Consider the following 272133-nt stretch of genomic DNA (forward strand, 5'->3'; position numbering starts at 1 on the left):
ACTTTGGGAACTGTGACAGAAGGAGAAACCAATGATGCCCATCAGTTGAGATGCGAGAGAGGACAGACCATGGCTGGCTCTGCTACCAGCGTGATTTGGCAGCGAGTGCAGTATGTGACACTTGACATGTCTGAGTGATTTGCAGTCCTCATGCTCCTCTTCACTTGGTCTTTCACAAATTACTTATGGAGAGCCTGTGAATCACTAATATGAGGCATTCCTGGGAGTGTTGAGACACATAAAATCTTGTATGGAAGCATGCTGTCGTAGCTGCTGAAGAATACATTTAGGGGATTTCTGAATAAAAGGCAGACAAGCATGATCTTTAATGTAACCTGGGACATATCCTTCACAGGGACATTAGGGAGGGCTATTGAGTTCAGTGCTGCTATGCCACAGGATAGTATATCAAAGTCTGATGTGTGGACCTACCTTACAATCCTCATTTTGTGCCGTTTGTGAACTGCCACTGTCCCTTTGTATCATTTTCATTTGTATCCTACTGCATTAGTTTTCTAGCAGTTGCTTCCAGTGCTGAGCTATACCCCACCCCAGCTTGAAGAGCACCTTCATTTTACTTGAGGAACAAAGGAGTCAGTTAAATTATGCAAGTGAAAAGCTGAAACTGGAACCAATTATGCCTATTGCTCCCTCAAGGGTCTGAATCACAGCAGTCTATTTTACAGAATACTTTAAAAATGGTTCTCAAGAAAGTGGACCATAGTCTCATATGCATTATGAGCAAGTTCTGTAAGCTCCCAGATCCAAGAGCATGTAATTTTAGCAAGGCTTACTTTTTGAAGTATGTAATCCAGCAGGGAGGAAAAATGAATTATTTAAAACCTAATAGTCATAATTATGAAGAACGAAATTAGCATTACAATTTCTCAGTCAAATCTACAAGCTGTTGAAGAATGGAAAGATGTCGTCTAAGAAGGAAATAGTTTTTTGTGAGGAGCAATTTTCTACACTGTTTACAGTAGAAAGGCTAATATTTCAAATAACATTTACCTAGAGGATTTTTAATGAAATCATGAAGCCTGTCGTGTCAAAATCAACAGATCTGGAGAAGGAGAATTATTTGCTTACCATGAATATGGCAAAACCAGTTGAAATTTGTTCACTTATGTAGGCCAATCCCTGTTTCTCAGCAAAAGCCCTTTGGGCAAAGGACTAGATTGACACAAACAAGAATGCTTTTGAGGATAGAAGTTCCTTGTGAGGTTCAGTTACACCCCTTAACAACTTCACTAGAAATACCCATTCATTTCACAGTTGGGGATTAAGTAATGGAATTATTTTTAACTATTATTAACAGCAGCTTCTCAGCCTAAGGATTAGGTAACAGATCCCATTTCAAGTCTTTTTTAAGCTATTCAATTCAGGTATCTCAGGTCTTTCAGTGATCAATATTTCAACCTGTGTTTTTGTTTTCCTCCATGTTCCCCCACTTCACACATATTTCAAAAAAGTAGATGGAGTAGCAAGAGTATAAGCTTAGATCCCTTTCATAAAATGCTCTTTGAAGAACAAAATATGATCATACTTCCAAAGTTATTCAGCAGCATTTGACTTTGCATTGAAGTGTACAGCACTTATGAAGTCAAAACCCTTTACAGGTTTATATTGTTGTAGGTTCTAAAGCATAATGCAGTGCCATATTGTGTCTTAAGCCCCTCTTTTTTTTTTCTCCAAGGCTACTATTCATCTCTTTGATGAAATTTTTAATAAAGTTCAGTTTTCCTTACTGCCTCAAGGTATTACTCTTGTAGAGACAGCAGATAGTTATAAGAGAATTGTTCAGATTTTGCATATTCTAGAAAGAACATTCTAAAAATCCTGTTCCCTTACAGAGCCATAAACTGAGCTTTGAAAAGTATGTAGTTTCATCTTGCAGCAATGACAAACTGTGTCTTATTATAAACATCAGAAGACAGCTGATAATAAATACTTAATCCTTTCCTGTCAGTAAAATACAGAATTTCTGGAGGTCGAATTGTGCTGTCATTTACAGCGATATAAATTTGGAATTACTTGATTGATTTGGGAATATTTATGGTGTTGCACATTTTCATAATGTAAATGAGTAAGAATTTGACTCTGAAAAATAGAACTGTGTCTGGTATATTTTTCCTGTTTTGACATTTGTGCTTCTTGTCTTCTCAGCTACTGCTGCTAAAGTTTTAGCAGCCTATCCCTGTGTAATTTGCCTCTTGGGAATAGCAAACAAAATACTGTGACTGTATCATATTAATGTGCTTATGCAATGGCATATTTATAGCCAGACAGCTCTTGTGATATTTTCTATTCAGTATCTGGAAAGGGGAAAAAAATAAAACACCCTTACTTTATGCACGTTCTTTTAAAATTCTAGCAAAATAATTTTATTATTCTTTCTAGCAAGTCTGAAAAATGACTTTGTGAAAATTTGATGATTTTAATGACATTGTTTATGGAACACATTTATCAGTATGCAGAGCCTGGAATATAACTGGCAAACATCTAAAGTATTTCAGGCCTGTGTTTATCATTGTGGATATTTATCCAGCAGAAAATATACCACTGTGGTTTTGGTCAATGGCTTTCAACAACCTAACTCAGCAGATAGGTGAATTACTGGAGTGAGTACTCCAACAAGCTCTCAGAAGGATTTAAAACTGAGTTTAATTGAGTGTCTCAGCACAGAACCCTCACTTCACTGCAAGCCCCATAAGCACCCATCATTTTCCTGTACCAGTCACAGCAGAGATCAGACTTCCATAGAAATCAGTGCCAGCTAGTCCCAGTTATGAACCATGGATTTTTCACTCTCATATTCAGATCATGTTTGCAGCAAGACATTTCTAACAAAATTTATCTGGGAAGCTTTATTGAGAATGAAGTTTGACATTCAGGAGCCATTTCAGTTTATACTGTTAGATCATTTCTGCTCAACTGAAATAAAGGTATTGTCTTTGCTTCACAGTTTTGGGATGGTAAGGCCTGTCCAGTTCACTCAGATGGGGAAAAGTGAGGAAATCAAGTGTTTTAAGTGTTTTTTTACTTTTCTTTGCACTAAAGTATTCTAATCACTATAAAATATGTTCATCATGAGAAACTTAACATCAAATCTTCTGTAAATGATAATTTAATGATGAAAGATAGCTGTCAGTTTTTGTTTCCAAAAAACCAGAAAAAATCATAGAACTTGCTGGATAGATTTCCAAGTGAATTACTGTTGGTTTTTAAAAATAACCCAAGAAATAGAGAAAATTTAGCTACACAAAATAAAAACTATCTTTGAGTCCACAGAAATCTTTGAATGCACCTGAAGAGAGGTGTTTAAAGGTCTGCTGCAGATAAAGGCACAAATGCAGCAATGAAGTAAAGAGGGGAGCTGGGTGGCCACATCACTGTGACAACAATTGCTTTGGAATCTGTCACACTGAGTTATCTAACAGAGGGCAGAGGGCAGTTTTGGCAGGCATTATAAGTCTCCAACCAAAGATGTACCTGTTAAGAGGCCAAGTCTTCAGTGTCATAGAGATTAACACATCCTGAAATCAAATATTAATACTGCATTTTGCCATGCAAAAGAAACAGAACAGTAAAATATGCCCTGCATAATATTAAAATGCCATGCAAAATATTAAAAATATCAGTTTTTAATCCTTATGCAGCTATGTCTTCTAGAATACTAAGCTCCCTATTATCCTCCTGAAGGGTTCTCCAACAATCCTATGAACCTGTATAAATAGAAATCAAGCAGCTCCTGGATTTCTTTTATTTAGAATTTAATTCAACAATGTTTTCACTCCAGTGAATTCATTCTTTCAGTGCTATGTCTTTCCAATACTTTAACATCTTTTGTGAATTATTGATACTACTACTGGGCACTTGTATTAATGTCAGAGGCAATAGAAGACTGAAATATTGCCTCCTCCAAACTCAATATTCTCACTCTTATGTCCAGAATTCATTGGCCCTCTTGGATATAGAGGTGGGTGAAGGCCTCAAAGCAAAGGATCTCCTTACCCTACCTGTAGTCAAGGACCCCTGTTATAAGTGTGTACTCTTAAAGCTGTTGTATGGAGTGGTAGGAACAAGATGGGTTGCAATCATTTTTGCTGTTTGTGAAACTAGCTTATCAGATTGTTCTATCATGCCAGTCTGTTCTTTTAATTATTTGTCTCTGTTGGAATTTTATCAGCAATGATTTTATTGTTTTCTTGGAGGCTAATCAAAATAAGTTAACCAAAATAAGCTAAGTCCAACAGGGAGTCAAGATCGATATACCCTTTATGACCACTTCTGTAGTCTTTCAGCATTTTTTTATTTAATATGCACCATAATGATTTTCAATTCAAATAATTATTTATTTTTAATTTTTAAATTGTAGTTTCTCAAAGTTTTATTAAGTTACATATTTTACAGAATATAAATACATTTCTACAATGCATTTATCTATTCAATTTGTATTCTCACACCAAAGGATATTGAGTTATCCTGAAAATATGTATACTTCTCCATACACTCCTATTGATTTGCATTAATTAAATTGTTCTTACTTATTTTTTTCTTAGTGGAATCTCCTGTTAGTCATCCTGCCATATACTTGGGATCAATATTAAGTTGATAGGACTATAATACCTATATATCTCTTTTCAATATTGGCACAACCTCTGCTTTCTTTCAGTGCTCTGGAACTTCTCCAGTGTTTGAAAACTGTCTGAAAATGAATATTAACAGTACATAACACTCTATGCTAGCTCATTTAAAATTCTTGGATGTGATTAAACTGTATGTGCTTATTTAAGAAGATCTAATTTTAGAAGATGCAGATAACTAGATCTCCTTTGTTTTTCATTTTAATGTAAATAAAAATATGGGTTTTAAACACTGTGATTAAAGCTTTTGATTAGTCATGTTCTCTATTCCACAGTCTGTCAGGATAAATGTACTGCAGACATTATTTACTTTCTTTTTCAAAAAGATTTAAAATAGTTAAATATTTGGAGAATATGGTTTATGATAGAGGGAACAGTGCAATGACCAACTATATATATGTATATTTGTACATACATGATAGAGTATAAAGTAGTGATGTGCTATATAAAATTTATAAGTACATTATGAGCTATTGGTAAAATCATAGAATCATAGAATAGCTTTAGTTTAGGTTTTAGAGACCTTTAAATGTCATCTTGTCCAAACCCACTGCAATGAGCTGGCACATTGGCAACTAGATCAGATTGCTCAGAGCCCCATCCATCCTGATCTTCAATGTTTTCAGGGTTGGAGCAGCTACCAGCTCTCAGGGCAACCTGTTCCCATGTTTCACCATTCTCATTGTAAGAAGTGTTTTCCTTGTATCTAGTCCAAATCTACTGCCTTTTTGTTTAAAAACTACCCCTTGCCCTATTGCAACAGGCCCTGATAAAATGTTTGTCCCTTTTCAGTTGTGAAAGGTTACAATGAGGTGTCCCTGGAGCCTTCTCTTCTCCAGGCTGAACCACCCCAACTCTCCCAGCCTTTCCTCGCCAGAAAGTTATTCTCTCTCTCTTATCATCCTTGTGGTCTCCTCCAGACCTGCTCCAATGGGTCCATGTCTTTCCTGTAGTCAGGACTCCAGAGGATGCAGTACTGCCCACAGGGTCTCCCATGGATTAGGTGACTTGTAGCTCACATGGCTGCACAAACCTTCTAACCCCACTCCCACCACAGCTCCCCCTTTATTCTGCATAAATAAATCCAAAATTGTGCACTGCCAGAGGAAGGAACAAAGGACATTCACAAATCAAAGACCAAACCACTGCAACCACAGCCCAAACATGTCTTTTGAAGATAAAATAGCAGTTGTGTTGACTTATGCACACATTCAAGCTCAACATCCAGAGCATCCCACTGATTTTGTAATAATAAAATTAAGTCCTATGTACATTTACAAGCCCTTGGCTGTCAGGAATTCTGGCATTGTGGTTTATTTTCCTGCCACCTGCCATTCCCCTTATTTCTTGACTCAGATTTGCACTCGCAGTAGACTCACAGGTGGATATTTTCTAAATCATTTTGAAAGAGCTTCGTGGTTGCTGGATGCTGTCATCTGCATGACCAAAGCATCATATATTTCATTAAAGAATGTGTGGCATAACTGGTATAAGGAATCAACAATAACAGAATAAATATGCACAAAAATTACAAAATTATTACATTTCTGACCACAGATATTGAAAATATGAAGCTATCTTACATGTCTTGAAATGGGAATTTTGAAGGTACAAAGAAACAGGTTAAGCCCCCAAATCAATGGTTCTGGATATTTTACATTACTGAAAAGAGAAATAATAAAGTGATTGGGAATGACTTGAGAAAACACATTTTAAATAATTGTAGTAAAAGCAAGTGAAAGCTCATGCCTGTCCTGGAAAGCAGTTCTGTGGTGGTGGTTCAGTCATTCCAAATGAACCTTCTTTACTTCCTCAGGTCTGCATCTCTTTCTCATGTGCCTCAAATTATGTGCTTTCTGGTGGGGCCCACCATATTCAGAGCAGTTTGTTAACACACTGAAGCTCTTTAAAATGCACACCATGTGTGCACAAAATGTCCTCATTTATCAGATTAGCTCACAGATCAGGCACAATTCAAAAGAGCAGGATGGTGCCAGAACAAGGGTGTCAACTCACCCTGCAGTGTAACTGAACTCCCCCTTCAATCCAAGCTGGGAATGAAAAACAAAGAGAACAAATTACTAATTTTCAAGCTTTGCCCCATTTTAACTGACAGAGGCAAGTTACATTTTAATAAAGTAAATAATTTTTAAAACCTCTTTCCACAATTTCAGGGTGCATTCACACATTCCTTGCTAGCTACTTCAAAGAGGCTGAGGTGAGGATCTCCTGCATGTCTACAGCTGCTGATTGCTGCCCCTCTGATCTGCCTCTGAAATGCTCTCCCTAATGCTCCTCTCCTTCCAGACAGAGTAAAGGAGGTTCTGTCAAACCGTTTAAATGTGCTGACCAAGGCCCTGTTACAGATTTGAGCTGGTGGGGCAGTGTGAGGATGGCCAAATCTTGGCCACAAAACCATTCCAGCACAAGCCTCTGGCATGGATGCAGGTGTCTGAGCAAACCTCCATGGTCATGGCACAGCTGGGATTGTGCCAGGGATTAGTGACGCTGCCCTGAAGAGCCAGGCTCCCACAGCTGAGCTGAGGCACTTTGGCAATACAGTAACAGGTATTTCAATCCTGCTGGAGCAGGCTGTTTATGAGGTAGACATATTTATCCATACACCCCTGAACAAAAGTCAGGTGTGTCCTAAACATCTGTAATAAGTAGATAGACAGGATTAATTCCTTCATCATGTAACAAGGCCCTCCCTGCATAATAGATGTGGCAGTGTTTTATAGTATTCAGATTTCTGTCCTTTCCTTTCTACAGGCATGATATTGAGAAATGGTTGAGCAACACCAAATAACTTTAAGTGGTAGGAGATGTGCTAAATTATTCTGGATTAATTATTGAGTAATATAATCAAATATCAAACCAGAAAATCAAAATGTCAAAAATAGTGAGAAGGAAGAAATTCATACCAGCCCTCCAGCTAAAATCAGAGACTTATTGCTTCTGTGTCCTGATTTTAGCTTTCAGATTACTGATCCATATGAAAATAAACCCTCTTGTGACTAAATCTCTTCCTACTAACCAACCGAGAATGATAAGAAATATGAGATATATCCAATAGTGGTATATTGCTTTAATATATAACAATACATGCCTGCTGAGGGCAAAACATATCCTATCATTACTTTGAAGTCTCTTACTCAAATTCAGAAAACAAATGATAGGAGAAATCTGCTTGGCAAGGGGAGGAGGGGGAGGAACACACAAAATCCAACCTGCTATTGTGAGATTTCGGACATAAATTAAGGCATGAATTTGAAACTGATATAATAGTTTTGGTATTACTCTGCATATGAATAAAAATTACTTAGAACCCTAGAATTGTCAAGGTCGCAAAAGACTTATATCATCAAGTCTGATCACTAATTCAGCACTACCATGTTCCCTACTGAAGTGCCCCATCCACGTTTTTTCAACACTTCTAATGACAGTGATTCCACCAGTTCTCTGGGCAGCCTTTTTTAATGCTTAACCACCCTTTCAGTGAAGACATTTTTTCCTAATGTCCAATCTAAACATCTTCTGGTGCAACCTGAGGCCATTTTTTCTCATTCTGTCACTTGTTACATGGGAGAAGAGACCAAATCCCACTTGGCTACAACCTCCCTTCAGGTGATTGTAGAGAGTTGCAAGGTCTCCCCTGAGCCTGCTTTTCTCCAGGCTAAACAACCCCAGCTCCCTCAGCTGCTCCTTGTAAGACTTGTTCTCCAGCCCTTTCACCAGCTTTGTTAACCTTCTCTGGACATTTCCTTTGATTTTATTAAAACCTTTTATACAAAAATGGTTATGCATTAGATAGCATAATTTATACAGTCCATTTTGTGAATAAGCACTAGCAATGGATTATACATAAATTGTTAGATTGTTGCTGTGACCCTTATTCCCAGGCACTTATAAATAAATATATTCCCCTGTGGCTTCACTAAACCTTTGAAAAGTACATTTCTATGCAAATCTGTGAAAAGTTTTATGGCAGTGTTATATGGCATTGCACAAGTTGTCCAGTACCATAGTGGACTGTGGAGCAGCCTGACAGATGATGGATTGGAAGCTCCTGGCCATTTTCAGTGGGTACATTTAAAATTAGAAGGTATAAAAAGCTGGATATAAAGTACAGAGGACAATTTTGCCATATTCAACATATGTACTGGATAACCTCCTATTAATATCTTAGTTATGCACTGATAATACACAATATTCACATGATCCTTTGCTAACTCTTACTAACATTGCTTAAGCAGAAAAACAAGTGATCCTCCGATGCAGAAAATGCAGCTGTCTGCCATGCACCAAGGGAATGCCTGGCAGCTGCCAGCCTCCAGCCTAACCCTGGAGTGTGATGGCCAGTGCTGACCCTGCTGGAAGGCAGCAGGGTTGGGACAGGCTCGCTGCTGCTCGAGCCAACACTTCCCGAACCGCTGAATGGAACGGCGTCAGCGACAGGCTTGGGTTACACGTTCATGCAGTTTATATCCACCACAGAACTGCAATGGGAAATCACTTGATAGCAGTTTATTGTTCTAATAGACTATTATAGCAGGAGGCTATTGTAAATAATACTTAAAGAGGTTGCTGAAATGAGGCTTTTTCTGTTATGAAGACATAATATCTTTGAATAAGGCACTGTATGGCAGATTTGCTGCTCTTTTCCTAATGCAGAACAAAAAAGCATTTGAATACTGAATTCTATTCTCTGAAATGAGATAAGGAACCTTTAGGCCACACAATAAAAATAATTTAAAATTATATGTATTAGGCACTTGAGAAAAGATATTCAGCCCAACTTTTTTCCACAAAACATTTTTTTTCTTTCACTGGAAACCAAAGGAGTTTTCAAAAGAGAGCCTGTTTCAACAAGCTTTTTAGGATAAAAAGGACCTCCCCCCTTTAGTAGCTTTTATGATAATACTCAGCCAAGTATGGCATCCATAAGATCACAAGAGATGATGGCACCCCCTAGGTGATTAACTGACAGATACATTGTTTAAACTTGTTAAGAGTTTGGTGTGTGGCCAACATAAGTACCAGCACCGAGATCTGATTTTTCAGATCTACAGCAAATGGCCTTTACACAGCAGGAGTAATTGGTAATGATTGTAGACTGTAGTCCATAGAGTCCCATGAATTTTCTGGCTATTGTGAGAAAACAAGAGAAAATAAGGTCCCGAGTCCAAGTATATATCCTGTGTGGGAAGTGTTTGTAGCTTTTGGGAGCTTTCCACAGCCCACCTGTTCTGTGCTATGATCAGACACCACATATCTAAACAATCTTCAATCTCATCACAGTTCCTCTTTACCTTTTCTTCCTCTTGTCCCCTTTCACACCTGTACATGCCCCTTCTATCTGGCCCTTGCAAGTGCCTCCATTATTTCTTCTCCCAGAATTCATCATACTGTTACCTTCCAGATGCCAGGGGATACAATCCCTCTATGCCATTATCCATCACAGGTATATGGTATGAAAAACCAAAAAAAGTGCAGAGAAAATCCCTTGACCCTTGCAGTGCACAGTGGAACATTATCAGCACAGCCCAGTTCCTCTGTGGATAAATTCTAGCTATTATAAACTCTATTGAGAGTATGCAAATATATTAGTTCTAAAACTTTAGGAATTCACCAAATGTTGTCAGGTTTTTCAGGAAGAGCAGGAGGTATGACCCTGAAACCACCTTCTGCTAACTACCTTCCTCATTCAAAACAGAGCTCCTGGGGGTGTAACCTCTTGGCTGAAATATTTGTAATGATGCTACAGAAAGCATTTCTTCTTTTTCCCGTCTCACAAATTCCTTGGATGGGAAAAATAAAGTCTGAAATAGAAATATGTGCTACTTGGGCTAAATTAAGAGTGAGAAAAGTATAAGCAACTAAAAGCAAAGCATTACAAGGGGAAACAACTGGAAATTTCACATACAGTACAGTGAGGGCTCTATAATATATCTACTATGTAAAACGACATCTTGATCTCCTTTTCAGTCAGAACAGCATGAGTCTTTTTTTTTCTTAGCATGTAAGAAAAGATATCTCTAGTTGTGAGACATCTTTCAATTGATGTAAAAACATAGATAGGCTCTACCTTCCATATTGAAGAAATTTTGAGAAGTACAAACATGTCAGATACAGAATGAAGAGTTAGACATTTAAAGGGAAGTGACGGCACACATAATTATCCACCTCACATTCAGAATTATTTTAAAGAATGTTAGAAATATTTTTAATACTGAGTAAGTAGGTATTTATTAAATGACACTGTTTAAAAAGTCCCCAGCCCTTTAGCAAACACACTGGCCAAAAAGATACTGTGGAGTTATTATGGTTATGACCAAATAAATTAAAACATTCATAGCTAATGGTGACAGCAAATAGCTGAGCACAGCAGGAAGCTGTCATCAGTAATTTACATATTCACTTCTAATTGTGCCTATGCATCATTAAGATTGTTCGTATTTGCATTTGCTGTCCTCTGAACCAAGTCATTTTCCAGTGGCATATATTCACTTTCACTGCAGGTAACTTTCATTACTGGTAATTAAAGGACAATTTTTACCACATTATTCTACAGGAAACAAGAAGTGGTTGCTGAGATTGATTAATATCTAAACTAAGTTTGAGATGCAATCAGTCTCAGAGGCACAAGAGCTTATTCCAGTTATGTAATGAAAAGTAGCAGGAACACCCCCTCCCATTTGTTTTTTTGCTTTTGAATATCCAAAGCTTATCCTTTAAAATTTGTTGGCATGCACTAGGTGGCCTGATTTATTTTTAAATGTTCCCAACAGAGCCTCAGTCTATGTGTAATGACTTTTTACCCTCCTTTCTGCACAGTCTGTGTTTGAGCTCTGACTGGGACAATACTAAGGAGGATGCCAATGTTACCTTAGTGTGGAAGTGATTTTCTAGTACACAACTGCACCTGAAGGTTGCTGTGCATCCAGTCAAATCCCTTTTGCCTTCAGTGCTATTGAAGAGATGGTCTTTTTCAAACACCACTCAACCCTACAGACTCAGCATTGCTTCCAGTTGAAGCTTTACTGTTTCACTGGGAGCTGGAACAGACCCAAGAACTGTAATGTGTTTTCACTTGCTGAAAAAACCCTATTATGTTGTCCCTTATTTTGCCATCCAAATACTGTGCTTGGTTATACTATCACTGCAAAATTGCTGTCAAATATTTATTTTTATTGGGGAAATAGTGCTCCTTCTGTAGTAGCATGATGTTATCATTTAATTATTTTTTCTTTTCGGCTTTGTGATGGAAAACTGCAATTCAATGAAGTATATATTTAAATGCAAAAGAGGCACACCAATTAATCAGTACAGAATACGAATGCTTTTAATCTGCATCAAAAAAACGGTGGCGCTTAGAAAAACACCAATCTTTTAAATAGAAAGAACATAAAAGTAATTCCTATCCATGCTCAGATTTCCTCAAATACAATGAAAAATTGCAATTGTGGAATTAGATTATCTTCGCAATAATATATTCTTTTAAAGCTTTGCATTATGCTAAGTACATTTTGATAAGCCTTTAATTTCTTTTTTTTATAATTTTAATTGTTAAGAAAAAATCCACAGAGAGCTCAAATATTAGCTCTGAGACACAGATGTTTACTGTTTTCTGGTTTTTATTCATCCACTTTACCAAACACGGAAACTAAGTACTGAGGATAAGAAATAAATTAGTCTGGGAATATATAGGGTAAGTTAGGCATAGCCAGGAGTGTGAAGTAATCAATTCTGAGGTGTGGATAAACTAGGTGATAGCATAGTACAATCCACTCAATTATCTGGGATCATAGGAGACTGGGAACTGATGAAGAAGAGAAAAACACAGGTAGTGGAGCTGCTCCAAGGAACACCAGAGACACTTCAGTTCTGTGTGTGGTAATGTAGTCCAGAAGAGCTTATTAACTCTGTGTTCAGCACTATGCAGTGGTCTCAAGGCATTGTTTGCAGTGTTGCATGAATTTGCAAAGCCATCTTAGGCTCTGCTTCTCACGTAAGCAGTTACAGCTCTGCAAACCATGTCTGAGCCTGTGAGTCTCATTAAGCCTGGCTCTATATGCATTCTCCCAGGAACATTCTTGGTCGTGCTATTCTCATAGCCTTTATCAAGCAGTGCAAAACAGAACAGAAATGGTGCAAAAGGTGTTTTTATACTTCAAAACATTTTCCAAGACCTTAAGCAGTGTTTTTCTTCCTCTTAGGGATGCTCACTCCAAAGAGCTGAGCAAGTAGGACTGCTGATATGGGCTATCTACCCTTTCAGTGCCTGCTTTCAACTCAGAGTCACAGGAGACTTGTCTTTGGGTCTGTTATATTCCCCTTCTCTACTAATTATGCAAATTATTACTTTTTCCTGGGCAAGGTGTCTGTCTGCTTTTGACCAGAAGCTCCATGTAGGTGAAAAAACCTTTCCCAGGAAAATTTTTATTTCGTATGTACATATCAAAGAAATTCTTCCATTTTAGAGGATTGCCATCCTCCAACAAACAGCTATTAACTCAGGAAATCCTAACCTACCCTCTAATGAGTATGCCAAACCTGCATGGGTCTATTCAAAAAGCTGACTTTCACTCCATGCCTACCCCTTGCAAAAAGATGGCTCTTTTCATATTTAAATTACCTTTCCAAAGCCATAAAATAAAAGAATGAAAAAAAATGCTAATAAAAAGGATTACTGCCAGAAGCCCACCTCCTGCTTTAAGTGGCTGCTCTAAAGTCAGCCTTTCCTCAAAATGTTCTTATTACAAAACAGTTTAGCTCCATTTGTTAGTGGTGTAAGAAGCAAGTCATCTTGGCATTTGTCACACAATAGCCACCTTCCCGGGTAGGTAGGTCTAGGAGAAGGAAATGGGCTGTCTGAGGTTCTGCATGTTTCTGGCTGCACCACCAGGGTCTAGATCCCCCATTTTTCCCATGTTCTTAGGGCAGTGGATGCCTGACAGTATTTTGAGGGATTAAGAAGATAAGCCTACCTTGTGATGGGCAGCTGGAAATGACAGAAGCAGAAGGGACCTAGACTGGGAGCTGGGAATGGAAAATAGGAGAGGAATTCCTTGATGCAGTGAAAAGTGGAAAGAAACATCAGGAGACAACCTGATGGCCAAAGGCTGAGCTGACAAATATGCAAAATTAAAGAGGCCAAAGGAACAAGGGATCCAGTGGAACACAGGAGGAGAACCACTGAGATGACGGATGGAGAAAAGCGTAGCGGAGGTGACGGAAAAGGAGAATTGCTGACACCAGAGTACTGCTGAGGAGCAAAGATAAGCATGCAGGAGGGATGAAGAGGAGAGAGTTTTATGAAAAATGAGGTTGAGACAGAAGGCAAATCCTGCAAGTGAAAATATATTAGAGGAGAAAGGTCATGTCAAAATACAGTAAAACTATTTATTTTTTGCCACTCTTATCTTGTGCATTCTTGAAGCTGCAATTTTGAATCTTATTACTTCTGTGCTCCCCAGCAGCTCAGGCTGCCTAGCAATGCCTGGCTGTGCTGGCTGTGCTGCACAAAGCTCATGGCTGCCTAGCAACTGCCAGGGGGCTGTGCTGGGGTCTCTGGCCAGCTCAGGGATGCAGTCCTGCCCCAAACACCCCTGCTCCCCTGGCAAGCCAGGAGGCAGTATCTCCTCCAAAGCTGTTAACAGCTTTGATGAAAACATTAAAAATATTAATTGGGAAAAAGGGCACACGGAGGTGACCACAAGAGTGCAGAGTGCATGACAAATTGTGTCCAAAATGCAGGAACAGCCCCATTCATCTCTGCAATACTCAGACAACCTGTGAGGACAACCGAAATATCAAGATGAGTAATTATTCTGGTTCTTAAATAAGGCTCTGTGCTAAAGCAAAGGAAAGCAACCCAATGCTGCTATGCACCTTCTTGGGCAGCTACTAAACAGGCGGAGGAAATACCAAAAAACCCCTGTTAGGAGTACTAAGTATTCACAAAGGCTTGTCCTTGTGAAGCCATACTTGTGTAACTATCATTGCAATCAACAAAAATTTTCTTACAAGAAAATGAGACTTGGCATTTGGCAGCAGAGCTGATGTGGCTGATCTGAACAGCCCTGTGTCCTCTGTGCTTCCAGCTGCCCCCTCAGATCCCTCATCTCCTTTTCCATTGCGCTGTCAGAAATGCTTGTGCAGCTAAACAACCGAAACAGGAATCAATCCAGCTGAGAAATGGTCCAACAAAAAATAAAGGGTTATTTTCCAATCAACACTACTGAAGTAAGTACTGTTCGTTCCCAAGGGAAAAACAAAGACACATACCAATCTATGGCCAAGGAAAGGGAACAGACAGTTACAGAGCTACACAAATTACAGTGCAGGAGAAGTTGCTGTGATACTGCTACTTTGCTACTGTTATAAACAGCACTTAGAATATAGTCACATTTCTCTTTCCCAGCCAAAAATGGCCTATTGTCCCAGAAACACAGGATTGCCCCTGGAGATCTCATGCCCCACTGAGGAGGAGAAAATCTCAGATGTAAAGTTGAGACATTGAGAGATATATAAGCACATTTTACTCTGGATAGAATCTCATTTGGGTGATTGTTTAGGTGGAGATTGATGGACATAATGACATGTTTTCCTCTGCCAGTCCAGCAGCCCAAGCCAGGAAAATTTTAATTCCCAGCTCTTTTGCACACTTGAAGTATCTTGTGTAAGTTAGGGAATTTTTTTTTTAATTAGCAGTTTATTGCTGGTGCAATGAGAAAGTGTGACAGAGCAAAAAAGCCCAAACCTAACAAAATAAACCAAAATTACAAGAACAACAAAATAAAACAGTTTCTAAAAAGAAACCCTGGTGAATGCAGTTTAGATGCACACTACTATCTTCAGCAAATGTCAGCTCAAGCCCAAGGTTTATTGATTGTGGCTCAGTGCTGGTTCTGCTAGATTTGCACTCTTTCAGGTGCTTTAGAATCACTTGGTGTACACACCATGCAGACTCATGGAGCCAGCTTTGATCTATTGCACCTGAGTCAATGCACCATCCAAGAGCCTCAGACACAAAGACACTCAAGGGACCCTGCAGAGAGTTATTGAGAGAGAAGGAGGGCTAACATGGGGCAAAAGCTAATAAGGCCTGCTGGTCTTATCAGTTGGCCATATCCACACCACAATTCCCAGCACATCTTACACTGTGTGGCCCTCACAGCAGCACTGCCATGGTTGTATGGCACCCAGATGACAGGTCCTGCAGGAATGGCCCTGGTTTTGTTGTTTATCTACCCCCGGTCCAACCCGCGGGCATGGGGACAACGCCTGGCCGTGCCACGGCAGCTGCAGAAGAGTCTCAACGCAGCTGTCACAAGGTGGCGACCTTTGATGCGCTCCTCCGAGGTGTTCTCGCGTTGTGAGAACAGTTTGAATACACTTGGTGGGGTTTGTGCAAGGCCTCTCAGGCAGCAGCAGGACACGGGCTGCAAGCCCTCCTGGAGCCGCTGCTCCACTGTGCGAGGTGGATGCATCCCCTGGGAGCCCTCAGTGCCTGCCCAGCAGTGTCCTGCCATGGCCTTGCAGGACAAGCCTGCTCACCAAAGTGAAGCACAATACATTTAGCAAAACACGTGCCACTCATTCTTCTCCTACTGAAAAAAGTCGATGGGCAAGGCCCCGCACATTTGTCATTTCTTTTACAGGGGCAGCTGTAACATTTTAAGAAGAGCCAACAACAATTGTGCTACATTTGAGGATGTTAACAGCTTCCATGAAGCCAGTCAGTGATCTGTAGACAATTACAGACTCATTCAAGCCAATGGGTGTTAAGCAATTTGCAGCCAAAGTGAATAGAGAAATCGAATTTGTCTTTGTATTAATATACAGCTGGAAACAAGAAGTCAGTACTGGAAACAAGGAGAAGCCAGTGCCCAAGAGGGGTGATGCCTTGTAAGGCATCCCCTAGAACAGAGGCTAGACAGAGGTAAAGAATAAAGTAGGTATTTATTAGAAGACCTCAGTGGATACACCTTGGGCAGTACAAGAGCCCAGCCAGGGCTACACCTCAAGATGAACCCAAAATGGCCACAAAATGGACAACCAGTCATGTGGTCTCTCACTTTTATAAGTTCTGGTCCATTTGCATATTGGAGTTAATTGTCCAGTTATAGCTTTAGCTTATGAAGTCCCATACTTTTTGTTTTTCTCTCTTCAGTTCACATTGTTTATGTTCTTGGGCCTGAAATTTGGATCGTTTGTCCTTCTCTAGCTTGGTTGCCAGCTAGAGAAGAAATTGTTTTGTCTCCTTACTCTGTGAAGAGAGCTAACTATTCCCTAATATGAAGCTCAGAACTACACACTAAAGCAGTACAGACTCTGAAAAATATAAAAGCTAAAACCTGAGGCATCAGGGGTTCTGGTCATACTTGTCTTGGGACACATTTAAAGCTCACCAATATCTCAATACAAACAATGGAACTATTTTACATTAAAAGGAACCCAAAATAAAGTGTTTTATTGGACATTACAAGCTGCCCTAAAGAGAGTTATTAAAACCCCTTTGGAAACAATTTTGGTAAGCTGCCAAGTAAATTAACCATCAGAAGATAGCAATGTAGATGCATTTTATCCCACAGCAAGTGCTGCAAACGTACCAGCTCCTTCTGCTCCTCAAAGAGCTCTCAAACACTTTTGGTGTTTGAGACAGGGGGTGTTTTTTGTAACTCCAGCTGCAAAGAGTTTCCCAGGCCTACTGGTCCTTTCTAGGCTCCTTACTTTTCATCCTTGCTTCTACAGTTCTGGGCTGAGATGCTGGACTTTGCTGAGCACAGAGGTGAAAGGAGATCTATTTTTGTCCCTCTCCACCTTGATTTAAAGAGATCAACAAGTACACCAAAGCATCCTGACCAGAACAGTACTGCAAACAGGAGACAGACTACAGAGGACATGTAAAATGTCACATGATTATTTAGAGATGACGAAGTCTCCTCTTACTATAATGTGAGCTTGAGACTGCTTTTTTCTGAAACATGCTGACTTTTTACCACTGTGTGGCTTTCTCTAGGACAACTACTAAAATGCAAGGACTAGCTGCATTTGTGTTTGTGACTGCAGACACACAGCACATGCCACGAACAGCAGAGCCTTGAAGATGGCTTTTTCTGGGCCTGTTACTCATTGCAAGAGCAGGCACGGACACCTCAGCAGAGCAGTCACCTGCTGTTACTGGCTTCTCTTCTGGCATGATTGCAAAATCAGGATTTTACTTACTAAAAACACAAGAGAGATTGTACTAAGCAATCACCAGACTTTTGTCTTCCATACCTTTGCTAACAGCCAGAGGAAACCCAGAACAATCATTAACAACTGAGGTAAATGAGTGGCAGGAATATTGATTTATCTCAGCCAAGTATTTGAGATCTTCTTATGAACCTAAACCCAGGCAGTCACTAACTATTAGTAGTTATACTGGGCAGGCCTTGACTAAGATCTACACAGTTTGGATCCAGTATTTCTCCCTCGCCCTCAGGGGGTAATTCCCTGGAAGGGACTAGTTGCCCCAAACCATGATCATCCTAACATCTTATCAGTGTTTCGTTATCTTTGGAATGGTCTGCCCAGGGAGGCAGTGGAGTCACTATCCCTGGAGGTGTTTAAGGAAACGTTGTCCATTACATTTAGGGCTGTGGTCTAGTTGACATGGTGGTGCTCAGTCATGGGTTGGACTCGATGATTTCAGAGACCTTTTCCAACCTAATTGATTCTGTGATCTTCCAAAATTTTAGCCTGCTAGACGGCAGACAACGAGAGCAGCGCTTCCCTCCCAGACCCTTTTGGCCTCTCCTGCAGAGGCGCTGCCTCTGGGCAGCACTGTGGGCCTGGGGCTTTTCTGAGCGGGGCGGGGGATGGACATCACTGTTTCCCCTCGTCTCTGGGCTCCCAGCAGGACGGTCTGGCGGTCCCCGCACAGGAGCCGGCCAGGCCGGAGCACTCCGGGCCCCAGCACGTCCCTCCGGCCCGCGGGCGGTGCCCATCAGTGGCGGCCGCCCTGCGCATGCGGCCGGCGCTGCCTACAACTCCCGGCTGCCTCCGCACAATGAGGGCGGGCTTTTCCTCTTTTTTCTTGGTTTGTTTTTTTTTTTTTTTTTTTCTTTCCCCTCCCCTCGGAGGGGAAGGATGGGTGGGGAAAGCGAGCGTTCACGAAAGCGAGGCGAGGAGGAATCCCACAATACCAGGCGGGTTGCGAGCCCGGCGCTGCCGCTGTCTCTTTAATGCAAGAGGAAGCGATGCGGAGGGGTGGAAAATGGCAGAGTTGCAGATGTTGCTAGAGGAGGAAATCCCTTCTGGCAAGCGGGCTCTGCTCGAGAGCTACCAGAACCTCACTCGAGTCGCCGACTACTGCGAAAACAACTACATCCAGGTGAGGGGCGGCGGGGCAGCGCACCGGCGGCGCCGCTCGGCGGGGCTCGGCTCTCCGGTGCGGGCGGCGGGGCCGGAGCCGCCCGAGGGGCAGCGGCGCCTGGCTGCCCTCGCCGCGGCTCCCGCCCCGTAGCCGGTCCCTGGGGTTTGCCTTTTCTTTCAACTTTCCCAGCTGAACGGCCAGGCTTCCCTTCCCCCGCTCCAGAGGGGAAGGGAGGGGGTTATTATGTCAGTCCGGCTACGAGGGTGTGTCTTTTTTTTTTTTTTTTTCGTTTTTTTTTTCCTCCCCCCCTCTGTATTTATTTATCATGAGTCACATCCCGGAGACCTCCCAGGGCTGGGGTGGGGGTGAGGGAGGTGCGAGGGCCCCCGAGCCTCTCCGTGCGGCCGGCTCCGACCCGGTACCCCGGGTTTCCCTACGGCTTCCCGGCGGCGGGGCTCCCTCCGGGGGCCGCGGACGGGCCTCGGGGCGGCGGTCGGTGGCGGTGGCCGGGGCGGATGCGCCGCACGTGGGGCGCGGGTGCCGGGCGGCCCCGCACCGCGCTCCGCCGGGGCCGCCGCCGCAGCGGCGCGGGGAGCGGAAGGGGCCCCGCACACGGGTGACATCACGGAGCTCGGGGACCCGCGCCGGGTCCTCCTCGGCGAGCGGGTCCTGGGGGAGCCGCGGCGCTGCGCGTCCGCAGCGCTGCCGTGAGCGGCGTGCGGGGGCAGGAGGCTGCCCGTGGGCTGGCAGCGCCGTGCGGGCGTGAGGCGGTGTTTCAAAATGGCAATCTGTGCCTCTCGCAGCCTGCCCGGCTCCGACACCCTACAACAGTGATTGCAGACCAGGTCTCTGATGCGGGAAGAGGCTCCATTGGTTGTAGCGTCTCTTTAGCGGTCGGTTTTTTTTCCATCCCATAGATTGCCAGTGCTTCTTGGCCTTCTTTTAAGTCTGCTTTTATGAAGCTACTTTAAGCACAATTTACTATTATTATTTTTTCAGGATTTACATCACGTGACTCTAAGTCTCGGTCTTTAGTCATGCTGATCTGGATGCAGAGCCATCCAGAGATGCTGAAACTCAGCTTTTTTTTTTTTTTTTCCGTAAAAAATTTGAAGGGGAAAGGCAAATAAAGTTTATTTACTAGACAGCTCGTAGAGTGAACATGTTGAATCTAATACTAGATTACCTGTGATAAGTATTTAATACAGGTTACTAACATCTTCGGTATCCATCATTGCTGGTAAGCTATCATACTGTTTTTGGTAATGGAGCAGCAAATATGGAAGCACATCTTTAATAATACGAACTGATTTTTTTTTATGAGATACTTGAATTAAAACTGCTCTAACAAGCCATATTTAAGTTTTGATTTTTTGTGGTATATGAGGTAGTATGAGTTAATGTCTATTTATGCTTCCGAGTTGTTTGCTCCACCCAGAGAAAGCTGCTGATATAAATGCTTCTAAGAGGCGAGGTTCATTTGGTTTTACTCATGGGAAATATGACAAATACATGAGTATGGTAATTGCAGCACAAGTTTTGACGTGTCTCCTGCTCCTGACTTTTCCCTGTGTCAGAAAGGTGCAGAGAATTTTCAGTCACATAATTTTCTTCAGAGTCATGAAACTTGTCTTTTCTTACTTTCATCAAACAAACCAAATAAACACAACACTTGAGCAAATTCCCATCCGGTCATTTGGGGTGGCTTTTCCTTTTCCTTTTTTTTTTTTAATTTGGTAGCTCATTTTCACCTCAACTATCAAGGTCAGCTGGATGTGGGATTGGTGGGGTCTGTTTTATCTTTGCACAGCTGTGTTTACCCCTTTTGAAAGGAATCCGGAATTCTAAAATTCCTAATGCAGTCTTGTCCAGTAGCTTTGGAAAATGTATATACCTCACTTGTATTTTACATGTATTGTACATTTGCTCAGTAAAAATGATAAATGTATTGATAAAACTATGTATTTTTTCAAGTGTTTGATGGAGGTGGTTTTTTTTAATCAGCACTTGATGCAAAGCCATCTGCTGTCCAGTTGGACTACTGAACAGATTATACTGCCAGTGCATGTGGTGGGGCCACTGCTGGATTAGGCAATATGACACAGGGCACTGGGTTATGAGATTTGAGTGCATGAGTATTGTGGGGTGGGAAGAGAGAAAAGGAAAGGAAGAGGCTTAACAAACATACAGTACAAGATCTATGTGTTTAATGTAATTGAGCATTTTATAAAAAAGACAGACCACAACAGAGAACCTGGCCATGAAGTGAATGTTAAAGTACTTCACTAGTAGCTAGATATTGTAACTTACCTGGTAGCATGTAGCTGGTTCAGTTTAGCCACTTTGAATTTGGAGGGGTTTCTTTTCTTCTGTGGAAAAAACGAAGTGCTCCATAGTGGTAAAAATTACCATGTGCTGTTACCCGCTCTGAATTGTGCCACTGAGGTGAAACAGGTTTGTCAGACGATTCTGAGTGCTGGCACTAACAATTTATAGTGATTGTAATAGTAGATAGAATGACTTTCTCAGTGTTTTAGTTTATAGTCTTCACTGACTTAAGCAGGAAAGTAATTTCTGACCCCTAATATTGCTCTATTCAAGCTATATATATATATATATAATTTGAAAATACAGGAATATTGTTTTGTCTCTCTTGCTAAAGCTGAGAATAATTCTGGTAAAATTTCAGTGATGCTGATTTCTTGAGGAAAACTTGTATTCAATGTCTTTAGAGATTCCTCAGGGAAAAAAAAAAAAAGAGAAATGGGGAGAAGCTCACGTGGCTGGGACTTGCCTGCCTGATGGTGGATGTAGCTGTGTGGAGAGTAAGTATTCTTTTACTGGAGCATTTAGGAAATATGACAGCATTTGGGAATCTCCTGTTGAAAACTGCTGCTCTCAGAAAAGCAGGAAGCAGTTGCTTGCTGAGGCACACTGTGACTATGTCAGAATGCTGGCTGGTAACAGTTTGCCCTCCAGATCATCATGTATTCTAGTTATCTAGGAAGTTTATTTGTTAGGAAGAGAAAAGAATTCAGGAGAAGCAGAGCCATAAGCTTCTAAGGAAGACCTGCAGTGCTAAAAGCAAAGTGCAGTGTGGTGGCAGTCTTGAGGGGGATGGGAGAAAAAGGGAGACAGAAAAAAGTAAAGAAAACCAAATGTAGAAATAGTAACTGAAGAACATTGTGATGTTTTGGTGGTGATTTTGGCTTTGAATAGAAGGAAAAGGGCATTATAAGTACATTGGTGTATTTAATCTCCGACAGTATATAAATCCGTGATGTTTCTGGTTGGAAGCTTCTAGCTTCTATAACAAGCAGGTAGAAAATTAGATCCCTGTTTTAGGTCAGAGGCTTGAACTCTGAATGGTTTTAAGAGCAGGTTTTGAACCTTAAATCTTTAAGGCATATTTTTACCTCCTGGAATCATTTTTCTTATATATAGATGTATTAATTTTGAAAAAAATATTTTCAAAATGTAAGTTCCCATAGTTGATGTCTTCCCCAAATCCTTTTGCCTGCAGGTATATTCTGGGACTAGTCCTATTGATGTGCTTGTAACCAAAAGGCTATCTGAAAATCTGTAGCATAAAGCTGAAGATGCTAGTGAGGAGTTCTAGTGTCCTAGACAGTATTAACTTGATCAGTGCTGCTAAATGCAGAAATAACAAGGAGTTAAAGCATTTGCAGTTGTAGTTATGATTCTTCAGCTGATAACTTCCATAGAGATCTACTAGTAATTTTTCTAGCTGTATTGAGTTATTTTGGTGTTTTAAGGAACTTATTTACAATAACTAGCTTATGAAGCATTAGAATGACACAAGAAATCAGCTTGTGCAGTGTTACTCCACTGATGACTTCCTTTTGAACAACTTCAGTTGACTGGTGTATCCCAGGGAGGCCTCTCTGTGCTATAAAACACTGCTTACAACTCTCCTGCTGTCTAAATCAAGTGTTCCTTATTACCTTGTTTATACATATGCAGATATACATAGTTTTTGTCAGTCTCAAGCTTCTAAACCACTTGTGAAGATCCGTTTGTAATTTTTGTTTTTAAGCTCAAATATAATTTTAATACGACTGTGAGAATCTCTAAACAAATAGCTTGCATCCTTGTATAAATTCTCATCTTGATAGTCTCAAGTGGGTAGATTTAGCAGCTTTAGAAAAATAAATTGAGAGACCTTTTAAGGAAGTAAGTGCTGTGTTGCCTAAATGTGTGTTTTTGTGTCATGTTACTTCCTTCTGTAGCTTCTGACTGGTATGTGGAAACTGAACGGTGAATTAACAAGCTATTCTGGGTAAAACAGGCAAAAGCACGGACAGATTTCAGTTTAACTGCTATTGCAAAAAAATTCAAATATGTCTCCATTTGGTAGAAAAGTAAATGTGTGGCATTGAGCAGAAGTGTTGCATGCAGAAAGTTTCATAAATATTTGTGTTATCTTCCAAGATGCATAGAGGAACTATTTTTGCTTGATAAGTTGGATGTTCAACACTTCTATAATGTAGATATTTCCTTTCCAACACTAATGAACCTTTTTTTGTGGCTTTTCATTAAACAGTGGTAGCTGGTCAGACACTCAATTTCATTGCCTGGCACATGGAAAGTGGCTTAACTTAGTTCGGTACAAAGAAGTTTACTCAGAATGTCTAATTCAGGAAATGAGCTGCTCTAAAAGGATAAACTTCTTAAATTGTCACTAATACAAATCCTTTATGTGCTGTTAGAACTTGCATGCTTTTATGTTCGTAGGTTAATTAGTTTGAGAGTAAATACAGTAATATTTTTTCTTCCATGAGTTTTCTTGCTAAATTTGGAACATTTAACAAAAAAAGCAAATTAGGTTTGCTTTCTGTAACACCAAATATAGTTCAAAATTAGAGAGCAATGAGATAAAATACAAATGTATCTCTTATGCTTTGTAGGTTTAAATAATATTCTTTTAAAAAAGGTGTTGCATTGTACTTTGAAATAATGTTCTTTTTAAGGTAGTTTAAGCAAATGTTTGCCAGCAGTATAGAAGACACTGGATGTTCTGTATGTGGTTTTGGTTTGTTTTTTTTTTTTAGAATAATAATATAGGTGCAGGTTGGTGGGTTAGGCTTATAGCTCTTCTGTGCCTCGTGTAGGTCTCCTGTGCAAGTGTCTTTGTGTTTTGGAAAATAAAGCTTTAACTCATAGGCAGCAATAAGACTGTAGCTCAATTTCACTGAATCAGCAAGTGATTACACTGAATTTAAAGAAGATGAATCCCAGGGTGTTGTATGTCTGATTTGTGTCCAGAGAAGGTAGATTATATGAGATGAGCTTTTCCAAATTTGAAATGTTTCCATTAATTTTGGTATATTTGGTTTGAGAAACCAGAGGGGTGTTGTCTGCTATTCCTGCTCCATTTTTCTTAAGTGCTACCTTAATCAGGTGCAGTAAAGTGGATTGGGATAAGCTTTTACAGGTGTGAACTGTTTCTTGCACAAGGGGAGTGCTCTCCACCCCCTTCTGTTTGGGCATCATTGGAAGGAAGAAGCTTGCAGGGTGTCTGCAGTCAGTGTATGCCGAGTGTGATCCTTGCTCCCTGTGCTGCTCTTGCTTTGCACAGTCCTATGGAATTGTTGGAAGGAAGAAAGAAGTGTGATTAAGTGGGGCAACAATCTAATACTTCCCCTGGTTCTCTGGGAGGTTGTTACAGTAAGTAGCTCTTCTGGTAAAGAGAAAATAGATGAGCCTTGGGAAGGTCTCATGAAGTGGAGAATGAAGGCAATTATAATGAAAGTAAGAGTACAGGAGCAGGCTGAGTACAAGAAGGAAGTGTTCTACTTCTGAGGGCAAAGTTCCTGTTAGTATCTAATCGAAGTTTAACAGAAGAAAAAAGCCTGAACTCTGAAACAAAAGAACCGATGCAACTTCCCAGTGTTTTTGTTTGGCATTTTGAAGTGTCTTCATTTTACAAAAGCATAAGTGGAGGCATGGAATTTGTATCTGGCTCATGGAAGGTCATATAGGGACATCTTGTCAGATTTGGGAACAGAACCTGATTGTGTAGACTTGCAGTGCTGTTCCCCCTGCCACCCCACCCCTTTCCAGACTGCCTCTGTTATACTGCAACCCAGCAAAAAGTGAGTATCCACAGAAACACAGAGACAGTATGCACAGAGGCAGTGTAATGACTCTTTCAGGAAAATATGCACCTGAAACCATCATTGAATTCATTAGCAGCAATTACTTGTTAAGAATTTAACGTATCACCTCTCATAAGAGCCTTGAGATTCTAATTTTTTTGCTTTGCCAACGTCAGGAGTTACATAAGGCTCACAGCACTGTTTGTCTGTGTGTTGGTGGGTCTTGGCAGAGGCTTGAGAAGATGCTGCTCTATTTCTCATTGGTGAAAGCAGTCTGTGTTTGACATTTCTGGTGACCGAAATCTTGCTTAGCTACAGAACGGTGGGGTGGCAGCTGTGTGGACAAAGTCAGTCCTGGCATAGCAAGGCAGCCTTGAGGGATAAGGGGATATCTTGCTCTCTCTGCTTGTCTTCAGTCCTTATTTAGTGACTTGGAGTCTAAAGGAGTGTAGTGTGGTTTTTATTGTTGCACGGTAGGAAATTGCTTGTGGGACGCTGCTTACTCAGTGTCCAGGCTTGTTCATAACTACCTGAGCATTCTTGCTCTCTTTAGCATCTGTGTTCCCTAGTGTGGTGTTCCTTTGATGCTGTTCTCCCACCCCAGTCCCAAATCTGAGCACTGGTGACAGAGGCGGTTGGGCTTGGTCAGAGTGATCCTCACTCCCCTGATCCCTATGTAAAGGGAAGTAACTGCAGAATTTGAAATGGTAGATACCGTGCCTCAGTCTGGTTCCTCCCTTTTTGTGACAGACTTGGTGTCTGCTGTGGGTTGCAGAAATAGCCCTTTGCACCTCAAAACTTGCAGAGAGCCCTTGAGAGCCAAGACCAGGGTGCTGTGGAGAATAGGTCTCAGTGTGCTCCTGAACACAGCTCTGAGTAAGATGGCACTGCAGGTGCCTTTCCTCCTGCACCCCCAGCCTGTCAGTGTGTCCTGATGGTGCTGAAGGTAGGCTCAGTCAAGTGTTTCATCAGCTTACTGCCAGGTATTGAAATAGAATATACAGCATTTCTACCAGGTGGGCTCTTGAAAGAATCAATTTTGTAGGTAGCAGATGAACACAGAACTCTAAAATCTTCCTCCTGATTTTAGAGGGAATGCGTTACTTTCCGTGGGTTAATTAATAAGAGTGTAGATGCCACCTTTTCTTGAGACTGTGCTAATAGTGTTGCTCATTACTTATGCAAGCCCTTAATGCTGTTAACAGGAGCCCTGCATGCTTGCTTTGCAGAATGTATATTTGTTACTATGATGCCGATAGTTCAGAAGAAAAGGAAAGGTGGGGAGTCCTGCTTGAGACTTTCAACTTGGAGTGAAGCATAAGTATAGCATTTTCTGGTGCAACTTCTAAAATTCAGCAGTTTGCATTGACATGAGTTGGAATTCATAGGTAACCTGCTGGCTGAGCTAAAGATGCAAGTTAGTTTAACTCTGAAGAAGACTACTTAAAAGGGGACTTTATTTTTAATAATATTCTTGTCAAAGGTTCCAGATCAAATAGGTTTAGAAAACAAGCTTCTCGCATAATTAAAAATATGTGCTGGGGTTCTGCAAACTGAAAAAGTATCTGGAAATCAAAACTTCCCTTCATTTCAGCCTCCCCTATGATAAAGCCTCTTCATAACCTCCAGAGATGATGTATCTTCTGAAAGAACAGTAAAGGTGTCACTTATACAATGAGATTGCATCTTTCTCATGTTTCTTATAGCAGATATATTTGTGACAGTGTCATCCCTCCCTCTCTGAGCCCAAAATAATTAATTCTGTATGCTCCTTATACAGCAGAAGTTAAAGTGCAAGCACGCTGCTTCATGTGCAAGAAAGCTCTGATACTGTAGTGATGTATAATTAAAGAACTCATGAGGAAGAGACTCTGCATCCCTGTCCTAACCTTATTGTAACCTCAAAGACAAATAGGAATAAAATATGGTACCATTCCTACTTTTGTTAAGAGCAGGAAGACCTCTCAGAACTCACACAGAGGAGCCTTACTAAAACAAATGTTGGTTTGACATCCTTAGAGCTGAACGTAATGTTCTTACTGGGTGGTCTTAAAGTTATAAATAGTTCCAAGAAAAAAAATGTTTGTTTACCACTTGAAGCATAACAATTCTTCGAAAAGAATTGAAGTAGCTCTTGAAAGTAGAATTGAAAGTAGCTCTGTTGGCTACTTTCACACCAGTTTCACATGAGAATACTTTTTATAAGCTATGCCTTATCAGGCAAGTGTGGGGTTTTTTGTGGCTCTTTTTTTTTGCATGGATAATCTTTTACCAGATGCATATCTTCACTTTCATTTTCTGATCTCCTTGTTGTACTTTGGGGTCAGCAAATCTGCCAAGCAGTATTTGTCCTGCAGCAATCATTGTCAGCTGTGCATCTTATTTAACTTTGTTGTAGCAGGTGTGCTACAAGTTAATACTTGAGCTGTGGTCCTCATGCAATAGTTCTGCGTTTTCTGAAGCCCATGATAAGAAAACATCTGCATAAAAAAAATAGGCAAGAGAAGAACAAAGTGTCCAGGCAGGTGCATCAGATTACTGCATGAACATCTAAGTAGCTGCAGAATGCCATGCCATGGCTTGTTTTTTCACATACCTAGTAATGTTGTTTGCTCTTATGTCACTAAATATTACTAGTGATGTTTCTCTCTTTGCATGTGCTTCTCCTAGGCTGGGATCTTCATGTGAATTTGCTGATTTCTCTCTCCCTGCTCAAGTCTTGTGCTTGCTGCAGATTGCTTATTAGACCTTTTGTCTCACTTTCATGTTGTTGACTTTCTCATTTCAGATCTGATCTGAAAGCCTATTCTCCCTTGCCTATTTATTTTAATTAATCTCTTTCTATTATTTAACTGCATTTTTTACTGCCTTGCAACTTATATTATGTAGCTATTTTTCATTATGCCTTTCTGACAAACAGTTTCTACTAGCATGGTTTTGTTAGCAATTTGAAATCTGCAGCTACCAAAGACATTTATACACATTTCTTTTTAAAATTATCTTTGTTGGCACAGAGTTGAGACTAAAGCCTTATCTCTGCAGTAGTTTCTAACTATGTAAGGAAGCCATGATGACCAGGGTACAGAGGAAATGGAATGCAGCTGGAAAGACAATGTGGAATGGAACTGACATGATTCTCCCTATTAGTAAAATTCTTATGAGACCTCTTATATTTATATGCAGCCAGACCTTTCCTTTATGAGAAACCTGTCTTCTTCAGGAAACTGATCCTTTTGTTACCCTTTTGAGTCTAAGGAGTAAAATGGTCATAATGAAACTCCTCTGCTTGGAGGGCTTTGGTTCTCTTAACAGTGAAGGAAAGTGAACGTGGCAGGAGGAATGGTGTTCTCTTAATATGTGTGTGTGTCCACAAAGCAGAGATGGACCTGATCCTTAAAGGGTTTTATAAAATATGGTTGTAACCTGCAAGGTTTCCACTGAGAAGCCTCGTGGCAGGTGGCTTGGATGGTGTTTCAGTCAAGGTCCAGAGAGTATCAGGCTAACAAGTAGAGATAGAGTGGATCAACGCAGTTACGTTGGCAAGATCTTTGAGACCTGGCTGGGGATTGTTCAGCTTTTGCTTGGCTGTCTGACTTGCAGGATTTCTGAATCTCTGGGAGGAGCTATTGTTTCTATGATGCAAACTCCTGGCTTTAGCTGCATTCGATAAAATATGCGTCTGGTTTGGAAGTGCTTGGCTCTACAAGGGCTCTCTTCAAATACCGTGGGTGTGTTTCCTGCTGCAGCACACCATATGTTCTCCCAGCACTGAAATGATGTGGTTGCCACAGTAGTCCTGGGATTTGGCTTAAATGGCAACAGATTTTTAATCTAATTTCCAAGGTGTCTTTAACTTTGAATGTTAGAGAAATAGTTGTTGCCATAGATGTATTTGGAGCTTGGGCTCATACAAGGCAGCTTACTTTGTATGAAATTTTGTATCTCTTCAGAAGTGACTGTCATTTCTAAATGTGTATTTCATTCTTCTTTATCAGTCTGTCCTTTAACCAGTGGAGAATGATAACAGTCAGTGGAAAGCTTTCTAGCACACATTCCCTCTTTGAAAACCTACTGTCCATCAACAGAAACTGTAAAATCAGCTCTTAGTACTCTGCAGTGAATGAATATTGACTGTTCAGAGACTGAGGAAGATACTTTTGTAATTATGAGAGAAGCTTGTTTACTGGGGATAGAAGCCAAGTACGCAGGCGTATGGTACCTGTTGATTTTTGCTTCTCTGCTGGAGAGAGAAGTTGCTGGTTTTGGTCCTGAATGTCATATGTATGGAGTATTTAAATGTGTTCCTTGGGCATGGAAGGAACTTTAAGAGTAGATAATCTATGTTGGATAACTTTCTGCCTTGCTGATAGAAAATGGGAATGGTTTGAAGGATTGTTGAAAAGCAGTTTGAGGGTCTTGAGAAACTCCCAAATTTCTGGTGGGAATAAGAGCACGGGAAGAGTGGGGAAGAGAGCGTGTGACTTCCTTCATTGTGTTCAGCCGCTCTCTCTTGCTAACTGTGGTGCTGAGAAGGACAATATGAAAAGCAAATACTGTTACTATTTGTTTCCTGCCTACAGCAGAGAGAAATAGCTTTACTTTTTCCCCAGATTGCTGTAAGGGCTTACTGCAGCAGCAGTGGGCGTGGGGGAGTATGAACTGGAACAGGTACTTTTACTGGCTGCATAACATCCCACGAGGCCTGGGGGAATGAATGTGGGGAATACTGTGAGTCATACTTGTCAGTCTCATAAAGCAGGAGGCTTTTTAAAATTGGCCTTGGAGGGGAAGAGGTGTTTAATGGAGCAGTTGTGCAGGAGTTATGCAAATAGAGAACATAAATAATGAGCAAAGGTACTCATTTAAGCTCCTTGCCTCCTCAGAAAATGACTAAATGCAAACAACCATTGTGAAAGTTAAGAAAAATGCATCATCATTTAAGTATAAAGAGTGCAAAAATGTGGCGATCCATTATGATAAGAAAATTCTCTTTTTGTGAATAGCAAAATTAATTTCTCTGGTTGTTGAACAGAAAGCATGTTTGTTGTCAGTCTGTTTGGTTTTTTGTGCTTGAAAATTTGCAGTTTCCTTTGAAAAACAACAAGGGAGGAAGCTGAAAAGCAGTTCCCTAACCCAAGAGCTGGTGGGGAGGGGAGGTGGTAAAAAGACCAGTCTCCAGTTCTGCTTTGGACATATCTTCAGTGTTTAGGCTGGTTTTGGTCCTGAATGTCATTTCTTTTTGTAGAAAAAGTTTTTTCTTCTCTGTCCCCCATCCAGGATTTAATTTACATGTAAATACTGTGTATTCTTCAGTAAAACCAAGAGCATGTACAGCTGCATTTTTTTTTTCTTTACTGACACAGCCACTTCTTGCTGTTTTAAATTAGAGTTTTGAACAGGGCTTATGAAATGTAAGTGTTGCAGTCCTGGACTTACACTGTGTGAGTGTCTGCAAGTATCATAGTGAGAATCTTAGCTCTGATAGTGAGCCTGACCAGCAGACTTAATGGGCATAAAATTTTCTTGGCAGAAGTAGTAACTTCTGCCTCTTGCAGTGTAGAGAGGCCATCCCAAGCTTTGAAGCAGTTGGAAATGACAGATCCACCATCCCACATGCTGCTCCAGTGCTGTGCATGTCCTCACGTGGCCTCTCCTGTGCTTTAGCCCAGCTTCCTCCAGGCTGTACAGGTGCAGAGGTAGTGGCAGTGTGGATATGGGTGGATACACAGCTGTGGTGATGTGTTCCTCTTGTCAGGGGACTGTTTCACTGAGCACGGCTCCTCTGCAGCTGTAATAAGGCCACTGAAGCTGATGACAGAGGAGATGGCCCTATGACAAGTGCTGAAAGAGAATAGTTCAGGTTTTGTTTTACTGCTGGCAGGGGGGGAGACAAGAGTGATGTGGATATGCTGTTCTTATGCATCTGGTTGCATGGAAATGCAGCTCTACTGTCACCTGTATGACTCTGCACCTCCTGCATATGCTTAAATCTGCCCTCTACGTTGTACATGAAGGGGAAGCTATCTTTAAAATAATGTGAAGGTGCATCTTAAAACCACCAGTGCAACTTCAACACTGATGAGGAAACTTTCCTGTAATTGTGTCTGCAAGAGGCATTGCAGCTGTATTTCTAGGGAAAGCTACTCGAACTACTGCTGTAGTAGCTAATAGCACAGCAATTGTCTCACCAAGGACTGTGTTTAGAAAAGCCAAACAAAGCAATTCCCTCACTCCTGAACTTGATGCTGTATTTCCTATTAAAGAATTTGCTTGCTTTCTTCTGTTGGTTTCTGTAAGTTAGGTTTTACCTAATACTGGATGTAGATATTACCATATTTATTTAGTTCTGGTTATCTATTCTTCTGTTCACTTTTTTGATGGAGAAAGATACGACTTGCCAAATTGACTCGCCCTTCCTACTGCCTCTCCTCCTTTCTCCTGAGCCATCTGTTTTGCTCTGTTGTGTGTGGTTTTTAGAGGAGATAAATTTCTACTTGTTGCAATTTAAATAACTCACTATGTAAGTGAGCTTCTGTGTGTAAGGTTTTGGAATGTTGCTGCTAACTGTAGGATAAAATTTTAACATAATAAAAATAATTATGTAAACAGAAGCTGGCTGTAGTGTGCTTACAGCCACTATCGAATAAAAATCATACCAGCAGGTTCAGGAGTGCATCAAAGTCTGAGTAGTATTTGTTTATGTGATCAGATAGAAACAGAAACTAGGTTGATTTTTTCCAATTACATGCAAATTCTTATAAAAACAATCATTCCTTGTATTGCAGTCCATTACTTTATTGCCATGAGATCACGGTATAACCTGTGTCCTATGTGAGAATATGCCTTGTGCTGGGACATAAGCTGCTACAAAACTGTGGGAATCCACTAGTTTCTGGTCTAAGTACACTGCTAAGTATGGTGAGATATGTGATGATTTTCTGCTGGACTGAGTATATTCATCTTCAAGACACTAAATAGTCAGCAGTGAAGTGATACAAAACATGAGTAGAGAATTTGATCCTATAATGGCCATTGTTTTCTTTGTTTTAAAAATACTGTGATGTTTGGGAACTGCCTGAACTGTAAAATCTGGGCAGCAGCTGTGTGTCTAAAGTGACTCCCTTAAACATGAGAACTGTTCCTGAATTAGGAACACGTGCAATCCAGAAACTTGCTGATTGTCTCAAAGCCAGTGGAACTCGTGGCTCTACATTTTGTTGCCTTGAGATTCTCCCTGGAGCTGGACAGGCCTGCTAATGACTTTCTGTGCTCTCCTTTCCCACTTCCCTTGCTGCTTTGTTGTCCTGCAACATCTCACATCTCCATGGGGAGGAACCTGTTGCAATGCAGAGTGTAGCTTTGAGCCTCCTTGTTTTTGGGCCAATCCTTTAGTGGATGCTGATGCTCAATGTGTTAGAATGTCTTTGATAATAATGTGTGATACCAGGACATGCTGTGATGAGACTGTAATTTGATCCTTTTGCTAAATCTCGTTGTTTTAACCTTTCTTGCTCAATGCTATCCAGTATGATTCCAGGCCTGCATATAAGGTAGGGAGGACTAGAGAGTGAGAATCTGGGCCAAAAAAAAAAAAAAAAAGGTATTTGAAGCATACCTGTGAAGCCATCAAATTTTAGCAGGTTACTTGTCTTCAGATAAAGATTTGCTGTATTCTGGGTTTAGACCCTCAGTTTGATTTGTCAGAACAGAAATAAAAGACTTCATGTCAGCAGTCACCAGTCCTTGAGAGTAAAGTGAAGAGTAAAGTGAAGAGTAAAGCAAAATCCATAGCAGCAAACATTGTTTCAGTCATAATGAAACTTTTACACACAGAGTGAACTGAGGAGCTGTGCCCCAAAGCAGGTGACTGAGCTATCTGGATTCAAAGGCTTGCATGATATTAAAGTCTGTCAAGTTCTGATTTTTCTCTCCATTTGGAGAAACTTGAGTTTGTTTCTATGTTGCTGCCACTATATCACAGAGAGGATATTGAAGTAACTAATAAATACTGAAGTGTTTTCTTCTTATTCTCACCAAAAAAAAAAGAGGGAAAAATAAGTCTCTGATGTATCAAGGAGCATGTCTTGCTAGATGAGCTATGTTTGAGGATGGGTACCATCACTTAAGAAAGTAAACAGAAAGCCATTTTAATTTCAAGCCCTATTACAAAAATAAAATCAATATTTGAGAGACATTCTATTTGTTTCTCTATGCACTGTAAGTTCTCTAATTTGCTGTTATCTGCTGTCTGGTGTGCCAAAATAATCATATGCTCCAAAGCCTTGGGTTGCTTTTTTGGTGTTGAAGGAAGAAGACTGCTACGGAAGTGCCAAGGATTTCTTTTTCTGTCTGACAGTCCAAGGGTGGCATTAGAATCACAGAATTATAGAATTATTTAGATTGGAGAAGGACTTTAAGGCCATCAAGTCCAGTCATTAACCCAGCATTGCCAAGTCCATTAGCAAACCATGTCCTAGGTGCCACATCTGCCCATCATTTAAGTACATCTAGGGATGATGAATCAAACACTGTGGAGCTCTGGCTGATATCTCTGATGTCAGAGCCTGTTTTATGTCTGCTCTGAAGAAAGTTGTGTTTGATGTCATAAGGCAAATCAGACACTGCAAGAAAGTTCAAGGCATAGTTTTGGAGCAACTGTATGTGCAGCTATTGGACTGTGCTTTACAGGAAGGAAATAATATGGTTTCTGTACTGAAGCTTATATTGTCTAAATCATGTAAAACACAATGTAAGACTTAGACCAAATTTCTTACCCTGGCTGTGTGTGCAGCCTTGAAGCCTTACTAATTGAGTGTACAAGGGTTGTGTGAAAATGACACATGGGCATGTCTGTTCCTGTCACTTGAGTTCAGTGTGGCATGCAGTTATGGTTGTATAGACAGACTGTGACAACTGACAGTAACAATGTATTCTGCCAACATAGTTACTGAAATGTCTCTTTGATTTGATTTGGCAGAAGAACTGAAAATTACATTTTCAACAGTATTTTTATATATTGTATATAAATAATATATATATGTAAGTTTTTAATAAGAGGAGTGGCTTAGTCCAGAGCCAATGAACCTTATTTGTTGCATTGGGCAGAAAATGCTACTAACAGAGCAGCTGGCATGTACCTTCCCAGGCTCCATCTGTCAGAGTCTGCATTGCTTTATAAATCACATTCCTACTGGAGAGATTTATTTCTTGCTATAATGTTTGCAGCCTGGATTAAAATGGAATTCCTCAGTTGTTGTTTTTAAAATTTATTTATTGTTTAAGTGTGTATGTGTGTGTGTGTATATATATATGAATGATATATGTTGCTTAAACTTTCTATTAGAATTAACTTCCCCTCTTAATAAAGAAGCTTTTCTCCCTCTACCTTCCTCAAAAAAGAGGATAATTTAAAAAATTGAGACTCTTCTATTTATAGTTAATCAACAGAATGGAAAACAACTTTCTTTCGAATAAAAGAAAATCAGGGACACAGTGAGATCGACTAAATTTTGTCTCAGCCCATAGAAATGCTAATTTGCTATCAAGGCTATTCAGGACTGGTCAGGGGAATATTATTGATGGAAATGAAGGATTTGCTTCTAGCTGATTGTCTCCTGCATACAGGATTTGGGGGAAGGGCTTGTCTGAAACAGAGTTTGGGAATTACAGGCACTGCTGGTTACACTGCTGTATGTGTTTGTTAAACAGTAATTTGGTGTGTGTCTTGACCCTTGAGATAGAGAAGCTGACTAGTCAATGTTTTTTGTCAAGATAGTGTTTCTAAAAAGAAACAGACTGAAATCTTGTTTGTGGACTGCAGTGTAGTGGTGGTGGTGATCATCTCATCTTCTGGTGCCTTGAATGAATTCCAGCTTATTGTGCAAGGTCTTTACCTGGGGAGAAGAGATTTCAAGTTCTTCCAGTTTCTCTGCGTTTTGTATAGCTGAGTTACTTCATCTTATCTGGAGAAACTCAACAGACAAGGCATTATTTCATACCAGTGGGTTTTTCTGTCTTAGATGCTGGAAGGAAATTCCCTGGAGTTGAATGGTAGATGCTAGCTTTGCTGTGTTTATTGAGGATTTCTGCCTTAGTAGATGCAAAGAATTACTGTTTACTGAATGAACTTGAAAGAATTTTAATTGTGCTGGTTTTGGGGTTTCCATAGTGAGAGGTGTCTTGGGTGTCTTGCTCTTAATGGTTAGGCATCCTTCTGTACCTTACGTGGCTTTCAGATTCCTCCATACTCCTGGAACAATTAGTTACTTAAGTGATTGAGAGCTTTGATATTTCTATTTGACACTACTTCTCACTATGTGAAGAGAGAAGTGTGCTCAATAGTCTATTCTATTTCTTGTTTTCACTGTCAGTGAAGGATTGACTGCCAGCCCCCTGGAGAGGCCTTGGACAGGAGGTGGACATGTTCAGTGACTGCAATATGTTGCTATTAATATCTTGCAGGCTGTGGGGTAATTAAAATCTTGAGCTTTTACTTGCATAAATGACACAAATTCAGGAATGGTGGAAAACTACAACAACATGACAAGTTGTGATAAAAATCACTTTAGTAAAACCCTTGAACATTTTTGTATTGCATGAACTTTAGTACTGATCTCTGTGATGCAGAATTTTACTTGAGATTTGCCAGTGGTCTGGAATGTGTGTGGCTTTTGGCTCTAGTGCTGCTTCGTATGGAGGCTGGGTTGGTCCTGTCATTTTAACAGGCTGTACTTGGACTAAGTCCCTTCCTGTTCTTTGTCCCCACAAAGCTTGCTTTTTAAATTTCCCACAGTTGTTTTTACTGATGATAATAATGATATGAATGGCAGAGCAAGGGGTTTCAGTAACAAGAATATGGATAGTGATCTGCTTAAGTTGATCAGAGACATAAGGTGAAGTGTACTGGTGACTCTCTACAGCCTTATCTGGTGCTGTGGGAGGATGTCTCTTGTCCTAATACGTTGGACAAGGGTTAAGTTTGAACTTCTGAGCTAACCCTTCTGGTGGCTTGCTTCACTTTTTAGTGGGGGAATTGGGCTGCTGATCAGTGAAGAACAGTCCAAGTTGTAGGCAGGTAAATTCCAGGCCAGATATAACTCTGTGCATATTGCCATGTACTCAGCACATCATCCATCCCCTTGAAGTATTGCCTAGCCTAATGCATTGCAGAGAGAATTTCTTCAATGGAATTGCTGTATGGAACAAGTACTGTAAACCTGTTGCAGGAGACAATTGACATACTGATTGATACTGCTATTTCTAACCTGCATGGCATATGTAATGTAAAGCAATTTAAAGCAACCTCTTTTGTAAATTTTGAAACCTTAGTTTCCCATGCCACTTTGGAATGCTGTATCATATATCCCTTAAGGCTGTATCTGTGGTGATAAAAACCCTGAATGCTCCCTGCTGAGTACCTGCTACTAATAACCACAGTCTGTGTAATCTTCTTAGATGGCTTCCAGGTAGGTGTTTGGCTCCTGAAGGTTCTTCAGAGTATAGAAACTTGTGGCACTTGCTGCTGTGACTTGTCAGTGTTTCTCTTTCCTTTAATGTATAACTGATACTCTGAGGTAATAACCATCCATAACAGCCAAAAAGTCTACTGTGGTGCAGTGTGTTTACAAAGCAGTCTGACAAGCTCTATGAAAAACAGATAAGGGAGAACCTGTATCTGTGGGGTACCTACTTATTTCAGTATGTATCTCCTCAGTTATTTGCAGTAATCTTGGGACATGGTATTCAACGTAAATTACATTTAGATCCTGAGCCAAAAGTCCAGTCTAGTGTATATGGCATATTTAAACCTTTTAGAAACACATTACTACTGCTTAGATGTGAAATACTTGGTCTAAGAACATATATTGTGAATAGTTTAGAGATGTCCAAGCTTTTTGCAATTAGCAGTCAGAAGTAACAAATAAGCCCTCAAGACCAGCTTTGATTTGTTAAAAACTTTATCAGATCAGTGAAGCTGCAGCTTCAGACTCATACATCTGAAGCTCCACATAATGTTACAAGCCATCGCTTTAGGGGAGGTGTGTTCCTGTTTTCTGAATGTGGAAACCACTTTTCAGAAATCCATTCCTTCCATTTTGAAGTGTCCCCAGGTATTTCTCAGGCAGGTTAAAGTACTGATGTCTAGGAGTCTCCAAGCCACTTCCAGAATGTACTTCTTCACCATTCTGTAAAAGTATTTCCTATTGACTTGAAAAATTAGTTGCTATAGGTTGAAGTTAACATAAGCCCATAGGATAAAAATTTTGTCTGAGTGGTTGATACGGATCTCTGAGCTAGAATGGCAAGACCTTAGTGAAGAAAACAGGACTTGGAAACCTGGACTGTAGTGCTTGTGTTATCAGAAAGCATTTTGTAAATACCAAAGATAGATACATGATGAGATGAACAAAAGAGAATACTAATGAATGTATTGATGACTTTGCATAGTTGCATTCTGTGAATGCATTCTGTGATGCATGATAGAGACTGCTGAATTCCTGTGGCAACTGATTGTAGTAATCCTAATTTTATCTTTAATCAACTAATGATAGGTAGAATTCTTTTTCAAAAAGACCAAAGCATAAAACTGAACAATTTTCTTCTGTTTGCTCGTGAAACAAATGCAAATGTATTGCAGTGTTGCATTTTAAAGGTGCATAAGCAGTGACAGCAGAGGCAAATAGAACTGAGTATAAAGTTGTTCTTGTAGCTTGATTACTGAGAGTGATCAAGCCCAGCAACAGAACTCCAAGCATCTGAACAGCTATTGAGCACTCAGTACTTTAGAGCTGTTTCACTTACTGGTTATTGGGCTATTTTAGGGCAGTTCTCTGTTAGTAGTTTATCCTGGATGAGTTTTTCTGTGCTTGAATTTGCACATATTCCAACAGCTTGAAGATGAGAAATGTGGAGCAACCTGTGCCACATACTAAGGAGGCATTTTGATTTGCTTTTGCTAGGCCAGCCAGCTTTGGTGTGATCTGATAAGCTGCTTTCTGACCTTTGTCAAATGGAACCAGTTGTTCTGGTGGAGAATTTATCTTACAGGGAGTTTCAAGTAGAGGGTATGGAACTGAAGTTGAAAGAGGGAGAAGAGAGGTTGGACAGCAGGTACTGAGGGGATGGACTGGTGTGTTTGCAGGGGAAAGTTTGACTTCTGAAGATGATTTTTCAGTGTGAGCTGATGAGATTTGTAGAGGGAGCCTGTACATGCTGTGTGCTGTATGAACTGGCACATGGTGGGAATTAGCTGAGAGAGAGGGAGGTGGGAGGGCAGATGGCTTGAACAATGCACACACAGTGTTGTGGGGATGTGCCTGTGTGGGTGGCGGTTTGGAGAGGGGGAAGATGAGACTTGCAAAGATCAGCTGTGGAGTGATGGAGAGGTTCCTCATCATTTGACCTTGACATGTCACTGAACTGAAGACTCAGTAATTAAGCTTCTACTCTGTTTTTATTGTGTCAATTGCTTGGCTGCAGAACCAGTTTTGACTTTACAATAGTATTTATGTAAACTCTTCAAGGAAGAAGTTTAATTTGACAAAAATACATGGTATGCAGTGTGGAGTACCATGCAGTTTTAACTCTCTTTATGTACCTCATGAAATGATATGAGAGGTTTTCTTTTAAAATTTCTTTAGTATTAAATCTAGTTATGTGAAGGCAGTTTCAAACAGCAATTTTGTCATAGTCACATGGCTGTTAGAGGTGAACTGGGGATACAGGTAGGAGTTTACAGGAGGGAAACTTCAAAAGTTATGATGTTCTGTAAAGAATATCCACTTTACTACCAAAGGGGATCAAATTTTTGTTTATATCAAGGACAACTGGTGAAAAAACAATTTCTTTGAAGCTTTTAATACTAGATTGCAAAGTAATTCTGAGCCATTAGGAAAGAAGTCAGATGACAATCTCTGTATTGTGTTGTCTCAAAATTGAGTAGTTAACTCGTGCTTATGTATTACATTGAATGTAAACACGTGTGCTGTCTTCTAGTCTGCTTTCAGTTTTTGCTTAAAAAGAGATGTGAGAGTAACAGTTGAAGAACATTGGAACTCTCTGCTCCATCCTGTTTCTGTCACACAGTTCTTGGCTTCTCCCTCTACCCTCCTGCCTTTGCTGTCTGTGAAGCTTTTAGCTTATATCTTGTGGGTGCCAGCAGTTCGCATTAAAATAATGCAAAGGACTGGATGTCAAGTTAGTTCTAATCTAAACTGTTCATCGGCAAACTGAAATTGCCTGAATTATCTGCAAAGCTTGAAAATGTTCCTGATCTAGTTCTTACAGGACACGAAATGCATTCCACATCTCAACTCTGTTCATTTAATCCTGCTGCCAAAGTAGTAATTTGAGCAAATAACTAAAACGTTTGGTGCTTAGGCAAATGAGAGCAAGACGTTTAATCAACGAATCATTACAGATGAAAAGAAACTTGTTATTCACCGAAGTTTTCTTCTTTGACAACACTCAGTAATGGAGTGCTGTGGCTTTGTCACCTCTTGGTGTCTAGACTAATAGTATTTAATTGAAACTTCATAATAAGAAAACTGCTTGAGTAAAGGCTGCAGATCTCCACTTGAGTTTATATGAAGTTACACTAATGTTGACTGCTGCTTTATTGGTTGTATCTAGTTCAGTTAACCTTTTATTTCAGACACCATTGATCTGCTACCTGCATTTTTACCATTTTCCACAGTGGTAGAAGTTCAAGTAAAATTATTGGTTGTTTTCTTTAGGCTGTAGTTCAGTAGGACAATGTTTTTAAAGTCACTGCTAGTTGTGAGTTGAAGTTTAAAATGCCACTTTGGAAAGCCAACTTTCAGAAATTTGTTTCTTGAACCTTTAGTAGTTGTTTTGCAGGTTATGTTTTCTGAAGAAGCAAAGTGACTTTTACTAATTTTTCCTGACAGCTAGAAATGTCAATTCTTTTTTTAGATGAAAGGTAACCTTGTTTGCATTTGGAAATACTAAAAAATGGAGTTTTACATAGTCTGTCCTTAGTGTACCTTAGCTGTTTTGCCTTTTGGCAGCAGATTACGTTGAACCATTCTTGCTGCTTCACATTTTAGAAGGCATCTGTATGTGAATTCCATTTTAAGGATGGCATTAACCAAGTGTCAAGTGTCACCAATAAGTGTCAAACATTGCTAGGAATGTTAGTCATGAATATGACCAAAATTCCTGGACTGGGGGGAACTCACCAGTGTTTAAGTAATATATAAACAAAATGTAGCATAGCATAACATGTTGCAGTATTTAGGTAATGATACAACTTTTATAATGTATATGAACAGCTTGTCTTCTGGTTTTCTTCTTAAAAATAAGAGACAGGACTGAAAAATGAATGAATGTTTGGAAACTGGGAAACATAGGGCTCAGTTGAATGCTAATGGAGTGTCTTTGTTTCCTTGCTTTGTGCTTAACATTGTAACTCTTGCGTACAATGCGTGTAGAGTGTTATTCAAAGAAATCAACAATAAAAATAGAAGTCTAATTAGAAGGGGCTATTAATATGGACTTTTTCTATTGGTTGCTGAGGTCTACTGTTTGTTCCACAAATAAATAAAATTGGGAAGAAATTAGCACTGAGTCATTGTGTACGCCAAACTTCCTTATGCGGTGCATCTCTATTGCAAGTGGAAGGAAATTCTGGATAGCTGCAGCTTGCAAATTGGGTAACAGATGAAATACATGGCCTCCACTGCCATCTCCTAAGGTGTGATACAGGGAGTACTTCAAAAGAGGTTTTGTGTGTGTGTTTTCATGGTAGAGGTGCTGTTGGTATCTCCCATCCTGTCAGAGAGGAGGAACTTACTTGGGCCATGCAACTCAAGTCATGTGAACATTTCCTCATCTTGGGCAGTAACCTGCCCTCTGACTAGGGAGCTGTCTCTCAGGACAAATTGAGGACTTTACCTTAGCAAGATGGGATTTCAGTGGGAAGGTTACCCTTCCCCTGTTTTTTACCCTTCAGGGGAAAGCATATATTCCCTTCTGATACCTCAAAATAGGTGTCTTCTCAGTAAGTGATGAACTTTCTCAACTGTCAAGGAAAGTTTATTAAGCTTTTGTGTGAGGAGGGATAATTTCACAAGTACTCCTGTATGCAGGAGGCCTCTGTGCACGCCATCCTGATGCTCTGCTCATCCTTCTTCTGGTCTGTGGGAGTAGTAGCCAGCATAGCTGGAGGGTGGGCTTTGTAGATGGCATGTGGAATAGGGGACACCCGACTGTGGGAAAATATTTTTCTGTCTTAATTAGCCGGGGCTGCATGACCTCATAAGAAATGGCAAAAGGAGCATTTCAGTGGTCATGGGGATTTGGAGGCTTTTTGAGAAATGAGGGATTGAACAGGCTTTAAAAAATCAACTCCAACAAATCATGGTAATGTTGTTTTTCCTACTGAATGAATTGTTTCTTGGCATCTAAATTTATTATTGTTAAATATTTTTCAAACACTTTCTCACCTCTGTATGATTGAGATTTTTAAAAATCTCATGCAGATCGAGTACTTTGGCTGCTCAGCCAGACCTTCTTGATTACAGATTCTTCCAAATGCAGGTTGTAATTTTTGTTCCTGTCCTTTTTCCCCATCCACTTCCTGGCCTAAACCAGATGTCTTGTTGTTTTGCTTTACAGGCTCCAGATAAAAGGAAAGCATTAGAAGAGACCAAAGCCTACACAACTCAGTCTCTAGCCAGTGTTGCTTATCAGATCAATGCACTGGCCAACAATGTATTACAACTGCTGGACATCCAAGCGTCCCAGCTACGGAGGATGGAGTCCTCCATCAACCATATCTCCCAGGTAATCTCTTTTCTTTTTTAATAGAGGACTGACAATGTTGGAGGAGGCATTATTGTATCTCTTATTATTGAGTTGGATAGTTTTTGTTGACTTCTTTATTGTGAGAGAAAATGGTAAGGCTTTTTTCTTTCTAATATTTATGAAACGTGCTTTGTGATAAAGATCATGATCAAAATAAAATAGTTCCTGTGTCAAGAATGCTGGAATTATATTTGATTTAAAGCAGGAATTAATTATTAAGATTTTAAGATCTGAAGCTGTGCTTGAGAAAGGGGTAGAGAGAAGGATTCTGTTTCTGAGAAGGAAATCTAGTTAGAAGTGCCATTTGGGAGGTGGTATTTTACTTAACACATGCAGTGAGTTCATTTGTTTTCATAGCCTTGCAGGATATAATTTCATGTGCTGTGTGGAAGGGGAGAGGGGTTCACATGCTGCCACTACCTGCTCAAGCCAAACTCCTTCCCAGCCAAGGCAGTTGAATGAGTGAGCTGACCTGACTTGAACTGTGACTGCAGTATTACTGGAGTTTCTGCATTGAGCACATGGAAATAGATGACAGGAAAGAATAGGTCTATCCCTCTCTGTGGCAGCCTGTGTTTCCCTGGCTGAAGCTTCACCCTGCCTGCTTGCTTCTGTGGGGGGGAAGCATTGTTGCTGCTGCCTGCCTTGTACCTGGTCATTGGCCTGATTGTATGCTAACTCAGCCAAAAGTGTCTGCTGTGTTTAATCTGGAAGTGGCTTGCTGCATAACCAGGTGTGTGCCATCTTAATGCCAGTGCAGGCAGGGACAGGACTCAGTTATTTCACCCTTACAGTGCTGTTCTGAAATGGGCTTGAGGGAGTTGTTAAAAGCCCAGTATCCACTCTCTTGTGCTCTTACTGAAATTCAGTCAGATCTTCACTGGGCTTTGTCCTATGTCTCTTTGAGATGTTTTGTAAACAAATAGCACAGGATGCAACCTAAAACGTTTTTCAGTGCAGCCAGTGAATTAAAAACCTTAGTCAACCAGCATCCTGTTGGTGGTACACCTTAGACCAAATAAATGAAAGAAAATGCTTCTTATGGTCCCTGCTCTCTCCCTTCCCAGCCCTGCTAACTCTTACTGTTTTTTTAGGGTTGTGGTTTCTAAACATCCTTGTGAAATGGCAGCACAATGGTTTTATCAAAAGTATGTCAGCAGGGAGAAGATTCCAGTGCATATGGAAGGGCCCTCTTAGTAAGAAACCTATCAAAAACGCATGTGAGGTTAACGTGTGCTGAGAACTAAACAATGCTAAAAGCTGTGTGAAGTATTTAAAAAGTACCTGCCACTGAAACAGGAAAGTAGGAGGAAATTAAATTGCTGTAGATAAGCTTTTTTTTTTATGTTAAGTATTCAGAGATGCTGGGATTATGACTACCTTTTAAGAAATGGCTGAGAAAAGAACTGAATCTACAGATTTTCCCAAGCATTGGATGCCCTCTTATACTAAGCACATCTTTTCTTAAATATTTGAGAGCTGCAGTGTGTGTGAAGTGATTATTGTTAAATTCTCGTTTGCCACTAGTATGGCTAACCATGGAAAAAGCCTAAATGTTTGATACTAGCATAAAAGGTGTTAACCCACTGTACTATTTGCTGCTTGGACTGAAGGCACTATGCTGAAAGCTATTGAGTCACCTGATACATGAACTGTTTGCTAAAGGCTGTGAACAATCAGTGCTTTGTAAAGCTTTTAAGAAGTGTTTAACAAGGTCACTTGCTTGTAGTTTCTGTCCTGGTTGGTCTTGCCTGAAACTAATCCTTGCTTATAAATGAACCTCTGCAGACTAATTTTGTAGAATTAAACTGGATACAGATAATGCACACATACCAGCTCAGCTATTTGCTTTGAAGTGTTTCTGCTCAAATGCTTCAACTGCCTTTCTTAAATCGGCTGTACAATTGCTGTGATAGACTGTTGTGAAATGCTTTGGGATCTCCAGAGTCTCCTTCCCTGTGCCTGTATCAATTGTGAATATTTTCCTGTTAATAAAGCATGAGGATGAACAAATTCTCAAAATGGCATTCTTTTTCATGAAAGAAGTATTGCCTAGAAGCACAGAACTGCGCCATTGCCAGGTCAATTACTCAATTCTGGAGTTTGCAAAAAAGAGCAGCTGTCTGTGAAATAAGATACAATTTGATAGTTCTAAGGAAGAAAGTCCTGTGACTCTTCTGAGTCCAGACGCTTTCTGTTTCCATACTGTTTTTCAGTTCACTGTGCATGTTCTCCAGAATGACTCTAAGCTAAATCCCTGGATAGCTAAGCCTGATTAGTAGCCACTTGGTATTTTTTCTAGCTTTGTATCCTCTTCACTGGAAAAAACACTCATGAAAAGTTAGGTGAGGGACTAGTGTGTTATATTGTTACTGGAGCCTAATTTTACAGATGGAAATTGTGCTTGGTTTTATAGGAAAAAATTAATTTGGCTTTGGTTTCCGGTTGAGCACAAACACAGAGGCTTCACATGAGTAATCACAGTGTGGTGAGGGAGCACTTTTCTGAGGTGGAGGCAATGGAATGGCTTTCTCATAGCAGCCAGAGCAAAAACCTGCCCAGCTGCATCTGTGTTTTCTGTAGTTACAGTTGTCTTTCAAGCTGTAATGCCTGGGTCTGGAGTGACCTGCCATGTGATTGTTTACTACACCCAGTACAGGAGGCTGTGCACATACAGCTCAGCTCTTTGGTTTAAATTCTTCATGTTGACCTGGAGCATTGCCAATCTGACTTGACCTTTCCAAGCTGCTCTGATATGGCAAAGACTTGGTCACTCTTCTGGAGAAGTTTGAAAACCTGTCTGGTATAAGGGATCCTAGTTAGCCTGTTAGACAAGATCTGGGGGGAAAAAGATAGTAGGTGTATACTTGGCACCAACACGAGCATCACGACTTCACTGATGGCATTAACTTAGCAAATGTGCTAGACACCATTCTATAAGAAGGGCCAAATGCAGGATCCAGGGAATACCAGCCTGTCAGCCTGACCTTGGTGCCAGGGAAGGTCATGGAACGCATCATCTTGTGTGCTAACATGTGACACATGAAACCAGGGGATCAGGCCCAGCCAGGATGGGTTTGTGAAGGCAAGTCCTGCTTGACCAGCCTGATCTCCTTCCATGACAAGGAGACCCACTTAGTAGATGAGAGAGAAGCTGTGGATGTTTCTACCTGGACATTAGTAAAGACTTTGACACCATTTCCCACAGCGTCTCCAGGACAAACTGGCTGCTCATGGCTTGGATGGGTGTGCTCTTTGCTGGGTAGAAAACTCTAGAGATGGCCAAGCCTGGGAGTGTTGGTAAAGGGAGCTACATCCAGCTGGTCACTGGTCACCAGTGGTGTTCCTCAGGGCTTGGTATTGGGGCTGGTCCTGTTTAATAGCTTTATCAATGATCTGGATGAGGGGATTGAGAGCATCCTCAGTCAGTTTGCAGACACAGCAAGTAGGGTGGAAGTGTTGGTCTGCTGGAGGGTAGGAAGGCTCTGAACAGGGATCTGGACAGGCTGGATGGAATGGAAGAGGCTAATGGTCTGAGGTTCAACGAGACAAAGTGCCAAGTGCTGCAGTTGGACTGCAACTCCATGCAGCATTCCAGGCTTGGAGAAGTATCTGGGAAGCTGCCCAGCAGAAAAGGACCAAGGAGTGTTGGTCAACAGAAGCTGAACCTGATGCAGCATGTGCCCAGGTGGCCAAGACCAGCAGTGCCATCCTGGCCTGTGTCAGAAGTAGTGTGGCCAGCAGGACTAGGGAAGTGATCATCCCTCTGTACTCAGCACTGTTTCTTGGTTGTACTCAGCTCTTCCTCTCCTCTTCTTGGAAATGAAAGTTGACTTAAAACATGTACTTTAAGATAAATTTTTTGCTGCTTCATTTCCATAAAGTTTGAGAAAATGAAGATGGGGCAGCCAGATTTCTCAGAGGAGAGAGGTTGACAGGGGCATCCTTGTTTACTGTGTCAAAACTGAAAAATGTAACAGATCAGCGCTCATGTTTATGTCAGAGCTGCAGCACTGGATGTAGCAACTATTCCTTTTTTTTTTTCTCTCTACATAAACAGTTTTTAAATAGCTCAGTATTTAAATCCAAGCATGAAGAAAGCAGTAGTCTCCTTTTAAAGAAATTATAATTTTCACCAGGAAACACTGCCCCCCTTAAACATTCAGTGTGAAGATTTTCTTTTGCATCCGAAGCTCTCCTTTAATACAAAATAGGGACTATTGCAAAAAAAGTGTTCTGAAAACATCACTCTCAGCATAAAAAGATACACACACATTTCTTGTTGCCATTTAAAGTTATAAGCTTTTAGAACTAAAAAAATAATTTAAAAACTCCCCTGAATTAGTTCAGAAGCATCTTGCCTGTTACCATCCATGTCTAATTAATTGCATGTGTAATTCCAGTGCTGTATGCAAGCAGAAAGCCAAATGCCTTATGTTGCTGTGCCATGGGTGTGTAGGTTAAGTCAGGGCAACAGTGCAGATAGACAGATGTCTTCTTTTAGGCTTTCTGAATTCTACAGCTGTAGCTTGTGTTGAATCACACATAGATAGTGCCAAATACTAAGGCCTTTCCATTGGGTTAGCTCCCAGTCAGGACTGATGTGGATTAGGTTTCAGAGAAGTCCTGCTGAACTTTTCTGGGGCTGTAAGGGGTGAGTTCCAAAGCAGCAAGTTGGTGTTTGACAGAGGAACACAAGAGCTGTTACATGCTCAGCCCATCTCTGGTATTTGAAGAGACAAAAGGCAGTGGCAGGTACAGTGGTGACTCTTTATGATTGAGTTTTTGTAGGAAAGAGCTTTCAGAGTGTGTGTGCTTTGGATTAATGTGATACTGCATTTAGGGATTGCGGTGTATGATCACAACACAGTTTATTTCATTTTTGAAAGCCAAGAAGTAGAAACAGAGTAGAAAATGTGACAAATCTGCTGATGAATGTGGATGGCCATGCCTAGAAACAAGCAATTACATGAAGTACTTTGGTACACTTACAGATGGGAGCAAAAGACCTTTCCAGATCCTCTTAATGGTGACTGTGCTTGCAAAGTACATCTGTCCAGGTACTTCTATGCTGAAGTTGCCTCATTAAAAAGAAGTAAATGCTTAGACCTCTGACCTTTTTCTCTGGCCTAAAGAACATATGGGCTAGATGGAAGGACTGTTAATTGGAGAGAAGATTAGCCAGAACTAGCAAATGGTTGACTGCTACTAACAGCAGGGTCAGTGCTGGAGCCCACAGTGTTCAGAATGTTCTTTGGAGACCATTCAGAACATAAAGCATATCCTCAACAAATCTGGGACTAACTCTAAGTTAGGAAAGGTGATTCATACGCTGAATGGCAGAGCTTCAGGATGCAGGACTCTTATTGAACCAGCAAAAACCTTGGCAAACTGGGCAAGGTGCAAAGTCCTACACCCTTGGGTAGGGCCCAGTGTGCATTTGTATGCACTGGGAGGTGACTATGTGAGTAGTAATGGGTTGGAAAGGAGCTGGTGTGCTGGTGGGTGCTGTGCTGAGCATGAGCCAACACCACAAGGCTATCTGAATAAGTGAAGCAGTGTGGTGGGGCTGCCTTGGGAAGATTGTGGCTGACAGATCAAAGGCAGTGATGTGATTTCATCGGGAGTGCTGGATCTGGCTTGTTGGTTTTTCTTTTTTCTTTTTGTCACCTCTGCATTGTTCAAGAGTGATTTAGGGAAACCAGAGACAGTCCAGCAGACAGGGATGCAGAGACGGTTGGGGGCATGGAGCATGCAGCCTGCAAGGAGAGGTTGAAGGAGTTGTGTTAGTTTGGTCTGATAAAGAAAAAGCAAAGCAGTGGTGTTATGGTAGCCCAGTAGTACTTAAGTTTGTTTCTGTCTCTGCAGTTAGTCTTTTGCCTGATAGTGACAGTGTAATGTTAAACAGCTAGCCATAAGCTGAAGCTTGGCAGATTAGTACATGGAGCTGGGAAAAGCCTTTTTATTTTGGAGTGTGATGCAGCACTGGATCTCTGCCATGACTCTTTTTGGTATTACACTGCAGCAGCTGGATGTATCCTAAAAGCTGACTTTGTATCCTTCAAAGGTATATGATAAGTTATAGGAACTGATTGTAATTATCTTCCCCCCTCCATCACCAAAGTCAGGGGAGAAGCTGCCATCACATATATATAAATGTTGTAAGCTTCACTTCCATTCAGACTTTCCACACATTCAGAAGTGTGTGGAGAGACCAAAAGTATCAGCAGGAACTAGTGCATCATCGAATGTTGTATATATTAGAAAACTAATGTCTTCTGTCTGGTTCTCTTGGACTGCCTGTGCCTGTCAGCAGCCACAAATACTCTAAATATGGCAAGAAACTTGCACCTTTTATTTAGATTAAGCTTGCCTTGGGTGACATTCTGTCTCCTAATAAAGTGCTGACAGTTATCTGTGGCCTTTGCTTCACATCCTGTTCTTCCTGTTCTCTCCCTGATAGAGGCCAAGGCTCCAAGAAGTTGTGCTGTGCTTGCTCTGTTTATCTGTCTGCTTATGAAAATTGTTTTCAACTTTGTGCATATCAGCTTCTACATGTTATATATAAATTGCTCAGAAAATAGCGTAATGTTTAAGAGTTGCCTTGTCAGCCATTCAGCTGAGAAATTCCCTTCATGTCCACAAATGAATGCATGTAGGATGTCGGTAATCCCAGTGCAGTTCAGCTGATGCAGTCAAAAAGAAAACCTCAGCACAGTACCAACAAACAAATCAAAGCAGCCCTCCCATGATACTCAGTTATGGACACCTATGAGAGAGCAACCACAATGTCAGCCTTTCTGTGAGGGAGAAGAGCAGTTGCTTTGATGAAGAAACTGAACCAGAAACTTTTGTTCTGCACTTTTTTTTTTCCTCTGTGGAATGCAGGGTTTTGAGCGTATTTTTGGGGAATGAGCGAAGTTGCTTGCTTTAATAGCCATTGACTGTCATGAATTCCTTCATATGCTTATTCCCATTCCACTGTCTGCTAGAAGGGCAATCTGAATGCATGGTTTTCAATGTGTTTTAGACCATTAAAACCTTCTTTCTGCTCAGTGGTTATTTTGCTGTAAGCTCTAGATACCTCATTAAATACTAAATTAAGAGGCCTGATGCAGCCTCTTGTTTTCTGAAATCAAAGCCAAAAATCCAGGACTGTGAACATGACTCTGAAAGGCCTTTTGGACGTTTTTGTGTAACAAAGGAGACATCAGTGTGTGTGCAGTCTTTTTAATGAAAGCCTCTCATATCTGGGAGATACACCACACAGACGAAATGCGTCACTGACCTGATATGAAGTCACATATTGGACTTTCCAAGGAATCTTGGGTTTTTTCCTTCAGATGCATCTGGTTAGCTTGCTGCCTGAAAGTGATTTTTCTTCTGTTTCAAGTCTTAGTAACCCACCAGTCTTCACATATGAATAGTTCCTGGTTTAGATAAAATTAAAGTTTTATCTATGTGTCAATGTTTTAATGCATAAATGCAGTGTGTGAGATAAGAACATTGTGGCTAATAAAACAGCAGGTAGCCAGCTACCAAAGCATTTACTCAGTTGTTGTACCTGTGCCATCCAGTGCAGCTATTTGGAATTTTGCTTTTTCTGGCAGCTGGGTAGTGGTGTGCTTTAGCTGACTCTTTTTGGGGGAATTGAGGGGAAAAACAAGTACAAGAAGCTTACTGTGAAGAAGATGAGCAACAGCATTCATTGTACAGCATCACTGAAGCTGCCACTCAAGAAAAATCCTGCTGGGTGCTTGTGGCTGGACTTCTTGTGCCATTCAGATAGGAATTGCTTAGTATTTTCTTCTGGCTGGTAATAAGTGCTTAGTTAACTTTGATCTGCAGGTGAAACACCAAGTAATGATTCACATGAGTGTTTATCAGCCAGTAATAACACTGCCACTTTTTATGGTGCTGCTGGTTTGACTTTCTTCTCTTTATTATTAGCCTTTTGGGGCCCATTGATACATGTTATGTCTTGTAAAAGCCCCCTTACAAGTCATATACTCACAGAGAACATTTCATTAGTTCATGGGAGGTCTGTGAATTACTTGGTAGCTGCTCTTCTAAAGCTGGGACAACTTCTGTTGGTTTTTGTAACTTTGAAAGAGTGTGTATGAAGTGTTAAAATCTGTCCAACTATGTTAGTCTTACTAAACACTTGTGTGGCTCTGGAGCCCCAGTGGGAATTCCTTCCCTTCCCCAGCATCATCTCTGCATCACTGGGGCAGTCACAAACCACAAAGGGAAGTTTCCCTTTACTGCACAAAAATGCAAAATGGTGTAGGGTGATATAATTCGTGGCTAAAGACCTAAATAGGTTACCCTGAACGTTGTTTATCTGGGACAGCTTATTTTGCTGGAGAATATTGTTAATTCTTCCCTGACCCTGCTGCAAGTGCCATCACAGAGGGGGCATTGTTGCCATAATAGAAATAAAACTGTAAATTTGTTTGTTTAAAAGCTGTACTCTATGTAGGGTTTTTATTTTTTGACAAAACACAGGATGGGTTTTGAATGAGCACATTTTGATTGACAATTAGCTAAGGCCATCATTTGCTCTCAGTCATTCCTGTTTGGAGTGTTTACTATGCACGTAGAAGTAACCAGCATGAAAGTATGTGTGCCTCTTTCTCAATTCCAAAATGTAATTACTAAAGCTGTCATTTCCCTCTCTAATATTAAATTCTGGTTCCAACAAACAGATTATTTTATAATTTTGGCTAATATTGTACCTAATTCTATCTTATGGGCATAAAAATGTAAGTAATATGTGACCACAGAATCACATATTGATTGTGATGGGTTTGTATGTTGTTTGCTTCCTCTTTGAGAATCTGCTGAGTAGCTGTGACTTAATGAATGTATCCTTGTATGAGTGCTAATGTTTAATGCAGCTTCACCTGTTCATGCCTAAAAGCATTTGCTTCTTCCCCTCACACAGTGTCCCAGGATGATTATTTACAATGGATCCAATGGTACAATTCAGCATGGTCTCACCCCAGTACTGAAGCTTGGCTTGCTATTTCTTTAACTGGCTTCTCTGTCCTTGCTTGCAAGAGAGAAATAATAATCAACCTGATTTTGTCATGCTATCTCATGTGTGGCAAGACCAGGAGCAGCAAGGGTATGATTAAAAGCTATTAGGCTTCTATATATAAACTAAGAACAAGTAGGATGGGGACCTTAGAGTTGAGAGGGGTCATGATAGAAATAATAAAACATCTAATTGCTTCAGGAAGAGTCAGTTGGGCCCTCATTTGAAAATATAAAAACAAGGAAATTGAATAATGACTGAAGGGCTTGATTTGAATGTAGGAATTTCTGCTTGCAGGTTGAACTCAGTGTCTTAGAGGATTATTTTTTTCATTTTAAGTTATTATTTTTGAACTGTGTTCAAAACTGGGCTTTATAAGGTTGCAAGATAAGCCTTCAAACCACAAATCAACCTTTATCAGACTGGAAAGAAGATAAACGTCGTCTTTGGGAAGCTGATCCTTCTTTGTCCGTTTATAGGATTTTCTTCTGTGTGTTGTTAAGTCAAGTACTGAGCAAGATGCAGGAATGGCCAGATCTAGTACAAGACTAGAAAAGATGAGTTCTACTGTGAAAAAGGCTTGTCACCTAAGCTAGCTGAAAAAGATGCTAACTGAAGTTTTTGAACAGGGTACATATTTTTTTTGCTCTTTAATAGCTCATAGGTAGTGTATGATAAGCTAATAAATGCCTGCTGTTGTGGACTAGCAATTTGTGTATTTCTCTAAATAGTTATTGAATTTCTTTTAACTAAAACTTGGATTAAAAACAAGAAAGAAACGTAACTTGAAACGATGCAGTTGACCTGTGCATGTGTCTTAGCAGATCATGGCTTCTGAGGGTGGAAGAATGGTAGAAATATTATATTATTTCAGTACTCCATCTCATGGCACTTTTTGCCTTCTGTGGTGATGAGCGAGATGCTGAAGTAATTGAAAACAATCTCCATTTGTGAAATGGAGGAACATCCAAATCATAACAGAACTGTTCTAACTTCATGTAGTTATGAGTCATAAAGGTAAAGAGAGAAGTCCTTCAGTCAAAAGGTCTGAAACAAATTAGCCTTTCTCAGCTATCTAATCTCTTACCTGTGTCACTGTATTCTGATTGTTTCCTCATGCATTTTGAATCTCAAGAGCCAGCACCAATAGGGTGATATCACCTATAAGCTGATAGGAGCCAGATCATCCTTTACTTTATTTGTTCCACTCTTCACACTGAGGATGGCCATTGCACTACTTCCATATCCCTGGTTTAGCCTCATCCTAAACTGATGTGTAATAAGCATATCTGGTTTTGTTTATGGATGGTATTCAGACCTGTAGATATGTCTGCTAGTGCCTTATTTTGATGGTAGCATGACAGCTGGCCTCAGAAGTGTTGCATCTATTACAGTTTCAAAGCACTCATGATGTAGTGGTTGTGTTTGATGGTACTCTGGAATCTGAATGCTAAAACTGGAGGAGAGAATTTCTGGGGGTGTTCATGATGCTTTGGTTAAAATAACAATTTTTTCTCTTTTCTGAGCTCAGGCTGTGGCACATGAATAAATAACAAAAAGCTCAGGAAGCGGGGGATGGTTTCCATAAGCCTTCACTGAGCAAAACTCAAGTTCAATCACTGAGGATTTTGCTGCTTTAAGCAGCAAATTCCTCCTGCAGTGCAGTGTGCCCCTGGGCTGGCAGCAAGAATATCAAGCTTCACTCCCAGTTAGCTTGCTTCATACTTCTAGACCTCCATTTGTGGGAGCAAAAGGAGGGTGAGGGGACCACAACTCCAAGTTACTGACATCTTATTTTCAGCCCAGTAACTTCAAGACTCTATTTTCTTGAGCTGTATTATTAGTGTAGTCAGTCCTTCAGTCGATGCAAAAATTTCTTCAGAGGTGCTCTCTACTAGAGCTGGCTTGAATATTTGGACTAAGTATATCTGACATTAAAAAAAAAATTATTTGGAAAACTTTAAAAAGACTCATTTTCATGTGAAATGTTTGCCTAGAATATGTTTCAGAGAACACGGCTAACTGGTCGTTATTGGATAATGACTGGTCACCTACTTTGAGAATATTGAAAAGCATCATCTAATCAGTGAAACTGATTTAAGAAAATGTGGAATGAATTTTTCCAAATGCATTTTTAGAAAGCAGAGGTTCTGCAAACAATTATGTGACTTAAGCAAACATCCTGGGAAAACAGATTGTGAGCAGTCTGCAGATCTTAACTTGGATAATTTTCCTGTCTGCTCTTCCCCTCCTTCCCATTTGATGAGATTCCTTAGTCGTGGTAGCTCTTAAAACAAATGTGTAGTTGTAGTTTATATTAGTTGTATACTTCTGGGAATAAACACACTCTGCATTGCTGAGTGGATATACACAGTTTAAATCCAAAAAGTACATTGACCTCCCCAGACTGTACCAAAGCAATGGGGGGAGGCAGGCCACAGAAGTTTGCACAGCTGTCTTTAGTAGCCCATGAAATAGTGTTGTGATGTACCCTTCATCTCTTGGGGAAGTCAGCAGCACCTTCCTCCCTGATTGAGGTAGCTGTCTATCAATCCCCACCACTCTTCTGTGCACTCAGGTTTCCTGCAGGTGTTCAGTGACTCTTGAGTGTGTGTTTAGCTGTCCAGCACTGCACAGGTCAGTGTCCAGTCGTGCACATGTCTGTGGTGGTTGTTACTGTGGTGTGGAAGAGCTGCCTTTTGAAACTCTGTGGTGCCATTCAGAGGCTTATAACTCACCATGGAGTTTGTAGCATCCTCACCAGTTAACTGTAAACATTTCAGTGGTCAATATTTGTGTAGCATATGTATAACTTCTGCCTAAAGTGACAGCAGGAGATGACCAGTCTTCTTTTTCCTGTCATTATCTTGTGACAAACAGTGTTTTGTTCTCTGACCCCTGTTCCCTGAATTGTGGGCTTAATTATCCTGGAGACAAGGTCTTGAAAACTGCAGACTTCCAGCTGCTTCTTTGACTGGCTTCATTCTCTATGTCTTCTCCAGTGGCTAATGCTCTGCTTCTCCCCAAGTGTTTGCAATCATATTTAATCAATATGCTAATAACTGCACAGTGGAAGTTGGTGATTTCTGAGCACATTACCAGTCTAATGAATTGACTGTAGCAATAGTAGGATGATACATTAAGCAGCAGGGATGTAGTGATGTACCTGTGTCTCTATGTCTACACACAAGACTTCTCTTCAAGACTTGCCCTGTCTCTTAACCTGCCATCAGGCTGCAGTGTTTGTGTTCAGGTGCTCTTGCACAGGACAGAGTCAAGATCTCAGTTTTGGGTGTGTGCATGTGCCTGAGGCGTGATCCAGATGGAGGGGCTGAACGATAGCACAGCTTCTTCTTGGGCCAGGCTCCCTCTGCCAGCAGGGCCTGCCTTGGTTAGAAAAAGTTTAGGGTGGATAAGGCTGTGGCTCAGTATGGGGTAAGTGCTGCTGGGACTGCTGAGGCCATCTGGATGTTACCAAGAGACGGAACTGCAGTGTTTCATATCAGTTGTGGCCAAGGGTTGGGAGGCTAAGGGAAATGCATTTACTGAAACAATGTGCAACTTCCTGCTTAAGCTGTGTGTGGGAATAGAAATGGCAATGGAGAATTAGAGCAGCTTTAGCAATTCCATTTCTGCCTTGGCCCTTCCTTCCCACTCTGTTAAACTGGTAAATGTCATACATGCTTGTGATTTGCTTGTCTGTCTTTTGCTTTTACTTAATATATCCCAAATTGCAAGAAGTCTGTATGACTCAGTCCAAAATAGTAGCGCAGTCTTAGGAAACATGTGAGGGAAGTTTTGTCAACTCTCTTTTTTTGCTTGAATATCTTAAGTTTGAGCTGATGGAAGTTCATAATGCTTCTAATCTTGTCCTGTGTTGATGTACCTTCTTGCTGAAGGGGGTTTGAGAAAGGACAGGCAGAGTAAGGAAGTTGATCCATTTTGTTCTATGTTTGTCTTTGAAAATGAAAGGAAGAAACTTGTCAGACCCAGATTGTTTTGGTATTCAAGGGACATGGAAGAGCTCTTTGTACAAGAATATGCAGAAGACAGTAATATGAGTAGTAAGTGAACTGTAAAGTAAAATATGTGTACTGAAAACTTTTAGATTGGAATCTATAGTGGCTGAGGATTGTTCCTGCCACCCTATTTTACTGATGGGCAGGGGGACAAGAGGAAACAAATCCTTGTTGTTGGTTATCACTCCACTGGAGTAGCACCTCGTAGTGCTGCAACAAAGTTGTTTGCTGTAGTATCTTGCCTACTTTTTTATTAAAAAAATATTTTAAAAGTCCAGAACTTTAGTAGTTCTCTTCTGGACAAAGTTGAATATTCAACCCTTGAACATTTAGGAAATGAGAAAGACATTTCATATAGGGTAAGCTGTGTTTGTGGCACTAATGCAAGAGGGTTTGTGGTGTAGATAGAGTGGCCTTTAGCCACGTGAATGGCTGTTGCATTAATATTCCTGAGTTAGTCCTGGTGCAGTGCTGACCCAGCTGAAAACCAGTACATGTTCCACTAGCTTGTATCACTGCCATCAGATGACATATGATCAAAGAGGGATAGAAGGAACATTGTGCCTTGGGTGATTTGTAATCAGACTGTGTCTGCAGGTAGCTAAAGGATATATATCGTCATTCCAACGTGTTGTCCTTGTTTTATGTGTGTGGGTAACAGTCTGAGAATTGTCAGCCTTAGACATCTTATAGGCCCCAAATTCATGTGGAGAAGGGGGATGCTTGGGAGAGGTGTTTTTGTGTATGTGTTTATGTATTTGTGTGTGTATGTGTATTTTTTTGGTTGGTTTTAGGTCATTTGGTGGTTGGGATTTTCTTGTTTTAAGAAAAATGTGTCTGAAAATTAATCCAGACCACGTTCAAGTAAATACATGTGATAAATGAGAATAGCTTTTATGTGTGAGATTTTTACTCGTTAGCATAATAATTATTTTGAAATATACAATAAGTCCACTATCCCATCCACATAACATAACCTTTATTATTGGAAAACATTTTATTTTTGCTATTAGAGCTGATTAAATAAAACACTGAAGAGATGATCCATTAAGGCTAAGGCAATATTAACTCACTTTCTCGTGGCGTGGGTTTTGTTCCATGCTCTTCTCAATTTGATTTGCCAGCTTACAACTAAATGTGAAGTATTGGGCTTTGGGCTTTTTTTTATTTGTTGTTCAGGCATGAGCATTCTGACTCATCATTGTTATGGCTTTATCAGCCTCTTACCTCAGACAAACTTTCAGAAAATTCAGACTTGTTCTGTTGAGTTTATTTTTCATAGGCTTTTTTTAGATAGTTTCCTTTTCAGCCACCTGCAGTGCTCTTTGCAATTGCACATGTTCATCTCCTATGAAGTTGCTTTTTTTGGCACACAAAATGCTTTTCGTTTGACATACAGTTTTGTTCTACTCCCATGGTGGTTCTTTAGTGAGTCTAAACTACTGAAGAAGCCATTTAATTTTTCCTTTCTGTTGTGCTTTCCTACAGTCAAAAATATATTTAGGTTTGTATGTTTTGTTTAATTCTAGACAAGTCCATTGCTACCAGTAAGGAAAAGAGGGACTCAATCAGCTACTTTAAGATGCTGGAACTCTTATGTGGAAGCTTGCATAAGCATATTTCTTTTTCTTCTTTTTCTTCTTTTGAATTGACTTAGTCATGCACATCTTCAGGAATACCCAGAAAAAAAAAAAAATTGAAGTTACTGATATCTAATTTCACAGACTGAAATACACTTACACATACAGCTGGAGTTTTGACTTTGCATAATCAAAAGCATTTATCTGCTTTTTAGGGCTGAATACAAATGCAACATGACTACACATCCCAAATGTTGTTCTGTCAAAAATCCATCAGATTGTACTGTTGAAACACTTCTCTTTTGAAGTGTCTTCCAATTTAAAGACTGATTTTAATCAGCAACTGGTGTTAGTTAAGCATTGAAATGTCTGTTCAGTTCACTGTGTAGAGCACTGGAGGAGAGGGGGTGTACCTTGAGAGTTCTCTTATTGGAATCCTGTCTTGGTGAAGGAGAAGTGGTGGGCCAGAGGAAGGGCTGAGTAAAAGAACTGACATTCAGAAATCTGTTTGTAGCAGTGTGAAACTCAAGTGAATGGTTACCAGTTGTTAATTTGCTATGTGCTGTAGTTTTGATCTGATGCAGAGCTGGGTCTGTACTTCCTGTTATGCTGTGCTTCTGAAGTGGTGGGATGTGGGGTTCAGCCACAGCTCAATCTGCTGCAAATACTGGAAACCATATTCTAGAGTGATCAGGGATTTTGTGTCAGAACAGGGAATAACACCATGGAAGCTGTTTCTTTCTCTTCCCCCACTCCTGACATTGGGTGCTGAAAAGCCACAGACTTGAGGAGGCAAATGGAGATAAATGCCTTGTCTCCTCTTCTCTGTCTTCCCACAGAGATTTACATTAGTGATGCATTTTTTCTGTTTATTATACTCAAGCTCTTGAAGAAGCTATTGAAATAGCAGTTGCATTTGAAAGAAAAGGTTATCTAGAACACAAAAAATTTGTTGTACTCCATATAAACATGTATCACAGGTCATTGGAGAGCTAGTGTGGGTTTTTATTTTTTAATAAATAATGTTCATAACACACTTCTTACTGCAGTGTATGTATATTTAGTTTGCTCAAATGGTTAAAATTGATAGTAGGATTTGCCAAAGCTCAGGAAGTCTTATCTGTAGCTCACTTGTGTGTTTTCATTAGCAATTAAAAACATCAGTGGAAAGTGTTTAACAGAGCAATCTGGGCTGTCTGTCACTGTGTGTCACTGTGCCCAGAGCAGGCAGCTGTGGCAGTGCCGCCTGTCCCTGTGCCCACCTGTACTCTGTCTGTTCCTGGTGCAGGTGCACAGCTCCAAGCCCAAGCAGCAAAGCTCCTCGCTTGGCATAGCACAGGAAGTCTGGCAGAGCCAGGAATAGAACTTCAATCTGCTGTTTTCCAGGCTCTTGCTTTTAGGCACAGCCCCATCCCACCTCTTCCCTGGCTGACATGCTGGCAGACGGCCGCCTCCTGCGTGCAGGGCCAGCTGCTTCTGCAGTGCTGTCTGACCTCCATACTCCAGATGTTTGAAGTTCCATTTCCCCCATGTTTATGTGAACTTTAGCAAAGTGCTTCTGGCATTTCACCAATGCAGCGGAGAGGAGGGAGGGCTGTTGTCTTAACTGTTTTCTTTCTTTCCATAAGAGGGGCCTCTCTAGAGCTGTTAAAAATCTCTTCCTCTGCAGGACTCAAACTCCATTTGCCTTCAGTTGCCATCTGCCAGTCTTACTTCCCACATTCCTCTCCCTGTTCCCAGACACGCTCTGTGGACCTCCCCTCCTTATGCTCTGTGTTGACATCATCTTCCTCTCAGTTGGGGAGAGTAGGGAGCAGGGGGTGAGGGTGTGATGAGATTTCCTTGTGTCACTCCAAAGAGGTTTCTCATTGATAGACCCTAATTCTGTGAGGTGGCACTTCACAGGTGAGACCCACTGGCTTCCATCAGGTGCCCCATTTTATCTGATCAGCCTCTCACATGAACATGCCTGAAATAACCATTAAGAGAATAATGTGAGAAGCCTCTTTCCTTCAGTGCTGTCTGAGGGATGAATATGTATCCTCCATAGCAGTCCTCCCATTTGCACTTGGCACCAGGAAAGAAAAACCAGGCATGAACTCAAGTCTGGCTCTTGGACAAGTGGGATGGTTTCTTTGCTCTGATTCCTGTCCTAGAATGCTGTGTACCCGCTCCCAGCCCCTCTGGTCTGTCCTTGCCTTGTGTCCCTTTTCTGGTCAGCTTCTCCAGCAGAATGCATGACTTGATTTGCCAATAGGGTACTCTGAAAAGCATCTATAGAAATAATCCTTCAACTGAACAAGTCTCTCTTTTTCCTTTTCTGTGCTGTTGTATAGGTGTATATGCCACTCCACAGGTTGTGTTGTGGAAATTGGGGTCCAGTTGGGTTCCAATTCTCAGTGAATCCTAGTCTTCCTTCTGGAAGAAAGGCTAATGGTGGGGCTATTTGTCTGTGGCTAGTTATCTTTAAGCCTGTTTCTCTAGCTTCTGTTTTCAGTTTCTTGATTTTAATCACTTTTTTTCTTTTTTAAACACTTGTAAGCACATGTTCTGTTAGTCAGGAATCAGGTTTTTGTTAAGTATGCCTTGAAATTAATACAGCTTAAACTTACTATGCAACTGTGTGCATTCTTGTTTTACATTCTGTGCTTCTGAATTCTAAAAACATACAGTCCTGAATAAATGAGATGTCTGTGGTACACTTCACTACCTGACCACTCACCCCCTACAACTGTCCTGATATCCCAAAAAAAAATTCTATGTGAAGGTATAAAATATCTTCAAATGTTGCTGAAATCTGGTTTGCTTTATGCCAATGTGAGTTGCTAAGAGAATCTGAGAAAGAATTGCTAGTGTATATAAAAAAGATGTAAATTCTAAATCAGGGGCTAGCTCCACAGGATTGAACTGATATATAATCTGTGTTCAGACATAATTGAAGAAATAGTGATAGACAGTCAAAATAAGGCCCACAGTCAACACTTTTTAAACCCTTCTGTTTATTGGATAATATTAGTAAAATGCATTATTAGCATTGTGATTTAAGTTTTATATGTATATTTATATTTTATGTATAGAAATGTATTTTGAAAGTGTACCTTTATGTATGAGTTACTTCTGGAAGTGGGACTTAGTATTTCTCTCATTATTTTTTCTTTGATCTCTCTAGTGCCTTTCCCCCTCTGCTGGTGACAAACATTTTATATGGACCATGAAAGTTGCTGTATATATCTGTGTTGATGGCCTTAGTTCATCGTCTCAATCTGTGAAAGCTCTTGAATGTGAGCCCTCTGTGCAGGAAAAGGAAGGTGGCATATCAGATTACATGAGATATGGCTTATCTGGCTCCTCTGGCCTTTTACCTTAAGAGGCCTGGATTTACCAGGACTTCAGGAGATGAAGCTTTCTGGAGAGCCTGGCCTACTATTGTCACTTGTGTCACTTGTCTGTATGTTGACGAGAATGTGTGAGAAACTTCTATAAACCTACCAAAAACATTGCTGGGTTTCCAGCTCTGGAAATACAACTCTTAAATCTATTTCAGTTGCCTCCTACATTGCCAGCACCCCCTACAAAACAAACACACAAGGTAAAACTCGGATGTCCAAATGCTTCAGAGTGATAGGAAACCTCAATTTCATGGTGTGGGTTCAAAAGACATGGCAGGATAATCTGAGGGTTCTCAAATGAATTTATGTAGTGGTGTTCAGGCAACTATTAGCCTAAGTGAAAATTGGATTGAAGGACTGTTCATGTGAAATAAAAAGGTCTTGAAATCCTTGTATTCTAAAAGGAATTTGGGGATTTGGAAAAAGCATCTCCCTTTTTCTTTTCCTCTAGTAACTGTTGCTTGTTGCTAGCACTGGGTTTTTTCTATGGATTCACTGATAAATTGATACATAGACAGTGCTTTAGCATACTTGATTCTGGTTACTGTCCAAGAGGCTGTTAAAAATACCTTAAGATGGTCTCTTGAAGAGGGAATTGTAAGAAAGGCAACTCCCCTTTTTATTATGAAAGTGAAAGACAACCAATATAAAGCTTCTAGAACAGTGCCTTCATATGACATTTGTTCAGAGCTAACTAGGAACTTGAATTTCACACAATTGATAGCCAACTGGGCACAATAGAAGATTGCATCAGTCTTCTGCCTTAAGAGACAGGATTGACTCCCCCAGTCCCTGATAACAGAGTAGTACTTCAAAGTTTCTTTCATTTTTTTTATATGCTTCTCCCTTGTTGGTTAACTTAACCAGGTGTCTGTGCTGAAGAACTGGGAAGAGGCTCACCAAACTGACCAGTTTTGGTCTGTAACTGAGTTGGTGTGGTCACAGCTGGGGTATTCCAACAGTTTCTAGTCAATGGAATTGGGGGTTACAGTTCCCAATGCCAGTACAGCCTCATACTTTGGGGGAGATCCCCATGGAATAAATGAGTGTGCACAGTGGCGCCCACACTCTGCTCTCTGTGTGTCCTGTGAGGCCAGGCCTGCTTAGTGCTTGGGCTCTCCTGGACAAGAGAGGGAAGTAAACTATTTCATTTCTGTAGGTAAACTTCTTGAGTTTCTTGAACACTATCTTGGTGGGGATCAGACCATATGTAAGCAATAGTTTCAAGTCAAATACTTGAGTTGCTAGTGCTTTCATCAGGGGTTGGTGAAATATGCAATTTGTAATATTGTGTAGATATCTGATTATACCTTATGTCATAAAACCCCAAACTACTCACTTGAGCTTTTTCATGCCTGATGTGCCTTGAGCCCGTAATTGTTCTTCTCTGTAGAATATTTATTTGCAGTTTAAATATGTTCACATTTCCCCGTGTTGAATTTTCTTTACAAAATAACAGCATAAAATGGTGCTCTCACTTGAAGTCAGCTGTCTGACTGAGCTCATTAAAGCTGGGGATTTTACTGTTCTTTTTGTAGGTCAAACTGACTGCTTTGCAGGTGGCCTGTGCAGTGTGCATTGTCCAGGTCTCTTCAGCGCCTTTACTCAACCATAACTCATTTATTTAAAAGGTCTTACTAAATATGCTTTCTTTCTGGAAGTAGCAGTGGAATAAACTTGTATTTCTAAAACAGAGCAAGTTGATGTTCTTATTCTCACCAGTTGATTTTCCTTTCAGGGAAGCTTATTGTATGAACTATATAGGAAGACAATGAAATCTCTAGTTTTGGAGAATGACAATAAGGGTTATATTAAAGCTGGGTTTGGGAACAGATTGCAAAGAGTGAGGGTTTGGGTAGTTTTATTTATTAAGGGATGCTGAAAGCACCTTAGTGTTTGTTTCTTAAGTTGTTTCCTTTGGTTAGTACACTTTATAGTCTGGGTGTGTGAACTTGTAGAAAACATTTGTTTGTGTTACAAAGTTTTAAACTACATATATTTTACTGCTATGTATGACCAATCAAATCTGAAGCTGTGACTAATTTTTTTGTGGACAGTAGAATGGATGCTACCTTTCATATTGAAACATAAAGAGGTAAGCTTGGAATCCAGACAGTTGTACCAGAGGTTGAGGAAGGATACAAAACTTTCTCTGCACCACTCACTGTCCCATGCATTGCATAGTTCTGTTGACAAAGTTCAGTCTGACACCTGTGCCTTTGCCCAGTATTTTATGTCACATCAGGCACAGTTTCTGCTGAAAGAAGATACTGTATTTGATAGATTGCTGTGATGTGATATGTCAAATCTAGTGTTCCAGTTGGCTTGTCTTGACTAGAGGTCTTTGAGGTTCTTTTTCCTTATGCAATTCTTTTATCTTGTACTGTCAGCAATTCCCTTTGGTTAAGAGAATCTTGCTGTTCAGGTAGAGAATGGATGAAATTCTGTTCTCTCCATTAACTTGGAATTCAGTGATGCAGTGTTTAGCATACAATCATTTAAAGTTAGAAGGGACCAATAAGGATCATTGAGTCCAATTTCTAAAGCTCATCCATATGACTTAGTGTCATCTAGGTGCTCCATGAACTCTGACAGGCTTGAGACCCTGACCACTTCCCTGGGAAGCCTGTTCCAGTGACAAACCACCCTCTCAGTGAAAAATATTTTCCTAATGTCCAGTCTGAAATTCCCCTGACATGGCTTCATTCCATTTCCTTATATCCTATTGCTGCTCAGCAGAGCAGATCAGCACCTTCCCTTGAGGCACTGCCCTCCCTGAGGAAGTTGTCAGCTGTGATGAGGGCACCCTTCAGCCTTCACTTCTCAAGGCTGAAGAAGCAAAGGGACCTCAGCCACTCGTATGGCTTTCCCTTGAGACCTTTCACCATCATGGTCACCCTTCTCTGGACACACTCTGATATCAGTCTGTCCTTCTTGCATTGAGCTGCCCCAAAATGCACACAGGACTTGAGGTGTGGAGCAGATTCCTTTGGGGAAGTACAGCACCAAGTTTGTGCAGAACAGTTTGCTGAGCCTCAGGACATGTGATTACAGCCAGTGCAGTAGGAAGATGGGGGTGCCAAGTGGTAGCAGGTCATGCTGCTTGCATGGCTGATATGTCTGGGTTTTGTTTGTATAAAGTAATTGTAATCTATTCTGCTGACATTTAGGTATGTATAGCACTGATGCCCTGTAATCAGGGCTCTACTTGCTTGAAATAAAGTGTTAGTAAGAGACCCAACCCTATATTTAACCACAAACTGAAAAAGCAACATAGAGAAACAATGTCAAAATTACAGAAAGCTGTTGCCAATAACATTTGCTTAGTCTTCCTTGTCTCCTTGCTTTAGAGAAATTGGCATCTTAAGGAAGTCTGTGGATTGTGATCCTACATTCCTTCTTCTCTGAGTGAGTTTAAGGAAAAATTGAAAAGTTACTGGCTTGCAGCTCTGTGAGGCACAGGGCATTTGTTTGTATGATGTGAAAGTTCTTAAAAGTATTGCATGAAATGGCCTGAAAGGCTGTCATTAAAAGTAACCTAAAGATTTTTTTTGGTCTTTTGTGTTTGAATGTTAGATTTTTAAGACCTAGGGAAAGTCCTTGAAGTGACTTTTTGCCCTTCCTTAAACTCCTAAAGTTGAGTTTCAGTGGTTCAAGAGTAAAAGGATTTTAATTGTTTTTCTTTTTCCTTTTTTATTTTAATACCCCCTTTTTGTGTGAGCTTTATTAAAATGTCTAGATACCCTTATATTAGCTTGGCCAGAGCTAATAGAGCTTCAGTCTCTATTTATTGTAAATTGTTTGTTCTGGGCTGGCATGCCCTAACACATGAGTAGAGTGGTGTCTGCAGCACAGGATAATAAAAGAACAACTATTTGCTGTATCATTGCTGTGCTTTACTTGGCCTTGAGGCTACTTCTAAGGAAGCAAACAGTTAAAATTTAACTCCACATCCTGTTGTTCAACTATCTGTTGTTTTTTTTAATTTTATATGATTTAAAGAAGACAAATAGTGGAGTCAGCTAATAATTAACAGTTCCTTCAACCAAGCTTCTGGATTAGCTGGCGTAGTCCCTGGCACTCAGTCGAAATGGCAAAGGGGTTTGTTTCACGAGTTCATTTAAATTTGCTTCCCAAAGGAAACACATTGTGCTTCTGGAAAGATTGTCTTTTCTCTCTTCTCCAAATCAATACAAAACTGGGCTTTGTCTCACTGGATTATGTTGTCTAGGAGTGAAAATCCCTGCCCTTTTCCCCAAATTTTATGCTATGTATTTGTTTCAGCATAGCTCAGAGATACTTGAAGCTGGTCTGACTGCTTGCAAGTGCCTGTTAGCCTGTGCTAACCCATGCCAGTTAGCCATATTTGCTCCTCTCCATCTTTGATATCTAAAAGTAGATTTTGTGCATGAAATCACAAACCAGCTACTGTTCAGCTGGCTTGTTACCATATCAGAACAAACACTCATAGCTGCAGATGTCAAGTGTGACCAGAGCTTTGGGAATGGTCTGTTTTGGCTGTTACCTGGTATATGTGGCTTGTCTTTTTTGGAAATTTAACTGTTGACTGGCTGGAAAGCTTTGCTGTCCTACTAAAAATTGCTTGTGTGTTGAGTTGTTCCTCTTTTGAAAGTGAAAAATATCACATATGACTAAACAATAAACTTCCACATGAATATCAATCAGATAGAAATGAAAATAGAAGAATGACCAATTGTCGTGTGCTTTGTTTTGCATAATGTTCATATAAGACTTAATAATATGCAGATCTAAAAAAAGCCCAGCAATTTCTTGAAGAGGTAAGATGCTGTCTAGTAGCTCTGACAGGCAGCCTATTGCTCTGGGCAAAGCATATGCTGTGAGCCTTTGCTTTGCATAAGGATAAAATCCTGCCTTGCTTTTCCAGTGCACCAGATGTGGTAGGAGTTAAAGTCTTGTTTGCTTTGAACAGCAAATTAGTCTCTTGCACAGGCACATCTGAATGCCTTTCAGGATTTACATATGTGTCCTGTTGCTGGCCCTGCTCTGTGATACAGATACTCTTCTTTTTCTCACTGAAATTCATGCCAAGACCTTACAAATCACTGTTCCATACTTAATTTTGGATAAGCTTTCTGATAAAATTAATATATGTAGTATTTTCCTATTCTAAGAGGTATTTTCATTAACAGCGATTTGTTGCAATATTACTTGAGTCAGTTTCTAAAGCATGTATGGTACAGCATCTGTTCCTGGAATTTCTTATCCTCTGTTCCAGTAACTTACAGAACTTTCATTGTCCATTGAAGGGAGGAAAAGTCAGTTTCATGGACTACCTGCTAGAAGAAGATGCTTTTTTTTTGTACTCTGAAGGGCTTTGTTTTGTTTTGTCTTTTTTCTTTTGCTATCAGTGCTAAGAGAACTCTTACCATAAAGATGCATTTTTGTCCATCCACTGAACAAAAAGAGTTTCTTAGTAACAACAGGTTTAGTTTGTGAGGATTAAGTAGAAGCATGGATTTATTTCTAGGGACCTAGCTGTATTTTCGAGAACCCTACTTTCAAACAGTGTTGTATGTTTCAAACAGTGTTGTATGTTTTTTAAATTGATGTTCTCAGCCTCCTAAATTGCGATGTTATTCAGGGGACTTTAAAATTGGTGCTTTTTCTCTCACATGCAGTGCTCATGCATTACAAAATATGGAGACTTGCTTATTATTTAAGAGTTTTGTAAGATAGTTTGAGACGTGCAGTTATCATTGAACAGAAAGGTTCAGGTTGTGCAGATAAACTGGAAGAGAGATGAACATGTAGCACAGCCCTCATAATTTTTCAGCTAGATCAAGAAAACACTGAAAAGGCAGAACTAATATGTATGTTTCAGTCTCTGAAAGGAAAAGAACAAATAACAGCTGCATTTGAAAAAATTAGACTAATCTCATTCTTTAGTCTTCATTCTATCATCTGTGAAATTGACTGCCGGAGAAAACATGGGTGCAAGGGGTGGTACCTGATGCTGATGTAGGTAAATACTTGATGTATTGGACTGTCTTATTTGAAAAGGCATTTGTAAAATTCCTGACTTAGGGATTTTTCAGAGTGTGAGCATTTAGAACAATAAAGCTTGTTCCAGAGTTTTACTGGGATATTTAATTTATTCCATATAAGCTAATGTCTTGCATTGCTCTGGAAAATTACAACTCTTATTTCTGTTAAGATTCTGTGTGCTTTCAAAGTAAAAGAACCTTTTGCAGTGTTACAAGTACTCTGTTATTTAGCTTGCAGCTGTGAAAACAAGATTGATTGGTATCACTGTTCTTAGGTGCTTCTCTACCTGTATTCCTGCTTGTAATCTGCAATGCTGCCTATCAGAACTGTTAAGGAAGGGTCTTACATTTTTTATGTCTGTGTAGTCAGGAGAATTTAAGATTATTTGAGCATGTGCACCAGTTAATGAAAAAAACAGTTCAGCTGAAGACATTTCACAGTGACTGCTGAGTGCTGGCTTTCCTAGAAATGTTAATTTCCTGAATACTAATCTTGCTTTTTTTATCTTGCCTCATATAGGAGCAGAAATATCAGCTAATTTTGTCCTTCATCTTTGACTTTGCTTCACTAAACAAAACCTTGCCCATCACAATATTCATTTTAGATTAAACCATTTCTAGATATGTACCAAAATGAGGTAGGAGTTAGGATGATGAGGATTTTTCTTTCTTTCTGAACCTTCACCTTTTTTTTTTTCTGTAATAGCCTTTCTAGGAAGAATTTATGCTTATAGACTAAGATTGATTTTCCTCAGTGGATAAAGTGGTGGCTTGAGAGGTTTTGCTCAAAGGGGCATTTTGTTGTCAGATACCATCTCCTTCAATGAGATCCTGAGGTTCTAGTAGGTACTTAAACCAGTACATTCAATCCCTGAATCTCAAAATAGGCTTCCTAGAAATGGGATTTCTGTGACATCCAGTGCTTGATTTGCACTTGTTCTTCAGCTAGGGTTTAAGCTGTGATTATATTCCATGTAGAAGAATGTGTCTTTTATGTGAAGCTTAGTTTGATTTTTCACAGACTACTGGACTGATCTTTAGCTCCTTTTTTTTTTCTGAATAAAATGCAGCATATTTTATATTCCTTTACTTGCATCTTTAAAGCTTTGTTTTATTCTTTCAGTAAAGCTGCTATGAGCGGTATGACTGAAACTAGCCCCAGTGCTGAAATTGGTCCCTACCTGTGCAGACTCTCACTCTGATATGCACTGATGGCTTTGCTGAAAGAAATTACCACACAGACTTCCCAAGCTGAGTCCCCTCCGGGGCTCTGAGCAAATTGCTTAGCTTGTCTGTCCTGGTTTCCCAGCTGTGGAGTTGGAGTAATTTATTACCAGTGTCAGTCATAAGGACACTGAGGGTTAATCTGTGAGGACTGTATCTGCATAGTGTCTTTAGGGTGTCAAAGGAATAACATATAATTGTAATTTTATTATTAATATTGGTTATTTCATTAAGGTGTAATTTTCTTACAAGGTTTGTGTAGATTAAACTCATTTCATCAATAAACTGGCATCCTTCCAGCAGCATTAACATTCAGACTCTTTGTCTAACAGTGAAACCTAAACATGTAGCTAGCTCTGTAAAGAAAACAGCAAATGCCTAAAGAAACCCATACTTTCTTGTTTTTAATCTAGACTGTGGACATCCATAAAGAAAAGGTGGCTCGCAGAGAGATAGGCATTTTGACGACCAATAAGAACACATCAAGAACTCACAAAATTATAGCACCAGCGAACATGGAACGTCCTGTAAGGTATATTCGAAAACCTATAGACTACACGGTGCTGGATGATGTTGGCCATGGCGTGAAGGTAAGAACTCCTGGACACTTGAGGACCCAAAATAACACAGACCAGGAGACAGGGTCGGGGCAGAATGTTACTGGTACTAAAATGTGTAGCTCCTTTATGGTAGGAAGGATTATGGGTGTGATATGCTCCCACATACAAACATTTCAGTAACATAATGGATTGTTTTACAGTGAGGGTTTTTTGAGCAATGTTTTCCTTACACTTGTGACTGTAAGTGACAGTCACAGTGTCAGGAAATAATGGCTCATGATCTTAGGCTAATGACTTGTCAAAAAACCATGACTGACTTTTAAAATTATCACTACTTCCTCCTCTGCCTTAAGTTATCACTGCCACTCAGTTTTTCTCAATAACTAAAGAAATAAAGGAAGTCATCTCTTATGGGGAAGTTGGCTGTTGGGGTTTTTTGGTAGGTGAACAGAAGAAAAAGGGGCAGCTAGTTTGCTTTTAAATCTCGGTGGCATTTGATGTCTACTTCCATTGGACAGCCTAACTTTCCTTTTCTCTAAATAAAAACTTTAGTAAAATAATGGCTACCTCTCTTGAAATGGTTGTAGTTGGAGTGAATTAATATAACACCATTTGCTCCCTGGTCATCTTTTTGTAAAAAATACTTTTGTATCCCTCTAGATCAGGTGTTCAAGGTCTATTCAGTTTGCAAGTGTCTTCTCTTGGATGGCATTAATTCAAAACCTGTGTATCCTCTAAAGGATAGCACATCCCTTGATGTGCTCTGGTCAGTGAGTTGTGCAGCTGTATCAGCCCATCATGTGTCCTTTGAATTACTGAGCTTGCTGAACGGATCTTTGGAATGACTTGGCACAGCAGAGACCAGGGAACCTCCTGCTTCATAGTAGCCCTCCAAATGTCCACAGGAGTCTAATTCCAACACAAGTTACAAAGCAGTTCTATACCATGACAGCTGTAGACTATGAATTAATGTAGTGACTTTAGACTACCTGATTTTTTTCATTTATAGGTGAACCTTTATTAAACCTGTAACCCAGGATTGTTTTTCAGTAATAAATGAAGCCAGTCTTGATAGATAAATCTTGTGTAGAAGCCTGACACAGACAGACGTGTTCTGAATTGCTATAAAATAGAAACACTCGAGTCAGAGAAACTGATGATTTTTCAGTACAGCCTGCATTTGAGGAGAATGTTCTACAAATAGAGAGTACAGAAATTCAATGTCAGGTCATTGGTTTCTGCATTTAAGTGCTCCAGGGATCAAGTGCTGTAGAAGACTTTAAAAGTCAAATAATTACTGTTAGTCTCTGAAATTGATGCTTTGCTGAACTACTTGTGTTATGCAGACTCAAAACAGGTTGTTTGATCCACAAAGGCTGAGGTTATTAAGTGTTAGCTGTTGCATCTTCCAATATCAGTATTTGCTTTTGGGAGTACTACTGCCCTTATTCATGTGACCCTTTTTTTTTAGTGGGTGCTGTTTACTCATTTCTAAGTAGTTCTTATGGAATGGTTTTGGTAAAGGGTTTTTTTGAAGATTAGTTGTTTATTCTATACTGAAAGCTTGGTCTTTTCAGAGGCAAAAAAGCCTCTAGTAATAACCAAATGGCCAACTCAATTACAAGACAGCTGCAAATTTTAGCTTGATATTGTTTCTTTGAGTGACTTGCCTAAGTCTGTTTTGCACCTGTCAAAGGCATGAAACAGTTGGTATTTTCTATGTAGACTTGTTCCACAAATGAAATAAACTGCCAGCCAGACGTCAGGTATGTAGTTCAAGGTGGCTGCCATTGTTAGAGACACTATTGAAAAGAGTGTGCTGAGTTAATGACACAATTAAATGTTTTAGCTGTCCTATTACTTGAGTTCCAAGAGTGTGACACACATCAAGGTTCTGACGGAAGTAGCTTACTTAGTCACCTAGATGTAGGCAGTGATGTTACCAGAAAATCAAACCAAAACAACTTCAGAAGCTGGATCAAGTCCTGTGGGAAGTCAGCACAAAGAAAGATGATGCTGAGAATCTGAGTTGCCTCTTGAATCTACAGTTAGGGGAGAACATACAATAAACTGAATTACAAACTTGTCTTGTCCAGAGTGTGGTCTTAAAAGATGCTTCAGTCTCTGTTAATTCTTATTTTCTTGAGCAAAGATTTTACCCCAAGTTGGACAGCAAAGTGTTCAATAAGGCCTTAGAAAGCATGTTTTTCTAGAGAAAAAGAAGTTTGAGGTCTGCTTAGAACAGTTGTCAGTTTGACTAACTTGCAGGTCCTTGAATGTTTTCTGTTGCACCAACTGTCAATAAGATACAGCACAACTCACATATTGGCATTTAGGTATTAAATAAAAATTGTGCAACACTTTGAAATCTGTAGATGACAATTTATTGCTGTTAGTGGGACTCTGTTCCAGTGTAGGATTTGATAAAGAAACATAAAGGAAAAATACAAGGAGGAGAAATTAAGGATATTGGATTCAACTGGATTTTACCCTGTTTCTGCTTTTATGTATTTAAATATTGATCCTAGGAAAAATGTTGTTTAAATATGCAGCATAATTTATAGGGTGATGCTGAATTGTTTCATATGGAAAGTGTAGATAAAAATAATGTCTCACAGAGTTAAATAATGAAATTAGGGAGGTGTGTGATCCTCAGGGTAAGTGCTCTCTTCACCATATGTCTTCCATCTGAGCAAATGCAAAACCACCTCGTGTGTATATTCACACTTCATTTTCTTTGTTTGTCTCTGCTTGTCGTGGCTGTGTAGCAAGGATGCAAAAGCAGATGCATGTGCTTCGGGCATGGAGAAGGGCTCTGCATGCCCCCCTGTGTCTCCCATGCATGCAGCAATTTCTGTGGGGGCAGGTGAGGGTGGAGGTGGCAGTGGTGGGTAAGCAGCTGCTCTCCATAGCAGTTTCCTCACTGATGGGAGACACTTCCTTGGAAGGCAGTGCTGTTCCTCCTCCAGCAGGATCTGGGTTGAAAAGCTTTTGTGGAGCATCCTAGGATCACAGGTGCTTTCTCCTTCAGCCTGAAACCTCCATGGCAGCCCCAAAGTGCCCCAGCTGTTGCACTCCCTGCTCCTTCCCTTTGCAGGGACCAATACAGACAATGTCTCCAAAAGTTGTTTTTTTTTTTTTTTTAAATATACATCCCTATGAAGCTGAGGCTGGCATCAGTCCAAATCACGAGGGCTTTTTAAGTTGGTTTGCTAGCAAGAAGGCTTTCTTTTGCATTACAAATATATGTTGATGGCTCCAAGAAACACACAGGGAGGCATTTTTGCTGGTCTGTTAAATGGTTGCTCAGCTGTCACCCTCAGGCATAGGGGAATGTAGCTAAAGTAATTCTTTGTAAACAAGAGTAAGTGTTGTCATCTACCTTCCTGTGTAGAGCTTGGTTCAAAATTATTAGGCAGAGGCTACTTTAACATTTCCTTCCTCCTCTTCTCCTTTTTTTTTTTTTTCTTTTGTGAAAGGAAAGAAAAAAATACTGTGCCAGCAAATAAATAGGTCAAACACAATTACTCATACAGAAAATCCTTAGTTTAAGAGCGGGGAGAAGGAGGAAGCTTTGGGAGTTGCCTTAAAAACCTTAAATTTCCACTTAAAAACCAAATTCAAATTGGCCTTTGAATTTATAATAATCTTCTTTTTGAATAGAAGGCAGGTGGAATTGCAGCAATTTGTAAAATGGCAGCTAAGTAGGAAATTGAAGTGATGATGCCTTATGGTTAAAGGCAGATAAAATGTTGAGTGCATGCCTAATTGAAACGCCCAATAGCTGTAATTGGATCAAGTTTATTTTATGGAACTAATAGTTCTTCAAAACCAAACTTCACTTGTGTATGAAGATTGATCCCTTTTCAGTTTTATTTTTAAGGAAAAAAATTGTAATTTTGTCACCATAAAGAAATTTTCATTTGGCACATGAAAGCTGTAAGAAGCTTTTGTGCCCAGAAACTTAAACAGGAGTTAATCATTCAGAAATCTTTCTCAAGCAAATGGAAGTTGGAAGGACTCCCTTAAAGTAGGGATTGGGTGAACTTGACAAGCACTAAGCTTAGAGAAGGGAGTCTTGTCTTACCCTTCTCAGCATGTCCTACTTGTCTGCAGTCCATGCTTATATCTGTGTCAGTGCAAAATGAAAATGCAGATGAGATGCTGATGGGAGGGTGAAAGGCTACCTAATCAAGCTTACTTACCCTTTAGGATAAGACTTTTTATGTGTAGCTGCTGGAATATTAAATTTTAAATAATTCACTCCAATAAAACCCAAGTGAGATAGAGATTCTGAGCTGGAGCTGCTGCTGCCTTTGTCCCCTTCCCAGCCTCTGTCAGACATTCACGCTTCAAAGGATGTCATGTTGCCAATTTCATTAATGTCACATCATCCCTCTGGGTCAGGCCAAACAGTAAATATTGCTGTAGGGTAAAGAATGCTTCTCTGGGGGAAAAAGGAACTTCCTGTTGCCAACTCTAATGACTCTGTTGTGAGTGTTAACACTGTGTGCTTTCCATAGGGCACTTGCTACTGGCAAGTCAGAAGTGTGCCCAGTGTCATCTGATATAATGTAGGTTTCAAGCCTTTCAGCTTGCAAAAGAAACTTAACACTTTGAGGTCTCTTTATTTTCTAATTTTTTTTTATGCTAGTCTTACTTTATTGTAGTTAGATTCAATGTCACCAACTCAACTGAAAAATCTTGAACATTTTAAAAGCAGGAATCTAGGTATCTTTCTCTGAACAAGACTCATGAGTGCTGAGAGGACAATGTTATGTTTGTCTATCATCCACAACAGGTTTTTGTATGCTAATTCTTTTTAATTGGAAAGTTAAACAAAAAAAAAAAAAAAAGGAAAAAAAGGAAAAAAAAGAAAGAAGAGAGAAGCAATACTGAAAAAATACGTCTGGTTGCTGTTAACAAAGACTGATGACTAGGTTGCAAATATTAGCAGGAGAGGTTAAATTTCCCTGAAGAGAGAGTTACCTACATATGTTCAATTTTTAAAGAAATACTAATTTAAAACCTGCCTTTCCTGAAAATAGTCTGCTTTACTACAGACTATAAGGAAATATAGACATTCTGATAAGAAAATTGACACAGGCGTAATTTCTTTAAAAACTGCACAAAACTAGTGTGGCAGAAGTGTTTTACCCTGAGTCTGACACCCATATACAATCTGCCAGCTGAACATCTTTGATTGCATATTCTACCAAACTCTGTATCTTGATTTCTGTAAGGAAACCATGTTCTAGGCTTGGTACTTTATCATTTCCTCAGGCAATCCCTACCTTCACATACAGGCACCTTTCCAGCTTCTGGTTTTTTTTGCTCTGTCATCATGTCATATTTCAGAACTGCCTCACCAATGAGAGAAGAGGCAATCTTGTGCAAAATTGCCTTCCTGCACACACACAATAGCATTTCTAAAGGTCTTTTGGCAGCTACCTTTTTGTAGGGCCGTTCTCCCATGACTCATAAAGGAAGTACCTTTTTAAGTAAAAGGGAAGTTGACTAAAGAGTCAGGAGTGACCAAGTGGGGTTTTTTTCTGTTGTGGTTGACAGCTGTGATTATTGGTCAAAGATAACCTGTCTTAGGCTGAATATTGCTTTTACAGACCCCATGGATAAAAGTTTCAAGTTTGCCAGATAATTACTATTAATGGACATCAGACTGGTACACTTTAAACCCTTGTTTCCATTGAAGAGCATTTATATTGGGTGGTCTTTAATGACCTCTTTCAGTCATCCTAGATATGGCAGGATGAAGAGTGAAATTGGCTCTTTAAATTCAGGAGTCAGAGAAATAATGACTGAATACAGCAGGGGAAGTACAACCTGCATAGAGATTTGAAGTTTTTGCACTCTGAAATTGTAGAGTTCATAGCTGAAATGTGCAGGAGAAACTTGCTGAATACCAGCATGATAAGGATTTTGCTTCTGTGTGCAGGTGGTCTTTTGTGTCCTTACAGATAAATTTGCTCACATAAGTGAGTTACTTGCAATCATCCCTACACCTAGTTTTCCAAGCACAGTTTATAGCTCAAATGATAGATTTATAGTTCCCTGAATCATGACTAATGTTCCCCCATGACCTGTTACTTGGCATGAAAACTATTAAAAACCATTAAATTGCTGCCTTCTGAGGCCAGCCAGTGGAGTCCCTTGATGTCTTGACATCCTCTGACTACCAGTGGCTACTTTTGATCTCCTCACACCCTTTTCATGCCAATCTTGGTCTTGTCCCTTTGACCTCAGGTATAGCAATCTGCAGTACTGCCTTTGGCAGCAGGTGTTTTTGTACTCTTCAGACCACCAGAACTGAGTATGCTGGAACTGCCAAAAGAGTTGCCTTAAGCAAATAAGTCTCTTGGTACTAGCAGTCATTACTTGCCCTTGCAAACCCACAGCTGAAGTTCTAAAGTCCAGGTGCTTTGAATTCCTGGCATGAGTTACAGGAGCAGCCTCAATTTTGGCTTTGATAAATGCCTTGCATGGCTGTTGCAAACACCTGTTCTGCCTGTTGCTTTAATTGCTTTGCTCCTTTCCAGCCCATTGCTGGCTCTCAGTCCTAGGCCAGCCTGCTCTCCCATGCTGTCCAAACCCTATGGATGTGTCACTGCCCTAGTTGTAACATTTTGGAAATGAGCAGCATTGACTCTTATTTCTCAAACCTGAGGTTGTGGTTTCTTTCTCCTAGTTTTGTGAACAGCCCTTAAAGCTTTATCCAGGACAGCCACATGCTTGTTGGGTTTTCCCTGGAAAGGCAAGATTTTCCTGCTTGCTTCCTTAAAACGTCATCTGCTGTATCATTGCAAGAAACCCCAACCAATACTGCTGCCTATCCTGTTTCCTTTCTGGGAACATCCTGGTCTGCTAGTTCTCACCCTCAGCATCACAAGCATCCCCAGCAAGCCTACAAACTGTTTTTATTCTGATGTGTGTCACCCAGGATGCTGGTACTGGGTTGAGAACTGTCTCCTGTGTGTGCAGTAATACAAGTAGCAGGAGGAGAAGGGAATCATGCTCCTCTCAGCTTCTGCTGGAGTTCTCAGTAATGCTCTTCATTTGACTAAGCTTTTTCCATTTTACACCTCCTGTCTCTTATTTTATACCCTCTCAGAACAGTCTCTTCCCTCTTCAAGCTGTGAACTGTGTGCATGCTACCCTTCTCCTCCTCATGCCCTGCATGTCCCTCCTTCCTGGCTCTGACCTTCCTGGTACTGATCAGGCACTTGGTGATGGTCATGTCCTCCCAACAGGCTGGCTGCCCTAGAGGCATTTGTAGAGAGATGCTTGCATATACATTAAGCACCTACCTGCCACTCTTGTAGGTTTTCTGCTGCCTTTTTTCACCTTCTTCTTCAAATCACACTGAGTCTAGACCCTGCTGCATAAACTGTTCTCAATTCCAGGCAGGTTTTTTAATTGCTTGGAAAGCATCACATTTGGTTTTCAGACCAAGAAATACAGCAATGTTGACCTAATAAGCTCAGCCAATAAGTAAAAAAAAAAAGTATCCTCCTAATTAATTAGCTTGTTAACCATGATTAAATAGCCATATGGTTCATATTGCTTTGGTTCATTTGCTTCCCCCGCTTACTTAGGTCTTTTGGATCAGGAGTTGCTTTCCCTTGTGAATCCCAGTTCCTTTTGTGTTCTGGCCTTCTATTTTCCTGCCTCTATAACTCTTGTCAACAACAGAGAGGACATCTACAGACCTTTTTACATATAGAAAGCAGTATGACAACAGTTTCTAATTCTTCTGAACAATCATGTGTATATCTGTATAGTGTTTAACTGATAGCAAAAGAGATGAAGCTCACCTGCTGTAGTCCTAGAGAGAGGAATAAAGGTCAAGAGCTGTTGGACTTCAGATAAATGTTTGGTGTACTTAGCAGTAGAAAGGTTTGAAATAAGAGGAAGATTAAGGGAATCATTGCTCAATGTTGATATTCATAGTGTCACTGCAGTGGAGACAGAATACAACAGGGATTAGGAGGGGGATGGAAGGTACTCACCATAAATGCTGAGTGACACTGCACATGGGAAGGAAAGGAAGGAAGCTTTTTGCTTTTTTTTGAGGCAGGCAAATTTAGTAGTAGTGGCTGGATAAGAAACCATGCCACCCTTCCTTTTAAGCCTTCCAAAAGATTTTGAGCTATGTCTGCTGGGGAAGGACAGAACCAAGAGTTCCTTTTTTTGGCCTCCTTTAACAAATTCCTTGTATTATGCCATTGCTGTTGGCAGCTGGTGAAGTAAGGGGAAGGGTCATATATTCCTGTGAGAAGAGAAAGCAAATTTCATTGCTAAAGGCCTGTTTTAAAAATACACTACTTGGGAGAGTACTCTGGCATCTTGGGAACTGAATCTGCATGTTTATCCATAAAATGAGTATGTGGGGACAGAGGTGGTTTAAATGCCTGTGAACTCTGTTGATGAACTTTTGCCCAGGCTGGGAGTAAATGGGTTGACCTTCAAATTTACTTACCAGAGCTAAACTTTTTACTCTGAATTTTGGAACAGGATTTATGTTTCTATTCTTGTAATATGAATAATGTAAGGGCAGTGGCTTTCAACCTCATTTGATTGGTAAACCAAACTTTTTCAACTGTAAGCTAGCTGTTTTTCATTGGTTTTGCAGACCCTGTCAGAAGTCTCAAATGCATGTTTTCTGTGTTACATGTTTTAATTACTTTTTTTTTTTACTGAGTTAATGGATGCCTTTACACTAGTCTGTGTTTCCTGGAGGAGGAGAAGATGCAAACTCACAGTTTGAAATGTTCTGCCTGAGAAGGCTTGTTCTGGAAGTAACAGTTTAATTCCAAACAGCCTCAAAAAAAGCATTGGGATTGTTTTGGTTTGGGTATTTGTATTTACCTTCTTTTTTTTTTTAAACTGGTGAAATTAACCCTTTCAAAAATATGAACGCCTATCCCCCTGACCCATGCTCCCCTGACCCCCTTGCTCCCCCCAAAAATGAGAGAACTTGGCTTGAGGTTATTTAAAATGTTACATTTTCCTCACAAGGCCGAGTTTTGATATTTTTTTCCTCTGCAATCACAAAGGCTGTTAAAATGATACAGTGGAGTCATATAATGACTTGATTCTAGGAGCTAAAATTTCAGAAAAACAATCATTATATCCCTGCCAAAACAGTTTTGAGCAGCCAGTGTTGTGCTGGCTTGAATCAGATTTCAATCAATAAACCAGAGGTGAAAGGCACTGCTGCTCATCCTGTTTAAAAATTCCCTTTTCTTTATTTTCCATTCAATGCAGCAGCTAGGATTTCTTGAAAACATATGGAGGTTAAGTGTAAAAGCAACAGGCCTGTCAGTTCTTTGCATATTGCTGAAACTGTGGTTTTGTGAACGAATTCTTAAGTGCATATTGCCATTGAAATAGCACTGATGTGGTTTTGGGCTTGAATGGTCAGCAGAGGGCTTTTCAACCCTTTACTGCCCATGAGGAACCTGGCAGACATATCTGGCAAAGCTTAGCTAAACTTAATTTTGACACGAGTGCTTTTCCTGTGGTCACTTGGTCAGACACCGAATTTTCAATAACTGACATAGCAGAATCTCTCTTAGTGTACTGGGATGAGCTAATTATCAGTAGACACGAATGATTTCTTTAAAATGTAATTATCTTTAGTTTAACCTGTCATATCAGTTGTGATGGATCTGCCATTAATTTCTACCTTTTTCCCCCCCTTTTTTGCCAACGTTAAGTGGCTAAAAGCCAAGGTAAGAAGTGTTATTTCTCCTTTGACCCACAGTGCCTCATGTGACTGATAGTAGAGGCTGCAGAGCCATTAAAACTGAAAACTAGCGCTCTCTTACACTCTCTTCTGCTTTCCATAGGATATCTAGATTAAACATGCTATACTTTTTTTTTCATTTACAGCATTTAGCGTGTCAATATATCTGTGATACATTGACATCTGCATTTATACATAGATACATTAATTTCTCTAACACATTTAGTGCTTTGCTCTGAATTCAGTAGATGCCTTGATTCCCTTCACTTACATTTTTTGCAGGAGACTTCCCAGACAACCTGAATGACTCTGCTAGTCATATAGCAGGGGCAGATTGAGAAATTCTGGGGCATGCTGGCTGTATTTTACAGTCAGTGTTAAAGTTTGATTTAAATTATTAACATCTGAATGACAATGAATACAAATGTGGCTTCCCTTTAAGGAAAAAAATGATAGAAGACATTTGTGCATGAACTTGTCAATTGCCTACCTTTCTGATGTCTGTTGTTAATTAATAGTGAAAATAACATTAAGCTTGTGTTTAGACTCTTTGTATTTACTGGTGTCTGTCTCGTGTGTAGCTGAAACTTGTTGTTTGACAGCTGTCTGGGAATTCTCACTTCATATTCTTACACTTGAAAAAAAAAAGCTGTCAGTAATAGAGCTGCACTGTTATAAAAATAAAATCATGTTTTCCCTTATTTCAGCATGGAAATAACCAGCCTGCAAGAACTGGCACCTTGTCAAGAACAAATCCGCCTACACAAAAACCACCAAGTCCTCCCATGTCAGGCCGGGGAACTCTGGGGTAAGAATGGACTAGCTGGTCCCTCCTGTGTAATAGAAATTTTTAATTGTGCCAGTGTTGGTGTTTCTTAAATTCATGGATAGATGGAAATTCTGGTTGCCTTTAGCAAAAAAAAAAAAAATCACAGTATCCCTTTCTGTATGAACTCCTTCAGCTGCATTGGCTCTGTTTTCAGGATGACTGCAAGAATTTTTTTCACAGGGAAAGATTTAATATGAATATGGATAAATGAGGAGGCTATTATTATTTCTGAATTTTGGGAAGAAATCCTTATTGACAGAAACAAATCTTAAAGTTTTAGCTTCAGTGGGGGAAGGACTTTACTCATAAAGTTCTTGTCTACTCATTTCTTAATATTAGAAGAGCTATGAAGTGGCTGTTTGTGCTGTAGTTGTTGCATTATCTAAGCAAAATTTATGGCATTGTGAACACAGTGGCAACATCGATTCTTGCTGGCTTGTGCGTTTTCATTTTTAACTTAAATGAGGAAGGATTTTGCTATTCCCAAGTCCCACTGTGAGCAGAGTTCCCTGCATCTGTTTTGCTGCTGTGGACCTGTGGGGAGTGAAATCTGCTTATCTTGGTGTGCCAGCAAGTAGTTGTTCCTGGAGACCAAAACTTTAATACTTGAGAAGCTCAGTGCACGTGCCATATGGTTTTGTCCAACTGTGCAACATCTTCCAAAAGGCATCCTAAATGACCTTCTACTTGTTTGTCACACTCAGCCTTCTCCTTATACTGTGGGGGACTGAGGCACTGTAAAGGTGGCTGGCATGGTTGTAGTGGCTTCAGGTATGTTGTCTCAGAGAGGCAGGAAGCTGGAAAAATGAGGAGTACTGAGATGGAGCAGGGTGGAGATCAGGAGCAATGGTCCAGGAAAACTAGAAGCAGCAACTCCTTGTTGAGGACTGAGTGATTTTTAATCCCTATTTGATGCTTTGGTGGTAGCATTTGCTGTATACTCCACAGAGAAATTAACCTAGAGGTTTCCTCAGCACGTTTTCTGAAAATTCCCATTGCTCAAGGGCATGAAATCAGTATTACAATTGTGTCTCTTATCCCAGCTGAGAGAGTTGTTTATCAGTTCTGGGAACCTGGGTAGCACTTTCATGTCCTCTTGGATGCTTGCTAGTGAAACAGGAGCGTTGATGTACTGGTGAGCTGCCTCTCTCAGTACTCCCCCCTGAACAAGCCCGAGCTGTTTGGTTGCCTTGGCTGATGCCTGATAAGGATTAATCAGCTGAATGTCATTTCCAGATGAGCTTGACAAGTGGCAGCAGTTGGCTGAGGGGGAGGAATAATGTGGGTTTGTAAGAGAGATTTCTATCTGCCCTTCTTGTTCAGGAAGTACAGTTCTTGTCTTGAGCAGCCGTGTTCTGCCAAGGCATGAAATATCACAGGCATGACTTACCCTAATTTATGCAGAAAAAAATCGCTAGAAACCGCAAGGATGCTACTCTGCTCCCTTTGATCCAGCAAACAGAGATAAGTATGCAAAACCAGAATGAGCTTAGTGTGCAGCATTGGTCATTAGTTGCTGCCTGTTGTGCAGCTTGTCCCTCCAGGGCAGGACTATCTAAAGGGAGTCCTGCATGGAAATGTGAAAAAGTGAAAAGCAAAAGGGGATGAAGTAAGCAGGGGTCTCTTCACAGGACCAGAGAGAGATTGTGGAAATCATTGGGTGCTCTGGTTTGAAGTACCATGGAAGAATAAGTGAATTGCTGGAAGTGGATGTAGTGGGAGTAGTTCAAGTCATTCCTTGAGGGTCCTGGAGCAAAGCAAGGCTCTGGGCTCCCTATAGCTCTCCCTGGTGGCAAGGGCTCCCAGCATGACCCTGAAACATTGGAGGACAGTGAGGTGGGGAGCTCTGAACAGTCTTTGATCTGTAACAGTTCTTCATCTTCCATCTATAACAATTTATTATTAAAACCTGTTAAAGAAAAAAGTGGAAATACTGTAACTGTTTCCAGATACTGTGGTGTTTGTAAATTAACTTGTCTATATGAAGAACTCTAGATGATTTTAATATGCAGGGTGTCACCACCTATAGATCTGCCAAAAGAGATCAGTTGTCAAAAAAAGAAGAAATTTATTCTGGTTGTAAGCAGTAGAGATCTAAAGACTACCAAATAAAAATGATAAACAGGGAAGACTGTTACTGTGCTTCCAACTGAAATAACCTTGAAAAAGTAAGTCTAGTACTGTTGCTTTTCATACTGTAGAGAGAAAGTCAGTAAGTTTCTTAAAATGCCAGGAAGCTGTATAACTTAGCAACTCTGTTATAACCAGTAATTGAACAAATTATTAAAAGCCAGCAGTTCAGTATTTTTGGTTTTGCTTAGCTCTGGTGCATTGCCAAATTCTGTGTTTTGCAATGGACCTGTCAGTTAGTGCTGAGAACTGAAGAGCTGTGTGATTCAGTGCAATAAATGCGCTGTTCTTACGGCAGTAATGGGTCTGGTAAATACATCTCGAAAGATCTCTGTTATATTTCTGACTTGATGCAGCCTGCTCAGTTGGAGTTCTCTGGGCTTTGCTTTCTTGGGGCACAAAATGGAGACAATGAAGCTCATCTATGAGGCACTTTCAGATCTGCTTATGTGAGATGAGGTTGCTTGATTACTGTGTGAAGCAGTGCTCCTAGGAGAAGTCCTGGTGATTGAAATGTCACTTGTTCTGTGAATCTTGATTCAGCCTTGCTCATGTCTTAATGAGATGAATACCTTTAGCCAAGAATACTTTTGGAAAGGATTCTGATGGCAAGGGAAAGGGGGGAGGGAAGAAGAGATTAGTACAGCGGAAATTTGTCATGTCCTGACAGTTTACCCAGAGTGTTATGCAGATGTAGCTATTGTGTGTTAGGTTGCTCAAATAATGTATTTCAGGTGGATAGTTTAGTTTTGGCTTTTTTGACCAGTCTATATGCTGTAGGACAACTTGTATGGATCTATGTAAGAGTACTTTGAGCTGTTGAGTGTGACCTGTCTACCCTGCCCGTTGGAATTTTACTATTTCACAGTGAGGGTCACTGCCATGATCTTTAACAAAAAATTTAGAAAGCAAATGGATTTACAACTTCACTTATTTATCTTTTTAATCTTCTGTTTCTTTATCTTTCTTTCTTCAAATCTTTTTTTCCTTGACCAGACGAAATACTCCTTACAAAACCCTGGAGCCAGTCAAACCGCCAACAGTCCCGAATGATTACATGACCAGCCCTGCCAGGCTGGGCAGCCAGCACAGTCCAGGCAGGACAGCTTCCTTGAACCAGAGACCACGAACACACAGGTAGGCTGTTTGACACAGTAACTCTCTCCTGCCTAGCAAGGCAATGCTTACTAAGTCACAGAAAAGCCTTGAAGCTTTATGCCTCTTGGCTTTTTGTTGAAAAGCGAAAAGGTGAGTTATTCTACCACTGCATCAGCGAAGCTTTACTGCATTGCTGACTTCCTAACATGAAGAAGTGCCTTCATATTCAATATTCTGAGTGTAGCTTTTTAAAACTTGTTATTTTCTTCTTGGATTGCAAGGCTAAATGTTTCTCTGAGTCTCTTGAGTGAGTTCATTTTTTTTCAATTTGATTTTTATCACAGGCTTCAAACTGCAGGGGAAAAAACAGATCAAAGAATTCAATTTAGTTAAAAGGTTACCTTGTATTTTAGAGAGCTTCTTTCTTAATATTTTTCTTATCTTAAAAACTCCCAGTAGGCAGTTAAACATGGTAGGTCACTAACAGGGACTGAGAGAGTATTTTAGACACAGTTGGTGATATGAAATGCTGTCAGACTTAAATAATTTCTAAATGTCGCTGCATGAGGATCTCGTTAGTCTGTTTAGCTGGCTACTGTGAATGCTCCTCACTCCCATCTCACAAGATCTTCTTTTATGTAGGCTGCAGTTAGAAATTCAGCTGCAACCATGGTGACAAGATCAAGGTCTTCAGCAGACAGAACACTAATTTTGAAGGAATTATCTTGGCTTCCATTTCAGATCACTGATTTTCTTTTTTGTAATGTTATTTTCTAAAGAGATATATTTGAATGGTTTGCACTTGACTCTTGACTGATTTATAGCTATGCAGGAGTGGTAAATAAACTAGAACTTCACTGAGTACTCTTAATTAATATGGAGGAACTAAAATGAAGTTTTGGCTTAAAAACATCTTATGTGATTAGTTACCTTTACATTATCCATTTAATGCATAGAAATTCAAGAGTTAAACTAAGGAGTGGTCTTAGATACAAATAAGGATAGATTCTGCCTGAATTTTGATTCTTTTTCATTTCCTTCTAAGAAAATAAATGTTACAGCCTCCAAAGACATGTCTAGAAATGTTATCCAATAGTTTACTATGTTTTGCATTGCTGGCCTCTGATTTGCATATCACATAACATTAGTTAGACAAATTTTGAGCTGGCTGTACTGTTAGCTTTCAGACTGTCTTAGAAACAAACTTACACATAAGCATGGGTAGTGGGGAGTGTTACATACACAGAAAATTAAGCACACCATGCCCCATACCCCTCCCCAGGTGGTTCATCATATCCATTCTCAGTTGAAAACGTAGCAATCTAAACTTCTGCTCTGAGTAGAGGAAATGTTCCTTCAGCTGACAGCATAATTAATCTTAAATAATTATTTAGAGTTTAGCCATGAAGTCTTCCAGCCCCAGCATACTACTTTCAATTATTGCAAGGCCCCTGAACTACTCCTGCAGTTGTTACTCCATTGCCTAGAACTTGCATGGTTGATTACCTTTTAATTTCTTGAAGCATTTAATTGCACATTTTATTCATAGTGATGTTTATCAGCTTAGCTAATTCCATTTATTAGGAATGTAATGCATCCAGACTTTATTATCTGTATGCAATTGTAGGTGAAGACAGAGACATTTAATAGGAAGTTTTTCAACAGTCTGTAATTGAGTTAGTTAGGCTGGAAGAGCTCACACAAGAAGTGTGACTGTTGACATGCTTTTGTAGGAGATGCTCATACTTGTGTTTTTCTTGTGCAGTGGTGTTGTCGCCTTATTGTAAATCTTCTATACCTTCTGGGTGATTTCTCATGGGCAGCTCCTCACAGCACTAACTCCTTCTTCACAGCACAGCCAACAAACTCCAACTCTCTCCTCATCCAGCTAACCCACTCTTTAGTAGCACTTGTCTTCTTATTGGACACAGCTGTGGCCTATTAAGGGCAGGGCTGTTCCTAATCTTTGGTCATTAGTGCAGCTGCAACTCCTCAGGTATGAGACTACCTTCTGCACTATTTTCTTACATTCTATCCTTGCACACAGTGGCAGCAGTGGAGGAAGTGGCAGCCGGGAGAACAGTGGCAGCAGCAGTATTGGCATTCCCATTGCCGTGCCTACCCCGTCACCGCCAACCATCGGGCCAGGTATGTGGGACTCCTTCCTGCTGGCTGCAGCCTGCCTGCTGCTTCCTTGTGTTTGCACAGGGACTGTCACTGAACGTGATGGGGTACAAACTGTCCTGAAGTACAGTCCTACTCAGGAAATCACTTAGGAGTGCTGAGTGATGTCTAAAGTTTTAATTCTTTACCAGGAGTAGTTAGTTCAGTCAGTTACTGAATAATGGATGAGTAAAATACTTTTGCTGCTCCATGTTTTTACAAGGCAATCAAGGGTGTACAAGAGGAGTAAAAGGCAAATGTATCCTTTAAAAGCTTAACTGTAATTTTGAATGTGTCTACAATTTGGCATTTCTGGATGCCCTGAGAGCAGCAGCAACTATGTACATGTTTAATGGGAAATACTGGCTTCTGAAATAGTCTGCTAACTTTGCCATCTGTGGGGAAAGAACAATGAGGGTTCTCTGTGTTGGAGGTACGCTCCCTTATGTTTAAGAAGGATGAATGGTGAGTTTGAGTAGGGTCCTTCTTTACTATTATTATCATAGTAACAAACCAGCCCAGTCACTTACTTTGTGTTTTGCAAGCCTGTAAGACAAAAGAAAATAGTGGAGTTTTGGTGTAATGTAATTTTGCTATTGCAGAGATTTCTCTGTTTCTTGGATGACAAGTCTTCACTTCCTTATATACATGTAGGCTTTCCATTTCCAGGACCTTTTCTGGTCCTGCAGTGGTATAAATAGGCATGAAATCTTACTATCATCTGGCATCCCGTAAAAGTCAATGAGAATAAAGATTGGCATGTACAGAGCCCTGGATAGGATCAGGGTCTGAATTTGTATTAGTTAACAGAAGTTGAATTTTTATATTTGTTTGGGAAGCCTATCAAGTGCCTGTACTTTTTTTTTTAACTTTAAATAATATGGCCTAATTAGGAATATAAACTATTTTATTAGCACACATTTCTGTTCCTCCTGGAGCCCCGCCAGCACCACCACTGCCTCCACCTCTCCCGATGGGCAGTCTGATAGGTGAGACTTGACAATGCTGAAGTGATTGCAGACATGCTGCATAATCAATAATCACCTCTTCCTAATGAACTCAGTGAGGGTGTTTTTTCTTCTGTGGTGGGACTACGTGATTTTATTACAAAAATCAGTTCTGGGATTTTTTGGGGTTTTTTTTTTCAACAAATCTAATCTCCACTAATTTCCCATGGTTAAAGCCTCTGAAGCTAAATGCACTAGGTATGGAAAAAAGGTTGCTAGTGGCCTGAAATCTGCTCCCAATTAAGCTAAGATCCAATTAATTTGATCTATAAGATCTCAGAATCTGCTTGAATATTGAATATTGTGTAACTCCTGCAGCAGAAACTAAGTCACAGCAGTTGCACTCTAGCTCAGAAATGGTAGTTTATGTGTAGGGTGATGTATGTGTTCTATTCTGTGGGCACAAAGTGACTGGAAAGCACAAGTGTCTGTCACAGTAGCTTGGCCTTGATTCCATAATGCTGCAGGCAGGTGTCAAACTGGAAGACTTGAGGATATGAACTAGCAGTTCTTGAGAAATTGCTTCAAGCACTACATACAGCAGTTAGGGTGGGATCTAAAAGTAGTACTTTTCAAAATAGACAGGAAAAAATACCCCACCCTTTCCTGTCACAGGCTGATGACAAGAATAATTGATTGAGTTATGAAACTAGCTTTGGAGGCTTTGACCCACGTAACCCTTTGCACTCTCCCTTACTGAAATGTTAAGTGAAAATTACTTTGGATAGCATCACAGGACTGCAAACTTCTGTCTGCTTGCTGTTTGTGTCTTATATAATTATATGATATATGTATCTAAAAGCACAAACCACTTTATTGCAAACTAGCTTTTGCATTTGAGAATTGTGTTAATTCGTGCAACCAGAATATGTGAGATTCATTAGTTTGCAAGGTGTGATTTTCCTTCTGTCAGAGGTTAATCTGAAAGAACTTAAACTGTTTTGTTAACCTTGAAGTTTGTGCAGCCAGTAGGTGGAAGGTAAATATGGGTGTTTATCATGAAGAACGAATGACATCTTTGTCAGCTGGAATTGGTGATTCTGATTTGTTAGTACAAATTCCATCAATATAAAAGCACAACCAGCAAATATGATTGATAAATGTGCCAAATGTCTGAAGCTCATGACATTTGTTTCACTGTTTTGTTAGAGTGTTGTTTTATATTAGATTGGAGGCACGTTCAGCTTTGCAATTGAAATAATTTGTTTTGAGCAGAATGTGGAATTTTTTTCTGTGTGCTTTTTAATAAAGGGTATTATTGCATGTAGTATAATTGAGATACACTTAAGAGTTGGATTCAGTTTTCCAGTTCAATCCAGTCTCTCAAAGTACTCTCAGCATTTCTCAATGCCCTTTATATGAGTGTTGGTTTATGTTCTGTGTGTTTTTTCTCATTATTGATTGTAATGGGGATGTTTGTTTTTTCTGTTAATTGCCTGTTACTGATCTTAAATTATTGGAGAACTGTAATCAAGTATTTTCCATGTTCTGGACTTCTTCTGTTTTCTGCATTCTATCCCAAGTAATGCTCTGCTTAAGTCTTTTCCTTGGTTCCTCTGGCTAATGCTTTTCAGCTGCTCCTGGTTCAGCTCCTGGTTCCCAGTATGGCACAATGACCAGGCAAATCTCACGACACAACTCTACCACTTCTTCAGCATCTTCTGGTGGATACAGACGGAATCCTTCTGTGACTGCCCCATTCTCTGCTCAACCTCATGTTAATGGCGGGCCTCTTTATTCTCAAAATTCAAGTAAGCTGCTGAGCTCTGAAATCACAAACTGTTTTGAGCAAAATGATTGTAAAAGCATGCATGGCATTTTAATTCATTTATGAAAAGCATCAATGAGATTACTACTTTCTTTCCTGAAATAGAAGGAAAAACAAACAAGAAAAACCGTATTGAAATTGCACAGTGATTGCACTATTTGCAATTATACTGTTTTCCCCCCTGACTTGTTTGCTGTTACTCATGACAAGAAATTATTAGGATTGCCTGTCTAATTATAAGCACAATATACTTGGCATTTCAGGTGTGCTTGGCGAACATAAACTAAACCAAGGGTCAGTTTTTTTGTGGGAGACCTAAAGTGATTGGAGTACACTCTCCCACTATTTGGATGGTGGCAAAAGAATACTGAGCACAATGTTCATGTTCCTGTCACACAGTTCCTCCCTGTCTCTGTGTCTTTCTTAAATCCGTTCCTGATTCCAAGTTTCTCCTTTGTTCTTTTCTTTAAGCTTGACTGTTAAGGAGCTCAGTCTCTCTCTTTTAGCAGACAACTTCTCTGCTTTCACACTAGTAGGAGCATCTGCAGGAGATGAGGGAAGGGATGGATGCCCTGGGCAAGTGAGCAGGTTTTAGTCAGCAGCCTCCTGCCTTCCTGCCCCAGAAGGGCAAACAAGGTTCACTGCAGAAAGATCTGCAAAATAAGGATCTTGGCTGCTGGTAGGAAGCTCTATCAGGAAACTTCTTCCTTGCCATTTCCATAAATTTTGAGCAAGTACACATCGAGGAGTGGTAGTTGTATAATGTTTTTTCTTGGTAGTGTTCAGAATGCCAAGTCTTTAAACTTCAGAGGAATATTTCTTTTGAAACGAAATGTTGATGTTTGTGTTCAAGATCTCTTTAGACCAGTGTTTGCTGTTGTGTACTTACTCTTAAGAAAAGAATGCTTTTAAAATACTTGGGACACCAAAGTGAAGGGTTTTCTGAGTAGTCTAGAAGTATTACATTTGTCAGAAAGTATTTTTATATGCAGACACAGTATCTATCTTTTCTTTTTTTCCAAACCTGATTTTCCTCCTACTCCTGCTCACCCATACTAGCATTTCATTTTCCTCCACATTCTCATTCCTCCAAATTAATTCACCATAACAACAGAAACTCCCTCCTGCCTGAACAGTTGAGTTTCATTAAATAAACAGGATTTTACTTCTGGGAATAGTTCAGTTGTCTTAAATGCTGTGCACACCACTTTTTCTGAATGTTTACATTTGTCCAAAGCAATTTTTTGCTCAAATGCAGGTGCTGTTTCTTAATCTAGCCTCTCTGGTGTTTTCAAAATACTGATGGTCAGCATTTTTTAAACAGTATTTTGATGGGTGTGTTTTGCTACTTGAAACTGTTTTCCTCTATTTCTGTAACTGGTGATTATTTTTTTAGTGCTACTGTCTTGACATTAAACCCAGGTCCCATGTTGCCTTAAGATTTTACTTTTCGTGCTAACAAATGCTCTGGTTTTTCTTAGATGTTTACTTCAATTTTGTGAAACACTGTTTGTTCTCCTGTTTTTATCAATCATTTATCCCATACAGTTTATTTGATTATTGGTTTTGTAATGAACTAAATGCTTCATTTTAATTCATCAGACATTAATCTTAGTTAAAGCTTTTTATTTAAAACTGTTGCTTACTTGGAAGAACAGAACCTCTTTCAAATTTGGTTCCAACTGGATTTATTACCATGCTGAATTCCCACCTTCACAGAAATTTCTCTGCTCCAGTGCAAGAGAAATTCCACTGAGAAGGGACACTGTATAAACAAATGAGTTGATGTTTTGTTGAGTTTCTGGGTGGAGTTTTGTTTTATGCTTTTCATTCCTTGCACTTAAGGAGGAGATGTCCTGCCAGAGCTGATAGTTTGAGTGGCTTGCCCTACTGCTCCCATTCCCTACCTGTGCAGGGAGCAGTTGAACATTGGGGCTGTCAGCTCAGTGTCTCTGAGCACAGGTGTGGTCACAGGTCTCATTACTCACCAGACAGGCACATACTTCACAGAAGATGAGCTCCCAAGGGCTTCCTGGGGAGCTCTGCATGCTCCTGTAGCCACTCTGAGCTGTTGAAGCCTTTGCCAGCCTTTTTGGTTGCTGGGTGCCCTCTCACCACAGAAGACTTCATAAAGTCTCCACTCTAGACCCATCTATTTTTTTCTACCAGCAAGCAACAAGGTCCCTTTTTTTGAGAAAAACAAAACTGCAGTAAGCTAGCTGACTGCCCCTGTCCCAGCAGAGCACAGTGGTGGGAGGTGCTCTTTGTGTGACTGAGAAGTATTGATGCTAAAACATTGTGCCCCTTGCAAAAGTTGTATTTGCTCTGTGTCAGTGCTGCTTTGCTGCACTTGATACAGTGCTCCACTTTGATTTTAGAGGGAGTCCAGAATCCTGCAAAACATCACCTCTACTTCTAGTAGCTCACTTTGAAAAGAGAGCTGCTAAATTGAGTAATCCTTATTTAGCAGCAAGACAAAAGCTCAATTTTCTGTGCTCCCCAGGTGAGCACACAAAATGTGTGACAGAGCAGGAACCTTCACACGCACCCTGGGAGCTTCCAGCCACGCAGCCTGCACTCAGCTGTTCCCTGGCTGAACACAGGCATGCTTTGCTTTTGATCCTCCATTGGCTAACCACAAATTCAGCCTTGTTGGAAACACAAGCTTGAAGAAGGTTCTTGTGTGTGTGTGTTCTTGTTGTTCTTTACATACTTTGTTTTGTGGTCCTCGTTACTGACGGCTGCTTTTGTTTGTTCCCTTTTTTTTTTCCTTTGTCCATTTGACTTTCCCGATATGGTGTGTGTGTTGCTACCAGTTTCTATTGCTCCACCCCCTCCCCCTATGCCTCAGTTGACTCCACAGATACCTCTCACAGGCTTCGTGGCCAGGGTGCAGGAAAACAGTAAGTTTGGACAAGCTGAGCTGTTAAAGGGTAGAGCCTACTCTCTTCTAGCATGCATGGCTGGCAAGTCAGACTCTATTTTGTTTCCTTTTCCAGAAGCTAATACCATCTTGCATTCTAGTGTCAATATGCTATTGGAGCTGAAGGGCACACTCTTCAATATTTTATAACACGTGCATGATTATTACTGACCCATTTAAGTCCTGAACTGCAAATTTATTACAGAAGTACAGCGCGAAATGTGGCATATGTTTGGTGTGAATATAAAATTGTATTTTAATTGAAAATACTAATTTCATGTTGAATCACCCTGCCTTTTTCAGTAGGGTTAATTGATCAGTTTTTATTAGAAGGGCTTATGTAGACTGTCAGAACGTGTAATGTGTAACCATTGATTCCAATACTGTAGCATTTTTCAGCAAGCTGTACAGTCAATTAAAAATGTGCAGTCTTAAGATCTAATGCATTACAAAGGAGCTTGTAAGGCATCTCTCCTCTCAGCAGCCTTTCATTCTCCATTTCTTTGTGTTCTCCTATTTCCCTGCTGAGCTTCTAGCAGCATAGCTCTGCTTGTTAGGTTTGTGAGAGGTGCTCTCTAGCTGTGCTGTGTTTATACTAGTATCTCTGCTTTTACCATTACTGCTTGATTCCCTTCAGGTGAGTGTTACTGTCTCAAGTGCTAGTGCAAGTGTAAAGTAGTGTTCCTGATCTGGAGATATCCTTTTCAGTTAGAGTTTGTTGCAGTTCTGTAAACAGCAGATTAAATGTGATATAGATAGAGTATGAAGTAAATAAAAAATGCTTTTAAAGTGTTTGGGAACCATTTTGAGATTTGCTAAGATCTCAGGGGCTACCACTACACAGTTGGCTGTATAGCTGCAGCATCCATTTAGGGACCACAGGTCTGAGTAGTGTTGCTGTTCTGCTTTCCATTAGAGCTTTTAAATGGTCATGTTCTGAGCATTCCCCATGACATCAGAGACATCTCTCTGGTTCTTTTTCAAAAAGAAGGTATTTTGGTGCTGTGCTAGGTAAACAGCAAGAATCACGTTGATGTAGAATAGTGTGCCACAAAATTGTGTTGAAAACTTTTCCAAAATAGTAAGTGTAGAGGTAAACCTGCTGAAGATGAAGGTTACCAAATATCTTCACTTGCAGATAAACTTGAGAAAATTGACACCTGCTTCTCAATTGTTCTGAGTATTGTCCTCCTGGAGATAACACAGCCCTTGGGAGAGCAGAGGTGAAAGGGACGGACTGACTTGTGCGTGCAACAGCAGAATGCAAGCTGACTCGTGGATGAGATTGCAGCAAAACCAGCTGAAGCTTGAAATCTGGTCATAGGAATTGTATTTTATTTCCTTTAATAGTCTCTTGGGTTGGAAAGTTCTATAATGAGTATGGCTTGGAGCTGCTGCCTCCTTCCAGAGGCAGGGGTGCGTGTGGCAGCCTGCGCATACGCTCAGCAGAGCTGGCTGTAGAGGCTGCTCTTGGGTTTTGGCATTGTGTGCTGGACTTCCATCAGTCTTGTTTTCTCAAGAAGTCTCTGGTGTTAGGGAGACGTGGGTAGACTTGTCTTTTCCTTATCATAGAGATCTGCAGGTTTGGAAAGCAGACTGCTTGTGGGCTTCTTTCAGAGGACAAGGACATAGAGGGCTTAGAAACTATGCAATGCCTCTTCATTTTTTCCTGTGACCAAACTGTGAGCATCTCCTCCGGAGAGGTTTTCCAGTGTGTCTGGTGCTCAGGGACAGCTGATTTGAGTTGCTGTACTCTCACACCCAGTCCTTTCACAAGGAGTCTGCTGGTCCCTGTTTAAAGAGCAAGGATGGGACTAGAGAAGATACTAGAGAAGATCTCAGTTTGGAGCTATATAAATACTCATCCCTTTACCCTTTCTCATTTAAAGTGGCTTTGTGCATGCTTATTTCCCTCCCCTAGGAGAAGTGATGCTGTCTTAGAGTCTGGCTCAGTTTAGAACCAAAAGAAGTCTAGGTTAAGGTCCAGGAGGCGAGGGGATACTTCAGTGCAGTGGCACTTGTCGAATTTTCTGTTCCATTCTCTCCCTTTGTTTAAATGCAAAGTTGAATTGTTTTAAATGTTTCCCATAAAGCTTGCAGTTCCTGCACTGCCTCAAGAGTATGTCTTGGTGCTTTCACACTTGCATTTCCTGCTCTCTTTCCTTTTCAAATATGCAGCTTCATTGTTGAATAAATGTAACTTGTTTTTTGCACTTAAATTTTTAAAAAAAATTTCTAAGGTAAGGATTTCTCAAGATCTCAAATGATTGTTGTTTCAACTCTGGTTTTTTTTCCCCTAGCTGCAGACAGAAACTAGGGGGAGAAATACATTTGTGGAAGATGTGCTTAACTGCAGCACAAAACCAGTCCATTCATAAACAGTGTTGTCATGTGTCTCTGGTGGATTAATGAAGCCTGTCTGTGAGTGCTATTCAGTAACGGGCAGGACGCAGCATTCACTTCACCAAAGACTTTGTTAGTCTGTCTCCAAGTGACACAAATGGGCTTCTGTGTGGGAGAGGAATCACTAATAAATACAGTGGCAGCCAGTCTTACTGATGGAGAGAGCTGTGGGGTGTTGAGCTCAGCTGGTCAAGTTGAAGAGGAGCTGGGCTTGTTGCAGGTGAAGAATTGGCCCTTCAAGGGAAGGGAGCAGGCTGGATGCCTGTGCTGAGGCAGTCCCTGCCCCAGCAGTTCCTGCCCCGTTTTGCCCCTGGCAGCAGGTGCCAGACCTGTCCCAGTGCAGCCAGTCTGACCCAGACAGGACATGGGAGCTGTGCCCAAATCGCTCATCAGGGGCATGGGGCTGAAGAGCAAAGGTTAAGTCACCATTAGAGTAGTGACCAGCCAAAAGTAAAAAGTGTTTAAGCAAACAAAACCCCTATTTCTAATCTCCAGTGCCATTGTAACTATCAGTAGTTAAAGCTTCATTCAGTGCAGTGTTGGTCTTTCTCTGTTGCTTGGCTTTCTTTTCAAAATTTGTGTGCTGGAGTTGCATATTCTGAGGCCTGATGCCTTGTTCCATCAAACCCTGCCTAGAGCAGTAGTTTTCAGCCTATGTTTTCAGTGTGCAGAATCCCAGATATCTTGAAAATGACTCTGTGTTGCTATGTAACCAAATTGCTGTCAGTAACAGTAGCTTCCTTTCAGTAACTTGTGGCTCCATAGTGCTTACACCAGGGCCGTGTATAGTGGACCACATCTCCCTAGGAATAGCATAAGTGACTTGATGTCCTGCATATGAGTATGCCATCTCCCTATTTTGCTGCCAGCTGCTGTCAGTGTCACTGGAAACTAATTTAATGAACTGATTTTAAAAGTGATTTGTACCATAATGCCTTTCTCTTTTTTCCTTTCCCAAAGCAACTTGTAACTCTGCTGGTTGGAGAGTCTCAGGGCAGGGATTTGACAGTTTGGATTATACATTTAATTCCTTGAGCACTTTTTCTCTAAGAGCAGCAGCTGCCTGTCATTGTTTTTCATTTATTAATTGACTCCTGAACGTCACACACACAAACTAGTCTGCAAGATAAGGATCTCTACAAAGCTTTTCTTCTGCAGAAGGATTACTTGGCTTCCTCTTACCTGGTTGAATCTTAAAAAAGGGAAGAGACTAGTATTTTTGATCCACACCAGATCTTTTTGTTCCCTAATGCTAGCTCTGAGAGAGAAGGAATCCAAGGAAGCAGTGTTCAGAAGTAAATTGAAGTGACTGTTACAGACAAAGGATTTGTTAAAAGCCAGTCAAGCTGCTGGCCCAGTCAGAGGCTGTTGCTGCCTGGCTCAGAGGGTGCCACTCGAGTCCTCCATAGCTACCGCTGCAGCGCATGGACATTGGAGCAGGAAGCTTTCCTCTCTGCTGATGTTCAGCTTATGCCCCGCAGCATGTGCTTTGACTCTAGTAGCATTTACACATAGATTGGACCACTAATAACAAATAGAGTTGTGTGTTGTAGTTGTTAATACAAAGCCTCTGTTTCTAATCAGTGCATGGTATTATAGTGCATGCTGTGTGTGTTGTCCCCCCAGCTCTTTTATTTACAGTGTACAGCCTCAGGTTTGTTTGCATCTCCACACTGTCTTGATTTAAGAGAAAACAATAATCTCCAAATGTTTCTAGTTGCTGATAGCCCAACTCCTCCCCCGCCGCCGCCTCCCGATGAGATGCCGATGTTTGATGACTCTCCTCCTCCTCCACCCCCACCACCTGTGGATTATGAGGATGAGGAGGCTGCTGTTGTGCAGTACAGCGATCCCTATGCAGATGGAGATCCTGCTTGGGCACCTAAAAACTACATAGAGAAAGGTAAGAGAAGCACTGCAGCTGTGTTAGTGCAGTATCAGGGCATTAATGGTGTCGGGAGGGAATGAAGGACTTTGACTGTTTTCATCAGACCCACGTTTTGTCCCTTCTAAGTCAGAACTCAAGCCGTGCTTTCCTTAGTTTGTGTCTACACCTAATGTGGTAAGACATAATCCTTCTTTGGACAAATTATAACATACCTTCAGGCATTCTAGAATGGGTGAAAAAGCAAGTTTCTTCACAGGAAGCAGGTGTAAATTGGATGGCTTTCATCTTTGATAAGCTGGACTGTACCTACCTCAGGATTGCCTGGCAGTCATCTACAGACTGCTGCAAAATGGACAGAAATTCCAAGCTGTATTTATCTCATCACACCAGATTACTAGAGTGGATTATTAAACTTTGAACTAGAAAATGTGTTGAGGTCTCCTTGGAGATTTATCAGTGACTCCAGATCAGCAGACTGTGAACTGTGCTTAGGTATGAAGTCACGTAGTAAACATCTCTTCCCATAAATAATGGACAAGCAGATTTCCTGCCAGCGGAGTTGTCTGTGTTGTAGCACTGACCATTTTGTCAGCAGCAGTGCTGCCAGTTTTCTCATGAGCTGGCTGGTGCTGCAGTAAGTACAAAATGGGGCCAGGTACTTGTGGTATTTGTGGCAGAGCTCCTGTGTTCCCTCTTCACTTGAGCTGGACTGTGTGCAGGACATACCCATGGGATGAAAATAACTGATACAGCACAGCATTGCTAGGCATTAAGACAGCAGATAGTTGGGAATATATGTAGGTGTAAAATAGTGGATTCTTGGAATTCATAAAGCTGATCAATTGCATAAATCCATATTAACTTGGGAAGGGTAAGGCTGGGATGTCTGAAGTCTGTATATTCACAGTGGTAGTTTTTAACTCCAGCATTGGTGGTGGCAACATTCTTTCCTTGGGGAAATCTCTGCTTTGTTAATGGCACACAGCAAGTTGGAGGTTGGTAAGAGTAAGGTAGTACCAAGCTGGTACTGAAAATAGCAGATGTTGCTTCTACACTCTTCAGCAACTTTCCTACTTGCCCTCAGTGCAGCTCCTTGAAACGTAGTGCCAGAATTCCTGAGGACACAAAAGCTCTGTAGGAATGCCCATTCATCTGTGTGCAATGGCTTTAGCAGTGAGGTGTGCAGGGCCACACTGATGTGCCAACAGGGGCCTCAGTGGAATCATTTTTGTACAATATTTTTGTTCTAATCAAGAGATTCATACTAAGAGATCCACATGCTATTGAGGTAATCTGGTCAGAAATGGGTACCACACAAGTCAGGTGTTCCCTAACTCAGCTTTTAAGTGTCCATAAGCCCCACTTTACTGTGTCACAGTTGGATGTACTTCTCTGCCAGCAGTTTAACTGAGTGTCTAGTTAGTAACACACACTTCTTAGTGCTAGCTAATGTTGCAAGGAAAGTGAAATTCTAATTTCTGGGCTTAGTGTTCAACAGGAAAAGCACACGAATTCATTACTGAAAATCCCACGACAGCAAACTAATCTTTTAATATTTTCTGAAGTACAATTGTTTTTTAATACTGTTGCTATTAATAAAATGCTAAATGTGTCCCTGTTTATTCCACAGTTGTTGCTATATATGACTATACAAAGGACAAAGACGATGAGCTGTCGTTTATGGAGGGTGCAATCATTTATGTGATAAAGAAGAACGATGACGGCTGGTATGAAGGAGTTTGCAATCGAGTAACTGGCTTGTTTCCTGGGAATTATGTTGAATCAATCATGCACTATGCCGATTAAAATCCTTTGCTTTTCAAAGTTTGGTCTTGTATTCAAGTCATACCATGATTATTTACAAGGGGTAACTAAAAGCTAACAGAATTGTCTTAATATACTTTCAAAAAATTGTGCCCATTTCTTCAGGCCATACTGTTTTAATGGTATGATTGAATGTCCATCTCTGAGTCTCTGGGGACAGTATGTCTTACCTGATGGCAATTTGTAAAACAAGCAACTGTCTATAACTGGTTATACTTATTTACTTATGCATTGTTAATTTTATGACCAGCCTAATTATTATGGGGAAGTAGGGTATAATATTTAATGAACCATGATCAGATTGTGCCATTACATTTTTCAGTACAGCATGGTAACTAACACTACGTTAGACTAACATATTAAAACCTGGATGAGAAGTTTAATGTTAGTGCTGGTCATATTACTTTTTGTTTAGACTCTTTGCTCATTCTTGAATTATATTTGTTTAAAGCATGCATACAAACTTATGTATTGAAATATACTTTTTTAAAAATCCAAGATGCTTCCAATTGTTGTAATCTTTACCTGGAGTATTCTCACTAAAGTCTATTACAATGAGTTGTTTGGGTCTAAGGTGTCCATGTGATTCAAAAAATGGGTGGTCTTATGTATGTGTAATTTGTACCCAAGTTTTTTTAATGAGTAAATTTACATTATGACTTTTTCCATTCATAAATATATAAGTGAACCAAAGGTCTCGTCCATTACTTTGTTGGTTGGCTGGCGAAGAAGTTTGGAATGCTAACGTAGCAAAATCATGGCTGTGTTATCCCAGGCAATGTACTAAAAAGCAAATGTTTGTAACATGACTTTATCACTGACAGAGGGAAAATAAATTAGATCTGAAACCTGAATTACACACTTATACATACTCTTAAAAGTTCTTTTCTGCCAACACTTAGTTCCAGTGAGGGTTCTTGATTGAATCCAGTTACCTGGATGCAGTGAGTTGGACACCATCTGTAGCTGACAGTCGTGTGTGGGAACTCTCTCTGTGTGGCTCTGGGACAGGAGCAGGCTGTCCTCCAGATAGCACCCAGGGGAACTCAGGGACAGGAACTTGGCCATTGTTAAGGGATCACAGGCAGAGATAGCCAGAGAGGGTGTGCTTTCCTGCTCTACACATTCTGTGGCTGAAATAACCTGAGAAGGAATGTGGTAGTACTGGGTAATTACTGTGAGAGGAATGTGTCTGGGACTTCAAAGGCAGCTTCTAGGGTGCTACACAATATATTCTATAAATGAGTGATGAAAGTGATGGAGTTGCAAGTTTGACTGGCTGGTGAATCATTCATTTTTAGTTTGAGTTAGAAATACCAAGCCTTTCATTTTCTGAACAAAAACATTCATTTGGTAACAATCTCAAATTCTGCATCATGTTGACTGCTAGCAAGTAGCCACCAAGAGCATGAATTGAACTCACTGATGAATAACCAATTAAAATCTGCTTGTAGTCTTTTAACCAGTATCTCTAGCTATATACAATGCCAGGTGCTTCTGTTAAGTAGCCAGGGAAACATCCAAACCCTCTCTCTTCAGAGGAGTTTACCAGCTCCTGTACATGCATGCTCTCTTTATTAGTGTAAACAAGTGAAATTTGGAACAGCTTCAGTTCTCATACACTGATTTATATTTATTTTCATTGTGGCCTTTGTGCATCAACATGTAAACATCTTCCCCATCACCCACAATCAATAGCCCCCACTAAAACAATTGTACAGCACTGTTTGATTTGCTCTGAATTGCATGGCTTCCTTCAGTAAAACACTTTAAACTTTAGTTTAAAAAAAAGAAAGTAAAGTAAAACTTAAAAAAAAAGGAGGTTTTTTTTTAAAAAAATAATTTTTGGTGGCTTGTGTTGGAAGCAAAAACTTGAAATAAATGTAGGCACAGTCTGGTAAAGTAGCTGCCAGAAGGAGTGGAAGGAGCTCTCTCACTTGTCCCGCATGAGAACCATTTCTGTCAGGTGCACCAGGGCCTCTCTCTCGGGGGACGGCCGCAGCTTGCGGATCTCGCGCGTGGCCGCGTGGCAGTAGCGCTGGGCGAGGTAGGTGGTTTGCTGCACACCATCACTCTGGGGGAAGAGACAGAAACAGGGACCTGATCAGCCTCCTGCTGCCTTCTGCCTCATCCAGGAACAGGGGGAGGTTCTAAGGTCAGTAAGTACCCTCATACATTATATTCTGATGGGGAAAGAGGATTCGTTCTGTAATCGGGGAAGCCCACCTACCTGCCCCAAACTGTCCAAGTACTGAAACTCATCCATGCCAAAATAGCAACTCAGCCATTACAAAACAGCACTGGTATTAATAACAAAGTAGAAACTAATGGTTTATCCCTTCCCCTCCTGCCCTAAATAGAGGTGTACAAAACCCCCATGCTATTCTGAGAAATAGGTAATAATGGTGCACAGACCATTTCTCAGTCTTTTTAGACCAGAGTAATTTAAAACTGGTATAGGGTGTGCACTGCAGTTACAAGACTGACTGGAAATTACATGCCATTTATACCAGCCGTTGAATACAGCTATGCCTCAGCTGAAGAACTGAGTTCATGTGTGAACTTTTTACTTACGCAGATTTTATGCTGTTGGAGGGAAAAAAAGAAAAAAAGTTCTTCAGTACCTAGCATTTCTGCTAAAATACTGTGCCAGAGGGAGACCTGAGTTGTTCTTACTTGGCATTGTACATTGCATGCTACACAGTAGGTATTTTCCAATGCAGCCTTGCTATTTTACTTCAGAGGCAATGAATTTCAGACTGAGCAGCAGGGAGAGCAGAAATATTTGATATCAGTCTTACCTGCAACACGTATTTCCATGCACGTTCAACATCTCCTGGCTTACTGAATCTCCTCATTATCATAGCATTCATTTCTGGAAACTAAGCACAAAGGGAGAAGGTTTGTACTTGCTTTTGAGTTGTTTTCCATGTAGCTGCCTGCCATGCTAAGGTCAGAACACCACCAAAGTGCAGCCCTCTTCCCTGTTGCTGCTGCTACAGGTACAGCTTTAGGTTTGTACTTGCAGTCTGCACAGGAATATAGCAGAGCCCAAACATTTATAACTGAAACCTGGCTCTGGCTCTGCTGGCTGTAGCCAATTGGAAGCAGAAGTCAGCACCTGCCATTTTATCATCTTAAGCAGATGTTCCAGTGTGGTAACTTCTGATGTGGCTACTGCCTGGTGAATAATCTGCATCAGATACTCTATCACAGATGATGATCAGTGTTGGCACTCCTGGAAGAAGCACCTCTGCCCCCACACATACAAAAGAACCTGGGATGTTGGTTCTTGCAATATTGTATAGTTCAACTTGTAAAATCCCCTCATGCAAACACTGGCTGTTACATTCTCTTACATTTTCCATTGTGCTGGTATATTATATACACAGATTTTTTTTTTTTTTTTTAGTGAGATAAAAATGACAACTATAAGGTATTTTGTTTTCAGCCACATAGCATTTGTAGTTAGCACTGCACCCTCAATTCCCTACAAATCAAGCAGGTAACTCAAGTCAGTTGTTTTGAGAAAAATCACATCACTTAGGTAAATATGCAGCCTCTTTCTTAAGACAGCCTAGAAACAGAAAAACCTAGTGCTTAACAAAATAAGGCTACAACTCAAGGCAGCTACTCCACAGAAGAATTCTTTTTAAGGGAAAGAAAGAGCTGTTTGTTCTTGTTGCCTGAAAGGATTAGAGTCAAACAAAGATGATGTTATTGCCATATACTTGTAAATAATGATCTGCCTTCCTTGCACACCTTTGGGCCTGCAACTGCAGCTTTACAGCCTTGTTCAGGTACAAACATGTAGCACCCTTCAGTGCTGTGACAGTCTCCTATTACTCATACACAGTCTTGGAGATGCATTCAGAAGTTCAGTGATGACTCACACTTCATCTAAAAGAGGAAAGTCATGGCTTTTTCTAGATCCTAGCTTCCTTGCCAGGTAATGACAATTTAATTGCAGTGTTCATGCAATCAATTTTCACATTATTCATATTTACAGTTATATAGGATGCATATGGGATCACTTTTTATATTTAAGCATTAAAGGACATGAAGATCCCCAAACTTGTAAGGCAGAGCTGTTATTAGCAATTCTGCCTATTTAGTGGGCAGCACATCAGCATTTAACAGGAATGCTTATAATAAAAATAAACCTTCCTTCTTCAGCTGTACTCGCTTAAGAGGAGCTTTAGAATTAGCATACACTAGTGTATTTCCTTAAAAAATAAATGGGGAGTTGTTTTTTTACTGAGTGAACTAACTTTAAATACTGAATAAAGAGGTACTATATCAAGGTAAACATTTTTTTCTCCTTAATATTCTAATGCACAAAGATGTATTTCAGAGGGAGGGGAGAGGAGAGGAAGAAAAGGCATCTGCCACTGGAGATCCAGAGCACATTAAAAACTAACAAATGTTTGTCAGGAAGACAACTGGAAGGGTACCAGCTACATGAAAGGATAGCAGCAATACTAATCTGAAAAGACAGCCTATAATTAATAATTACACTTTGGACTGTCTTCAAGTCCTGGCTCATGAGGTTTTTTCTCAGACACAAATATATGAAATATCTTTTAGTAGCATCATGAGTGTTGGTTGAAGCTCCACATTTTTTAGCACTCATGCTTTGTTTATATATCAGTTAAGTCTGCAGTGCTGTTGTTCCAGTTTCTTGAAAACAGCAGGACATTTGCAGCAAAGAAGCCTTCTGGTTAATGCAGGAAACTTTATAAGACGGTCAAGTTATATTTCAATGCAAAAATGTACACTTCCCATCTATCAAAGATATAAATGAGGAAAAAGTGGCCTACAAAGAACAAGATTTTACAATAGGAGTGACAGATTTTATTTTCTTTTATTTCTATGTTATGAACTAATTTATCTTGTAAAGCTAATTAAAAGACAGATGAAGTTCAAAGTCAGAGACAGACAACCCAAACAAATGAATAAGAAATAGTTTTAATTTAAAAACTGGAATATTCAACACCCACAAGACAATCAATGTCACCCATTCTCTGCCAAAACTGGGTATTGGCAACATGCCTTGTTTCCTTCTGCACGTGGCTTTAGCACACACAAAAACAGTTTTACAACTCCATCCTCCCTCTCTGCCTGAGTGTCTCACTGTTCTTTGGACAGCTCCAATTGCTGATGACACAGTTCTGAAATAATGATTCAAGAATATGCTTGTGAAGCCCCCAGATGAGTATGGGGAGACACTGAGGACACAGAGAAGGTTGTTCTCAATATGCATTCATCTGCTTTGTCAGTTGGCTGATACTCTGTGCTCCTGTCTGTTCTGAGATACAGATCCTTGGAAATGCCCAAAGGATAAGGAAGCAAACAGATGTGAATGCTCCACCTCCCCCCACAACAGGCTCTTTTAGAGGGGGAAGTAAATGTCAAAGTTGTTGGGTTTTTTTAAATGATGTAGAACTTTTCCCATGTCAAGCTCTAAGCAATTCCACTGAGAGATCATAGATGAGAGCTCTGCTGGAACTAACTGTGCCAGCTTTTATATCACGCTGTGGAGCCTGGTAGGAAGGACTGCTTTTTAAGTCCCAAATCTGCTTGCCTCTGGTGAACAAGACACTAGAGCAAGGAATTAAACCAGTTTCTTTCCCATTTATGGATTAGCACAAATTTTAATGTTTTTCATGCTGCTCACAGTTCCATTTTCATTTTGCTCCTCCAAATAATTTCCAAGGCACTGAAAATCTTGACCAATTTTAAGCCTGTTTTATTTATGGCAGTCCCTTTTCTCTTACCCAACCTGCAGACAGGAAACCTACTCATGTTTGTAAATGGATAATACTTGAGGACAAAGAGATGAAAAGATCAAATCCAATAAATAAAGGTACCCACCTAAAGGCAAGGCAGGGATTTCAATTCTTGGCCCCAGATGGATACAAAGCTCAGAACAAGGCAAAAAAGCCTACATACACAGTCAAGCTTGGGAAGAGGATGTCTCAGGAGAAAACACAAGCAAGAAGCTACTTAGGAATAACCTACACAAAATGTCCTAAAACTCTCAATACCTAGAAGTGCCTAACAGTAAGTAGAGTTGTGCAGGAAGGTGTTTCCCAGAACTTATATGTGCACAGGATCCATCTGATACTGAACCTACTGATTTGCCACATGTGCCCAGGCCCCTCTCATCACTGACACTGGAGACCTGATGTGTTTCAGCTGGTCCTGTGAGGAGCAGTTTACACTTTTCATTTTGAGCAAACAGCTTCCTGCTGACTTACCTGTCGACAAGCAAATAAGACAGGGCCTGTGGCTAATCCAAGCTTGAGATCTGCTGCTGTTGGTTTCCCCAGATGGTCAGCACATGATGTAAAATCCAGCACATCATCTATCAACTAAAAAAATAAACATACAGATTATTTAAAATTTCTTTTTTAAGTATTAGTGCTAAATACAGACTAATCCTTGTTAAAGACAAGATTTGTAGGAAGGATTAAGACAGCCCACTTTGATTTCTAAAACACTTTGGAGAAGTTTAGATTTTAGATTCCATTTAGTTCAACAAAAACACTACCTGAAAAGCTATGCCAACGTTTTTTCCATACTGGTATGCAATCTCATGAACTTTGGGGTCAGGGCAGCCTAGAATTGAAACCTGAAAAGACAAAAACCCCAAGTAAATAGAAAGCTTTAGTTAACTAAAAGTTAGCACTTTTAGCCCTTGACCATAGGTGTGACCCAGCCAGCACAGGCTGGAGGGATCTGGGTAAGGCTAAAAAAGCTGACTTGAGCACATTCTGGCATATCTCAGTTCATGGAGACACAAAACTGGCCAAGCTTACTAGAAAACAAGGCTGAACAGCAGTGCAGTATTAAAACTACATTCACATCTGCAAAGAGATTAGCTTCATTAAATATTTATCAGGCTCAGAAATTACAATGCAAGGATAAAGAGAGAAGAAATGTGGATGCACTTTACATGCAGGGAGGGTAGTAGTTGTATGCAGTCCAGTGATGGGGAAATTAAACTAATTACATACATAAATCAGCCAGGGGATAATTGGAGGTCAGATAGCAGATAAATGGACATTACATGTCTCATAAAAGATTACAAAGCTGGATGTGTTGGACCTGGTACAGCAGGGGCAGTTGACATAAGGATGATTATTTTTAAGGTGATGTTAACTGTATCTGACTTGCTCAGGAAGATGACTTGATTAGCCTGCAGGCAAAGCTACTGAGGGATAATTAGTGGCAAAGAAAAGACAGCAAATGAAGAAAGCACACCAAGCTCACAAAGGTATCACTGAACTGAGATAAAACATTTTACGTGAATGTACAATCAACTACTTGAAAGACAGAAATTTTGCTGAATAAACTTCACAAAACTAAAATATAGGACATTAACTAAGGTTTGAGAATTAATATCTTGCCTGGAAGTAAGGGCATTTATGCTATTTGCATTTATGTACTGATTATACATTTTGCAAAATGAGGTTGGTTAAATACTCAGATTGATTTCAACTTTCAATAAACCAATTAGAACAGGGGACAAAAATCCACCCTGGTTTATTGCAGGCATTCCAATTCTGCTGTGACCAATGCAAGGAGTGAAGATACATTTTACTTTAGACTAAAAATATATGCTAGGAAAACACAATATAAAAAAATAAGTATGTGTGTGTGTATGTATGTGTATGTATTCCTCTTTAAGACTGTGTAAGGTAGGTTCATAAAAAACCCCTCCAACCCCAAAACCAACCCCAAACAAATCCAGCAGTAGCTTTGGAGGTGAACGTGAAGATGGAAATAAGAAACAACATTATATCCTAATAAATGTGATGCAATTTGCACAAAATGAGAGATGATTTCATGCAGCAGTGCACTTCATATCTGAGCATCAGAACACTTCCCTGCATCTGTTGATAATAACTAAACCCCAGAGGAATCTGGATGACTGAGAAATTAACAGCATCATACATTCTCCACTTTTACTTAAAAGAGGACAGTATAGCAGGAAAATAATGCTACTTATCTCTAATAATCATACAAAATCCTGAAGGCTATTAAACAGAGAGAACTGCAAATATGAGATATTTAAATAGATGTTGCTAGGGACTATCAAAGTAGAACATTTTGCCTTTTTATCCTCCTTTTGATGTTTGTCTCTTAAATAGCAGTATTTGCCCGAAGACCTAACATCTACTGCTGTACCACACAAGCTTTTGGTTGCTTCTGTAATATAAATCACATAATGCCAGCATGGCAGGGGGACTGCATCCACCCTGTTCCAATGAAATCCTCACCTACCTCCACATTTCCTTCCATGTGGAGGATTAAAATACAGAATTCAGTGACAAAATCCTGCTTAATGGCAAAGGGTCGGAGTGGGCAGTAGCTGGCAGAGGGTGAGAGGAAGTGCTGTGTAAAGAAAAGAGCTTCCTCCATTTAACCTGAAAGGTCAATTCTTGTTCATAGACAAAAAAAAGGACAAAAAAATAATATAAAAATTCGGGAGATTTTTTCTGCCAGTCATCCTCAAGTGAACAACCCTCTGACCATGACCACAGAATAAACCTGCAGTTGGGTTGTGTCTATCAGGGAGTTCCTTCAGGATGCAATTGCTCAATCTGCTCTTGTGGATTGTTGCCCCCAGCTGGACACTGGCCGGGCTGCAGCCAGGCTGCCTGTCACTCCCACACAGAGTTTAACTGGAGCTGTACTGGGGTAATGCTCGGGGATAATACCCACATTTGCAAATACAAATCAGGATTACCAACTCAATACAGTGATGTGTGTTTAAATGATAAAACTCCCCCTTTGAAAACAGCCTAGAGCTCCCCAGATAGGTAGGACTGGCTCATGACAAATTTAATCTTGGAAGACTTCAAGCCTGTCCTCCACTAAATCATGATGAAAAATCCTTCCTAATACCAAGTAAAACAAATTCTTTAGAAATGTTCTTTGAATTCAGCAAAGCAGGACAATCTCCTTGGTGTTCTTTCAAACACACTTTTTGCAAAAAAAGAAGCTGTTTCTGTTATGTTATATGAGAGACTATAAACCAATTTTGCCTCTTTACTGAATTTCACATCCATAAAATACATTCTCAGCTCTGGGTAGATATATCTTGCTCTGATATTTAATATGTGACAATATGGCAGCTGGAGTTGAAAGCATTTGCACATCTCTACCAGTGCTCTTTAGGTCAGAGAGGAAAACCTACTGCTGGGCCAGAATTTGCTTGAATAAACACTACAAGAGATGTTAGTTCTTGTAGTCCTAGATTTGTGGACTCCGTGGAAAGGAAAAGGCTCTAAAATGTTCCCCTTTTCCAGCTATTCTTCTCCATGCCCATCTCCAGAAGCAGTCAGGTTCCTGCCTTCTCATTCCTGGCTCATCCACCCCTGTTTTTCTAGACAGGAGCAGTGTTCCTCTTTCCAGGAGAACCACAGAATAGTTTAGGGTGGAAGGAAACTCTGAAAGTCATCTGCTGAAAGGAGAGTCTACTTCACAGTCAGAGGTCTTATTTTTCCTGGGCACCAGTTGCACATGCTTGTAGGGTTTTTTGATGGAGCCCTGAGCACACACCAAACTAGGGACTGGTCAGAGCAGGAGCTTACAGGAATATCCAGAGCTTCAGACTGTTGGTTTCTTCAGTCCCTTCCACAGCCCTGCCTTACACAAGGAGACACAAGCTTCCCTTAATATGGAAATCAACAATCTCTAGTGCACCCTTTACACTCAAAGCAAGCAGGATTTAATCCTTCATCTGAAAGTATACCATACAAAATATAAATATATTTATGAGCCTCAGGAATTCACATTACTGCAGGGTTTAAAAAAGACAGAAAATCTGCTCGGGTTATTTTGCTATCTCCAGCTGGCCTGATGACTAAACAGAAATTCCACTCCAGCTTTATTGTTTCTGAATTCTTGAACTAAAGTCACCTCATGTTTCTCTGAAAAATGCCTTGCAGTAACTAAGGTTTCAATGACTCTGGGCCATCTGCCACTGCCTCCTTTTACAATACACTTTAATTGAAATTTTGGTAACATTCCCCCATGCAGAACTGTTGTAGAAATAAACTGGAGACTGGGATGGCTCTTAACATCTTGAACAGACTGTTCTCTCCCTAAGTCCTAACTTAAAGAATTTTGATTTAAATGCAGTAATGCTTTGGTGGTATAGAATGTATGAATTACATTGTATGTCTTGTTTAGACCTTTTTGCAGGATTACCCTCCTCTTCCATTTCTAAAGCATGGCACAATGGAATTCTAAGGTGCCACCTGAACCTGTTTGACATCTTCTTTCCAATTAATACTTGTATTTATTTAATCACAGCAACTAATCAGGTTTTTCCTATCATTAACAGGAACAGAACTGCTTCTAAAACCCATAGTCTCTTCTCTTAGTTTTGTCCCTGAAAACAAGATCTGAATACTCTTGAGTCCCTAACTGAATTCCCTTTCAAGATAGAACTGATGATCCTGCTTATCATTTTTGCTACAGAAAACAGAACTCCCTTCTGATTCCACTTCTTCAGTAGCCAAAGCCATCTAAACAAAAAATCTCAACACTCACATGCAACCAAAAAAACCCCCCAAATCCCTCCCACCAAAAAAAAACCCCTTTTAACTCCTATCAATAGAGCTCTCCTAATCCATGCAGAAAGAAACTGAGGGAAAGATACATATTCAATTCATTGGTACTGTGTGCAGCAATAAGGATTTGCCATGAAGAGAGACCTTCTCTCTCTATTTTCCTTTCTAACACAAATTTTACAGCATATAAAATTCCAGCAGTTCAGCAATGGAACAACTCCAGCCAAACCCCCCCCCGACCAGCATCACAGCCTCAGTCTTGAGGGAACTGCTTAAATCCTTAACTCTTGCAAGTCATGAAAAGGAAAAAGATTAAATTAGCACATCTGTAGGGAGAATCCACCCAGTGGGAATGTGATTTCTTCCATCTGCAAAGATTCTTTTAGGCAGACTGTCAAAATGAATATTAAAATTTGGGTATGTTTTTTCTGGGGTAGCAGAATAATGTCATGCTCTTCACTAATCTAGGTGCCTACTGATATAAAACAAGACTTGCAAAAGAAAATTGCCAGGGTCATATTGCTCATTAATATGAGCAATCCAGAAGACTTAATTTCTTTCCTCCAACTAGAATAAAAGGTATTTTCCCTCCCCTGAAATCCATGTGTCTCATTCTACATGATCATTTTGATATAAGCAATTTTCAACTGCTGTCTGTTGCACAAATGCACCAGTTCCCTGAGAACAAAGGAAGATGATTAACACTAGCACAGATTTTTACCCTAATTCTTTAAGAATTCCTGCTTGTTACAGAATCCATTAGCTATACTGCCTTTCATTAAAAAGAATAAACCAAACTCTCTTTGAGGGTGAAATTATTAGCCACCTCTATTTTCTGCACTAGAACTGAACATCTACTTTTGTGTAAGAATATAATCTTGAATTGGATCTTTTTGTAATCAAGTAAGAGAACTGAGTGACAGGGCTGGATAAAGTAATTGGTAATTAAAACCCCAGACAAATCAAGACAACTCAAGTACATGCTTCGGGTTTTTTACAATGTGATGTAGAGATATCAGGAAAATGTTTTCACCCAGAGGGTGGCTGGGCACTGGAAAGAGCTCCCCAGGGAAGTGGTCACAGCACCAAACCTGACAGAGCTCAAGAAGCGTTTGGACAGTGCTCTCAGCACATGGTGTGACTCTTGGGGTGTCCCATGCAGGGACAGGAGTTGGACTTGATGACCTTGATGGGCCCCTTCCAACACAGCTTATTCTCTGATAATTGTTTCCTCCCACTGTTACCACTTAAGGTCTCACTCAGCACCAATGAGTAGGGCCAGGTGTCAAAGAAGATTTAAAATCAAATTATAGGCTCAAAAATGATCAACTGAGTTTAAAACCACTGTATCAAAGTTCCAGAATTTCATAAATTGAAGATTGCCACTGTTATGATTATTTGAACCTTATTTTCATTCTTGAGAATAACAATAAATCTGTGTATAAATAAAAAACGCAGAGAAAAAGTGAAAACCAATATTGGAGGCTACACAGCTGAACTGTGATAAAATTCACAATCTCAAACCCATTCACGTTCTGGCAGAATACCATTTCAGGGTTTTGCTTAGGAGGGTCTCCAGAGCAAAGAGCAATACTGGTTTAGCTGTGAAGCTGACAGTATGGTATGTTAACTTCAGAAGAGACAGACGTACATACTGCTTTACAACTGTTTGCTATCAGACTCGCCGTCTTCTTAAAAGTCTTCTCGAGGTAGTGAGCAAATCTCTCATTCTCGTTTTCCTTGGAACCCAGCTGGAGGAATTCACCTAAAAAGTTGCACAGAAGGGAGGTTTTGTTTGTGGGTTTACTGCTTAGGCAAGCAAACTGGAAGATAAAAACAGGAAAAAACCTTACCACGCACCAGATCTTCAATCACCTGAGTTAGAACAGAGATGATAGTGGTATTTCCAATTCGTGCTAAAGCTACAGAAGCAGCTGAGAGGATGAAGTCGCCAGCTAGAACAGCCTAACAACAACAACAAAAAGGTGATCCCTTAAGTCTTCTCCTGTGTTACTACAGACCATAGAATTTCCTTTAATTGTCAGATCTACTCACATTACAAAACTTTCCCACATAAAGCACAGATATCTCATTTTAAGAGCGAAAAAACACATAACCAAATATTGAAATCTGAGTAATTTCTGAGTCCCTATCATATGGTACTGGTGATATTTCTCTGTATATGCACTGTCCCCCCTGTATGCAGTATGTGTTTGCTTATGAAGTTTTTTTGAACATTAGTTCTCTATTTGACCATTCTCTTGTGGCTGTTACGCCATGTGAACTCTGAATTACCCCAAGTTCCTTCCTTGTATTTTCTGGTGAAGACCTTTCTTGTAATGCTCTGTGAAGAAAACACCAATTTAAAAAAAAAATTCCCGCTGACTGAAAACATTTTTGTGTTCACCACTGAATCAGCATTCAGGATGAGGTACAAGTTAAAAGTATTTCAATGCCAAAATCAGTAATAATCAGCAATAATCACAAAAGGGGCCAGGTTGGAAGGGGCCAGAATCGTCTGGTCCAACCTCCCTGCTCAAGCAGGGTCATCCCAGAACACATGGCACAGGATTGCATTCAGATGATTCTTGAATCTCTCCAGTGAGGGAGACTCCAAAGCCTCTCTGGACAATTTGTTCACATTCAGATGGAACTTCCTGTGCATCAGTTTTTGTCCTCTGCCTCTTGTCCTATTACTTGAGAAGAGCCTGGATCCATCTTTGTGACACTGCTTTCAGATATGTACAACGAGGGCCCCTCTCAGTCATCTCTTCTGGAGGCTGGACAGGTGCAACACTAACACACTTCAACCATTCATTATCTAATGCTTCCAACAGTTCAGAAAAAGAAAACACATTTGTCTCACTCACAAACTGTGCACACCTCTTCATATGTTTTCTGACACATTCCAAGACCTAGCCATAGTAGCGTTACAAACCTCTAGGTATTTGTGCTCTGCTGAAATTCAAAGGCAAGCCTTGCACGTATTAGCAAACTCACTTTCCTCTCTCCCCAGATTTGATTAAGTGTCCTTTTTCCTCTGCGAGAATTTGCATCATCAATGACATCATCATGAACTAGACTGGCTGTATGGATCATCTCAGCAATTATGGCCACAGAGCGCTGGCTTGCTTGCACCTCCCTAAAATAAAAAACAAGAACTGTCAAATCATTAAATCAATTATATATGCTGCAGTACACTACAAAATTTCTATTAAAAACCAAACAAAAAATGTTCCTCTGAAAACAGCTGTCACAGCTTTTTCCTGGTCTGACCCCCTTCTTTCAAACCTGGAATTAGGAAGACAAGAGAAAGTAAGATCACATTAGTACAGTAAATGCAGAGGGATGAGTCCATCCTCATGAGGCCTATTTCTACATTGCTGCATTAACAGTACTGCAAAACTCCTGTGTTATTGACTTTAATCTCTCTAAATCCAGACTGCAATAAACAGCACAGCATCAAGGATGCTTGGCTCCAAGACTGAAGTCTGAAAAACAGCAGAGAAAAGAATGAAAAAGAATGACAGGTAGCTCTGTAGATGAGTTTTAAGTTTTCCTTATCTCTGTTGCTCTACCTACAAATATGGCATCACAAACTCTACAGCTGGATAACTCTAAGCAGCAAGCTGGAGAGATCAGAAGGAACAGAAACCTGCATTCCACATTTGAAAGACATAACTCATAGATCTTATCCTTGATGTTACCTGATTACCTTAAAACCCCAGAGGTTCTTCAGAAGCCTGAGGAATTAACTAGAATTCTACTGCAAGCACTTTAGGACTGTAAACACCAACTACCTAACACATATTGGAACTCAGCCTTTGGGAAGATCTAACACTGATGATTCAATTCTCAGTAGTTCACACTACTTTTTTTTTTAAAGTAGGTGAAAAGAAGGTAAGGGAAGAACACAGAAGCAATTATCTAGAGAACAAAACTGGCAAAAAGCACATAAAAGAGCCAACCTAGCTCACACAAAGGACCATCTCCCTTAGTATCCAGCTTCCACTGTCTTCTGGTATTTTTCTGTTTTCATCATGGGTTACATGCAGGATGCCAGAAATGGCTATCCCAGTCAGTCCTGCCTCATAGGTGTAATAACTCCTCATGGACATTTAAAATGCCCCACATACAAAACAGTAACACAAAGACCCCAAAACCCACAACACAAGAAAGAAACTACTTCTGATATATAAATAACTGTATACTTCTGGTATACAGACAACAGAGAAAAATCATACTATTTCACAGGAGAACAGAAAAAGAACTGAAACAGAAGATAATTTCACCTCATGTAAGGGAATTTAAAACTTTCCTGCACTGCCTATGTCCTTTAAAATGTAGTGATTAATCACAAAATGAAAGAACATATTGCAGTCTGCTGACATAACACTGCATTCTGACACCTACCTCTATACAGAATTCTGCACTGCTGTCAGTGGGAGTTCTACATCCTGAACAATAGCAGGATGACTGGGGTAGCTCACAGGCTGTGAAAATATGGCTTTTACACAACAGAAAATAAGAGCTGGAAACCTTTATGGTTCTTTGGAGGCAAGTCTTAATGTGGACTAGTGATTTAATCAAATGCAAGTTCAGTGTAAATAGTTTTCCAAAACAAATTACTCTTACTAAGTAGGAGAAAACTTACCTTCAAAAAACTGTAAAGGTCTCCAGCCTCTTTCATGCACTGTTCTCCTTTTGGGGATTCCCTTTTTCATTAATTATGTCAGCAGACTGGACTTCCTGCTGGGAAGCAGCAGTAAATGGCAACACTCACTGACACACTGAAATATTTCAGTAGTATGGAGACAGCATACAACCAGTTATTTCACAAGCAGGTTCTGAAAAGTTCTGCATTATACTCTATCTTATCTCTGACAATGACTAAAAATGGCATAGGAATGTTCATGGTTTCCAGAATGTTGTATCAAATGTGACAATTTCATCTGAAGGGGTTTTAAAACTACTATTTCCACAAAGTCTCAAGCAAGATTCTACCCAGTGCTGGCAAAAAAAGTTCTGCAATTGTTTCTTGCATGCATCTTGTGAGCCTAATTCTAGATCGGTGCATGCCTGCTTTTAGGGGAAAGGACACAAACCCCAGGATCTTTCTCATCCCCTGCCATTTTTCATTCAGCTTCTCCTGCAAAACAAAAGCAAAATGTGGCAATAACTCAGTAGATAACAGCAAATCCAGTAAGTGGAAAGATGCCATTTTTAGTTCATTCTCAAAGTAAAGAGGCCCTGAGATGATGTATATTTACAGATATTTTATACAACTAATCATGTTCTGTTTTTCAATAGGACCCTCTGCTTGATTCAGTGATAAGGTTTTATAGATGTGCTGTACCCTGAGGTGTTTTCCATTACAGAACTTGTTTCATGAACACTGAACAAGCCAATGCTGACCATACAGGTTAAGAAACCCCAAATGTCTCCCTCCAAATATCCCTGTCCAAAATCAAAACAAACACAAAACAAACAACCAAAACCACCCAACGATGGTGAGGGCTGAACTCAAAACCACACAAGCCAGTATTTACACTCTCCAACAAAAATCTTGGAGGCAATGTGTTTGCCAGTAAGTAAACACTGCCAGTTTAAGGACAGGAAATGAGCATAAGAACTTGCAACATTGTTGTGCTATGGCCAGAGTCCTTCAAGCATCATTCTCCTGCTAAGGCCCTGGGGCTGAAAGAAGCAACCATCTCAGAAACAGATTCTGTGACACAGAAGGGCACTGCAAAGTAGGGGAAGCACAGAGACTGCATGTGCTAACACCAGAGAAAACTGCAGAGCAGCTGGCACCACGGGCTTTTGACAACAACAGTTTGGAGGAGTGAAACAAAAGCCAACTAAGGTTGTTGGCAGGTTCTATCTTTAGGAAATATTCAATTATATTTTACTGTCATTTTATTTGTTTCTCACACTATTCTGATAAATTTATTTCCCTTCCCCACCCACCCCCCCCAAACTTTTGTGCTCACTGTTTTACCTATTATTGTTGTGTTTCTTTGGCCCTCTCTTATTTGCCTCTCTCTTTTTGGTTGTAGCAATAGAAATAAAAACTCTCCTTTGTGAACACTTTGGAGAATACAGAAACACTAGGTCCTGTCAGGCTAAGGGATAATTCTGTGAAGCTCTTCACAGGCATGTGAAGAAATCTAGGCAGTGGATGTGTGAAATTGAGGGTTGCATGACCCCAACTTAAACTATTTACAACAATTCTTACTCCCACACAAAGCAAAGTTGCTATCAATAAGCAAAAAGCCACTGCCCAAGGGACTTAAAGATTCAGGGTGGGACTTAAGACACTTAAAACTTCGAGAGCAAAGAAGCAACACACTTCAGTCGCTTACCTTTTTGGCAGTAATTCAGATAATTCTTTATAAAACTGTCATTTTCCTTATTGTGACCACAATAAAGTGACCTCACTTGAGAAAAACAGTTAACCTGCAGAGGGTATAGTAAATACCTCACTTCATTCAAACCTAAACATAAATGATCAATGTCACCTAACCTGCAAGCAAAGCCACCTGGACATTCCATTCTCCTGAGAAATCTCAGCTATTCTGGAGGAGAAGAGAAAGAGGTCTCTTGGGACTGCCTTGTAAAATCAGGACCTGTAGCCTTCCTAAATTGTTATTTTAACAGCCAAATAAGGAAAAGTATTACCTTTTATACAAAAATTGCAGAAAAGAAGAAAAGAAAATGAAAAAGCAGGCAGAAGCATGGTGGATCCAGCAAGTTATATTACAGTTGAGAATGGCAGCAAGATGAAGCAGAAACTGAAGATCAGCAATACAAACCCCAGAGGCAAAAGTAAAAAAAAAAAATGCTGGGGATGAACAGTACAGGATATTGGCTCACCCTACAAACCTACAGATACTGTGGCCAGTCTCTTCACATGTGGGAACCAAAGCCTCAACAAAGAAAAACAAGCCTGGGAGAAAAATCAGTATTAACTGAGGAAAAGAATGATAAAATGCTTGAAGGGAAATGACAAATTGAAAGTGGAAAAACATCTTAAAAAAACACTGGGAGAAGCAGAATGTAAGGCAAGTATTTTTCCCCCCCAGGTTTGTAGAAGAGTAGCAGAGTTAAAAATATGCAGTATTACTTCTCTACATACACAATTTTCCACACAAACATAAAAAGGTTGGATGAACCATTTGCCACCTGGAGACAATGTTGCTTTAAGAAAGAACAATAATGAATCAATCATAGTATCAATGTGAACTGAAGTATATGCATACCCAGAGCAGGTGTAAGATAGCCAGCTTCAAGCATCTTAAAAGCAAAAGAGAAGAGAAGAAAACACCCATAAAACTTTATCAGCTCACAGGAACTGGCTATCCACAGTACAAATGTAAATTCCTTTTGCATGGCCTTGCCAACCCTCAAAAGCATTGGTTACTATGCACCAGCCAACAAGCAGTACAGTGAAGACTTGTATCAACATAAGGGATATTTAATTACAATCACAGGCCTGGAAAAATTGGCACAGGGCACAGAACAGGAAGGTAAATACCCCGAGATTTCATTCCATTCCTTTGCTGAACACTTTTGTTCCTGCCACTCAGAATTTCATTCTAAAAGCAACATGACAAAGATGGTGACTCAGACTGGTTTGTACTAGGAACGTTCAGGTTATTGAGGAGGCCTTTGAAACAATGAACATATTTTGAAGGTGCTGATTAGAACCACAACAGATGTACAAACACTGCCAAATGACACAGGCATCCAGAAATCAGAGGATTTATGCTGAGGGCTGGCTACTGCAAAGCAAACACTCGCCCCAGGAATATGTGGTACCTTCTTAGTGGCATAGGGCAGGTCTCAAAACTGGTCCTGACAGTTTTGAGACAGCATAACATGTGGACACGAATATGTCCATGAGCATGTACAAATGTCAAAAGACAGCAAATATGCTTTGAGCATACAGGCAAATTCAGTCTTTCTACTGCTACCTCTCTTTGATTCACTGCTCTACTCCCACACTGTATGACATCAGTTCCAGCCTTCTCAGCACTGCACACATGATTTTGTTCATAAGCTTTTCATGCTACACACTAGAATGAGATAAAACTATTTTTACCATTATTTTGATTCCAAAGATGCCCCAAAAACTCACTGTCCCTGTTGTTAAATCTCCTCCAAAATTTCAATTCTCTTAGAAACATAATGCTTTGTTTTAAGTAGCTCTTTCACTCTGTTCCTGATAAATTTGTAGACCACAAGCCTTCAATCTTCATGATTATCCTTGCAATCCACCCCTGAAGCCAGGTGGACTTAACTCATTTTGAGCACAGGGATCAGGCACGCTGATGATTTCAGGAAGTGTGATGCACACTCCTGTAGCTGAACTGGATGGCTGCTGCATGCTAGGATATCTTTGACGGTTTTCAGAACAAAGGTGGTTGCAAACCACACTGGGGTTATGCCCTAATGGGACACCTAAGACCCTACAAGCTCGAGCAGAAAGTTTTGGTTTGCTGTGCCTCCTTACATTTCACCACAGATGGATGATCATCAAGAATGACTCTGCCATCAAAAAGCGCCCTCCTCGCCCTCCTGTTTTTTTCATGTCAAGGTCACTCATGAATACATTAAGACAGTCTGTGGCAAAAGGTATCCCTGAGGATTTGCACAACCAATATGGTTCCTTTTGCTATCTCAGAGTCAATGACAAGAAGCAGTCCTGAACTGACAACAGAATCTGGCTGAAGGAAAGTTCATTAATCCTGGATGATTTTTCCTAAAACAAGAGGCACTGGCACACAGAGGAAAGGATGCTGCCAGCTCGGTTTTGCCTTCTCCTTCATAATTATATTTTCATAGAAGGGGCTACAGGGGGAGGTGTTATCCGTGCAACAAAATACATGCCATGCTCTGAGGTACTAATCAAGTCCAACAAGGCATTAAACTAGTCCTACAAAGAGAAAACGGTGCAAGAGCTCAGAGAAATCCTTTAAGACTGACAAATTAGTCTAGAAACACTTCTGGAAAGGGACCAAAGATTACCTACTTGAAATTCTATACAAGGCAAGACTGGAAGCATAGCTGGAAGGCAACTGGAGAACACTCCAGCCAACATCCTTCCTCAAAATGCAAACATAGCAGTTGACAGGAACGTGTGGAGTGAAGCATTTGCAGCGAGCCAGACTCAGGAGTGATAGAGAATACAGGCCAAGCATGATCTTCTGCCCAGTTAAAACTGCTTTCAAGTAACTTGGAGATCATAAGGATTACACCAGACTAATTAGCTTAGAATCTTACATAAAGCGTAGAAACTTGCTACTAGAGGGTGGGAAAAAAATACTCTTACTGTTTTCAAAATCTCACAGCTTTGAATGTAATCATAACACCTCTTTAATAGCTTTTCTGCACAATTACTAAAAAAATCTCATACCAAACTTATCACAGCAAACTTCTTACCTGTGACCGGAGTTTAATAAGAACAGGACTGGTTACAAATGAAAATACTTCATGAAGTCTATATAGTTTCAAAGAGTATTAAAGGTTCTAATAAAGCATTTATGCAAGAAGGTAGAATTGACTAAAAGCTTTACAAATATATTAATTCAGCAACATTATTTATCCACCCTGCTTACAAGTGCAGTAGAGTCCACAATTTAATACATGGAAATATGTAATAAACCCAGCAGCTCCTTTTGCACTGACAACTACAAAAATACAGCTTCAAGATAGAACTTACATTCAGGTTTTACTGAGGAGCCTTTTATTTTCATAAAGTATTTTTCAGAGAGACAAGAATGACAACTTTCAAGCATGATGTGTGTATCTGAAAGTGACCAACTCACTTGGAATTATTATGGTGAATGTTGCAAGCCCGAGCCATTAGCACCACAATCATTGGTCGAAAGGCCTTTCCCTTCCCATCAAAGTAATAATCACACATTTCCTTAAGTTCTGCTGCAGAGACCAGCAATTCCTACAAAAAGGACAAGAGCATTTCAGCATGGAAGTCACAAAGTCAGTCTGTTTAGTGTAAGTAAACCAGTATGTATGTATATAGTTATTGCTTGCATTCATTCCATCCAGTGTAAGCTCAAGTTATGTTTAAAATTAGTATGAGTAATCTGAAATGTAAATGATGCATTTCAGCACTGCAAATCAGAAGAAAAAATTGCATTCTGGTTCTATAAAATATGAGAAATGCTCCATTTGCCTTCAGTCAGACAGCAGTTCTTAACATAAATAACATTACTTCAATAAATATCCATAAATGAATATATTTCAACAAATATCCAAACTGATGGCTGTTATTAAAAACAATCATCATGACATGCCACCATGGTCACCAAAATCCCTTACCTTTTTAATATCTTCATAGAGATTCTTCAAGTCTTTTCTACCAAGTTGAAAAGGGTCTTGGTATTTTTCATCACTAATTGTCTTACTGCAGCTGCACCAGTGGGATGTACTTGTATGATGAAACCTGGTGACAGTGTTTTTCAAGAGTAGTCTTGTTAGCAGTCAAGTTCCCCTGATTCCCCATAGAGAAACATCTGAAAGGTTTTCTTTCTCTCCCTCTCCCCTCACACCCCGTTTAAACAAATGGTTAAAATATATGAAGACATCAAAACTCTCTTTTTCAGATAGACAGTAAGGTGCAAGGACAGAAAAGCTGTGTATTGATGATCATAAATCATATTGGGACCTGGCAAAGTGCATCTGGCAAATACACATACACACTCTGCCCTTAACAGATCCCAGATCTTCTGAGACCCAGAACAACACCTTGCTCTCCGTCTATTCCTTTTGAATACTCCATGGATAGTGTAGCCTACATTTGGAGATAGAGCCCTCACTTCTGGAAACCCAACTGTTCTGTTACTTTCTTCCTTCTCAGGTAAACTCCTGAAAAAATATTCCTGACTTAGACTTGATATTTTTTTCTTTGTATACCCAGCAACATAATAAATTAAATCAATACTTCCAGGTAGCTAGGAAAGTTCATCAGAAAAGGGTGAAAGCTCCACCTGGATGCATTAAGATGCATTTAGCTTAGGAGATTTGTTTGTTTGTTTCCAGGATTTGAAGTTTCTTCTTCTTCTAATGTTTCCTTTCCCAAAGTGAACCGTATGTATTTTCTTGCAACATTCTTGCTTTGCCTGTTACTCTCCAGGATAGACAACTGAGATTCAAACTCAGCACTACAGCAGCAGTCTACACTGGAGTAAATAACCTTATCTTCAAAGTTTACAGCTCAGAGGTGTAAACCAGTTCACCCAATAACTATGTCTTTACCCACTACACAACAATGTGAATCTCCAACTTACCGCCAAAATATACTACATATTTTTGGAAACGAGAAAGTTGAACTTCTTTGGGTAATGTGACACATCTGCATAAAATAAAACCAGGGACAGTTTATCAGAACTTTAAACTGCCAGAAAACATTTGACTACAAAAAAAACGTACTCATCATCATTGCTCTATTTCTCCATTTTAACCCAGCAGCAAAGGGAGTCTCATAACCCCTTGCACACCACGTGAGACACGAGTGCACACTTCACCAGGCACACTGAACTGACTCTTCTGCTCCACAGCCTTGGACTTTCTCCCCTCGCTGGCCCAGCCCAGGAGGCTTATCACTTAAATTACCAAAGCTGCTCCAATAAAACCTTGCTTTTGCACTTGAGCAAGATGCAATTTTCAAACATTCCCTGCCTGGCACCAATCAAAGCACAGAGAAAAGGACGAGCTGTTTCAGTACACTAACAGAAAATCATGTCCTTGTTTGCCCCGAAGCAATTTCAATTCTGCCTGCTGTTTATAATTTACACCTGCCCATTTTCCCTGCTAAATGTCCAGAACCTAACCTCCAAATCTCGCAATCTCTCCAAGGATCTCTCCCTGCAGGCAGAGCCCAGGAGCATGGGGGAAGGAAGGCACAGTCCCAGGTACAAGATTCCAGCAGATACAGGCTGAGGAAGGAAGTACAGCTTTTACTCTGCTCCTGGGAATGCTGCCAGGAAGTACCGAGCCCTGCCCAATGCTGGGCTGAGCCAGCCTAAAATCACTGCAATCCACGTGTTCACCAAACTGCCTCTGGAAAAACTCACACATAAATGCTCAAGGAGACCTGCTCCTGCTCCTCGTGCCTCAGCGTCTCCTCAGATGTGGATTAAAGTAAAGCCTCTCTCTCCTTGGACAGTGGGAGACAAACAAAAGCCCTGTAATGGCTCAAGGGCACTCCTCCATCCTCCGTGCTTACAGAAGGCCATGCAAGGAGACAAGGCGAGGAGCCCAAACTCATCACAGATCTGCAATCACTGCTGTCTGACTTCAGTGTCCGGCCCTAGGGCTGAGACATCCCAAGTCGCTCTCTCGGACCTCTCACCGCGTTCTGTTGCTAAAAATAGCTGATCCTTCAGCGCGGGCACACACGGACTCCCTCCCTTACACTGCCGCTTGACCCTGGAACAGCGGCTGCTGCGGGATGCTGGACACGTTCGCTAGAGCACCGTCCCTGGGCCAGGACAGCCGCAGCACCTCAGCGAGGCTCAGAACAGCAGCCTGGCCTTGTGAAGAAGCTCCAAAGGCAGCGAGTGAACTGCCCCCGTTGCCGCTCACAACGCTAACACACACAAACGCCTTCAAAATCTCACATGAGAACCACATCCCCTGCTCCCACCTAGGGCCGGCTCCGAGAGGCTCAGACACTGACCAGTGCTGAAAACCCCTAATCCGGAATTTAACCTTGCACCGAGCGCGCTCCTGCCCCCAGCAAGGACCCCCCGGCAGAGAACCGCCCCCGGGCCGTGGCGCTTCCCGGGCGGAGGCTGCGGGACGCCGAAGGAGCGGCGGCCGCGGGTGCCCGCCCGGCCCGGCGCCCCCCGCCCCATTCATTCCGCTCCCGCCCGGCGCCGCCGCACTCACCGCCGCGCTGGAGGCCGGCGGGACGCGGGGGCAGGGGCTCGGCACGGAGCCCAGCAGCGGCGCCCGGCGGCACCAGGCGCCACTCCGCCACCACCACCGCAAGGCCATGGTGTCCCCCAGCCCCGCCGCGCCGGCACCGCCTCCCGGCACCGCCGCGACCCGGACGCGGAAGCCCCGCGCCGCCACCGCCCTCCGGCCCGGTGCCGGGCGGGCAGCCCAACGCCCTCTTTGGGGGCGGGAGACCTCAGGCTGGGTTCGTGGGTGACGCTGGAAGGCGAGGTCTGGGGACATGTGGTGGCGGCCCTGGCTGCCCGCCTGCCTGGCCTGGGGCTGTGTGGCCGCGCTGTGCGGCTCCCGCGGGCTCTGCCCGGCCCCGAACGCTTCCCGCTCTCAGCCGGGTCAGTGCCCGCGGCGCCGGGCGGCGGAGCTCTGCGCCTGGGCCCTGTCTTCCGACAGCCTCCTAGGTACGGCCTGCCCGGTCCCGGGCTCTGTCCTGCTGTCCTGCCCGGTCCCGGGGCTCTGTCCTGCTGCCCTGCCCGGTCCCGGGGCTCTGTACTCCTGTCCTGCCCGGTCCCGGGGCTCTGTATTCCAGCCCTGCCCGGTCCTGGGGCTCTGTACTCCTGCCCTGCCCTGTCCCGGGGCTCTGTACTCCTGCCATGCTCGGCGATTTTGCTTGTTGAGTTGTAGCAGCTCCTGAAGCAGTAACTAAGACCTGATACACACAGTCATATATAGTTTTAAAGTTAAAACTAGATTGGTCATAAGGAGCTTCCCCCCCCGGGTCCCAGTTATGTAGTAGTGCAGAGTTGATAACCTGACACATTTCTGGAAGTACACAAAGCATTCTAGCTCTCGGGCATACAAAACTGCTTGTTATCATAGAGCTAATTGATATGATAACATTACAGAACTAATTTCATCAGGTGATACAATTACTCGTGAGCATTGAGAAATAATCGTCAGTGATAAATAATGTGGCAGCTGGCTATAACAGGATCTGTCATTGGAGTTAGTGACAAACATGGCTAGTAGCAAGGCTCCAGAGATGCTAACTAACTTAAAATTTTTGCAAAACAGTGTCTATGAGGTACTGGGATTTTATAATTAATATGGAATTGTAAGATTTTGCAAGAAAAGTTTATAAAGATGGTAAACCACACAGTTTTAAAACAATATTTGTCCTCTGTTACCATGGAAAAGGACACAGAGTAGGTCTGAAGGAAGAATGAAGCACAACTTCAGGGTACACATGTATGCTACAGCAGGAGCTACATCTTCTCACCCATTCCTTCATTGTTTACATTACTCAGAAAAGATTCATCTGTTTTCTTGGGTTGTGTGGTGATCATTGCTGCATATGGACTGTACACAGCAGTTTCTGGTGCACAGCGACTTAAATATGTTGCACTGCATTATTCAGCTGTGGGGAAAGCTGAACTTCCCTGTCTCCTGCAGATGTCTTTGAGGGTGTCTATAATTGAGTGCAACACCAAACTGCCCTGAGACTGTTCCAGTCACAGTGCATTCAATCTGTTCTTAGATGTGGTTTAGATCTTAAAACTAGAATGTCCTGGTAGATTCTTTAACTGCGGAACTTTAACTCAGTCCTTTTCAGAAATTCCAAACAATAAAATCCTAAATTTATTTGGGCTTGCTTTCCATGAAGGCTTAATATACATTGGTAAAGTTATAATATTACAAGTTTTAATTGTTTTTAAAGCATTTTGGCTGAATTTAAGAGGAAGCATATTAAGAATAATATGATTAATTGTTTTTTATACAGCATTTGTTGTCTGTTTCATGTTTACAGATCCTTTTCCAGTTGATGTGATCCAAGAAAATTATGTCCGTAATGTGAGAAACTGCATTTTTTCAATTGTCTATCCTACACCTTTTAAATCTAGAGTTCGTCTTGTAGCTGTTTCAAAGGTTGGCTATTGTTTTTTTATTCCTCTCTAATTAGTAGAAATTATTATTACATGTACTATTTATATGCTATTTATCATGAAACATCTTCTCAATAAATAGTTTAAACAGAGCATTTAAAACATATTGTGAGATGTCTTTTAATGGTGAAATCTGTAGAGAAACATGTTCATTACCACTGACAATTTGATCATATTCAAGTATTATTTTTTTTCTCCAGGATGTTCTTGAACATATTTTGGATCTTGATATATCTGTCAAAGGATCATCTGATTTTCTGGAGTTTGTCAGTGGTGGGAAAGTGATATTTGGGTCTGTTCCACTGGCCCATAGGTATGGGGGTCATCAGGTAAGTATGGCACTCGTTCTTCCGGGTGGAATTGTGTGGGTCTTTCCTTGTGAATTACACCTGGATGATACCTGTGAGTACATGAGTGAATGTCTGTGAGTACATGAATGCTTACTAACAGTTTGATTGTAGACTTGTTCTTCATAATGGGCTGCAGGTGGAGAAGAACTATAATATCCTTCCACAGTACCCTGTTTACTTGCTCTGCTTTTGTTTATGCCTGAAGCAAATTATTTTAACTTTCATTAGCTGTTGAGTCTGCTTAGCACCCCAGCAGTCTGGCCAGCTATTAGTATCTAATACTAATAGCTCAGAGGAGTGGAGAAGGACAGAGCCTCACTGCAACATCATGATTCAAGTTTCATTGAAATGGCTATGATTATTCATGGAGAAGAATGCTAGAATTTCATTTGTAATTTCCAATTAAAAAAACCAAAACAAGTCATGTGGGTTTAAAGGCTCATTATAGAAAAAAGACAGGTCTGTAGCTGTATGTTGAAGCTGGGAGGTAAAAAAAAAAAAAGAGGATACTGGTGTTACTGTGGTTTTCTGATTCATTTTTGGAGTGAGTATGGAAGTACAGCTTTAGGGTTCAACATTTTAATGTGAGCACATGTGTCTTTTGTGAGGACCTAGATTTAATCTGTATTGTTTCAAGTATAACTTCTATAAATGATAGAGAACAATAACTTGCTCTTAATTTTTGTCAGTTTGGTAGCTGGGCAGGCCAGCTGGGGGATGGAAGAGCCCACTTGATCGGAGTATATACAAACAGGTGTGACTTTTTTTGAGTGTCTGATTGAACTCTGTGTTCAGTCTAGCTGATTCATGGTTAACCTGAGGTCTGTTGTTAGAAAGCCAATGGTATTTTTGCAGGCATGGTGAGAGGTGGGAACTGCAGTTAAAAGGCTCAGGAAAGACCCCCTACTCCAGGTAAGTTGCAGGTACTCTGTGTACTCTAAAACTGAATGCTTTCTTTTTGAAGTTTACTTTGATTTTATGACCTGTTCCTTATTTCTCTGTTCTCCATAGGAATGGTGATGGGAGAGCTGTGCTTCGCTCTTCTGTCCGAGAGTTTTTATGTAGTGAGGCCATGCACCATCTTGGAATTCCTACAAGCAGAGCTGCTAGGTATTTTTCTTTCCTTTGTTCAGAGTATACTAATTTACAGGTATTTCTGTGACTGAATTTCACTGAACATCAATAAATCAGGGCAGTTAGTTTCCAAGATGAAAGATCTCTTCATATGAACATAATCAAAACAAATTATATTCTCCACAGATTTTTGGATAAAACTTTCCAATAATAATAAACTCCAGCAATTAATTGCATCACATAGTTTGCTGGATTCTAGAAATACAACTTAACTTCAGTGTAGTAAAGACTCATTTCTGTAAAGTCAATTCAAATTCTAGAATCTAGCCAACTAGGAAAATGTGGAAAGGGGTTATTTTTGTACTGTCATTTTTAAGATTGCTGGGGAGAATTGTCAGTCATATGAACAAATATTAATATTGGAGGTAGAACTGAATGTAGGCAATTACTCTCAATTCTTTATCTATGCAAACACCCCTTGAGCAGAGAGAGAGTTTGTAAAAAAAAAATTTAAATTAGTTCTGTGTGATCCAAAGGAGACTAACACACTCATTCATTTGGATGATTTTCTCAGAATCAAGTAACTGAAAATTTTCAGATGATCATGTTTGAAATACCAAGTTCATTTTGTGTTCCAAGTAGTCTGAAGTCTGTACTGCAATGTTTCAGGCTTTAAAGAAAGCAAATCTTCTGCAGGAAAGGCCTGTCCTCAGCTGCCACATGGCTAGGTGTCTGTATTTGCAAAGTGTCTGCAAATCTCTTTAGCATTAGTTCTAACTCATTTGCTCTGTTGAAGTGCAGTGTTTGTAAATGACATTTTTGATGGTTTATTCACTGACTTTATCTTGAGACTCTTTGCTGTTGGCTCTTAATGCAGAACTTTAAATCTGTCTGAATATCAGCAGGAAATCATTTGGCAGGTTAGAGCCTCTCTTTGCTGTCGTCTCAACAAATTGTTCAGTGCAAAACCAGTATGAAATTACCCCTTTACTGTGCATGAATTCTACTGAGCACACAGTGTGCTTTAGCTCTCTGCTGGCAGATTGGTTTAATGCCTGACTCTCTTAACTGTTGTACAAGCTCTGCAGACTGTTTGCAAGACTTAATTTGGAAAAACCCCAGCTGACAGCCATATTCTTCCCGATGGGGAGCTGTTGTACTGGGGCTGGTGGGATGCACTTAACAGAGGTCTTGTCAAGTCTTGGCAGAAGTGGAGGAAAAACCTTATGGCTTATCCCAGAACACCCAGCAGGTTGGTTTGCTCTATTAATTTTAAGTACTGTGTTCCCAATGGAGTGCTCCAGTTTATGACTATACTGCCAGATACAGAACACTTCATACAGTACCATTTTAGTCACAACTGAGACTACCAGTGAGCAGTGTTACCCATTAAGTCAAAAGAGTGAGCCAATATGCATCGTTTTCTGAGTGGCTTTAGTTGCACAGGGCTTGATGTTCATGCAGAACAGCAGGCAGAGCACTGGGAGTGTAAAGTCAAGCCCTTAAGTGAGACACAGGTAGGGAGGGATATCAGCCAGCCAGCCAGCCATCCATCCATCCATCCATCCATCCATCCATCCATCCATCCATCCATCCATCCATCCAATCCTTCTGTGAGTGCTGTTGCAGCTTCTTTGGTCTGAGAGCAGTTTCAGTGCTGTGTTTCCTATGGGTAAGTGTACAGCTGGTCTGCTGCTGCCTTCTCTCCAGTGATGGTACTTACCAACTGCAGTGGCCATTGCAGAGTGGGAATGTGTGTCTATGTGGCTGCTCAGCTACCTGGCCAGCTCTCAAGTGTTGTATGTCTGTACTAACTAAATGTTGATGCCTCCATGGATTTTTTCTCTCCAGTAGAAGTGCTGGTATTCTGTAGGAATTTTGCAGAGAGCCTGCTAAGAGTTGCATAGTAAAAAGGCAACAACCTTTCTGGCAGAGGTCTGTTCAAAACAGTAGAGTTTAGTAGCACAACTTTTGTGCCTTCTGTCCCCTAGTGCTTAGCTGCACACAGTATTTTGTAGGTGTCTGAGGTTCCTTCTCTAAGTTTTTTTGTGTTCTCTTGAAGGATTAAGATTTTCTTCTTCCATCTCATTTACATCAGAGCTTTTTGTACTTACTCCTATGGCCATACCAATTGGTTTCAAATTAATATTAAAAAAAAACAACCAAAAAACAAAAAACCAAAACCTAATTCTACTTGTATCAGTACAGCTCCAATAAAAGGAGCAGATTGATTTCTCTGTAGTGTTCCCCTCCTGAAATAATTCACTGCCTGTTCTTTGTAGTTAACAGAACATTCAGTTTGAATAGCTACTAGGTATCTTCAAAAATACTGAATACAATAACAATAATTTAGTTTCAAACCCACAGTTACTGTTGCAAGCAAATGCACTAGGTAAGACTTCATGCTATTTCTTTTCATGGCCTTTTTGTACATATTTATGTTTATATAGATTTCCTGCATTTTTGGTTCAACTGAATTATTTCTAAAATTTCAATGCTCAAGTATGTAAAACCAGAATCTAGTGTACTTCCAAAATTAAACTCTTGGGAATTAACACTGTGGCTGTCTTCAGTCATATTTATGAATGGAATAATAGGTTTGTCTCTTGTTCTTTGCTGTGTACCTCAAAGAAAAGTTTGGTTCTGTCTTCTCTGCTGTCTTCAACTATCTAATAGCAGATATAAATAACTGCATTAAATATCAAATAGCATGCCACCCAACTATATTTTGAATCATGGAACTGTAATTTGGGTTGGAAGAGACTTCTACTGGTCTAGTCCAATTCCCCTTCAATGAGCAGGGACATCTTCTCTAGATCAGGTTGTTCAAAGCCCCCTCCAAGCTGACCTTGAATATTTCCATGGATGGAAATATTCCATCTACTGCCTTTCTGGGGCAACCTGTTCAGTGTCTCACCACCCTCTGAGTAAAAAACTTCTTCATAGTATCTGATCTAAACCTGCCCTCTTTCAGATTACAGCCATTCCTCCTTGTCCTATTGCTAGAGGCCCTGGTAAAGGGGTAAAGGGTACCTGTCCAGCTCTTGTAGCCTCTTTGGGGGCTGGAAGGGGCTGTCAGGTCTCCCCTTACTCCTGCAAACAGCCCCAGCTCTCAGCCTGTCCTCACAGGAGAGGTGCTCCAGCTCTCTGGCCATTTCCAGACCCACTCCAATAGGTCCATGTCTCTCCTGAGTAGAAGAATATTTTCCAGTTAACAAGCAAAGATAAAGAAGAATTATACAAAGAATTATACAAAGTGAGCTAAATTATCCTCCAGCTAGAGTCTTGAACAAGGAGTCTTCTGTGCCTATTGAGGGGATAAAATCTCTTTCAGAAGATGGCACCAAGCTGGATTGTCAGTGTTTTGGGGAGAAAACTTCCTACTTGTTAACCTTAGAGGAACATGATGCCCTTCTTTGTGAGGATTGTGAGTTTGTGAGGATTGATTTTTACTGACAGAACAGAAAATACAAGGAAATGATATCTTTTATTTAAACAAATTAATGCAATATCTTAAAGCAAATTATATTGAACTCACACAAACCTCAATATTTGGATAAACATGAAAATTTATAGGATGTGCAGAATTTTAAGGCAAATGAAAGGAAGAGATTGGTTTTAAAAATCTAGGTTCCAGTAGCAGTGATTGCTAAGGATCACAGACCTGTCCCTGAAGTTTCTGACATAAGTTTGGCTCATATAAAGGGTAACCTCCATCTGATGCAACAATTTGGTTTCTAATTTCTCTCTCCTCAAAATTTCCATGTTGTCCCCAGGGAAATTGGGACTTAGTTAATGTTACAATCACACTAATCTGTCACTGAGGTTCCAAATGAATGCACTGCTCTTTTTGAGAGCACACATCTCCCCAAGAAAAGTCTTGTTAAGCCTCAGCATCTTCTTTGCCTGTGTCATTTGTAAATACAAAGCTATGCCACCAAAACAATCTTTCATCTTATTAAGAAATGAATTTATATAAAATATCACTTTGATCTTCAATATTAATTACTTTTGCTGAGATAATTTTTAACGTTAATTTCTTGTTTGCTACAGCTTAGTTGTAAGTGATGATGATGTGTGGAGAGACCAGTTTTACAATGGAAATATTAAGAAAGAAAGAGGTAATGAACATATTTTAAAATGTTACAACATTGTAACTTAATTCTCCATGAAAAAATGTGTAATAAAAAGTAACAAATTGGCTTAATTTAATTTATTAAGATATAAAACCCCTCCTGAGAAAATTAATCTGAAACATATCTTGGTTGAAGAAAGCCCTCTGAACTGGTCTTCTATGATTGTGGCATACATATTGAAACAATATAATTTTGATTTTCATTTCCCATTACAAAAATGATATTGAAATCTAGGGAAGTTTTCCATTGTTTTGATAGCAATACCAGGATGGGTGGAATGCTGTTGTGGCCCTATCATTGCTACATCATCTACACCTGCTCTGAAAAAGAGAGAGATGGCACAGCATGGGGAAAAATCTGTTTGTGTTCTTTCTTTGAGGCTGGCATTTCTGGAGTGATTCTAGTATTAATACAATAACAGAATTTTGCCTGTGGTTGCTGGTATAGCAAATCAAGCTTTATCATTAAAATGCATGTGTAGTAAAATGACTTTATACATATTCATCTGTTATGTGTTAGGCATACTTACAAAAATACCATTTGAACTGTGTATCTACAAACTCTGTGTCTATAGAAACAACACATGGTGGCTTTTGCTATGGAACTGTTTTATTTTGCTGATGCTGTGTTTACATTTAAACACACTTGTCTTTATGTTTAAGGTGCAATAGTGCTACGACTTGCCAAGTCGTGGTTTCGTATAGGATCCTTGGAAATCTTAGCTCACTCTGGGGAACTGGACTTACTAAGGTTTGAATTGAATCTTCACAGTAACTGAAATAGTTTTCTCAAGCATCAAATTACATTAGAATCCATGTATACAGTTGGAATTTAGAGATCAATTATTTAGCAAGTGAGATTACATAATTTAGAAAGGTAACCTGCTATTTTTATACAGGCATACCAAAGATCTTACCTCACAAGGGTAAAACCCTTGAGATATTGTAAAAGCCTGGATCTTACAAAATGAGGAAAGTTTTATACCTAAGTACTTCTGGTAACTAAGCACTAGGGAGGAGTTGTTTTGGAAAGATTTGTAAGTTGAAAGTGTAAGTTCCTACATTTCTCAGTTTTCTGTGACAGGTCCTGCAAATTTCAATGCATGTATCCCATTTCCCTAAGCCTGTCTTGTAGGAATGTGGAGAACTGTTTTGAGAATGGCTAGTTACTGTGGAAGTAACCCTACTCCATAAGAATTCAGCCATAACATTTTCTTTGTGAGAATTCTGATGTAGAATTGTTATTCCTTGTAATCTTCTACTGTTTTTTTATAAAACCAAACTCTTTTTTTTCCCCTAAAAATTGGATATTGCTGCATGCAGAACCATGTCTTGGTGTGCTCTGGAGATTTAATGTGGGAATAATTTTAACTCTGTGTGGCAGTCTCCAATCATATTTATGACTACAACCTTAGGTTTTATCTCAAAGCATTTTGGAAGAGCTTAATCTAATAAATAGACTAAGTCTAAATAGACTGAATTTTTTAATAACTATTTGTGGCAAGCAGTAGATCAGCATTTTGCTGTTTGAAAACAAGAATTTTTAATGATCAGTTCCAAAGTACCAGTTTTGTTTAAAGAATTCTGTTTCTGCTGTTACAGAAGATTGCTAGACTTTATAATCCAGGAACATTTTCCATCAATAGCTATGAGTGATTCAAACAGATACCTGGTAAGTCTTTTTTAAGAGTCATTTTTATTTTCCACAAGCATGTGAACAAAAATTACAGGAAGATCTTTACAATTTCAAGTTTTACAAGATTTTAAAATTTGAAGTGAGCTTCCAGGTTTTATTAGCAAAAGTTTGTTAATTCTCTGCAGTAAAAAATCTGCTTCTTGATTTTTTTTTGTTTTCTCAAAGTCAAATGTGAATATTTTTTACCAGTTTCCATTTTGGAAATGTTTACTGTGAAGCTTCCATTTTCTGTTGTATTTTGTTCTCTTACTGCTGAGGTTGTTGGTGATCAGTGGTCATGTTGTGATGAAATGTGCTTTTGCTAATGTGAATGTAGTATATATAGTATATTCTAGTACACTGCCTAGTATATATAATGTCTTATGTTTTGTTTTGGGATTTTTAAATTTTACTTAATTTTTTTAAGGGATCTGTGTATACTTTTTTAACTATAGTCTTTGCTGAATAAGGTTATTATGCATTCACATAATTTAGAATGGGAATGACAAGTCCTGACAGACAGATGCTTAAATTTGAAAAATAGAATGTATTACATATTTCTAAAGTGAATAAAATGCTTATGTAGTTCAATATTTTTGATACAGAGGACTTGAAATAAAAGATATATTTGATTTCAGGAATTTTTCTCCACGGTCGTGTCAGAGACTGCAAATCTCATTTCCTTGTGGATGTCTGTGGGGTTTGCACATGGTAAGGTGCCAGATGGCATTGGCTTCAGGGGAGGGACACTTTACAGTAGTGTACTTAAAAATGGCTTTTGTTTGTCACCTTGGTGTTTTGTTCTGCTGATGTCTTCCCCTACAGCTTTATCTGTCATACAAGGGCCTTTGTGACAGAGTTACACTGTCTGGTCTCTCAGAGCACAGCTCTGACAGGGTGAGAATAGGGGAGCAAGAATCCTCAGAGCTGTTGCAGCAGTGCAGGATACAAAGGCAGGGTACTGATGCCATGTGTGAGAGTTTAACTGCTCTGAATTTGATCTCTCCACATCCAGCCCAGGCCTGTTACAGTGCTCAGGACATGGAGCTGTCTGGCTCTGCCACAGATTTGTGGGATTTACCCCAAAACAGCAGCAGGAGCAGCAGCCTGGGTGTGCTGTGGGGCATGGGCTGGGGGCACAGGGATGGAGACATTCTCCAGAGTCTGATTCCTGAAAACTCTCTAAATTCAGTGCACCTGTTTCACAGCAAATTGCCTAGAGACTGGAGTTCAGGTGGAATTTTAACTTTTGTTTCTCCTTTCTGTTTAACTGTAGGTGTGTGCAATACAGATAACTTCAGTTTATTGTCCATAACAATAGATTATGGGCCATTTGGATTTATGGACTCCTATGACCCAGGTGAGTGTAGCATCTATTTTTGGGGTTTTTTTTTTGTTTTTTTTGTTTGTTTGTTTGTTTGTTTGTGTACTTAAAATAATCCTTTTATATTAAATTATATAGTTTCCATTTTATGAAAGCTCCTTTCATTATTAGCAGAAAAACCCTAAGCATGTGTACTGTTTGAAGAGCTTTAGGAAAAAAAATTGCATTAGTGACCAGTTTTATGATACACTATATAGGTTGCATTCAAGGACTAAAAGTCTTGTTAATGATTATAAATATTACTATTAAGCCCATTTCCATGACAGTGTTTCCACTTGAACACCATTAGTTCAACAGATACTACAACAGAAGCCTAGAAAACTAAAAATTGTGTATTGCTGGAAGCAGCCAAAAGCAGAAGTGGAATACAGTAACTTTGCATGCATGAAAGCTTTAGTTTTACACTCACAGCAGCTAATTATATGTTGGAAAAAAAGAAATCAGACCTACACAGTCATGGTAACCTTTTTTTTGAAAGTCTTAACTCAGTCAGTCTGGGATTGATAGGTACAGGTTCAGTATACATACAAATGTGTATTCTTAAAATATTGTTTATAGTTTGCAACTGAATAAACTTCAGAATCAGCAGTGGTTATCTTGCTATGTGTTTTCATGCTTGCAGCCTCAAATTAAGGAAAAGTCATGAGAATAAATGTCATATTGTTTCTATTGTATTGAACAAAATGGGGATTTTTTTGCTTTTAGATCATTCTTTATAGGGTGAGTTGAACCCATCTGGCAATTAAGGATCCACAAACCACTGGTTCACTCCTCCCTGCTGTGGGCTGAGGGAGACAATTGGAAAAGCAAGGCTAAGAAAAAGCTTATGGGTCAAGATAATGACATTTGTATAAGTCAAGGGGAAAAAAAGGCAGGAGTGAGCAGCAAGTGATGCAAAGAGAATCACTCACCATATGTCACCACCAGACTGATGCCAAGTCAGTTCCCAAGCAACAACTGCCTTGGAAAAACTACCCCCAGATTTTATTGCTGATCATGACGTTGTAAGTGTGGAATATCGCTCCGGTCAGCTGAGCTCAGCTGTCCCAGCTGCATCCCCTCCTATCTGGCCCACCCCAGCCTCATTTTCTGGGGCTGCAGAATGAGAATTGAGCCCTTGATGCTGGGCCAGCCCTGCTGAGCAATGTGTAGAAAGAACATTGACATTGCTGTGCTGTCAGCACTGCTTTGGTCACAAATCCAACACATGGCTCCAGACAGGCTGCTGTTAAGAGAACTGACTCTGTCCCAGCCAGACAGTGCACCCTAGAGCCAGATGAGAGGTGTTAGAGTCAAAACTCAGATTGGAATCACTCACCAGATCTGACAGATGAGTTGGGAGTCTCCTCCTTAAAGCTCCATTTGCTGTCAGTGTCCTCTGAGGACTCAGGTGATGCTGTGTGCATTGATCAGCTTATCTGGTTTGATCTGAGTGAGGGGCTCCCACTGATCCCCTCACAGGCTGCTGCTGTATATAGGATAGATTTTAATTCTGGATATAAAATCCACATCCTTGGAACTTGCATGACAGGCTATCTCCCAGATAATGAATTTGCATACTGGAACACATTAGGCCTATTTTTAATGTGAATACAAAGCTCGATTGTCCAATTGAAACAAATCTTGCTTAGGTGGCCTATTAAATACATGTTTACTGTACAGGTAAATACATGTTTACTATATGTGTGACTTTTCCATAAACACTTAAATCCTGAATCTAGTTGGACATTTGTTTGCTTAATCTATGTGCTAAATACTAGCACTAGAAGTAGTACAAATACTGAATTTCAGTGTAAAAGACTGTTTTTAATGAAAAAGTGTATATTTTTCTCTGTAACCATCTGAATTTAACTTGTATCTTCAGGTAGGAAAATGTCACTTGTAACATATGTGACGTTGTGTGTGAAGGATGTATTCCTTAGATTTGCAAATAATAGATCTTGAGTTAATTCACTTTACATAAGTATTCTTGTGATCTAATTTTAAATATTTAAGTAGTTTTAAGTCTTCTAGAAGTTTGCTGTGTAAGTATAAAAATGAATGTATTTCAATATTTTAACATTGATTCTTTATTGTAATTACTCTGTTATGGAAAAGTAATGTTTTGTTTGAAACAGATTTTGTTCCAAACACATCTGATGATGAAAGGAGGTATAAAATAGGAAATCAGGCAAGTGTTGGGCTGTTTAATCTGAGCAAGCTGTTACAAGCTCTAAAACCTTTATTGGATCCCAGGCAAAAGCAGCTGTAAGTAATCCTTAAAATGTCATAATGCTTAAAGGAACTAGTGAGATGAGAGACACCATAATCACCATATGCTTAGGAAAGAAAGTGATTTGCTTTTAAAATATTTTATTTTTTTTTATGTGGCAATTGATTCTGGATTAGTTGCTGGCCAGAACAAGATTGGAGGGTGGGGAGAAAGGTTTTTGTTGGTCAGAAATAGTAGTAAAATAGGACTATAGGGAGCTATTAAATGTTGTGTGATCCTTTTTCCTTTCACTAAGGTAGGACTTTTGCCCATAGTTTTCTGTTCTAAGTTTGCCTAGCTTGTTTTGTAAGACATTTACTTAGGAAGACCATGCATCGTCCTGAAGTAATGAAGTAGTATTTTAATAGCCTCCTGTAAAGATTCTTATATGAAGAACAGATCCCAAATGATTCAGAATATCAGTGTTTCTGAGATAGCAGGCAGAAGTTTTCGTTGTTTAGTGTACAGCAGGATTATACCTGCAGCAGCATTTTAGTTCCTTACAACTTGACATTTCTTCTGTTTTTCTGCAGAGCTTCCCAGATTTTGGAGGGGTATGGTGAGCACTATCACAGTCGGTATGCACTTTCAGAACTGAAACCTTCTAGTCACAATACATGAAATATATAATAATGTTCACAACTTCCATACTTTGTTACTATTTTCAGTTTCACAGAACTATTCAAAACAAAATTGGGTCTTCTTGGGGAGAATGAGAATGATAACTATTTGATTGCTTTCCTCTTAAAAGTGAGTTTCCTTTGCTAATTTTGTTGGCAAACATCTGAACTGGCACCCCACACTTGAAAAGCACTCATAGAAGTGTCTTTATTCACTAGATTATGGAAGATACAAAGGCTGATTTTACAATGACATTCCGAGAGCTGAGTGAAATTACTGCAGACCAGTTAAAGGCGCTCCATATTCCTGAGGTATAAACACAACCACCCAGTCCTAGGAATACTTAATATAAAAAGATTAAATCAAGTTGCACATAACTCTGATGTAGTAGAGGCTATCTCAAGCCATGATTTGTCTGGGAAATATGTTATTGTGTCATTATTAAGGGACAGAGGGACTAATACACCTGTGTCAGGCTACCCCTTGTTAAGCCTGTATCTGGTAATGATGGATATGTTAATGAAAAGTGCTAATGAAAGATGCATTCATGAAAAATGCTCAAGTCAGATTTTCAGCCTTTGGTACAGGTCCAATATGAGTGGTCATAACTACTCGTACACACAACTGGGAATGTGATTTTTGTCACATTTAATGTGGATCTGCTACAAAGAACCTCCTACCCCTTTATCTCCCTGGGTTTTTTTGTTGTTTTGTTTAAGAATAGCTTTTGTCCAACAAGTGAAGTTGCACAGGGCTCATTAGGAAAATTTCAGCCTCAGGTCAACCAGACTGTTCCTGATGTGGGTTTACCAGGTGGCCTAAAACTCTGCTCTCAGGCATATTTGCTTGTCTTGGTATCTAATGATAAGTGAGATTCCATCTCAACATAAACTCCTGCTACAACTCTTTGCCCAGAGTGGCCTCTGCCCTGAGATTGGTTTTAAATATAACTTAAAGCATAAGGATACATTTTGCTATTGTGTCCTGCTCAGCCTGCTGTCTCATCCTGTGTTGCTGCTAACTTAGCCTAAACTTATTCTTCAGGACCAAGTATAACCACATATGAAATACATGAGAGTATTTAAATTTTTTTACCTGGATGTAGTGCAATGTTTGAAAGTGGAAATATAGCTGACATATTTGAACTGGACTGAGATGCTAGGCAAGTCATAATTGAATAAAAAAGCAAAAGGGAAATTCTGAAAAGGAAGCTAGTAATCTGGTTCTGAAAAATGAACCTGAACTGGAAAGAAAATAGCCTTTTTGCGAGAGCCAAAATAATTTTTTTTTTTCTTTTATTCTTTAATACAGTGTTGTATTTCCATGTGATGAATATTGTTCCTTTTGCCTGGGAAACTTCATTGCCTTCCCCAAACATCTGATTTATGTCTGTTTGTTTTTGAAGCCAATTTAAAATGAGAGCAGGTGGACTTAGGAGGTTGTTTTTAGGCAGCAGGATAACAATGTAAAACACTGAATGAAAATGAGGAGTTGATGTTTCTTTCTCAAGTATAATTAAGTAGTTTTGAGCAAATTTTCTGGTTTTCCTTGTTTTCTTCTCTTAAGTAAGAGGTCTATCCTGACCTCAATGAACTTGAAGCCATTAAGAGTTTAAAAGTTTAGATATTCTAGAGGTAAGCAACAAAAAAACCCAGGGGCTGTGGCTTTGGAATTAACTGTTTGCTCAGGAGGGTGATAAGAGGATGGGTGTGTTTGTAAGAGAAGGTAGTTTTGTCATAGAACCCAGGGGATTTTTCTATTTATGGCAACTCCATCTTCCCATCTCTGAAAGTGTTGGCTGAGGAACCAGCAATTATGGTGTGTTGTCATTACATTGCAAGAGTTCTATTGTCATTATATTGCAAAGGTTCCATATTGCTAGAGTTTTGTACTTGCTTGAAGTTTCTTGTAGGTAGCTCCTGTAGGCACTGACTCCTCCTTGTCCTCACAGCAGCCAACTAACTCCAGTTCCCCCTCAACCAACCAATCCACTTTCTTAAAACACTCTTCTTATTGGCTACAGCTGTGGCCTGTTAAAATCAGGCCTGCTCCTAATCTTTAGTGATTGGCTCAGCTGCAATTCTTTAGGGGATAAGATTACTTTCTATGCTGCCTATATGCTATTCCCCTACAGTGGTGTAGTTGTGATCCTGCTGCTACACCAAGGGTCATTTCCAGCCTTCACTTGGTAGCAACCTGATCTTTTTTTTTCCCACACAATGAAATTATTTAGCCCACAAATTCTCAGTTCTAAAATTGATGTAGAAAAACAAGTGCAATTTTATGCTGGTAAAAAGTTTTCATTGTTGTAAAGAATTTCAATTTTAAAGTAATTTCACCTCTGTTTATTTACACACTTTATGAGAAAGTTTTCATATTGATTTGTACATCACTTAAGATTTTTTCAGCTGCATACCAAAATTGACCTAAAAATGCTAGAATCCTTTGGGAACACTGCAGGAATCCTTATATTTAGTATTAACTGAAAACATTCTGAAATTCCTCCTAAAGCAGCCTAACTGCACATCTTTGAACAAATGCTTGATTGTCATACTCACCTGTTATCCACCTGCCTGATTCCCAGCTCTTAGTCATTTCTGTGCTCATTTTTATGATCAAATATAGTTTTCATATATTTTTTTACTCTCATTCCTCAAAAAAAAACCCCAAACCCAAAAAATCCAGATGGGATCAAAACTTTTTCTTCTTGTTTTTAATTTCCCTTACTTTTTTTTTTTTTTCCTCAAATATGTGCTGTTTAGCTCCTTTTATCTATGTCCATTTCTTCCTAATCTCTTGTTTCTCTGAAGTTCATTTTTTTGTCTGTGAGCTGAGGAATATGAAGCAGCTGTTAGCTCAGTGTAATCAGCCAGGGAGGCCTGGTCTGTGTTTGCTGTCCATCACTGGAGGCAGTTACCCCAAGCTCTGATTCCTTGCTGTCAGTATCCTCCAAGTTCTCTCTCCTCTCCTGCTGTCTCTATTCTCCTCAGTTTTCTCCTATCCCTGTAGACTTTAGTTTCTCTATCTCTCCACCTTTTATTTATTTATATATTTTGCTTATTGCACAATTTTTGATGAAAAACAACTCTATGAATATATCTGACCCATGTACAAGTCTTAGAAGAGAGTAAAACCTGTAATTATGTAGCTTAAAAAAACAAATAGGTCAGGTAATAAGCCAAGGAAGAATGGGGGTGAAGTGCTAGAGGTGTTTAGGTAAAATTTGTCATAACAGAGAGGGATTAATGTGGATGTATCATGCTAGCAAAAACTAAATCATTTGAATACAGCAGAAAAGATGCTAGTAGAATGTTTAGGGAGAAAATTCTTTGAAGGGTCATAATACATTTAACTTTTAAATCTTTTTATTGCTCATTGTCCTGCTTTCAGCTGGGATAACAGTTAATTCTCTTCCTAGTAGCTGGTGGAGTGCCATGTTTTGGATTCAGATTGTCAATAATGCTGATAACACAGTGATGGCTTAGTTGTTGCTGAGCAGGGCTTACACTCAGTCAAGGACTTTTCAGCTTCTCATGGTGCCCTGCCAGCAAGGAGGCTGGGGGTGCACAAGAAGCTGGGAGGGGACAGAGCCAGGACAGCTGACCCAAACTGGCCACAGGGATATCCCACAGCACTTGGTGCCATGCTCAGCAAATAAAATAGAGGAGAGCTCGGGGGGATACCCTGCTTGGGAACTGGCTGGGCATAGGTTGGTGAGCAATTGATTTTCATTTGCATCACTTGTTTATGTTGGGTTTTATTTCTCTCTCCTTTTGATGTTTTCCTTTTCATTGCTATTATGATTGTTATTATTAAATTATTTCAATTATTAAACTGATCTTATCTCAACCCATGAGTTTTCTTACTTTTAACCTTACTTTAAACTTCAGTTGAGGGGGAGCATGAGCAAGTGGTTATGTGAGGCTTAGTTGCCAGCTGGGGCTAAAACACAGTACTTGTTGCTTACTTTGGTTTTTGCTTAACACAAAAAATAAAAATAAAAAATAAAAAATAAAAAATAATTCTGATTATCTGTCAATTAATGTTTCTTTCTCTCTAGGAATTCTGGGCTCTCCAGGATCTGGGTAAACACAAATTATTTTCAGAATGGGTTACTATGTACCTCCTGAGATTAAACAGGTAAGTCTGGTTGTAGTTTAAAGTATTTGCCAGAAGCAGGCAACTTTAATCTGCAGTGATTGTGCATAGTCTTTAGTGGGTCTAATAAGCTGGCCTAAACGTGGTTTCATATGCTTTTTTTGTTTTCTTGGCTCTACATTCTGCTGGATTCAACAATAATTACTGTTGTAGTTCTGTTTTGATACTCAGGTACATAAAAATGACATGGCAGGAGTAATTTCTATTCTTTGTCCTTCGCTGAGCACCTGATCACTTTTCTTTGGTTAACAGTTTTTGTTCAAATAGCAATCCTACAGGTTCAGTCCAAGAATCACAAACAGGCTTTGCAAGTACATAGGAATGAATAGTGTTGAATTACTGTTTATTTATATATATTTACTATGTAATAACATTGCTTTATGGTGGCAGGGGATGGAAGTTGAACAGCTGCAAATACACAGATTGTATTTGGAAGCCATGGTGTTGCATAGATAGGAATGCACAGGACTCTTGTGTTAAATCAATAAAGAATCTTAACATTTTTTCTTAGTTATATATGGTATGCATGGCTAATAGTAGTCAAAATAAGTACATATCAGGTACTTGGAAATTTTATTCAGTAAATAAAATTCTTAGGGGAAAAAGTCAATACAAGGCACAAAACGTACAAGAAAGTGTGCAGTTTTTTCCAAGTCTAATTATTCATGGAGATTCACACCAACTTCTGCCAAATACAAAAGCAGAGCACTTAATGATTTTAATGGAAGTCAAATAAGATATTTCTAAAAATAAATCAGCTTAATCCTCACTAGCTAAAGTGCTTTCTGTTTTTCTTCTTTTTGTTTGTTTTTGATGTGTAGTAACAATGGTGACTCAGACGCCAAAAGAAGAACAAGAATGGCAAGTGAGTAAAACAATCCAAAGGAATCATCTGTTTGCAGATGGCAAATATCTATTTACATATGTTTCATTAGTGTTAGATATTTTTCTTTTTGGGAAGACCTAAAATACAGTATTTTTCTGAAGAGGAGAAGCTCTCATTATGCTGCTCCAAATCTTGTAACAATATGCATTCATTCTGTCTGTCTCTGCCCTTTCTACATGCTACACAGAATTCAGATTTCTGATAGGGACACACTTTCTCTTTCTGTCACCCAGAGGAAAAACTCCTTGATAAAGGACTATCTGGTCATAGGAGGCAAAGGAAGGTGCTTTGATTCTCCAAGTTATTCTAAAGACAAAATGGCAAAGGTACTGCAGTTAGGTATCACAGCAGAAACAGTGGATATGAAACTCCAAGAATTGTTCAGCGGGAGATATTTTTGATCTGCAGTAAGCTGTGGTAAATTTGTGAAATTTGCTTATAAGAGAAAATGAGCTACTGAAAATCAATGGCCAAAAGGGAATAAAGGAACTAAAAGATCTGATCAAACTCTGCACAAGAGGCTTCACTGTTACACTGCTTTGCAAGGTGCTTCCTGCAAAGCAGGATGGAAATGGCTGCACTCTTTTGTTAGATATTGATTGGCCCCTTTCTTCTAAAGCTCCAATTGATTTGCCAGGAAAATGGCTGGAGCTGGCACTGACTTTCAGTAATGAGGTAGTAAAACTACAGAGGGCACAATTTATGGTTTCAGGTTTGCACCCCCATTTTCTAGCAAAGGCTCTATCGTTTTTAAAGAACACTTCTTAAAATTATATATGTATTTTAGAAAGTTAATGTGAAAAGAGCTACCAAGAAGAAATATTTATTTTATTGGTTTTTGATAGGGTTAAGAAGCTTCATCTGTGAGTTTCTGAGGCCCTTCACTCAATTATCATTTTGAATTTTCAAGCTCCTGTTTTCCTCAGCTAAAATTGAATGCTGAAAACTGTCTAAACACGTATCTTATTTTTCTGTATCTGTTAAATCTGCTTTTAGAGAAAATCATGAGAAATTCTGAGGTTTTATTCCAAATCAGAAAGGATCCTAATTTGTCAATGATCTTCTGCAAACCATCATCATGTTTTCCTACATGCACCTCAGGGGATCCCATAGTACAGGAGACAGATGAAACATGGAAAAGGGTGTTTGCCTCCAAAATCACACTTGTGCTAATGGACTTAGTTTTGGTAGCAGTCAAAACCTGATCTGCAAAGATTCATGGTTTAGTTAGTTTTCTTCCATATAATCAACCATCACTCTCTATTCATACTGCAGAGCTGCAAAAATTTATAATAGGCTACTGATGTTAGCTTGTTATTGCTTTATTTAAAATTAACATCCCTTGTTGGACTTTTGCTAGCTGCTCGATATTACAGTGCGACTGAAATTTCTTACAGAGGTTTTAGGGATTTTTTTTTGTTCTTTTTTACATTTTTACATCCATGGATTTAAATAGATTACTTAGATGCCCCTGTGGTCTCTTTAAAAATTATTTCAGTTTTTGTTTTGTTTATTGTTTGTTTGAGCATTTGCTTGTAGCAGCTGTCCTTGTCAGCACAACTTCCAGCAGAAATCTGGCTCAGTTCAGTCAAGTCTGCATTTTTACCCAGCATTTCATGTTGAAGACAAATCTGTCCTGGCTCCTCAGATTCTCAACTGGGTTAGGAAGTTCCACTAAATTGTGTACTGCTGTCTTTGATTGACCTTGAATATATTGGCATTAACACCTCATTATTCATCATCCTTCCCTAATTGTTAGTAACGTAAAAAAATCTCACTTCTCAAAGTACATTAGCTTGAATCATTTAAAGTCATCACTTATTCATTATTTTTATTTTTTTTTCTGTTCTCAGTAGTGTTTTATCTTGTACTGCCTAAACTTAGTTCTTCTGGAGGTGATCAAAAAGTTTTGACAATCCAGGTCTAAAATTGTATTTCTTTACAAAAGCAGCATGTAAAAAAAGTAGACCAGATCATGCTCATAAGGGCACAAAAGTTCTTTTGCTTTGTCCTTTTCTTACCTGGCTTGTATTACTCTTTCATAATTATCTTGTCACTTGTGTTAAATACTGACATTTTTAAAAGCACTGTGAAACTTGTCAATTTGCAATTGTTAAGAATTTATTTCTGGGACAAATATTCTCCTGCTAAAATGACTCACAGCTCTAATGTGAATTACCATTTTTTGAATGAGTCATGTTAACTTTTTCACCTTTTTAAAGTATTTTTTTAAATAGTTATCACACTTTAATATTGATAACCCATTTACTGAATTAAATCAAATACTTGGACAGAGCAAATTGTTTTGCCAAGTGTAAAACACTGTTGTTTAGCAGTTGGGGCAGAGTGTTATGCCTGTATAGAGGTTATCAGGATTCCCAGTAAACAGTTGTATTTATTGACTTTTTTAATATGTAAATACATACTAGACCGTGGGGATGTGAAAAAGAAAAATGTCTGTGACCCCTTCTAATATATTATTTGTAAATAAAATAATTTAATAACTAATTAGTTAAAGGACTTGAGTAGAGGGATGTTTGAGATGGCAATTTTGATAATTCCTCTGCTTTCAAATACGCTGTAAGGGTATTTATAAGAATATTTTATAAAGGTTCATGGGTTTTTAAAAAGAAATATGTAAACCTAGCATTTATTAATACAAAACCTATGGGACATCAGTGGAAAGAGAAGGAGATGAAGTTTGTGTATGTCCATAAATCACAGACTTTTGGTTTCAAGTGCATGAGTGAAATGCCTTTGGTATCACTAATGCCTTAATGTAATAAATGCTTTTTGAATTGGGGAAAATATACAGACCAATTGCAAATTAAGACTTCAAAGCAGGCTTGAATTGTTACAATTATTCTGTAACATTGTTTTGATTATTAGATAAAGGGAAAACTTACTGAAGTAGAATTCTAGCCTTTAATTGCAGAACAAAAATAAGAATTTCATTGACATAATCTGCTAGAAAGTTTAGAGAGCCATGTGTGCTTATTAGAATTGCCCCTGGCATATAGTTTGACAAAGCTCCTTTTGTAAGTTGGGAGTGGCTCTGCTGTAGGATGTATCTGGTTTACTAATTCAGCAGTTTCATTTTCCAGTGTTGCTACATTCTCTCTACTGCTCATTAGACAAAAGCAGCCTGAAACAAGGCAGGGAAGCAGTGCAGTTGTCATGAGGGTTTCCAAAGAATACAACAGGCAGCTGTGGAAAAAACTGAGTAACCTCTGCCTACCCCCAGCCAGGAGATTAAAAGGAAAGTTGAAAAAGTAGTTTCTAAAAAATACAGCTGAAATGTAACATTAAAGGCTTTTACGGCTAAACTTTTGTTACATGACATAGAAGGAGTATCTATACACATATAATTTAAAGGATATCTTAGTAATTACTTTCTAAATTAAATAATACAATATTCATTTTTGTGATCTCCAGGAAGGTATTGACAACATTGAAATGCTTTCCATCACACAGCAGGAGCCTAGGGCATAGTAAACTCACTGCACTTGAAAAGCCTGCTGGTGTTGCTGACAGAAAATCCTTCCTCTATCCCTGTCATGTTCTGTGCTACTCTAATTTCTGTTTGGCATTTTGGCACTACTGATAGTGCAAGTTTAAAAAATTCTTTTAGCCACTCAAAGAACTAAGTAGATTGATAAATTCATTTTCCTTTTTATGTATTTTTTCTTGATCTGCAAATTTAACTCTTGAAGACTTCAGTGACATGTTTCAATGACTGTTTTCCTTTTGTTTAATATGTCTAACTAAATTTAACATTATTTACTCTTGGTTTCAGCTGTTAATCCTAGATACATACTTAGGAATTGGATGGCAGAATCAGCAGTGCAAAAAGCTAATTTGAATGACTTCTCGGAGGTAAAATTATCTTCTTTTTTTTTCTGGACAGATTTAATAATAACTGGCATAACAGCTAATGAAACCATTTTTACATTTACACTTTGAACTGTACTACATTTTGACCAAAATTGTACCATGTAACACAAATTGCTATTTAAAGTATTAACAAAATTATTAATAGCAATAATTATAAGATAAATAGTAGTGACTGTATTAATAGTAGTACAAATAATAGTAAGCAATTCATGTGATAGTTCCTGAAGTCAGGAGGAAAAGACTTTCCTTGTTTACCAGAAAACATTTGATTTAAAAACTTACCCATTTTTAATTGCTTCCAGGTTCAGCTCCTAGAGCAGGTTTTGCAGCAGCCCTTTCAGAGGCAGGAGGCTGCAGAGAGAGCAGGGTACTCCCTGCGCCCCCCAGCCTGGGCCAAGCATCTCAAAGTCAGCTGTTCATCCTGAGGGAAATTCAAACAAGCAAGAAGAGTGATCAAGGTCAAAGCTCAAGCCTTCAAATTGGGCTAATGGATCAAGCCACAAGAACTTTCCTCCCTTAGACTTTGTGGACTGGAATCTGCTACTGTTCTTGACCAATTTAGGAAGTCTCAAGATTAAAGAAGTGCATCACTATGGATGGTTGCATCAGCAGATCATACTGGCATTGACAACTCTGCCTCTCACATTCAGCTGTGCTTTACTTTGAGTCCCAATATTTAAGTTCTGCCAAACTGTAACACTTGACCTCTCAAAATTCATGCTGATCAGGTGGGTCTTAACCTCTTTTAGTGACAGATCAATTTAAAATCTATCTAGTTTTAATAATGCAGTATTTTGATGAATTTTCTTCTTGTTGTTACACACCCATCAAATTTAGCTGTGTTCTGCAGACATAAATGTTCTTAAATCTTGCAGACCTAGCAGAGAGGATCATCTTAGACCTTGACACTTTTTCTCATTCTGATTATGTTTTGTCCCATTACACTGACTAAGATTTAAAGGAAATTGAGTTAAATAGTTAGCAAAGATGTCTGTCTTGGAAGAGACAAAAGATGTCTGTATTACTCCAGAGTAAGTTTTGGTGTCTTTGTTGGTGTCAGGTGCTTATCCAGGGGACCACTTCTCTTTGAAAGTATCTTTTGATAGGAGTAGAAAGATTATTGGTGCATAGATATGAAGTCTCAGGAAAAATTCACTGTTTGGCCCTGGAAAAGGACTGTGTTGGGAGCATCTCAGCTGAGACTGCTTCCATTTCAGGTATGGAGGAAGGTTAGAAAGGACATGCTGCAATTTCAGATATTTTCAGGCTAAAATACTGTAAGGTCTAGTGATGTGCAGACCATTTAAAAGACAATAGGTTCGGTAGAAGTAGAAGGATTAATTTCTTTTTACAAATCCTTTGAATTACAGCATTGGAACAACTTTTTGTATTTTGCAGCATATTTTGGTACCAGATCAAGCCAGATAATTGTGCATCAATAAGAGGCAGCTTTGTTCTTTGAATGGAACAAAGTTCTTTAAATGTAAGATTTAAATCTTACATTTGAAAAAATTCCATGTAACTGTGTACCTACACAAAATAGTTGATAGAGGTCTAATCATCACAGCATTTTACTTGATTTTTTTGTGTTTTCTGTAGGCTTTGATTTTTTTTTTGTTTGGAAGAAAGTTCAGCTTCTTTTGTGTAAGATTTAAGTGCATGAATTATGATCGACTGCAGATGTAAAATGTATTAAAATTGATTTTTTTGTGTTGTAACAAAAGAGAAGGGAGGAAATAGGGTGGGAGGCTAAGCATTCTGGTGAGAAGAGTGAATGCTAGAAAAGCCATTGTAAAAGTCTCAGTGCTTTGTGACCTGACTGTGCAATATTTTTCCAAGGACATGTTCTGCTTTATTTTGATGCTGGGTGTATATTTCATAAAAGTCATTTGATTTAAAAACAGTTGACTTGCAGACAGCTGTTGTCACCTAAGTATGTCAAATATGTGCACTCCTAATACCTAGTCAGAAAAAGACAAGGATTCTGCATAATGCTTCCTTCAGTTATATAAGGAAAGGGATTGGGAAACAATAATCCTTTCCTCGTTTTTCTTTTTTTTTTTTTTTAAACTCCTGGTTTTAACCCTCTTACTTTTAGGCCATTGGTATTTTCCCCCTCCACTTTGAACTGAGGCTTGTATGAGCCTTGCACTGGTCTCGAGGGCATTTCTCAGTTTGGCAGTTTGAAGGTGCTTAGATACCTTTTGAATGTCCCAGCATGTAAATTCAAGACTCCCAGATGACACTTTTGTTAATGGTAGGCACAGTTCTCTTGATGAGAGCTTTTTGCTCAGTTCAGCTGAAAGCAAGGGAGCTCAAAAACCAGTAAGAGCTGGATGGACTCTCTCTCTCTGTCAGCTTAATGTGGTATTTATAGCAAAATTATTTCAGGAAGAAATGCATGTGGTTTCAAACACTGTTTTCAGAAGAAAAGAAAAGAAAAGAGAAAAAAGAATTTTTTTAAAGTAGTAATTTCAAAGGGAAAGGTTCTTTATGAAGACATGGTTACAGCCTTCTTATTTCTGCTAAGCTTATAATGCAGGTATGTAAGTATTGACAAACCAACTTTAAGCCATAAATAAGACTAGAGATGACCCAAAACACAGACAGTGGCACTGCCACCAGCTTGTCATTATCTTGACTCCACCACCACTTCTGGATCTAGGAATCCATTCTGACAAACACATCAGGCTCACCCCCTGCTCTGTCAGCTGCTTTCATGCATTTATTTATTTAGATCACACGCTTTGCTTTTTATGCTTTTTTATAATTCAAAATACAGAGACATACTGCTGAGGGTATCTTAGAAGGTCAGGTGTGCATAAGAAGAGGCAAAGACCAGAATAAATAAAAACAAAGTTTAGAAGGTATAGGCAAAATTTTTTTAAAACGTTTGAAGTTCCAATTGCTAGTAAAATGGCTGCTCGTTAACTGTGACACTTTGTACACATATAAAATAGAAGCTATTTTTATTTAAGAGCTAACAATGAATGCTTCCTACATTAAAAAGGGAGAATTAAATGGGGAGAACAAATTAAAAAAAAATGTGGGAGGAGACATTCCTATCAGGTACAAGATAATTAAAAAGTCTTTCACAAGACAGATCATTTCTAGCTACAGTTTGAAGACAATCTTAACCAAGAGAAAAAAAATTCCTGCTTACCATGGAAGCATACATGATTTCAAAATAAAACTTTTTTCTTTGTCAAAGTTAACCAAATAAATGAGATTTCAAAGCAGCAGCTGTGAATGCTGACAGGTATGACTTAGTTGCATATAGAAACAGGAGTGTACAGCATTTGGGGTGACACTGTCTGGAAATGGCTCTGGCCCTAAATTGCATCTCACAACAATCTAGACAGACTATTTAAAAAAATTGTAAAAGCATCTTTGTATTGGAAGAAAACTCCCACAGCTGGAACTCTTCTGATAAAAAACTTTTAAGGGCATTTCTGTGAAAAGGGATTTTCCTTCCCACTTCTCAAAATTTTCATGAGGACATTGTATTTTTCCTTTAACTCCAATTCTACTAAAAAGGCAGCCAGAGTAGATGAATCTCAGTTTCTGAAATGGCTGGCTCCAGAGTGCTGCTCCACCATCCCTGGCTGTTCTTGTGGAGGGAAGCAAGACTCTCCAGCTAATTCTTGCCTTGGCCTGGTGCTGGAATGGAAGTTAACAGCAGGGGATCGTCAGGTGCAGGGGGAAAGGACAAAGGTTACAGGGATCAAGTGGGTGACAAAGGGTACCCCATCTTCTTGAGACCAAAAGGAACTCTGCAGGAGAATTCCTCCTGGAGAATCCTGATCCAGCCTGACCTTCTGTGGTACCTCACAGAACCAGCTCTGTCTAAAGTCTACCCACTCCCAGAGTTCAGGAGCTGTTACCCCTTTTCTTCTCAAGAGCTTTCATTAGGTCAGACATGAAATCTGCTTGCTTGCCTCCCCCGGTAATCAGAGGTGGCCCTGCTGACTGTGGCTCTCCACCTTGTCCTGTGTTTTCCAGCCTTTTGGGAGGAAGTGGTACAGGTTTCTTCACTGGAAGTGGTGGTGCCTTACTGGAGACAGGTGGAGGTGGAGGGGGTAATGGCACATCTCCATTACTGCTGCTGGACACTGGTGGTGGTGGAGGCACAAAATCAGGAGGTGGTTCACAGAAATCAGATGGTGGTGGTGGAGGAGGAAAATCAATCTTCAGTGTAGGTGGTGGTGCTGGAAAGCTCTCTGGATCTGTTAGGAAAATGCCACTGTCTCGTATCACTTTGGAGGGTAGAACTGGTGAAGTAGAAATAGCAGATGAACGCCTTTCAGGTGGAGGAGGAGGCTGCAGTGAGGTCCTCTTACTCTGGATTTTCTGTGGCCTCAGCAATGGTTGTGCCAGGCCAGGTGCACTGGCATTATTTGTTTCAGCCTTTAATAAGCAGAAAAATAAAAGGACAGTCACAGTCAGTAAACGTGTAAGACTAATGCCACTGCCTAAGAACATAAAAAGATGTGAAAATACATGAGTGTAGTAGACAGGGAAATTAGGTGGAGTACATTTTGCCTGAAACATGAAAAGAGTATTTTGTTTTCTTTCTGAAGCTGCCCATAGAGGTTTTGACAGTGGAACCCTCCCTCTTGACAGTATTCATGGCGCTTCTTTGAATGCTGCCCACAGAAGATGAGTGCTTTTAAAATTTCAAGCAATTGCAGTTAGTAAGACTAACATCAAGGAAGTACCTTTGGGATTCATTGTCCTTGAGCCTGGAAGAAATGATCTTTGAATATTGACCACCTCTCTTGGACCCCTCTGCCCTTCATGGCCTTCTCCCATTCTTCCAAGATCCCTAAAGATGCTAAAGTTAGCTCTCCTGGAGTCCCTGTTTGAAATCTGTCTCTCTGTCCTGCTGCCTCTTCCTTCAATACCAAACTCTACAGTCTCGTGGTCACTGCAGCCAAGGCTGCCCCAAGCGCTGCATGTCCAGCAAGGCCTTCCCTGTTTGTTAGTCGAAGGTCGGGCAGCCCAGCATTCCTTGTGGGATCTTTCACTACCTGGGACAGGAAGTTGTCATCAGTGCTTTCCAGGAACCTCCTGCACTGCTTGTGCTTTGCTCTTTTGCTTCTCCAGAAGATGTCAGGGCAGTTAAAGCCCCCCAAGAACCAGGGCCTGTGACTGTGGGGCTGCTTCCAGCTGCCTGCAGAAGGCCTCATCCATGTTGGGATCTCTCGCTGGTCAGAGTGACCCCGAGAAGAGTTTGAAAGTCTCTTTTCCCAGCCTGGCACTGGAAGAAGGAGTCAGGGCTCTTCATTTCTCAGTCTCAAGGTTGTTTATTGTATCTTATCTATAAAATTCTTTCTCCTGCCCTGCCAAGGTCCATCCAGCAGGACAGTTCCAGGCACTCTGCCTGCCCCCGGGATGATGTTATGTCTTTATACTAAAAACTACGTGTACAATGTTTACAATTACTTTCCAGTACCTATCACCTGTGTTAGACAGTGAGCTTCTACTCTAAACCAATCTAAAGGTGCCAACATCACAGCAGAAGATGGAGGCCAAGAAGAAGAAGGAGAAAGGCTGGGCATGCCCAGTTCCCTCCATCTTGCCTCCTCAACCCCCATACCAGAAACCCCAAAATCTACTTTTCCACTCTGTGATAACTTCACTATTATTCTGCCTAAACTGTTGTGGCTTGCTGATCTTCATTTAAGGTTGGTAATTTGCTCCACGGGTCATAGTTAAAACCACAGGTATTTTGGGCTCTGTGCCAGGGTCTCTAAAACCCCTGGCAGGGCTCTTGGCTGCTCAGGACAGCCAGAGGGATGTCCTGGGTTCCCACACATCCCCTCCCTCCTTCTGATCGGGCGGCCTGTAGCAAACACCCACAATGGTGTCACCCTTCCTAGCCCGCCCTTTTATCCTCACCAGGACAGAGCTCAGCACACTCCAAGTGTTGCTTCACATCGAGTGCAACTTCACCACTGCACCCTCCTGGTCTGTCTCTCCTAAACAGCCTGTGGCCCTTCGTGACAACACTGCAGTCACGGGAGCTCTCCCACCATGTCCATAATTGCAATGGGATCAAAGCCCAGTGGCTGCATGGAGATCTCTAGTTCCTCCTGTTTGCTGCTTCTAGAGAAAAGTGCTCTGCACCCCTGCAGCAGCATTAATTCTAGCATGAGCTAATTATAACATGTATGCCTCCTCTTCCTCACTCCTTGCCTCCAAACATGGAAGTAAATGAGACACAGGAGGAGGGAACCAGTGGCTGAGTTCTCAGAATGTGATTTGGTCCAGAGGAAGCAAGGTTCAGAACAGAGAAACAGGAGGAACTCAAAAGACAGAAACAAGAAGTGTAGAACATGTGATGCTGGTGACAGGAAAATCCTAGGAATTTAATTTAATTTGTCCTGTGCACTTCATACATGATGAAGAGATTGAATGATGAACTGCAAACAAATGCACACTTTTTTTCTGTATGATGCTCTTGAGGTTCTCTTAGTGTACCCTTTGAGATATTTTTACAGCCAGATTTGGTGCAATTACATGAAATTTGGAGCTTAACAAGAAATGCATTTAGAGCAGAAGGAAAACATGTAAGGTTTTGCCTTAGTTCTTCATAGTTTCTCCTTTCTTACACACTCATGTTCAGCTGTGCAGTGTTCCCTACTGAAAACACTACTGTATGTCTGGTGTTTCTAAGGCAAGACCTTTTTTTTTGGAGACCAAAGCATGGCACCAAGGTTCTGGCAGCACACTTTGAGACTGTCCCAGCAGGCACATTCCTGTTCCTGATACATTAACTCATGGCTGCTTGTTCTGAAGGAAAAAAGCAGTGGGTGGCTGTGCCTTCACCTCCCATTGGCAGCTCCTGGTTCTGCACAGCACACACACTGTTTGCAGTGTGTGGGGCAGCCACCTTTCCCAGGAGCCTAATCCTTCTCATTGGCTCTTTGAGGGGGAAGACAGTAGGTGAAGGAAAACAAACTTGGAAAACTCATTCACAGATGACATTTAGCTGTAATAACTGCTCACTTGTGCTTCAGCTGTATCCACTTTCTTCTGAGTGTCTGGACATTCTGCAGTGGAATAATGATCACTTTGGGGAATCTGTCCATTTGACTGAACAGTACCTGTGAGAAGGAGAGGAGCCAGAGGGAAGAGAGTGTTACATTTTTGTGATATTAACCAGATCAGAGAATACCCAACTATAGCAATTTCTTTACAACTTCCACAAGGAAACACTTGTTACAGGGTTTGTATACATAACTCAGTAAAATGTTTTCTACTTCATGCTCATTTTGTTACTTTTCTTATTCAGTTTTTTACTTAAGGAAAATAAAGTGCCTTACATTAAAATCCATAAGCACCTTACATTAAAATACCTGTGTTTCATAACAGCATTTTGAAGTTTGCAGTGTGCTGTAGTATTAGTATTACTAGTATTACTATATTCCCAGTTTTTATTGCCTTTTTTTTTTTGTTTAGTTTAGGTTAAAGACAAAAAGCACCATAGCTTCGTATCAATCAGTCATTGGAGTGGAAGATCTGAAATCCTACAGAGGGGCTGATCCACTTTCTTTAGTAAATGAGCTAAAACGTCTCCCCAGCTCTGAAATATCTGCCCCATTTGGAATCACAAAGATCTGTGAACTTCACTGTGTTCTCAGATTAGTGCAGATCTGGAAGCTGGCTGAGTTAAAGCTCTGCAAAACATCTGCCCACCATTTCTGCTTGTGCAAGGGATATGCATAAATAACCCAGTACTGTCAAATGGAGTAAGTGAATGTGAGACCAAAGAACAAATTTACAAGTTTAATTATAAAAAATCCCCTGCCCCTGTGTAGTTTGATGAGGATTAAATACTCCAGTTTAGTGTAGCATTTTTAAAAGCTGTATGTGTCAAAGCAGTAGACAGTGTTTGGTGCCTAGAGACCTGCATTGGCAAACCATAATAACTGCCTTAGCTCTATTATAATTTACAGTTCTGAGATCCAGTAAAGTTCCACTCCTGTATTTCTCAGATGTTAGTGAACCCTTAGCTGCCTACAGGGTAGACTAAGCACAACAATGGCTTTAATCTTAACACATACTTTACTGATCAGCAAAGAGGTTCCAGGAATATGATAAGAAGTAGAATAAAGTATTTTTACTGCCATACCTGCAAATCCCATGACTGGCAGAGAAGTAAGAAAAACTCTGCAGTGTGCCTAATTTACTAAGGCTATTTAAGCTTCAAGGGATGACAGAAGGTGGTTTAACATCCTTAGGTTTTATAATTGTGCTTGCATGTTGTTCAGCATATTTAATCCAAAGTACCATTTGGATCATTCAAACTACAGTCTTGTGTTGAAGGACTAACATGGGAGTCAACAAAGAGATAAAACCAATCTTGTGGCTCTCCTTCCTCAGTGGAAGGAGATATAAATCCCTGGGTTCTGTGGCCCAGAGGGTTATGCTCCCTAAAGTAGAGCAAGTTACTGTCTCACCTCCCTTTGTCTGCTGTTCATAGCAGAGCAGGAGTTTGGTTTTCATACTGCTCAAAGATGTTGCTGCCTTCAGTCGTACTGAGATTTAACTAAATGAAGGAGAGCAGAGAGAGATCCACTTTATCTAGTGAGGTATGGTGTTCTACTTGGCAGAAATTACATAACAGAAGGCTGGAACACAGTAATCTGTTTCCTCTTCTGTTAATGGATTTCATAAACTATGCAAGACTTGAAAGCAACACTTGATACATCATCTCTTGCCAGCCAGCTAATGGACTCCCCGACAATACAGTATGTGAGCCCATGCATTCTATTATCAAGATTTATTTTTAATTTAAATGTTATAGTATTTTTACAAGTTAATTTCTTCAAAATTTTATAGCAAATTAGTATTTTTCAAGGAAAAAAAAGGTAGTCCAAATAATGCAAAATATAGATACCCAAAATCAAAATATTTATCCTTGTAGTGATAAGGAGCATCTGCATAAAGCGACATCTTCCATCTTTCAAACATCATGATATTGTGATGGAATATCATGCAGGACCACCACATACACTGATTTTTTTAGTGTTCAAAGGCACACAGGCACAAAGGCAGAGAGGGAAACAAAATATTTTGACTGAGGTGCACCCAGGACACTTCAGAGCCACAGACAACACAGGTTGGGGTACATGTGAACATACCAATGCTGGTTACAGCACTGTGTCCAGGGAATAATGGCCACATGGTAAGTGAGAACCAAAGTTTCACCTGCCTTCCTTGGCTGCCACTGAAGTTAACAGAGTACAGTTCACACAGGACTGTAGTTTTCTATAGCAGATTTTAGCCTATACTGAAGTCAGCTCATACAAATGGCTGTGGAGCCATTTGAAAACAGAAGTGAACATCCTTTGTACCTTTCCAAAACCAACAAACCAACAGCTGCTCAGAGTTAGGCAGTTTTAGTAGCATAGTCAGGCCCCAGGCTTTATATAGGGCAGCTATGACAGGTGTAAGATACCCAGAATCATGGTGATTTGCCTCAATTACAACACTAATGATCCTTCAGAGTTAATTCCATAGAGACAGTATACATGACTAAAACCTTTCCAGGCTACTTAACCATTTAATGCAATCCATTAGTTAAAATTAGCAGCTATTCTATTGAACACATGCAGTGTTCCTGGATTCTAGTCAGGAGCTGAAGTCTCAGAGATGTATATACAGCCTTTATAAGGCCTCAGTCCTGCCCATGTCCAGGACAGATGGCAGCACCAGCATGGAGCCCCCCTGGCCAGCCTCCTCTCTACTGCTCTCAGCACCTGAACACCAATGTTCTATGACTGTCAAACCCACTCTCACTCAAGTAAACTTCCTCCTGTCAAGGGCTGACACTGGTCAGATGCCAGGCACCCACAAAAGCTACTCACTCACTCTTCTCTGCAGTTGGACAGAGGAGAGAAATTTAACAAATAATTTGTGGACTCAGATAAGAAGTGGGAGAGATCACTTACCAAATACCATTGAGGTCAAAACAGGGCACAACTTAGAGATAAAAAGTGAATTTATTTCTAACAAAATCAGAGCAGGATAATGAGTAGTAAAACAAGCCCTTAAAAACACCTTCCCCCATCAGAAACCTCCCTGATCTCAAAACAGCCTGTTACTGGGTGTCCCCATGCCAGATATGTATTTATTAACATAATTTGTCTCCAAGGAATAGTAGGAAGACCACCTTCTATCTCCATGTACTCAAAAAAGATGAACTGAACTGGAGCCCTGGAAAGGTATTTGAGTTGTCTACATGAGAAGACAGAGTATTAACTTCCAACAGTAATATCAACCTCACCTGCCCTATGACAGTTAGTACTTGGCCAGCATGCCCATCCTTATAAAGCATATCTTAAGCATGTAAACTAAAAATAGTCATGCAAGTTACAGATACTATCATGCACTGTTGTACTGGTATCATCATTAGATCAGTAACAGCAGTATGATGGAGCTACTGGAAAAGTAAGGTTAGAAAATAATGTAGTCCTTTCTTACTTGTGTCCTAACACCCACATTGTTACCATGCAAATGAGTGAAAGGCTAGGACAGAGAGTGACTCACTCTTTCTATAATGATTTCTCATCTTTTCTAATCTTTCCATAATGATCAATGTCAGAATATCCCACTCACCCCTTTTACTAACTGGAAGAAAAACTCCAGTACAGCCAGCGTAGAGATGGGCAAACAGAAAGTTTCAAGACATGGATCATCAGTCTGCAAAATGTAGGTGGAGGATAAAGAATTCAGATGCCAACAGAAAAATGCATTATTAAGTTGTGCAGATTTTAACTGATCTTCAGTGAACTGTCTTTGTATCCTCCAAGTTCTAACTGTAAAGTGAGAGCTTTGCTGCTACACTGGCCTGTCTCTAAAAAGACATCTTGCTGAATCCATGGGAAAGTTTTCTGGACAAAGACTCTATGAAACACTGATGATAATAGAAAGGGGCAATAAATGTGACTTCAACTGCTGTGGCAGTGTCAGTACCTGCTGATGAGGATCCTGCAGGGGCAGCTGGCTCCACCACTTTTTGATTTACCCACCGAGAGGACAAGGCAGCTTTCTTCACTGCACATTTGTAATTGTCATAGAGCGTCTTGCCATACTGCAAAAGAATCAAAACAATAACATGAGCTTGACATTGGCTTGACATAGGCCAAGCATTCATTTTGCTCTTGGACAACTTTTCTGACCTTGTTTCTTCCTACCTAGTTTTGTTAGAAGGTGTCTTTCTAGAAGTTGTGTGCCTTTTCTGTGTAGGGCTAGGTGGAAAGCACATTAAGACATGAATCCCCATGACCAGACACAGTCCTACTGTTACCATTCTTACATTTCACATTCATTTCAGTATCTGTAAACTTCTTGAATCCTGGCTTCAAAATCAACTGTTCTCAGTATCTTTTCCCAAGTATTACATTTTCAAACTGGAGACTTGAGACACTGAATCCCAGGCTCTAAAGCAGTGTAAGATACAACATAATTTTATGTTCTCTCCCCACTTTTGTTATATGCCACCCTCCAGGAGAACTGTCAGGAAAAAGCCCAAGCTAACAGATAAGAGGAGTAGGTCTATATGGGAAAATATAGGCAATACCAGGGCTTTGTATAAATCCATCTACCTTCATGTTTTGTACAAAGAAAAATGGGCTGTCAATTAGGATATTTTTAAACAGAGTGAGGTAGACAATTTGGGTAGGACTGTCTGAAAAATGTCACAACTGGAGTGGCCAGAGCTTGCACACTTTAGCTACAGTACATTATTATTGAGCCAGATGACTGTGCAGTAAGTTTTATGAGTACATGAGTTTTATAGCTACTGAACTCCTGTGTTAATAAGAAAAACATACTGATAGCTAAGGCACAGGGACATTCAGCAAATCCATCCTCATCATGCACTTCTGATCTTTGTTTCTGTGGTGAAATTAGCATGAATGTCCATTCTTGTCACAGCATTTCCAGCTGAGGTGATGACAGTCAGAAACCTGAGGAAGACCTGCTTTTACAGAAAATATATTAAAGTAAATTTGCTTTTAATCTCACCTTGGCAATTCTTATTCCTGTTACCCACTGATGCAGGGTTGCTTTATCATCACAGCACAAGTACTTGATATATTGTGACTCCTTTTGAATCTGGGGATGCTGAAAGACAATAATTTATAAAATAAGACAAACACAGAAATTAAATCACTATATGAAAGTCTGAAGGAACCACACAATGACCCTGTGAAAACCCATCATAAAGGTGACTTGAGAAAAAAAAGGCAGCAAAAACAGAGTGTAAGAAAATATAAAAATATGGTGATTATGAACAATACATGAGTTGCCACTGGCAGCTTTTGCTTAAAATAATTTAAATGCATTGTAATGTGAATTCAAGGGTTTCAGAAATGTAACAATGATCTAGAGTTCAATGAAATCCATAATTGTTCTGGTTCAGGGTCTAACACTCAATGTACAATCACTAGAAGGAAGTCTGCTTCTCATTTTGTGGTTTGTCATACGTGAGGCACTTAGACTGAACATTGAACGCAAATAGTTTTCAAAGACTATGTTAAATTTATTTAAGTATAAACTTTCAGCTGAAACAGGTTTTTCCTCCTGACTGACTGCTTTTCTTTGGGCTTAATTCAAGCTTTCTTCTTATATATTTTTATTCTGCTTTACTCTTGCTGTTTTTGCAAAAATTATATATAAAAACTGTTATATGTTCTGGATAGAGGATCATTCAAAATCCAGCACTATCAGAAGTATTCTTTTTCATTTGTTTGTACCAGAAACCTCTACAATTTTAAGACTTTTTTTCATTTTGGACAAAATTTAGTATCTCTTTCCTTTACTGATCAAGGTAGTATGGGTATGTTTTGACATATCTTTGCAACCCAAAGACCATCAAAATGCCAGACTTCCTACTTGCCTAGGACTGAACATTCTCTCTAAGAATCTAAAGGAATTTGGTTTCCCTGCTAAAGCAGAGGAGGACATAAGTCTTTAGTAACTTGGATGGAATAACATACTGCCATCTCTTGATATGCAAAGGAAAGAATGGACCCAAAGGAAAAATGCTTCATTATCCCTTATTTATGTGTTCATTTCTATCTATATTCTTAAAAATTTTAAATGTACAGTTAGTGGAATTTTGTGAATGCACAAAGAGTAGCTAAATATGCTCCAAGGATTCACTCTCTTTTCAGCCTGTGCAGGTAAACATTCAAAGCACACCTCCACCTAGCAAGGACACTGGGCTTAGAGGTGTCATTAAGCCCCCAAAGCAGAGCAGTGCTGCACATGGGGCACTCAGCAAGGTCCCTCCCAGCACAGAGCACTGCCAGCCTCTGGCTCATGCAGGTGCCACCTCCTCACAAATATCTGCTACTGGCTGGATGTCCTGCTGCAGAGGCCAAGCCTGCCCACAGCTGGGTGACCCCAAAGCAGAGCCAAACACAGCAGACTTGCTCCTCAGCCACGTGTCCCTTGCTCCCTGCAGACACCAGGCTTCCCTTGCTTCTGCTGACCCAGCTGTTCAGGAGGCCACATTCTGATTTAAAAGAAAAAACAAAAAAAACAAAAACGGAACTGGTCTGGGTTAAATATAACCCATTTCATCATGCTGTAGTTTTGGTTTATTTGTTTTTAAACCCAGCAGTCCACAGCATGACCTCACATAGGGCAAAGGAATAAGGAATATTGTGGCTTGGGGAGAGAAGGAGTAGCAAGGGATGGATGAGAGGATAGGACTGCACAAGCCACTATAGCTGCCAAAGCCCTGCATCATCAAATTATGGAGTGAGAGGGAACATACCATGGAGATAACTGTGAGGAAGAGAAAAACAAAGGAATATTACCCTTATTACTACTTGTAACCATGTTACAAGTCCCTGCATGTTTGCAGTCACCTGCTCACACAGGTCCCAGTCTGCAAATGCACAGCTGGCCATGTCCCCTGGACAATGAATATGCTGGGTCTATTTCCACCTCTGGGAGTGCCCATGGCTGCCTTATTCCATCACCTTGCTCTGGGGCACTCCCAGCTTGAGAGCAAGGGACAGCTCCCACGGCAAGCCCAGAGGTGCCAGCCCACTGTCACCACTTAGGTGCCTTAACTGCAGAGCAGGGGCCACCTCGTGGACCCTCACCCACCTGGTACACTCACACATCACCCCTTCACACAGCTCAGTCTACAGGGCTGTATCTTGTTTTTATACACCTCTGCCAAGTATCAAACCAAGGCAGTAACCAGGCCCCTGGACAAACAGCCTGCTCCAGCTCCCAGCATCTGCCTGTCCTTGTCTCCCACAGCCTCAGAGAGCCTGAATGCTGCTCAGAGTAGCCTCTGCTAGCACAAGATATGGCTGGGACACAATGCCCAAAAATCCTTCTTTCCTTCCACTATTTCTCCATTAGGTGACCAAACACAGTGAAAATCAGAGAATTCAGCCTGAATGGAATGGTACCTTTAAAAGGGAACTGTAAGCAGGCCCTTTTTTGTGTGACAGAGTATATCCCATATACCTGGTTTATGTTATCACCAATGGAGACAAAAGAACCAGGAGAGGTGAAAATAAAGACACTGCAACCCTCGGTAAAGTCAGTTCTTCAGGCACTTAACCAGCAACCAGCATTTTTGCTTCAGTGTGTAAGACCCTACTGAGCCCACCAGATGGCACCCAAACCTTTAAAAAAAGGAAAAAAGGGAGCTTTTCCTTTCCCTTCTTTTTCATGGCAAGAGATCTATTGCATCTACATATTCCCCCCTCTCCCCCCATTTTTAAACACCTACCAGAGTGTATTTTTATTACAAGCAAAAATAGAAGACTTCCATAATTTAACAAATGGTTCATGCAAACATCTGGAAGAATGTCCACACTGCACAACAAGGCAGAGGAGGTCAAGGCCTGGAGGAAGCTAGGTGATGGTGCTGCACATACACACAGCCCTGCCACTGGGATCTGCTTCTGGGGTGTTCAAGAGAGGCTGCTGCATACTCTGCCCTGGGGCACCCTATGGAAATACCAGTTTCAAAAGAACACCTGTACTGTGTCAGATCAAAGGTCCCTGAACCCAGCAGCTGGCCTCTGAGAGTGGCCAGAAATGGGGCAAGAGAAGTACAAGATAAGCACATATGATACTTCTTTCTCTGTAGCTCTCTGTCTAGAATGATTTTTGGTGGTTTTCTGAGAATCACGGGTTTCTCCATAAATAGGCTCTCTTCCAGGTACTTCTTCAGTTTTTATTGAGCACAAAGAGAGTTCTGGAATCCACAACCCCTTTTAGCAACAACTTTCTCAAGTTTGTCACACACTCTATGAAGAACTACCTCCTTCTCTGAACCTGACTGCCACTAGCTCTGTGTAACATTCTTGTTTTGGAAGAGACACTGAATGCCTGACCCCTAGCCAGACCTTTCCATGCCACTCCCGAGCCTAGAGATCCTCATCATACTCGTGTCAAGCTGTATCTCCTTTCTAACCCACAGGCTTCTGGTCTCTTCAGTCATTCTTCAAGTCAAAGTAATTCCTTACCTCTGCTTATCCTTGTTGCTCATGCTTGATATTTTACAAGTTTATTATATATTCTCTTTGACATGAGAGGATCAGAACTGCACAGGTGAACAGAAACCATGAACTTGTGCCATGGTAAAGCAACATTTGCTGTTTTATCATCTATATCTTTCCTAATAATTCCTAATGCTTGATGTATATATCTGACAACTACTGAGCACTGAACCTCAGCCTCAAAATGGCCTTCCAGAATTCCTCAGTCTGCCATTTCCTCAATGATCTGAATAATATAATATCATCACCAAATTTCCTCAACTCACTCCTTACCCTGCCTATGAATATTTTCAGACTGGGGGGGTCTCACAATCCTGAGAAATTGAGGGGGAATAGTCAGTGAACAAGGTGACAGTGTCCCTTGCTAGATAACACCTGAGTTACTTAGTGGCTACCCTTTACCCTGTCATTTGCTGGCTATTGTCTCCACCAGGCAATCCATCTCAACTACTGATATTCACCAGTGGGACCTATTCCAAATTGCTGATTAAATTACTCCAATCAGCAACCATGATTAAGTGCACAGTCACAAATATGTGCTGTCAATTAGGGACCAAACTAGCAGGCTGCTGAACCCCCAGCTCTGAGAAGGAAGGTCAGACACCTCAGAGCCATGCAGGCACCCTCTACAATCTCTTTGTTACAGCTGAGAACTGTAATGTATCTCATTTTCCAAGAAGCAGCAGCAGCACTGGCTCTTTTTACATGTAACCTTATGAATGACACATAAAGCTTAACTCATTACTGGATCCACAGCCCACTGAGGTCAACTGGAAATATCCCCCTCACCTCACAAGAGCTTTGGATCAGGCCTAAGAGGACTGTTCCAGGCTGCCAGTACAGAGGCTGCCTGCAGCAGCTGTCTGCAAGGCCAGACCACAGGAACAAACACCAGCAGCACCAAGCTTAGCCCTGAGGTTTCTACCCATACAAGATTATTTGCAGCTGGCTCAGATGGAGACATTTGGCTTCCTGTGTTTTTTAGATGCATGAAGCTTGCCACTTTAGGTAGGAAGGTAAAATGTTTCAGCCAAGAATTGTCACAGCCCACCCACCCCACCATTTGCTCACTTGGAGGAACTGTATCATAGTGGAATTGCTTTGGCAGTACAATGGCAGATGTCTCGGCTCTCAATGCTGACCTTTACAAGCTCAATTTTCCACTTAAAACTTCACACAAAATCTACTACATAGTGCATTAACACGGTGGCTCAGAATAAGCAATTTGAAGAAGAACTTAGGCAACTGGAAGTGCCTGGAAATGCTGACTTGGGATGAAGATCCCTAAATGATTCTATGATTCTGTGTGGACCAATTTCCTCCTTTCACAGCTCCTGTGTCTCATGAGAGTGTTTAGTCCAGCACACTGACATCAGCAGCTATAGTCACTATGCAAGTCTGGTTTTACTAAACTAGATTCAGACTCTGTAATAACTTGTCTGTGAGACCAACAGAGATCAACAATATCAATAACAGAGATCAACAATATCAATAACAGCCATGTGAGAAATACTGCACTTTAAGGCAAAAAAACCACCAACCACAGTATGCCACACCTCATACATAGATAATTTATTTTGCTATAGGGTGCATACCATGTCTTGAAAAGATCATTAAAATCATCTGACAGCAAAGTGAAAACATCTTCTCTGGAAGGTTTAGCACCTTTGCCTCTGAAATATGCAGCACCAAAATGAATTCTGAAAGACAACTGCTTAAACAGTAACAACTCTAGAAGTCATAGTTTAAAAAAAATGTGGAAATATGCAAGTAGAAAGGCTCTCCAGAATTTTTCTCCAATTAAAAAAATTGAATAGTGCTTTGAAATAATATGGACTATAGTGAACTTTCATCTTTCGATGTCAAAACTCTTAATAATGATGAATTAGTCACATCATTGAGCCTGATTTTGTAGGTACTAAGATGAGAGCATCTCAAACATCAGGCTGCAAAAGGATGTGCCATGTTTCACCCAGAAAAGCACTGAAGAGTCTTGGAACAGAACCTTATATTCTCCCCTGTCCCACTGTCTCTTCTGTAAGTATCAACTGTCTGGAGATAAAAAAAAGCAGAAGCACTCGAATATAAAGAGTTTGTTTTCTGGAGAGGTTTAAAAAAATATTTGTCCACAGATAGCATTTTCAGATATAGAGTAAACTCTTTGCCTAAGGAAAAAAAGATAAAATACATTGAAAACCTGAAGAAATGGGAACTGAATGATGTGGTTTCTGTGGCATCTGCCAAAACAAATGACTGAAGGCCATGTGTGCATGAAATTGGAGATTATCCCAATAAAATGTTCTTTTGAGTTGCCTTCTTCCAACACTGAAGATGAAAAGTAAACTGAAGTTATTCAGGCATCTCATTGCATTCCTTGCCCCAAAATATATGGATCATTGCTCAGTCTCTGAGGCAGAAACAATAGCCAGAAGAATAAAGAGTGACTAACTTTGGATCACAAGCTTTGGCTTTTGGCCGAATTTTTACAAAATGCTCAATGCTTTTGGATGCCTTAACTACCACCAATGAACTTGTGCTGTCTTGAACTAGCTTCTCTGAAAAGCTGCAACTCCTCTGGCTCCCATGGCTGGAAGTAGAATTAATAGTCATTACCTTTCTAAAGCCACATTGAAATGGTTCAGATTTGCAATGTACTATTCATCATGGTCAAATTCAGATGCTATGCACCCCTTGCATGAAGATGATCATACTTAACTGATCTCTTGAAGATGTGTGAACTCTACGTATAAAAGACTAATTGCTCTATTATTAAGGAAATTATTCTTTTGACCTATATTTCTCTAATGACTTGAGGCAAAATTTTCAGATCGTTAAAAAAAATATATTTAATAGCCATTGTAACCAAAGAGGTCTGCTTTATGCAGGAAGTAATATTTTCCAAAGCTATCATATTCAATTTCTCCCAGTCCATTCTCTGTCCTTATTCACCCTGCTGTTTATACATTAATCTAGCAAAACTGTGCATGTACATGACTGTAATCCACATACCTGAAAGTGTTCTGCAATAAAAAGTATTTCTACTTCTGCTTTATCAGTTAATCTAGCAATGAATTTACTCTGAAACACTTATCTGAAGCACTCATAATAAAACAATTTCCACATCTTTCCCATTAAAAAAAAATCTCCTGCTTTCTATCTTTGTTTCCTGCACTAGCCATTTGTTCTACATAGTTGTTATTCCTAGTGTTTTCTATCTCAAACACTCTAATTCTGACCTTCTACCTTTTTAACTGTCTTTGTGTTGAATGTATTATGTACATGACTCAGCCTGCATGGAGCACACAGGGTGTGAGGGAGGAGGGAATCAGGAAAGAAGCAGCTAAATACCAAATCACCTGCTAAAATGATGCTGCTATTGCAAACAAGCTATTCTTTTTGAAAATTTACTTCCAAAATTCTTTGGACAATTAGATTTTTTTTAAAATAATGGCGTCAAATGATGCCAGGAAAACTTAACTGTTTTGACTGCACAGGAAAATGTACCCAGCTGTAGAAATAGAGGATGATTTCCCTTTGTCTCAGTTTATCCCCATGAAACCAATTTTTTTCATCCTAGATTAATTCAGCATTATGCACCATTACCTCCAGATTACTCAAGCATAACCAGCACCAATAAACTATAATTAAATCCACTCTTTGTCAAAGGCACATCAGACTGACTAAACCAGCAAATTTGCATATAGATTACCTTGCTATTTGTCTGCTTTGAAAGATTTTTCAACATGGTGTGACAAAATCAGCTTCTGGACAAGCAGGCGTGCGCATGCACACACAGAGACAATCTACAAAATGAACATTACAGTCACCATTTCTGCTCAGTGCAATAGATGCTGTTGCTAGCATGATGGGCAGATCCCTTCCTTTCTGGTTAAATACCTTATTTTTGTGGGCTTTCAGTTTCAGAATATAAAATAAATCATTAAAGGTCTCATTTACTTCCACAGCATTTCCCATATAACATGAGATGGCAAATGAGAAAATTTGCAGGTAATCTAGAGATAAAACCATACATTTGTAAATGTAAAGTTGATTCTGAGGAACTAAACCATTCCTACTTGCTGTGTGCTGTGTGTGAATATAATTTTGCAGGAAAGCAGAGAGAATTTTGTTCCTTCACCACTGCTCTCCCAGGAATGGCCAGCACTGTGTGCGGGGTGGCACAGAGAGCTGTGCTGTGATCCTCTCCTGCCTCCTCTGCTGGGAACAGAGTGGCAAAACAGATTTGCCACTCTGTTCCCAGCAGAGGAGGCAGGAGAACTTGAGAGATGCAGGTTTGAGTGATGGGACTTTTTTCAAACTTGGCTGACCTTTCCTTTCCTCTTCTCTGCATATGGAGATCTCTGTTAGGAAAAGACTCTCTTTATCTGATGTCAAAGAGAAGGGTGGGATCTTTAAATTTATGAAAGGATAAGACTTAGGCTGAGTACAAAATTGGAAGAATCTTCATATTTACAAAAGCAGATGTCCAAAAAGTATTTCTTATACTCAGAGGCTCTGTTTTTAATATTCAGAGAGTTCTTTGTGTTGTTCCTGGATTTTGAAATATGGGACTTTCTTTGAGGGAAGAAGGTTTATTTAGCAGTGGAATAGAACAAGTGCACTGAAAAAGTTTAAAGCTCAGCACAGACCAAATAGCCACTGGGAAATAAAGCACAGTTCAAGTTTTTAGTTGCCCCAAAGCCCAAGGATTCCTGAAAGCCAGCTCCATTGGAAGCTCTGTGCCAGGCTGCAGTCTTGCCCTGAGGACCCAGGCACATCAGTCCTGGTCTGCTGCACACACAGAGCTAAAGGTGGTCCTGCTCTCCCCTCCAACCAGGCAGCTGTGCTCCTTCTAGTTGGTCACAGCTGGGCTTTCTGCTGCCTGATATGAGGAAGTAGTTGCTTTGTTCTGTTATTGCAGTTGTCTCCTGAATCATCCTGAAAGGAAACTTCTGAATAATCTCAGCAAAATGCTCCCTATTTTGCTAGTAAACACTGTGATGTTTAACTGCTTCTGGAACCCCACCCTTTTGCCCATTATCTCCTCAGTGTCTTGATTATTAGCAAATAAGCAAAGCACATCCAATTTTTGTGCTGAGGTATAGCATATAGAGTGGGGTGCTGACATAATGGGAACAAACCATCCACAAGGAGCACTCACAACACATCCTGCTTCTCTAGCTGAAAGAGGAATATCCTACAGCATGGATCTGCAGATAAGAATACTTATATTTGAGCTAGTTTAGGTGCAGCTCCCAGGCTGCAAAAACCACCACAGCTTCAGGCTAAGTATCAAAGCAACCTGCCCATGATGTGCATGATCTTGTTGCTAGACTAATACCAGCACCCAAGCCAGCATCAGCTACATAACCCAGGTATGATCACTGAAGTTGAAATGAAACACCTAGATTACATAAGAAACAGGACAGAGGGAGCAGCTCCTGGTGACTGGATGCATGTCAGTTGGGACAGGCACTATGTCCAAAGGCTCACTGTCTCTGCAAGCCCCATACCTGACTGTAGCCAAGGTGAAGAAACTGGAGAAAAAGCCCACATCCCATTTAGAGAGATCAAAGTGAAACAACAGTTGAAGAAATGTCATGAAGACTTTGAGGCAATACCCATACTATTCAGGGCTATGCCAGTCAACCTGAAAAATCTCATTCTGGCTAAAACCAGGTCACCAGGACTGTGGTTAACATTAGTTGCAGTGTTTACATTCTCTTTACATTCTTGGCAATGCCTAGAACATGGATGTAAAAATGGCAAGAATGCTCTGCTCATTGTTAAATTTTTTCCTGAGTGCTCTTCCCTCCACAAAGACACAGCATAAAGATGACCAAGGCTGGGGAGGAAAAAGGAAATGTTTTCTCTTTTCTCCCTGCTAATGTGAGACAAGACCTTCAAAGCAGGAACAAATACTACAAATATACATATATTATTTGTTTAGAAGGCTCATCATACAACTGGGGACTGGAGGAAAAGAAAGAACACTTCCTTCAAGTATTAGGCCATATTCAGCTCCAAACCAGCCTACCTTACTGGCCATTTGCTGCCATTTGAATGAACAAAGGGCATGCCCCTGTTTTTGAAGTAAAGATGCCAATAGCTTAACCACTGAGAAATGAATTTCAACTCAGTTCTTAAAGCTGGGAAAATATAGTTCTGAATTCAGCAGGATTTTCCACTTAGCACAGAAGTAAGGTACTGCTGAAGCTGCTACACCCTTGCATTTCTCCTGTACTATAAAGTATAAGCTCTTGCCTCTGAGCTGGGCAGGTTCTTTTGTTATGTTTGAAACACAGCAGAGCAAGTAACTTGGCTGATGACTGCACACTGTTTTGACATAGCAGTTCTTAAGGGGATCCTCAGAAAGAAATGTTTAATTTCTTAAAATTTTTTAATTCTTTAAAAAATGTAGTGGCATGCTATTCAAAACTTTGCAAGTGGCATTACAGCTTGCCAGAGCTAATAATGGCTTCCAGACTCTTTTTTTCCCAAATATTTCCCTTGCTTACAGCCACCTGAGTGAACAGCTAGCATGGGCTGTGGCTGCTACTCTTTCAGTTACCTTCCCCCATTTGTTAGACAGATAATAAGACAGATAATCTTATCCTGCTCTCTGTGGCCAGGCACACATAGGGGAATGGAAGAGCTGTGAAAACACAGCAGAGCCTTGGCTGTGGAGAAATTTCCAACTGGCTTGGACTGAGCTGGGCATCCAAATTCCTTCAAAATTACTAGGCTTCCTGTATCATAAAAACAAATGTTTACCTATTAAATGCATTGCCTTTTCCTCACTCCATCTGTCTGTGAGAGTCCTGTTATTTCTTCTTGAGGACTTCATTTGCAAAATATGGCAGGATGAGAAATATCTCAAGAATGATGTTTGACATGTCACGACAAGTGTCTCCCAGCAAGAGAGATTTTCTTCTGGGAGCCTTACAGATCAAACCAGACAGGACAAAAATGTGACTAAGTGTGATAAATGGCTCAGTGTTACCGTCCACACACTTCTGTGTCACCAAAGATCCAATCAGAGAGACTGACATTTAACTTTGCTCTTTCCCTCAGCCCACAGATCTCAAGATGTATTACATCCTCAGCTCCAGCCTCCAAAGGTAAGCCAAGGATATGAGAGAAATAATTTCAGCAGCATGGTTTTAAAAAGTAGAATTAATACTCTATTTATATATAGAATTCAAATTAATATACAGAAATTATAATAAATATTAAACTCTCCACCACCCTCAGAAAGCCACCCTAAGTGGGAGACTTTCACTTCTAAAACAACAGAAATATGAAGACATCAGTATTTGCCTGTACTTCCTGACCAACTCCAGCCACTGCAAGTCAGCCATTAAAAAAAGCCAAGTCTGAAACTGAGTGGGTAAAGAATCTACCCAGTAATGATTTGTGGTAATTAAAAGGAAGAACAAGCACTGTAACATAATCTATTTATCACTAAGTTACATTGTTCAGAAATAATTATTGATACAATGTTTTTTCTAGTGTACTGCAAAGACATTTTAGAAACATCAGAGCAAACACAATTTGCTAAGTAGGTTTCATACATTTATAAACCTATTAGACATGAAGCTTTCCTGTGTAAGCTTTTGATATTGTTCTTCCAATTCCACATTGAAGGGACAGCACTAACATTACACATGAAATAAAGCAAGAATTTTAGTTGAGGTGTGACTTTGTAAATAGCATACCTCTTTTCAGAAAAGATGGCAGTAAGTCCAGAAAGTTTACCTAACTATTATGAACACTTAAACACATTGCTATATGCATTCAAAAATCATGCTTTTATTTTCATCTGAACAGAATGTGAATAACTGTTATTAAATTATTCAGATAGATCAGCCATCTGTTTAGATAATCAATTTCCTCTTGTTTTTTACATCAGCTCCATTTTTCCTTTTTTTTTTTCATTAAAGGTTGTACTCCTCAGAAGCAATGCTTACCTGTTAACTTCTGAAAGCTCAGCTGTGTTTCTTGTAGAGTGTTTTGTGGAGGACTATAGTATTAAAACTGTACATCTGTGTTAACTAGATACATCTGTTTCAGAAAATAAATCTGTCAATAAACCACTTCTGCTTGGCCAATGCAAATTAGGCCAGCAGACATTTTGGAACCGAATTTAAAAGTGCTTTAGGTGTGCAACTATAGCCAGAAATGTGGTACTGCAAGTAGCACACTCTGATGCGAATGTTTCCTGTACTTTTTTTTCTGAGATGGCAAGATACTGTGTTTTCTGATACTTTGTTCCCACTGCACACATATAAAAAGAAAAGCAGCAACAAGATTATCTTCTGTCTTGTACAGTGCTATGACAGACAGCAAATTGCTACAACCTCAAAGCTTCATTTCTGCTGTCTAAATTCGGTGAAAAACATGGGCTTCTTTTCCTTTCCTGAGAGGAATGAAGAATTCCCAGCCTATTTGCAGTGCTATTACCTGGAGAGGCAGCAATGAGATGCTTATTCAAGAACAAGCATTGATTTTCATGAGTGGATGAGCAACGTATTTTGCCTTCCTGCCAGAAACAGCAGTGCAATAAAATATGAAAAATGAGATGCCTATTCCTGCAAAATTTTGCATCTCAGTTCAACAAACCCCTCAACAGGTATGACTAGACCACAAAAAAAGTAGGCATGCTTTTTGGTGTATAATCCATAGTGCTCAAAACATCAAAATTAGAGACTGCCAGACTTCTCATCATACATCTGCCCTGAGTGTCATCTGCCCGAATGTGTCCAGTCACCTGAACAGTCAGCATATTTGTGACAGTGGTCACTGGGGTTCTTGGACGAGGGAAGAGATGAGAATGTTGACTCCATGTTTCAGAAGGCTTGATTTATTATTTTATGATATATATATATTACATTATAACTATACTAAAAAGAAATAGAAGGAAAAGGTTTCATCTCAGAAGGCTAGCTAAGCTAAGAATAGAATAGAAAAGAATGATAACAAAAGGCAGCTCTTTCAGACTCTGTCCAAGATAGCTCGGCCTTGATTGGCCATTAATTATAAATATCCAAGATGGGCCAATCACAGATCCACCTGTAGCATTCCACATTGTTTACATTTCGTTTCTGAGGCCTCAGCTTCTCAGAAGGGAAAAAAATCCTAAGAAAGGATTTTCACAAAAAGAGGTCTATGACACATATTCAACCCTGTTTTGAAGACAACTTTAGGATGCAGTGTAGACATATATCACAGAACTGTCAGTAATAAAATTAAGGTCCTAAATGTATGTTGCTGATAACAATGAAGCAAAGAAGAAATCTCATGATTTTGCAGGAGTTACTCTATCTTATCAGGATCCTTGGAGATTCAAATTTAAACATGTTTGCATATAAAAGAAACTGTGTGACATTTGGAGAACTTTTTTTTTTTTGTACATTACCTTTAAGACAAAGCAGTAGTCTGTAGGTGCCTTATATTTCACTTTGTGTTGATAACCATAATACACATTCACGTTCTCAAACTGAAGGAAGCACGCCAGATCCCGTGATGTCTACAAATGAAAACCAAGCCCATCATTGTTAGAGCAAATTGAATTTTGATGTGAAATTATTTAATAGAACTTTTATCAAATGCACGAATGCCAGTGAAGCTGACTGAAAAAAGAAGGATTGATTTTAGGTGTCTGCTTTCTTAAAATAAAAATTGGAAGAGGGTCAGTACATATTATGAATGATCTGTAACACAGTTCAACATTTTGCTCTTGTTCTGGTTATGCTGTGCTTCACTGCTTTGTGTGGAGATTATAGCTTATGTCTAATATGACAAAAGAGAACACCACAGTAATAAACCACACCCTTAAAATTCTGAGTGGAGAAAGAAGGTTTGGGGTTCTAAATTGCTTTGGGAGCTTGTTTTTCTTTTGTACATATAACAAACAAACCTCATCAGAACATAAGCACACGTTTAATCTGTTTTGCTTTGAATTTTTTCAAATTTCTTGCTATCATTCTATTTCTGTTTATCATAACACTTGCTTGTTCACAATATATTGCTAAAGTAACAAGGTTTCTGTTGCTGGGTGTTTCTCAGTGACGAATTCTCCCTCCAGTAACTTTTGCAATCCTTTGTGTGGAAATTCAAAAATAGCCATTTCACATGCTCACTGTTGGCTAAACTGAGAAATCAGGAAATTGTGGAGGAAAAAAGGAAAAATAAAACAACAAACCACAAGCTCCGTCTACTCCTAAAAATGGGGTATGATATGATATGATATGGTGGTATGTTATAATATGCATATGATGGTTCTTGTCTCCTGTTCTCATTCTTAATGATACTTTCATTACAATATGCCCTTGAGTTGGCTTTATTTACAAATTGAGTTTGCAAGTAAGATATGTGGTGAAACACTTCCCACTAGATGTAGACAGGACTTCTCTCTTTCTTCTGTCTCTGCTACAGCGGATGATGCCAGAGATTTTGTCAGTGAGTGTGTGGACCTCGGTTTTTCAAACATCCTTAAGTTCCTAAATGTGCTCAAATCCATCCAGTATAATGTGTTGTTCCTCTCCTTTAGAAACCAGGCAATAGTGATTAAGACCAATATGAATGCAGTTGTTATTATCTTCTAAGGAATGGATTTTTATGCAAGGGACAAAGGCGCTTAATGTATTTGTGCAATGTTAACATGACACAGCAATGTTAACATGACAAAGCAACATAATTAACAGAAATAGATTTTTTAATTATCTGTAATTCTGATGCTTTTGTTTTGTGACCCTGCCAATTAACAGCACGTTTTTGAATGGGATGTAAGTAGAGCAACGCTGAAAAAACAAATTAAGACAGCAGTGCTGACTGGTGCTGGTTTGTTAACAAATAACCCTGAAATAAAACCCACCACTAGTATGTGTATAAAACTATCTGAACGTGCCCCTGTATTTTCACTTTCACCATGTATTTTACAGCCAGCACAAAGTGCCAAAGGTAATCCAGATGTCTTTTCTTTTTTGTAAATACTGAAAACAGGAATATATTGGATGAATTTTAAAACAGCTGCAGCTGAAGATACTGTTGTCTGCCAACTGTTCATTTCTGTACCTCAAAGAAAGGCTGCTCTGCCCATAACTGAACGATGTGCAAGATGCACGTGCACTTTTCATGCTACCCTGACAAGGGATGAACTCTCATAATTTAATGGCTTTAACTGAAGAGCTCTACTGAATTCTACTGCAGTGCTTTGAGATGTTTAACACCCTCACAGCATCCTGCTCATGTCTCAGAGATTGGATCTCCACAACAGACACGTGTACCTGATCCTCAGCTGTTCCAATACAGAGTGCAGTAATCACTTAGATCACCACTAAGCACAGACTTTAGCTAAGAGATTTGACTTTCTCTCGAATGGCTAAGACATGGGCATCCTTTTGCTGAAGGCTGTTACAGGTGCAGGGGCAAACAGATGACTGTGTGACCATTTTAAAGAGCTGTGACTATCTCCTAAAGAACTAGATTCATGGTGGCAATATAGTGACTTTAAAGCACACAATCCTAAAACTGCTCAGTTATAGGCAGGGTGGCACACAGCCTGTAATGACAAACAGGCAGTAAAGTGTTAAACAGCTGTTACAAGGGGACTGTGTTGCTCCATCTGAGCCTATGTTTACAGCCTATCACCTGAAAAAAGAAAGCACTTCCCTCATTTGCACTATGATGAAAAGTCACTGGAACAGGTATCACTGGATGATGAAAAAAGGCTGAGTAACTCTCAGGACATGCTTGCCTTGCTTTGGCATTGTACTACTGGTCATTGTTGGAGGCATGCTACAAGGAAATGTCCAAGATGGACTTTGCATTTGACTACTCTTACACTTTTTCCACCTTAAGTGCCTTCTAAATAGCATTCTAGATCCTAATTGATAAGATATTGTGTGTACAACCTAATGTGAGGCATGAAAGTCATTATCTCAGGGTCAGGTAAAGTCAAAATAAATTGCTGTGAAAGCAGCAAGGTGATTTGTGTTTCACTGTGGCTCAGTTATAAACAGGTCGCTGGAGCAGCAGCACAACATCTCTTTACAAGATAAAATTTTTTCCCCTTCGTACTTTAGTCAGGAAATAACAGAAGTGTTAATTTTCAAAGCACAAATCCTAACAGTAAAGCTTCACCAGCAGCAGCATTTCTAAATATGAAGCATTAGCAGAGCTGTAAGTGGTAACAGAAGTGGTTTTCTGAACACAAAATAAACAAAACAAAAAAACACCAGTCTCGGAATCCACTGTTCTATCTCATCACTGTGGCTATGAAAAGCCCTTATGTGCAATACTGTGAAAAGCTGCCCTTATGTGCAATACATCCAGTGCTGGCAATTCAGACTCTTTAGATATTTTGTAATACTAAATGTAAGTAAATTTGATTCAGCCGGGTAGATGCTTCTGACTCACTTCTTTCTACACAAAAGACAGTCTTAAAAAGCCATAAAAGACACAACACATTCTCTGGGTACACTCTATTAAAAAGTACAGCATTTCACGTGCTGGTAACTGGTGCAGAAAGTCTGTATCAAACAAAGTAAAATTCTACCTTTTTTGTGACAAGAAATAGTTTACTTGACAACTTTTTAAGGTTTTCTTTCACAGAGAACCCATATAATAGTGAAGCATTTTGGCAGCTCACCACCAGCTGACAGATGCTATGCTGTTTTTCTTCCCCTCCTGCCTTCCAGAGGAGCACTATTTTATCAATGCTTTTATCTATCCCTTGAAATCAAAAGGAGAAAAATGTGAGAGGATTCAGTGACTACATTCTAGTATTTGCACAAGTGGTGTAGTCAAAGTTGAACCATGGAAATCTCAGCCCTCTCAGATGCACCAGACAGTGCTCTTCAAATGTCACCTTGGGAGTTCTACACTTTCACCTCCATGAATTGTTTTATTGCTAAAAGGATTATTTGGCTTCCTGACCTTGGTTTTTCCTCTGGGTACATAATAAATTCCAGAAGCTCGCAGAAGAAAATAACGCCTCTTCCAGGACTTTTTTCCATCTTCTTTTAAGTAAAGGGCCCCTTCAAGCTCTGGCACAATGACAGATGTCCCACAGAAGCTTTCCTGTGCAACAAGAATAATAATGCACAAAATAAATCCATTAAGCACAATCCTATCAATATATAGCAGAAAAATGCTCCCTTGAAAAATAATGACATGTCTTGTGAAAGTGAACATATGAACATGGGGAGTACAGTTACTAGGGAGATGAACACCTTAGACGGGCAAAGGAAACTTTTCCAAGCTAATGCTGGGTGCTCACACATTGATAAAGAAGGCTTGCAAAACCTCCATCCCTTAGGGTCAAGCAAAAACCTAGAAAGGCTTTTAACTAGACATAGATGTGCTCAGTGAAGGCTATAGAACAGAGTGGTTGATATTGTTGTTGGGTTTTTTCCTCTACTACAGTGTTTATACGTTCTGTAGAGAAATACTTTGGTAGAGAGATTCTTTAGAGACTGCTTAGAGCTCTAAAAACAGCTCAATCTCTGCCTTCACTTTCAAATACATGCTAGTGTTTAAAACACTATTTAATTAGATATACTAATTGTTTGCTTGACTTACTGTTGGGAAATTTTTAATGCCAACACACTTATCACTTAATGTTTTCACTTAGAATTCACCAGGACTTCTGCTGGTGCCTTCATGTGATGCACTCATTTTGCAATGTGAGTCCTTAGTCACCTGAGAAAAGCATTTTCTTTGTGAGCTTTTACCAAACTGCTTGCCTGGAGAACTGCAGTAATCTTTTCTTTCAAACAACTCTGGTTTTCTCTCTTTCAAGTGTACATCTGAAGCAAAACTTGAGCAGGAAAGGCAAGAGATTAAACAGACTTCCTGGAAAAGTGAGCGTGTCTTTTTCTGTTGTAGTACAGCTAATAAGTTGAGAAGTAAATCCACTTCTAACCTAAAGGTAATTGTTTGGTACTGATCAACCTTACTAACAATAAAAAGTCCCAAGGGCTGGCCTAAGAGTGAATAATCTGCATTTTTAACGAGGAGCAGCTGATGCAGAGGAAAGTCGACATATTAAACCCGAGATACAAAGACACCACTGATCACAGAACTTCCTGTTGTTACACTATTTCCCACAAAGAACTACATGTTGTCACTGCAGAGCAGATGCAAAGGGTGGCAGAGTTTTGGTGACATTTGCATCAGCAGCGCAATAATTTGGCTTACCTCCAGCAAAGCCTCTTTGTTTTTATCATTCATTTCTTTGCTTTCTTTCTTCCCTTTGTTCTCCAGGTAGAAATTCTGACAAAGACACAAAAGAAGTTCATGTTCATTATAAAGCTGGCAGTACAAGTAACTAGATTGCTACAAACTCACTCAGTAGTTACTGAGTCTTTCAATACTGAGTACCAATCAGCAGGTGCAAGAGACAGCTGCTTATGGACTTTCTAACAGATAAGTTTAATCACATCTGCTGCTTATGAATTTTATTCTGAATATAATCCAAAGGTAATACAAGATTGGTTTTGCCCATGTAAATATGGCCACCAAAAATTTAAACCAGTGGCTTATGTTTTTGGCTGTTTTTCTGGATCAATGGGTTTGGGTTTTAGCATTCCCATTTTCATTGCTTCCTATATGATTACAGGTTGTAGAGAACCTAACATTTGATTGCATGCTGCTATACAATGAATGTAATGCAGTATCAAAAGGCTAGAAAGCATTTTCCCTACAACCCAATCTGGTAATTTGCATGCTTTGTATCTTACATTCTGGATATAACTCAGCTGTCAGTTTTTAGTTAAAGTGCTTATATGCCAAAGCCTTTATCCAAAGTTAGTACTTGCTACTTTTGTATCCCTGCTCATCCTCTTCAAAATACTTTTATGCAGTGAAGAAACTGTTCAAAAATCTAGAAGAAATCTGAAGAAGTGACCACCATGATATCTTGGCACATGTGCTCCAGCCTACTGAAAATAAAGCCTGCACTCCTCTTTGTTTGTGTGACACTGCAGCTGCCCTCGGAGGACCCAATGCCTGCCTGCCCCACAAAAAAGGAACCACAGAGCCTCAAGGACATGTTCACCCACAAAAACAAATTCACCCACTGTGAAACAGCAATAACCAGTCTGCATCCATCTGCATTGTACAGATGGACAAAAGGACAGCACTTGGACTTATGTGCAGATTCTGACAAGTGGGAAGGATGCTAGGACTTGTGTGCTGGAGCATGTGCAGTGGCTTTGCTCCACAGCAACCAGGGCCAGACAAGCAGAGCTGGCTGCCTGCAGACTATAAGGCAGTGAAGGAAGCAGGGAGATCAAGGATGGAAGTAGCATTTGGATCCACGGCCTAGAGGCCAGAATAGTTACACTCAGAGTTCTTGTGGTTTAGTTTTTCAATTTATCTGACTTTTCATCTGTATTTTTTCATGACTTAAGACTATGAAAAAGTGACAACATGTTTACATGCCTAGAACTCTTCAACACCTAAACTGCAACATCAATGCAAACATTACCAAAATAAAAAATACCAAAAATACCAAACAATACCAAAATACAAGAGAGAAGTGAGTAAATAAAGGAACAGGCTGTTGCCAAGTATAACAAAGAAACAAACAAGCAGCAAATCTGCCCTGCCAGTAGACCACATTTACAGCTGTGCAATTTATCTGAAGTGAAACACTGCTCTTCCACACAACCACATCTTCTTTTCCAAGCAGTGCTGTGAACAGATGTCTGCCAGAACACAAGCCTCAGAGCAGACAGCTTTTGGAGGGGCACCAGGAGAGGAAGCAGAAGAGTCTGGATCTCAAAACCAGTTCTTTAAAAACTGCCTTCTTAGAAGTTCACATTAAGTCATGGGAGCTCAGAAACACAGACACCTGCAATGTGGCCTATGCTGATGCCATGTCTACAGTGTGAGAAACTTTAACATTCAATACAATAGACAGTTATCCTAGGAAATGCAGCTGGCTTCAGACTGCCTGGACATAACTTTAGTCCAAAGCTGTAGGTAAGCAAGCACTAAGGACCACAGCTTTTCAGTCACATCTAAAGACAATATTCAGAGTGGAAAAAACCCAAAATCAGCTCAAAACAAAACCCACTTAAAAGTTCTGAGCAGCTGCAGCCCAGTGATCTGCGCTTGTGCAACAGTTCTCCTTGAGAGGCAGCACCACTGCAGCCCTGAAGCCTCAGAGGGCACTGCTAAGCTGGGTTGGGCCTCCAGACCTTGGGATGGATTTGGAAAGTACAGGGACATGCAAGCTGTAAGGCTTCTTCTCTAGATCATTATAAAGACATAGTACAACCACTAAAATACACAATGAAGATTTATCAAGGTAAGTACACTTTGTCTCAACAAGGCTTGGCTCATCAACTTTACTACTAGTGGGGAGAGCATCCATCTGACTAAGTCAGCCTTCTGTGGATTGATAATACAAAACCAAAGCTCCTCTGACTACAACTGATTCACATTGAGGCATCTGGCATTTATTTGGCAGAAGCCCAGACCACCCTGCACTGAAATAATCAATCCTAAAGAGAGAAAGTTTGTAAGGATATCCATGCTGGATCTCTAATGCCACAGCTTTTTCATTAGGGGCTCTGTCACCTAACCCAGTGTTACACAGATGTACACTGCTGTCTTTCACCGGTCAACACACACTTTATTTATTACTGATTACCTCCTTTATGTCTCTTTCCTGAAATCTGGAAGTACATATATACATATTTGTCAGTGGCTAAAAAACTGGGGAGCAGACTGAACACTGTACTTGTTTCATTACCGTGTGGTCTGCTATTTTTGATCAGAAGCACTCATCCTAGAGGAGGCAAACCACATGTGTCCAGAAGAGGTCATTTCAAGTCCAAAGGCCATGATAAAAGGCAGGCTCTTTCCTGTGTGAGGACACCACTGGGAAATGCATGTTTGGTTGGGATGTCAGGTCATTAATGGGACAAGATGTAGCTGCAGGGCAACTTCCTACATATATCTACAGATTTGAGAATTAACTATTTCTTACATTCTAAAGATAAGGCTATGCATACAACCTTTCCACTTAGGCACGTACCCTTCTCCTTTTGTGTGGAAAGGCAGGTAAAAAAATAATCAGGGTGTATCTCTCTGCACTGTATAATGCTCAAACAGTGGAAGATAGAAAGCATTTTCAGTAGTGTCCAAGAACATCTGTGTTGGCATGTAAGCAAAGCAAACCTGGATCATGATAAAACAGTACTTAAATACTGCACTATCAAACTTTCTGATTCATATCTCTATACTCAAAAAATGAATTTCCTAAATTAAATAGCACCTCTTTCACACCTTTCACTTTTTTTCATTCACAGACCCATCCAAGTGGGAATGCAGCAACAACTACTTGTTGCACGGCAAAAAACCAGGTGGTCCAAGACAGCATGCTCCCTCTGCCTCCTCTTACACTTAAGTTGTATTTTTGCTTTCAAGCTCCTGAGACTGGTTTTCCAGAAGATCTGAAAAATCCACAACAGCACAGATCAAACAGTGTGCATAAAACAAGGCAGCTGCTTCATACTCATGACTAGTTTCTTGGAGCAATGGGCTGCCTGCTTATGCTCATCCAACCTGCACCCAATATGAGGCAAGAACCGGCCAGGTCCCATCCCATTTCAGATCATTGCAACTGCTACTCAATGCAGCATGGTTTGTGCAGAAAAAATAAAACAGAACAAGGTCATATCTGCAACTCATATCATGGTGTATCCCTAGGAACCTGCACATTAAAAATATTAGAAGATGCCTATAATTGCTCTGAAGATCATAACAGTAATGAAATACAAGAAGCTAAAGGCAAAGCTCTTTTGAAACCCCAAAAAGAGAGAGAAATTAAGATAACAGAACAATGGGAGTACAGTGAAAAACACCTCCCTTTTCTCACTTCTATTTCTTTGCACTTTTGCCAGCATACTCAATAACCAGGTTCCCTGTCACCTTTTTATGTTTCCATCACTGAGTAACAGTGAAGACAAAAGGAAAACCTTGATTCATAAATGTGGCCAAGCTGGTGAAAAACAAAAGTGTCACCTGGTGGATAGTAGATAAATATTCAAGCATGAAACTTGCTATAGCTGTCTTGTAATGAAAGCTGTTACAAACCCTTACTCCACCTCCTCCTGAATGCTGTTGGGAACTCTTGCTCTTCAGAAGAAATAAAATATCAATTCAGTGTATGGGTTCTCCATTGGAAGGTGTAGATCTAGCTTTTGGCTTACATATGAGGGAGCAGAAGCATGAAGTACTCACAGTACAGACTATCAATAATTGTCATCAATAATGTCCAATAATAAGAAAACAAACAAAAAAAAGCACACGTAGGTGGCATTGCCTGCACTGTTTGATTTTATCAAAAGAAAAACTACAGGAAATGGAAGTTCATGCAAACAGAACTAAAAGATAGTGTTCAAAGAGCATGACCAGCATTTACAGCAAGGAGTTTAGATTCAGCTACACCTTAAAAACAACTATTTTCCTTCATTTTTCTTTCTTTTATAGTATCTTTTAGCTGAGAATTATTCTTTGAGTTTTTTGAAAAGAGGCGTTGGGACCTGACAGCCTTTCCTTTCAAGAGAAAACCAGCATCACTCAACCATATGACAAAGCATCACCTTTCCAATGTTGTAAAGGTTCTCTTTATTTTCCCATGTACCAGAATGTATTTTTGTTTCACTCTTTAGTCACAGACTTGTGATGCTCCCTCTCTGCAGATGAGTCACTGATGGCACTCATGGAACAGTCTTTTACTGCAAGTTCCCTACAGGGTCTATTATATCACAGTGAGCAGAGGGCAAAAGTGTGCCTGCCTTCGTGGCAAGGGGGACACCTGAGAATTTTAGAGAAGCTTTTTCTAAAAGAGATTCCAAACACTTAAAAAAATATTTCAGAAACAAAGCTGCAGAAAAACTACCAAGTGCTGCATGACAAAAATTACAATCTTCAAAAAAAAAGCCACGGGCATTAACTGAGCAACATACTGCCAGCATGTAGAGAATAAATCCTGCATTTCAGAACCTCAATTCCCCCTCAGAAAATGAAACACTTTTAATTAAATGCTGTTAAACAGTTCTATAACTAGTTCACAGAAAGAAACAATAAACATTGGCCACACACAGACCTTCTTCAGAGGTCCACTTGTTTTAGGCATTTGCCCATCTTTATAAGATTTTTTTAAAGCACTAATTGTGTCCAATCTTTATGATGAAAATTTTGTATCACTAATTTGTCTAAGAATAAACTGTAGGCACCTGGTCACCATTGGGATTTGCTTCTTTTTTTTTCCCCAGAAAAAGATATGCAAGTTAAAAACCTGTGAGATCCCCACAAAACCCTTCCAACAGAATGAGCATGAAATAAACAAGGAATTCAACTGCTTTGGCATTAGCACCATGGGTGTGTCAAAGGAAGCATTCTGCAATTTGTGTACTCCCAAAATGAGTTTTATGTGACAGCCTTGACTGAGCCAGGAGGAGGCTGAATATACTGAGCACACAGTCCCAGAGCACAAGATTTCAGTTTCCCTTTGGTTACACCACAATTTCTGTAGGTAGTTAGCCAGGCAATCACACACCCTACCCCCCACAGCTCAGCATTTCCGCTTGGTTTGCCTGTTCAGGGACTCACTGCAGATGTGTATTTTACCATCTTTCAGTATTTAGTGTGAGCTCTGTACAGTGCTGACTACTTTCTGCCACAAAGTGCTGATATGTCTGTACTATTTTCCCCATTCACAATATTTGAGTTTACCACGCCTGACAGATGGTCAGAATTTATTACTGGCAAAATATTTCAACAGTATGATAGCCACAACTGATCCAGTTTGCTCAGACTGTTCATTTTAGAGCTTACACAGAAGGGCTAAAGCTCAATGACTGCAGACTTGCCCAGATCCAGCTGACACACAAGGACAGACCTACACTTTTGTTTGGTTCTGGTTTAGGTCACGTTTATTGCTAAATTTCATTGCAACCAAAATGCAGTATTGCTCACAGCAGAATATTCATCAAAATTTTACTTCCTGTTTGAGGAAGTAAAAAACCACTTACCCAAAAAACACTACTGTGTATGAATCAAAGGTGGAGTTGAACCTCTGCTGCTGGGTAAGTTTATGTGCTCTAGAAAGGAGGACACTTTGAGCCACCATATTGTATTTCCAAACCTGGTTTTGCTGTTTCATATTAAAAATCAACATTAATCCATGTACACTGCAGGATAAGTTTCCTTTTCCTGATTGTGGATACTAATATCAATGAAGGAAACTTCTTTTCCATAGATTTTATTTGAAATACAGGCTCATTCTATTAAAAAAACCAATTTCCAATGAGCAGCTTGGTGAGATTTGCTGCCAAATTACATATTTGACTCTTTTTTTTTCCGGCAATGCTGAATTGCTCATTTATCTCTTGCTGCCCTTAGGAACAAACCAGATGCTCAGTGAGCTAACAGTCAGCTGACATGGGGATTCTGTCCCAGAATCCAGCAACTGCATGTTCCAGGATGTTTGCATATACAGCTTTGACCACATAACACAACAATTTGTGTATATACCTATCTGAATGATTTGATGCAATTCAGTGTGCAGACCCTCCTTTACAAAGTTAAAGTGCACAAGTTACTGATAACCCAATTCTTCTCAGTATAAACAAAATCCAGTAAATCTTCTGTAGCATTCAGTATGAATGTTTTTTTATGAAGTTTTATGTACAACTGGCAAAAACTGGGCCTTCAAGGCCTTCAATTTATATTCATCAGCAGAAATATTGTAGAAGCTGTAGTAAAAACAAAGGTTTTTACAGCTGTGCCATTTCACACAGTTCTAAGAGCTGTACCTAAGCAGTGGCTTGTACTACAGAGGTGAACTTCATGCTTCAGTTTTTATCTCTACAGACAGGACTCTAAAAAAGTATCAGAAAAAAAAATCAGAAAACTCTAATTTTCAAATCCTTGCATTTAAAATTCTGGTGGGTTTTTTGGTTGAAAATATAAGTTTTGCTTTCTCTGAACTGACAGAGCTGAAAGAAATCATTAATGTAATAGGCAACATGCAGACTATATGACCTTAGTTTAGACTCTTATCCAAATACCATGTTAGCTTACCTGGGGATTTTTAAATAAAGCATATTTTTGACTTTTTTCCAAAAACAGAATCTTATTCTCAGTGTCTCGAGTCCAGTCTGATAACACTTCAACAACATTTTCATGGTCTTCAAAAAACCTTTCTGGAGAGAGAGAAGATAATGTAAGACATTCAAACTGTTTCTGCCCTCTCCTGAGGCTGCAGAAATTCCTGAGTAAGAATGTAATCATTATCTGATGTTCCCTCACTCAGGGCTGGACAGTCCAGCACTCTTTTCCACTGCACGGATGGGAGCAGAACCTGTCACACACCACAGGAAACTGTGTCCCATGGAAGGGCAAAGCAGCTACAGAAGACACTTTATGTGGCTGTGCCATGCTCCTGGATTCCTCCTGAATCTCTGTACTGCTGCTTGAAGACTGCAAGGGATGGAAGCAGTGGCCCACCAGGAACAGAGAGTCACACCCATGTATTTCATGGCTTTCTGCTTTTGATTGATTTTGGGGTTTATTAAGGCTTGCAGTACTGCAGACTGGGGGATGGAAGAAGTGATATAGATAAACTTTGGCTAATGAATTAAAAAAAGAAAAGTAAAGACTTAATTTATTTGTCTTTTTACTTTACTTCTTTACAATGAAGATTTGCTTTTTGTCAGCAGGAAGAATTCTATGCATTGAAAAGAAAATGTTTGGTTTTAAGCAACTGTATTTAAAACCAGAAATAGTGAAGTAGAAAAAATACAAAGATAGAACTAATGTCAAGATATACTGGTTCACCCAGTATCTCTGTAGTTAACCTTACCAGGGATGTTGGAGACCTAATTTCAGCTCTGTCCCCTCCTGATCTGCTTTGAACTCCACTCCTCCACCCAGGAAAGCCACAGGGTGTGCTGAGATTACCTGAGGTAACTCTAAAACCACTTCAGTTTCATTTAGATAAAATATATAAATTGCTCAACATAAAACTCCTTTTAAAGTAAAAGGAATTCAGCATAACTTGACAGGTAATTTTGGAGTGTCCCAGCCTGTACTTTTCTACAAATTCAGTACTGAGATAGGGAATTCACCCAGCTCCAATTTTCAGTAGAATTTTGGCAGGTTCCTGGGAACAGCCATACTCCCATTCCTGGTGATCACATCTTCCAATGGCCTAGACTGGCCTAGCATCAGAGGAAGTAACAAAACAAACGTTTTGTAGGCTTTCTTTAACACTTGTTACTTTTGACAAGGGTTTAATACATCCCATCCAACCTCTATCTTGTGAATTAATTAAATTCACAAATGAGATTAGCTTCCAGACCCCTTCACATGTACCCACTAACTTTTAACACCAACAACATAACACTCCTTATTTAGCAACTGGTACTTCTGCAATGCACTGGAAATTTTCCCATCTCTGCTGGGAGACTGAACTGAGAATATTAAAGGCTGTTTGACAACTTCCCATTTCTCTAGGTCAAATGTGACTCTGAAAGATAGTGGCAATTTTTCTTCTCCTTTTGATGTCAATACCTTTTCAGGCTGGCAAATAAAAAGATTGTAAATATTTCACAATTAGGGAATACTGTGTTCTTAATGAAAGAAACCTTGAAGCCTTTTTCAAACAAGACTTATTATGTTGCACAGAACAATTCCTAAGTTTTGCACAGCTGTTTCCTAGTACCTGGAGGCCAGGTTAATTACTCCAGCAGTCATAACTTACCATCAGCAGAGCTGCAGCCCCATCACAGAGCAGTGCCCTGTACACAGCTACACTTGAAAAAACAATTACCACAAATGAAGAGCATTAGAAATTACTGAAACACTTCTCACAGAGTCTTGTTTAATGACATTTGTTTAGCCAGTATGTAATACATGCCTGCTGACAGCACTCCAGCACTGCATCCTCTCTTCAAAAAGTGTATTTGAGTACTGGTGTGTTTGGGTTTGTCATCACCTTGAAATTCACATGGCTCCTTCATTTTGTGTAAAATAAAATAATGGAAATGGTGAAAACCAAGGAACCTTCTGCAGGTCCCAGCACAGCTGAATGGACTCATTTCTACAGCACAAATACACCAAACATATTCCTCCAGCATCCCTCAGCTTAGAGTCTGTGATGTTCCAACATCGGGGGACACATGGGCAGGAGAAATGTTACTATCTCTTCATGATTACCAACACTTACCTGATCTTTTAAGATTACCAGCCCCCTATCTATTTGCTATGTGACTACACCACTCACCAATCTGCAGCTCAGGGTACATCTCATACAGACACCAGTCAACGTTGCAGTCACAGTGGGTTTTCTCAAAGAGATTGTCCAGAACATCCCGTGCCACCTGGCGCTCATCCACCATTAGGGACTTGGTGCTGTTATCATTCATGTGCACCTTGATAACAAGCTGAGAACAAAGTCACAGAACAGGCAGTTAATTTCAGAAGCAGCAAAAGGACTACTCTGAATCTGCTAACACAGATAAGAAAGATAAAGGCTGAAGGTTATTACTGATTCAAAGGCATCCTGTCCCACAGCAAGCTGAGAGAATAAAACAGCTCCAAAATTTTCACATTATAATTTTCCCAAAAATAAAGATCTTTTCTCTAAAAATAAAATTAAGCCTTGTCCTATGCATGATTTCAGGAAAGGTGAAATTGCTATGAAGAAAAAGCAGAAGTTAATCTCTTCTCTAAATCTACTAGATGTGCAATTAAGGAAAATGCTTAATAGGGAAACCAAGTGCAAAAGGACAGAGTGTCCTTAATGCAAGCAACAAATGTGGAAAATTTAGTTTTAAACAGAAAAAGAATGGAAGAATCTTGCCATGCCAACAAAATAACCTGGAACTGGATTGTACTAAGATGGGCCATAGTCCAATCAATCATGTCATCAATAAGAAAACAGATGAGTTCACAGAATATGGTGAGTTGGAAGGGACCCATCAGGATCATTGAGTCCAACTCTGGCCCTGCACAGGACAAGCCCAAGAGCATTGCTCCATGTGCCCAAGAGCCTCTTGAACCAAATGCTTCTTGAACTCTGTCAGGCCTGGTGCTGTGAACACTTTCCTGGAGGGCCTGTCCCAGGCCATTCCCTTGGGTTCTTTCACTGGCCACCACAGAGAAAAGATCCCCTCCTCTTCCCCTCATGAGTTACTAACTGACCAAATTAACCTAAGACACTCATTACTTCTTTATATGGTCAAGTATTTGTTAAACAAGAAACACAGTGAACTTTCTTCAGAGAGGAACAATGCAAAAAAATGCTGAAGTACCTAAAACGTGATAAAGAACTGGAAGTACATTATAAGAAAGTACTTAAAATGCTCCATTAGTACTGAAAACAGTACAATAATTCTCTACAAGGTCTGTACATTGCTGGTGATTTGGGAGGACTTACCATATTTTTGTTTAAATAGTTCTTTATTTTAAAATGTGTGCAAAAGAAGCTTTGGTTCTGTAGAGACATTCTGTGTAAAAGGTCATGTAGAAGCAGAGTTATGATCCCCAAGAGAAAATCTACACTATCTCTGAAAAGCAGAAACAAATGTAACAAAAGCCATGAACTTGTTTTGATTCCAACCCTTGTAAGAATCTTCTGTAAAATAAGCATCTGAGCCGTAGTGCAGATTAAACAGAAAAAAGAGGTGTTTTACATGCATAATCTAACATGTTTAAGGAAAAGGGGATTTATGTCTGGTTATAACTGACTGCTCAGAAACATGCATGCAGCTTCCATCTTCACAGAGTCACCCAACAGCTGAGACTGGAAGGCACCTCTGGTGGTCAATCATTGCCTGGGCCACCTGGAGACCGACGGCCAGGACCCTGTCTGATGGTTTGCTATCATCTCCAGGGAGGAGATAACAACCTGCCTGGGAAACCTGTGCCAGGCTCACCCACCCCCCAGGGAAGAAGAGTTTCTTGGTGTTCAGAGCCTCCTGCGTTTCAGTTTGTGCCTGCTGCCTCTGGCCCCATCACTGGGCAGCACTGAAGAGAGCCCAGCTCCATTCTCTTTGCACCCTCTCTTGAGGTTTTTCTAGAGATAGACAAGCACCACACAGACCCCTCTCTGCCCTAGGCAATCTCAGCCTCTCCTCACAGGAGATACTCCTGATCATCTTCACAATACTTTCTGATCATCTTCCACTGGGATGGAACTCTCTTGAGTTTGAAGGAGGTGATCCTTAAATATTAACCAGCTTTCTTGATCCCTTCTTCCATCAGGAAGTTCCACATGGGACTCTTCCAAGATCTTTGAAGAAGCCAGAGTCTTCTCTCCTGAAGTCCAAGGCTTGCATTTCTGAGCTTGCATTTCACCATCATCCCTGCCCTCTGCCCTCTGCTTTTAGTAAAAGAGAGAAAACCAGCTTTCTTGACAATATTTAGGCAATTTAGAATTCAAAAATGACACAGTAATTCCATTATAGTGACATAGTCACAAGATTGAACCTTACTTCTACTGTATGGTTACAAATATTCACAGGGGGAAAAGAAGTTGGGAAGTCAAAGTCTCCCAAAGGAGAATTGGTAACATTACAAGGAAAAGAGGGTGACCAGTGAGCAGTCATAACTTTAGTTAGAGAGCTTTACAAAGTCAACATCGGTGAAATCCTCCCAAGACATTCTCTCAGAAGGAGCATTTGTACATGAAGGTAAAGTGTTCTGTGGGAACCACCTCAAGACTGGACATTCCCAAATTTATTGGAAACTTCCATTCTTCCTGGAAGCTCTGCAGGCTCCAACACTCCCCGTCTTCTTTGAGCAGACTGAAAGGTTATGACTGCTTTTAGTTCACATCCATTACTCAGAGTTACTGAACACCTGCAGCTTCTAATTTGTTGGTCTAAAATAATTTCTATTATGCTTGTACATTACTACACTTCTGTGAAAAGATTTAGCAAGAAGACCCTCATCAATTTAATAGGGATTACTAAATCCACTGTATCCACTATAAAGAAAAGTTTAATACTCCTGGAATCAGCACCACATTTTCATGCACACTCTGCTTTCTCTAAAGCAACTTATCAGAACAGTGGGTTTTGCCCCAACACTGAAAAAAAAGAAGAAGATGCAACACTTTCCAAGTCCTCTAAAAATTAAGTCCCTTGGCAGTAGCATTAACCCAGACTTCTCTTGAGGTGGATGACTAGAGCTCCACAGAGTCTCTTTACAGATAAAATATGGAAAAGCCTAGTCATTTTAGTAAGAAATTTATTATTAAGAAGAATGTTAACAGATATTTAGGTGGTAGCTCTTATAGTAGCATTTACTATTTTATGGCTCACCTTTTTAACTTTGGCTTCCTTCAATTTCTCCAATGCAAGTTTAATTTTGTCAGCTTTAGCCTTTGCTTCTAGTTCTTCCTGAAAAGACACAAGATATTTAGTATACTTCTTGTTAAGTAATCTCAATAATTTACAATTACTTGAAAAGGGTTGTTTCTTGTTATTTACATCCTGAAGCTAAAGCTTGTGACAGCAACCTTCATACACACAGATAATTTCCATCCTTCCTTGACCTAATATCCTTCAGACAAAGCTTTGATTTACAAGTCCAATGCTCCCTGCTGCTGCTCAGCCATATAGTTCTTACATGATCTGTTCCTCAAATGCTACAAGAATGCCTGAAAACTGGACTCTTCTATGTTTCTGTACATACAGCTGATACAAAAGAGGAGGTTAAGGAAGATCTAGCCCCAGTAAAATAGCATTGTGGATGCAGCTGCTTGGAAGAAACCCTAATGAGAATCAAGTTAACAGAACTAGAGTTTGTAGGATTTTACTGAAATTTTGGCTTGCAATTGCACCACTTATAATTTTATACTCTGTGTTCAGTACATTAATTTACTTGAATTCTTTGACTTGCCACATATGATCTCTTACTGCACACATACCTATGAGAGGAACACCTCCATTAGTCGGGTTTTGTTCTAAGAATGGACCTATTCATATTAACACAGACACAGAGCACACAAGTTCATTCCACAATAAGAATCCCAAAAATTTCAGTATCACCCAGCTCTCCTTTTACAAAGCAGCTCTATGAGTATCATCCCTCTTTCTTAATATCAATGACATTTGTGATCCAAGAAGACTCTGGATCCCCAGGTGCTAGGAATTTTAGCTACATGTACCAAATGTAGTACTAGCTGCCTGGTGTTGCCTCTGTGACTGCTGCACAGATTGGGACTGTTCCTTTATGCCATCTCTCTTCCAGAACTCTCCTCCAGTCACATTTGGAGTTGGAAAAGCACATTTTGGACAGCAAGTGAATGTGGTTCCTGGGGCTGCCTCAGACTCCTCCAGTACTACTGGAGGGTTCAGTTTCTTTCCAACTTAACAACCCTATTGCCTCTACTGAAGACTGTCTTGTATTTGTTTTTTTGCCTCTCTGCTGATTTTTGCTGTCTCTGTTGCTCTCTTACTTCCACAGTTTCCTTTGTTTAAAAGGGGTAGGATTTTGTGCTATACTACTCACAGGCTACCAACTTCCAGTCAAGGACTGTGGGAGAAAGTTCCTGTTCTGCTTCCACACAAGATTTCTGTTACCTTCAGCCTCCATTTGCTACACTAAAGTCCTAATTTTTAGTGGCCTTTGCACCAAGAGAAGTGACTGCAACTCATGAAAGATGCGCTTGCAGGAAACTAAGCCTAACTAAGCATTGTTATCCCTTCCCTGTTAGTGAGATATCATAAAATCATAGCAAAGAAAGAGAAAGAAGGTTATCTTATTCATCCCAAGTTGTGGGGCATGTTCAACAGTAGCTAAAGTACTCCCGACTGTCATCCCTCCTGCTGAACTAAACATCTTTTGTTTTCTCACTGCTTCAAGCATGTTTCCTGTTATCAAATTCTCCACTATAAATACCATGCAATCAGTTAAAAATATCTCATTTTCTTTTCCCTGCAGGTGTGGAAATTTGCATTGCTATAGCTCAGCAGTGCTTAACTTAGAGAATCCAAAAAAAGCCTCTGTAGCTGAACACAAGCAGTTGCACAAAGGTGGCTGCTGCAGTGAGGCTGATGGTTGTACAGAGGGAAAAGCACACAGCCTCTCACACTCTGACCCTCCCCCTAACCACTTGTATGAAGCAAACATGAAAAGCATCTTAACCAAAGTGGTTGAGTGTGGTGTGGGCAGACTTGCTGATGAAAATTTTAGGCAGATATAATTCAGGCTTCATCTGCATGTGTTGAACAGAGTTCTCACATTGTATAATTTGTGTAACAGAGCTCTCACCTGACAGCCTTTCTGGCTTCATAAGCTTTGACTTAATGCAGAAAAAGGAAATAAACTATCAGATGCAAAATTTTAGCAGTGTTACGGAAATGCTTTGACAAACTACAGGATTTGTTTTCCTGCTACAGGATCACCACCACGTTTTCTGGCTCTTTAAACAGAAGCACATAAAGTCATCATGTCAATAGCAAATGAAAATAAGAACTGCCCTTATTTAGCTAAATAATAGTTTTAAAAAGAAATGTCAGAGTTGATGGAACCTTATGAGACAGCTCGATGCTTCCCTGAAAGAAAAGCTGTACTTCTTTATTTTGGCACACCTAAAGGTTAGAAAATAGGAGCTTAATATCATGGCTGCACTGGGAACTACTGACACTGTTCTTATTTGACTGTGGATAACCAGAAGTGTTAAACACAACTTCAGCCTTGATTGGCTCAAGAATCACTTATCAAGAATCTCGCTAACAGGAACGTGGTTTTTGATGATACAAAATACATTCCACTTACAGCTGAATTTCACTTTACTGAGCCGAAATGTCATGTCAAAACAAATAATAATTAAGACAATGAATATTAATTTGAAATTGATTCTTTCCATATTAATTTTAAATGGTTCTTACCTCCATCATTCACACTGCAGTCTGTGTAATAGCCCTGTGGGCAATTTTGTGGGCAGTAAGCCACAGTGAGTATGCCATTAGTATTTGAATACAACCTGTATCATAAAATGGGGCATAGGCTGCAGGAAAAAGCCAAACCAATGCCTTAATGAGGAAATAAAGTACTGCTGTTATATTCCTTAGAAATACTTCTACAACTTGTTCCTATCCTTCTCTGACACTCCCCAAATCTGGAAAGAGACCAGAATATCATTAGAGATCAGTCTCAGAGGAACAGTTCAGCTGAGGGAGAAGTGACTTTTGGCTACATATTTTTCATATAGAATTCCAGTTGTGTTTAGCAAGTATATACTCTTCCCACTCTAAAATCTTGTTTGACTCTCAGGTAATGCACAATGTCAGTTAATAAAGAATTATCTCAGTACAACACTCAACAGAAAGAAATTCATCATGGCTGATTTCAGTGAGCTTTAGATTCCAGCATCAATAAAAATGCTTCCTGGAAGAGAGGCCTGAGGGTCCATAGTCAGGCTCCTGCCCAAAGCAGGATGGCCACCCACATTAGATCAAGTCAGTCATGATTTTGCCTAGCAAAGCTTGGAAAACCTCCAAAGAAAGGGAATCTGGGATCTCTCTTCATCACCTGTTCCAGTGCTACATCACCATCTGAAGTGGAAAAAATTTTCCTAACATCCCCTCTGAAACTACAAAGCTACAATAAGTAGTTGTTGCCCCTTCCACATTGATGACCTAACACTACGATGGAAGAATTTGGCTCCACCAGCTTTGCATCTACCCTTCAGGTATGTTTAGGCTGTCATTAGATCACTCCCCAGCCTCCTCTGTCAGACTAGACAAGCACAGCACCCTCAGCCTGTCCTTGCTGGCCCCTGATCACTGCATGATGGCCTCTGGCCATTTCACCAGCTCTCTGATGGACACTCTAGAATCTACAGGTCTAGAACAGAGTGCAGTATTCCAGCAGTGGGACTACCAGTGCCAAGAGAAAGGAACAATAACTCCTTAGTTTGCTGGTCATACTCCTCCCAACAGAGGCCAGTCTCCTCCACCAAGATGACCTTTTACTCAAGGTTCTTATTCACTGTAGTATCCAGCAGGATCTCCTTTTCAGCAGGGCTGCTGCTCAGCCTGTCCTTTCCCAAACTGTACAAATGGTTATTACACCCCAGGTGTGGGACCCTGTACCTTGCTGGGTTTCTGAGTATTTTGCTGGCTCAGTCTTCATGTTTTAAGTCCCCTTGCATTGAAGGTCTGCCACTGATCCTGATATTCAGTGTCCTTAATTAAAAGCATCCTTAGCACAGCTGCAGGTGGGCTTTTATGTCATCACTCAGATCACAGACAAAAACATTAAACAATATAAACCCCAGTGCTGATCCCACTTGCTACCAGCCAGCAAATGTCAACTTACTAGCCCTTGAATGGCCAGTCTCAGCCCACATAACTAGCCACCCTTCCACACCATACTTGTCAGCTGACAAACCAGACTACTTAGAAGTTTGGTACTTCCTTAAAGACCACGAATCTAAATCAAGATGGGAAATTTTTGAAGGAAATGGATAAAACTCATCTTGATAGCATCTCTTCTATATCAGTCATACTAGTTACATAAAATACTTCAGCTTTTGAAGCTGTTTAGCTAGTATTCTGCAAATGCTGATATTCCTTTAAGACAGGAAATGAACTAGTATCTTTGAGATGCAGAAATGGCAAAGCTTCTCCCATGTTTATGAGTTTCATTCTTCAAACAGCGTTGAAAGGTTCTATGCATCAAATGAAGCTTTATCTAGTGAATCATTTTTTATGTCATCAGACATATCCAATTTTCCTATGCAATTTTCTGTTCCTTTTCCTGAATATGTCTGCTGTATGATTCTAAACACAGGGGCAGCAGTGATGTTGAGGTGATTCGTATTCAGTTCACATGGGCTTTTAAACAGCAATGAATTGACCACGGTTTTAAGGAAAACCAGCTGACACTTTTCATGTTCCCTAAAATATTTCCATTCCCTAAATGTAAACACCTTCTCTCAGTCATAATTACTGTGAACATATACTGAGAAAGAGATGTATTTGTGTATTTCAGGATTTCAGATTCATTTTTTGGGGGGCTGCATCACTCTTTTAATGCTTTCTCTTCTCACAGGACTGTGAGAGGGCAGAATTCTCACATTATCTGCCTCCCTGAAACCCCACGTCAAAAAAATACTACAAATATCACATTTTATTTCAGTTGTAAAAACAGCTCCACAAGAAACACTAACATGAAGGAGCTTGTGGTAAGCCTGAAATTTTAGATACAGGTAAACCAGTTGCTCTATTTATAACTATATCTATTTATATACTATTTATCTAACTATCTATTTGTAACTATAAATAGCTATAAGTAGTTACCTACTGATAACATTGACACCTTCTAAGAGCATACGTCCCCCATTGCAGATAGTCTTCATTACGTCCTTTCAAAGGCAAACCAAGAAGAGCAGTAATTCCATGTTAGGACCAGGAGAGGTACCTCTTGTGCTTGTCCCTGGGCCTGGTCACCTAGCAAAACTATCTACAGCAAATGTTGAGTTTTCCACAAATGCACTGCTTTTCCTATTGCAACAAATCACTTAGGCCAGGGATGGAGCTGAGAAACATCCACAGAATTTTCTCATCAGTACAAATAGCACGGACTGCAATGAACACACATAATGACATCTTCACAAAGTGGAGATCATTGGCCGTGCTTTACACTGATGCCAAAACCAAGCTCTCTATAAGAAAATATTAATTGATCAGTGCTTCTTAAAAGAATTCAGTGATAGATTTCTGTTACAATAAACCATTTGCAATGATTATGCCTGCATTGGGCTATCAAAATAATGACTAGAAAGATGAAGGAATGGGCAATAGGTCAAGGAACAGGCAGAAACTGCTGAGGCCACAACAGTATAAATTTCACTCCAGATTTCATGCACATTTCATCATTGCAGAACCTTCCCAAGATGCATCTACCTGGGAGATCCAGCGGTATTCCAGTGCCAAATACCACTTGCAAAATGACAAGAACTAGGGAGTGTTTAAAATAAGGTTTGACCCAGACTTACCTGAGTAAGTGGCTCAGGAGGAGGTGGTGGCGGCGGTGGTAGAAGTTCCGGTTCAGGGTCTGGAGGTGGAGGTGGAGGGGGCAAATCATCCCCAGACTGTCCAGTAATGGTAACATAGGGACTTACTTTAGAATAAATGTCATTATTCAAGCCTGTTGAAGGCTGAGTGACTCTGCTTTGCTGGTTGCAAGAAGAAGCTTTCTGGGCTTGTGAAGTTTTCTGTTCAACATCATTAAGGTCTGCTACAAGGTCAGCCATTAAAGCATCCAGGTCTTGGTCCTCTAGAGAATTTAGGGATTCTGTAAAGAAAATCACTAAATGTGTCAGAGAGTGAGAGCAATGCAAAGCACTGTTTCCAGTTCAGCAGAGATTAAATTGCAGAAGGCATGGTTACAGGGTCATAGGAAAGGAAACAACATTTTACATGGGTTCAAGAAACAAACGTGCTTTCGAAGCAGCCATTAATCTGGTCACACAAGTTCAGAGTACCAGGAACTCTAGGAATAAAAACTAAACAGGACAGGAAGCTTCAGTTCCAGTGGCACAGTCTCAGGCCCTTATGATGTTACAAACATGGCCCTGATCCAGCAAGGTCACTGGGTAAATGCTTAGTGATATGAATGCAAGAAATTCCATGAGCTCCCATCACGCTGTAAGCACATACATAAATGCTTAGCAAGTTCTGGAACAGCACACAACAAACCATGTAACTGAGGCCTAGATCAAGAATATCTCCACATATTATTGCTATTCTACAACCCAAAAATTAAAATGAAGCAGAATCAAAGAATATTAAGAGACAAGAAACTGCATGGTATCATCTGCAGCACAGCAGTAATTGTGCGATCTGTGACACATGCTTTTGAGGCTCCTATAAGCAAGGAACAAACAAAAAAGTCTCTTTTAAAAGAAAGTGACTAATAAACCAGATAGAAACATTGTAACTTCTTCTTTCTGATTTCTACTGACAGAGTAGAAAATAAAATCCTATACCAGAACTCCATATGTAATTTGTGGCTGTTTGAACTAGCCATGGTGTAAAGAGATACTGTGGAGTAAAACCCTGTATGTAGGATGCTTAAGCTTTCTAGAAGAGAAGGATTCTTTAAGATTGAACAGAGTTAGTGGTTTAAATCTCTTTAAAGATTCCAGTTAAGAAATAAATAAACAAATAACTGGAAAAACCTTTAAGTCAGATTTTGAGAGAGATGGAGAGCACTGAGTTAGATACTCAAAAATGCTAATATAGTCCAATAAAGAACAGTAATTCATGAGATTAAGTGTGAACATGTCACTAGGCCATCTCAGTTTACTCTGCTCTCCCTGTTATGTTAATATAGTATTTAATAAGTTTTTCTTTACGGTGGGAAAGTTGGATTATGATCCTCTGTATTAACATAGTTCTACCCACTTTAATGATAGAGTCTTTAGGAAGCCCAACAAGGAACTGATCCTGGGAGAAAACCAACTCAGGTTAATGCAAACAACCAGCCCCCAGTCAAAAAAACCCCCAAAAACCCAAAACACAATCACAAACAAAATCAAAGGAAGAGTTTTTACTTCAAACTCAGACAAATCCCCTCATTTGGTTTGCCATACAGCCTCAGCAAGCAGCTGTACATGCAAAAGTGGCAGTGCAAACCAAAATGAGAATAAGCACTGAAAAGTGGAAGCAGCTGAAGCTGATACTTCCACTGCACAGAAATGCTTACGCAGCTTTGACATCACACTGAGGAACTTTGTCTTCCACCAAATCCTTACATTAAAAACATTACATTTCAGAAAATCATTTGGGAGACTTCTCAAGTTTGTTTTCCTCTACACTCAGACATTTTTAAAAGTCTGATTTCTATTTAAACTGACTTCTATTTAAACTTCTATTTAAATGCCCAAAAAATTGTTCCCTTTGAAGTTTCCTAAATTGAGACACAAAAATATACCTCCCTCTCCAGCAAAGCAGGGTTCTTTGGTTTGGGGTTTTTGATCAAGGCTATGTAAAGGTTTACTTCTCGTTTGTTGCTGTGAGGTATTTTAAGTAAGTATAAAAGACATGAAAGAGTCCATTCAGCTACTTACCATTTAAATCTTTAAAACCAACTGTAAAGCTATATTCATTGTTGGACACTTTGGGGCATGGAGGTGGTACAGTCTCCACTCCTAAACTCTGTTAAGGTAGAAGAAAAACAGATATCTGATGATACTGTAATGGTAATTACTATTACATACATTAACATTTGAAAACCAATTACCTGAATTTAGCTAATGAAATAAATTCTTCTTCAAGAACAGAATGGCATGCACTGGTTTTTCATGTTGGACAGGAAGACTAACTAGGGGCAGGACAAGGGTTCAAGCACTGTCTCACAGTCATGGCAAGGGATTTGTTGCTTCTCAGTGCAATGTTGATGGCAGCAACTCCTGTCAGGCAACACCTGGGCGTGGTGGGGGGAACAGCAGAGAACTGGACTGTTTCTAATTGAGACAGTGGGCAAAGCCAGACTGATTTTCAGCTTCCTTGGGTTTTTTGAAGGGGGGTGTGGAAAGAGTTTAGCTGTGTACACATTTGAGCCACAGTGTCATTTTCTTTCCAGAGTGCTTTATTTACTAATATAAATGAAACTTAGCTGTTGCTTTGTCCTAGTGGTTGAAAAGAACCAAAACCCAAATACAACAAACAAAACCCCATGCTATTGCAATGTAAACCGCAAACCTGTGTAAATACAGAACTCCTAGTTTGCAGCAGAAAAAGCCAATTCTGAATTTTCATTTCTTTTTCAGCCCTGTTATATCTCTGCATGCTTCTATAATTTACACTTATTTTAGGAACTGATAGACTGGTGAAAAAGTGTGAAAAACTATCTACAGTCTTGTTTTGAAAGTTAAGAGTCTGAGGGAATCAACAGATCCAGTTCAGTTAACTGAAAGTCTTCAGGCTTTCAGACACCCCTGCCTGCTTCTCCCACACCATGCTGATGTGAGATGTGATGCCAGAACTTCAGGGAGGAGGAGAAGCCTGTCCCAGTTTCAGGAACACCCCATCCCACTCAGTGCTGCACCGGGGAGCTCAGAGACAAGAGACTCGCTCTCTTACACTCTGCACCGCTGGTCTTGTAACACTGCTGTGTCCAGTCTGAGAGGTAAAATTTATCACAAGCAGTCTTTTGTTCTTTTGAAGGCATAATAATGAAATGAGATTACCATAAATCCCTCCATAGATATATAAATACATTAAATAAATATGCACATCTACAAAAAGCCCTAAAAAGCAGAAAGGCTACCAAGAGACAAGGTATTGTGATTTGACAGCTAACAACACCATGTGAAATCTTGGCTTTCACCCAGTTTAAACACAATTTCCATTCTGTGCCTCAGAATTATTGGTATTTATTTTGTCAAGCACTGTCATTCACCAAGAAGAAAGACCCCCTCCAAACAGGGGCTGTAACCAAACTCACACATCCAAGATGACAACTTAAGTGTTTTCAATCATTCATTTATTAAAATACAACAAATGTATTCCCTTTGTAGATTTTTTTTTCTAGAAATAAAAACTCTCCTTTCATCAGCTTTTGCAGGAAGTATTTCATGATTAGAACTTTAGAAAATGGCCCATGCTGTTTTATACTCTCAAGAGTGTATTCTGCATTGGGAACAAAATCTCCATGAATTCTTGAATGCCACCCTCACTGCAGCTTAATATTTTGCCATATCTAAAGAATCCTTTAAACATATATTCAAAATGTTGATTTCATTTCCAAAGTTCATATTTGACACTCAGGCTACATCCCATTTACCCATGTATGCTAAACATTCATACCTGAAAATTCAGACTCAAACTCTTCCTGCTTTCACAGAATCCTTTAATTTCTTTGGATCAAATCCAGAGGAATTTAAACTGCTGGGCTGGGTTTTTTTTTCAGAAAATGTCTTTTACAAGCAGTTAGATCTCTTTAACAACCTACCCTGTACTGATATATTACCTTATTCTTTGGGCCACTTGTTTTAACTTTCAAGCAGAGAAATTTAGTTGAAGGTTTATCACAATAATGTAACTGCATTTATTTGGAGTGGAAGTACATGAAAAATGTAGAACAGTTCCCTCTTTTCTCTAACACATAATAGCTACTTTTCTAATCTGGATGGAAAAAAATAATTATTTACCTGAGTGAGCATGTCCATCTCCCCAAGTAAATTGCTGAACATTTCATCTATATCATCACAGGTTTGCTCCATCTGATAAAGAAAAACAAACCACAAACAAGATGTTCATTTCAGTTCATTTCAAAGCCAGTAATGGCCAAAACCAGAAGATACACAATGCTCTTTTATATTGTGCTCACAAATAACTTTAAAACAATTGCTCATGACTTGCAAAACCCTGAATCTATACCTTAGAAGTATCTTCTAACAATTCAGGACCCTTATGCTGTATATGCTAAAACACACACTTCAGATCTATGCTTATAAGAAGTTCCAACTACCTCCTTTTATCATTTACATTCCATACAAAGTCACCTGCTAATAAACCATGGTTGTATCTTGAACATAGAAAAAATGCAGCCTGTGAGAGGGAGAGAGGGAAGCAAAGTTTGATGTTGAGAAATTCCTGAACGTTTCATCTTGAAAGCCTTTTTTCTTTGGCTTAGATAACTAATACTATAGGAATTTATTGGGTGTTATCTAGTACAAAATCAGTTTATGGTTAGGTATGTGACCAGCTTTTTGGCTCAATATTTCTCCATTTTTCTTTCAACTATTACTGCACGGAGAGAACTGCAGTCTTACCTAATCTCAAGAGATGTGAGGAACTGAGACAAGGAAAAGGGGTGCATGCCGCATGACCATCGATGGCAGCACTTGCTGCAAGAGGGCAGTGTGAGGACAGGATCCCACACCAGTGGTGCTCAGCTATGGGGAAGGCACAGCTTCTGTAATAATCCTCCTCCTCATAAATCTGTTCCTTTGCAGGGAAAGAAGCAGTGTAAAAGGGTATCTGCCATGGAATGCTACCAGAGACAAGGACTAGAAACATTTTATGAAGAGGCTCAAGCCTGCAAAGGACTGAGAACTGTGGTACTAAACACATAAAACCAGGGTTCAAACTAGGGCCAAACTTTAAACAAGTAAGTAGTCCTATCAGTTCTCTGCGGTTGTGTGCAGCTGTATTGGACTTTGTGACAAGGTTTGGGGGATGGGGAGCATGGCTGCAGTGGTGACTTCTGTGAGAAGGAAGTTGTCCCTGTGTCAGACAGGGACAGGAGTTCAAGCTGGCTCTAAGATGGACTTGGTGCTGGCCAAAGCTGAGATCATTGGCAATGCTGGTGGCACCTCTGTGACAAGGCACTTAGGAAAGGGTAAAAAATGCTTCAGAGCAGCTGTAAAAGAGCAGTGGGACAATATAAGTGACCTAACCCTGCAGACTCCAAGGTCAGTATTGAAGGAGGGAGAGATGTTCCAGATGCTGGAGCAGAGATTCCCCTGCAGGCCATGGTGAAGCCCAGGGTAAAGCAGGTTGTTCCCCTGCAGTCCATGAGGGACCATGCCAGAGCAGATATCCACACTGCAGCCTGTGGAGGTCCTCCTGCCACAGCAGGTGGACATGCCCTGAATGAAGATGGGGACCACGGTGTGCCACACTGAAGCAGGCTCCTGGGGGGAACTGCAGCTTGTGGAGAGGAGCCCACACAGCACAGGTTTTCTGGTAGCACCTGTGACTCCATGAAGGACCCACACCAGAGCAGGATGCTGCTCCAAGACTCCATCTTGTGCGAAGGATCCAGGCTGGAACTGCTGCTGAAGAATTGCAGCCTGGGGGAAGGTCCCAGGTTGAAGAAGTTCATGAAGGACTGTCTCTCTTGGGAGGGTCCCCATGCTGGAGCAGTGTAAGAGGAAGGAGCAGGAGAGATAAAACATTATGAACTAACTGCAAACTCCATTCCCCTGTGCCACTCCCCATCCCCTTGTGCCACTTGAGTGGGAAGAGGTAGAAGAGTTGGGAGTGAAGCTGAACCTGTGAAGAAGGGAAGGGTGGGGTGAAGATCTTATTAGTTTTCTTCTTATTTTGTATGATCCTACCATCTTATTAACTGGCAATATATTAATTTAATATATGTTGAGCCTGTTTTGCTCAAAGGTAGTTGGCAAGTGATCTCCCTGTTCTTACCTCAATCCATGAGCTTTTCATTGTAATTTCTCTCCCTGTTCTGCTGAGGAGGGGAAGTGATAGAGCACCTTGGTAAGCACCTGGTAGCCAGCCAAAGGCAACCAACCACAGCACCTTACAAGATGAGAACCAGGCTGATGCAAGAAGGCAATCAACTGAGGACGGGAACAATTCTAACAACTATAAAGATTGGTGAGAAAAGAAAACCAGCAAGTTTCCTGTTCTTCAGTCTTAATGCTTTTCATTTAATTAGAGCATCTTGAGTCATGATCAATGGATAAATTATAAAGGTGACTAAACCCTAAAATCAGTAGCTGTTTTTTGAGAATTGCGATGTAACTAAACAAAGCAAAGCAACCAAGGACAGAATTTTCAACTTTCAATTTCTCTCATATCCCAGAAATCAAAGACTTAAAGATTTGGGAAGTGAATACTCTTAAAGACATTTTAATAGGATGTGGTTGACAGAGCTGAGGGCAATCCTAGCCCAGCCGTGGAAATTGTACAGCTCTGCCCAAGGAACAGACATCACACAGGACTGAGTGAGTGGAGAGTTGAAGTCATCTTATCTGCTTCCTTTCCAGCTGACACATCCACACTGCATGGCTCACTCACTCTGTCTGTGTCACACTTCTCACACAGAGCCTTGTACAAAACATCCTGGTTTTGTAGACTCAGCTCTCTGCTGGTGGCATATGATTACTGAATCTTAATTCATTTATTTGGATCAACAACTGTGTAGCTTCCTACACACTTGGCACTTGGAGAATCAATTTTCATAGAAAGGCTAGATCAAATGGCACTTATTTGATCAGGCAGAGTGAAGATACATTTGTTATGTGACAAAAAATGGTGCAGCAGTTCATACTGACAAGTATCTCATCAGTGTTTAAATAGTGCTGAATAATTTTATGTTTTCCTGTTTTCTGATTTAGGAGATCAAAATATCTTCTAAGGAAATCCTATCAGTTCCAGTTATTTGTATGTTTTTGGTAGATATTTTTTAAGCACTAGCTACATCAGATTTCAGGAAAAGATCCTCATACAAGTTCTTTTTGACAAATGAAATCCTCCTTTACTATATTTTTACAGAATAGAAATATAAAAATGGCAAAAAAATTACTTGAGTTGTAACCAGTTGCAAGTTCTTATCGTGAGGAGTAGTAAGAACTATCTAAAAAGGTAAAAATCAAACCTAAGGACCCTCCTCAGTAATTAACAACATGAACAAAAAAGATAAAGCCATGTTGTCATCAAGCCACTGCCTGTACTGGTATTTTATTTTCTCTTGAATTTTTATTGATTTGGTTTAGGAAGACAAAATTGTCGTCATAATCAACAAATATGCTGAATTTTTTTATGTTAAAATACACTGAATGATCTATTAAATTAGTATAAGAACTCTACATATTCACCAAAGATCTTGCCAAGAGCTAGAACAACTTAAGAAAGTAATATGAGTCCACCATAACATGGAATTGCAGAAGACCATCCATACACTCTTCTTCTCTCCACTTATATCCATTTATTTTATTTGATTGCCACAATAGAAAGAAACAGATAGGAAAACTTGCAGATTTGGAAATTATCCTGTTGGATGTTGCTGCATTTTGGATCAGCAATTTTTTCTGAATTTTACAAATAGCCTTGAACTTATTCAAACCAGAAATTCAAGGTGAAATGTGTAGGTGTATTAACAAAACAAAGGAAAAAATTTAGCAAAGTGCCCAGAAGAATACTGAGCTTCATACCCAGTCCTACTCTACTGTAACTTTTCCATCAGGTTTTTCTTTATTCTGTGCTCATATTAAGAACTCTTAAAATCACTACTAACTACAATAAATCAAACAGAAAAAACCCCTAACCAAACAGAACAGTACTTTAAGTTTCCCAGACTATGCATAAGATTTAAGTGGAGAAAAAAAGTTACAGAGCCACGTAGGTAAGAAAGAGAAAAGAGAAGGAAGAGAAAAAACCCCCAGAATTTAAATAAAATGAAGAAATTGTGGTTGTCACCAAAAAAAACCCCAAAAAACCAAACCAAAACAAAAAAATCCCACAAGTTGAGAAGGGCCTTGTGGGAAGCCATGTATGTAAAATGTAATGTATTTTTAAAGTTACTGGTTTTCAAACTGATGCCTTCTGGACAGTAGCACAGTTAAAAGTACTACTTGTTTTTTATTTCCCCCCTTTTCACATTTTCAAATCTTCACTAAGCTCTTATAAAAAACTTTTTTTAAAATTTTACTTTATTTAATACTCCTACCTTTTTCATATCTAAGAGATTGGGACATTTTCTCTTCAACTTCCTATTCTAACTACCAATGAGTCTCACTTTTAGTTTATGTAATACATAAATATTGACTCATTAATTCACCCTACTATCTAACAGAAGTCCTGCAGAATTACTGGATCTAATAATTTTTTTTACCTTCCCAATTTAGATAGGAAATTGAATTGTTTGATAGAATCTTTAACACTCCACAGGAAGAGTAAGAACAGTGATACAAAATTCACCCTGCTTAAAAACAAAAACAAAAAAAAACTATTTAAAAATGAAATGAAATCTGAAAAAGTGACCATACAGTGTACATAAAACCCCCCCAGATATGGTACTGTACCAAGCAGAGTTTGAACTGTTAGTATTTTAGGATCTGATAGTTCTGAGAAATCTGATAGTTCAAAGCTAGTCCCTGTTCACAGGAGAGAGAAGTTACACAGGAAGTTACAGGGTAAAAAGGCTTCTGCACTGAGAAAGCGCAAAGCTCCGTGAAACTGAGCAGCAAACACCCACAACATGGTCACCTCTGCCACTCAGTCTCAGCAGTTTAAACAAAAAAAGAATGAGGAACACCATGATGTCAGAGGATGAAGACTTAGAGTGGATTCATGCTATGAACAGTATCAGGAACCAGCCCACTTAGTGATCTGGCACACAGTTACAGGCACTATCATCACATTCAAAGTATTGTTGCTATTCTTAAACTGCTACATACGTAAGTAGCAGAGATAAAAATGCATGAAGTATATTTTGACAAGTCACACAGAAACATCAAAAGCACACCTTCAGGTCCTAGTCTCTGCACTACAGAGTGTAAATGTCAGAGTACCAGGACCACCAAAATGAACACTGTTTGACCAACCAGGCAACTGCTAATAGCACAGCAACTCCATGCTATTCCTAATGCTTAAATGCTTTCTGGAGTGGAATGAAAAAATCTTTACTATTTTAGAGAGGCTCCCTGAGGAGTAAATTGCTCAAATCAGAGATTCACCCTTGTGTACTACAGACTACACAAAGGAGATCATCCCACAGCAAAGATAGAAGAAAACCAGGGAAGCAGGATGAAAATGACAGAGTCTCACCATAAAGTGAAAAGCTGGAAAGAGAGTAACTGGTTGTCACAGAAAGCAGGTGTGAAACTAGTGTGATTAAAAAAAATGCACCAAAACCTAGGGGAAAGATACTGAGGCACCATTTCATCCTGACTTACTACACAAATTCAGTGGGGTAGTAAATGAAAGTCCAAATAACCTTCCCAGGGAAACATGCAGGGTGTAACTGTGAAACTCATCATCAAAACTGGTGAGTAAGCAAGATGAGGAGTTGGTTTTCTCTACGTGCAGTTGCAGCTAGAAGTGCTAGCATAGCAGAGAGCTTCAGGCAAGGATGATGAACCTCATCTTTTAAGACCTAAAATAAAGACTCCACCGATTTGGAACCAGAGTAAAGCTTTCAAAACAGAGAGACTATACCTTCCAGCACGAGATTTCTTGCTTCTTTCTGAAGTACATGATGCTAGCCACTGCTGGGGATAACCTTCTGGCCAGATGGACTGCAGGTCTGAAACAGATCTAACTAGGTTCCTCACAGTGATTTTACAGCAGATGTCAAGGAAAATCTCATACTACCCACATCTCTCATATTCCTAAGTGAGCCAGGATGGAAGTTCCTTAACCAGCTATTTCATCACATCTAGTAAAAAACCCTTAACAGACATTTAGGCTCACTTTTATGAAGTAAAGCACAAGAGAACATCTGTCTCTGCAGACTTCAGTCTAGAGGAACATAATCCAATTAGTTACTAATTCTAGTAGATACTACAAATGGAAATTGAAGTTTTGGACTGATAAAACAGAAATGGTAGCTGGCCTCAAGGTTTCAAAATCACAATCAGATTTGGTAATTAGCATGTTGACTTTCCTCTTTGTTACCTACATGACATGGCTCTTTTGCTTTAACTCTCTTTTGCTTTAACACTAGCTCATATTTTGAAAAGCATGGATCAAAAGCAATTAGACTGCTTCCAGCACTGTACTTGCCTAGCATTGATAAGCAGTGTATTTTCCAATAAAAAGCTTGCAAACACTGATAATTCTGAAAGCAGTTTTTTGCTAATATTAGCTATTCTTCTGGGAAATGTGGTGTGCCAATAACCGTAGGCTTATGTGCAGCTGAAGTTGCACTGCATATTTATCTCAGGGATGGTGTGACATGCTATAACTCCATTCATGAGGGAATAAAAGTGACACACCAAAACACAGGTAGCTTCAGGAAGACCGTACAACAGCAAAGTATCCTTATTAGATAATAAATAAATGAAATTTGGCTTTGGATTAATATTAAAGTGGCAGATAAATACAATCAAGAGAGTCCTACTCTAATGTTAACCTGGGGTAGGTACTAGAGCTCATATTCTACTAATTCCAGAATCACCCACCCAGAGGTAAACACAAACATTGTTAGATAAAAGCACCCCAAACTCACAGATCCTACTCATGTTTCACATAAATTTTAACTATGTCATTTGTACAATTAAACCTGTTGAAAACTTGTTCATTTTTTTTGCCATTTTGGAAATTCACAAACAGGAACTAACCTGCAGTCAGGACTGATTTTGGAAAAACCCTTTATTAGTCTAAAAGTCCAGATTTCACAGACCTGAAAACTACACTGTTTCACTTAAATGATGGCAGCAGTTGTATTTGACACTTGTTTGCCAAGATGATAATAATAAACACTACAGGAATTCCTATGCCATCTTTTCCAGTGGTATTTGAGTACTCCATTTTCAGAGAGAGTGACAGAGGGGGTGAGGAGGGTGGGGAGAGACAGACAGACATTTAATATGTTTGTAAAGCATCACAGGACGTTGAGTGTAGGCCATCCTCCAGATGCTGCTGCCTCAGCATCCATTAGCTCTGTGATGGATCCCCACCATCCCCACCTTCCCCTCTGCCCCCCATGCACTGCCCCAAACTCATATTTTTTTCTAACACCCTTGTCAAGAGTGGTGTCTGCGAGAAGCAGCTGTGGGTCCTGTTCAGAGGGTGAGGCAGGATGACAAGATTACTGAATGGTCACTGAGGCTCACTCAAGTGAAGCTGAAAGGAACAAGGGGCTACCTAAAAGCTTACTCACAGTATGTAAGGAAGAAGTTACTCAAGGCCAGAGGAGGGGGTTAGCAAAGAGCTCCTGTTCTGCAAGAGGACAGGAAGAACATTTAACCTATGGCTGAGATAAAGGGGTGTAGAGGGATATGGCATGCAGGCTGGGTGTGAGACTCCTCACTAAGATCCTCTCCCCAGTAACTCTCAGGCACACACACAGTCTGGATCCTGGGCTCCAGAAAATGTGATCCAAAGATACTCGAGCAGCTGGGGAACTGTGAGTTAAAAGCACTTTATGAAAGGTGGTGGGGGGGAACCAACCCAGCACATATGCAAGGAGGAGAAAGCTTGGGAGCAATTTCTGTGTACCAGAACTGCACTTTGTACCTTCCTGTCAGCTCCCAAAGGGAATTGTTTCTATGGAAATCAAAACAGTGCCACTTCTGTTCATTTTTATACAGTATCCTCACATCAGTCAATGTGCCTCAGTCTGGCTTGTGGGTCTAAGAACATTATAGAAATACAGCTACAGTTTTGGTCATCTTTTTTTTCTTTTGTCATAGAATTATTTACCGCAGAATGGTCCAGACTGGGGACTTTCTCCTCATGAGCCATACAAGCAGGGCAAACTGCACAGAATAAAATGTAGGAGAAGACATATTTTCAGCCCTATGCCCTCACCCAGACTGGTAAAAAAACCAATTCCCTATTCTGTGCCAGATTAATGGCACACAGGAACAATATTTCCTCTACTAACATATCTTCTCCTGGAAAAGGCAGAAGGCTGGGTGGAAGTGTGTCCCCTGAGCTCATGAACCACCAGCTTGCTCAGGCTCATCCATTTTGAGTTGATAACATGTCGACTTCAGCTCTACTCATGTATAGACAACTTCAGACGTACAAGTTATCAGAACTCAGTATCAGAACCTCAGTTTTAGGTTCCCCCCTTCCCTGCCATGATGGCAGGGCAGAATAGCAAAAGAGTACTGTAACCCTGAGTAACAGAAATTTATAGTTTCCACATTCCTTCCCATAATCTGTAGTTTGTTGATGTTGGTGCAATGTTTTCCTTCCTGTTTTTTTTTCCTGTTACCCAACACTGCTGTACAGAACTTAGACGACAACAAGAGACTGTCTTGTACTTTAAACAATTGCCAGCAAAATAATGTAATTTTGATGTTTAGCTTCACAATCCATGAAGTAGGCTGATCCCACATTAATAGATTGTCCAACAAGCAGAAAACAGTTGACAAGGAAGCCCACAGATGAGAGAGGAAGGCATACAGGGGGGTAAAATGAGGGAAAAATCTTTCCCCTCCTCAATTCCCTAAAGAATCAAGACATATTAAAAGTGTGGGATAGTGAAAATAATAGCATAAACTTAGGAAGAGGAAAAAAGGAGAGAAAAGTTACAGCACCAAATCTGAGTGCAGGAACTTCTATGTTAGATAGCCAATGGCTCAGCTTTTCCAGCTCTCACTTCCTCCCACAGTGAGCCACTAGGTAAGTACAAGATATGCTATAAAGGTCCATGACACAACTGTCTCCCCATACAAATAACTTATTCCTATGACCTATCACTGGCAAAAGTTCTAAATCACCATTTTCTTTCCTATAATCACATGTTCTTACTACTGCCAGAAAAGCTTAAGGGATGGCACACATAGCATGGGAAAGGAACATTGAAAAAGGAAAAGACACTAAATAAAATGCTCTCACGGTAAGAGTGAAGCAAATGGATGAATTTGTAAAAAAAATATTGAATCCATCTGTTTATTTAGTACAAAGTTCATATAAAAATCAAATAAAGCAAGTAATGCTTTAATATGGATTTTAAAGATATTTCACCAATGTACCTTGCTCAGTAACATATTGAGTAGTAGAAAAATGAAGATTTTTTTACAAATCTCAGTTTCATAACTGACTGAAGTGTCAGGTACAATTCCAAGGCCCACTGCAAACTTTTTACCTAGCAAATTTGCTTTTTTCAGTCTATACAATGCAGTGATTACATGCAGCTTTAAGCAGCAGGTTTCAGATGAAGATGTGTAAGGAAATGTGGCAGCCTGGAGTCCCCACAGAGAGGACATTGTATTGGTGTGGCAGTGGTTGCTTTGTCACAACCCAGAGAGCCCTGAACTGCACAAAGAAACAGTCACGAGAAGAAAATGCACCAGAAGGAGAAGAACCTTGTGACATTTCCATTCCTACATTTCTGTAAGGTTTTCCATGAGAAGTAAATGTCACTGCCTCCCTCTTTTTTCCCTCAGAAGTGGAGGAGGGATGGAACAATGCTGATCTGGTCACGGCAACTCCATCATGACACAGGGGAGACAAAAGAGGCCAATCTAATGACAGATGTGAAAGGCTTTGCTGGATTCCATGTAAGAACATAGTCCCCATGGGACAGAACTGCAATTATGTTTATGATGGATTCCTTCCTGGAACTGGCATCCAAAACCACTGGCTTGTTAGTATTTGCTCTCTCAAATATTAGGTCTGTCACCTTCCCCTCAGTTATGAGGACATGGTCACTAAGGGACAAAACTAAGCTGTAACCACAACAAATGTTTGTGAATGTTATTTGTGTTCATGGTTTTGGCACATATTCTTGCTTGGTCAAGGCTATCTCAGGTACTTATGTCCTGCAAGGCACATTACAGCAGATATTTCAAATACAATATTTCATCAAAAAAGCAAAGAGAACAGTAATGTCTATTTGACTGGGGGAGTATTTTTGTGTGTGCTTTTGTCTTTTTTTTTTTTTTAATTTGCAATCAGACAGAAAAAACACATCACCTTTCAAAAATATTTTTTGTGCTGATAATCCTTCTTATTTATGTGCTTCAATGAAATCCCCATAGCAAGTGAGGGAACGGGGCCTTCCAGTACTGTTAGAAAATACTAGAAAAATCTTCAAAGTACATCAAAATCTTGCTCTGATGCAGAAGTAAAGTAATCATGTGTCTGCAGCCTGGGTTACCTGAAGATGCAGTGAGAGTACCAAAATGGATCAACTAAGGCCACCAAGGAGCATGTTTTCATTGCTGCCAATATGGCCTTGATGCCAACAGTTTAAATAACCATTCTGCTCAGCTTCTTAACTTTCCTGGTGAGTTGTCTTTGAGGCAGACACATCATTTTGCCTAAAACTGGGACTTCAATGGTAATTTGCCATTTTTATCAGCAAAAGCATCCAGTGAGTGCCTGTATGATTGATTTTAGCTTCTAGTGATTCTCTCTATGCTTGATGGACCAGCAATGCTGCTAAAGGCAGATTTGCTCCCCTTCCATCCTCACTCTCCCTGACAAGTACAATGACAAGATTTTCACCATAACATTTACTTTATCAGATGGATTGTCTGAGGACAACTGAGGACTTTCCGTTGGTAGTGACACCAACCATGCAGGGTGTGCTCATCACTGATAGCAGACCCAGAGAGTTTTATCCCTCAATACTGATGTCACATGGCACACTGGTACATCCGCTGCTTTAGATCACAGAGTGAAAGCAAAAATGGAAATGCACTGAGATGTACCCAGTGCAAAACTTCTATCAGATGTGATTTTGTTTGTATTTCTAAATGGAGCTGCAGAGAAAAATATGTTTTGTATATACACTGAAGGTCATCCTTCTTCTAGGATTCATAATGCATCTAGTCCCCAAAATACTCCTAATACTTCTAATGACTTTAGTCCTTATCTATTTGAGCCTAAATTCATAGCATGCTGAATCAACGTTCAACATGAAGAAACAGAGCTGTGTGCAGGCTGGAGTAGTTCCTGGCAGAAAAAAAATTTGAGAGCAATTAGGCCACAAATCTGAAAGGTCACTTTACTGGAAGAAAGTCTTTGAAACTAATGACAAACCTAAAATTTTTGAACTATCACTACCAAACTAGTTTGTGAATTTGCACAGTAAAATTTTAAGTCAGATTAAAGTCATCTGTGCTTCCTTTTCATTCAAAACCCAGAAGCAATACAATAAATTGAAACTGAGGGGTGTGAGGAACATGTATGCTGCTGTAGTTGCTCAAAAGTGTCCTACAGAAACTTGAGAAGAACATAGCACTCGGTTTCTTTCACAGTACAACATACATCTTCTATACTGGTAGCTCTACTGGTAATATCTAGGGTAGCTATGGATCAATAGGCTGGACAATAAGGAAATGCCCCAAATGCCTGTTTTTCCAAGAACCATGGAGCACTCCTAATCATGGAAAGACATATGATAGCATTTCTATGATATCTGCATCTGATGTGCTTGTCCTAAGCTCTTTTTAGACAATGAAGGGAAAGGAAGACAATTTTATAGAGCATGATTCATGGCTGCTGCCTAAAACCGTGCTGCCAAAGCAAGGTTTAGCAGTATCTATCTCTCTGTGTAAGAGACTGTAAAGGTGACTCAAAGCCTCATGTGACTCAGATGCTCATGTCTACAGCTGGATGAGGAGAGTCCTGCCTCTAAAGCCCAAGAAGTGCTTTGGAAGGTCTGCATGGATGCACGTTAGCATTGTCACTAGAGACCTTCCAAAGGAAGGCTAAAACTTCCATATTGCTGCAGGCAAATAAGAGGTCTTGTTTTCACTTTAACCCCAGATCAGCACCTGACCATGGGAAGTCATCATCAGAACAGGTCAGACTGACCTACAACAAAACAATCAAGATATACTGCAACCAAAGATGTCTAAAAAAATAGTCTGAGAGAGAGAAAAACCCATGTAGTTTGCAAAGAGAGCAGGAAAGAATAAGGGCCCTGATATCCTAATGATATACAGGAAAACAAAATTCAGCTACATTCCTGTAAAGCAACCTCTGAAACAGAAGCATGCTTTTAAGAAAATTCATGTTCCCAGATCATCTTATCAAAGGTCAGATGTTAATGAATCTGTAAGAAAGACAGGTCCTCTCTTGAACAAGGCAACCCCTTCTCTCATCTGCAGCAGTGCTACAGACTGGTAGTTTTCTCACACATTTTTCAGGGCCAAAGAGATGCAATAGCTGATCCCTCCATCCACAGTTTGCCCAAGTCCGAGCTCTCTCTTCATCACTTAGGGCAGAGCAAGAGAAGGAAAGCTTTCTGCCTCTTCTTCCTCTTACTGCTTTAAGACATTTCTTCTAACAGGAAAGGTGAAACACAGCAAAAGCAAAATCTTAATGGATTGGGTAAATCTTTTTACCTGTAAGAAATCTTGGGGCTCAGTACTGAGTTAAATTGTTGCAACACCAAACAGGCCCATCTGCTCATACTGTTGCCTCTTTTGTGCAAATTGTTACCCTACCAAATGTGTTAGTCTCTTTATAAATTACAAAGAGATCAAGGTTACACCTGACTTACAGGTACATGAATTATGGCATGTGATCTACTAGACACTGCCCAAATACAGTGACTTTTGATCTGCAAAAAATCAAACTTTGCTGTAATAAACACACTTGATAACAAAATAAAAAAAAAAACCACTTCAAAAGCATCATACCCTGCTTGAAGATACTATTCACTGATAATCACAAATTCCAGCATGAACAATTAAAACACAATTTACTCAATAATTACATTGAACCATCAGTCATTATGCCTCCAAACATCAGAACACTCTGTAATACCCACAGGAAATATTTTTGAAAGAAAGAGAAGACATAGGGAATGATTAAATGTTCCTTTCAGAGATAGTACATTTTTTCAGTTGTGTTCTCAGATGGATCAGAATTTTCTGAGAATAAAACAAGGACAACTCAGTTATTTGTAATACTCCATTGATTCAACCTCCCAAAGACATTTGTATGTCATATTTCAAACCAAATTATTTCAATTTTTAAGCAATGCTTGCACAAAGCATTAAGTACAATTAAATATAATAGTGTCCTTAGAAAGCTCACTGGGGAAAACAGAACCATAGAGGTTCAGCAAAAACTTGAACATTCTGTTTTAGACATCAAGTTTTAACCGAAATTCATACTCTTTACAAAGTTACCAGAAAAAAAAAAATATTGTAGATTTAGTGGAGACAAATTATTAGGAGACAGCACAGGTGGAGCAGGTCAATAGTACAGCCCCTGGGAGCACTGGGGCTCACCTATTTGTCTCTAATGACACAGATGGACTACATCCAGCCCAACTACATTTACTGCACTGTTGTGCAGCAGCAGGGTAATTGATCAACGGTAAAATCAACAAATTTCATGTGTGAAATAAGATGGATGCAGGTTTGATAGAGATGAGAAAACACGTGTCATGTAATTCATAAAGAGGAACTAGAACCAAAGAGGGAAAATGACTGCCCAAGTTCTGCAAACAGGAGTTCTGAGAGGGAGAGACAAACTGGAGCCAAATTATTCACAGAATCAGAGTCATCTCGGGCAGAAAGTGAAAAGTTTAAAAGTCAAAAAGTTAAGCTGCTAGTTTGGTGGAATCCTGCTTATTTTGTTTGTAGGCTGTATTCCTGCAAAAAATTTTTAATGACAGTTAAGATCAGTTAGGCAGCTGGATCGCATGCCGCCTAAAAGACACCACCGGATACCTTTCCCAGTGTGATAATGAATGGATTTAATAACTTCTCTTTTTGGTGCACGAGGGTTTGAAGAACCACCCCAAGCTTGTGGAGATTGCATTTCAGTTACTTCTCCGGGGTATTCAGCTGAGGGTATTATGCGGGATGGACGCTCTCTGAATCAGGCGACACTTGAGAGTTTTTCCCTACCCCACGTGGCCAAAGACCAGCAGCAGCAGCAGCAGCGAGATGTAAACTGTGCTCCTTGGAAGTCTGTACTGGCTGTTTGGCCACAACCCCACCACCTTCTACACGCTTAGTTTCAGACTGATTAGAATGTTCACACGGTGTATTCTCTTGGTCCGCAGCTCTCTCCCGCCTGCCTTCCCTTTCCTCACGCTGACCCTGAAACCGGGCACTGCGCGTCCCTCGGGATTCCCACCGGCCTCAGGGAAGCTCTGGCACCCCTGCCAGATCCCAATGATCAACCCCCTGCTCACTTCCCCCACGGAGGGGGCACAGGGAAGGTCTGACCCGGCGTAACCCCGCCGAGGGGAACAACGGGGACCGGGACCGGGACCCAGCACGGCAGCGCGAACCCGCACGGTCCCGCACGGTCCCGAGGGGAGGGAGCGCGGTGCGCGGCGCTGTCCCCCCTGCGGCTCCCCCCGCGCTGCCCAGAGCGGGCTTTGCCGCACCTCCCACGCCGCCGGGAGCCCCCGGGGCCGGCACTCCCTCCCTGCCCGCTTTACCTTGCCGGCCGGCGGGCAGCGGCTCCGGAGGCTGCGAGGAGGCGCGGGGCGGCTCTGCGGGACCCGGCCCGGCTCGGCGGAGCCCGGTGCTGCTGAGGGAAGTGGGGCCGCCCCGCCGTGCTCGCAGCACCGCGCTCCGCCCCCCGGCCGGACCGAGCAGCCCAGCACGGCCCGGCCCGGCCCAGCCCAGCACAGCACGGCCCGGCCCGGCCCGGCCCAGCCCCTGCGCTCCCCTCCCGCGGCCGCTCTCGGCTGGACAGCGCTGTCAGGCGCGCTCAGGTTGTCGAACAGAATTGTGTTTCTTTCCTCCCTTTAGTGACTCTACATCTAAGGCAGCGAACTGCTTTCATGGCATTTTTTTGTCACCTCGTACCTTTGGAAAAGGCTGCCTTGAAGGGTACTTAGATTTTATTGACGGAGCAGGAATGATTTTATAACGCGTTATATTCCATAAAAAGCTGGGGAGGAAAAAAATAATTGAGACGTTTCCATCTGAAGTTAAAAAAGCCAGTGTCAGAAAATTCTGATGTCACCAAGTTTAAGAGAGATTTTGCATACTGTAAGCCACGTGAAAATAGAACTCTCTCTTGATTCAAAATCCTGGTTTCGGTACCTATAACTTTGCCAAAACAATGCTTTTCGCAGATTTTTTTTCTTCTATACCTAAAGCAATGACAGAGAAGTGTAGTGAAAAAAGGTGAAGATGTCACCATCGCCTCCTTCTGTTACTTCAGTTTAGAGAAGTCACCAGGTAGTTCAGCTTACTCTTGTGTTTATTGGAAATTTATATTAAAATTCCAGATTTTACTCCAAAGTAGCCAAGAAATCCTGTGTTTCATTCCTCCAACAGTGCTGGAGATGGAATAATTACAGCAGAAGGATGGTAGCATTTTAAACTACCACTGTGTTTTGCACAGCAAATAAGTTTCAATGCTTTAAGGGGTAATTGCTTTGAAAAAATCCAGCTGAGATAGCTCAGCCATATTTAAGAATGCATTTAGGAAATAGTGCATTGTTCTGCCCAAATTATTTCACTGACAAGCTGGCTAAAATTTACCAGAGTCTTTAGTGAGGTCAGAGCTTCATTTTTGGCCAGGCTCAGGAAAATACATCTAAATTTGGCAAACAACATTTGTAAAATCATGGAAATAGTTATTAAACTATTAGTTATTTGTTGAGGAACTAGGGAGTCTGAGATTCCATGGATACTGCATATTGTCTTTGCTGACTTTATTTGCAGTTGCTCCTTTTGATTTTTTGGTATCATTATGGTGCCAAAGAATGATGTAATTTCAAAAGATTCATTGGCAATTATTTTTTAAATTTATCCCAAAGTCAAATTTTAAATCAGGACTTAGCACTGAACACTCTGCATGTATTAAGGAGTAATATTGGATGTGCATTTTGTTGTCAGAAAGTATATTTTTATTTCTGTATGTGACCTACCAATAACATGGTCACACCCTGAATACACTGGTGGTTTCACACTTATTTAGCTGTTGTTAAATACATAACCAAAATATTTGTTAAGATAATATAGAAAACATGTATTCTGCTTGTACAAAGTAGCCTTTGTTTGCTTTGTCTCTAGAGTTGTTCTTGTCCTCTCCAAGTATCCTGAAAAAGGCTGAGAGAGCTGAATGGCAGTATTTGCATACATTTGCAATATATTTGCATATATTTTGCAGCTCTCCAAAGCTCACCTGGCATTGCCTATAAGAGGAACAGTGGAGATAAGAACAGCATACCTCTAGGAAGCAAAGGAAAAGAACAGAAACCCCAGAAAATTTCAAGTTTTTGGTCTGTGTTCATCATCTGGGCATGATGACTGTGCTCCAGTGGGATGGGTGGAGGTCATCCCATATTCATAGGGTGGGGGAAATGCTACAGCAGATACAGTCTTGATTAACAGTGTGTGTTCTAATGTTAGAGAGAAACAAAATTTGTGGGAAGAGGAGGTAGCAATAAGTAAAACTTCCTAATTTGTTTTCTGTCAGATGAAATGAATGTGCAGCAGAATCGTTCCCCTGAATTCCAGCCCTACATTCTGCCTGCTCTTTTCCAGAAGCTTTGAATTTTCTAATGGGAAGAGGAGAAGTGCACTCCACCCAGGTTACAGTTGGGCATTTCTCAACAGTTGCATGACTCAAGTGCAGTTAGAAATGGTTCTTTTCTTATCTTGGGTGAGTAGATCACTGGGTGGATATGCTGTCATTATACTCCCGTTCTGGGGAAGAAAGAAAAGAGTTTTCTTGACCTCTCCAGTCCTTTTGGATTGCATGTCTTAGTAATGTTTCTATAAAGCAGCAGATAATTTAGAATTAAAGCAGAACATCTGTTTTTGAAAGGAAACAAATAGATATTTTTCTAGTGTCGGGAAACCAACAATCCCTTGGAAAAAAAACCCAAACATTTTACCATAAATGTGTTCCCTTAAATTTTATTGAGATCACTTTATACCCTGGCAATAATCACCTGACTTTGTAGAGACTGACCTTAATTTTCTCTACAGGGTAAATGAGACACTATGCTAAGATCTTACCTGCCCAGAGTAATGCAGGATCAGCCCATAGCCCTCAGTGTTATGAATGGAGAGGGTGCAGATATGTAAAATACTGCCAAGCCATTGTGCCCCTGGCCAAGATTAAAAAAGAGAAAAATAAATCAGTGCAATTAATTAGAACTTTTGTCATAGCAAAACACAGAGAATTGAAAGGGTTGTTTGTTTTGTGGTTATTCAAACATAGTAACTTTCAGGTGGAAGAATGGAAGTTTTGATCATAGAGGACAAAGGCATAGATACAAGCTACAAAATAGGATTAAAAATATGTGTTTAAGGGAAGTGGTATCTAAAAGCTGGAGTATCCTCTTTTTAAGTAGTACCATGCAAATACTGAAAATCTTTGGTACAATGACAGGATGTTCCTCTAGGGTACATCAGATAAGTTCTTTCATCAGTACACTGTTTTTCCAGAAAGCTTTAGGAGATTGCAATTAGTGAAAAGTGACTCACATCACCACATCAGACTGTAATGTCAGAGCATTCTGGAAAAATGTTTGGTATCTCCTTATAAAGCCAAAAGTAAAAAGTATATGTATAAGGAAGTAGTAATGACAAGTTTTATGTTCTTCCAATATGTATTAATTTAAGGGTGGGTTTTAAAAAAAAAATTTGTGATTGTGCAATACAGCAGAAGACCTGTAAACCCTAAAACTTCCTTACAAGAAAGATGGAGAGCTCTCATTTAAGAGCTTATATCAAAGAAATTACCAAAAGCAACATTTAAAAAGTCACAGTAAATCAAATTTAAGTACAACTGCATTGTATACAGAAGCTAGTTAACAAGAATATCATATTAAGTTCTTTAAAATTATAGCAAATTAAGAAGCTGAAACTCAGTGTGCTAAAGTGTGCCCATCTTCTCTTCCATCCTTTTGAAGGCATCTTTCAGCAAATCAGAACTAAAAATAGAATTATTTCTCCATTACTCTTAAGAGAAAAGCATTGGTTCTTACAGTGGAAAACCAAAAGCAAAACAAACCAGTATCTTAACCTGGATGAAAAGTTGAAGAAGATGTTTTAATCTGAAAATGTTAGCAGTGAAGCTGGCAAACTCACACTTTTAACTGCAGGAAATTAGAGGTACTTCTGAAAAGTCTGTGATCAAATCTTAGTTAATAGAATTCTATCCACCATCACAATTTTAAGATGTATTTCCATTTTTCTTTTTCTTCTGTGTGTGATAGGGCCTTGACTTAGTCAATGGCTTCCATTTTTGCATGTAGAATATGTTTAGGAAACTATTTACATATCCAGGATTTACACTGTTAAAATTTCTTTAAGGTTTGATTAATAAGTCAGAGGTGCCTGAGAGAGACTTTTTCACTGGACTCAATGAGTTTTAGATTAAAGTTTTCCTGCTCTCACACATAAAAATCATTGTGTACATCCATATTTCTTCTAACTGTTCATACATAGCAGATATCTATATATATATACCTATATATCTATATATATATATATCCCTTTCTGTTCCTTGTAGACATCTGTTCAAGTCAGCCCCCTTCTTCACTTGTGAGAGCTGAGCATCTAACATAAATTGCAGCTGAGGCAGGAAAAACCTGACTAATACATCTCATTTATTACCTTTATTAATCTTATGATAAATGAAATCAGCTGCACCCTTAAAAGGAAACGTGTATATGTCATAGCATGGAATATTGAAATCTTATCTAACTTGTTCCAATACTTGTTATTAACTAGAAAATTGTAACCTGAGGGTCTTTATTTGAAAATGTCAGCATTTATTATTAATATAATTTCTTTAGCTGTACAAAATAGGCTTTTTGATATTGCTCAGAGCAATGTGTGCAAAAGTTAGCTTAATGAGAAGTATCATTTTAAACTGAGCATTTGATTTTACAAATGCTAAACTAAGTGTGAAATGAGTAAGGTTTTGAAGCTTCTTACTGAAGTAAATATAAGGTACTTGAAGACAAAGGGAGAGAGAATTATCTTACTTTATTAATAGAAAGAAATTATTTATGTATTTTACTAATTTAAAGTTATTCAACCCATTCCTTACTCACTTCTTTCCTCTGGGATTTATTTCCCTATGCACTTTTCTTTCCTGATTGTTAAAATGTTGTAAGCATGGTTTATACAGGTAGAATATTCTCTTGAAGTTTTGTCAATTCAAAGGTGGATGTGTTAGCTTGTGTGAGAGCAAGCATGGAATTAGGTCCTCTGGTCACACCAGTTTAAACTTTCACCTTTTTAAAATAAAGTTTAAGTGTTGTCCATTACCTGCTACACATTGACTGTTTCATTACATTCACATGAATATTGAATATTTCCCCATTTCCTGGAGGCCCAGGGAAAGCTTTAGGAACACTTAATAATCTTCTTTTGACAACACAATAGTAGTTGCAAACAATTTTATAACTTTATTTTGAGATATTTTTTCTATTGTTCAGGGTTCAAAATAAATTTGTTCACCCCCTGCCCACTTCCCAGCCATCCATTATTTTCACAGTGATTACAGAACTCTTTGAGGAGATAATTGTCAGCATTTTTCTTTCTGTCAGAAAGCATCTCCAAAATCGGAGTATGTATTTATCCTCCTTTCCCTCTCAGCAGGTATTTTTAAGTACAAATGCCAGGTTATATCTTTTTGCACTTTTGAATTGCTGTAGCTGCATGTCAGTATTAGGCTGCAAAGTTTTCAGCCATGTGTCTGTCACTTAGAGCAAATGTGTAGTGTATGACATTTGTCCAGATGTAATATGCATAAGCATGAGGGATAGCATGAGGAAAGCTGCACTATAAACTACCTGTATGGTTCTTTCTGGTGTGCAGAAGTGCAAAGTGGAGTTTTTGCATAATCATTTCTTTCCCATCTGTGTAAACACTGTCTGCAAAGAACAGATGGAAACCTTAAGAAATAGACATCAGAACTATGTTTTACCCACAAAGTTCCTGATAGCTCCTCCAAAAAACATTTCAAGTGTGTGGCACTTACTGCTCATAAGGGGGAAACCAGAAAGCAGAACTTGCTTTCAGACCATGTACTAAACATGGCAGCAACTGTGGGAACCTATTTTTAAGAGTTTCATCTTCTAGCCCCACCTCAAAGGGAGGTGTGACAGTGGTCACAGGGGTCTTTGGATGAGGGAAGAGACAAGGATTTGACTCCATATTTCAGAAGGCTTGATTTATTATTTTATAATATATATATTACATTATAACTATAGTAAAAAGAATAGAAGGAAAAGTTTCATCTCAGAAGGCTAGCTAAGCTAAGAATAGAAAGGAATGAAAAAACAAAGGTCTGTGGCTCGGACAGAGAGTCCAAGCTAACTGGGCTGGGATTGGCCATTAATTGTAAACATCCAAGATGGGCCAATCACAGATGCACCTGTTGCATTCCACAGCAGCAGATAAACATTGTTTACATTTTGTTCCTGGAGCCTCTCAGCTTCTCAGGAAGAAAAATCCTAAGAAAAGGATTTTCATAAAAAGATGTCTGCGACAAGGAGGTGCATATGAAATTAGTTCATGCATATGAAATTCACAGCTGGAATTTGGCTACACATTCAATCCTTCCTGGTAAGTCCCAGTGAGTCAGACCAAGAGGTGTCTTAGAAGTGCAAGTTGAGTCTACAGAAAAAGTACATGTAATGCAAAAATTATCGGCTAAGAGTTTTGTCATACCATGGCAGCTTTGACCTGTCTTGGCCAGCTCAGATTATGTTAGATTTGTGTGAGATACCAGACAATATTTAAACTAAAAGTAATATTCTTTAGTTTCCACCCTACCACAATGTTGTATGATGAATCCTGAGAGAAAAGCTATGTGCTAGAGCTTAACACACTGCAGCAGTGATCTCAGCTTTACATGGCTGCTGATAAATAAGATAGCAAGGGAACTGGTTTATTTCCCTATTGTTCATAAAATATTTGCTCAAAAGAATTATAGATTTTCTGAAGGGTAGTATTTACTTTGTTCAGGTAATGTACAGCTGAACTCTGAATATTTCTATTAAGAATTTGGAGACCTTGAGCTTTCTATCTTTTTTTCTTCAGCTTTCTATGGCCTGTAGTTGGTGCTGGTCTGTAACCAAATGTCTGTGAGTCAAGCAAGAGTCAAGGTGAGACTCTCCTTCAACAGGGCAAAGAAATTAGAATAACCCAGCTGAGGCCAATTGTGTCACTTTTACTCAAGAAGCATCTCACTTGATTCACAAGAGCATAAGACAATGAAAGGTTTACTGGGATAGAACTAATAATCTGTGTTTTCCAGATGAAGTTGGCAATATAGTTTTTCCATACAATACAAGTTGAATATGAGCTCCCTTTGAAATTTAATATGATCAATAATGTTTAAAAGAGGACCTTGACAATAGCATTGTGCTTCCTCTGGTAGATTTTATTTTTGTTAATGTTAGGAGAAGACAGTGAATTCTCAGTTCCTCTTTAACTGAACAACTTATGTTTCTACACTGCACTATTGCAATATAGACTTGTATTATTTTTAGACTATGGTTATAACTTATATATTAAATGCTGTCATATTTCCCTCATATGATAGTTTGAGTGCCCATTTGTCAACAAAAAATACTACTGTTGCACAATGATACAGCCATCTGCTGACCAGAACAGAGCTTTCTGTGAGAATAAGGAAAAACAGAAGTTAAAATCATTCAACAGCTTAGGTATTTCAGCCAGAATCACATGCTTTACTGTTCCTGAGGATGAGGGTTCCTATGGACTAGCTATGTCTGTGGTGCAATTTAAAGAGTTTGTTGCAGGACACATTAAGCAAGATGTGGCTTTGGGGTAAAATTTTTGAAGAAAGTATGTCAAATAATATATCTTGAGCTTGAAAAAACTGTTCCTTCTGCTCTAAAAATAAAATAAGCATGAAAGATCTTTGGCTGATAATGTTTCTCTGAAAGTAAGGAGATTACTTTCTCAAACAGACTTAACTACTTCAATATCTTTAACAGTTTTGTCGAGGACTTCTTGAACAAGGGGTAGTTTATGGTTGTACTTCAGCAAAGCAGCTGAGGAAGTGCTTTGTCCCAACTCATGATCACTCCACCATGACTAGTGTTTATGTGCTGTGCTCTTATGTATGTTGTAGTTTCTGATTCTGCTCTCTTTTTGCCACAGTGACATTAGTCTTCATCTCTCCTATTACATCTGAACATAATTCGGATTGTGTACTCTTCACATTTCACTCTTCAATAGTATTTTTGCTCATTTGCAAATGAAAATCATTTGCAATAGCATTTAGATTATCCCCAGCTGCCAGAAACTTTTCTAAGTACAGGTAGCTGTAGTAGAATGGCAGGTATGTGTACTACATTATCCTGGATTTAAAAAAAAACCTTTTGCAGAGACTTTTTAGAAGTTTTAGATGTAAAAAATAACATGTGAAGGCTGTCCTAAATTTTAATAAATGGGCAAAGAAGAGATGAGGGCTTATGAGTCTATAATGAAAGAGAGATGGTGTGGAATGTGGAGAGTACATGGAGGAACTTGAAAAAGATCAGTACTTTTTATTTGATAGAAGTGAGAAGCCAGTGCCAGCTAAGGAATGCAGAGACAAAATGAAACAATGAAAGTATTAGGCCTAGAAAAAAATTTTCAGAGCAAGAAAGAATAAATGAGAAGGGAAAGACCACATCAGGAAACCATGGATAAGGATGTGAAATGAAAGCCTCGCTTCAAGCTCTGACATATGGAAAGAGAGCACCTATTTTAGAGGTGCTGCAAGAAAATAATCATCAATCTCTAGACACAGCTGGCCTGGGAAAATCTGAGTCCAAGATGATGCCCAGTTTACAGCAAAGAAGGAAAGTTTGTGGAAGCAAGTATTTTCTTAAATCTTCTTAGGCTCAACTTGAGCTTGAGTTTACAGCTGGATAAAGAGAAAAGTTGAAAAACACATATTGCAAGTGAACCTGGAACATATAAATGTGCATTCCAAGTAAATTCAGCAACTGACATGCACTGGCTTTTTTAAGCAGTCAGTATTGTCACATACATAGTATGTACTTGATTTGTTTCTTTTGAAGACTTGATTTGTTTCTTTTGAAACTTTGCCTTGGTGGTAAATTGCTGTAAAAGTTATAAGACTTTCAGAGATCAATGCAGTGTCTTTAATCATAATTTTCTTCTGTATTCACATTTTCCTTTTCCATGCCTTATGATGCATGCATACAAAAGGAACATCCCATTTTTGTGAACATGCTCCAGAAAAAGGTCTTCAACATTTATAACTTTGCAAATATGTTCTTGTCTCATGAAGTGAAGATAGTCTTGCTTGACAACACTATATACCACTTTTTCTCTGCAAGGATCATATGAAATGAAAAATATAATCCTCTTCAACTAAAAAGGAAAATTTCCCTAGGTTTAATCTCTCTAATGAGCTTCTTTTCCTCTAGTAACTGTGGGTCTCACACTCCTTCCTTGTAAAGGAAGCTTGTTCTTTACCTTAAGGGATATAAACTGCTAATAAAGCAAGGGAGATGAAAGTGAAGGACCTAAACAAGGGTGTGGAAGACCTGAGCTTGAGGTTTTTTAAGTCTGCCACTGGATATTTGTAACCATGATACTAGTGGCATTAAAAATGACCTAAAAATGTCAAAAGAGCTAAATGTTGCCTCAGATTATGAAAAATATTTGGGCCCCATTAGCTCTGTGACTGTGCCTGAATGCCTGGAAGTTTGCACCTTAACTGTCTAGGAATCAAATCATTATGGGTGCATAATGGAGAGAGAACACTTATTTAAGTCTCAGATGTGTTCTGAACATACCTGCACTGGACTGTGACCCTCTCACAAACTCTGGCCAGGTAAGTACCTCAGAGATCTCGACAGGTGATTTAGCCACAGCCCTGAAACTCTAAAGCAGCTCCTGAAAATACAAACACAGGATGCAAGTGAAACTAATGTAGTACATGAGAAGCAAGACACAGATATTTAGCCTGCTCAACAGCCTTTTTCTTTATGAAAACAACTTTTTTTGCTAGGTTAATATTATTTCTAGAAACAGAGGCCAAGACAAACACTCTTGTTGGACTATCTAATGAAAATCTATCTTGAGTAGAATAAACTCAGCTGGGTCTCGATCAATCAGTGTTTGAAACATCTCCAGTTTGACTGTTAATGTGATTTTTTGCCAAAATCTTGGGCTTTAAATTTATTTTAGAACTACATTGTTGAGGAAAAATCTTTGTAATTGATCCTAGCCTATTTTTGGGATTACCAAAATAAGGACTTGATGGTGGGCAAATAGCCATACTGAATAAAGATCCCAAAATGTCTCACAGCTTGGAGCAAAGATCAACATAAACTCTTTACAAAGGGTATTTGAGAGACCATCAGACACTGGAGCACTATTGAGTAGAGCCTGGTGTGTTACTGTGCAGATTTCTGCCCTAGGAACCACAGAAATTAATTTGCTTGTCTTAAACAGCAAGAGTGTACTTCCTTTCTCAAGGAGAAAGTGAATCTTTATTTATAGAAAGGCAAAAAGAGAAGCTTATCTTGGATGTTTGTTTCAAGAGCTTTTATAATTGCTAGGAAAACACAGAGCACCTGATTTACATTTGCTCCTTCACATAAGGTAAATGAAGATCAAGTCTACAGTATTTAGTAGCCTCAACAGTCAGAATTTACTCATTTTTGCAAGAATAACTCCCCTGTTCTTAAAACTTCAAGGCTGCATATGGAAATGCACAGATGTAAATTGATAATGCTGTCTGTCTTTGCAGAAACTATTCACAGCTATGCCCTTTCCTTTGAGTATGTCTGAAAAACTTTTCCTCTACACGAAAAATCTCAGCTGTTCTTGGATGAATGAAGATAAAGAACTGGAAACCTATAAGCATTCCATAGCATCACTCCTGTGCTGTTTCTCCCATTGTTGGTCTGGAAAATCAGAAATCGTCATAAAATGAAAGAAAGAAAGGAAAAAATCTTGTCTAATAATTATTACAACTGAAGTTTTCTTCCGTTTTTCACCCTGAAGGCAAAAGGCAAGAAAATGCATTCCTATCTTTCTCATAGCTCTGCAGTCTGGCTTTTTTAAATTTACACTGTTATAAGTTGTGTGCATAAAGATTATCTAGCTGTCTTCTTATTTGTTCTCTTTGGCAGCCTCCAGACTGACTGGTGATATTTTTCAGCATTAGTGAAATATAGACAAACACTCAAGATTTTGTGATTTTCAATTCCAGGTTCAAGTCCCCATTTTAAACATTTTATACATTTAGTGACTGTATGTCTGAAAAACAAACAGAAAGATTATCAGATTCAGACCTAGTGTGTCTCTGGTCTGAAATGTCCACTGGAGGATATCACATAGGTTACATTTAATTTCTTCATTTTTGGCTGGTGCTTGACATAGTAATTGTTTCTAACTGTTAGACATAAATCGATTAGAAGGAACATTGCCAAAAACTTTTCAAAATATTAAGTATATAATTCCAAACACAGTTGGTTTTGGTTTGGGCTTTTTTTTTTTTAAGTTCCAAGAAAATTAATCTTAACAGAATCTGTCAACCAAAGTAAAATATAAACAGGACCATCTTGTCCTACTTCCATACTGGCAAGTCCTGTACAGAAGTTTTGGAAGAGAATTTTAGATTTCTTAGTCTGTTGTTCTTTATAACATAAGACAAAATCCTCTCCACAGTCTGTAGTAAGCAAAATATTTTTTTGTTTCAAAAACCATTGTTTTGTGATTTGAAGACTTTCAAAGATAATGAATCCAGTGTTGCACTCAACCAGTTCCTGATTTTGCAGGGTTTAGGGGTTTTTTTCTGCTTTGATTTTCTGCATGACACCATTTATAGCAGTGGTTGCTTTACCATTCACTCTAGTGAATCCAGGACCTTTTCCTCTTTTTTCACTCATATTAGCTTTTTTTTGGTAGTTATTTCCTTTAAGCACCATTTTCCCTTCAGGCTCTTTGATGTTCCAAGAGTAATTGGTACATTTTAATCTGACCTACACCATAATTATATATGTTTACTTTTGCAGGGGCCATGGAGTTTTGATAGGTGGTAACCTGTCCACAATTTATTTTATACCAAATATTTAACATACAAGTATGTATGGCCTTTTATCAAGGCTGTAAAATACAACCTTCATGACTTAGGAAATGCAAGAATTACGGCTGCCGATTTAAATTAATTTCTGTCACATTTTTTGCAAACACCTGAGAATGTATTGATGCAAACAGTTAAAAACTGGCAAAAGTATAAAAAAACTCAGACCAGATTTTATAATGGAAAAATCTGAGAGAGTATTACTAGCTAATACAGTTTCTGCTACTCCTGTAATGAAAAAGAGAAACAACAGGTTAGATTTGAGGTTGTCCTCTGGCCATTAGAAACAGTATATGGAAGGAAATACAGCAGCTAAAGTGGATAAGTTAGATATCTCTTGCACTTGCTGACATTGATTTAAAACACATTATTTTTGTCCAGCTAGGGATCCTGCCTCACAATTCTTGGTAGCTTGAATGTACACTGATGTGATGGACCTCAAGCACACTTTCTCTTAGCAGATCTTCTGTATGAAGGGAACACATGGGAACACAATAAAGTCTTCCAAAACTTGCTCTACAGCCACACAAGAGAAATATTCTCTCATCATTTGCATGCTTTTCCCATTGCCATGGTATAGGGACCCTGAGGAAAAAGACAAGACTCCTTGTTAAGGTGCTTTGATCAGGAGAATTTCTGGGCAGCCTGGTGATCCGTGTTTGACTACAAGCCTTAAAAGTAGAATGCAAAAATATCTGTCAAGGAGATTCTCTCTAACCAAGTATGAAACCATTAACAAGGATTCTGTGCTGTGCTTCTAATGCTCACGTGGCATTACTGAAGGAGTGCAGTCAGCAGTTAGGGGAACGGAAGGTGACTCAAAGATTATTATTACTTCAGGAGGCTGAGACTTGTAGCACTGAACTGATGCTGACCAGCCAGTCTAGCCAAGTCTGAGATATTTTTATCATTGTGTCATCCAGCTATGAGTGCATCTCTTGGAAACACTGTTCTGTTGGCATGTTTTCTGTCAGAAGTTGCTGGTTCACTGAGAGTGAAACATTTCATGAAAGCTTATCTCAGTGAGCCTTCTAATGGAATACAGATAACTTTTGATAGTCCTCTGCAAGGCAGGACAGCTGCCAGTTTTCCATTCAGTCAGATCAACTCCTGTGTGATGGCCTCTTCCTTGTCTCAGGAATCCAGGAATACAAGGACCTCCTGGTATTCAGGGCTCCACTGATCTTGGAAAAAATTGTTGCTTTTTGGAAATGCTGTGGATCCTTGTTTCCTAAATAACATTGTTAGCAGAATGTCCATTTCCTAGGAAATGTTTTAACAGTTTTCTTTCTAAATTGGGACAAATTAAAAGTTCAAACTGGCAAGATTTCTCAGAAAACGCAAAGTCTGAGCTCTGACCAATTCAAAGTATTCATAGTACACTCCAGCTGTAAAATCCTAGATTATGTGAAGTCTGAGAGCCTGAAGGCTTATCCACAGGGCAGACAGAGCTCACTTGGAGGAAGCACTTGCAACAACAGAGCAGATCTGCAGAGCTGTGTGCAGCCCTATGAGCCAGTGTGAAGCACAGTGACACACTGACATGAGGCAGCAGACAGTTTTGCAGAGAAATTACACTGGGCTGTGGAAACAATGAAATGCTGTTACTTTCAAGCTGTAGTGTATGCATTCTCCTGCTCAGTTTTAGTACAATTAAGAACTAAATTGTGAAAAGGATCTAGTTTTCTCTCAGCAAAAAGATTTGTATTCCCTGTCTATGGTCTATTTCGACCATAGATGTAGAAACCACAGAATAATAAACTTGTACTACCAGACTAATTTGATCTGCTTTTTTTTTATGAACGTTCACAAAAATTATTTCAGGTGATTCCCTAAAATTGGATTGGTTGGATAACAGGTAATTCCCAAACGTAGAAAAAGGGATTCTTCATTTGTTTGTAGCTACACTGCAGAGCTGTTGCTGCTGCTTCTGTGCAGGTGGCTATTGACAATATGTGTTATCTGAGATCTTTGGCATTGATCCTCTCACAGAGAATAGCTCTTCTTTTTTCCAGTTCTCAGTATCCATATGCCAAGGTAACAACTTCTTCTTGGGTGTAGCTTAACAACAGCAAAGTATGTCCCTTGAACTATACTGTTTTCCTTTTCTATTGTTTTCATGAAACCCTGAAATCTTGGGGGGGGGGGGGGGGGTGTTTTAGTAGAGTCATTATTCAGTGGAGTTTCTGTGTCTTCTCCCTTTGGACAGCTGTGAGTTTCCATTTCTTTCCCCATGTCAAATAGATGGTAAACTGTTACTTGTAAAAGGCTGACAGTCTGGACACCTAAGGGAGGCTGACTGTTAGTGGGATTGGATGCTAGTTCTTGATGGAGGAGAGAAGTACTGCTTCAGTGACATAGCTCTCTGCTCTGTTCATCTAGTGCTTCAGTCATCTAAGGAATAGTTACAGGCAAATTAGTCATCACATATCATTGCATGCCATTTTCCAAGACCTAAAATCATTCAAGGAAGGAAGGAATAAAAGTTTGAGGTCTATCCCTTTTGTATTGCAAACTGTTTGTAATGGCTGTTTTAGGGAAAACTTATCAATCCCTTGACATGCACTATTACCAGTTCAACTATTATTAGTTCATCTATACTTTGATTAGGAATCTGTTTACAATGTATGGAATTAATTTATTGAAATCCAACCTAGAAATAGGGTGCTAAAGACTAGTGGACATTTAAAAGAATTTCTAACCAAAAACTTAGCAGTTCTGAAAATACTGAAAACACCTTGGGATTTAAATTTGCTAATTTTCTGAAAAACAGTGAAGGATACAAGGCATTGAGCAAAATTAGAGTGTTTCAAATGCTGTCTGATAGCAAGTTAGATACATTCTGGCAGGATTTCTTTCTCCTTAGTTTCTTTTTCTTTCTTAGCTAATGTTCATGCAAAAATCCCATTAGATTTAATGGCAAAACTCAAAACTACCCCCATGTTTTTCATCTGGAATAAGTACAGATTTAACTATCAGTCTTCTTTGGTAAACAACATTTACTAAAAATGACAGCAATACTTGGAATTTTAGCCTAAAAATAGTCTTGTAAAAAATAAATAATTGAAAACAACTGACAAAAAATATTTATTTTGTTCTGGTTGGGTTTTGATTAGAGAAAAATGTGTATCGTGAAAGCTATGTAGTGTAAGCAGTGCTGCTGGATGAAGTAGTAATTCAAATTGCTAATTAAGTAAGTCTGTAAGGCCTGCAGGATCAAATAATTGTTCAACATTGCTATTGTAAAAGATTGTGAAAGGTGGGAAAACAATGTGGGGTCTAGATTTAGGTACCTGGCAGGGATTTTTTCCAAAAGTGTTGCATGGTTAAACTAGAAATTAAAGAGAAGTAAATCACATTGGTAAAATGTGTTATGTATGACTGCTTTGGATGTTTTTGTCATCCATATTGCAAAATATCATCCAACTCCAAACATTATTCAAAAATGCTTAATGCAGGTTGTCTGGGCTTTTCAAAAAAAAGGCTCATGCACAGAGCGCACGAGAAAGAACATTTTACTTCATTCAGCTGCCTCAACAAAGAAACAAGCAGAGGAAACGTCCCGCTGAGCTTTCGTCAAAGCCACTGGCCTTTAAGGGCGCGGTGCGTCCCCCCCGGGGTCTCTGTCCCCTCCGCTCCCGATGCCCGAAGGCAGCGAGCCCGAGCGGGAGCGGCGCGGGACAGCGAGCGGGGCGAGCGGGGCGAGCTCCTCGCCCGGCACGGGGACGGGATGGGGACGGCGACAGGCTCGGGGACAGGGCCGGGGACAGGAGGGGACAGGGCCGGGGACAGGAGGGGACAGGAGGGGACAGGGCCAGTCGGGCGCGGGGCCCTGCTGCCCTCTGCCGCCCCGGCCCGGCAGCGCTTCGGGCCACTCCGCCCCGGGGCTGCGCCGGCTGGGGAGGTGCGGATGCTCCGGCTAGGGTCTCCTGGCCTCGGTAGGATGGATCTCGAAAGGGGCAAAGCTCACCGGCTGCTGCACGGGGACCGAGAGAGCTGCTGCCTCTGCTTGAAGGTGGAGCTAAGAAAATCTGGTTTGGGTTCTTTCTGGGTTTGTGTGCTGGTTCAGAGCAGCAGGGCTGTTTTGGGGCAATTAGCCCAGTCTTTCTTGCCTGTCACATTCAATTTGGCACTTGCAGAGCTTGCTTTTTGGGGGAATCTAACAGGATATGCTCTTTCCTGGACAGACACCAAACAGGTGCCAGTGCCTGACAAGGGCTGTAGCTGTACAAACCAGTTCTGTATGAATTTTAATTATTGCCAGGTCTGAAGAACACTCCCCAAACTGCTGCTAGTGTAGATGCAGGAGCCCTTCATTTATTTCTTTGATATGAGCCACTTCTTTTGTGCCAGCAAACGCAGCCAATCTGAAAAATGCCATGAAAAACAAAAGCATTGCTCCAAATCATCTTTCAAACTCATGAAGTAGGGACTCTCCATCCTTACACAGTGCCCATGCAGGGAAGGAAAGCAAGACTACAACAGGTACAGCTTTATGTGTATTTACAAACCTATGCACCTGCAGACTGTGCCTACAAATAGTCATATAGCTATATATAGCCCTATACTAGACATCAGCAGAGCATACATTTTTACATGTGTCACCCCCTCCATTTAATTGATGCACAGCTTTTCAATCAGAAGGGATGGCATCCACGTGTTTATGCTACTTGTCAAACCTATGGCGGCATTTCTCACTGCTGTGTTATAGACAGTTCCAAAGTCAATGTGTGAATCAATACTCTTGTTGGCACTATCAAAAAGCTTTTTTTTTTTTTCCAGAAAAAAATTTGTTATTAAGGCTCGGGTCTGAAGGTAAATTCTATTCTTATTTTTTGCATTGGTATATAAAGAGCTCAAATTCAGAAGAGTTGCTCTTGATCTGTGTAGTGTCTGAGAACATCGTGTCTCATATTATTTCATTAATTATTAGCCTGAAGTTGTAGCCACTCTGGGAATCATCTCCAACTCTATAGCCTTTTTTATGGCATTTCTGAAGATGATCCAAAGATGAGTTTGTATCTTATGTAGCTTTATATGTACTGGCACAGATCCCCCCAAAAATACAGCTGTGGTAGCAATGTACTGGCTGCAAAACCTATCAAGGAACTGGAGAAAACACACAAGTATTCATTTAGAAGAAAAAAAATTAGCTCATGCAAAGCTCCATACTGGAGCTGGGGTCCAGCTGGGCTGTGGATTCCCCAGAGGGACAAACTGTGGAGGTTTATCTCCACTTTTATAGACCTACTGCAAGCCATATGAAAACACAGGCTCTCTCAGGAGCAGTTGACCCTGGAAATCTATTTCTGTTGAAGGTCAAGGCAAAGAGTCAAGGAGCTGTTGGGCATTTCATGAATCTGAGCTGACAGACATCCCTGTTCCAGGCAGGTGCTCTAGAACCTGGCAGGTCACCGGCCCTGCAGAATTCAGCAGGGGCTACAACCCCTGTCTGTTGGAGCCTTTACTGCTGCTGCTGCACAGGGCATTTCAGTTTTGACAAGCCAGTGTTTTCAACATAAGTAATGCTTGGTCAAAAAATGGCGAGCCAGTTTGCAAGTGATGTATTTGGTATGCTTTTCCAGTAAATGAATCACCCTGAATTAAAAACAAACAAACAAACAAACAAACACATCAACAAAGGAGATTCCCAAGAAGTTTCAAACAGTTTTTGTAGGGAAAAAAACCCTGAAACAAATCAACCAACCAACAAAACAATACTGTTTCTCCTCTTTCCTGTATAAGTGATAGCAAAGGAACTGTGTGAGAGCATTGCAAAGATACTTTGAAGAGGTTTTATATGTGTGTGAGCCCGTGGATGGAAGGAAGTTGCAGCTAATGAATCAATAAATAGAATTTTCTGTAATTCTTCTGTTCATAGCTATTGTATCTGTGCCGGCCGACTTCCCAAAGCGGCGTCGCAGTTAGTGCTGAGCTGGACACATACTTGGTGTCGCTTTTCCGCGGCAGCATGTGGAAGAGATTGGATAAGCGAGGTGGCTCCTGCTGCGGGGAGTTATTCACGCCTCGGAGCACTTGAAAGGTATGCTGATCCTCACACCTCGGTGTGAGCGCAGCCAGAAACAGCCCGGGGAAGCTGCTTTATCGGAAAGCAAACACACATGGGCATAGCCCAAGGCTGCTCTGCTCAAAATCGATCCTTCGCTGCGGTTCTGCTGCGGCCCTCGGTATCCTCCGAGAAAACGGCAGCTGCGGTCGTGGTTATCTTCGATGGAGGTTCCTGACGATCGAAGTGGGAACCAAGAAATCCAAACTACTCATAACTTTTTCAGCCGCGTCAAATTTTCTTTATTGAAAACTGCGTCGCGCGTGTACTTCACTCCTGTTGGGTTTGAGGTTTTGGTTGTTTGGCTTTTGGGGTTCCTCCCCCCCGCCCCCTCCTTTTATTTTTTTTTTTTTTTTTTCTCCTGAGGCTCAGTAAAACCGCTCAAAAACAAAAGCCAGCCTTTTAAGACATGTACATATCCCAGTCTGGGCGCCACGGGATAACACAGCCGAGAACGCCCGCGGGAGCCGGGGGGCAGCACCCGCCTCCGTCCCACCGCCGCCCCGGGCAGCGGCAGGGGCTGGAGCAGCGAAGGAGTTAAAGGGAGGCGCTTGGGAAATCTGATGCTAACGAAGCCCCAGGAATGTTGCACATTTCCATTCCCCTCCAGCTTTCGGAGGAGGTTGGTCCCCGCTGCGGGCAGCCGCTCCGAGGAGCACGGCCCCGAGGCCGCACTTGCTTCGGGCGCCGCCCCGCACCTTCCCGCAGGTTACGCCGGGAGACTCCGGGGAGGGACGGGACGGGGGTGAAAAGTTTTTCCTGGATTTGGGATGCTGTGACGGTGCCTGCACAACGGAGGGAGAGAGCGGTGTGGGGGGTGGGGTTCCGCGGCTCTGCGCACCCCGGGCTGGGGCGGAGAGCGAGGGGCATCTGCCCTGACCCGCCGCGGCCTCTCTTCTCTTGCAGGCGCGGCCAAAGATGCCGGGGAGACGGCTGTGGTGGGCGCGCTGCTGGCTCGGCGTCTGCCTCTCGCTGCTGGGCGCGGGGGGCGGCTCGGCCGAGCCCTGCCAAGGACCCCCGTGCGAGGGCGGCTCCTCGCCCCCGCCGCCCTGCCGCGGACCCCGCTGCGGCGGCCGGGCCGGGCGCCCGGCGCGCTCCTTCCTGCACGGCGCCGCGCCGCTGCGGCCGTCGCAGGGCAAGGCAGCGGCCGCCGCCCCGCTCCCCGCCTGCCCCGGCGGGGACTGCGCCGCCAACGCCACCCAGCGCGACTGCCAGGGCCTGGAGTGCCGCCTGCTGCCGCCCCGCTTGCGCCCGCGGCCCCGCGGCCCGGCCTGCACCGCCCCCGCCGAGGGCTGCCCCGAGCCCGCCCTGCTGCGCGCCGCCGACAGAGCCGCCCAGTTCGCGGGGGACGACTTTGCCCACGCCGCTCCCGAGCGAGGCGGCGGCGCCCCGGGGGTGCAGCTCACCTGCGACGTCAAGCCAGGTGCGGGGCGACATGAGGGACCCGCGGGCGGGAGGGCACACCCCGCACCCCGTGCCACCTCCGCCGTGCCGGGGCACGTAGGATTCCTGCAGCCCGCGGAGGCTCAGTGCGGTCACGGAGAGCCGCTGGGTGCTGGGTGCTGGGTGCTGGGTCTCCTCGGGCCGGGCAGGTGTCTGCTGGGCCGAGGGGCTTCAGCGCCTCTGAGAGCGGATGGAGGGGCACCTGAGCGACTGCACCGCAGCTCCTTGTTTTGGGAGAGTTGGGAAGAAAATCCGGCGCTGGTCTTCGCATCATGTGAGGGAATTACTGCCGTGGCTCCTCTCTCTGCTCCCCTTCATCTCCCCTCCTTAAACACTTGCACTTAGGAGACGTAGAGCTGATTAAAACGTGGCAGAATCTTTTTTAGTGCAGTTTTTAAGTTTAAGTCCCTCTTAGCAGTCCGGTACTTCTGGTATTCTTAATTTATAGCACTATCATGAAAAGCTTCCATGGGGTGCATTCCATACCCAGGCTGGTGCCATTGGTAAGAAGCCTGCTATTGGTGCCAAACTGTCTCGCTGTAATAGCCAGGGGGAAAAAATGGTAAAGTGTCTGTTGCAGTGCATTGTTCAGAACACTTGACAAGTGTTCTGAACCTGTCCATTGACAAGCACAGCTCTGGTGAATTCGATATCCCTGTAGGAAGCCAGGTACGTCTGTGGTTATACTCATGGGTCAGCAGAAGATGTCTCTAATGGTCAGGGATTTGTGCATTTACTGACATGAAGAGCACCAACAGGTCTTTAATAACCACAAAACAGTTTAGATTCTGGTTTCATGTCTCGTCTGAAAGATAGCAAATATATTAGGAAGGGTGGTTTATTTCCCATTGATGTTAAAAGCTAATGAAAAGCATGAAGAAGGTAATTTAAGCTTTGTCAGATTTGTGTGGCAAATGAGTGCCATGGTTGCTTCAGACACCAGAGCACATGCTAAGCCTCCTCTGGAGGAGATGTCACTTCACTAGGTTATCAAGGTCTACCTAGTGAAGTGATATCTCCTCCAAAGAAGTCTTCTGCACTTGGTGATTCCAGTCCCAGGACTGACATTTCAGCTCCCCTGTGCATAATGCAGTGACACTGTCTACCCTCATCTTGCCTGAAACTGTTCCCAGATGTCCTGGAGAACCTCTGTATGCTCAGTGACCTAAGGTGGACAGAAAACAAGTCAGTATGGTTAACCTCCCTTTTCTCTGCTTCTGTGCATACTCTTCTTCATACTATCATCATAAATACCACGCCTCTGTTTTTCCGAAGAACCCAGAATATCTGCATTTTCATTGTCCATACCAAAGTCCTTCTCTGTGTTATACAAGCCTCAGCAAATAGCAGGAGCATTCTGCTTGTACAGAAGAGAGTAATACTTTTGGATGGTGCTGAAAACAGATATGTTGTATCTCCATTCAAGTCTTTCAAAGAGCATCCAGCTCAGGATAACCTCTTTCTCCAAACATTATCTTATTCTTTGGCTGTCTCTGGTCAGTCTGTGCTGCCCAGTCTCCAGTACGATCGGCAGTTACAGCTAACATGGTGAGTTACATGCACCTCTCATCTCCAGGGCCTTAGGCTTGGGTCCTTTGTCCCCTCTGATGTGGGTCAGAGGAATTAAAGCTAAAGGGTCAAAGGGTGAGGATGTTTGGAGACTCAGAGTTCGCTTTTTCAGTTTTACGCTCTTTGCAGGCTTGATGCTGGTTGAAGTTTTGGAGGAAGAGAAGTGTGGTTAGAAGCTGCCCATAACAAAATCCTTGAATGCATCAAGAATGCCTTTGGGCAGTGGTGATCATGGATTTGTGCATTCATCTTCCTGTGGTAGAGAGAAGTGTCCTATACATTGGAGAGAAAGCAGTGTACAACACTGCCCGCTTAGCCATGTAATCTCATGGAGGCCACTGTCGACACAGAACACACAGCAAGCAAACCTCTGATAGCACACAAGGTTTTATGTGAGATTTTAGATGAGGACCACTGCACCCTCAGAAATTCTCCTCTTGTACTGCTATTGCCTTGTGCCCACTGCTGCAGTTGGTGTGAAGGAGTCTTGCTGTAGATGTGCTTTTGTCCTGACTGGACAGAGGACATACATACATGTTTTGCCCATTCCAAAGACAGGACCCAACCCAGACCTTCATAAGGCAGCTTTCTCTCCTAGGAGTGGAAGAACAGCGTACTGAATTTATCAACATCTAGGAGAAATTCCCTATATTTGGCATCAGGAACAAAAACTAAGGCATTCTGCCTGTCTTTGGTTTCCTTCAAGTCAGTGTATATAGGCAAGCATGCAGCATTCTGCTCTGCTTTTGACCTCTAGCATTCCCTGTGTTTCCCTAAGACCTTCTTTTGAACATAGGTCAGTGGGTTTCCTACAGCATTGCAGAGGAATCCCCATTGGCAGCTGGAGTCAAATCTTGCAAATGAGCATGGTTTGTATAGCAATTCCAGCATGGCTTGTCTACTGAAACAAACAGAACAAATAATGTGATAATCAGATCTCTAATTGGGAGAATTGCATTGACAATTGTCTGGGGAGAGCTGCAACTCAAACAGGTGGAATGTCCATGACAAGGGGGGAATGGCTTCCAACTTATAAGAGAGTTGGTGTAGATAATATATTAGGAAACAATTCTTTACTGTGAGGGTGGTGAGGCACTGAACAGGTTATCCAGAGAGTTCATGGATGCCCCACTCCTGGAAGTGTTCAGGGCCAGGTTGGATGGTTCTCTGAGCAAACTGGTTGAGTGCAGGGTGTCCCTGCTTGCGGCAGGGCATTGGAACTGGATGAGCTCGAAGTCCATCTTCATTGGAAGATGAACTCTTCCAACGCAAGTCCATTATTCAATGATTCAAGAGACAGGTCAGTGACTGTTCCTGTCTTTCTGTGTTTTTAGAGGAACATTTCTGTCAAGGTACCATTTCAGCACATCACTAATACCAGCTGAATGAGATGTTCCTTTGCCCTTGACCTCTCCTCAGACAGCAGGGGAGTTGGAATATACTGCCTAGGTGACCCAAAGGCCATTTTTCTCCCTGCAATAATTCGCTATGCACAGGTGGAGACCGGATGGCCCACCCCAGTCTATGTCTGCCAGCTTTGTGACAATGCCTGAGTAGATTTGCAGTGATTCTTTAGTAATTAAAATATCCCTGCTCTAGTTAACCTGCTGGAAAAAAACTGTGTTTTGGTGAACCAAGTAGTCTGTTCAGCCTGTTAAAAAGCCCCACTCATATGAGGTGCAGTCTACTCAGATGCTTGCTGAGGCCATGCTTGATGCCAGCCCTGATGCCAGTGTACAGGCCAGTACCAGGGACTTGAGCTGATTCCCAGCCTGGTGTCCATGTTTGCATGAGGCAGCTGCTTGTCACAGCCAGCACAGCCCATCTGTGGGGTTACACAGACCTGCTGTCTGGAAGACTCCTGCCAGCTGCAGCTGAACCACCTCTTACTTTGGCCAGGTGAAGATGCTGGAGTGCATGTAGTCCCATTTCACATTGATGAGCCCATTGTCCCTGCTATTTCTCAGCAGCACTGTCAGTGCACCTTACTTCAGATGAAAGACTGGCTTCCCAAAAGAAGGAATGCACAGAAACTGCATTTTGTTTTCTTATCCTGGTCTTTGTTTTCTCAAATCCAGTATACTGCAAAGTACTCTAATATTTAAGTTAATGCTGAAAAATAGAAATTAATGTGTGCCTTATGCTGTGAGTAAAGCTAACCAAACAGCAAAATATTTTGGGAACTGTAAACAAGAACTGGATATGGTCTTTGTTCATTGTGTCATCCTTCATGTTCTTTCCTTGTAAGAATAAAAATCAGTGCTGCTTAAGAACAGATGAGTGATTATATGGATTGAGAATTCTCTCTGGCAGTGTCCAGCAGCAGATACTGTAGAAAGTACAACACAATATTTTCATAGATAATTTTCCCAGCTCCAACAGTTTGTTGCTTAGATTTCCTGAATCTGATCCATGTCTATCTTTAAATCCCAAACTGATTTTATTTTTGAAGTTTTAGTGTTTATGGAACTGCTGCCTTCATTTAATGTCCTTTAATTCTTGTATTGGAAGAAAGACAGAAGAGTCTTTTTTACAGAAGAGTCACATTTACTTGCTCTAGGATACCTGTAATATAGCACAGTTGTTTGGTTTCTTTTTTTTTTTTTTCCTGATCCTAAAAAGTCTTACCTACTTTCTCATATTGCAGCAGTATCATATGTTAGATTTTCCTTGCTGGCCTTTTTGTGAACTTGTGAGTTCTTTTATACTCCCCACTTGAGGTGGGGAACCAGGACTGCATTCTGTACTCAGATGCTCTATTGATTAATGTAATGTCATAATGATATCTTATGTTCTGTTTTATGTTCTTCTTTTAATTAGTCCCAGCATTTTATTTGCCTTTCTGAACTCTGTTGGGCACTCAACTGATGATTGCATGGCTCTGTAGCCCAACATCTATATCTAGATATATTACTTCAAGACCATTTTCAAAGAGTAATAATAATCTACAAGTATGACATTTGATCTAAAAAAAACTTGGATTTTTTTTTCAGTGAGAACCCCAATTCACCTTTATCTCCTCTGAACTTTTTTTTTTTCATTTTATTGCTGCTGCTCAGTATCACAGACTCCTTTTGCAGCTCTTTGCAATTAACCCTTACTTTTACTACCCTTAATAGCTTAAAATTAACAGCAAGTTTTATCACTTCATTTTATCAATTCTACAGTGAAAATTGGCCATTTACTCTTTACTGTGTTTGAACATGTACATAAGAATGATTAATCTGTTATTGATGTGGTGATTAATTTATACCCTGAAGCAGGGGCAAATGATGATTTAATGAGCTACTTATGAAATGGAAAACCTTGTAGTTCCATGAAGGGGCTACAAAGATAGTAAAGGAAACTGACCTTATAATGATGACTTGAATTTAGTGAGACTTTCCATTAATTTGCTAAAATTTGAATGCCTTTGAAGAGATAATACAACAAGCTTGAACAATAATAGATCATTTGTATTTCAGGAGAAAATGAAGTTCCATCTGAAGATGCCCTAATACTACAACTGCACCTTGCAAAAGGGCATGAGAAATTCACAGAAATGCTAAAAAGCCAACAGCAGATCATTGCTGATTTGCAGCAAAAGCTTGCTGAACAGCAGCATGTGTTGGTTAGCCAGCAACGGGAGATTCTTGAACAGCAAAGAAAAATGTATGAGCAAATGGATCTGATCAAAGTCCAGTATGGCATGCTTTTTGATACAGTGAAACAAATGTCATTTCAGAGTTTGCAAGAAGATATTCAAAATTATTTTGAAAGTCATCTTCATGGACTTCAGAACCAGGTCAGAAATCATCTCCAGAAGTCATACTCTGTGCACAAAGTAGAAGTGGATGCAAAAGTGATTAACGTTGGGGAGGCTTTGCTGGACTGTGGCCTTTGTGAAAGTGGTGAATTTTGCAATTTCCAAAAGACACCTTCACAGTGTGAAAAGTGCACATTGTGTCCTGCTGGTTTTTTCCAAATGGCTGAGTGTTCTGCAAACTCTGATCGGATTTGCCAGGTGAAACATCTTTCTGTGTCTTTCAGTTACTGCTTATGAAGAATTGTGTTGGACATATTGCCATAACATTCTGGAAATAACTACTTGGAGAGCTAGAGAAATTCAGTTTGAATCATGTGTTTTACTGAATGGGTCTATGCCAGAAGGTTTTTTTGTGTGTTTCTCTTTAGCATTTAGTGTTCTAAATGAGGCGCTGGTTTGTGCCTGTTGGATGTGACACTTTCCCAAACCTGACAGCTAGCAGGACTTTGATTCTTTTCATTGTGGTAGGAAAAGACATCCTAAAACAGTTAGACTTGTACTTGCTAAATTTGTTTATTTAATTCCATTACAGTCTACAGGACCTTGTAGACATCTCTGAAAAGCACAGGAAAGCTTTATTAAGCATAAGTCAGACATTTAAAGTTTGGAAATAGAAGTTGTCAGTTAAAAATAAATATAAGAACTGGTTCCTTCTTAAACATAACATACAAATATAGAACATGGATACTTGTATTGTTAAATACATTTTATTATGAAATACATTTTATTATACAACACAGAACTAGCGTGCAAGCAAAATAAGATGGTTCTTTGCTTGCTTTCTGTCATTTAGAACTCCTAAGATAAACGGGCAACTTGATATTTAAAGCAGTATCTTGTTTGCCAAGTGTTGCCCCCAGTTCTTAGCTTAGCGTGAGCCTGACCAGCTGGACCAGATACTGAGAACCTGAATGTGTCTGTCCAGTTCCCTCTCTGATAGTCTCAATTTTCTTTAATGCTAACATAAAAGGCAAATGTATGCTGTTTTTCTTTCCCCTCTGCCTGCTGTAGGCTGAAAGGAGGGCTTGCTGACAGGGAATATTACTTTCTAATTTACTTTTCATGTGTGTTTTGGTTAGCAGCTTCCTCCCAGATGAAATGTCCTTAAAAGCCTTTCCTAACACTGTCTCAATTGTTGCAATGTCCTTAAGATCAATTGATTGATTTCCCACTCTTGGGGATGTGCATCATGACAAGAGTTACATGTCCAACCCCTCTGTTCAGCTCATCAGCACACTGTTTGCTTTCTGTGGCATCACACAGTGGTTCTGGATACCTGGTTAAAACAGGTAACAAATCTAAATCAAAATAGTCCTGCTCTAGCATGCTTATGGGATCAACCTGTTCTCCATCCCTGCATACACCTTTTATGGACAGATGGATGCCACAGAGCCCGAAATGCCTGTTTCAAATTTAAGTTGTCTTGTTAAACTGTTTCAGTATGATTCTTGTGATTTACAGGACAGAGATGAGTGCACTGAATCTCCAAGCATTTGTGGTGAGAGGATAAAATGCCTCAATACTCCAGGTAAGTTATATTCTCTGATAATTAAAGAATGAGGATAATTAGATCTTCAGGAACAGGCCAAAGAAATAGATAAGGACTCAGGCTTGTATGTCAATGAGTAATGACATGCACAGCTTGCTGGAATCAAAGGGATTAAAAAATACTAATCTGTAATTTGATAGCAGTTCTTGTGGACAATGGGATATTTAGGACGTTAATATCCTTTGGAAGCATTGGATGGTCCCTTTTGCCTTATTTTCCTTGGGGTTTATATGTTTTGTTTTTAATTTTCTCTTATGACCTGACTTCCTTCTTGTTTATGCTGGTGCAAATAGGGCCCAAATCAAAGATATTATTCCTATTTGGAGAAAAATAGTTGTCATTTTCCTTCTGGTGCACTGGGGTAGATACTTGATTTGATCTAATGAAGACTCTTATAAGACCTCCCTCCATTAATCTTATTCTCCTTAGTAACAATATTGTCAAATACTGAGGAAAGATCAACAGTTTCTATTATTTGGGGACACTTTGGGGGAGTTTTTCAGACATTTAAGAACTGTCTGGTATTTTGCACTGCGGACTTCATTATTTCATTACATTCTCATGGCAGTCAGACACAAAAGAGCAAAATTAATAGACATACTGGGCAAATTTTATCCAGGTACTAAGTTTCTTTATATTGGTTGAATTTTTGGTCATCCAGAAAACCTTGAAAGGAACTCTGGTCAAATAGAGCATTTTCACCAGTTGTGACCTGTACCTGAGGTCTCACAGTCAAATAACCCAGGAAGGGCTTCATTGGATGCTATGTTTTTCCTCTTCTAGGCTTCTAGACTTGTAAGAAGGGATGGCCTCTTTGAGGGGCAAGGGCTATTTTCAGCTGATTGTGAGTGATTTTTGCCTTTTTTACCCAGTCACTGGTGGAGAAAAATGTGGGAGCCTAGGAAAGGATTAAAAGAGGGTGTGGGTTTTCTTCCTTTGTCCTTATTTCTTCTAGACAGGAGCTGTGTTGGTTTGGATGGTGTTACTACAAACACTGCAGTAACCTGGAAATGACTTCAGGAAGAGAGCACTTAGTGTTGCCTGGTGTGGTAAATGCTGCACATGAGGTACAAAAGAAGAGGGAAGACATTTTTGGAGATTGTTAGAGGTGTACAGTTGGTGGCAAGACAGTTTAGAGCACAAAATTTGAGTCAGAGCATCAGAAAGGTGTAAGGCTTTGCCTTGTCTTTACTGAGACATTGTGTTTGCTCCTGTTTGTGTTTTGTTGGATGGAAGCCCACAAGGCCTCAGCCCTAGGAAAGAGAGCCACTAATGTGGTAGCAATTTGGTGTTGCTCTAGTCTGTGGCTTGGGAGGGGGAAGGCTGTAATGAATTTATTCAGTGGGTTCCGTGGAGGGGAACAGACCAAAAAAGGGTCTGTACAACTGCAGGAGGAACTAAGTGAGGGCAGAACACTGCCAAGAAACAGATGGGTAGTGATGGTGTGTCTGACCACAGAAAGGCAGTAGCAATGTATTTGGAAGGAAAGGAATCTTCCCTCTCTTCCTCTTCTCCCAGTTTTAATGGTGGTGTGTAGATATGTGAAAGCAAGTTATTACCCATCACCTGCACAGGAATTGGTGTCCTGTCAATTTTGTTCCCATCTGTCATGGAAGAGAGAGTGTTCCTGTTATTTTTTGTTAGAGGTGACTTTCAGCCTGTCTGTTCATGGTAGCTCATGATCTTACACAAGTGTGATTAACGTGGCAAAAGAAAGGCTGAGACGGAATGTCTGTTTTGGGTAAAGAAGGGGATGGGATGTGACACAGGGATGGGATGTGACATATGAGTTCCAGATGTTGAATGTGGTTTCTCAAGCTGCACGCAAAGGTTGTTGCATCTGTAGCAGCTCTTGTTCAATGTGCAGTATGAGGGGAGTCAGAGCAGATAACAGAAAAGAATCATGTAACTAGGAGCTTCTCTTTCTTCACTCTTTCACTTTCCTCTACATCATACCTTCTTCCCCTGCTGCTTGTTTTCACTTCTGTGTGGGATGAGAATTGTTTATTTATTTGATTAAAGGCTAGTTATTAACAATTAGGGATATGTAATCAGTGAAAATTGGGTTTGGTGCATCATTTCCTTCTTAGACAACCATAGGAGAGTAGTCAGACTGTTTATCCAACAAATAGAATCAGCCAAAGGCACTCTCCCTGGAATGCCATGCAAAATTAAGAGGACTTACTGTAGAACTTACTGTGGGATGCAGGGGGAAGAGCAATGAAAACCTTGACAGATAGTCCTGATTTGTAATGAACCACATGTGATGATCCAAATCTGACATAGAGTGTTTAAAAAGAGAAGGATTCTCATACCTAATCTGCCAATGTAACCTTTGCATCGGGCAGTTGTGAGTAGTAGCAGCAGATAAATATGTGCATAGCTTACTGTGATTGCCTTGCAATTACCTGGCCTCTGTGAGTGCCAAGGGCTGGGGAATGTGCTGCAGAAAGACTCAATTTCACAAAGCCAGGTTGAGTGCAGCTGGACTGCTCACTGTGAAACCAGGTGCAGCAGAGCACAGTGCAAGGAGCCAGGAAGAGGTGGCAGAGGTTGTAAAGTGATAAAGAGCAGTAGGAAGCAGTCCCAGCATGCTGCTGTGCTGGTTTCTGATGTTTGGCTATCATTTGCTGCTGGACCTCTTCTGGGCAAAGGGTAGGGTGCTGCTCTTGCAACTGTGGCCACAGCAAGGAGCAGTCTGGGTGCTGCTTTGAAGTCACCTATTTGAAGTAAACCCGGGGGAACACCTGCTGCAGTTCTAACCAATAAAAGACTAGGCAGTAAATTAGTGCATATAGCCATCAAAAGTGTTTGTGAAACATGATATTGGTAAACACTCAAATACACACTAAAATATTTGTAAGAAATGAATAGCATAAAAAGTGTTCCTAGGCACTGCTGTAGATTTTCTGTGCCATGTGAACCAGCTGTATGTGTGTATTTAGTTCATCCAGTATTTCTCAGTGATGGTGGAGCTACTGATATGAGAAGCAGAAGTGGTTAAGAAACACCGTGTGAATAAATACATCATGGTTAAAACTGATTTCAAAGGGAAAGATTGTCTGGGACTTTTTTCTATACTCCCTCTATAATGTTGAAAGAAATGTAATCTTATTTATTTGGCTTTTGTTTCTCATAAGAAAACAAGACACTTTCAGAGAGGAGCAAAGTGTTAAGTTTCTCTTGACTTTTATTCAAATGGAAAAAATCTTACTGTTCTGCATTGAACTCTTTATAAAATGGTACCTGATCTTAGAAGGAATATTCTCACATCATAAATTGTACAGTCCTACATATTGGTGTTAGTGGAGAATCATCACTTACGTGAATGAAGTGTAAATAGACAAAGTGATATGAGGGTGAATATATGAAGTCTGTATAAATTAACACAGTGTTGGTGTTCTCTGCTGAATAATGCAGTATCAGAAGTGAATTCTAGCCAACATCCTGACCTCCCCTGTGGGCCAGGTTCATGTGTACTTGCAGTTTGCAGCAAGTGTGGTGAGCTTTTCTGTCTACATCAGCAGTTAGCATAGCCAGCCCCACCCTGGGCTAGCAAGGGAGAATCCATTGTTGGGATCCATGCAAATACTGGTATCCCAGTCTTAGAGCAAATCCCAGCCAAGGTACAGGAAGTTTCCACCTAAAGAATAATGCAAGTGTATGACATAGGATCTAGATACCAAAGGATATTTAAGAAGATCTATTAGAAAGATGATTATTGAGTTTTGATCATGGTGGTAAAAAAGCATAAATGAATTCATTAGTGATGAAGTTTTGAGGCACAAGCTGCAGGTGGTTATTCTTTAGGATGCCTCAGATCTTGTGTGTTGATTCAGATCCTGAGATCTCCATGTACAAAGGTTCTGGGTTCTGGTTGCCCCAGGTGGAAGCACTGGCAGCTGGTGGTGCTCTTGGAAAATTGCCACAGAAAATTACAGGCTGTTTTTAAAACCTGGTTTTTTGGTGTGCATTCTTTGATCCACTGAGGTCATGCTGTACCATTTAACAGCATGAAATTGCTTTATGTCAAACAAAGTCATTTCAAACAGCACATGTATATTCTCCTCACTGTTTGCAGCAGTGCCTTACTTTAGCTTGATCACAACCACTGGTGTCCTGTGTCTTAGGGCAGTGCTTTTCCACTTTTTAAGTGCATGGGCTACTGCATAATGATTTTAAGCCTGCTGTTAACAGTTTTGGTTTTCCTATTTGTCCCTTGCATGTTTTTTAAAAACTGTATATGGAGTGAATACCAGAGGTCCTTGTCCCTTGGGTTGCAAAGCACTGCTTTAGCAATCACAGCAGCAGCAGGGCTACCCTGTAGCATGGCTAGGCAGGGAGTGCACATTTCTGCCTGTGGAGGGGAACTCTCCATTAGTTGAAAGGAGCTGCTCAGTGTACCAGTCACTGTGCCTTTACATCAGAGAAGGAAGAGACTGTCTTTGGAGCAATATCATTGTATCTGATACATTACAGGTTTTGGTTAGAATTACGCCTGTGTAGCTTCTTTTTCACTCCAAACCATTGTGCTTGCCTTGGACAAGGTGAGTTATGCCTAATATTTCCTCTGTAATCTATCAAGGTTCCTTTAATAGCATAAAGTGATCTAACATCATAACTGTCTTCTGTTTTCTCACTAATGATTACATATATGTCAAAGATACTTGATATGTGAAACTGTAGAGTTCTTATTTTTAGTATTTTAAAGGCATGACAATAAAAATAGTCCATTTCCCGTGAACAGGTGGTTTCCGATGCCTTGGAATTGCTGAGAAGGATGCAGCTTTGGGAATGTGTGGAGAGGAATATTTCTTTAATAAGGAAATGCAGGAGTGCCAAGCATGTTTGAAGTGTGAAGATGGAATGGTGGCTGTGCCTTGTTCCACTGTCAGTGACACGGTTTGCTCAGCAGCCAGTGAAAACAAGCTCTCAGAGTCTTGGGCTGCAAACATCGTTCTACCCTCTGCAAAGTCTGGCATCTCTCAGGTCTACTCTGGCTTGAACTTGAAGATAAAAGGAAAGCTCCCCTGTGATATCCTCTCCACTGAAGAGAGCAGCCTGGTATTCAGGCAACATGGTCTGTTGTGGACTGACCTAAATTTTGCAGTAAAGCACAATTGCAGGAACTTTTTGCAGCTTTCCTTAAAGCTTAATGGCAGTGAGGAAGACCATGAACTGAGTGGTGTTCGGATCGAGCAGCCAGAAGGAAAGTATTTCCAGAGCACTAGTTTAAGCAGTGCTGCTGAAGTGGAGCCCAGCCAAACTCTTTCTGTGTATTTGAGGAGCCCTAATCAATTCTGCAATCAAAGCAAAGACTTAAATATTTATGACCTTAATACCCCGCTCAGTTTGTTTTGGTTGTCGCACGACACAGGTGCTGTGGCACTCAGTGCACAGATGTCAACAGCCATGCATTACCAAACCAACTATCGACCTACCTTTAAAATAATTTCTGTTTCTGACCCTTATATGCTAAGTTTATCTCATGATGGTAGAGCTATAAAGTTCACTGAAACTGGTGTTGTTAAATTTGTGTTTCATCAAGCATTGTATTCCATGGGTCATACATGTGTCCGGGAGGGCTTCTCCTTAATTTCTTATATCAATAGGAATGGTACCAACAGAGAATTAATGAATGTATTTAAATCTGGGGTAAATTACAGGGACACATCGATATCTGCTTCTGGGGCCACAAAGGTTGATGCTGGAGATCTGGTTAGCTTTGAGATACTTTCTCCTGCGCAGTGTAATGTTCGCTATTTTGGAGATAGTTCTGGAATCAGTATGTTCAGCCTCATCTGGATCCCTTCAGCGGTTTCTAGTGCCATATCAGCCACAGTTTCTGTTACAGGTCTCCCTACTGGAGCAGTGAGAAACAAACTACTGGATTTCACCCAGGTCTCATCCAATGAGAAACAGATACAGCTGGTTTCTTCTGGACAGCTTGCTCAGAAGTATTTTATTTTTACTGAAAAGGGAGTTGCCAGCATTGCATTTAACTTAAAGCTGATCCATTCGTGCAATGTGCTCAAAGTGACTCTCAATCAGCTGACCATGGATCACATGCAACCCACAGCAGTTGCTCAGCAGATTGGAGGTCAGATGCCAGAGGGAAGCATATGGACCAGTGTGTCCCTCCGTGCATCTTTTGAAGTACATAATGGAACATTGATATCAGTTTCTCTTGACTGTGTGCGTGGAAGGATCAACCAGATCACTCATGAACATGGAACCAGCATATCTATTTTATGGATTTCATCTTAATTTCTGCCCAGTGAAGTTAGCATGGAATTGGGGTTTCAACTGTACTTGGATTCTGCTCTGATTCTATACATATTTGACACTGTACTGTGTTGACTTGAGCAGGTCATCCCACAAAATGCTCTCAATTTTAGGAATATTTAAATATAATCCTAAGTGATTATCACTATTTAAAGGAAACAAGAGCTTTCAAGTCAAGATTTTAATTCTGTTACCATCTTCAGACAGGGGAATGTGGAATTCAGATCAAATTCCCTTATTTTAATAAAAAAAATTATTATTTCTGGACCACAAAAAATTGCAGCTGAGGGTAAATAGCATTTAGTACTGTAACTGAAAGGAGCACAGCCAAATGATTGAAACCTGCTTCAATTTTTTTCATGCAACAGGCTAATAAAGAGACTAAATGTACTTTGGGGCTAATTTGTCTACATCTTACAAAATGTTGTGCTTTCCATAAATTGAGAGAACATGCCTCAAATAGGTGATAATGTGGCAACACTGGAGTATACATTCTTAATATTGTGGAAAGAGACTGGGTCAAACACAGGATATTATTTTTACAACAAAAACAGTGGAACTAATGACTGCTCTAATTTCATTTGGAAGTAATCTGCATTTAAGTAATTTAGGAAGGCTTTTCTCTGTTTTTAGTTTTGCTAGTGAAAAGTTGCCAAATGAGAAGGAAGGAAGTCTCTTCTAACAAGGAAGAGTACATAGGCAAAAAGAAACAAGTATTAAAAGAATGTCTTGAAAATTAGACTTCTGAAAATTAAGCAAATTTTTATTCCATTACTTTTAAACAGCAAAATATTTTTCTGATCAAAAAACCCCATTATTCACAAGTCTATTTATTTTGCCAAACAGGTACTTATATTTAAAAGGCTTTTTTTTTTGTCAAATCAGTCAGTTAATTCAATGAAATGGTGTATTCATTGGCACTAATTTTTATCTTCTTCCAACTCATCCATCAAACTAATTCTTTCTTTTTCTAAACTATATAGACTGTTTTATCCCATTTTCTTCTGTCTCCTCTACAAATGCTTTTTCACTCTCTTTATTTCTTTTTTTTAGGAGTAAAGGACAAGCCTTGTCACAAGCCTTGTCTCTTTCCAGCTTTCTTTCAGCATTCCTACAAAAGGATACATGTTTGTGTCACAGATGTAACTACAGAAGAGAGAAATAAGCAATGCACTTGCAGGCTGCTTTAAATTAACCCTACTGAAAAGAAGTATTATGCACTATATGGCTTTAATGTGTCTGCCTGAGTATGTATAGCTAAAATATATGTACATTGCTGTGTTTTAATCTGTTTTGGGGTTTGTTACACTGTTTTTGCTGTATAATGGCCTCCTATAATTTTCTGTAATAGAATGAACCCAAGTGCAAGACTTCTACCTGGTCATTGGTTTAACTTGTGACATTATAACTGTGTCCTTAACATATATTCCTTATATTCAGATATTCCTTATCTGAAGTTATCTTTCCATCATTGTTTTTTTCTTCAAGAATATGCTCAAGGATTCTCGTTTTTGACAAACTGCTCTCCTGCTCCAAATAGAGAAGAGTAGTTTTTCTTGCTTTCAGCTGCAAAATCCAAGCAGCCTGTCAGAGGACACCTCCCTGGGCATTGTGTTGCAGCCAGTGTAAGTGCACAAACCAGTAATCCTGGTGTCCCCAAAGCCTGTCAGTGACAGAGATCTCAGTGCCTGTGTGTAGCCAGCGTCTCATTTGTGGTTGCAAGGTCACAAGGAAGGATGAATTAAAACTGCTACTGAAGGTGTTCAACATTTGCACAATACTGTTATCATTACAGGGGACACTTTGTAGTGGTAGAGAAGGATTTCTGGAATGAAAAGCATCTGCATCTGTTGTGTGCAGAAGAGCTGTGTTATCTGGGAGCAGAGCAGTTTTTCTGGGAACTTCACTCTTGGAGTCTACTGAGAGTGAACAAAGATGAAATGACACAGGAGTAAAAGTTCTTCTGACATTCTGCTTTCTGTACAAGGGTGCATGTGATGTAGGAGAAGATCTGCAGAGAGCACACCTGGGTATTTTTATGGTAAGAGTTGAGGGAGAGACAATGTTAGAGAAAGGTAGAAATTATAGGCTTATGTTTTTGTTTTAGAAAAAGTTAAGGAAGCCACTTCCTCACAAACAGAGCCCCTTATTATCCTTTGCTGGTTTGTGGTCTGCAGTTCTGTTGAAGGTTGTCTCTCACCAGAATGACAGCTTAAGACTCATTCTAGATTTAAACCTGTGTAGCACAGATCAGAATCTGGTGTTAGAAATAATCTGGCACATCTTTAGCAAAGTGCAGATGTTACTTGAATATAATAAATATTTGTCTATATGTGGCATATAGCAAATCTAATGGCATGACTTGTATGAGTATGCTTTATTTGAGTGGGATTGTGAGATTAGTGGAGTTAAACAGGGAAGAGAATGATGCTACAATCCTGTATTCTGCATGCTGGTTGTACTTGCATTTAAATGCACTGTTATTAAAGGATACAGAAGGTACAAGGAAGGTACAAGTGAACATTATTACAACTGATTGAAGTTCCAGAGAATAAATTCTTCAATATAATAAAACTTTTTGGAGGGTTCTGTGGGGTGTGCCCATAATTTCTCTTAAATTCAGAGTAAGTTTTTAGATGCACAGTGGCAGAAACAGAGTAGTTTGCATCCATTTGGTCGTGATAATGCATCTAATAATGTTTTACTCATGTCATCTGAGATAAGGCACTCAGAGTGGAGAAAAGGTCTTATCTAATATGTATTACTAATTGCAGTTTACAGCAAGATTAGCTTTATTTCAAGCAAGAGAAGGCTGATCATTGAGCCTCTTTTGAATCTCTCCCTTCCAAAAAAAGAAAAACCTGGATCTGTCATTGAGGGCACTCAGACTTCGGTTATAACAACAGGAATTTGAGTGTGCTGGAATCAGTATAGATTTATGATAGCCTAATTAATGGCATAGTATATAGCCTTTGCATCCATGAAAATGATATATATTGCCTCATACCATGCAACATTAAGTGGTGCACTATGTCCTGAATAAGATAGAGTTCAAGAGGAATTGATGCACAATGAATGCTAATCTTATGGCACTTATCCCATTTGCTGTAGTAAAATGCATGTTTTGTTGACAGGTATCTTATTAATTATATTTACAAATTTAGAACTTTTTTCCTTTTTTTTCTATTAATAGTACAATATAATACTGTGAAGTACAGAATTCATTTAAAAACTTTAATTTTGCATCTTTTGATACCGCATTCATGAATATGGTTAAAATAGCTGGAGACAGGCTCCTCAATCTTATCTGCCAGAGAATGTTTCCAAAGGAAGAATTCACAAAATAACAGAGTAAGTATGAGGCTGGTAGATTCTACCTGTACAGAGTTAAAGTTAATACATACAGGAAAGCAGGTGGTTATTTCACTGTGTTATGAAGATAATGGACAACTTGTTTTTATAGAAAACTTGACCATTACAGGAGGAAAATAATTTAGGTTGTATAGTGCTGCTTATACAAAAGAAAAAAAAAAGATTTGGCTTACAAAACCTGCATTGATTTGTATTGGGAAACATTTTGCAAGTTCAAAGGTTTTACCTGAATATATTTATTACCTATGCAAATTTTTTATGCTTTCTGTCAAGTCAAAACTGGGCAGAATATGTGAAGTCTATTTTAATATTGTGGATATTCCTCTGTTCTGTGGTCTCTGCAGATTGCAGTACACTGTGAGAACTGTACTATTTTCTAGTGGTGCTTTTTAAAAAAAATTTCTACTTTGAAATATTACCTTGTTTTAAAAATACTGTTTAGACACTTTCCTTTGTTAATATTATATTGTAATATGTTTTAAGAGAACTTCACTGAGATAAATAAAACGATAAAACTTCATTGGTATTCGTGTTCTATTCTGAGGAAGACTAATGGTGGCTCTTGTGTTTTGTACCACTGACTCTCCTGGGGTCAGCATTTCACAGATGTTGTCTGAGTTAGTCACCTGTGCCTGCTGAAGTGGCATTAAACAGGAACAGTAACAGTGGACATTTCTAGAAATCTGTTTGCCTTCTGTTCCCATGGTTGAAACAGCAAGAAAGATGAAAGTTGTCTTAAGAGCAGTGCAGTTTGTCCTGGTCATGGCTAGTGGCCCAGTAACAGAGGAAAAAAACAAATTTGTCCTGCCTTGGTGCTTCATAGGCTCTCTGTTACATGTGAAAGCTGTTAGGGTGTTGGGGGGTGGGTCCATATCAGACTGTTGCAGTAGCACAGCTGTGCTTCTGTCAGGGCCTGGCCAAGTTAAAACTCGTGTGTTCTCAGTAGAAACTTTACAAGTGTTTTAGATTGTACATCTGTTTCTTCTTTCTGGGGATGCTGTTGTTTATTGGATGTGAACAGAAAGAGAGGTGCTGTCAAAAAGGGATTGCAGACATCATTAACATACTCTAAATTACCCAAAGATAACGTTCAGAGGAAGGAGAAAAGAAGTATTTGTGAAATACTTCTGTTGAAAGTAGGACCATCCTCCTCCCGGCTGGATCAAAACTGCCTCTTCTCTTCTGGCCTTCAGCAGCTGACACTGTTTAGGCCCTTTTCCTAACAGCCCAAACCATCTTGATGTTTGTCTGCTCCCCACCATGACTGTCTCAGGGTCACCTTACATTTCTCTTCAGGGGCCTGATGTTCCCTTGTACCACATCCACATGTGCAGGTCTAGAAGCACACTGTGCCACTGAGCCTGGTGCCCCTTCCTCTGCTTGGAGGGTTTGCCTCCTCTGAAGATACCAACTGTGTTAGTGGCAGTGCCTGTGCTGCTTTTGCTGTGCTGCCTGGCAGAAATAATAGTGAGTGAGCCCCAAAACAGCTGAGTTGCCCATCTGCTGGACCTCAGCATCTCCCTGTCTGGACCTGTCTTTCACTGTCTAGTTCTGGTTGTATGGAAGCCAAATTACTGTAAAAGAGGGATCCAAGAAACTCATTTGCATTAAATAATAAAATTGTTATTGCTAAACCAGAGTTTCTTATCCAGCTGCAGTTTGCAGAGCTTTCCTCACCCTGCCTTGGAGCTCTGCAGGCACCTCTTGACCTTCAGGATTGCATCTTTTTTTACAGGCTCTTCAAGGGGAAACGAGCTGCTCTCCAGACATTCTAGTGCAGTCCAGTTAAATGGCATCTCTTGAAAGTAGCCTTAAAAGGCTGCATGTGATTCCCTTGCTAGGAGGGTGTTAATGCCTGGATTTAGCAGGACCTTGAAGTAAAAGTCTGTCATGGTTATATACATGCATACATAAATATATACCAGTACATGTGTATGTATATATTTATATAATCATCTTGGTCTCAGTTAAATAGTATTTTCTCTAAAAGAAGAACTGTGGAAAAGCATTTTTGAAAGTTCCTGCATCTTCTTATAAAATCAATGTCTTCAGCTTTTGCCTTTGTCGTTTCTTTAACTGGAAACATAGAGGAATGAAAGGGAAATTAAAAAGAAAATACTGGGGGGATGGAGATAGAAGGGGAGAAAAGTGGAAGAAGGAAAAAGCAATTTCCAGTGTTTAGGTAATTCCATGTATAGAAACTTAAACTAATTTTTGTCAGAACTTCTTGGGCTTTCAATCAGTTGTATTTAAACATTTGTTCAACTGAAAATTCCATCACATTTGGCTTCTTTTCTGTCTCTTTGAAGCATTTCCCACCCGTCAACTTTTGTAAACTAAAGTGGTAGTAGAGTATCCTGAATATGTTAAAGTACTTTACTCAGCTGGAATATTAGGTTGGGTAATTTGATTAATTAAATACCAGTTTATATTGGGAATTCTCTGGATATATTTGTGGGTTTTGGCATGCAAACCTCGGTTTTCATCATTACCTTTTAACTGTGTTTATATTGGGAACTGCTTCTCATTAGATAAATGAGCCTTCTCTGAGCTCCACGTTATCATCACTTGACTGGTGCCTTTAATTCTCCTTTGGGTATTTTTCTATTATAGTCAATAATCTAGACATGTACTTAAGTGTCTTCAGGAGCTCTGTGCATGTGGAATGTTGACAGAGTGTCCTGGTCACAGTTGGTTTTTCCTGACTTGCTTCATTGTTTTAAATCACAAGTTGTATTCAGTTCAGAAGTCCATATGATACATATGGGCTTTCAAAGCAAGTTTGGCCTGGTGAGTGATTTAGACTGGTGATCACATCTGAGTTGCATGATTGCAGCCTTCTCTTGCAGAGTATAAAAAACATCTGAGAATACTCACAGATTAAATGCAGGTGTCTTGAGTAAAGAGCCAGAGGAGCTTTACATCAAACTCAAACAAAAAACTCATACTCTACTCAGGAGGTAAAAAAATAAAAAGTCTTAGTATATACTGTAAAATACACTGTTTGTTGAAGGAGGAATACATTTGTTGGTTTTATTAGGAGAGGAGAATGAAAATGTGTGCTTTATACCAAGTAGAGAAGACAAATTGCTTAAGATGCCTTTATGCCTGAAAATGCTCTATATTTCATTTCTTCTTGAACAAGTACCTAGATTTCTTTAAACCTTTGCTTCAAACTAGTGCCACATCAGTAACTTTAATACAGGCTTGATTTGTGCTAAGATCTTTGAGGATATTTTTTCCCCCAAGTGCCAGACAAGTGTAATATGTTTCAAACAGCACTGAGCAGTCCTTGAAAAATAGTGTCCAATACTGCAAGTCTCCCAACAGGTACAAGCTCTGTGATGCTGTCTGAGGCAGCAGTTTTTATCCTCACCTGCTTCAGCCTCCTGAAGCCCTTGTCCCAGGGTGGTCAAGCCTTTCCCCACCTTTTGTGCTTGCTAGAGGTGTGCAGTGACAGCTGTATTGGGTGGGAAGCTGCAAATACTTGGGTTTGACTTGCTATAAATGTTTTTTTCCCTCTTATTTATCCATTCTGCCTTTCATCCTCCTTTCATGGTTAGCCATAAGGCTGAAAATCCACTGTTCCCACCTCTCCACCCCTGATGTGCACCTGTACTTCTGCTCTCTCAGGTTTTGGTGTGTGACAGGGGTTTCAGTTCTTGGTTTGTGTCGGCAGGCTTCCCTCTCATGCTCACCTGTGAGGCACCACAAAAACACCACATAAACACCTCTGAAAGCTCAGAGACTGCATAACCAGAGGTGATTTGTCCTGTTTGGACCTGTACAGCCCTAGGAGACAGGGAGGTGGCATTTTCATACCTAGAGATGACCTTTTTCCGTGACAGTGCTCTTGCAGCATTTCACACTTTTGGCATCACCCCTTACTCTTGAAGTATTGATGTGCTTGAAAACTTCTTTCAGGTTCTGTGTTTCCATATGCACTTGAGAATTCACTTATATCCTGGGAGGAGAGGGAATACCTCTTTTTGGTTTACCTTTGCAATTACTCCCAAAACCAACTGTATGGAAAAGATCTGCTTTCATCCAGTCTTCTTCTTTGGTTTCCAGAGGCCAGAACACAAGTCCTACCTTGCATATAAGATAAATACTTACAGTTTTATTGGTGTGCTACTGATAAAATATATTTGAGAATTGACAGTCTCAGAATTTGGCCAGCTCTGCAGGCATAGTTAAATTACAATGCAGGTATCAAAGTCTTTGAAGATTTGTTTTTGTCCAGGTTGGGCACAATATTCTTTGATAAGAAACAGGTTGGAGAGCACATGGAAATACTGATTAAAGAGGTCGGGCTGGCTGTGGGAGAGGGACCCCTCCTGAAAGTCAGGACTTGACATCACTGAGGGTCCTGCTGCAGCCCAGCTCTCCAGAAACGAGTTTGTGGGACCTGAGCATTCCCCAGGACATGCCAAGGTTTAGGAATGGCTGGGGTGTGTTGAGGTTATTTTTCTGTTGTAGCAATTTGTTGCTCGTTGCTGTACTCCTATGGGTAGATAATACTTTCCTTTAAGGTTGCCTGTATTCAGTATCTAACAGCAACTTAAGGGAAATCTGTCCCAGAAGCCCATCCTGGTTTGAATATCTGAACAAAATGCCTGGAAATTGCAGATGATGAGGCATGGAGGTCTTCATGAAATGGGCTGAGTTTTCACAGATCAGTAGGAGCACAGGACACATCACTTGATAATAGAGACTTGAGCTGGAATTGTAACAGTTGCCCTTGGTTTTTGTGTTTTCAAAACATGCTAAGCCCAATGCAAGTATCCAGGCTAAGGTCTGTATTAGGGATTGGGGTATTCTTATGGGTAGTTCCTGGCTGATAAATAAAAACTATTTCTGACTTAAAGACTTCTGTCTGTGCTATAGTTCACCTCATCTGTATCCATATCACAGAGCCTCCCAGGAAACCAGCAGATACAAATTCACTGGACTTGACACTGATGGTGAAGTGTTGAGGGCTCCTGGTCACATGTGTCTGGATTTATGGAGTGAAATGTGAAATCTCCTCTGCAGTCATTCCTTCCAGCTATCTGAAAGATCCACATGGATCTGCTCTCTTCTAATAAATAACCACTGTGAAGCAGGGATTTGAATTACTATTTTTGGTAAATTGAAAATCCTTATTCCAGCAGTGCTATGGTTACTGACAAGATCACTGAGGTCTGGATCAGGGGGCAGATACTCAGTCTGTATTCAAGCTCCCAGCCCAGACTTTAAGATCAGGATACCCTTACCCATCACCAAAGGAGCATTGTAGCCCTGTTGACAGCAGTGTCTTTGGAGATGAGCAGCGGCAGTGGCTGTTGCTACACCAGGAGGATGCTCCAGGCCCATCCCCACCCCAGAACACCTGGTGTACCCATTCAAAAGCAGAAACTCACCCACCCAACACTGACATTTCCTCTGCTACAGCAGCCCCAGCCTGTGTGCAGGAATATCTCTCCAAACTACATCATTAGAAACAAGCCAGGCCCTGGCTGCAGCATGTGCCCAGGCAGTGGGGTTCCCTACAAGCAGGAAAGGCTGTGGATGGGGGCTGCTGGAGCCCACTGAGGAACAGAGACAAGAAAGAATTTATCTGGTTTCTGGGCCACTAAATGCTGATTGTGCTCATGTTACCCTTGAGGTGTTTCTGTGCCCTTCAAGGCTGCTAGTAGAGGTTTGTCTGCTAGAGAGGACTTTTATTTTGTTCCAGTGAAATACTCTGAGCAGGGCAAGGTCTTATTTATCACTGCCATGGCTGAGCAGTCATAAAAGTGGCAATAATAGGTAGTTGATAAGAGCAGGAAAAAGGCAGGTTTCCAGCCCTGGGGAAGGTTTTGACAAATGACTGCTCACTGGATTGGAGGTGTTGCTGGCTTGGAGACAGATGGGCTCATCAGTTGTAAGCAGGTAATGCTACAGGTAAATGAGAGAAATTACTGTAGGTGTGGCTGGGGTCATTACAGCAACCTCTTTATCTGCCATTGGCATCTTTTGCCTTCATAGCTAACTCATTTTTCTTAGAAGGAGATCAGGGAGTGAGGGATGAGAGAACTGTCTAGGCACAAAGAAAAGGCTGTCTCTTGATTTTGGTGCCAGGCATTAAACAGGTGTGTTTGTGACAAATCTTTGCCCCAAATTGTTTTGTTGCAAGTGACATGGGCTCCAGACTTGCAATCAGTTAATGACAGATTTAGTCCTTTCTTTTAAAAATTTTTGTCTTTTTTATTCCCTTAAGTGTATCACAACAGGTATCAGCTGGTATTAACTGTAATAATTTGTTAAAAATTTCTGTACAGATTTAGATGAATGGCAATTGAGTGTTAAACCCCTATAAAGTCCCTTTCAAAAGGAGACAAACTGTCTGTAGCTTGCCTTGTACGAAGTTTTGAGCAATACAGATTTGTTATGTTTCTCCTCTCATATTTGTGAATGAACAAATAATTGCAAAAAAATGTAATGTTTCAGGTAGGTATTTTGGGGGCTTTAGTCTATTTCTTGATGTGAGATCTAAGCTGATGTGACTTAGGTGCTCTGAGGTCAACAGTGGAGTCCTCAAAGATGAAATTAATCTGACAAAAGAAAATACTCAGAGCAGAAGCTGTAAGAATGAAAACAGAGAAGGTCACAGTCACTCCCTTTCCTCATTTTCTGTGGATTCCAGCTAAACTTAAACTTTATTTGATGCAACAGGATGTGTTGGTACTTTATTAGAAAGAAAGAGTGTGTGAGGGAAGAAAACTGGGAATTCCTCCATCAAAGACCTTGGAAATGTTTTTGAACTTAAGTTTTAAGGGTAGAAATATTTAAGAGTGTTTCTAAAGGTAGATTGGATGGGATTCTCTCCTCTTGACACTCATTTGTTTTGATTTCTTTTTGCAGCTTGTTCATATTTTAAATTTGATTAAAAATTGAGTAAAATATATCTCATGAGCAGATGAAGAAGTTTCTTAAAAAACAGCAGGCAGCAGAGATTTTCAAATATTTTTTTAGTACACTCTTATTTTTTCCTTTTTGAGAACTATTGAAGCAAGGTCTGTATCAATAAAGACAAATGTGTGATCTTCAGACATCACAGTGAATTAATGGCCAGTTGCCTATTTTGTCCAACCAGACAGTCAAAAAGGAAGCAGCACCTTTGACAACCCAGCCAAAGACTGGCAGGACAGGAGGCGCCATTTCCCCTTGCCACTCCTCACCTTGTGCTTTGATCCCCAGCTTAGAGAACCCCCTGGTTTGGAGAAAGGCTATTGCCAAGCTTTTGGAGGTTTCAGAGCAGGTTCTGACACTCAGAGCTCAGAACAGAGACACTGAACCCATCACACAGCCTGAAATCACTAGGGACTACTCTATGCACTGTGGAGGATTATTTGGCTCTTATTGGTGCTCTTTCTAGCCATCTCCAGATTTCTTAAAAAGGACTGAAAGCCCATCACCACAGCCTGTGTTTTCAGTGCGTTTCCTGTCATCCACAGCATGCCCTGAGAGTCCTGTGCTCTTTCTTCTGCTTTAGAAATCTAAAAAATGTGTGTCTCAGCACAGCAATTTCTACTATAAGAGTAATGGGTTCTAATTGTTTCTTTGTTCTAAAGAGAACAAAATTTGCTAGACGTGTGATAAACTAGAAAAGAAAATTGAAATACAGAGCAAGGAAAATACAGCCTGAGCACTGGGTAGATATCAGATGGCCTATTTCCATATAATTGGGCCATTCCTTCATCTTCCCTAAATTGAGAAGACTTTCCCCTTTCTTCTCTTCCAAGCTTACAGGGAGCTGTGCTGGTTTGAAGGCAGAAGTGAACAGAGCTTGATAAAATGTCAGACTTTTATGGGTAATGTCTGCTCATTTCCTTATCATTTCCTCTTACCTTTCCAATTTTGTAATAAAACTGCTGATATGCAGATGAGAAGAGATTTTTCATATACCATTACTTGATTCTGAGGTACAGAGCCTTGAACTACATCCATGTTTCCCTGCTACATCCTGAGAAGGAAGTGTTGCATATCCTTTGAAATGAACATGGAATCATTCCCTGGCCTGTATCATAAGCTGGGATTTTGTTACCTTTACATTCTTCCCTGGCAGTTTATTGTTGAACCATATAAAATCATGGCACTGGCTGGATCATGGCTACAAATGCTCTGTTCTTGTTTAGATTTCAGGAATCTCACCAGAGACTGCTGGGGTGGCTGGGCTGGTGGCTCAAGCTATTTGATTTTGCTACTTTAAAAACAGGATAAAGGACCAGTGCACCGCTACAGGGGTGTTATGAGGGTAAAATTCATTCTTAATGCCTGTGAGGTATTCAGAGGCAGTGGTAATGAGGCTATATGGATGTCTGGAGTATGTGCTTCACTGCACATCTGAAGCAAAACACGTCTGTTTCCTTGGCAACCTCTGCATCTGTACCATTGTAGCTGCTCTCCACTGGCTGTGGAAATATCAAGCATCATTACTGAATCATGCTCACATTTTGCTCCATCTATATTCTGCTATTAAAAATTCTGTTTGTTACATTGACACTGTGGGCTCTGAATGGTGCAGGCCTATTCCTGTGTCTCCCTTCCCTGTGTCCCTGCACCTCCCTCCCTCCAGCCCCCCTTTTTCTCAGCTTAGCCCTCTCTTCTGCTTACAGCAGAAGCCTTGAGGTCACCCCACCTTTGGTGGGAAGCAGCAGAACTTCTCTAAGCAGTGCATAAATAGGGTAATATGGAAACACATCATGTACATGTCCATGCACTGCCCTTGAGGAAATTAAAACAACATGAACTTCCTGAACAACAATTAGTGCTGCCATCTGTTACTGTCAGCAGATGTACATGATAACCTTGTGCTCACATTCTTGGAAAGAGCTGTGTATATTTCACTTATGTTATCCATAACATCTTTTCTTTTTGCAATGTAGAGTTATGTGATATTATCTAGCAGTTTTATCGTGGTGTGTCATGGTTGTATGAATGCCTTTACATAAAACAAATACCACAGAGATCTGCAGCTCTGAGCTGTGTGCAGTCATGTGGGAACTCAGCACATCGTTCCTGATGTCCAGAGATGCCAGGAGAACCCTTGGGGGTCTCGAAAATCCTGGAATGTTGCCAAGAGTGCTTGGTAGCTTGATTTTGATCCATCCACAGAAGTAACAAGAGTTTGAGGGCATGAGAATCACTTTAGAGTGAAAGGTGTAAAAGAGACACATTTATAGGGTGAAATATAGACTTTAAGGTTTTTGGTACAGGGGGGTTATGGAGACAAGATGGAGGGATCAGGGTGTGTCTTGTCCTTCTTCTTTCTTCTTCTTGTCTTCCATCTTCTGTGGTGATGTTGGCACTTGGGGATTGGTTTATGGTGAAGGTGCCCTTGCCAACATGGGTGAAAAGTATTGGAAAAGAAAGGTAAATATTATGTACGTAGATTTTAGTATAAAAAGACACGACCGCCCCGTGGGTGGTCAGAGTGCCCTTGGCTGCCTTGCAGATCAGACCTCTGTTGGGCAGACAGAAAATTTTATAGATAAGAAACAATAAACAATCTGAAGATCGAAAAGCTGAAGAGTCCAGACTCGTCCTTTACATCGCGTGCCACCCAAGAACCACCCTACCCGTGTCCGGGCAGAGACAGACAGCCAAACCTGACACAGTCACTGCTTCCAGGCCAGTGAGAGTTTACATCCCATGGAAGCCCAAGGACTGCTCCTGTGAGGAGGTGCTCACACAGCCTGGAGACTGTGCAGCCTCATCCTCCCAGTGCAGCCACTGGCTGTGTCCTCCTTTGAGCTGCTCTGTGTTGAGTGGTGGCTGCCAAAGATCCAATCCTATGTATGGAGAGAGGCAAATGTGTCATGTTGAAACTGTTGTCACCAATTCAAAATAAAAACTTCAGGTTTTAGGGCTCTTCTCGCTGTCAGTCTAGCCCAATTACCATGTAAAGATAAAAGGGAAATACAGGAAAAAAGAAGAGTTGAAAACACACCTAAGTTCAAATTCTCATGCTCTGCTTATTCTCAGCACCTGCATCTCTTCCACTCAATTTCTCTGAGATCCATTGCTCTGGGCACTACTTCACTTGCCTTCACCTCTGCTCATGAACAGGTTTGCAGCTCTGTACATTTGTGCTGGGTAATGTACCATGAAAAAATGCCTAACAAAAGGGTTAAGGTGTTGCAAGACTGAACAGAGGAATCAATTTCTGCTTAAGAAATGGAAAAGGAAGCACAGAATGTGGGCCACAAAGCCTGTTCTGTAAATCTGCCCAGTCATTCAGTGCTTATCTGAGCATGATATTACCACAATTATATCTTTAGTGTGAGTGAGACCTCCATCCATCCATTTTCTAAAAGCTGGAATGTGAATATATACAAAAGAAATGAGAATCTTCCTTTTTTCTGGCAAGCTCTGAAGACAGATAAAGGAGACTTTTCTCTGTGAGATCTAGGAAGATTATCCTAGCAGTTCCTGCTTGCAGGTTAATATTTATACATCTCCCTTGCCTAAAATGGGTCGGTCTCTACTAAACTCTGTTTTCTAGAGCAATATCTGCTGCAAATTAAGGCATAAGGAATTGCTCTACAGTATCCTGGGAGACCATTTTCCATTTTAAAATCAATGCTAATTAAGTGTACATACTTTAATGTTGACATAAATCAGTTCTGAATTTCCATGCTGCCAATACCTTACAGAACATCATTTACCTTGATTCTAATGAGCTCTTACCTCAGTGTATTTTGTGTGAGTCAATTAATTGTCTTTGTTTTTACATAAACATAGATACACACACATATAGTATCTACATATAAAGAGGAAGTAAAAATAATGGGGATTTAGGTCTTTTGGCCAGATTTGATTGAAATTCCCCTTAGCTGTAAGACTCCTCTGAAACCAAGTCTTCTAAAACACTCTAAGTAGGCTGTTGGATAAAATCAGAAATCTCTTTATGTGTTTTTGTGAGAAGGCACTGACATAGATGTTTAATTCTGGCAGAGTAGTTACTCTCTGCAGCTCTCCTGTAAGAATTCAAATTCCTGAAGAAAATAGAATTTCTACCCACTTCTTAGTATTTCATGCAATCAGATGTACTGATTTTTGTTAGGATGTTCTATTTCTCTGAAAATTATTAAAGGATTAGAGCATTTTCCCAGCAGGTATTTTAAATAGCTGATGAGGGACACAGCAGAAGAGCTGTACTATAGGAAGGGTACAGAAAACAGTAGAATGTTCTTTGCATTTGAGTAGGTAGCAAGAAAGGTTTGCCTGTGTGACAAAGAGGTTTTATGGTACACATGTGTACTTTACTGAGTGGCAGGGTAGGAGAACATATATACATAAACATATGTGTGTATATATATACATACAGACAAAAATATACCCCAGAAATATGGGAGCCATATGGGGGAACAGAGTAATTCCCTGTACTGGGAAAAAGGCTCAAGTGTGACAGAAATCTCAGTGAAAATAAACTTCAGGATTCAGTAGGCACTGCTGCAAGGGATTAACAAAGCAAATGTAGACTTGCCTCTAACAAGAAACAGAGTCCCACATTCAATAAAAAGCAATTAGACCATTATATTTAGGTCATGGTAAAACTGTGAGAATCAAGGAAGCACAGCCTTTCATATTATAGTTCATATTATAGCTGTGCACCATATTTCACATTGATTGAACTTCTGTATTGCCTCCAATCAGAAAAAAACCCCAGGCTTCTTGATTGTATGGTGCCTAATGGACTGCAGTCTGCAGGGACTCAAGTCAAGCCTGTGTGCTGCCTTCAGTGGCAAAGCTTGTTTAAGAAACTCATTTCTTCCTTCATAACAGCCTTGAACAAGAATTGTAATGCTCTGCCAAAGTTTAGCACCTCCAAGGTGTGAAGTTATGGCTGGTTTTGAGGCCATGCTGTAAACCAGGTCACTGAAATGTTTAAAATAGCCACCAGAAGCTCCAGGGCAGGTGGATTTGAAGGCAGCTTTGTCATCAGCACTAACACTGCATAACTGCTCAATAAATGTCATAGCTGAGTCCAGGTCCACAACAGAAACATGGGAATCCATGGAAGCACATAAAGAATGAAGAGTGCTGTCTACCCTTGCCTTCCAGCTGCATGGTGAACAGCTGCTGGGCACAGCTGCAAACAGGAAAAGAAGCAGCATCCAGCCCCTGGTTTAGTTATATGCAGCACATCTGATCACACCACATTATTGATTTGTTAGCAACCTGCAGTTGTTTCAGAATTTCATCTTGACTTTTAGAACTGCTGGTGGGAAAAGCCCCTATGTGATTATTCTCATTATGCTCTTTTCTGACTATTCCCGAATGGAATGTTTAATTTTTATTAAAAGGTATTTTAATTAATTAAGTTGTATTTTAATAAATTAAAATGCTTCTTTCAATTTATTTAAAATTAAAAAGAACAAGCAAATTTAAAATTACTTTTCATCTAAAAAGGTGTTTAATTTCATCCCAGTTCATCCTCACCCTTCTGCTGACAGACTTTGGCAATTGTTTTGGGAAGGAGTGGCTTAAAATCAGATGTAGAACCTTATATGGACCCCAATGATTCTTCTTTCAGAAAACTTCTTCTTGCAAATCCAGCAGTGATCTTTAATACATTGTCTTATACTTTGACCTATGATTTCAGCATAATAATCTGTAATAGCAACCTCCCTATTGGCAGCCCTCAAATGCTTAGGAGTGTAGTCATAGTGTCCAGACCTCTGATTTTGCAGATTTTGCCAAGCTGCTGGAAATGTCCACTGGAAGCAGCTTTGGAACATTCTCACTTGAGTTCCTGCCCCTTCAAGCAGATCTGGAGCATGGAAGTTAAAAATCTCTATCTGCCTTCAGAACAAGAATCCCTCAGTACAATCTCACTGGGGACATGCCAAAACACACAATGTTCAGTCTCTGTGGGTGGGCATTACCTTGGACCAGAACTCACCTTTAAAAGGTGCAATAATGCAGCAGTAACACAAGTCATTTGCTGCTGGTGGGGCTAAAAATCACTTCATGTGTCCAAGAGACTTTAGTGGGTGTGATGAAGGTGGGATATGGGCTGTTCAGGTCACTGTAGGTGTGCCTGGTTACAATGCTGGGTCATCACAGGCACACTGAGAATGGAAATTTAACCATGTGCCAAGAGGTATTGCCTTCAGCTTATGTTTTCCATAAGTTCATCTTCTTTTTCAGTTACTGTCAAGTGTTATAATCTGTGACTTTGAAAAATATTATTCCTTTGAGTCTATTCTTAAAGAGAATATTCTTAAAGAGAATCCATTCCAGCGGGCTGACAGAGTTTAACACCATCATCTGCTCTATTCCTGGATCCCTGTGTGTGGGTAATTGCCTGGAATCCCAGCCTGTCCCATCTGCTTTCACTAAAGGACAGTGTATCTCTGCCTTTAGGAGATTCAAACCAGACACTTACTATCTGGGCTGTGACCATCAGGCATCAGAAGGAGACAACACTGAAATTTTGTTTGAAACAAATGAAGTGGAACAGAAACTTTCTTCAGTTGAATTGCAGAGTCTGTGCATGTTTAACACATAAATGATGCTTTATGCTTCACCAAAGCCAAACCTCCAAAATATTAATCATATTTGCACTGTTTGAAACTGTCTCTGGAGAAGTACCCTAAAAATTCAACTGGGAGGGGAGCAAATACTCATTTTTTTTCTTTAAAGACAAAGATTGAACTTTCTTGGGGCAAGTCTGAAGATAGACAGTCATGAAGAGTTTCAGTTTGGGTGTTTCTTTAATCAATTTGTCTAAATTTGGCATAGAGCAGTAAGGAGGTTAAATGCCCAGTCGTGTAGCATCCCAAAACATACAAGACACACATATTCACAGATACAAACACACAGAGCCCTAACAAGAGTGGTAGCAGGGAAGAAATCAAAATACACACCCAAAATATTACCTGCATGACTTGATGCACTGCTAGAAAATGTCCAGATTCCATGGTATTACAGGAATACACAGCAAATTATTTTAACCTTTTTGCTTGTTTGTTTTTTAAGCACACAAGCTATGTTTTTCTTGTATTTGTACTTATCCTTTGTAGTGCAATTCTTGCATTCAGATAGAGGCAACCATCTTCATTCACCTAAAAGGCAGCTGCATCAGGACACAGAAGATACCTGAAAGAGCTGTTGAAATCTCTGAGTCTGAAGACTTGTTTTGTGGATAGTCCTGTGTTTCCATCTGCCTTTTCTTCTGACTGGTCCTTTTCAGTCAGACCTTCAGGAGACACAGCTGGGTGTTTGCCTGCCATTCACCTCACACCTGTATTTTTTGCTTCCCAAAGCTTCCTCAGGGTATCTTGTAAAGTAGTGGATGGTGGAAGTTCCATAGACTTTTAAAATAATGTGATGGGAGATTTGTTTTTTATAAAAAGATTTTAGTTTTCTTCAGTAAGTTTTGAAAGAGGTGCTAAACAAATTGGTAATTAGTCATTCACAAGCAAGATAGTGCAACACATAAAAGTTTATTCTGCTTCCAGCAAAACCAATGGCACTGACTACATGTGGGCAGAATCTGACATTTGGTACTTGCCCTTCTGTCTTCTAAAGGCAAAGAGTTTTTCAGTGAATATAATGAGCCCAAAAATAACCACTAGAATTGCTGTACAACATCCAGGAACTAAGAAACTCAATACTCCTTGTACTTAATTAAGAACCAACAAGAAAAAAATTAAATGTCATTTGCTCTGCTCAAAGGAGAATCTGATTAAATTGTATTTTCTCCAACCTTTTTTTAGAATAATGACTCAAATATCATTGTTCAATGAAATTGAATTACCAATACTGCTACTGTTTCTCTTTGTTGCACTCCAAAGGGTGACATGAGTAAGCAAATGAAAGAAGGCTGTCAATACCTGTATCTATTCAATACAGTGCAAGCTCTCTGTGCAGGGGTGTGTAGAGATGCAACATGTGTGTGTATATATTAAAATAACATGTGAATGAAAAGATACAAGCAGTTGCTAATTATCTTTTGGAAAGGTACACATACAAATCACTCTGAACTAGAAGAAAGCACATTTCCCCCCAGGATAAATATACTTTTGTGGAGTGAGGCTCATTAACATTGTTGTACTCAAAACCCTTATATATTTTTCAGTGATAAGAAAAAGAAAAAGAAAAAGGGTTGAACAATAAGCATCTAAAAATTATAGTGCAATGTACTTTTCCTTGAGGTATGAGATTGCATTAATTGCAGCAGAGGAGAGAATGAAATGCTGTTGCCCCATCTCTTATGGGGGAGGCCTGGATAAAAAACAGAACAGCATCTCCAAGACTATGTCTGGCTTTTGCATGTGAAGGAAATCTGTGGGAGGGGTCTGTGGAAGAGAGAGTAAGGAATCCAGTTTGTTGTCCAGAAAGGGCTGCACTGAGTGAAACCTGCCCTGCACAGCCACACCAACATGCAGTTCCATGAGCCAGGCTCAGGACAGCCCCTGGCCACACTGAGGACCTTATGCCTCAAAGTCTCTCATGTCTCAAGGTGGGGTTGCAGATTTTGAGGCTTTATTAATGATTTGATCTAGTTGGCTTTGTCCCATGCCTCAGTCCAAATTAAGCCTCTAGTTTGCAATGCTGAACTGGCCACAGAGGTATACACAGATTTCAAATGCTAATTGTTGCTATGAAAGCTAAATATACAAATATCCCTGACACTTTTTCACAAAAAAGCCACCTCTGAGAGTTCTTGTCATGAATGTCTGGACATGATAATTTTTTGCTTTATAAGAGATAAGAATAATATGGTTTTGCAGTGATTATCCAAGATACCCCCTTGAAGAAAAGCACAGTTTAAGCAGCTGTTGCTGGCAGGCTTGCACATACCTTGTGGATGCACAGAGCCCCTGGAATAAGTTTATTACAGCTTCTGGTGAGAAAGTAGAATGTTTTATGTTGCCCTTTCTCACAGCTTTTCTTGCCCTACATTTTTTCACTGGTGAGAATTTCTTGGTGCCCCTCTGACTCCATCTTGCTGCTGAAGCAGAACAGGAGCACAAGCAGCAATGTCCTTCTACATGCACCAATAACAACATGGAAGAGGAGAAAGCTCAGCCCAAAATATCATTTTCATATTAGTATATTTAAGAAGAGTTTGCAGTGAATAATCGCATTGGCTTTTTTTTGTATAATTTTGGATTGAATTTTTTTAAAAGAAACAATTACTTGCAAAATTTTCCAAACCAAAGCCCATCAGTTTTTCCCCAGGTAATTTTTTTTGTTGGTAGAAACGTATCATTACCTTTGGCAGAGTCTGACTATGTTCACACTTGCCTTTGCACAGCTACTTGAGCTTTCTACAGCAGTAGCAGGAAAGATGAGGGTCAGTAACCAGAAATTGGGGTCAGTTTTCCAGATATCACATTACATAGCTCAATCACTACCCCTCTCTAGAATGTTTCATCTAAAGACAATAAAGTTGATCTGCCTTTTAAAGCAAGGTCACTCAGTTTCTCCTGATTCAGTCTCCATTCTGTGACTTTTTACACAAAGACCCAAGTGAGACTTGCTCACAGCTGTTTAGCATGTGAGTGGGTGTAGTTTGATGGGAGCTGATTTGAGTATCTACAGAAAGTGGAAACAATGCTGAGATAGTGCTCCAGTCCACTGTCTTCTTAATTTAAAGGAAAGGGAATTAAACCTGAAAAAAAAGCTACAATATCACAGCGTGATTTCTCCTGTGGGAATTTTGCATACAAGTCCCAATAAATGTGTGCAATTCAGAAAGCATATTTTCCTGCTGTCAGGTGGGAGAGATTGATGCATGAAGTAATTGGATGACAAATAAAGCAACAGCAAAGAAACACTTGTCCAAGTGTTGTGAAGCTGCAGGGAAAACAGAACTTTCCCTGCTGTGCTGTAATGTTTGACTTTTCCCTTGGGGAATTCCCAAGCCCTGGCCCTGACCCTCACAGAGAATGGCAGAAGGCTCCATCAGGAGCTGCTGCACAGGGAGCTGTGCAGGCAGCCAGGGGTGAAGGGCACAGGCAAAGACAGGGCTGAAATATCCATCTCTGTGACTGACTCAGAGGGAACCCATGTAGCCAGGGCTGAAATATCCATCCCTGTGGCTGACTCAGAGGGAACCCATGTAGCCAGGGCTGAAATATCCCTGTGGCTGACTCAGAGGGAACCCATGTAGCCAGGGCTGAAATATCCCTGTGGCTGACTCACAGGGGACCCATGTAGCCAGCTCCTGTTCATTTGCATGCTACTCTTCAATGCTAGTCAGCATTTTTCACATAAGTTGTATAATGATGGAGCCCTGAAATACAGTCATTTGGTGACATCAGAGCAGTGAGATACTGCTCCTTGCCATTGCTGTCCAGATGATTTGTGCTTTTCATTACAGCAGTATAATAAGAAAATCAGAGTCTGGAGAAGGAAAATGACAGACAAAAGCAGACGCTTGCCAGCAGTGTGGTATGACAAAGTCCCTTGTTCTGTCTGGATATATAAGCCTTTTACATCAGTAGAAAGCTATTTAGTTCATTCTCATTAAATTTATTGGTAGGGTGACTTTATATAAGTCTGACAGAATGATTTGGTAAAGCTGGCAACTGCATTTTTCTAGGTGTTTTTTGCTCTAATGCTGAAATAGCCCACCAGGAAGTAAACCTGGCTTTAGTGGTCAACTTCAGCAACCAGTGGGAGAAAACAGCCAGAAAGTGCTGAGGTCTGCAAAGCAATTCCTTTGGCAGTTAACCACACCTTTATGGAAAGACCCTGAAAATCAGAGGATGTGGTACTGCAGGATCCAAGCTCCAGTACTTTTCTCTGCATGTTTAAGGATCTAACCTAGGAAAACAAAACCACAAGAAATAAATGTCACATGATTGAATAGTTTGGGTAGAGGGGAGAGGCTTGACCATTGCTTAAAACAGAATAGTAAGAAATTGAAATTTAGAAATGGTTAGGATTTTTTTTTTTCAGTGGAAAAAAGCTGATGTCCAGATCACAGCCATTTGTCACATTCATTTGCAGGAAAATACATGAGTGAAAATCACAGTGGGGGTAAAACTGCAAGAGGCTTGAGAGGGATGTTTAATGAAAGGGGTGTATCTTCAGAAGCAGAAACAGAAGATAGGCCCCTTAGGTAAACATTTGTAATGCAATACAGTTATAACTCAGGAGAAGGGGCAGACTGCTCATGGTGCTCATGGTTTCATTCTGCACATGATGGAAGCAGACCTTACAGGCCTGCAGCACAGCAGGGACAGCAGGGCTGCTCAAACCCACTGGCACTTCAGCCCCTGCAGGGTGGCATTGCAGGGACCACCTGGAATGGTCCAGCTTGGCCTCACTCCAGCCCTTGGCTGCTCCCAGATATTGCTTTTCTTGCTCACTGATCCATGCCTGTGCCCAGATCTCAATGGACGTTTGTTCCAACAGGAAAGCCTGTTCTTTTGAGAGGAAATAGCTTTTCTGGTTGGTATCCTGAAATGAGCAACAGTGCTGGTGACTCTGCAAGGCTGAGAGAGGGAACACAAACCTGAGCTTGGGCCATGGCACCTTTTAGAGGATCCACAGATACTGCAGCAGTACCCACAGTAACTCCAGAAGCAAAGACTGAGCTAAGTTAATCCTGGAGAACTTCTTGCTGCATATTAAAATGTCCCATTTAATTTAATGATCAGTGTGTTGTGGTTTTAGGGCTTGGCAGAGGAAAGCTGGGAGAAGCATCAATAGTGTTTTGCTAAGTTGGGGTATGGTGCTACATGTTGTCATTTAAACATTTGGCCACTTGGACTGAAAGGAAAGCAGAAGTTACCTGCTTCCTATTTGAAGAAGAATATTAAAAGACTGTGAAGCACCAGATAGAAAATGAGGGTTAGTGAGTGCTCAGAACACTCTAGGCATTATATAGCAAATACTCTAATGGCCACATGATTACTAAGTGGTGAGTTTTGCAAGATTTTGTTTCTGCCACTTTATCCAAATAAGAAGTAGGGGAAAATACAGTAGGGTATGCTGTAAAATATGGGTGGATCTGAAAATAAATACTTCTCTTGCACCATTTCATGATAGTTTAATTTACAAAGAAGATTAAACAAACTGAAATCTATTAAAAAATAACAAGCATATGTCTAAGAAAGTAATTGCTCATACTAGAATCAGACTAACAAAATACTTTCCATTTGTAACTTCATATGCAGCCAAATCCCTGTAAATTTCATAGTAATCTGAAAACTGAGTCATAACCACTTCAGAAAAACCTTTGTCTTCACTGAGTTTACAGAAAACTATAATGAGTTTAAAACCATCATTTAAAAACTGAAACACATGGGGGTTTTTTCAGAATACTGGAACTGGAAGGTAGTTAAAACTACAGTTCTTGTTTTTATTTGGTTTTTTTTCCCCATTTCATCTCTGTGAAGCATGGCCTGTTGCTTACTAAATATTATGACTAAAGACAGCTGTGTTTATTTCTTTTTTTAAGAAAGTAGCAGCTAGGAAAAAAAAAACCAACGCTTGCTCTCTTTTAATTCACACTTAGGAAATGCAGAGATGTCCTTGTAATCTTAGTAGCTCATAAAGAGAAAGAAATCTGCAGCATACTTCTAAGCACTTTCCAAATTATTTTGATATGGAGAAAAGTAGCAGATCAGCCAGTAGCCATGAAATGCAGCTGATTTACTGGAGCTTCTTTAAATGCTAACAATCATTAATGCCTGTTAAATAATAAGGCATACATGAATAATCCACTTTTTCTATACATGAAGACACATGGGCCAATGTGTACTCCAAGGTTTTCATCACCCTAATCTTCTCTTGATCCCTGTCCTTCTGCTTAAAACATCTCAGGCACATTCCATCTAAAGCTCTTCTAATAGAAAACATCAGCTTAGGGTAATGAATGAAAGACAGTGCTTCATTGACCCTGGCAGAGTTACTTTACTTCCATTTACTTTCAACAAACACTTGATTTCCATATATATGTTTTGTATATATATCATTAGGCTCTGACCAGTGCTGTTACCTATTCATGAAACATTTTCAAAGGACTTCTGTTACCCTTATGGAATTTTGTAGGAAATAAACCACCCTGCAGAATTAACAGAAAATGTAATCCTGGCCACAGAGGCCTTTATGGGGCCTCAAAAAACACAGGCAGGACCTCACAGTCTCCAATGAATGTTCCAGTTTCTATTTTTTTTTAATATAGCAGTGCAGTTCTTCTGTATTTACTAAATTTTCCAAATGCTTTTTAAAACATTAGAAAGTCATCATTTTATAAGTAATTTGAAGGCATTTCATGCACTATTCTCATATTCAGAAACACAAGCTTCCTTGTTTAATTTTTGGTGAAGAATTATTTTGTCACAGTACAGTTCACCCAGAATAAGGGGCAATGGTTCATTGTGCTGTCCAGGGGCTGGGCAAACATACACAGTTCAAATTCTTGTTTCTCTTTGCCTTCCTTGGAGAATAAATCAGCATCCAGCTTTCTGGAGAGTGGCTGGCATTCCTCTCAGCCTGTGCCCTGGAGTATATGGATCCCCAATCTGTCCCCCTCTGTGCTTGCCTGCAGGTTTCCACCCATCACTCTGCTGGGAGCAGCAGGTTGGAAGCAGTTGATTTTACAACCTCAGCTCCTTTCTATCCTTTGTGCATACCCAGGATGGCTTTAAAGCTGATTTGTAAAAAGCCAAATTGCCAGCCTGTGGCAATTACTTGATAAATACAGGGTCAGAGGTGGGTTCCACATCACCCACTGCCAAAGGCAGCCACTCTGTCACTGGGGCTTGGGACCATGGTGTGAAAACTCCCAACCAGCTCTGGGGCCACCAAGCAGCAGAGATTGGCCATTGGCTCCTGGGACTTCTGGAGTCAGCAGCACTTCTGTCTCTGACTTCAACACAGTCAGAATTTCAACTTAGGCAAGCTGTAGGAACTTGTCTGGAGTTACCTTGAAAGCACCTCCTGTACTTGCAGCTTTTAATTTTAACATCATCTTCTGACATACACTGTTTTGATCTGGAGGCAAGCACTGCCCTAGCAGCCAGCTCTGTGGTGTGCTGAGCTGCTCACCTGTGCTGCCTGTGGTATTTGCAGCAGAAGGCTTGGCTGGAGGTGGTGGGAGTGCACTCTCCTCATTCCAGCACAGCATCCTCACATCAGCTTGCCTTGGCTTTTAAAAAAACCTTCTCACAGGCTTTATTTATATATATATATATATATATATATATATATATATATATATATATATCCTGCTCCAATAAAAATTAAGAGAAATTTCTCTTCTCTTTGTTGGTCTCCACCAAAATTAACATCCTTCCTATGCTTCAGCCACTCCTCCTTAGCAGGCAATTAATGCCTGAAATGTGAAAGCTTGACTTCATGCCCTGCCTTAATCTCTCTGACTCACTCATCCCCAAACCAGTCCACGTGCCCATGCTTCGAGCTTTTCTTTTTAAAGCTTCATTATGTAAAATATCTTCTACACAAAATAAAATGTTTCTGGGCAGAAAGTTAACTTCAAAGTTCAACTAAGGTTTTATTAACAGCTTAGCATGTTTAATTCCACATTGCTATTTATCTCTGTTGTGTGCCTCATTGATAAAAACATTATCTTTATTGACATATAGTAGTAAAATGTGAATGAAGTATGATGTAAGTATAAACATGAGAGGAAAAAGAAATACAAGAAAATAAGGTACTGAGAATAGACACATATTCATGCCTTAGAAATGTAAGAAAACAAAATGAGAGGAACAGCTTTATTTAATGAGTTTATATATATTGGTTATTAAAATACTTACATGAAAATGTGACTAGGAAAAAAATTAGGAATCACTGTAATGATATATAAAATAATGTTTTACTGTACCAGCAGCTTTCTCCAGATAGCTAGCAATGAAGGGTGAAATATATCTCAGCTGCTACCAAGATATTGTTAGTCTGCTTACAAATGTAACAATTTAATTAGACAGTCCTGCATCAGCTTGTCTCTTTTAAAAATAATGACATTGAAGGTGACAATGAAACAAATAATTTCATGTTACTAAATGATTCACCATGGCAAAACTCTAAGGTCCTCTGAATGCAACAGAAATACAGAGAAATTACAGGAAAGTCTAACAAAGAAATCCATCTTAATCATGTCACATTTAGTGGCCCTCCCGGATGGGTACCAGTGTGTCAGGTAAACCCTTCAGCTCTTCCAGGCCAGTAGAGCTCTGCATTATTGATGTCTGGTTCTTATATCAGCTTTCTATCCCTTCTCCTGTCAAATTCAGGCTTCTCTTAAGCAGTCAAACCTGCCACTCACTGAAGGTCTTGTGAGAAGAACCAGATCACAATTGTGTGATGTAGAAAACAACTACCTAGTCTGAAAACATTGTCCTTTCCATGGAGAAAAACCCATCAAGTTCAGAAGGGCCAGCACATGATACCTTTTATTTCCCTCTGCACCCAAGTGCTGCAAACACATGGCAATTGCTACCATTTGTCTCATTGCACAGTTCAAAAATGCTTTACAGTCTGCAGTTGGGAGGGGAGGACTTTTTTCTTCCATGGTAAATGATTGATCTCAGCATAATGTGATATTGCAGCATTTTTTGTGCAATATGAGCTTTTCCTCCTACTCCTTCAGACAAATTCTTAAAAAGAGTCAGTGGAAGACACCTGCAGAAAATCAGACATCTTCCCCCCTACCCTGCTCTCAATTTAGCAGAAGCAAATGACAGCAAGTTAAAAGCACATGAACAAGTGGCAGTGTGGGAGCGCCTGCTGCCCTCTCTCCTGCCTCCTGCCATGGCTGTGTCTGCACTGTGCATTTCAGCTCCACCTCTGATCTCTTCTACTCACTGGTGTTTTGAAATGAACCAACAGCATTTGGTCATCTTTCTCTCACTTCTTTTCAGGCACAGAGAGCTGTGTCTGGTCTCCAGGGTCTGAGTGGAAGGAAGGCTGGGTGGTCACAGTGTGCTGCACTGCTTCACCAAATCCTCTCTGTGATGCAGGGCAGCTGCCAGGCTGCCTCCACCTCTGCAAACACACCTCCAAGGAAACTGTCACACAGGGTGGGAAACAAATTTATGGCTTGATGAGACTGAAATGAGGGAATTTACACTGAGGAAAAGCCACATCCATTGCAGAGGACTCCAGACTCAGCTTTAGTCACTGTGCATGGCTGATGAGTGGTCAGGTTTAAGCTGCCTTACCCTCACAGACTTGTCCCAGGCAAAAGGGTACAAAAAGACAGAGCTGACTCACTTTGCTGTGTTCAGTGCACAAACAAGGTCCCATCAGGAGGCAGTGTGTGAGCACCTCAATCTCCAGCTGCTTCCTGGCTGGCTGTGATGGACTCTTTCCCAGGGCTTGGCAAATGTCTGGGGCAAAGGAGGAACTCTGCTAGAAATGAAGTGAGGTATGGAGGGAGAAAAGGGCCAAGTGGGCTCAAATACAGCTTGGATCAAACCAGCTTTGATTGATCTTCTAGCTATGCTAGACAGAAGTGTGGTTACAATCTCAACATGTTTGGGACATGTCATTTCTCAGATGAATATGGGCCATTAATTCTCAAGTTTTTGTTGAGAACCTTACCTGTGTACAAATGGCAAGTTCAATAGACTATTTAGTCCCCAGGAAAAGCACATTAGTTTTAACATGATTTGGTTGATCAGAAGTTAAGTTGTGGAGGGACACAGATGCAGCTTTTGTTTCCTCAACACAAGTCAACTTGAATAGATTTTTTAAAAAATCTTTCTCATATCATTGAACTGAAAATCCATTATTCCTCATCTAAGTCTCTTCATTTTTTTTTTTCTTATTTCTTTTCCTCTTAACATTTTAATGATGTAGATATGTTTTCTTATTTGGACTGTCAGAGCATAGCAGTTACCCAGTTCTTGGTGCCTCTTTAAATGTATGATAGTCATATCTACAAACTGAAACTTGCCTCCAAAAATGTGTTCAGGTCAGGAACTCTTTCATTAGTCCTGTAGTGATTTATAATGGTTTGGCAGCACTTCATCTATCTGGAAAGCAGAAAAATACCCAACACTGGGCACCACCTGCCACAGGGCATGAGGACCTGGCAGGATACAGCAAGGATGGGCAGTAGCTGGTTCCTCCCACTCCAGCTGACCCCAAAACAACTCCCTGTTTGGGCAACCCCTTGGCTGGGAGGTGAAAAGTGAACATGTGAGTCCTGCCCTGGGAGAGTTCCCTGAGAAATGGCTGTGGCTGAGGAGGTGCTTTGCACCAGCTGGGACAATCCAGGTTTCTCCTTGGCATTTGCCTGTCAGGCCTTGCCTCGTCTCTGGGCTCAGCTGATTTGTTAGGTGTCACAAATGGCATTGAAACAAATGTACATTATTTCAGGCAGCCAAGACATCCTGTAAATCATGTAGCTCATAGACTCTGTCCAAGTCCATTTGCAGTCAGTAGGAATTTTGCCATAGATTTGGGCAGGGCTGGATGAAACTCAGCTTGTGTGGGTGGAGAAGGGTGAGATTCACAGCCACCTTCCTTCAACACATATCTGTCAGTAGCTGGCACTACAGGGGCATCTTATCACCTGCTCACAACTGCCCTGGGTTAATTTTCAAGGTAAGTCAGGGTGAGAGAGCATCCAAGATCATCCACCTGGAAATATGAATTGGAGTCATCACCAGCAGGATCTGGCTTCTGTATTTCATCCAAGACTAGACCAGGGCTGTGCTTTGATGTGCAGTATCAATGCCTGTCCCCCTTCTCCAGACCCAAGGGAATTGTACACCCTGTCCTGCTACCTTGGTCCTACACCCATCCCTTCCTTCTCCCTCCCAGTGTCCTGAAGCCAATGCAGGGAGACTGTCAACCCAATGATCTGTTTTATCTGCTTAAAATCTTACAGTAGCTATGTAAACAAATGATTAGTGTGGTCAGAATACATAGGCAAGACAAACTGGCAAATTTGAAACAAATTCAGAAGAGTGAGTTTGTTTCCCTGCTCCTGGTTTTAATGAATCAAAATGAGCACCCAGGCTACTCCTCCACCAGAACTGCTGGGAGTGAATTCAAACTCACCCCCTTCTCTCCCTCTTTGACTTATTTTGTTACATTCAAATTTCAGTCAAAATCTAGATTTCTGGTTCTGACCTGTCTCATGGTACTGAGATTTGAGAATTTTTTAGGAAATTTCTGCTGCGTTTTGCAACAGTTGATGATCTAGGAGACAACCAACTCTATAGTTAAGGCAGGGTAACAGCAGTCTGGGGAGCTGGCAGGTCAGCAGGCAGGTCAGCCTTTGCCAAAGGAGGGCAATAAATACAGCTCCTTACATCTGTTATAACACCCATTACCTGAGATCTCTACAGCTTTCTTGCTACAGTGGATTTCTGAAAAATGGACTTCATGCTGATCCACAGCACAGACTGTCTTGGAAACTGTCACTGAAAGGCACTGCAGGTAGTCACAGATCAACCCAGGGCTGCTGCCTTGAGGCACAGAAAAATACAGCAGGAGAGTCTCAAATAGAGTCCCTGATCCTTGCCTCTGCTTCAAGTGGGCTCATCTGTTTCTTGCTTAACATTTGTCCACCCTGTTCTGAAGACCTCCAACGCCCTGTGGTTTCCCAAGGTAATCTGCTTTCAGGCTTTATTAGCTTTAACACTGAAAAGCTGTTTCTAATATTGATTTGCATCATTCCTGATGCAGTTTGAACACAATGTTTCTTTTCTGAGCCTTCGTGACTGCAAAGAAATAAAAATCCCTTCCTCCCTACAGCAGTCTTCTAGATATTAGAGGACTTTCATGGTTTTTAGGCAGACATGGTTTTTAGGCAGACATTTCAACTTTCACTATTTCTTTGAAGATTATATGTTTTTAGATTGCTAATAATTATTGGTCTCTTCTTAGTATCTTCCTGGAAGTGTGATGCCTAAAAGTGAGTATTATGTCCTTGTTGAGGCTGTGCCAGTCCTCACTGTTGACTAGGTCTGAAGGATGACTCAGTCTGTGGTGCAAGCCATTTTCCCACTCATATATTCCAGGCTGACTATGTACTTTTTCTCTCTGATAAAACATTGTTCAGCAATAATTGAGACCCTTTTTTGAAAGGCTGTTACATAAAGCACCTTCAATCTATGACTGTGATTACTGGCAAGGTCTTGGAAGCAGGGGGGCTACAGGGGTGGCTTCTGTGAGAAGCTGCCAGAAGCTTCCCCACGTCTCACAGAGCCAATTCCAGCTGGCTCCAAGGGGAACCCACCGCTGCTCAAGTCTGAGACCATCAGTGGAGATGGTAGAGCCTCTGGGATAAGATATTTAAGAAGGGGATAAACAGTGGAGAGAGGAGTGAGAATATGTGAGAGCTGCAGACACAAGGCCAGTGCAGAAGGAGGGGCAGGAGGTGATGCAGGAGCCAGAGGAGAGATTCCCCTGCCCCGTGGCGAGGCCATGGTGAGGAGCTGTGTCCCTGCAGCCCACAGAGGGGGAGCAGAGATCCCTCCACAGCCTGTGGAGGAACCCACCCTGGAGCAGTGGGATGCCCCTGAAAGAGGCTGTGACCCTGTGGGAAGCCAGTGCTGGGTCAAACTCCTGCCAGAACCTGTTGACTTGTGGAGAGGAGCCCACCATGGAGCAGGCTTGCTGGCAGGATTTATGATCCTGTGGGACACTCACCCTGGAGCAGCCTGTTCCATGGTAGGGACCCACACTGGAGCACTTCATGGAGAACTGTAGCATGTGGGAAGGACTCAACTTGGAGAAGCTGATGGAGGACTGTTTCCTGTGTGTGCAACCCTACAGTGGAGCAGGGGAAGAGTGTGAGGAATTCTCTCTCTCCTGAGAAGGAAGGAATGGCAGAGATGGCATGATGAACTGACCGAAGTTCCCCACCCCACTGTGCTGCTGCAGGGAGGAGGTAGAGCAAATCTGAAGTGAAGCCCAGGAAGAAGGGAGGGAGGAGGGAAAGGTGTTTTAAGATTAAGTTTTTATTTTCTCATTATCCTACTCTGATTTGATTGGTAATAATGAAGGTAATTTTTCCAAGGTGTGTCTGTTTTCCAGTGACAGTGACTGGTGGGTGATCTCTCCCCATCCTTATCTCAACCCATGAGCCTTTTGTTAAATTCTCTGTTCCCTGCCCAGCTGAGGAGGGGAGTGCTAGAGTGGCTTTAGAGGCCAGTGTCCAGCCAGGGTCAACTCACCACAGTCCTGCTTGAAGTGACACCCTTCACTTGTGTTTACTGAAACCCAACATATTTTTTCATCTTATTTTTCCAGGTTGTCAAGATTGGTTTGAATTCAGCTGTTACCTTTTCTCTGTTCTTCCCAGATTTCTGCCCCTCCTGGCACCACACCATCAAGTCACTTGACAGTCTGTATTTCACAGTCTGAGTCATTAGTGAGCAGCTGGACAAAAGTCAGGTCTGGGACAGACTTATGCACAGCTGTTCTCTGAGCCACCTACAGAAAACTCTCTGGGTACATTTATTAACCAGTTTTGTGCCAACCCCATCACAGCTTCACTCAGATTACATGTCCACAGAATGGATTAAGAGCTTTTCTTACCCCTATATGCACTTTATTGGAGTGCAGGTGTGGGTTCAGATCTCATTTGACAAAATTAGGTTTGGACCTGAGACCTCATGGTGCTATTTTTTGAAAGTCCCAACCACCAAAACACTGAATGAGAGAGGAGACCTTCTCTGTGAACCTTTCTTGGTCTTCAGACTATTTTTTCTGCTGTTCCTCTTCTTGCAGCAGTTCTTCATGAGCATCAAGTTAGTCCATGTTCAGTGACTACATAGTAATACAGCCAAGGATGATGGACAGCACAATGCTCTCTCTTGGTCTAGTGGTGGACTTGGCTGTGTGAGGTGAATAAATTGTTAGAATAATGATCTTAAAGGTCTTTTCCAATCAAAACAAGAGTACCAAGAGAGCTCTGTTACAGCCTGCAGAATGCTGTCTTTGTGCATTACTCAAGGGTGTTCTTTGTGTACCCAAGAGAGAGCAGGGGTATTTTTAAATTGCAGTGTCCTCTGTGATGCAGAAGTCCAACTTGCTGCAGCATTGGTGCTGCTTGGATTAAACCCTGTGGTGACCTGTCCTGCCAAATGTGTCCAGTTTTCCATAGATGTGGTTTGATTTGTTCACTCTTAAAACAAGCCTGGATGCAAGTGAGGCTGCCTACAATGTGAGCAAAAAGGAGGCTTTGGAAATATGAAGGCTACTGATCAATAGCTGCAATTCATTTAAGAGTTACTGCCCTTAAATTGCTTTCAAGGACTGTAATACATCAGTAATTTCAGCTGTGTTACAACTGAGGCATCTGCAATCAGCTCCAATCACTGTAAGGCTTTTTGAGTTTGATCATTTTTATCTCTTCTTTCATAATGATTGTAGCTAAACTAGCAGAAGAAAGTGATTGCAAATTGTCATCTGTAGAAGACAAAGTCTGTCACAGGGCTAAAAAAAGGGCAGGCTGTTTCAGAACCAATGGCAAAGTGGTGAGGTGATCTGTGCATACCTCTTGGGTGCCAGTGTCATTTCAACAATACATGATTTGCTTGTAGATTTTTCTGCAACACCAGCTCATAAAAACATGAAATAAGAGAAAGGCAAAGGG

The 272133-nt window shown here is 40.3% G+C and overlaps 5 protein-coding genes across 10 annotated transcripts; 3 read left to right on the plus strand and 2 right to left on the minus strand.

Moving 5' to 3' along the window:
* Positions 1-18758: 18758 nt before the first annotated feature.
* ABI1 (abl interactor 1) lies at positions 18759-96089 on the plus strand. Of its 5 annotated transcripts, XM_071428774.1 has the most exons (12): positions 18761-19029; positions 41769-41936; positions 67649-67825; positions 77530-77544; positions 78266-78366; positions 81514-81654; positions 83663-83763; positions 84693-84767; positions 86360-86536; positions 89370-89456; positions 93597-93782; positions 95398-96089. In XM_071428774.1, exons 1-12 carry the CDS (start codon positions 18913-18915, stop codon positions 95571-95573), a joined length of 1521 nt encoding a protein of 506 aa, XP_071284875.1. In that variant the 5' UTR covers positions 18761-18912; the 3' UTR covers positions 95574-96089. The 5 variants fall into 5 exon arrangements, with proteins under 5 accessions (XP_071284879.1, XP_071284875.1, XP_071284877.1 ...); XM_071428778.1 differs by lacking the exon at positions 67649-67825 and having other exon boundaries at positions 18759-19029; XM_071428776.1 differs by lacking the exon at positions 89370-89456 and having other exon boundaries at positions 18762-19029.
* A 1114-nt stretch (positions 96090-97203) lies between these two features.
* Positions 97204-119383, minus strand: PDSS1 (decaprenyl diphosphate synthase subunit 1). Its single transcript, XM_071428783.1, has 11 exons — positions 119093-119383; positions 117490-117554; positions 116522-116645; positions 116008-116138; positions 109178-109319; positions 108031-108142; positions 107833-107942; positions 102145-102225; positions 101852-101965; positions 98393-98473; positions 97204-97665 (listed from the first exon to the last, which is right to left on the minus strand). Exons 1-11 carry the CDS (start codon positions 119381-119383, stop codon positions 97525-97527), a joined length of 1392 nt encoding a protein of 463 aa, XP_071284884.1. The 3' UTR covers positions 97204-97524.
* Positions 119245-143369, plus strand: LOC139590885 (protein adenylyltransferase SelO-like). 2 transcript variants are annotated; one of them, XM_071428781.1, is made up of 19 exons: positions 119245-119556; positions 120903-121021; positions 121239-121367; positions 122078-122142; positions 122244-122300; positions 122400-122498; positions 126516-126583; positions 127261-127348; positions 128200-128269; positions 128911-128983; positions 129549-129632; positions 131774-131903; positions 132441-132485; positions 132576-132657; positions 132747-132839; positions 136589-136668; positions 137508-137551; positions 141369-141448; positions 141769-143369. In XM_071428781.1, the coding sequence occupies exons 1-19, from the start codon at positions 119382-119384 to the stop codon at positions 141889-141891; spliced, it is 1704 nt and encodes a 567-aa protein (XP_071284882.1). In that variant the 5' UTR covers positions 119245-119381; the 3' UTR covers positions 141892-143369. The 2 variants fall into 2 exon arrangements, with proteins under 2 accessions (XP_071284882.1, XP_071284883.1); XM_071428782.1 differs by lacking the exons at positions 126516-126583; positions 127261-127348.
* Positions 143370-144169: 800 nt separating this feature from the next.
* Positions 144170-207987, minus strand: APBB1IP (amyloid beta precursor protein binding family B member 1 interacting protein). The gene is made up of 14 exons (XM_071428773.1): positions 207847-207987; positions 193214-193285; positions 191129-191216; positions 189053-189351; positions 183366-183443; positions 180323-180482; positions 178120-178241; positions 171217-171291; positions 169954-170097; positions 166433-166543; positions 153503-153601; positions 152450-152567; positions 148478-148575; positions 144170-145873 (listed from the first exon to the last, which is right to left on the minus strand). The coding sequence occupies exons 2-14, from the start codon at positions 193283-193285 to the stop codon at positions 145337-145339; spliced, it is 2001 nt and encodes a 666-aa protein (XP_071284874.1). The 5' UTR covers positions 207847-207987; the 3' UTR covers positions 144170-145336.
* Positions 207988-226293: 18306 nt separating this feature from the next.
* Positions 226294-244080, plus strand: LOC139590887 (uncharacterized). The gene is made up of 4 exons (XM_071428784.1): positions 226294-226960; positions 232014-232552; positions 233816-233882; positions 238651-244080. Exons 1-4 carry the CDS (start codon positions 226456-226458, stop codon positions 240168-240170), a joined length of 2631 nt encoding a protein of 876 aa, XP_071284885.1. The 5' UTR covers positions 226294-226455; the 3' UTR covers positions 240171-244080.
* Positions 244081-272133: the final 28053 nt, after the last annotated feature.

Source organism: Agelaius tricolor, unplaced genomic scaffold, assembly GCF_023055355.1.
Source record: "Agelaius tricolor isolate 1412-34295 unplaced genomic scaffold, bAgeTri1.0.p SCAF_6, whole genome shotgun sequence".
Classification (NCBI taxonomy): domain Eukaryota; kingdom Metazoa; phylum Chordata; class Aves; order Passeriformes; family Icteridae; genus Agelaius; species Agelaius tricolor.

What these genes read in the sequence shown, in the direction of transcription:
- LOC139590887 (XM_071428784.1), top strand. Translation starts at nt 226,456, where the DNA reads ATGCCGGGGAGACGGCTGTGGTGGGCGCGCTGCTGGCTCGGCGTCTGC. An exon ending in CACCTGCGACGTCAAGCCAG is followed by an intron (nt 226,961 to 232,013) that starts GTGCGGGGCGAC and finishes TTTGTATTTCAG; the next exon opens with GAGAAAATGAAGTTCCATCT. An exon ending in ACTCTGATCGGATTTGCCAG is followed by an intron (nt 232,553 to 233,815) that starts GTGAAACATCTT and finishes TGTGATTTACAG; the next exon opens with GACAGAGATGAGTGCACTGA.
- APBB1IP (XM_071428773.1), bottom strand. Translation starts at nt 193,285, where the DNA reads ATGGAGCAAACCTGTGATGATATAGATGAAATGTTCAGCAATTTACTT. An exon ending in CTCCTGAGCCACTTACTCAG is followed by an intron (nt 183,444 to 189,052) that starts GTAAGTCTGGGT and finishes GTGTCTTTTCAG; the next exon opens with GAAGAACTAGAAGCAAAGGC. An exon ending in CAGGAATAAGAATTGCCAAG is followed by an intron (nt 152,568 to 153,502) that starts GTGAGATTAAAA and finishes ATTCTTTTGCAG; the next exon opens with TATGGCAAGACGCTCTATGA.
- ABI1 (XM_071428774.1), top strand. Translation starts at nt 18,913, where the DNA reads ATGGCAGAGTTGCAGATGTTGCTAGAGGAGGAAATCCCTTCTGGCAAG. An exon ending in GCGAAAACAACTACATCCAG is followed by an intron (nt 19,030 to 41,768) that starts GTGAGGGGCGGC and finishes TTTGCTTTACAG; the next exon opens with GCTCCAGATAAAAGGAAAGC. An exon ending in ACCGCCAACCATCGGGCCAG is followed by an intron (nt 83,764 to 84,692) that starts GTATGTGGGACT and finishes CTATTTTATTAG; the next exon opens with CACACATTTCTGTTCCTCCT.
- PDSS1 (XM_071428783.1), bottom strand. Translation starts at nt 119,383, where the DNA reads ATGTCCCCAGACCTCGCCTTCCAGCGTCACCCACGAACCCAGCCTGAG. An exon ending in CGCCGGCCTCCAGCGCGGCG is followed by an intron (nt 117,555 to 119,092) that starts GTGAGTGCGGCG and finishes TATTTTATGCAG; the next exon opens with ATGTGTCACATTACCCAAAG. An exon ending in GATTGAAGATCTGGTGCGTG is followed by an intron (nt 107,943 to 108,030) that starts GTAAGGTTTTTT and finishes GCAACTTTTTAG; the next exon opens with GTGAATTCCTCCAGCTGGGT.
- LOC139590885 (XM_071428781.1), top strand. Translation starts at nt 119,382, where the DNA reads ATGTGGTGGCGGCCCTGGCTGCCCGCCTGCCTGGCCTGGGGCTGTGTG. An exon ending in GATCCCAGGCAAAAGCAGCT is followed by an intron (nt 131,904 to 132,440) that starts GTAAGTAATCCT and finishes GTTTTTCTGCAG; the next exon opens with AGCTTCCCAGATTTTGGAGG. An exon ending in AGGCGCTCCATATTCCTGAG is followed by an intron (nt 132,840 to 136,588) that starts GTATAAACACAA and finishes CTTTCTCTCTAG; the next exon opens with GAATTCTGGGCTCTCCAGGA.